Below are 262558 nucleotides of genomic sequence, written 5' to 3'. Positions count from 1 at the left end.
GGAGCCGGATTTTCCCGTGCCAGCTCCATCTAGTCACCAGAAGACCAGCCTTGCCCTCCACACAAGCAGGGAGGAACCGAGCGCTGAGTTTCATTCAACATTTAAGACCTGGAGTATGTGGGTGGCTGCTACTGAGAAGGGCATTAGCAGTAACAACCCTATTTTGGGTCTGAGATAGAGAAAGGGGGCTGTTTCTGGAAACATGTATTCAGGTGGCATGGGATAAAAAAATTTTATTGCCCTAGCCGGGTTTGATCCTGGTCAAGGGTACGTACCTCAGTTGCAGGCCCCTATCCCTCTCCCTAGTTGGAGCGTATGCAGGAGGCACCTAATTGATGTGTCTCTCTCACATTGATGTTTCTCTCCGTGTGTCTCTCCCCCTCTTACTCTCTAAAAACCAAAGGAAAAATATCCTCGGGTGAGGATTAACACCACCAACAACAAATTTATTATCCTCCTACCTCCAGCACATGATAGTAGTATTCCAACCATCAGGACAGCATCCTAGACAGCAGCAAGGAGAAATAACTGTGGGCAAAATAGTATTGCCAGCTGCCCCTTCTCAGTGACTTTCCAGGAAGGCCCAACCAATGGCTTGGCCAGAATTGGCTGTGGCCGCCCCTGTCTATAAGGGATCTGGGCACATTGTAGCTCCAAGAAGTAGGAGTCTATTGGTAGGGCAGGATGGACAGAAGGAAAATTATCCTAATTGATTCATGGAGCTGGAAGTGGGATTGATTAGCCTAAACATGGCTGTTGGGGAAGGAACTGTTTGTAGCCACATGGACCATTCTAGTTGCAAGGGAAGCTGGGAAATACACTGAGTGGCCAGATTATTATGACCACCTGACGTTTGTAGGCAAATTAGCCGTACACTGAATCGTATGGGATATGGAAGCCAAAGGCCTGTTCGAACACCTTTGCTGTCTGCAGTTACCAAGATAAAATGTCTCCAGTTCGCACAGGAACACAAGGATTGGACAGTCGAGCATTGGAAAAAAGTCATGTGGTCCGATGAATCACGTTTCCAGTTGCATCATGCAAATGGCAGAGTGAGAATTTGGCGAGAACAGCATGAAAGCATGCACCCCACATGCATGAGTACAACCCTTCAAGCTGGTGGGGGCAGTGTTATAGTTTGGGGCATGTTTTCCTGGCATGATTTGGGCCCTTTAATTCGTGTGGAACAACATCTGAATAGCACAAGGTACCTAAGTATCGTTGCTGATCAAGTTCATCCTATCATGTTGATGGCGTATCACAGTGGTCGGCAAACTCGTTAGTCAACAGAGCCAAATATCAACAGTACAACGATTGAAATTTCTTTTGAGAGCCAAATTTTTTAAACTTAAACTATATAGGTAGGTACGTTGTTATTAACTTAATTAGGGTACTCCTAAGGCTTAGAGGAAGAGCCACACTCAAGGGGCCAAAGAGCCGCATGTGGCTCGCGAGCTGCAGTTTGCCAACCACGGCCGTATCCCAATGGAGATGGCTTCTTCCAACAAGACAATGCGCCATGCCACGGTGCTCGTATTGTGCAGGAGTGGTTTCAAGAACATGAGGGAGACTTTACCTTGCTTAGGTGGCCCCCACAATCACCAGATCTCAATCCAATTGAGCATTTGTGGGACAAAGTTAAAAGAGCCATCAGGCAGCTAGTTCCACAACCATCAAATCTCACAGAACTGGACAGTGCTATTCATTGGGCATGGTGTCAGATTCCTCGCATCACCTTTCAACATCTCGTGGAGTCAGTGCCAAGAAAAATCGCTGCAGTATTGAAGACAAAAGGTGGCCCAACAAAGTACTGATGGGGTGGTCATAATAATCTGGCCACTCGGTGTATATTTGAAGCTGGGCACATTCCTGTCCTAACAATAACCAGGATCCTCTTCATAAGGAATAAAAAAGGATAAATATTGGGTAAGCTGCTGGCACTATTTGCCACAATTACCCACAAGGCCTTGTGGATTTTCTTGGAAGGTTCTTTTGTTTTCTTGAGCTCATTGATGGGTTTTGTAATTCAGGTTTTGTGATAGGATGGGAATTCTAAATTGCTCTGTAAAAGATGAAGGAAAGGCTAAATTCTTGGGCAATTCTGGAGAGCAGAGAGTAGGTTGTAGACCTGCCCTAGACAGAGGGTACATACAGACCAAGGATCAGCAGGAAATTAGGCTCGAGAAAGCTAAATCACCAAAGTATAAGAAAGAAAAGCATCTGTTTTTAAACTGATGACTCGATGGGAGTAATTCTCTTGGAAGTACTTGCATTTTCGAAAAGGAAACTTGTTATTCCAAAGACTGAGCGTGAGTGACATAGTGGGAAGAGCATGCATTTGGGAGTCATACTGACCTGCACTGCCAACGAGAAATTATGTGAACTTTTACATAATTTAAGTAGCAGACATACTTTTACTAAAATAAGTCTCAATTTCCTTACTGGGAAAAAGTAGAGGGCTAACACCTACCTATCAGGAGAGAACCAGGTAACAGAGTAGACACGTAGCCCATGAAAGAAGCTCCACCAATATTAGCACAGTTAGCAGTAGGGACACAGCTGGCATATCTGTCTTTCTATTCCCCACTGAGCACAGCTAGGAGAAATGCATGTAGGTGCTAACTGATCAACAATTTTTTATTGAGGTGTAATTGACACATAGCATTATATTAGAGTCAGGTGTGTGACATAACTATTTGATATTTCTATATATTTTAAAATGATCATCATAAGTCTAGTTCATATCTGTCACCATATATAGTTACACATTTTTTTCTTGTGATGAAAACTTTTAAGATCTACTCTCTTAGCAACTTTCAAATATCCAATACAGGATTATTAACTCTAGTCACCATGCTGTACATTACATCCTCATGACTTATTTATTTTAGAACTGGAAGTTTGAACCATTTGACCTCCCACACCCTTCTCTGGCAACCACCAATCTGTTCTCTGTGTCTGAGCTTGGTTTGGTGTGTGTGTGTGTGTGTGTGTGTGTGTGTGTTTGAAGATTCCACATAGAAGAGAGATTGTATTTGTCTGACTTGTGTCCTTTTCCTTACCATAATGTCCTCAATGTTCATTCATGTTGTCTCAACTAGCAGTATTTTCTTCTTTTTTATGGCTGAATAATATTCCAGTATATATGTACTAGAGGCCCAGTGCACCAAATTCGTGCACTTGGGGGAGTCCCTCAGCCCGGCCTGCACCCTCTTGCAGTCCTGCAGCCCTTGAGGGATGTCCAGCTGATGGTTTAGCACTGCCGTGAAGGTGGGAGAGGCTCTTGCCACCGCCACTGCGCTCGCCAGCTGTGAGCCCGGCTTCTGGCTGAGCAGCGCTCCCCCTGTGGGAGTGCACTGACCACCGGGGGGCAGCTCCTGCATTGAGCATCTGGCCCCTGGTCATCAGTGTGCATCATAGTAACTGGTCGTTCCGCTGTGTGGTCTATTTGCATATTAGCCTTTTTTATATAAGATAGGATATGCCACATTTTCTTGATTCATTCCTCTATTGATGGACACTTAGATTGTTCCCATAGCATGGCTAGTGATTATCTATCGAAATGGATGACTTGGGCAGAATTAGGGAGGTGGAGGGGGCCTTTTCTGAGAGCCCTGAACCACTAGGGACATTGGAGTGAGGGTGGCAAACGAAAATGACATCTGTTAAATTTTGAAACTGTGTAGGGCAAGAGACCAAAGAGCCTAGGCTTCTAAGAATAGAACTGAATCTTCCACAGGCTTTCAGGGTTGCGAAGACTGGCAGGCTGTCAGTCAATACCTTTGCTGACCCCGACTTATTTCTAAAAAACTGAGGAGTGTCACCCTTCTCTCCTAGTTGTGCACGTGAACCTGTCCCTGGAGTGTCCTGGAGTGGGCAGTAGGTTACACGTTACAGTTACAATGTCTTTTCTGCTAGTGCTTCAGGCAAAACTCAGTGAATAACCTTATAACCACTCTTATCTTATAATCCTTTTAGTGAGAATGAGATTTAAAACTTCATTCACTACTCAGTGAGCACTTATGTGCTATGTGCTGGAAATAAGAGACATTTCCCCTACCCAGTGGTTCAAGCTTGTCTGAGAATGCTGCCCTACCCTCAGATAGTACTTCTTAATTCCAAGTGTTTATCCCTTCTTTTTCCCCAATTCCTAGGAGAAACCCTTTGGACAAAACAGATAGATCTGCTCCAGGCTGGAAGGGAGGAGAGTTCACTACCACCTCGGAAGAAAAGCAACTCTCTTTATTTCATCTTGCCCTAAGATTCCTCCAACACTAGGGGGCAGTCTGGCCCCACAGACCTAAGGAGGTCACCCCTCCCTCAAGTCCTGGTGCCTGCAACCCCGCACCACCACCACCACCATCTGACCACCATCTGACCACCACCACCACCATCTGACCACCACCCCGCCACGCTCACTAGAGGAGTGCTGGCCAGTAAAATAACTCGGAGACCCACTCACCTAGAGGCAAGGACACGGGCTTTTGGGGGGATGAGAGACAGAGCAGGGTTTGGATCTTGGTTCCGCCCCCTACTTGCTGTTTGACCTGGGGAAAGTCTTAAGTTCTCTGAACTTTGATAATGCTTATCTATAAATGGGCTTTGTGAGATTATAGGTAAAGCACTGGGCACGATATCCGGCATATGGTAAACCTTCAATAACTGTTTGCTGTTATTATTGATTCTGTTCTAAGGAGTTGCTTTCTCTGAGTTCTGGATATTACTCCTTTATTTAAAGTCCAAACACCCATTTCTAGAAAATCAGGTGGAGACACTGTTAAGAGATATCTACAGTGTACCAGGCGCTATGATAAAAGCCTTATGCCACAGCAATGCGAGCGAGGGCATTGCTATCCCTGTCTGACCGGTGCAGAAAGTGAGCGTCAGAGAGGGTAAGTTGCCTAAGGCCACGCAGTTGGAAGTGGTAGGACTTGGATTAGAATCCAGAAACTGGGGTCAGCGCTCTGAACCACCACAACAGGCTGTAGCAGCAGCGTTTCCCCAGAGGCTTCTGGTACCGTAGTCCAAGGCAAGTTGTAAGGAAGGCTGCAGAAGGAGTTGCCATAGCTACTAACTGGACCCCTTTGCGAGTAATCAGATCCTCAGTCTGCTCCAGTTTTGCAAGAGGAGATGCTTGTCTGGAAACTCTCCTCAAACACCTGCCCCTGGAGGGAGCCGGCCACACCTGAATTATTTAGAGAGTCTCTCTAGACACTTGATATAATGAGCAGGTGTGGATGCCTCTCCAACTTTGCCAGACATGCCTTTACTTACCCCTTTCCCCCTCCCCCTTGTTGCCTGTGAGGAAAAGGGAGGCATGGCTGTCTCCACGTTGTGTGTCTACCTCCTCCTCCATTCTCCCTCCTGAAAATTATTTGTTAGAAATGGGCTGTTTTTTCCGCAAATTTCAAATCATGTTGATTTGAGTTTAAATGGGTGGTGTAAACAGGACCCGAACCAGTGAGAGGATAGCTTGTCTTTTTCTATTGATACACAGTTCCTTTTCCTCTCTCCTAAACTTACACAAATAAAACCCAAAGACTGAATTTGTACAAATGAAAAAAACAACAGGTATAAGAATATTCATAGTTTAGATTTCAACTATGTAAAAGGAAAGAACTGTATTTAGAGAAATGGAAGGGAATATGAATGCAGAGGTGCCACATGGCCTATAATTGTTAGGCCATCATAGCATATGGAATAGCACGATAGCAGTTATACGCAAATTCTGTGATTAGGGTCATGAGCTTTCTAGGATCCGCTCCACGCTCATGCACCCTCACCTGATGCTCACATACACCCCTCGCCTTGATGATCCACCTACCCATCTCTCCCTTTCTCTCGCTTCCTGTTCAGGGGCCAGTGCTGTGGGCTCGCTGTGCAGAGGGAACTTGTCCTGGGAGAGAAGAATTGCTTCCAGGTCTGTTCCTCATCCTCTCCATCTGGTCTGTGAATGTATTGTTATCAGCATCCTCTGTGGTACTCTGATTAGATTTTAATGTGAAATCAAATTGAATCTTAATTAATAATCTTTGAATTATGTATCTCTTTATAGTGAACTATTTGAAAACAATGAGCCATTAAAAATCAAAGATTTTTGACATGGGGTAGAAGCTCACCAAAAAATGTTGAATAGAAAAAAGCTAGACTATGAAAGAAGTATGATTGACATTTCCCAACGATATTCCATATATATTTGGTTAGAAAAAAGATTGGAAGGAAATGTATCAAAGTATCATGAGTGATTCTTACTGAGAAGGGAGGCTGTTAGTGAGTTTTATTTGTCATTCTATTCCTCTAAGTTTTCCAAACTGTTCTACTGCTTGAATTATTTTTAGACTATTTTTCTTGTTTTCGTAGCTACTAATCTTTATTCCTCTGGGAAATTCTTGGTACAATGGTGAAAATAAAATTTGTGATAACAATCTTTGAAATCAAAAGAGAGGCTTATTTTTCCATCCCATCCCCCTTTGCAGCCTGTCTTTTGCGGACAAGAAACCAAGGTGCAGGGGCTAAGTCCAGACAGGAGCCCTGGCCTCTGCCTGTTTGGGCATTGTGGCCTCAGAGGAGAGGCTGGGCTAGCAGCTGCAGGGAGCCCCTAGCCTGGGCTCTGGCTGCTGCTGAGCTGGCTTCACCCACTTTGCAGGAGAACTTCAGAAAACCAGAGGGGCATCTGCTCGGGGTACTTCACCAAACTCTGGTTTCCCTTCTCTAACTCGCAAATAAGGCTACATCGCTGACTGTGTTTCCAGATTCTGTTTCAATGTAGACAATTAGATGGTAAATAATTCAAGAGAACGGAAACTGGCAAAGTGGTGTGTGATGTCCAAATAGCTATCTTGTTTACCCTCTGGTGTAAACTTCAGGCTCGTCTGCAAGTCGGGAGCCCAGGAGTGGGTAAAACGTGCAAAAAACAGGCATTTCCCTGTTTGCATTCCTTCCCACCTGTGAGCATTGTTCGGCGTGAGGCTGGTTTCCCACTTTGATTCAAGTGAGACAGCATGGCTGTGGCAGTCAGATTTGATGACTTCTCAGGCAAGTCTGAAGTTCCTTCCACAGGGTTGAATGTCCAGAATCCAGAAGCATCCACCTCTCTTTGGGGTGAGGACTCATGATCCAAAGTGGAGGTTCAGCAGTATCACCATCCTTCCCCTCCCTCTTCCTTCTGTTCCGTGAGGGAGCTGCCTCTCACCCGGCCCTGCTAAGCGTGCCCATCATTCAGGAAGCAGTCTTATTTAAGGCTCGTTGAGTTACAGGTAACATAAGCCACCTCCACTTTGCTTAAGAAGGAAAGGATAATGTATGATATGGACCCAAGGTATCTCAGAAAGCCCAAGGCCAAAAAAATAAGAAAGAGAGAGAGGGAGAGAGAGAGAGAGAGAGAGAGAGAGAGAGAGAGAGAGAGAGAGAGAGAGAGGAGAGAGAGAGAGAGAGAGAGAGAGAGAGAGAAGGGAGGGAGGGAAGGAGGGAGAGAGAGAGAGAGAGAGAAGGGAGGGAGGGAGGGAGAGAGAGAGGGAGGGAGGGAGGGAGGGAGGGAAGGAAGGAAGGAAGGAAGGAAGGAAGGAAGGAAGGAAGGAAGGAAGGAAGGAAGTCACCCAGCCGCTCAGGAGACAGGAACTAGCTCAGGCAAAAAAGAGTCACTAATTTGTGTGGCTCCGCTAAGCAAACCACAGTGAGCGCCAAGGACAGGAAGCAGGCCGACAGCATCTAGCCCCTGGAAGCTCCTCATGTGGGAGGGCTTCAGTTCCTCCTGCTGGAGACGGGCTTCTTCCATGAGCATGGGACATCACCAGTGAACCTCCAACCTATTCTCAGAGCTTTGTCCCACCTCCCAAATAGTAAAAGGTTCGTGGCTCCCAGTTCTAGTGCAGGAGGACGCTGGTTGGTCCGCTTGGGCTGCCTGTCTCCTTGCCGCCTGTAGTGAGGTAAAGAGGAGGGCCTTGGCGCGATTGGGCTCCTTCAGCCACATGTCATCCGTATGTCCTGGCATTTCAGGTCCTATCTGCATGACCACACTGTGGTTAAATCTTTTGTAAAAGTATGTTTTTTTCTGATCTTTAGAGAGAGAGAGTGAGAGGGGCAGAAAGATAGAAACACGCCCCCCGCGGAGGATCGAGCTCACAACCCGGGCCTGTGAATCAAACCAGTGACCTCTTGGTTCATGGGTTGATGCTCAACCACGGAGCCACACCGGCCGGGCTGTGGTTAAATCTTGAAATAATTTCATAGGACTTCTTCGGGCTAGGATGGGGTATGTAGCAACAATCCAGTGTTCCAGCTGAAACAACTAGAAACATTGGGTAAATTATAAAATCATATTGTTAAAGACGTTGGATTGATGTGGCAGCAATGAGGACTAATGAAGTAGAATTCTGGATAGGAGAGAGTCCTTTATAAGTGAGCTGATAATCTCTGATAATTTTCTTCCCTGGGGGTGTTTGCCAAATCTGGGTGCGGGCCTAGGATAGAGCTTAGTCTGGGCATAAGGTCTTCACTCGGACAAAAAGAGACCAGTAGGGCCTTGATGATCAACATGATCTACAGGAGTGTAACATTGGAATCTACGGGACTCTACGCACATGGTCCGTTTTCGCCAGGGACATGTGCTGAATTCTGGGATAGAGCAGGAGAGGCTGGGCTACAGGTGTCTAATAGCAGAGGGACATTTCCCACAGACTCGTAGTACATAGGAAACAAAATCCTGTTGCAGGGAGGAGGGCTGCATCAAACATAAGATGCGTATCCCCTTCAGGACATTTCTCAGTTTTGAAACTGTGTGGGGCAAGAGACCAAAGAGCCGAAGCTCCTAAGAACAGAACTGAATCTTCCACAGGCTCACCCCATTTGCTAACAGGAGCAAAAGAGAAGCATCACTGGAGAAAAATAACATCATGTGCAACCCCTATGGTTATTTCATGCAGCTGTAAGATATTGCAAAGAGCAGAAAAATGTGACTAATAATTCAGAGTAAAAGCAGACAATGGAAGCAGACCCACGAATGATTCTGATAATTGAGCTACTAGACAAGGACTTTATAATAGGGATTATACATGTTAAGGAAAATATGTTTTCACAATATATGAAAAGATAAAGAATTTCAACAAAGAATTGAAATCTATAAAAAAAGACTGAACGGTGAAGTCTGCCTCTTCTTACTTCAAACACTGACTTGGGATGTCTGAGCAGAAGGACCACACTGCCCTGGCATTTGCCAAAGTGCCAGTATTGCCCCATGTGTCATAAGTCTGAAGGCTTAAAGCTGTACCTGAAGGTACAGTCACCTCTGCCCCATGCTCCCACCCAAGCCGTTCTCTTCCCCCATAGCCTACTTGGAGACCTGGAAGCTAAAGAAACCAGGTTCTCAGGTCACTCCTGCCATCTGGACGCCTAGTCACATGAAGCAGGGATATGCTGGGGCTGGGCAGAGCAGAAGCTGGCCTCAGGCCCGGGACTCCTGGGTGGTGACTGGTAGTGACTCGGTGCACCCAAACCCAGGATAGGGAGTAACCCAGCCCAGCTCCCTAGAGGTAGGGTGTCAGGTTACCCTCCCCTATACCTGACTTTTCCGTCCTAGGTGCCTCTCGAAACTACACCACCCCAGCTGAGGAGCAGGGGGTGGGGATGGGGATGGGCGGGAAGGTAGTTATCGGCAAATCTGTCTGTCTAGACGCCCATTTGGGTTGATATGAGAGGCCAACTTTAAACCGAAGCAGGCACTCTTTTCCGGACTTCCCAGGGCAGAAGTGATAATTGTCGCCCATTCCCACACACCCACCCCATTCAGTGGCAGTCTCAGCCCTCACCCTCTGGCCTGAGGGGATCAGTTGGTCCCACACACATCCCCTCCCTCCTTGCCTCGGTCAGTCACCCACCTTGCAGAAAGCTTTCCTGTGAGACCCCAAAAGAGGAAAAAGCACGTTGTGTCCCTCTGTTGACAGGGGAAGCCCAGGACAGGGCTCCTGTTTTCCGGGTCTGAGGTTAGTGCTCACAAGGACCTTAGACAGTATCTCAGACGCTGAGTCCCCGGAGAGTAAGAGCCTGTCACCAGCTTCCAGGAACAAGGCGAGCAAGTGCGGGGCTGTACAGTACAGCATGGTGACTACAGTTGCTAGTCCCGTCTCATGTGTTTGAAAGTTGCTAAGAGTGTAAACGTTTAAAGTTCTCAACATAAGAAAACAATTGTAACTCTGCGAGGTGATGGGTATTAACTAGACTTACTGTGGTAATTATTTTGCAGTATAGACATGTAGCAAATCATTATGTTACACACCTTAAACCAATGCAATTGTATATGTCAGTTATATCTTAATAAGACTGGAAAAACAAGAAAGCAGGAACCTCAAACACCACTGGAGTGGGGCCACAATGTCCCTACAATCCCAGTGGCCAGTGATAGAATAATTAATAAGGATTATAGCTTCACTGAACTCAAATTCCTTGCATACATTGAAACCCAGGAGTCTGTAATAGCACTTCCTAAACCCTCCTTGTCCTCTGTTGAAGGATGCTAGGGGACAGCCTATTATTTTGAAACTGGAAAGAAAGGGAAAGAAACAGCATTGAGCTGTGTGTCAGGGCAGGGATGACCACGTTGCTGAGGGGAAGTGGTTCTTTAGAGAAATGTGTCAGCGAATAAATGAAGAGATGAAGCTAAGAAATGAAGTTAGCATATCAACATTTTTGCAATTTGTAATGAAATTATGGATCTAGGGGCAATGGTCATCAATGGTTGCTAACATTAAAATAATAAACATTAGCCAAAACCGGTTTGGCTCAGTGGATAGAGCGTCGGCTTGCGGACTGAAAGGTCCCAGGTTCGATTCCGGTCAAGGGCATGTACCTGGGTTGCGGGCACATCTCCAGTGGGAGATGTGCAGGAGGCAGCTGATCGATGTTTCTCTCTCATCGATGTTTCTGACTCTCTGTCTCTCTTCCTTCCTCTCTGTAAAATATCAATAAAATATATTTAAAAAAAATAATAATAATAAACATTAAAGGGCATTATATGCCTTCTGATGTAAATACAGAAAAATACCTATGAAGCATTCTTAAAAATTCACAAAGGACCTAAACCTGGTCAAGCCTCTTGACCTAACTACCATTTTGTAGGAAATACAAAGTTCATGTATTTCCTTTGAAATACTGTGGAGAGGCAACCAGCCATATACCAACTGTGGGAAACTCTGGGACAAGAGACCAACTCCCTTCAACAAGCAAATCACAGAGGCGGGGCGGGGGGGGGGGAGAATTACAGAAAACAATATACATATCACCCAATTGCAATATGGACACAATTAGGGAAATTTGAATATTGAATTGACATGATATTTAAAAAAGTAATCTTCATTTTTCAGGTGTGATGATATTCTGTGTAAAATACCCATCTTTCAGGGTGACACATTGGAACATTGGTGGTTGAAATTATATGATGTGTGGGAATTGCTTCAAAATAATCTGAGAGGAGGTGTCGCGGTCACGGGGTGGGACCGGATGATGGGCATATGGAAGCTTAGGCTGTGTTCTCTCGGCATCTGTGTGTGTTTGAGCCATAAAGAGAGCTTGGGGAGGTGCCACGCTGGGTGCTAAGGTCTCTTGGATGAGGCAGGCACCATCCCTCCTCCAGAGTGTCCTACATACAGACGAGTTCCCAAACTCTTAGCGTGGAAGCCCTCTATTATTATTCTTTTTCCTAGCAAGCTGCATCTTTGAATGATTCTGCTCACTCAATAAATGCATTTATTATGTCATAATTTAAAAGCACTATCCCTTTGAAGTGGTTTGAAACATCCAGACATTTATTTTGTGAGCCTTAAAGGAGGTCTTGCCTTAGAATCCCAAAGTCATCCAACTGTTTGCTTTCACAGGGGTGGAAACTGAGGCAGACAGGGAGACTGCCAGGGTCACCTGTGGGCAGAGGTGGACTGGAACATTGTTCTCCTAACCCTAAGGCCCCTGCTTTCGCCCAGTGCACCACCATCGGTGAGCATGGGAGGCGTTCTGGGACTGCGTATATAACCTGGTGTACTGTACTAGACACAGTCGCTTCGTAAGCCTGTCATCTTCTCTTTTTAAGGCTGAGCTATGCCAGTTCCTCCAACCTTTCTTCCTAGATTTTGTTTACTTGCCATCTCTGAGACTATCCCAAAGCCGCCTGACACGTTACCAGTTTGTTTAAATTTCCCCCGACGACAGGCTGCTTAGCACTTACTTTCCTCACCCATCTTAAGCATGAAATTAAGTAAAGAAGTGAAGCAAGCCAACTCTTGGTTTTCCAGGGGTATGTTGGCCAATTTCCCATCAATTATGGTAGAAACAAAACCCAAACCCCCAAAGCCACCACGCACAGCAGGGGTAGAAGAGCAATCGGTAGATGCCACACTGGGTAATCTTGGTGTCCCTCCCTTTCACCAGGCCCACAGTATGAGCAAGTTCGTCTATTGAGAAATATCGACGCATGAGTGTTTAGCACTTTATTTTGGGTGCGTGTCACAAACACTTTCACAGAGATTTCCCCGTGTGAAAGCGCCCCCAGCGCTGTTTCCACTGCAACTTCTCCATCAACAAAGAACTTCCTGTCAAAATGGCAGACCGCATCTCCCCCCAGCCTTCTGTCTAGCTGAGCGAGGAACCAACCTCGCTGCCACTGTTCTCACATGCAAGATTGAAATCTTTAAAAGCCCTTTTGGATGGTACTGTGGTCAGCTCTCGTCTCTGTTGGGAATTATTCGGTTTCCTTCCTGAATTTCCATCAGGGGGAAAACGAGGCTTGATCTGCCCACAGCAAGAACAAGTGGCTTTCACAGCAGCTGATTGGAATGGGAAACTGGGATCAGATCCACCTCCAAAAAGCTTTCACGTGAAAAGGGATGAGGTTTCAGTTATCTGCTCCAATTCAAGAATCTCCTAATGCTTCTTGAAAATCCAGAATTGTTTATTTAAATCAATAAAAGCAGAAAAAGAACTATAACTAGAGCCAAGTTTTGGATTGCTACCCTCAAGGGCCCAGTGGAGTCTTTGAATCACGAGAGCAGAGTCTGAGGAGTCACTGTTAGTGCCGTGGCCGTCCCTTGGGACAGGAAGCTCCTTCGTCCCCCAGCCTGCACGCTTGGCCTCAATTCTTTCTTCTGATATTCCCAGGCTACTCCCAGCCAACCTTCTTATCACCCTGCTTCCCTGATTTTCAGTGCTCCGCTTCCAACCTAGAAACACAAGCCAAATAACCACAACTACATATTATATAAGCTTAAGCAAACCAGACATAGAAGAGAATTCCCCGCATTGGATAAAGACTATATAGCACAAAACCGGGTTGGGGGGGGGGGGAGAGAATCATAATTAATGGCAAAATATTAGAAGCATTTCCATTAAAGTTAGGAACAAGAGAGACAACTATCCCTGTAGTGTACGAGTGCGATGGGCTAGAAAGGGAATGAGAAGCATCCATATAGGTGAGAGAAAGAGAGCGTCCTGTTTCTCCTCTGTCTTTACTGCTAATAGCTCCTCTTCCCACCTTGATGTTTACCACTCGGTCTGTGGCAAGGAGCAGATGGGAATGGTCTGAGCTTAAGATGCCTACATGGCAACTACCAATTTTACTGTTACCCGGTTGATCATTTCCTTTTAGCTATCTGCAGCCAAGGCAAGAGGCAGAATAGGAAATGAAAAGAACACACCAAACTTAACTGGTTAGAGTTGCGTGATATAAAGAAAGATGGGGGGAGGGGAGGAGGACAGAAAGCAAGAAAGAATGAAGTGAGCAAGAAGGACAAGTGAAAGAGAAAGCGTAGACATGTGGATGAGTCGCCCGGAGTAGGTTGGAGAGCAGAATCCTGACATGGAGAGTGATGATGAGAAAATGAGAAGAAATAATAGCCAGGAGAACATCTGGATACAGAACCTGGAAGCTTGCCATGCCTGGAGGAGCGTGGAGGTGTCCGTGATGGAACTGGGTTAGCAGGAAGCTTTGAGTGGGAAGAAGTCGCTGTGGGGGCATAGAGATCTCAGGTCAGAGGCAGAGTTTGGGGAAGCTCCCAGTCCTCAGAGATGTGCCAGGCACTCGGCTAAGTGCTTTACACCCATCGTCTTACTTAATTTAACCCTTATACCAACTCTATCATGTAGGTGCTCTTATTCCCCCACCCCACTTCTATAGACAAAGATATTAAGTATTTTGCCTGAGATCAGTCATTTAAGAGTAAGTGGAGCTGGGATTCAACCTGGGTCTGCTGACTCCAGAGCCCTGGCTGGTATCTCTGCAGCTTCACTCCTCCAAATCCTTATCTGGCTTGACCCAGTTTACCTTCCAAGGTTGGGTGTATTCAGGGTGCTGTGGGAGGGATCGCTATGCATTCTTTATGTAGGTAGGTCAAAAGGATTTTTGGGGGCTAGTGAAATTATGGATGCCAGTGGCTCTAAAATCCCTGTCAAATGAACTTTTGGAGGAGCTGGGGCTGCTGAGTCTGGAGGAGAGAAGGATGGGACGTTGGACATCTGACATGGAAGAGGCGGCCATCTCCTGAGCTGGTCCGGAGGGGAGGGTGGTTGGTGTGACCCAGAAGCTGATTACAGCTCAGCCTGGGGTCAGACTCGCAGATAAGGCTTCCTGAGAGTGAGATGGCCTGTAGAAGCTCCCCATTGCTGAAGGCGTCCAAACCAAGGTTCCGCCGTCCATTTACCTATTCATACTCATTTCTGTGGCGAATCCACAATGTGCCATCTCTATGCCAGGCATTGGGGTACAAAAGGCAGCAAGACAAACGTGCTCACTCCTTTCCTGGAAATTTCATTTTCGTGGGGAAAACAGACAAACAAATGGAGAGACAATTATATAAACTACTTATAGGTCATGGTGTGTGTTATGAGGGAGCTGAGGTAGGAAAGAAGGGAGGAAACTGGAGTGGACCCTGCCGTGCTCCATCAAGGGTCCCTGTTGGGATTTCCGTGTGTCAGTCCCCCAGCTTCTGTGCACTTGACTTATAAGGACCAACTCCGGCAACTTCGTTCCAAGGACACACAGCCCTTGGGCCACTGGAGCTGGAGCTCTTTGCCCCAAGCACAGAGGGCGCCTCCTAACCCCCTGAGCCAGGGCTTAGCTGGTGGAGTGGGAGTGTGAAAGCCCAGCCCTTCGTCTTTAGGAGGGACAAGTCTGGATGCAGGCTGGGCCTCCAGGCTTCTTTCTTGCTTGGTGGCTCCCTATTCCCTGCATGGCTCCCCTCATTCACTATGGGTTTCTCTTGAGGACACTTTTTATTTTATTTTTTAATATATTTTTATTGGTTTCAGAGAGGAAGGAAAAGGGAGAGAAAGATAGAAACATCAATAATGAGAGAATCATTGATCAGCTGCCTCCTGCACGCCCCCTACTGGGGGTTGAGCCCACAAACCAGGCATGTGCCCTTGGCCAGAATTGAACCTGGGATCCTTCAGTCCGCAGACCGATGCTCTACCCACTGAGCCAAACCAGCTAGGGCTCTTCGGGGCACTTTTTAGCTAAAACACTTGCTCATGAATCTGCTTGTCTCAGGGTCTGCTTCTGGGGAACTCAACCTAAGATGGGGAGAGAGTCATGATCTGATTTACATTTTCAAAAGTTACCCTGGTTCCTGTGAAGAACAGGCTACAGTATGGAAGCATGAAATGAGGAGACCAGTGAGGGGCCAGTAGTCCAGGTAAGGGATGAAGGAGGGGCCAATGGCGATAGCAGGAAGAGCAGAGATTTAAGGTCTGTTTTGAAGATGGAATTTACCAGGTTTCCTTGGACATGACTGAAGGAAAGAAAGGAATCCGGAATGTCTCCTAGATTAGATAAGTACACGTCAGGCTATTATGGATAGAAGTCCCCTCATTGGGTGGGAGGTGACTTCAAAGGCCATGTGCCCATTTGAAAATCCACCTGCAATGGCTGGATTTAGCAACCAAACAAAAGATAGGCGCTAGAGATGGCTACACAGGAGAACAAACATAAAAACAAGGGAATGTACATAGACTGGCAGGTGGCTTGCAGAAATCATTAAAGTAGCCCAAGTTCCTTTGGAGTTACTGGGTAGTGTGTTTCTATTCCCTGCTCCTATAGCTCCCCACCCACTTGAATCCAGGCCATGCTTGGTGTTATGAAATGTGCTGGGCCTTTCTCTAGGAGGAAAGTGGTGGCGTGAGAATCATGCTAACCTTCTTGGCTTGACTATCTCATGTTCTTACTGACTGTTCACCTTTCTTTTTTAAAAAAAACATATGCTCAGCTGTTGTTGTTGTTAACATTTACTGAGTACTAACTAAGTGCTAGGCATACACACACACACACACACACACACACACGTGTCCCCAAAACATGTATCATACTTTAACAGCTGATAGATCAATTGGTGTTTCTTTCTTTTCAACCAGACTTAGGTTTGAGCAGAGGAAATTCATCCTAAAATGCTACTGGAAGTTTGAAAATGCAGTTGAAGTACAAACACTGCCTTTATAATTGTTCAAAGTGTGTATACATTTTGGGGACAATATATATTTAACCTTCACGACAACTCATTGAGGTGGTGCTCTTCCATTCCCCTTTGGAACTGAAGCCATCATGGCTTAGTCAAAAGTCAGGTAGCCTGAGAGTGGCTGAGCTGGGATTTGAACCAGAAGTCCCATACCAGACCCCAAGTCCTCCACCGGTATGCTTAAACTGACTGGAGATAACACAATGTTCCCAGGACAGCCTGAGCATTTCCTCTGCCTAGACAAAACTCCAGGCACTCATGGCCCTGAGCCCTGGGGCAGTGGGCAGGTTCTCACGGTCTCTCGACAGACACGCCCACTGCCCTATGTTCCCACCCAATCCCAGCGTCCCAGTTCTTCAGGGCACCCATCTAGCTCTGCTCTACAAAACAGGGCTCTAGGATCTCTTTCTTGGATTCCTAGTGAACAATCCAAGCTCTTGAAGAAGGCAGACCCCTTTGTGGCTATGGAATTTCCGTAGGACCCGGAGGACACTTGATTAGGGCACATCAGATCCATTGCATCCATGTTCCCCAAAGGGAAAGTAGGTAACCGAGTTCCTACATTGACTGCAGGGAACTCACAGTTAATGTCTAACATCTTGTCCAGGTGACACGCACCTGGAAGCCTGGATGTTCCCAATTCGCTGGAGACTTCAAGGGCCTTTTTTTAATTTAAGAGGAGCTCCCCAAGGCTGGAAAAAATGCCTGCCACAGGTGAAAACAGCCTGAATGTCCAATAGTATTTAGCTACTAGTTACCTCACTAATACAACATTCCACATCACAAAACATTCTTGAAGGCGTTAAAAGAAAGAATTTTGAATCACACTGGTTTCATAATATATTGTTTATAAAGTGAAAAAAGGTAACAATATTTTACACACTATGACGCCAGCTATATGAAAAAAAGATACAATGTATGCATAGTTAAAATAATGACTATATCAAAATAGTGAAATTAATTAACAGTGAAAAAATAATTTACTCTGAAGCCTATCTGCAAAGGCTACATACTATGTGATTCCAACTATATGACATTCGGAAAAAGGCAAAACTCGGGAGCAGTTAAAAGATCAGTGCTTGCCAGGGGTTTGGGTGGAGGGAGGGAGGGAGGGAGGGAGGCAGATGTGAGGAATGAGTAGGTGGAGCACAGGTGATTTTTAGGGCAGTAAAACTATGCAGTGATGGATGCATGTTATTATACAATGGTCTAAACCTACTGATGTACAGCACAATGAATGAGCCCTAATGTAAACTATGGACTTTAGTTAATAATAGTGTATCAATATTGGCTCACTTGTAATAAATGTACCACACTATAGCAAGATGTTAGTAACAGGCGAAACTGTGTGTGTGTGTGTGTGTGTGTGTGTGTGTGTGTGTGTTTGTGTGTGTGTAAGGAGAGGGTGGTGAGAAAGTATATGAGAACTCTTTATACTTTCTACTCAACTTTTTGGCAAACCTAAAACTGCTCTAAAAATGAAGTTTATTAATTTAAAAAATGATAATCTATATTTCAAACATGCAGAAAAATGCAGAGAATAGAACACATATTGATTCACCACATAAATTCACCTTAAGAGATTGCCATATTTGTTTTAGATCACTTTTTAAAGAACAATATATAGAAACCAATATCTTTATACCCTCCCTAAATTTTGACCTCTTTCCTCCCTCTCCAGAGAATATGCCTTCTATCCATTTTTCTATCTTTTTACATGTCTGATGACATTAACAGTATGTAATATTGTTTTTGACCTTTTACTTCTTAAAAATTGAATTATATTTCTGACTCTGAACATTACCTTTTTATTACTCTTATGTTAAGAATTCGTATTTCTTGATACATTGCAGCTCTTGTTTACTCATTTCAAATGCGGTATAGTATTCCATATGCATATACCACAATAGAACATTTTAAAGTAATATTTTAGACTATGTCTGTATGACATAGGGAAGTACTCCTAATGTTAAATGAGAAAAACAAGATATAAAATATTATTTATAGCATGGCATTAAAAATATATACATACACACAAAATACTGTAATGACAAATACAACAAAGTTGAGGAGTGTCAGTTTGGGGGAGACAGTTCATATTTACTTATTTATTTGCCAGTTAAAGTTAACATACAGTATTATATTAGTTTCAGGTGTACAACATAGTGATTAAGTATTTATATGACTTACAAAATGACCACCCTGATAAGCCTAGCATGAGACACAGCTATGACAATATAACTGACTACATTCCCTATGCTGTACCTTATGCCCCTGTGACTTTACTGTTGGTTGTGTTTTCAGAGTGTGAAGTGAGAGCGAGTTTATTAGTGAAGCAGTGAGACAGAAGGTGGCTACTCCACACACCGCAGTGGCTACTCCACGTGACTGTTTTTGTAACTGGCAACACGTACTTCTTAATCCCTTCATCTTTTTTTATCCATGCCCCCACCCACCTCCTATCTGGCAATCATCAGTTTGTTCTCTGTATCTAGGAGTTTGTTTCTGTTTTGTTGGTTCGTTTATTTTGTTTTTTAGATTCCACATATAAGTGAAATCACATGGTATTTCTCTTCCTCTGTCTGACTTATTTCGCTTAGCATAATACCCTCTAACAAGGCTATTTTTGGATTGTGGGATTATGAATAATTTCCCATATTACCTAAACCTTGTACAGTGAATAAGTATTGATTTTCTAATTTTTTAAAAAGTAAGACTAAAAGCATGCAGTGTGACTGAAACAGGAGTTCAAACTGTATATCCCACAAAATTATTAACTCCCTCCCTGCTCTGTTGGCAGAGCCCCTGGCGAAGCTGCAATCAGCCCTGCCTGTGTCACCCAGCCACCCCTCAGGGGCAGCAGCTGGCCCTGCAGCTCCCTGTCCCCACAGCCGTACCTTCCTGGTCTCTGCGGCACATTTGGTGTTGGTTTTTGATGCCTGATATCCGCAACGCAATTACGGGATTGGCTATAATTATGCCTGCAGTGGTATTACAGGACTGAATATAAATATACTTGCTACATGTGAGGAGAGTTTATTTCTGTTCACAGTTTACCATCTGGCTGCAGTGCACCCGTTCCTCACTGAGTGGGTGAAGAGCATTGTCCCGCTAGAGGTGAAACAGGAGTCAGATTGGAGGCTTTAAGTAAGCAACTTCTGCACAGTCCTCTCAGCACCTGTGATGGGGCCACCCGGCCAGGAATCCCAGGAGAGAGGCAGCAGCCTGGAGCAGCTTTGTATCAGGTCTGGATTGTTCTTTCCCTGCCCCGAGCATGGAAGGAAGCTCAGCCAGGCCAGCTCAGACCTTCCTAAGTCATAGTACCCCTGAAGCCCCTCTCCTTGCAGAGGTACCTGTGTGGCCACCTTCTGCCTCAACTTCCCTCTCCAGCCCAAGTCCTACATGTCCGCCCGCCTGCTAGATCATTCCACCGGCCTGTGCTACAGTCACATCAACAACATCCAGAATTATTTCTTAGATGCCCAGACAAGGTATTTATTCTGACTTCTCTATTTCTCATAATGGTACTATCATGATCCTGTCATCTAGGGGATCATATTTTTGTTTTGTTTTTTAATATTTCTTCATTGATATCAGAGAGGAAGGGAGAGGGTGAGGGAAAGAGAGCGAGAGAGAGAGAAACATATGATGAGAGAGAATTATTGATGGGCTGCCTCCTACATGCCCCTTACCAGGAACCAAGCCTGAAACCTGGGCATGCGCCCTGACCAGGAATTGAACCATGACTTCTTGGTTCATAGGTTGATGCTCAACCACTGAGCCAAACCAGCTGGGCTACATGGTCTTGTTTTATTAAAAAAATCCTGCTTGGTGAGAAATTTGGCAAAATGTAAATAGAATTTAATAGAGATGATGAAAAAAATTTTGCTCATCAATTGTTTCTAATTTTTTCACAATGATTAAATTTTACTATTAGAATATTTAAGAGAAAATAAACTGAGTGGCACAAAAATGATAGGATATTAAAAACATCACTATTTTATGTCATACATGTGAGTTAATGACATAATACTTTTGTGACTTGCCATCTTGAAAGTTCCCCATTACGTTCCTTGCTAATTACATCACCTGTTATAGAGGGTGGTTTAGAAACACAGAGGTTAGTGTTTACTTATCAAACGGAAAGGCCTCACTTCTCACAAATGGTGGCTGCCCAGGCCTCTTCGTTACAGCCAACAAATCTTGGCTTTTTTTTTTTTTTAACCAGCCTCTGGACACATGAAACCCTGGGTGAGGGCGTTCTCCTGGCCTGGCCTGCGAAGCTTAGACCAGAATTGCCACAGAAGCATTGAAACAATAGAATGTGATGTCGTGGGCATCCCAGGAGGAAATAACGCTAGATTGAAATGCATTTTTGCATCATTGATTTTCCCTGCTGATTGAGCCCTGTGTATCTCATTTGGCAGATCTGCTGCAAAGTGCATGAACTATTTGTGCCTCAGTAGTTGCCAATAGATGGATTTTGCTAGGATTGCGAATTGGCCATCCTGAACTGCAGCCTGCAGAAGCCACCTCTGGCTCAGCCTCCGGGTCACAACAGCAGCCACCCCAGCCGCTACCACCAGAAAAAGAGACTGGAGAGCCGTTCTCAGGCCTCAAAGACAGCAGGGCCTTAAATCTTTTCTGCAACCAGGCAGGATAAAATATGGCCGTGCGAGGAAGCAAACAAGGGTCTCTCCTGCTCTTTCCTTTCTCTCTCACGTATCCTCCGTGGTATGTTCTTCCTCTCCCTCAAACCTCTCCCTCTCTCCCCTTTTCTCTCTTCCTGTCATCTTGGCCCCTTCTTCAAAAGCAAAAAAAATAAGGATAACAGTTACAAAAAGAAAACATAAAATAAAGACTAGTTTATAAAACAGTGAATGGTGAACTACTTGCAATAAAATGATCAGAGAGAAAAGCAGAACGTAAAACTGACCATGCAGTATGGCATTGCTTTTTAAAAGGATACAGAGAAGAAAGATGAAAAGGAGGGAAGCAAGCCAAGTGGGAATAGTGGTAGCTTTGGGCCATAGGAATATAGATGATTCTCATTTGTTTCCTTTTAAATGTTTTTGCATTTCAAAATTATCTAAAATGATTAGTAGCATACTTATCCTCAGGAAGTTTTTATAAAAATAAATACAGTAATAAACCACCCATAAACAACTAAAGCGGCCTTTGCTTTTCATTCAGCAAGGTGTATTAGCCTCTGCCATTTAAAATAACAGGAACCTGACACCAACAATAGGGTGGTGGAGGGGTGGGGGTGAGCTAGAGGGGGTTAATGGGGGGAAAAAGGGGACATATGTAATACTTTCAACAATCAAGATTTAAACAAAAATAAATAAAAAAGCAGAAACCTAACTCAAGCCAGGCTGGCAGGTCCTCAAAAAGTTAAACTTAGAGTTACACATACCATATGACTTAGCAAGTCCACCACTAGGTATATACCCAAGAGAACTGAAAACATATGTCCACATAAAACCTTACACATGAATGTTTATAGCAGCATTATTCATAATAACCAAAAGTGGAAACACCCCAAATGCATACAAACTGAAGGGATCAACAGATTGTGGTAATATGTACAGTGGAATGTTATTTAGTCATAAAAAGAATGGAATAGTGATACATACCACAACAAAGATGAACCTTGAACACAGTATGCTAAGTAAAAGACCTAAAAGATTGTATGTGGTATGATTCCATTGATATGAGATGCCCAGAATAGGCAAATTCATAAAGACAGAAAGTATATTAGTGGTTGCCCGGCACTGGCAGGGGAGGAAGATAGGGGCTGACTGCCAATAGATATAGGGTTTGTGTGTGTGTGTGTTTGTTTGTTTTTTACGGTGATGAAAATGTTCTGGAATTAATTTTTAGTGATGGGTGCACAATCTTGTGAATATACTAAAAACCACTGGGTTGGACACTTTAAAAGAGTGACTTTTCTGGCATGTGAAATATATCTCAATTTTTTAAAAACAGTGTGTCTATCACACTGTCTTGTCGTTGCCTCCATGTTTATTGGTCTCTCCCCCTAGATTGTGAGCCTCTAAGGTCCTGTCCTTGTTGCCTGGTTCTCCAGCTCTGGGTAGAGGACCTGAACAGAGCAGGTGCATGAAGCCGGTTAACTCAGTGACTAGGCAGGGGTGGGCAAACTTTTTGACTCGAGGGCCACAATGCGTTCTTAAACTGGACCGCAGGGCCGGAACAAAAGCATGGATGGAGTGTTTGTGTGAACTAATATAAATTCAAAGTAAACATCATTACATTAAAGGGTACGGTCTTTTTTTTTTTTTTTAGTTTTATTCATTTCAAACGGGCCGGATCCGGCCCACGGGCCGTAGTTTGCCCACGGCTGGACTAGAGAGTCGCCTCCCCAAAGCCGAGGGCCACCTGGCTGGCTCTGCTCCCACCCTCATGAACCATCTGGCTGTTGGCAGCCCTAGTCCAGGTATAGAACCTGGAGTGGAGCAGCCTGCAGTTTGAATACCAATGGGTGGAATCACATTGTTTTAGACCATCGAGCCCTGACCAGGTCACAGTGAGTTGAACAAAGGGGCTGCAAGGACCCTTCAGCAGTCCTTACTTTCCGCCTGTTGGAGGGTTCACCATGAATAACTCTCCTTCTTTGCAGGTGGCAAGCTGGGCTGCAGCAGGTTCCAGAAACCTGGTTCTAACATGCGGTCTGGTTCTGCTCTATTTCTAATCACGGTCAAATGAAAAAGTCCTTGGTTCCCCTGGCCTAAGGGAGGAGATAGGTAACTGTCTACTTCTCCTTTGTACAAAGGCCAGTCGCCCTCACTCCCTCGGCTGTGCGACACGACTCTCAGTTTTTCTCCTTCTTACAGAGGAGCCAGGTAAATAGGTAGGCTGTGCAAGCGCTGCTTAGGTCACCAGTTTGAAAAGGGCTCCAACCTCCCCAGAAATAGGACTTTCCCAGACCTCCTGTCACCGAGAGCCACGTGTGCCCGGCTGAGTGGCTTGGTGCAGACAGTGGGGGAAGCAGGCAGTAAGATCCCTCAGGAGATGGCACAGTGGCCAGGGATGGGCACGCAACTGCCATTCATAGAAATGGGCCAATGTAAGCGAAGCTTTAGGAGACAGGGCAGGACCGACTTGCTGAAGTAATGGAGAAGGGGCCGTCACTGATAGGCATTCCTGCCGCCTTCCTCCTGCCCTCTCCCACACTGCGCTGGGCATCTCCTCTGGGTAAAGGCTGGCAAACTGTGATGAACTGTCCCAGGGCACCCATGTGACTCCATTTGGCTCTGTGTAATGAGTTTCCTCAGTGAACTCTTCCAGTCACCTCTGACAAGCTTCCAGAATGTCAGTGATTCCCTTAATGCCATTGTTGTTGACTTTTTTTAAACCTTGTTAAGGTTACATTCGTTTAGTGAGGCTAAGTTGCCCCATTTCTGAAGTTTTATTTTTTCTTCTTCAGGCCATTCAATGATCTCTCTTCCTCTCTGACAATCTCCCCGCCCCCTCCCTTTTCTTCACCACCCTCTTTTTCCTCCCCTCTCTCTGCTTATTCCTTCTTCCTGGCTTTTTTTGCTAACCTTAAAAATGATTTTTTTTCTTCAGGTAAACACTTCATTAACTAAATTACTTCAGAGTAGTAAGTCTTCTAAAGTAAACTCAGCATATTCTCATTGATGAATCCTCTGTCCACGGCTGCCTCCCCACCTCTTGTGCCCTCCCAAACCCCTGACCTAGGGCAGGCCATTCTATTAATACAGTAGAAGTAGATAGACTTGTCCTGTACTTCTGATTTCTCACAGAGGTTTACCCAGGTCAACATTTTAAATGTCTTATTTTGACTACTTCATAGCATAAAACAATCTCAAAGTCAAACCTTACCCACTTGGTCAAATACAATGCAATTGTATAGAATTGGGATTCTATTATGTACACATGTTTTTATCCAACTAACAACACAAGACACGTTGGAGCAAGTGTTTCTCGACTGATAAACAGAGGCCTGTGACTAGACTTTTGGGGTTACAGATTGATGTTCATTTTGGCCCTGCTTCCCAAGCACAGCGATCCCCACGGCCCCGCACATTTCTCCTGACCAGCCTCCACCCATCTCACCAAAGTTCCCCAAAGCAGCACCCCCAGCATTGACCTCCAAAGAATATAGAATTCTTGGATCTGGCATTCCACAATGTTCAAATTAGTTTTTTAAAAATATTTTTAAAATTGATTTTAGATAGAGAGGAAGGGAGAGGGCAAGAGAGGGAAAGAAACATCAATGTGAGACAGAAACTTGGTCCAGCTGCCTCCTGTACCCATCCTGACCAGAAATTGAACCCGCAACCTGGGCATGAGCCCTGACCGGCAATTGAACTGGTGACCTTCTGGTGCAAAGGATGAGCCACACCGGCCAGGGTTCAAATCAGTTCTGTGCCTTCAGTAACCTACACAGCGCAAGGGATAGGTTCACTTTTTCTCCTGCTCCCTCTTCTAATTCCTCACACTCATGGCCCACTTCCTCCTGCCTGTTTATGATCCTGGCTTGTGCGCTCCACTCTCTTGCCTGATATTTTTATTTCTCTCCAGCAGCAGAAGGACTGCTGGGAATAATCTGATGCACATGAAGAGAAAATGAGGATTTCCTAATAAGATTAAATTAAATTTAAGCAGACTTTCATCAGTGTGTGAAGCACACTGCTAAGCACTGTTTGAGACGAGCAGACACAAGCCAGGACCTCATGGAATTTACAATCTGGAGAGAGGATGAGGAATAAGACTACCCATATATACATGAGTTCCTGCCAAATAGGGTAAAGTCCATGAGAAAGGAATAAATGAAAGCAGGGGTGCTCACGTTTCCCTCGGGAGCCGGGACCATGTGATATAAGTGAATGGTTGGGATGGAGAGCGGAAAGCCCTGAGCTTTACTCCAGGCTCAATCACTGATAAACTGATAAGGCCTTGGTGTTTCTCCTTCCCAGGACAGGCCCTCATAATGTACAGGGCCCAGTGCAAAATGAAAACACAGGGCCCCTTATTAAAAAAGGAAGCATTTCAGGATGGCGGAGAGCAGAGCATGGGACCCTTCTCAGCACAGGTTGCACATTCAGGGGCCTGGTCTTCCAGGGGCCTCTGCTCAGTCAGGGGTTACCTTTGGGAGGCACGGAGCCCAGTGTCACCAGTGCCCAGCACAGGCCTGCTACTCAGAGGAATCAGCGAATGACTGGAAATAAGAATGAATTAACATGATTACCTCTGATGATTTCTTGGGTTGCTTTCACTGTTAAAATGTTATTAGACCATGATTCTGAATAATTTCTGGAGGAGACATTTTAGATGAATCTTAAAGGATAGGATTTTTCTTTCTCTCTGTTTTTCCTTCTTCCTTCCTTCCTGTATTTTTTCATTTAGCTCACACTCTAATGATAATGTTAGGCTTTACAGTGAGAAACGCAATAGTCACACAGACTGGGACCAGCAGAGGAGTTCACAGTTGAGGGATGACTTGAAGACGTTGGCCTCATTTAAGATTCCTTGAGGCAATTTCCCATGTACATCAGATGTCCACGGGTAGAGTCTGGTTTTTCATTTTAAAATACAGAGGAGCAAAAAATACTCATAATCCCATTAGAACTATTAGACATAGTCCCAATGGGATTGCAATATAAAACTAGTTTTCAACCTATTTTTCATTCTATAATATAAGCATCTTTATGTGTTAAGTGTCACTGTGCTCCTTTGTTATGGCTGTTGGTATTGTGTCATATGGTTGTATCATAATTTTCTTATCCAATCCACTCAATTGGATACTTGAGGAATTTTTTTTTTTTTTCCTATTCTAAATGGTGTTGCTCTGGCCCTGGATGGGTAGCTCAGCTGGTTAGAGAACTGTCCCAATAGGCCAAGGTTTCAGGTTTGATCCCTGGTCAGGGCACACACAAGAATCAACAAATGAATGCATAAGGAAGTGGAACAACAAATCAGTGTTTCTTCTCTCTCTCTCATCAGTCAATAAATAAAAAGTTTTAAATGGTGTTGCCCTGCATTTTCTAGGTAGGCAACTTACTTAGCTTCTCGACCTGTTATTTTCCTCCTGTGTGGATAACCTCAAGATAATTATAGTATTCCTCCTGGGCTTGTTGTGTTGTGTCAGTGAGTTAATGCAGGTAACGCTCTTAGGACGAGTACAGAAGAGTGCATAGCAGACTAGATGTGCTCGATAAAAGCCTTTTTATTACTTTACAGGCCCAGAAGGAACTGTCTTGCCTATGTCATGGAGTAAGTTAGTAAGGGAGCCTGGGAAGCCTGATTCCTAATCTAGTGTTCTTTGCAAAGCAGCCGGATGAGGTGCAAGTGGAGAGAGGCCTGGGCTGGGGTTCCCTAGATGGAGCAGTTTCCTGGTGGTGTCTTGTCTCCTCAGCTGCAGAGTAAGCCCCCAGGGGCGAGGGCTCTTCTAAAACTCTATTTTTCACACAGAAGAGGACAGCAGGTGCTCAGCAAAGGCTTGTCCCCTGTTCCTTGACATCTAAGAATGTTAGCAGATGTGTTTCCCATCACCCCGTGCAGTCATCAAGGGGTGAACTGCAGCCTGTGAACTGGGCATGTGCCCTGGCTGGAGATTGCCAAGGGAGGCTGACCAAAGTCCATTCTGTTCAGCCCAAGGGTGACTGGGATGTCCAGGGATGTGGGAAGCTAAGCCTGGAGGGAGCAAGTTCCAGGCCAGCTCTTCGCTGGCCCTGTGATCTTGGACAAGCAGGACTGGAGGAAGTCAGGATGGTACGGTACAGTGGTTAGCTCTGAACTCGATCTAGTAAAGTACTCTTTTCTCCTTGCACATTACCCTGTCTTATTTTGTTCACGCTACTTTTCACACTGCAGGTGATCTTGTTTATTTATTCACTTGTTTGTCTCCCTCACTAAAAAGTGGGCTTTATGAGGGGAGGGGTCTTGCCTGCTGGTTTTTCTGCAGTGACCCAAGGGCCCAGCACATGCCTGCCATGCAGCCCCTGAATTAATGGGTTGCATGAATGAACACTCAGAGCCGGAGTTCAAATCCTGATTGCACCGCTTTCTGTGTGACCTTGAGCAAGCCATTTAAACCACACCTCCGTTTGCCTGCTTGAAAAAGAGGGAATAACAACAGGGCCTCTCTTATAAGGCTATGAGGATCAATAAGAAAATATGGAGGAAGCATTAAGCACACTGGCTGGTACAGAGTATAATAATGAGAGTAGCAAACATTTATGCATCTTGACAGCCAGACACTGGCTTAAAAGCTTTACATAGGTTAACTATACTCATCTTCCCTACATCCTATTATTATACCGTTTTACAGGTGAGCAAACTGGGGCACAGACGTTAAGTAACATATGAACTCAGGACATGATAGCTGTTATTTTTATGTCCAAGGTTCCTTCCCAGCTTCCCGTGGGCCAGCCCTCTGAAGGGCCAGAGGGCGCGCCGCGCTAGCCTCCCGCCTTGCCCGCTGCGGGGGTAACTGGGCCCGCGCGCGCTTTATCTGCCTGAGATCCGCGGGCCCGCGCGCGGGGCTGACAATGCCGCGGGGCGGGGCGGCGGGGCACTTCCTCGCCTCCCATTGGCGCACACGCCCCTTCCTGTCACCACTGAGCCCGGCCCCGCCCCCTGGCCCCGCCCGCTGCCCGAGCGCAGCCGGAGTGGACGGTTCCAGACGCATGCTAATGAGGGGGCGGCCGCCGCAGCCCATTGGCCCGCCGCGGAGTGTCGGTGAAGTCAGCGCCGAGTCCCAGAAAAACAGAGCGGGGCCAACTGCAGCGTGTAGTGCGAGCGGGACAGGACGCGCTCTGCCCGCCCGCCCGCCCGGCGACCCGCAAGGTAAGCCCGCGCCCGCCGCCCGCCGGCCCGCGCTCACCCGGTCCGCTGCGCCGGCGCCGGGGGCGTGCGCCAGCCCGGCCCCCGCGGGCGGCGCCTTTGTTCCGCGCTCGGAGGAGGCGCGTTTAAAGGGCCAGCTGTTGGAAGGACTTGGGGACCCCCTCCCCCAGAGCATCCCCCGTAGTCACAGGGAAACCGTGGCGCCCCCATGGCCGAACCCTCCTTCCTGCCAGTCTTTCAAGGAAAGTTCCCCAGGGTGCGGGGGTTCTGGGAGATCCCAGGGTTTCTTTTTGGAGGGTCGGGGGTACGTGCGATCATGGCCTCGGTGGGGAAGAACGCCCGCCAGCTTCAGGCTGGCCGCAGTATGGGCGGCGGAGGAGACATCAAAGCGCGGGTGGGTCCGCGGTGTAAAGTGAAACTGCCGCAGCCAGGGGCTGGACGGAGGAGCGCAGGATGGAGGCATCTCGGGTGTTTCATTCATCAGCATCCCTCTGGAGGAGAGAGCGGCGGGAGGGGCCAAGGACGAGCGGTCTGGCCTAGGACCCGCCTGAGTGAGCGGGTCCATGTGTGTGTCCGCGTCCGGGGACGACGTGCCTCCCATCCGCCCGTGCTCCATCCCCCAGAGTGACTGGCAGCTCGTCACCGAGAAGCACGGAAAGCGACTCCTTTCTCCGAATTCCCCGGGCATCCCCGGCTCTCCCCTGGCTGCTTTACGACGTGGCTTCCTTGATCAGCGGCAGCTCCGTTCAGGATAGAGGAGGAAAGAGGCTTGAAGTCATTATGTTCCTTTCATGGGGGAAGGCACTGTCGAATTCTGCATCCCCCTGCATCCGCTGTCGTAAGATGGCTTTGAAATCCACCAGTGCATGCTTTCTCCAGGCGGACAGAATTTATTGCGCTGTTACACCGCTACATGAAAGCAGGAGGGATCCCACCGAGAGCGGCTCGCTTTACCCAGACCCTGGGTCTTCCCGGCACGTTCTGGCCGAGCCTTTGGATTTTTGTTTTAAACTGAGCGCTGGGATGCGCCTGTTGTCACAGTGCAGACTTGCTGAAATTGGCCGCATTGATTTCACCATCAGTAGGAGGGAGTTCATTTAGAGATATCATGGAACTATCTGGCCTGCCAGGCGTCTGACATCACACCCCTTTTTCCTCTCATAAGTGAAGGCCAGGGATGGCTTGTCAGTATCCACTCCCCTCCTTGTTTGTTCGTTCGTTCTAGCGCCTCTAGATTCAGTTTTGTGTTTTTGACTTGGTGGTGATCCAAGAGAAGGGGGTCAATTAAAAGAGGGGTGGGCAGCCAATGTGGACAGGAACCTCAGTGACAGAAAACACATACTGGACATTTTCGGACTCCAGGTCTACAGCCCTTAAGGGACGTAGGTGAGATAGGTGGCTATCTAAGAGGTGAATGGTGTGTGTGAGGGACGGGTGGAGGAAGAGGATGCTGCCAGCAATTTTCTGCCCCACCCTCTTGATGCTCCTTAAATAGCTCCTTGCCAGGCAGCTCTGATGTCTCAGGCTCATTCCCCCACCCTCAGGGAGGAGTTGGTCTGTTAGTTGGGCACCAGCAGTTGATGGTTGGTTAGTCAAGGGTTAGTTCTCCAGGATTGCTGGGGGCTCATTTCTCAGCTGGAGGGCCCTGAGTTGAACTAGCAGCTCTGGTGGCTTCCCGCAGGGTATTAGCAACTGAAAAGAAATGCTTTCTACCCCACAGGGTGGAGAGAAGGGAAGGTATTGTCATTTTCCATTGGACACCCACCCCCTGTTGGCCCTCTCCTCCTCTGACCTGCTTTTCACAATTCTAGTTGGGGAGTTGCTGTGAACTTTTCTGAAGGGGTTGGGGATATTGGGGCGTGAGGAAGGAGTTATGGGAAAGGCCGAGCAGATAGATGCTTCTTACTGGCAAAACAAAGAACTGTTCAGCTCTCTCCTCACTTCCCCTCTCCAAAATAGAGTTCAGTATAGATAGCAGGATCTGGGGTTTTCTTTGCAGAGAATGAATGAGCAGGGTTCAGGAAAGCAAGCTTTTATTAGGCAGCGGTAGTAAATCCTCTGGTCATCGGATTTCGTTCTAGACCCTTCCCTGGACATGGGAGTGGATTTGCTGTAGAGGGCACTCACTGGTAATTTAGGATTTATTCTGTCTCCGTGAAAAGGGAAATGGATGGTCTCAAAAAGCTTTGGTGGAGGAGTTTTGGAACAGAGGCAGGACATTCGGCTTTGATCCTAGCCACCAGCCTGCTCTGGGCTTTGGGCTAATAGTGGCTTTCGCTCTCTGGGCCTTGGTAAAGTGGAGGGCTTTGGAGCAGACTGTTTTCCGGGGTTCCTGACAGAATTACTGTTCTTAGATTCAAAAGTACAATTTGTGGTGGCATTTTCAGATTTTTTTTTCCTTCTGTTTGCTAAGCTGATGTTAAATCCACAATATTGCTGAATGGCATGAATGGAGCGTTTCAATACTCAAGCTTCTGTTGGATTCAGACTCACCTTTTTCTTGATTAGTGTGATTCTTGAGGTTTTATTGTATGTAAATAATTGAGAGCTAGACTGCCCAGAGGACGAGGCACAGACCCTCAGAGTGGCTGGCTGGCTGGGCAGATGAGGGTGGGATGGTATAATGCTGAGGGAAGGGAGTTGCTATAGTTCATTCTCTTTCTCTGTATGCTTAACTCATAGGTTAACTTATGGTTATACAGGTGATTTTTAGATATTTAGAACATGAGAGTTGGAAGAGACCTCTGTGATTGCTAGGTTCAACCTCCCTCACTGAGTAATTTGAAGGATTGGAAGGTTTGGTGATTTGTCTGATGTCATACAGCTAGCAAGATGCAGAGCTGGGCGGAATACCTGATGGATATAGAGACTCTAGGTCTTGCGTTCTAAATGTATCTCTGAATGTATCTCCTCTGACAAGTGATTCTAAGATGGGATAAAGTGAGGAGGACATAGGGGCTGAAGACTGGAGAGGCTGGAGAAACTGACTGGGGAGGAGGTTGAGGGCAGGGCAGGTGGGGAAGGGGAAACCAGACATCAAGCTTGGAGGAGAAAGGGATGGAGCTGGAAGTGGGGAGAGGGGCTCTATCAGCTGTGAAATAGTAGATTTCTGCAGCCCTGAGAGTGAAGTTAAGTATGAGAGTCTTGGCTTAGACAAGGGGTAGGCTGGGGCTGGGACTAACTCGGAGTCTCCTCGGTAGCGCTCCTGTTGACCCTCTGATTCAGGGCCAGCTGAGGCCTTCGGAGCCACTGGCTCACTGAAATGGAACATGTGGAAGTCAGGTGTGCTGGTGGTGATGCTGGAGAATGCTGAGGTTGGACCAGTTCTGCTGAAGTCCCAGGTTTTTTTTTTTTTTTTGTGTGTGTGTGTGTTTTGAATGCTGAAAATGAAAAAGTTTTCCATCGAACTTCTTTTCAACTCAAGCAGCATTTTCTCCTCTGCCTTTCATTGCACTTTTTTTGAGGTAGTGTTTCATGTACTCCTTTTCAGAGGAGATACTTGGAAAGGACTGACTTACTGAATTGTAGCTCATTTGGGGGGAGCTAAGTCTCAGAATGTTTCAATGATGGATTAAAGAGCTGTGAACAGTTGTTACCCAGATCAGTAACCATTCAAAGGCATAGTAGGTGATAATACTTGGAAGTCCATAGCCCAAACTGACCATGTACAGTATAATTCACTTTGGCTAACTCTGGAGTGTCTCTGGATTTCAGTTGTTCCTTCTTGTTGTGTACGGTTAGGCATGTGTCTGTCCCTCTGTCTCACTATCTTCCCATCCTTTTCCCACATCTTCCTCTTCTGTACATTTCTCTTTCTCTCCTGTTGTATCTTTCTCTTTGCAACTCCTCCCCATCCTTTCTTTACTGTCAATGATGTAGCTTTGTAATGTATTTTAATGTATTTATTGTGTCATTAAAATTTCATCTTCTCTTTTCTTAATTTGAAATCAGCTGAGTTCACTCATTTTGAATGTGTGTATATGTGCTTTACACACGAAACAAATAAACCAAACCCAATTGAATTGCTTTTTACTTCTGTGTGGTCTTCCATTGATCCCCCATCCGCCCTCTTCTGTGGTCAGTAGTGGCTCTTTATAGAAAAAAAAAAAATTCCCAACTCACTGTCATGTGGCTATTGTTATAACAAAAAACAGCTATAACAATGGAAAAAGTTTCCACCCTAGTATTGTGGACACAAGGGACACCCTCTCCCAAGAGATGTGCCCTATTTCTTGACTTCCTGCCCTGGAAGCCTATCTGCAATGTATTCTCTAACAGACGCCTGCACTGTAAGGGGGTGGTGGGGTGGTGGTGGAGCTGGGCTCTTGGTGGATCTGGTGATGCGTACAATGGGGGAGGTGAGCAGGCTTATGGCCAAGAGAGTACTCTTCAGTCCTTGGAAGTGTCTCTGTGGATCCTTTAGTGTCCCTCTGAAAAGTTCAGTGCAGTGATTTTTCTTTGTTTCCCCAGGCTGAGCTAACCCACCCAGCAGGAGCAGCACCCAGGACCCTTTGGAAAAGAATAAGTTGCTTCCCAACTTTCTGATTCTTGTTGGTTAGGACCCAAAGGATATCTTGTGGTGACACAGGGAGAGTAGGCAGCCACCGACCGGTTGCTGGTGTGAAGTCCCAGCTGCTTTGGTGGATGCATGCTTTAGCCATTTAAACTTTTCTTCTGACTCTGATTAATTACCCAGAAGATTGAGTCTTGGTGCTCATTCATGGTCAGGAGGAAGTTTAGTGTGTAAAGTGAGCCTCCCAAGCAAGAAATCCCCTTGAAGTCTCCAGTTTTTTATGTTAAAAAGTCACATGAGTTTTGTGTTCTATAATATGTGCTGATTTTAGTATAAAAGCATTTAAAATGCATTACTGTTGAGTACAATTGATGGCCCAGGAAAATGTGTTTCTCTTGGGGCTTTACCTGTCCATGCCCTTGCTAAATATTCATAGCAGACTCTACTCCATCCAGAAAAGCCAGCTGTGGGGCAGGTGTCCCATCCGGTGGTGTTGAGAACTGTTCCTCCAGCCTTTTCCGTTGGTTCTGGCAGGCCTAGTGAGGTTCCAGTCCTTCAGAACCCTTCCATGTGCCCAAAGACCAGGTCCTCCCCATACCAGGAGACCTTCTCTTTTATCTGGCTGACTCCTCCTTCTCTTTTTAGATTTCCCTGATATCGGAAAAGGTTTTCTTCCCGAGTTCGCTTTTTAGCAACAGCTGGTTCCCTGTTGGTCTTCTCCACCAGATTGTGAGATCTGGCAAGAGAGAATCTGCATTTCATCTTTTTAAATTAAAGATGTATATATGCATATACAGTTAAAAGTCAAATAATACCTCAAGGCTTATAAGAAGGCTGTGTCCTCTCATCCTAGTGATCCACTTCCCAGGGTCAGTCACCAAACATGATTTCTATTACTGAAGTAACAAATTATCACCAACATAGTGGCTTAAAACAACAGAAATTTATATTACAGTTTTGTATGTTAAAACTCTAAAAAAGGGTCTCACTGGGTTAAGATCCAGGTGGTAGCCTGGCTGCACCCCCTCAGGGGAAGAATCTTGCTTCTTCCAGCTTCTAGAGGTCACCTGCATTCCTTGGCTCATGCCCCCTTCCTCCATCTTCCCAGCCCCAGTGGCCAGGTGAGTCCTCCTATTGCATCACTCTGTCCTTCTAACAGTCACATCTTCTGATTCCCTTCTTCTTCCTCCCTCTTCCACTTTTAAGGACCCTGTGATTACTTCAGGCTCACTTGGATAATATAGGGTAGTCTCCCTATTTTAAGATCAGTTAATTAGCACCTTTAATTCCATTTGCAATTTTAATTCCCCTTTGCCATGTAACATGTTTATAGGTTCAGGGATTAGGACATAAACATCTTTGAGGGGCAATTATTCAGCCTACCACAGTCATTTCCAACTCTCTTAGTCATTTATCCTTATATTACTATCATTGGTATTATATTATAATACTAGAGGCCCGGTGCACGAAATTCGTGCACTCGGTGGGGGGAGGGGGGCTGTGTCCCTCAGCCTGGCCTGTGCCCTCTCACAGTCTGGGAGCCCCATGATCAATTGTCCTATAGAGGGAGGTCTCGCTCGTCAGCTGCAGCGCCACCGGCCAGGTAGCCTGGGCCTCCCTCTTTGAGGCGATCAATTGTGGAGATTGCCCAGCAGAGGGAGGCCCTGCCCACCCGCCGCAGTGCCGCCGGCTGGGTAGCCTGGGCCTTCCTCTTTGGGGCAATTGATCGTGGAAGACTCCCGCACCCCCTCCCCAATTGATTGCCTTGCAGAGGGTGGCCTGGGCCTCCTCTGTGGGGGCAATCATGGGGTGATGGTGGGGCCCTCCGACCAATTGCATTGCATCCACCTTGGCTGGCTTGACGCCAGTGCGTGTCATACGTGATCTTCCGGCCGGTCATTGGGACGGGTGTTCTGCTGTTCAGTTGTTTGGTCAATTTGCATATTACACTTTTATTATTATAGATATTATTTGTAAGTTATCTGCTTATAATACTGGTTCCTGGTTGTTCATTTTAGATGTTATTTCTTCATGTCCTACTTTGGACTAGACCAGTGGTTCTCAACCTTGGCTGCACATTAGAATCACCTGGGAATCTTTTTAAAATCCTGATTTCTGGGCCTCATCCTCTGGAAATTCTGTTTCTTTGTTACTAATGTTGTGGCCCCACCCCATAACAAAGAAACAGAATTTCCAGAGGATGAGGCCCAGAAATCAGGATTTTAAAAAGATTCCCAGGTGATTCTAATGTGCAGCCAAGGTTGAGAACCACTGGTCTAGACAGAGGAACCCTTATTGCCCTCTTCTCCCCTCCTCCCATACCGCTGCTTCCCTCCTCCCCGTCTTCCCACTAAGGTTACATCACAGTTTCTATGCTCTTTTGAACTAAAGATTCACATCCTTCAGTTTTTGGAAATTTTCTTTGACAGTTTCCTTTTCTCCATGTTCTGTGTTTTGTCTCTGGAACTCACATTAGTTGGACTTACTGGGGATTAAGTTAGTAGTTTTAAAATCTTTGATTTTTTTGTTTTGTTTTCCATTTTATTTTTGTTTCACCTGTTGAGAGATATCTTCAGCTTTATCCTTAATTAACCCTTTTGAATTTCTTATGCTTTTATGATTTTGCATGAGACATACTTGCATATGTTACTTTCTAGAATTCCCTATTTTCTGAATGATCACTTTTCTTTCTTTTCTAAATACATCCATTCTTGTTTCATGGGTGCAATAAGTTCACTTGCAATGGGTTTTTGTTTGTTGGTTGGTTTTGGGCATTTTTCTGCGGTTCCCCACATTGTCTTTGTTCCCCAAGTCCCTTTTTCTGCTGGTTACTGTATTTCCCACTGGAGCCGTCCTTCCTTGTATGCTGATCACTGAGTTGTCCATTTGTACTTTAAGAGTGGACCCCAAAATGCTGGTAGGGCATCTGTGCGACAAGGAAGGGGTTGTTAATTTCATTGTTGGGTGATCCCTTTTTTCTGCTGGGGACACCTAGATGTCAGTGCCTATAGATCCTTTCTCTGGGTATGTTGGTTGTTTTTTTGGAGAGGAGTTTGCATTCTGGGAGACTTGGTGGGGAAGGAGCCTGGGTGTATGGATTTTCACTCAATGCATCTACTTTCTGAAAGTTGCTCCCCTTTCTGCCTACATCCCCCAGTTGTGTGTCCCTCCCTCAACTGTGTCTGAATTTAGAGCGTCTAGTGTAATTTGCCTAAACAGGAACTCCACCTTCTGCTGGCTAAGGAAGGGGAGTCACCAGACGGAGCAGATTGCAAGGACTCTGGGGTCTGGTTGCTCTTTGCACCAACTTTTAGCAGCTGTCCTCTTTTTTATCCATTCCTGCTTCTCACAGTCCTTGGCGCCTTCTCCTGATTCTGTGGCATAAGTTGCCACTTGTTTAGAGGTTTCCTCCCGTTTGCACTTAGCAGAGCAGACGAAGCAGAAACCTAAATCAGCTACTGCATGGTGGTCAGCTCTCTGCCTTCCAGAGTTCTGTTGACATTTCTTGCCTGCTGTTGTCTCCTTTTCATTAAACAAAAGAACAGGCTCGCTTTTAGTGGGGTTTTGGGAGAGAGCAGAAATAAATATGGCTGTTCAACCCTCTGATTTGACCAGAAGTTTGTTTCATCTCTTCATTCAAGCCTCTAACTGGTGCCTGACATATAGTATACATATTCCCAAGAAATGTTTGCTGAATAATTGAATGCATGTTTCTAAGATGGTATGCATACGATAGTCATCAGATTTCAAAAGTCCCAAACACACAATCTTACAAAAGTAAATCCATGTTTCATTCTGAGGTAGACATGATAACAGTCAGATTGCCACACTCTGCTATCCGACGAGAAGCACGGGGAGACAGTGTGTAGATTGTTGAGCTGGTGAGTGACAAGGCCCAGGTGCTATCTTCAGCCCCATCACTAACTACTTGGGCCACCTTGAGAAGTCACTTTACCTGTCTGTGTCTTGGTTTCTTCAGCCTTAAAATGAGCTGTTGGTCAAGATTTGATTCAGGGCCCTGGCTGGGTAGCTCAGTTGGTTAGAGTGTCCTCCCATACGCCAAGATTGTGGGTTTGATCCCTGGTCAGGGCACATGTAAGAATCAACGAATGAATGCATAAATATATGGAAGAACGAATTGATGTCTCTTTCTCTCTTCCTCCCTCCCCTCTTTCTCTCAGATCAATCAATCAATAAATATAAAAAGATTTGATTCTGTTTACTGCACTGAGTGCCTACTATGTGCAAGGCATGGTATATATGTGTTACAGTATATGTCGCTGAATTGACTGTGCTTGGCTTATACCTTTCTCCTGACTGTAGTTCAGTGCCTTGCACAGAGTAAGGGCTCTGTAAATGTGACCTCTTACTCTGTCTGGACTGTGGGCTCCTTGTGAGGACCACATTGCAGTCATCTCTGTATCTCCTGTGTCTGCCACGGTTCTCGGTGCATAGGAGGTGTATGTTAGGTTTCTCCACTTAGAAAGGGTACATCAAGGAAGTATGAAAACATGAGTTGCTCTGTCAGAATCCCCAGACCTAATCGGAGAATGAGGCCTCGCTCTCTGGGAGTTCAGCTGCGCACTCCCTGGCTCTCCTACAGAGCCCAGGGGTCCAATGGTTGATCTCAAAGTCGGCAGAGATAGCAGTTCTGGTCCATAGCCTGGACAGTAGAGGATTATTTCTCCCAAACAGATTGTAGTTATGTATTTAATCGGCCTCACATTGTTATGAGTTAAGATCAGATTCATATTGACTAGGAAAATGAATGACAGATATAATCCTGCATTTATAGTGTTTAAAAATGTTTAAGTGCTTTTTCATAACTTATTTTGGTTTTCTCAAACCTGTTAGCTAATGTGCTTGAACCACTAAGTAGACTACTATGGGGTCTATGCTGGATTCTGGGAATACAGTGATGACCAAGGAGAAACGGTACCTGCCATCCTGGGATGTATAGACTAGAGCTGAGTTTTCCAATATGGTACCACTAGCCACATGTGGCCATTTAAGTTTAAATTAATTAAAACGAAACACAATTTAAATTCACCTTCTCAGTCACACTGGCCACATTTCAAGTGCCTGATAGCCACATGAGACTCGTGGCTGCCATATGGCAGCACAGGTCTAGAATGTTCCCATCATCTCAGGAAGTTCTCTGGGGCAGCGCTGGCCTACAGAGCTAAGAAACTATTCCTGGACCAGGCGTCAGTGATGAGCTGTGCTTCACAGTTGAGGCAACTGAGGCACAGAAAAGCCATTTGTTTTAGGTCATGTGGCCGGCTGGGCCTGACGTGGGAACAGAGCTCTTGTCTTGGAGTTTGGCTCTTCTCTCCCTGAAGTGAGTTAGGGGCGGAGGGTGACTAAGAGTGTGTTGTGGTCTCTGCACTCGGGCTGCCTGGGCTCGCCACCCTGGCTCTGCTGCTTCCTGGGGCAGTTCCTGCTCTGTGCTTCAGTTGCCTCACCTATGAAATGGAGACAATAATAGGACCTGCCTCGTAGGATTGTGGAGAGGATCACATAATCCAATAAAGGCAAGTCTTTAGAACGAGCCTGACACATGGAAGTCACTGAGTGGTGCTGGTTGCTATATTGAGAATGAGAAGTTACTGGCAGAGTCTAGGAGGCATTTTCAAACAGGAGACTGTGAAAGGGGAAAAGTACAGGCAGGTGAGGCTGTCTTTGTAGAACAGACTGGCCACCTGGAGAGGACGCATAGCTGAATGTTTCTAAGCCAGGGACTGCTCCGGTCATGTGAGCTGATGTAAAAATGCCAGCATGTTCACCAGACCCTCTGAGTCCCTGTACTGGTCACTGGTACTCTGCACAAGGATCCTGTTGATGTCACCTTCCTCCTCGTCCGCCTCTGCTCACAGCCCTGCCTCCTGTTCCCCAAACGTCCTTCTCCCCTCTCTGTATCTCCACATTGGAGGGACGGGGTCACAGACATTTACCATCATTCCTGTGAGCCAGAGATTTGCCAAAGGAGTGCAGAAGACGGAAGGGCCAGAAGCCGAGGTGGTTTAGCAGTTGGACCCTGGCCTTTTCTTCGAGGTTTCTGTTGTGTGGTGATTTGCATTCCCATCATCACTCAGTCTTGTAAGCAGGTCCGTTTCATGTATCAAGGTGTCCTAGAGGTGCCCCATTTTGGATGAAGAGAAGGAGAGCTCTAGCCCGAGGGATGGAGGGTGCCCATGTGATAGGTGAATCCCTCACATGTGGTTCTTCAATTTAAGAAGTGCTCAGTAGCCACAGTTTCATTTCATTCATTAAGCAAATATTGGCGAACAGTGTAGACCTGGGTACTGCCCTCTTGGAGTTTATTTCTTCATTAGCACCAGGCGGGCTAGGCTTTTTCTTATCTTCCCCAGCAGGCATTCAACAGCTTTTTTCAGGTTTTGAAGTAGGAAGGTTTCAGTATGACAAAGTGTGTGTGTGAGGGAGGGGCGGTGAGGGCACGCTAGATACATAACCCATGTGGTATCTTGCCTTGCCCAAGTGAGGCATACAGGGCATCTAGTACAGAGAGGGCAGTGACGGGCCAGGAACGACCAGCGAGGAGACTGTTCCTGACAACCTGGATTCTCGGTGTGGCATACAAATGCTGCGTGAGGACCAACACCAGTGATCAGTACTGAGTGCTTGTACCTGGCTCTGCCACCTCATTCCCGTTTGGGTGAGATTTGAGCTCATTGCAGCTGTTAGCAGGAATGGGCATTTAGATCCAGAATCACCCTCTGCCTGCTTGTCAGTGTGAAAACTCATTACTCGTTTATATAATGCCTTATGCATCGATTATTAACATTAGCTTGCAGGCCGACTGTTAAACTTGGATTCCTAGTATGAAGGGTCACTAGGACATACCTTGTGAAATCCAAACAGTTCCTCTTGCTGCCTGGAATTTGTGTGGGACCTGGTGTCTGTGCACACGAGCGGTTTCCTTGACTGACCTGTGAATAGATGGTTCGTTGGCAGATTGCTTCTCCACGTTGTGTTTGTCTTTTGTCAGAGCAGAGCTAGTGTTGGGTGACTATTGTCTGTGAGCACAGCATGATGGTCAGGGGTTGTATTTGCTTGTAACAAACTGACAGGAGAGTGGGAGCATTTTTGTGGACATTGATGTTAGGGGGTCTTTCCAAGATGGTTGTAACGTACATGCGCCGCTGACTCTTCTGTGCTTGGGTTTCTCTTTATAGACAATGCACACAGGAGGCCGGTGGTAGGCGACTGGGCGGGATCTAGAAGCCAGGGATGAGGTAAGAGATGCCGGAACTGAGCTGGGAGATCTGAGCCGCTGCCCCAGTGGCCCGGGCAGTGGGCTTGAGATCCGGCCAGGGATCTGGATGGAGAAGCCAAGGCAAAGTAGGAACTGGGCTGCTGTAAGCAGGACAAAACGAGTAAGGCTCTGGAGAAAGCAAAATCCCAACAAGGTCAGAAAATAAAGTCGCTGGAGAAAGCTAGGGCCCGGGAGTGCTGAGGCCTAAGCAGGGCTTGGCAGTGGTTGCCAAAAATCAGGCTGCCCGGCCCACGAGCCTGGGCCAGGCAGTCTCAGGCCTTTTAGGACTATTTTGCTTGCTTTGTGGGGCCTTCATGCTGGACACGATACGTGAGTGAGCCAGCACTGGCAGGTGTGAGGGGGCGAGGCCCCCCAGGAACTGGGAAATGTTAGTCATGCCTGAGCACTGACAGAAGATACAGCTCCTCCTCGAGACAGCTGCCGCGGGAGGAGGCCCCGCCGCCCGCCAGCCTGCATTGCGATCCGTGGTCCTGGTCTTGTCTTTAATTATTCAAGTCGTGGGCTATTTAAATACTCACCTAAAGCATCGCTGTAAACACTTTTCCCTTCCGGAGTCAGAGGGCTCCGGTAGAGGAGAGTTTTGCGGCTGTGGTTCTAGGTTGCCCAGGTCGCTCCCTTAAGGAACAGGCACCTGGCAACCAGGAAACCCGGAGGATGCCCTTGGCGGTGGGTGCGCACCTCCACACTGTCTCTCGGGTTGGCATTTTATTTGTGAAGGTAGGGAAGGAAGAAGCCGTGCTGTTACATGACGTGAAATATTTAACACGCTCTTTAAAAAATTAAACTGCCCAGGAGCCTTTGGTTGGTGGTGCCCATGGCAACATGCATGGTTTCCAGAGGTGTCTTCCTGGGGCTTTTGGGCTCCTCAGGAGTGGGGGTCCTGTCTCTGGGAGGACTGGGCAGAGGTAGGGCTGAGTGACCCCTTCAGAGGTACGGAGTTGGGGGTGGCCTTGGTAAGGGGAGAGGAGTAGATGGGAAGAGGAGCATGCGCCATCCTTTGGGGGCTTGGTCACGCATTCATTTTGTTGGCCTCTGTGAGTCCTGGCACCTACGCCTCTCTGTCCGGCCTCAGGACTTATTCCCATTTCTTAGCCTGCAGCGCGCTTTCCTCCCTTCACCTGGTTAGTGCTGCTCATCCTTCAGATTCACCTGAGCAGCGGAGCGGGGCGGCCTGCCCTGGCCCTTTGGAGCAGGATAAACCCTCCTGCCTGAGGCTGTCATGACCATTCCTCACAGCACCCATCTCAGCTGCTCTGTCCCACTTGGTTAGAAAATCATTGTTTCTGCCCAGCCCACCGGTCAGTAGGATGGATCCATGATGACAGTGGCCAGGCTGTTTCTCTTCACCATTCTATCCCCAAAGCTGGCAAGTGCCTGGCCCACAGTAACTATTGTCTATATTGTCTATCTGTGGTGTAAGTTAGTTCATTTAGTAAGTTTTGGGTTCTGCACCAGAATGTGGGAATACAAAGAGAATAAACCTACCTTGTTGTCCTCTTGTTGTCTGTAAACCAGAGCAGTGGGTGAGCTCTCAAGATACCCATTGAGGGAAGGAAGAAAACTTACCAGTTAAAGTTCCATTTATTCTTTAATTCAGGTATAGAACAATGTAGCTTTCCTACTTATAAAATAAGAGTTGTTAACTTATTAAGTGAGTATGCTCAATGCTATTTTACTAATAGAAAAGTGAGACCAAAAAGTTTAGTGACCACTGGTCTGAAGGGAGAAGTAGGCACACGAAAAGGTTTTTGTGTCAAAATGTTATAAAGCTCTAAGTAAGGGCAAGTACAGGGTACAGTGGGGGCCACGCATGCAAAGGCAGGGAAGCTGGAACTAGACCGGAGGAGGGCATTTCTGGTAGAGGGCAGAGGGACCACACATGCAAAGGCAGGGAAGGCTTAGTGCATTGGGAGAGGGCATAGATTTCATTTTATTAAAAATAATATATATATATTATTGATTTCAGAGAGGAAGGGGGAAAGAGATAGAAACATCAATGAGGAGAGAGAATCATTGATTAGCTACTTCCTGTACACCCCCTACTAGGGATCAAGCCTGCAACCCAGGCATGTGCCTTGCCCCAGAACTGAACCAGGACCTTCTGGTTCATAGATTGATGCATAACCACTGAGCAACACCAGCCGGGCTAGGGCATATATTTTAATAAGGCTGGAGAATAAGGCAGAAGGAAGGCCTGCTAGAAGAAGCCCCTCTGGTACCGGGAGGGATTGAGATTGGGAATACCAAGATGGATGAGCCTGGGCCCTTGTCTGCAGGATGGACATGGTGCAAATGTGCCTTAGGAGAGCGACAGCACAGTGAGTACCGGGAATTCAGAAAATGATGGATATTTTTGGTTAGGAGGGATCAGGCCTGGTCATGATTTTAAAAAATCTACCAGACCCCAGGTCATTCAGCCCCCCCCTCCTCATGTAGAAGGGGGAGGGGAGAGGCCTGGGGATTGACTGTAAGCTCTTTCAGGCCCATCTCAGGGTTAGGCTTCTCCATGAAGTTCTCCTTCATCTGTTCGAACCCGGTGAGATGTTTACCGTAATGCCATTTAGACCCCTCCATGGACTGTATTTTCTGGATCACAAAACTACACGAACAAGAAAATGGAGTATGGTGTATGTAAATATGCATGTTTGATGTATTTATTTAGCCTGTGTAATCATATATACGCCTTTCTTTTCTTTTTTGTTTTTAAGTCCCAGGGCTTGAAGTAATTATGTAATTAGAATCCACATAGAGTATGGCTAGATAAGGTGTAATTAAAGAGGAAAGCCTAATTTTGGAAGAATGATAAGAGGTCATTTGACTCAGTCTGGGCCCAAATCCAATCTTGGAAGAACAGTAAGAGGTCATTTGGATGTACAGAGCTTGAGGCCACCCAAGAGCCCAAACTGGTCTGAGAATTGGACAGATTCTGTTTCAGTTCACTGTGAAAGCTATTCATTGAGCATTTATTGGTATAGGGTGTTGTGGGAGGCGCGGCCATGAGTAAAGAAAAGGTCTGGCTCTTGGAGGACACCAGGGGACATTGGCGTGAGGACAACTAGGAGGTCCCAGGGTGTAGAAGTGAAGACTCCAAGGGCTGGGGTGGGGGGTGGGGGAGGTGGGGTGGGGAAGGATTCACAGAGTGGGTAGCCTTTAATAAATGCCTTGAACGGTAAGGAGCATTTCAAGAGCAGGGATAAGAACTTTCTGGCATATTAGAGGCACTCAGATAATATTTGTGGAAAGAATGCCAGGCTGAGTTTGGAAGTGGAAGGAACATGGCCAAGTTGTTGGGTGGCCGTTGCCGTTTGGTGAGGGTAGAGCTCATACAGCTCTGGTGGTATGGTGACAGCAGAGGCCAGGAGGGCTTAGGCACCAGGCTGAGGCAGTGGTGACTGAGCGAGAGGAGTCAGGGATTGCTGTGGGCCGTAGAGGTCAGGGGAGGTGTCCTCGTGGAGGCGGCCTTGGACAGAGCCTGGAAGGACCGGTTGGATACGGGAGAGGGGAGAAGGTAAGGCTTGCCCAAGGAGGGGAGTGATGGGCAAAGGTCTAGAGAGGGAGCCGAGAGATGATCATCCAGCAGAGAGGGGAGGGAGCACAGAGGGGAGCAGGCCGATGCTCTGTCCACTGAGCCAAACCAGCTAGGGCTATCTGCAGTTTTTATTTTTATCACTGAAGGGTTACTGGTCTTGGTGATACGAAGAGGAGAAAAATAAGGCAAGGGAAGAGGTGGAGGTGACTGCAAGCTTCCTAGCCTGGGAGAATGGTGACACCTGAGACAGGAGGGGGGCCAGCTGGTGGGAAAGAGGGTGTGGGCAGAGGTTTGATGTGTCTGGAGCCTGGAGACTACTCTCTATCCCCAGCCTTGCCCCTGATCTAGCGGGGAGACCTTGAGCCAATTTCTTTATCTCCAAGCTCCATTTTTTATCAGGAGGCCCCTCTGCCTTATGGCTCAAGCTCATCTCACACAGTGGCGTCGTTAGTCCTGGGGCTCGGGCAGGGGGAAGGGTCTGGGCTGGAGAATTGTGAGGGCGTTGCATGGAGGTGAGAGAAGAAACCGCCCAGTCCTCTTCCTTGTTTTCCTGGAGTGTGGCCGAGGTCAGTGCTCCATTCTGGTAAGGCGGCACAGGGCTGGGTAGTTAATCTTCCTGAATTCACTGAAGGGAGATTGTCAGGGCAGGGAACTGGTCATTAGTGAACCCCTTACCTTCCTGCTCTCCCCTGCCCCACCCCCACTCTCCAAGCCTGTCTTTAGGAAACTTATGGCTTTGGACCTTTAGAAATAGGGTCTTGCAGAGAGGACTTCCTGGCAGAGGAGGGCTTGGGCAGAGCTTGAGAAAGGACTGGAGGAAGGCTTTCCAGAGGAGATTGACAGGGAGTTAGGTTACAGAATTTAAAATAGTCCAGACAGAAGGCTTATGCTTTTTGAATACCTGTGTGTGTACCAGCTCTGTACCAGCTTTCATGATCTTTGTTTCATAATCTTTCCATCATTTCTGCTCTCTATTATTCCATCTTACAGAAAAGGCAACAGGATTAGAGAGAGGAACTAATTTGTCCAAGGTCTCAGGGCAGCAAACACCCATTTCTACATTCTGCAAGAACTATATTTTACTGGTTTTTGGGGGAACCCAGGGAAAAAATAGAATGATTTGCTTTATGATCCTCATTCCCAGTTAAGCACTTACTTGAAATGTGGTCCAGCTGCTATCCATACGGCAGCGTTCCAGGACAGTGCAGCATCTCAGAGACCGATGGAGCACTTGGAGCTCAGCGGCCCTCTTTTACAGATTAGGAAACTGAGGCCCAGAAAGGAGGAGGGATATGCCAAGTGAGGGGCAGAATGGGAATGAGAGCTGGAAGAGTCTGGAGACTTTGAGATTTTTGGCTCTTTAAGGCCTCCCTGCGGAAAAGTTTGTTTATAGATGACAATGGAAGCTTTTGTCAGGAGAGTTGGTCTGGGCAGGGTTGGATCTGAAAGGTCCTCTGTGTGTGTGTGTGTGTGTGTGTGTGTGTGCGTGTGTGTGCGTGTGTGCATGCTTTCTCTTTCCTTCACTATAACCTTAGATGCCTTTGAACCAGCAGGAAGGATTCCTTCAGACCAAAGGTTAAGGCCAAAGGCATTTAACAGGTGGAAAGGGCATAGGAAGGAGGGGGAAGATCAGAAGCCACAGAAATAGAAGACTTAAACTCTAGGCTTGGCTAAATGGAATGTTCCAGGCCTGCAAATAATCTCTAACATTTATTGAATACTCATTGTGCCAGTCAATCTTTATGCCATTTTATGTAACTGCCATGACCTCCCCTTGAGGTGTAGGGGCTGTTTTGCTGTTCCCATTTTACAGATGAAGGAACTGAGGCTCAAAGAGGCTGAGTGACCTACCTAAAGCCACAGAGTTAGTAACACATAGAGCCAGGACTCCAACCTCACCTCCTAAGCTTTTTGGAGGACTGGGAGCTCCCGGTGTGTTTGGTAGTAGTTCTTGGCCACTGGCAATTTTACCCCTAGGGCACATTTGACAGTGTGTGGAGACATCTTTGATTGTCACAGTTTAGGGGATGCTACTGGCATCTGGTGGGTAGAGATGCCAGTAGCACCCCCTAAACGTCTTACAATGCACTGGACAGCCCACAACCAAGGGGTGCCCCATGCCAAATGTCCATGTGCTGAGGTTGGCAAACCCTGCCCTCCGGGGACCTGGTTATATTTTTACCTCGGCGTGCAGGGCTAGTGCAAGGGCATCTGGAAAGCCCATCTGAGGAACCTGAGTTGTTCCTTTAGCTCCAGAGACTTACCAATATGTTGTATGTTAATGAATGTTTGCAGTGTAGGCTCCTCGCAGACTGAGTTCTGAGGGGCCAGGGTGGTGGTAGTGGTGGGTGGAGGCCAGGAAGGCGTGTCAGGCCAGGGTGGCTCAGGGCTGCAGACGAGCTGGGCAGGTGGTGACAGGTGTGCGGGGTCCTGTCCAGGCTGCTGAGAATTGACTTGATTGTTTCTCTGTGTGTGACTGAAATAAGAACTCAGATCCAGTTAATCGTCTATTTTTTTCTTCCGTAAATGCCTCTATTAAATGATTGCTATGACTAGGCACCATGGAAAGGCCTGAGAAAGGGGTACGCATGTTACGGGTGTACTTGGATTCAACTATGCTTCTGGCCAAGCGCCTTTGCTGCTAGTTACTGTTTAACTCTAATCTGCCCCATGCCACTTAGGGCAGAAAGACAAACAAATTTGGGAAAGTCCCAGGACTTGGCCTTCACTTGAGCTTCTGCGAGCAGCTTTATCTGAGCATTGCGGTGGTTGAATAGGTCAGATCGAGTAGCCCCGTGGCCTGAAGGGCGCTGCCGGGGCAGACCTGAGGAAGGAATTGCTTTACCACCTCTGCTGTTGCTGCAGGCCCCTCTTCCAGGTCAGACACAGAAAAGGAGTGTCTGCGCCCTTCTCTTGCGTGGAGTACATCACCAGGTAAGATTTTTAGCCTCAGTAGTAGGCTTCCTTTTGTCATCCTGTAGCCAGCCCTCCCTTCCAAATTTTCTACCATGGTGCCTTTCGAAACCCTGCTGGCCTCACTGGTGGGAACAATCACCCACTTCCTGTCCATCACCTGGGCCCCACCCCGAGACCTCCTTCTCGAGCTCTCTAGCCACTCCAACTTCAGGGTCACCTCCCTCCTCCTGACACCTCTGCCCAGTGACTCCTTTGGTCCTTTATCTAGTTGTTAGGTTCTCAGTGTCACCTTCTGACCTCTGCAGTGGCTCAGTCACTAACCGGCTGTGTGCCCTTGGGTGCGTGAGTCACTTAACCTGGGAGAAGCAACACAGTGTTGCATCAGGTGACTTCAGTGCCCGTCCAGCACCAGTGTCGGATGAGAGTCACAGTTGTAGAACCTGGCCAGTGGGAATGCATGCTTCCCTTTGATCCTATACAGATTCATGAGAGCTCAGAACTGGTGTAAGGAAACTGTTTTTAGACTAAATAAGTAAACTTTTTCATATTAATTCTTTACTCAATAAATGTTTGTTGAGTGCCTGCTATATCCAAGGGTGTGTGATGGGTTCAGCAGGGCTGGAAGATGGGTGTCTTGGGCTTTGCCTTCAAGGAGCTCACAGCCTTATGGGTTGGGGGTGAGGCGTCTGTACAAAACCACCACAGGGTAGATTCTCTAACTTATCACCCTGTGCCCATCCTTGGTACCAGCTGTCACAATTGTGTACACACACACACACACACACACACACACACACACACACGGATTAAAGTTCCTTAGAGGTGGACTTTTTTCAGTCTTCTTCATTATGTGCCTAACGTAATGAGCAGTCAGTAAAGATTTGTTAAATGAATGCAATAAAGAATGGTACCATTTGACTTGGGATTTGAAGGGAACGTAGGAGTTAGACCTGCATAGATGGAGAAAGGCACATTACAGACTGGCCAGGGATGGGGAGGGACAGAGGCAGGAGGAGGAAATGGCATGAGCAAATGCACAGGGGTAGTGAAGCCCGAGTCGTGCAGGGTAACGGCCAGACCATGGGGGTTGGATCATGTGGTATGGTCAGGATGCAGAAAGTGGAAGGTAAGCTGGGCCAGATGGTGGAGTGTCTTGAATGCAAGCTTATCCTAAAGGGACTGGATTTGTCCTACCGTAGAATGACCTCACATTCCAGTTTCTCGGGGTGATTATGAATTGTGCCCCTTTCACTCTCAAGTGTCCCTATTTGGGTGATCTGTGATATGATTCTGCACCCCTGAAGGCTGTGTGGAGCCCTGAGGGTTCCTAATGGGACATGGTCAGGCTGACCTCTGGGAGGCTGGAGATGAGGCATTCTCCAGTCCCCGTGTTTCAGGCCTGAGCCCGAGGAGCGGTAGTGTGAAGGGAGGAGATGGTTACAAAGGAGACTAAAGGCCAAAGTGCCAGCAACATCTTTAAGAGGCTCCAGAGCAGCTCTTCCAAAGAAAGACCCATCTTAAAGCTCGGGCATCCTGGAGACGCGTTTTTCTAACTTGAGTTATGACTGATGAGAAAAAGAATACATGTGTGTATTTTCTGAGCAATTAAAAGTCAGAGGAGCTTCTCCCAGTCTCTGAACCGTCCTGGTGAAACACCCTGGCATTCACTCTCCTAAACCCCAGCATTGTTCCCTGGAATTTAAAATAGGTTATGAATGTGCCTGATGTCAGGAGAGATAAATCTGTGAGGAGGACTGTAGTCAATACATTTCCTTTTTAAGAAGAAACAATATAAAGAGCTTGATTCAGCCCGGAATCAATCTCACTTTGTTGCCATGATTGTGTAAAACCTGAACTGCTTTCTGTCTGTCACACTGTTTATATCCCCGACGTTCCCCATCTCAGCGGCCGCGCGGAGTCCAAGCCTTTTTAGGCCATACACAGCGCTCCTCTCGCGCTGTTTCCTTGTGCGCTGCAGAAGGGTTGTGCTGTGAGTGGTGACTTCATTGACTATCTAGGGGTGCTCTTCAGGGTGGCCGTTCAGTAGTGCTCCAAAGGAACTTTTTTTTTTGGTCCAAGAGAGTTGGAAGGCTAAATTCTTGGGCTTTTTTTCCTTCCTATTAAAAAGATAGTTACATTTTCAAATAGTTGATACAGATGGTTCAGAAATCAAAACACTATAAAAATCTATGCATGGAAAATTTTCATTGTCACCCCCTGATGTCTACTTCACTCCCTCCCCCAACCTGGAACCCATTAGGTGGGCTGAGCATACATTCCACTGTGCCCATGACAGTCCTAGTTTATGTTTGTGCCAGTGGGTGATCAGTAACACCCTCTCCATTCTCAAAAGTGTCCCTAATTAGGTGATAAGTGATACATTCCCCTATAGATTGATAATCACTTTTATTAATTTTTTGTATATTCCTCTAATATTTCTACATGCAGACACACACATAAAGTGAGGGGTGACTGACATTGCCTTTGCCATTTCACAGTAGGTCCTGGAAGACCATACCCGTAGAAATGGAGTGTCCTTGTCCTGCTAAGCTCTTCAGCTAGCAGTGTTTGTAGAGACTGTCAGGCAGTGTCTTTTCCTTGGTTTATCAGTTTAATTGCTATTTAGGAGTGGCTTCTGTTTACATAGGGAGAAACAAAAGGCTGTGGGAAATGAAGCCAGTTTCCTTCACTTAGGAAAGCCAGTTCAGTAGTAAACTCATCCAGGAAGAACTTATTAAGCACCAGCTTTCTGCCTAAGATGGTACTAGGCAGGTTGGATGAAGTGGGCAAGTGCTTCAAGATCCAACTCAGATGCTCAGCCTTCATGAAGACTTCCCTGATTCCATGGCCACAATTCTTAGCATCCCTGTCCATCCACTGCCCATTCATCCAACCACTATCCATTTCACCAGCCAGCATTCTTGGTGCTTCCTTCCATTCACTGAGTACAACCGGCATTCCACAGGGGCTAGGACCTGTGCTAGAGATATGGAGATGGACAAGCTGAGCTCCTGCTGTAGGAGACAGAGACGCGAGTGAACGGGCGATGCTTTATCTAGGCAACTGTATCCTGCAAAGGCCTCGCTAAATCAGTGCCTGCCCCTCCCTTCAATCTTTTTTCCCATGCTAAGTGGTCTCTGTCCCCCCTCCATCCATTACCATGGCCACAGTAAGAAACCTCCTAACTCTGACTGATGTTGAAAAGAAAGGTCTATGTGAAGGGGAGCCCCAAGTCCCACCCTTGGGTGTTCTTGGTTTCTCCCTTGGAAGGAGGGGTGTGGGTATTTGACATTTCAAACCCAGTGATTTCAGGAATCAGCCTGGTGGCTCAGCCAGCTCCTTCTTTTATCTTCTAATAAATACAGCTTCCCTTGCAGTTTCCTGGTGCCACAGAGGGTGATTGGTCCAGGATAAGAAATAGCCAGGCCAGGAAAGTGACCTTTTAATAAAGTTGAAAGGGCCATTGGGAGAGCCAGGATGGCCAGATGTATGGCTGTGAGCCACTCCGGCCTGTGGCATGTCACCGAAAGAGGCCCAGGTATGACTCTGGCTATAGCTGCTGAGGAAAGGAGTAGTCGGGTTGCAATGGAAGAGGGTTCTGGCTGAATGTTAGCAGATGTTTTTCTACAGCTGTGCAGAGCAGCCTTTTGTGGGAAGAGGTGAGATTTGTTTGACAGCCACACTCCCCTCAGTTCCCCTCATCTGTTCCTCCTGCAGTAGCTTTTCACAGGAAATGGGCAGATGGATGGTGTTTCTCTGGAAAGTGCATTTTGGACCAGTGCTTAGAGTGTCGACTGTGTGCCTGGCCCCACTGGGTATCTCTACCTTCCATTAAAGCAGTGGTTCTGAAACTGTGGGGAGCCCCACAGTCAGTAAAAAATGCATATTACTCCCTAGTGGGACCCAGTAATCTGTATTTTTAACATGTTCTGTAGGTTCTATCCAGTTATTTTAAGCTACAAGGAACAAACTCCAACTCAGATTGGCTGACAGGGAACATCACTGTCTCTCAGACAACTCCATGACCCACCATCATGTGGCTGCAGTGTGAATTGTGTCCCCTGAGGTTGTGCAGCGGGGCGGTTCTGAACCCTGAGATAGGGCAGGCTTCGGGATTGATGGCTTCAGTGGCTTCATGATGTCCACAAGTCCCCAGGTTCTTCCCACCTCCTGCCATCTTGGTGATAGCCTCGTCTGCAGGCCGGGAATAAGATGACTGGCATTTCCAAGCATCTCAGACACACTGCCATCCAGAGGAGGAAGGGGGATGTAGATTGATTTCTGGCTGAGGCATATCCATGATGCCTCCTTGGCTGGAGCTGGGTCACATGCCCACCCCTGAGCCAATCACTGAAGGTGCTTTACTTTGGGAGCTGTCTGGGGAAGGGGTGGGCACCCTAGCAAAGTGGAGGCTCTGTTAGGAGGAAGGAAGGAAGGAAAGAAGGAAGGGGACTGGGAGCTGGGAAGGCAACCATGGCCCCAGTGCATAGGTGGTTTGCAGACCACACGCCAAGGTACACTGCGTTACGTCGTCCCGAGCAGTGGTAAGGTTATCTCTGTTGTGCAGATGAGGAAAGGACACTCACTGAGCTTCAGGGACTTGTCTTAGATAACACACCGGGAGGCTGTGCGGGTTGGGAGTGAGGGAACGGGTGTTTGTGAGGCCTTTTAGCCTTGGGAGAGCAATCCTCCCTTTCTCCCCTTCCTAAGGTCTTCAGGCAGCCCCTTCATTTCTGATTTCTCCTCCACGACTGCGGTTATTCATGACAGCAGGCCTTCCTGAGTGTTTCTTAGGGAAAGGCTTCTCCAGGCATAAGAAAAAAAGATATATTTGCCGGCCCCACCTCCACATAGGCCGTGCCCAAAAGCAGTTGAAATAATGTTATCAGCTCAAATTTTGGGGGGGCTACCACTTCAGCCCCTGTGCTAGGTACAGTGCAGACATTATCTCTAATCCTGGCAACAACCTCTGACATTAGGTCTTATTATTGGTGTGGTGTGTTTTTTTTGTATGTGTGTTTTTTTAACATAGTACTTTAAAAAATACTTTTATTGATTTCACAGAGGAAAAGGGGAGAGAGATAGAAACATCAGTAATAAGAGAGAATTATTGATTGGCTGCCTTTTGCACCCCCCCCCCCCCCTCCACTGGGCATGGAGCCTGCAACTGGGGCATGTGCCCTGGCTCAGAATTGAACCATGACCTCCTGGTTCACAGATCAACGCTCAACTACTGAGGCACGCCAGCTGGGCTTACTATTTGTATTTTATGGATGGGGAGGTTGAGGCCCAGGAAGATGAAGCTGACAGTGAGGGAGCCAGGCTGGCTGACTGCCTGACTCAGATGGTGCCGCTTCCCTACCCCACATGGGGGCTTATCAGCAGCTGCCAGCCTTCTTACGCCCCCAAGGACGGTTCTCAGGGAAGAGGGTTTTAGTGTCAAAAGAGTTCCAAAGGAGCTGAATGTTTCCTATGGGAATAATTCTCAGGGCACTAGGAAAAAATATCCTGAGCATAATAAACACAAGAAAGAAACAGGAAATCTGGTTTGTTATGTGGCAGTAAAATGTGAATAGGAAGAACTCTCAACAAAGCCTGAAGGTTTGTTGGATTTGAAAGTGGAAGGCCATGGTTGAGAGGGTAGGAAAGGCGCTCTGGGTTCGGGAGACAATCGGTAAATGGTAGACTGTGCGGCTCCAGTGAGGAGTGAGTGCTGGGCGGAGAGTCTGAACACCTCGCTATTCCCCAGTTCTGCCTTTGAGACACATAAAATGCAGCTCTGTGCGCAGAGGGAGCAGAGAGGTAAAGGGTGGAGTAAGCCATATCAGCTCTACAGGGCTTTGCAAAGATGACGGCGTGTCAGGGGGAAGCTCCAGAGTTGACACTTTAGTTTTAAACGCAGTGCAGCTCTACCTGGTTGTGAGCTGTTCATTGCCTAGAGTGCAGGGGCACGTCAGAGCCAGTGGAGGGCAGATGTCTGGCTTCCGCCTCATCTCAAGGAGAAATCAGCTTTGCCTGAAAAGCCCCTTTTTAGCTCTGGACATTTGGAGTTCCTACTTGGCTGGTTGCCTGGCCTGTGCCTCGGGGAGTATTGTCCACAGATGCTCAGGGGAGATAACCACATTGCAAAGTACAGAACTTGGCTGCTCTGGGGAGGATCTTGGGGGCTCAGGAAGCTCTGCATACCTGGGAGGTGGGAGCTGAAGATGTGTGTTGATGGTGGACCACAGGGGTGTGTGTGTGTGTGTGTGTGTGTGTGTGTGTGTGCACGCAGGGGGCATCCACAGGTGAGGCCCTTTCCAGTTGTAGACAACACACCCCTGATCACAGTGACTTTGGAGAGAGCCTTTATGAACAGAGGAAATAATAGGGAATTTTTCCCCAGTGAAGTACATCTGCAACCTTAGAGTTTTGAGTCTGTAGCAAGGTATTTAAAATAAGTTTCTCCTTTCCATCCTTCCTACACCACCCCCCATCCTCCCATTTATCAAAAATTTGTTGAGCAATTTTTGCATGGCAAGCTGAGCTTGGTACTGAGGTTTCAAAGACCAAAATCATTGCCTTCAAGGAGAAGTCTTGTAGGTAAACAGAACCATTATAAAGCTGTGTGATAAGTGCTAACGGTACGTACAGGGTTCTCTGGGAGAGGAAGGAGGGAACACTTGATTGCGTGTGGTGGGGGAGGGGTAGTTATTTCTCAGAGAGGGTGACACCTGAGCTGGGGCTGGCAGGCTGGGAGAGAAATGTGCCAGGTGGACCAGCCTCTTGGAAGGGATTCCAGGCAGAGGGCGGTAATAGCTTTCATCTGACAATACGAAAAGTTCATGGAAGCCTGCTGTGCGCTGGTGGTGATGCAGGGATGGATGGGACTCCTGCCTGCAGGTGCTCACAGTCAGTGGTGAATAGGAAATGACCGTGCAGGTGACAGTATGATTGGAGTGTGGACAGAAGCAGGGCCCCTGTGGAAACATAGGGGCCCTGCTTAACTTAGGTATTGGCATTTGCTATTCAGTCTTCCACTCAGGAAGGTTCTTTCTTTTCTTTTTAATTTTTTAAAATATATTTTATTGATTTCTTACAGAGAGGATGGAGAGGGATAGAGAGTTAGGAACATCGATGAGAGAGAGAGACATCGATCAGCTGCCTCCTGCACACTCGCTACTGCGGATGTGCCCGCAACCAAGGTACATGCCCTTGACCGGAATGGAACCTGGGACTCTTGAGTCCGCAGGCTGACGCTCTATCCACTGAGCCAAACCGGTTAGGGCTGGAAGGTTCCTTCTTGCAGATGTTTGCATTGGTGAGAGGCTCTGTTTAAGAAGCTAGCTTGCTGCCTGCTGCCCTTGGCATTGGCCGTGCCCTTCAACAATTTGGATTATATTCTGACATTTGTTTATACTTTGATTTCTTCCTCCTGGGCTTAGGAAGTTGGACTTGGGCAAGGCATTTCACCTCTCTGGATTTTATTTTTCTCACTTATGAAATAAAAGGGCTGTTGGACCAGGTCATTGTTTCTCAAACAGCAGTCTAGGGACCACCTACTTTAGAATGGTATGGTGCCCTGCCGGGTGGCTCAGTGATTAAGCATCTACCTATGAACCAGGAGGTCATGGTTCGATTTCCAGTCAGGGCACATGCCTGGTTGCAGGGTCAATCCCCAGGAGTGGGCGTGCAGGATGCAGCCATCAATGATTCTCTGTCATCATTGATGTTTCTATCTTTCCTTCTCCCTTCCTCTTTGAAATCAATAAAAATATATATAAAAAAAGAATGGCATGGTGTGCGGAAATCCTTGTGCGGTAGCTCCGCCCCATTCATACACCAGATGCTTGGGAGTGGGGCCTGGGAGTCTGCATAAACAGGCACTCCAGGTGATTCCTAGACACCTTAGAGTTTTGTCACACCTGGACTACATTATTTCAGCCTAATCCTTTCAGCTCTGAACTCCTCAGCCATAGATAGGTGCACAGGAACTGGAAAAACAAAACGTTCGTTTCCTGATGTTTTGCCCTTGCAATGGCGCCTGCAGCATGCTGCTCCTGGTCGAGGTCCCCGACTCTGGGCAGCTGTGCTGTGAGCTGTTCGCAGGCGGGTTTGAGATCCCTTAAGGAAGAGAAGCCTTGCTGCCAAGCACCTGAATGTGTCTGTCAGAATCTGCTTAGGAGCTGAATCGCTACAACAAACCCCCGTCTCAGCTTTGCAGCCCTGGCTCTGCAGTGTTTGACTGGCTTCCCTGTCCCCGGCCCTTCTCACTGACCTCCTGCATTCTGACGAGGTCATTTGCCTTGTCGAACTGAAGCCAAGGTTTCATCTTCTCTTTCACAAACGGCATCTCCACTCCGGTTGCCCTCAGATCATCTCTGTGAGGTTCCTAAGGGAGGCTCACACTGTTTCAATAGTTGCTGCATGTGTTCTCATTTTTTGAAGGTCTGAAAACAGTTTTTAATGCTCAAGTTAGTAATTGGCTTTATAGGCCTTTATAGCTGCCTGGGAGTTGCTCCAGTTTCTTGTCCTTTCCCCTCAGAAATCTCTTGGTGGCCCCTAAGACTCCACAGAGCCAGTGATGTGGAGAAGCTGTTTCCTAAGGACCTCTCTCAGCTGGACCCCTTCATACCATTCAGGTCCCAGGCGAGGGCATTCTTGCCCGTTATAAAGATGAAACCTTGCACCTAGTATCTAAGATCATAAAAATTGAGAACGCTCCTCTGGATTTGGTTCACTTATGGTTCTGTTAGTCTGTGTTGTGGTTTTCTTGATGGAAATCAGTCTGTAAACACAGAGTTCTACACTAGTAAACTCTGATGAACCCTTGGATATTACTCAGGTGGGAGAAAGAAGGCAGGGCTGGGCGTGATCCTTCCCTCTGTTTCCCAATCCTCCATCTATAGTGGGTGCCCAACATGTGGCTGTTGGGAGCATGGATTAAAAAAAGAGAGAGAGGCTGGTAATTAAACTGGTAAAGGCCTGGCATTCAGAAATCTGATCAGTGTGAATTTGACTTTGCCCTTGGTTCTTCCTTAAGTTTAATATTCATGGAAATATCCGTTAGATGCAGGGTTAGTTGCAGTGCAGAATGATAGAGAGGAGAAAGGACAGATGTTGTGTGCATTTCAAGTGCTTTGCTACATCTGCTAGTTGTTCATTATTTGCAAGTCTTTTTGTTAGAGAATCCCCAGAGCTTGATTAGCAAGCCTCTTCATTTTGTGTTCAGGGAAACTGAGGCATGGGAGTGAAGTAATGAGTCTAAGTTTACATACTGAAGCTATTGGCAGACCAGTTGACTAATTATCAAGAAGGATTTATGGAGTACTTCCTGTCTGCCGGAATACACGTGAATTAAAATGTATCTTTGTAAATGCTGTTAGAAGGGATGGAGGTCACCTTGGAGTGCATAGTTGCTTTGTGACATTTCTGTCACTTGGCTGTCACTTGGCTGTTTGGCTTTTGCTGGTGTCTCTCCAAGGACAGGGAGCTCACTATTTACTGAGGCACTTCAGGTTATTTTTGAATGTTTCTAATTATTAGAATTCTTTAATATGAGGTACAATTAACCTGTCTTATAATTTTCTTCTTCAGGACCCATGTCTCACTATATTTATACCATGATTCATTCGTTCATTCAAGCATATGTGTTGAGTACCAAGTATGTTTTAGGTTCAGGAGGAATAAGAGAAAACAAGATAGACAAGGTTCCTGCCTCCTGGAACTTAGAGCCTGGGGTTTGTGCACTGGAAGGAACATTGAACTGGATGTCAGAAAACCTGAGTGCAAGCCAAAGAAAATTACTAAAATAGAAAGAAAGAAAAAAGAAATGAAGGTTTTGTACCACTTGCACACTGTATGAACTTGGCTAAGACACTTGATTATCTGTTTTCACTTCATTTTCTAGAGGACATTATCTCAATTGGACTTTTCAAAGCAGTGAAAGTTCATTGGGGGTGATGTACCTTATAAAATGTTAATTGCTGTATATTACTAAGAGTAGTACTAGCTCTTGTTTCCAGAGCAGAGTTCTCAAAGTGTGGTCCCCAGGTCAGCAGCATCACCTGGGAACTTGCTAGAAATGTGAATTCCCCAGCACCACCCAGAGGTGCTGACTCAGGAACTCATGGGTGTGGCCTGGACACGGTTTGCCCAGGGCTCCAGGTGACTGATGCCTTCCCTGCTTGGAGAACTGTGCCGTGTGTAGACTGCAAGAGTTATCAGTCATGGCTGCACATTGGAGTCACTGGAGAGGGGGGCTTTTAAACCTGTGCCTGCTGTGCCCTGACAAGGACGATGAGAATCTGAGGTGGGGCCTGTGCAGAAGCCTCCCAGGCCATTCTGTGCAGCCAGGGCTGGAGGAACCCAGGGTTGTGACAGTGAGGAGCTCATATGGTGGAGTTACCCAGTTTAGGTTGAGTCCCGGCTCTGCCCCTTATCAGCTCAGTGGAATTTGGCAGGAGGACTCTGGCTTTAGAGTCCTTATCTGCATAATGAAGATAAAAATGCCCATCTCTCAGGGTTGTCATAACAGTGAAGTGGGATATGTGTGCAAATCTCTGAGGATGTGTCAGCACGTGGTGAATGAAGTAGGACTGAACATACTGGTGGTAGCTGTAGGTATTTGAAGCTGATGGTGCTCATCTCTTCTCTCAGCCCTTTTTTCCCCACCCTAAGCCCCTTTACCTCTTTAAATAATTTCCAGTCCCCTCTTTTAGGAAACTCCATGACTTTCTTTAAAAATCAAGGTCTTGCCCAACTGGTGTGGCTCAGTGGTTGAGCATTGGCCTATGAACCGGGAGGTCAGGGCACATGTCTGGGTTGCAGGGTTGATCCCCAGTGGGAGGTGTGTGGGAGGCAGCGAACTGATGATTCTCTCTCATCATTGATGTTTCTATCTCTCTCTCCCTCTCCCTTCTTCTCTGAAATCAATATAAATATATCTCAAAAAACAAACAAGAAGCCAAGATCTCATTTGACAATATCCATCAAAATTACAAATGCATTTGCTTTTTTTGCTTGTAATTCCAGTTCTTGGACTATAGATATCCTCCACAGGTGAGAAATGATGTATGTTTATTCCTTACAACATTGCTTGTAGGAGCAAAAGACTGGAGTAACCTCAGTGCTCATCAGTCTAGCATCTCCATGCAGTCGACCCCTGTGCGGCCACGGGAAAGAACGAGGCTGCTCTTCTAGTATTGTTGTGGGCCTCGAGGATCTATTATTCATATGAAGAAAGTACAGTGTGGAACTGCATATGTGATGTGCTACCATTTGTGTTAAAAGAGGAGAGGACAACGTGTTTATTTGCCTGTATATACATATAGAACCTGTGTAAGGGCACAAAAGAAATGGGTCAGATTGTTTGCCTTTGAGGAGGAGACTGGGTGGAATAGGAACTTTTCACTATAAACCACTGGGTGCTTTTTAAATAAACCCATTTAAGAAATTTACTGAAAAAACTGTGGTGTCCTGAGCTGAATCCTCCACTTGTGGCCCGACCGCTGTGAGGTGCAGTGGGAGTATTACCGTTTTTCTGGGATTTGGACACCGTCCTACTTTTGATGCCATTGAAGATTGCATTACTCTTGGCCTGTAGGCTCCGATGAACCTGTGGTCAATGACAGTACCCAGCTCTGTTTCCCGTGAATGGCAGCCAGGGCAGGTCTGATGGACTCGAGGAAGTTTAGAACTGCCCCCAGCCTGGACTTGCACAACCAGCTTTGTGTTTGGCCCAGAATTAGGTTGTCGGGAGCATTTGCATCTTGATTCTGTCATCTATAGTATTAGCTCCTCTTCCCAGTCTGGTGCCGCCTGGGGGTTTGATGAGCCTGACTCCTCTGTCTCTCTTCAGTCAAGTCATTGTTAAGACATTGGACAGGTTGTGTTGAAGAATTGAACCTTTCTCTACCTTGTCATCAAACCATTAAAGACATCAGTGTGCGCAGATGTTTAATGTGCGCCTGCAATGTGCCAGGCACATGCTAGTGCTGAGGGTACACGGAAGAATGAGACAACCTTCCTGCCTGAAAAAGGATGATCGTCTGGTATAGAGGTGGGAGAACTTTTCTCTAAAGGGCCAGAAAGGAAATAGTTTTTGCGTTGTGGGTTGATCTCTGTTATGAATACCCAACTCTGCCCTGGTAATGCCAACATAGCCATGGACATGTAAATAAATGGCATGGTTCTTCCAGTGAAATGGAACAAAAACAGTTGGGGGGCCAGATGTGGCCTGGGGGCCATAGTGTGCTGACCCCAGGTCTAGAAGGAAGATAGACTAGGAGCTCAGTCAGGTTGAATACATGCCGAGAGGGATATATACACAGTATAGTTGTGGCCCACAGGAGGCAGTGATGTACATTCTGTGTGGGTAGTCATTCAACGGGCCAGATAGTTGTATGCTAGTACAGTCTGACTCTGTGTCACTAATTTAACTCAGGGAATCACTGGAGATTTTTCTAGTTGCTTTGCTGAAACCCAGATGCTTTTTCTCTCACACATGCCACCTGGTCTACCAACTTGGTAATCACAGCAAGAAACAACTGGTTGCTTTTTGCCATGATTTAGTCATCGTGTACCCGCATTGCCTTTTCCCAATGTTCCCATTCTTTTCCAAATGTCCCCCAAACCATTTGTTTTATAATTTTGCCAGGATTTGTTGTTATCAGGGCTTTTTTACTTGGAGATGTCAGGGTTGCCCACTTTCCTACTTTTAAAACGGGGACCTGTCTCATGCTGTCAGACCCCTTCCTCCTTTATGTGATATTGAAGTTGATCAATCACAGTTCTAAGAAATGTTCATAGTCAGTTAAATATGTGTGAAAGAATTATATGTTGTCTAAAGAAAATTTGGAACCACATCAAAAGTCGAAGGAATGCTAAAACAAACCAGTCATGGTGCGCCACTCCAACTTGGCCCCTGTTAACATTTTGGTGTCGTTTCTGCCAACTATGTGAAAAATAATCTAAGTTTACAGTCAGACGGCTTTGGAAGGACTGAGGTCTATAAGGGAGCCTGATGTTTAGGCCCATCAGTAAAGTTTCAAAGGAGCATGGTTCAGAGGATAGTGGACGCAGAGAGGACGAAAGATTGAGTTTCACCTGGGCAAGGGGATGGCTGGGAAAGGCTGCATAGATAAAGCAGTAGTAGTTGTTGGAGGAACAGGAAACAGAGTTGTATATAAGCTACAGTCACAACCTTGCTAAATGTACATGAAAAAATCTGCAAGGAAATGTCCCCAAATAATACCGTGGTAGAAATATTGGTGAATATGGTTTTATTTTCTCTGGTTTTTCAAATGGAACTATATTTCCTCTTGTTAGTATTTTTCTTAACATCACACACATGTGCCCCGGTTGGTCTGCAGTGACTCAGGGTTGCAGAGCTTGGTTGCAGGTTTGCTGCAGAGCCAGGGGCTCGGAGCCAGACCGGCAGTGCCCATGCACCCCTGGCATTGCCATCAGTGGTATCTGAGGACAAAGTAGAGAAGCTAATAATCCTCTGATAGCCCCGATCCCTGGGAATCATCTGGTGTTATCTGTGAAATCTGAAAGTTCTAGACAAATCTTGGATGTAACTTGAATAAACAGTACAGATTGCTTCTTTGCAAACCAGCCTGATCAGGCCAGACCTTGCTTCTCTGGCCTGCAGTCTTTTACTGTCGTTTGCAGTAAAAGCGCGAGCCACTTGCAAATGTTCAAGTGCAGAACTTGAGATAATGCTTTGGGAGGACAGTGACATTATTGGGTGCATGGAGAAAATATTTACATACAGATTCTTCCCTTCCCTCACTTAAATCATGAAAAACAAACACGTATTTACTGCCGCCATTCCCCCTGATATTTCTGGTACACAGATTTCTCACCCCAGCATTCATTTTCACCGCCATCCCGTACACAGGATGGAGGGGCACCAGCATTGGGAAGGGTCTTACCCCATGTGCTGCAGGCAGTGAGTCCTGTCTGACTCTCCACCACCAGGAGAGAAGAGTTGTTGGGCTGCCCCGAGTTCACATTTTGTCTTTGCCTCTTACTTGCTGTGTAACTGCAGGCAAGGTCTTTGAGCTCATCTTTCTCCCTCTGTTAAACTGGGATGATAAAATTGACCTCACAATTGTAAGGATTGAACCAGGTGATGTACGGAAGCCCAGACCCATGAGCAGGTGCTCAGTACATCATGGTGGCTGTCCCTCATCAGTGCCAGCCTGATACATCGGCTCATGTGTGTCTCACATGTGGTTGTGCAGAGAGAACTCTGGCCTTGTATTCATTATTGGTACTTTGCACCCATGATTCTTTTTTTAAAATTGATTTCCAAGAGGGAGAGAGAGAGAGAGAGAAACGTCAATGGTGAGAGAGAATCATTGACCACCTACCTGCCTCCTGCAAGCCCCTGATGGGGGATCGAGCCAGCAACCTGGGCATATGCCCTGGCCTCCTGGGGCATATGGTTGACACTCAACTGCTGAGCCATGCCGACCAGGCACACCCATGATTCTGAGGATTGATGTGATGTTGGTGGAGTGTGGGTCATTGGGGAAATTTCATTTCAGAGATTGTTTTTCACAGAAGACTTTCTATAAGATCCCCGAAGGGCAGGCTTTATGAAATGTCAGGTTCTGTGTACAGTTGCATTGTGTTGATAAAGGCTATGTTAGGAAACATGCATATGTTAAAGTAAGGGCTCAAGAAATGTGTTGACTAGAAAAGGGGAATACTTAGCAACAGGGAAGAAGAAAAGAGAGAGAAGGAGGTCCCACTGGGTTGGGTTTGAGACTGTGTGAAAGCTTTCTCACTCTTCCTGTCTCTAACCTGTAACCACCCTGGGACCTGGCTCTGAGCTTTATGAGGGCCTGGAAAATTTGTCTTTTTGAAGGTAGTGATGTGATTTCATCCCGTTTTCAGGACAGCCCCAGTTTTCACTTTCCTGTTACTCTGAGGTCCTGCTGAATTCCAGATCAATCTTACTGGTGACCAGAAATAAGATAAAATTAGGGGAGGAAGTTCTGTCCTCAATCAGAAGGACCAGAAGGGTTGGAAGATTGGCTCAGCAGCCACCAGAGAAAGGATGATGAAAGAGTTAATCAGTCTACATTTGTCTGCCTCTTAAGATGAAAAAGTCATCTCTAAATTAGGGCTGACATATTCCTAATGTGGAGCACGAAGCTCTCTCTGTATGCTGTTCACCTCTGCCTGCTGTTAACTACCCGCTGAATCTGAAGGCATGGCGTTACCTTCAGTCCTCTTTCTCCGTTTCTGACCTGTCACAGCTGTTTGGGAGCTGGGAAGACAAGGGGTCAGGCAAAAGGGGGACCTGAGCTCAGAGGTCTAGCACATAGTAGGTGCTTAATAAACACTCTTTATCTCAGCATCCAGTGCAGGACCCTCTGTAGTAATTACATCAGATTCAGGGCATAGAAAGAACTGGAACCATCTTTTGTGTTTGTGTCTTTTTAATATCAGAACAGTTGGGTAGGTGGCATTCAAATTAATAATAAACACCACTTTAAATATCTTTTTGTAGAAATGTTCATTTTTAACACATCTTACAGGGTGAAAATCTATTGATCTCCGTTAGCTGCCTATTACTCTTTCCCCTAATTTGTAGAACCGTAGCTTTACATCTATTAGATTAGATCTGTCCTCAGTCTTACTATACTCTCTTAAGCCTTCCAGTATTTATTGCAAAATCCTGATAGTTTTTCATGCCCTTTCATGCAAGCACAACGCATCTGTTATTTTTTAAAAACTTAAAAGTTTGTATTTGATAAATGTATATTTTATCATTTAATTTGAAAGGATTTGTTTACCTAAGTATATTCTAGAAGCCAGAAATGTCTTCAAACCTTGTATCTGGTATCTGACTTGGTGGTGGGTCCATTCGACTTTTGCCAGTTTGCTTTTCTTATTTTGTAGGCGATTGGGTGCTGACGTAGTACAGTTGGTTTGCTAGGGTTATTATGTCTTTGATGTTTGATGTTTAGGGTGGAATCGCAGACCTCCGTCTTGAACAGTAGGGCTGGGGGAGCAAGACCAAGGCTACTGAGGCTGGGTCAGTGGGGCAACTTGACATTGGCTTCCTCTTTTAACATCATTCGCTTCTCTGATTTTTCCTTTTCTTCTTTTCTTTTTGCTCGAATTCCCTTGTTTCTTTCCACTTTCCTACTCCTATTTGTTGCTAGACTTAGTGCATCCGGGCTTGTGGTAAAGGAGGGGATGTTTCCTTCTCCACTCCCTCTTCTCCTCATAGTTTAGGCTTTATTTTACTGAACATTTTGCAAAATATCTTTGGCCGCTTCCCCTATGCCTTACCATGCATGTAAAAGTCAGTATGGGTTTTACAAAGAGGGTGATAGCTCAGGGGTCAGCAACCTTACCCAAAGTGGAGGTCAACTCTTTGTGACTCCTATTTTGGTGCTGGGGTGACTGTGTTCACTCTTGGCGGGACTGGCAGGAGGCGGTCACTTTCATGGGGTTGGGGGGCGGGGGGCGGGGGCGGGTGGCAGCATAGGCCCAAGTGCTGCTGAGGCCTGGCCAGCCGGGCTCCCGGCTACTGCTGTGCCGCTGCTGACTCCGTGGTTTGGCCAGTGAGTTTTGGCTTCTGAATTGCCCTTGTATTGGCCATTTAGTCTGTGCTGTTCCACAGCCTTTTCATCATAGGAGTGATAGATACAACGTGAACATTTTTGACCTTGTAAGGCTTTGCAGAAGAGGCTGTAAATTCCAGATTACTCTGTACAGCAGTGCAGAGGCTGACTCTAGGGAGAGACTGTTTCTGGGACAGTGGCCCTGACCTCTGAAGGCCATTCCTGCAGTTGGTCTTGGGTATATGTTTTTTTAGTTTTTTTATTTCTATTATTTTTATATATTTTTAGTGATTTCAGAAAGGAAGGGAGAGAGAGCTAGAAACATCAGTAATGAGAGAGAACCATTGATTGGCTGCCTCCTGTATGCCCTCTACTGGGGATCGCACCTGCAACCCGGGCATGTGCCCTTGACCGGAATCAAACCCTGGACCCCTCAGTCCACAGGCTGACGCTCCATCCACTGAGCCAAAACAGCCAGCACGGTCTTGGGTATATGTTAAACCCTCCCAGAGGGAGCTGGTGCTGCATAGGAGACTACTGGTGGGCATGAGCCCAAGGGAAACTTGGGGGGGAGACAGCTGCTTTTTCACAGCATATGATCTTCTTTCAATTTCCTGCTGCAGGAAGGGAGGTTCACCTTAATTAAATGTATGGTAAACAGTCTCATTTCCCTTGTTGCTTATCCTTGGTTCATACTAAGCCTGTTTCAGAGGGTTTGGTAGAAAAGTCAGTGGCCTCTGTTGTTCCTTTTTTTCTATCAGAAAGCTCAGTCTCTGGTAGTCCTCCACTCTGGGTGAGGGAGAGCTGAGCAGCCTATAGTGGAGTCCAGGTGAGGACCAGGCTGATGTGACTTAAAAAATATATATATTTTTATTGATTTCAGAGAGGAAGAGAGAGAGAGAGAGAGAGAGAGAGAGAGAGAGAGAGAGAGAAAGAGAAAGAGAAACATCAATGATGAGACAGAATCATTGATTGGCTGCTTCCTGCATACCTCCTCCTGGGCCCACAACCCAGGCATGTGCCCTGACCAGGAATCAAACTGTGATCTCCTGGTTCATAGGTCTATGCTCAACCACTGAGCCACACTGGCCGGCCAGATATGACTTAATGGTAGGTTCGACTGGCAGGTGATTTTATGTGCTGAGCAGCACTGGGTCTTCTCTCTTAACGTTCATCTGGCCCACCCTTCTCCATTACTGGGGGAGAAGTCTTCCTGGGCCCGGGGAAGTGAACATGACTTACCCTGGGTCACATACTAGTGGAAGAACTAGTGGACTAGAATCCTCTCACCACGGCATTGGCTCATCAAGACCTGTGCATCTTCAGCCTGAAGAAACGTATACCCTGTGGGGAGAGGTAGTTTAATACGGCCAAGAGCACACACACGGTGCAATCTGACTAATCAGGATTCCAGTCCTGGCTCTGCTTACAAATGTGATCATCAGTGTGTTCCTGATTTCCTGAGCCTCTGTCTTCTCATCTGTAGAACGGGAAACATACTTACCTCATTGGGTTTTGAGGATTGTCTCAGACTGTTCCTTGATACACATAGACACTCAGTAAAATGCAGGGTGAGCAGCATTTCCCACGCCTTACTTCAGAGTTCCAGCTGGGGTGGCGCTGGAGTTTTTCCTCCTCTTTAACTGACAGTGAGGCAGGGAGAACTGCCTGGACTCCTGCACCCTCATCACTTCATCCCGCACTTGCCCTGTGAGCAGACTGAGGCCTTGGGGATGGGCGACCTTTGGAAGAGGATGCCTGTAGGTTTAATAATCAGCCTTTATTGGCTGAGTGATACAGCTGAGGCAGATTGATTTTCCTGGGGCAGAGAGAGTTGTATGCTTGTCTAGGCTATCCTGAGTCATAGACCTCCAACTTACGAGTTATCTACACATACACACAGCCAGCTGCACACAACCTCTTCTTCCCATTACTCATCCCTGCCCAGCTGTCCTGGTATGACTCATTCTCCAAATATTTGCATGCCTACTGTGTTCCAGACATAGGGCAAAGTACCAGGGAAAGATATTGGTGAGTAGAAAGAGACCTGGGTCTTGACTCCATGGAGCTAATGGTGTTGTGAACATAGACTTTAAGATATGAGTTAATTATATAATCATTGTAAGGCTATGAATAGGAAGTACTTGGGGCCATTGGAGCGTATACTAAAGAGATCTGACCCAGTCTTGGAGGACAAGGAAGATTGCCCCCAAAATTGAGCTGAGAGCTGAAAGAAGGCCAACGGGCAGGGGAACGGGTGACCTGACCTTTTGTGCTGCCCGAGAAGTCTGCCATCCTCCCTCTTTTTCATTGGTCTTTTAGGAGGTAGTTCATCCTTCTACCGTTAATCCTTTTATCATTTCAAATGTTTGCATTAAAAAAATTTTTTTAATGTTTTTTTTTAAATTGATTTCAGAGAGAGAAAGGGAGAGGGAGAGAGGGATAGAAACATCAATGATGAGAGAGAATCATTTATTGGCTGCCTCCTGAATACCCCTTAGTGGGGATTGAGCCTGCAACCTGGGCATGTGCCTTGACTAGGAATAGAATTGTGACCCCCACCCCCCTGGTGCATGGGTTGATGCTCAACCATTGAGCCACACTGCCAGGCTGTTTGCTTTTTCTAATTGCATTGTTTTCATGGCAAAAATATAGTAGGACGACTGTTTAGGAGTTAAACAACATAAATTGCAACCATTTGTTGAATGTCTGCTGTGTGGCAGGCACTATACGTACATTGTCACTTAATCCTCTCAACAACCCTGCAAGGTATTATACTTTGCAGATGAAAAAACTGAGGGTCAGAAAGAAGTGACTTGGGCTTTCTCTCATGTTGGTTAATGATGGGAAAGCTGGGATTTGAACTTTTTGTCTCACAGTCAAACCTACCTGTGCCCTTCTGCCTCCCCCTCTTATAGAGGGACTTGAGGAGGCTTGATCTGGGGATCCAACCACCAGCTCCATGATGTGGCCGTGGGAAAATGCAGCCTGAGTTCCAGCCCTCGGACTTACACATGCACTTTTGGCACGTGGCCTTCTTATCAGTTGAGGATGGTTGTCTGTATCAGTTCAGCATGAAGTCTAAGTGAATCTGTCTTGCAGTGGTTTTAAAATTGCTTTTTCAGTTCAAATCCAGAATTATTGGAGGATGCTTAGAAATAGTCATTTGAGGTGAGTAACAATGGGCCAGATAAAAATGTTAGTTTCTGCTGCCAACAGTATCCCCTTGGGCTGCGGGGAAAGAAATTGGTGTGGGCTGATAACTCATTTACTCAGTCTCAGTGACTTACCTATGGCTTGTCAATGAGTGGGTTCTGGATGGGGGTAATGTGTCAGTCACTTCATTCCTCTGAGCCTCAATCTCTTTACCTACAAAATGCTGCTTTATCTGCCTCACCATTGCTATGAGATTCCAGTGAATTATTGGACTTTAGGATTAGAAGAGGGCATCCCTAAGATAATACATTCAAAGTCTTTTATAAGCCTATGTAAATAGATACCATTTTTTTGTTGGTTTATCATTATGGTTCATATTATTAATGGCGTTAACACACTGGTTCTCAAACTTTAGCTGCATCAGAATGACTCAGAGAGCTCGTTAAGCCACAGATGCTGGGCCTCTCCTGCAGAATTTGATTCAGTAGCTTTAGAGTGGGGCCAGAGAATTTATATTTCTAATAACCTACATGATACTGATGCTGTTGGGCTGGTGACCACACTTTGGGAACTGGCATACACCACTTAGATCTGGAGCTGCTTAGCCCTGCTACTGCCTCAGGCCTAGAGAGTGACAGGTGAACCTGCTAACCCTTGGAGGAGTGTAGATGCCAGTTCAGGGCCATGCTGTAGCCAGACAGAGCTAGTGGGCATTGGCCACTCTGGGTCAGTGGCTGTGATGTCCGGTGTGGGGTGGAGCAGCGTCACCATCTCCTTAGTTCCATTAGGACTTGGGTTGGTCTCTGCTGGTCACCAGTTCTCAGGGCTGTGGTGTGTGGAAAGAAGGTACCACTTGCAGGGTGCTTTGGGCCAAACTTGGACAGTCCCATCCACATTGGTGAACTCCTCCATTCTTCAGACTGGCCCAGATCCACTGAAACTCAAGCCCTCTTTTGTTCCTGGAAAGAAATCACCTTCTTTCTTTTGATCTTCCAAGGTTGCAGTGGATGCACGGTTTGGTTTCCCTGTGCGGCTGAGTGGCTCATCATCATATTTTCTTTGTCACCCTAAGAGATTTCCCACTAATTGCTCCAGCCATGCCCTCCACCACATGTGTGGTTCCCATTTAATTTTCTTTCTTAATTGAGACACCCAGCCTTTTTTTAATTACCTCCATTTTGGAAGAGGACAGGCTGGAGCAAGCTAGCAGCAATTTTTATACTTTTGGGGTCATATTGAGTTTCTGCTTGTTAAAAACGCAGATTCCCTGGCCACACCCTCAAAGATTTTGACTTCTCAGGTCTGGAAAGATTCCAGGGATTTTGATGCAGGGATCTGAGAACCACACTTAGGGAGAAAATTAAAGAGAACTTGACTTGCTTTTCAGTCTGCCAACATGTGGTGGGTACCACTTTTACTCCAGAAGCTCCTCTTGGACATCTGTCCTTAGCGTTTACCACCTTCGAGTCTGTAATCCATGCCAGAGACACAAAGCTGTGGGCTGGAAGAGGAGGGGTTTGTTAATGGTTGTTTTCTTGGTCCAACAGATGGCCTGGCCATTGATTTCTCTGAGAAGAAAGCATCAGGCTTTGCATTATGATCACTAAGGAGGTCTTTTACCTGGGGCGTCTTTTATCATATTCTGCTTACAAACTTTCCTCCTGCCCCAGGGTCCAGTGCAAAGTCTGGGTGACCTTTAGCCCTCACTAGATTCAGTCTCACAACTTCTTATGACCGATGATGGGTTAAAAAAATTTATTCCTCTTTTGCTTTATATGGCTGTCTGATTAGCTTTCACTGGGCTGATTTTTTTTGAATCCTCACCTGAGGTTATTATGTTTAGAGGGAGGAAAGGAGAGAGGAAGAGAGGAGGAGAAGAAGAGGGAGAGGGAGAGAGAGATGAGAGAAATACAGTGATCAGTTGCTTCCTGTACATGCCCTGACCAGGGATTGAACCTCCAACCTTTTGGTGTATGGGACGACGTTCTAACCAACTGAGCCAACTGACCAGAGCTCACTGAAGGCTGGTTTTTATCGCTGAAATTACGTTGGAAGCATCACGGAAATTATGATGTCTACATGGTGTGCTGGACATGCAGGCAGGAAATCACTAGTAGGATAGTGAGATTCACCATGATGCTTTTGGGCTGGCGACAGCTTGATCCCTGCACAGATCTCACAGCCATGACAATAAGGGTCTAAATTGGCTTGTTCTTCACAGTGTCATTTTTAGTACAGACCCTGGAGGATGACCATCATCAAACAGTACTTCTAAGGAGGGAGCCCTAGGCATGTCTGAGTCCTATCTGAAGCCCAAGTTTTAACCAAAAATAGACCAGCCTCAGGAAGGGAGCTCGTCAAACAACTATTCTGTAGCATCAGTGCTTGGCAGAGACTGCTGGCTACGGCAGAGTTAGCTGGGCATCAGCCATGGCAGCGGATTACTCATAAGCCTAGTTGAGTATGTGTATGAGGTTGTGTGTGAGAGAGAAAAGGCCCTTGCTTCAAACAGCATTCTTCCTGTGTCTCCCAAAGATATATTTGTCCCTTTAAATGTTTCTTTTTTTTTCTACACAATAGTCAGTATTTGAGATTGTGGGGAAAAAAGAAATCAGGAAACAACTCAAGAATCCAGTTTTTCAGAAGGGCCTGGGCAGTCGCTCAGCTTTTGTAAATGGTCCTTTCTAGACTGGGCCCTTTCCGTGGTGACATGCCAGATCCCTCCGGTAAGGTGGCCGGTTGTTTTCCCATTCTTCGCTCTCAGTCTAAAGTAACTTCTTATTTCATCCTAGTCCTTTTAAATGTTCGTGACTTACTGCAATTGGATAGCTAAGTTTAAAGCAAGAACGTGGAATCAATCAATACAGCCACAGATCCAGAGATGGTTAGAGCCGTGAGAGTCCTTCCCAGGTGATCCTAGCTGGGCCACGGAGATCATGCAGCTGCTGGGGGCCAGGGTCCTAAGCCCTAGTCCCGTGTGTGAATTTAATATTCCTCTCCCTGCCCTGCCATTCAGAGAGCCTGGTTCCCTTCTGCTCCTCCACTTGGCCAAACTGAGGTGTGGCCAGTGGGAAAGGGCTTCCAGAACTGAGGTTGATGGAACCATTTCAGTTCAAGGAGGCTGATGAGGAAAGGGGTGTTGTTCAGATTGCATTTTAAAATGGGTTGGGAATAACACTGGCTGTGAAAACATTATCAAAAATCTGCAAAATCAACACTCATTCTTCCTGGTAAACATGAAAGCTCAGCAGCTGCACCTCCCTCACACGTGTTTGGCCAACTGCTGTTCAGGACATTGTGCCTCCTTTGGTGGTGTATGGGGGCCGATTGAAGCCAGGATTGGCATTCCAGCTCTTTGCTGGGTGGGACAGGGCATATCAATGATCTTAAAAGCTGTCCCGGTTCAGGTCTTTGTTGAACTTAAGCTGGAGCATATCCCCTTCCCTCTGGGGTACGTGGACCCTTTGATGGCTCTGTGTCGCTGGTCAGGCTTTGCAGAGTCAAGACCCAGTGGAGGCAGAAGAGCTGATCTTATTTATCAAAGGTGATTTGTGGGTGATTTCATTTAGTCAAAGGTGATTTGTGGGGGATTTCTTTTCCGTTGGGATCCTCACCCTCTTAATCATCTCATAACCTCTGTTATACAAGAGAATTCTGTTTATTTCAGAGAATGAGCCCACACACAGGTTTGAAGCAAGTCCAACAGGAACATTTGCCACTGTATAAAAACTTGACTCATCTTCTGCTCTTTGATGAGAACTGGTCCTTCTGTTTGCCCCTCCATTCCACCTCCCCCAGTTGCCGACATCATTTGTAGAAAATGGACTATTTAGGAATGTCATGGTTTATTTCTCAGAACTGGAACTGTTGCCTGATTTTCTTGAGGAGATCCTTGGGGAAAGCAGAACTGCCTCATTTGTGCCTCCATTTCTCTCTCTTTTTTTCTTGCTTTCTTAATTTCATGTGTCCTCACAAGGAGATGACTTGGGAACAGTTATCAAGAAGAATGCAGGAGTAGTTAAGAACCAGTATAAGTTCCAGAAGTACGAGCCTGTCATTGGATCATATTCCTTTTTTGACATGGACTCAGGGATGTGCAGTAGATGCAGTACCATGTGTGCTGACCTCGGGCATCTAACGGGAAGGATCCCTCCAGGAGCCTATGGCTAAAATGGGCAGTGAGGGCTGGGTGATGAGGCGATAGGTAGATTCCCTGCCGGCTGGGTTGCTGGATCAGGTGTGCAAGCTCTACGTGGGAGGCCTCCTGTGGCAGACCTAGGATTGTGTCTGGTCAGTACTTTTTATCAGGCACTTGAAGCTGTAGAAGGCAGCCGTGTGAAGTGTGCAGATCTCTGAGGGCTGGGAGGTAGCACTTACACTTCAAAGAGTAATCAGGACCCAGAAAGCTCTTCTGAGATGTGCCCAGCATCTGGGTTACAGAAAAATTTTGTGTGTGTAGGATGGGGGTGACCTGATTTTAAAAGAAGCTCTTGTGGAAAAAGACTCGGGCATTTTAGATGTTGAGGAAAAGAGGCAGGTGCTTCTTAGAGGAATGGAGAGGAGGTGGTTCTTAAGCTGGGTACCCTGATCATTTTAGGTTTGCCTTCTGGACCTCCTCACTTCCCCTCTACCCCAAGGGGTGATGCTGGGCTGGGTGCCCAGGAGCAGAGAAGTGGCTTTGACATTAGTCCTCCTCCTTGGCTTCCCCTCTGGGGAGCCACCCCCCTTGCCTATTCAAGGCCTCTTCCATGTCTACATTGGCGTTTTGGGTTTCCTAGTTAGGCCCTGGGCCCTGAGGCTGTAGCTGCCTTTGTGTGTTGTGTGTGTGTGTGTGTGTGTGTGTGTGTGTGTTTAAAAATCAATGGGCTTTAGAAAATGCATAAATAGAATGTTTTGTATTCCTGTTTTTAACTTAAAAATAATTATATTCTGCAAATGCAAAAAGTAATAAATGTATGACTTCAGTTCCATATTGCATCAGGTTGAAGGTGGCAGGGAGAAGGTATAGGCGTGGGAGAGAGGAATAAAACAAGATATTGGGGTGGAGGGGGAAGCAAAGACAGTGACAAGTCGGGGGCGGGGAGAAGAAGCACAGAGAGAATTGCCCAGGAAGAAACTAACAAGGCACACAGAGTCAGAAAACAACCCACTTTGAGGTGAAACCAAGTGGCAGTAAAGCCTTCATCCCATTGCTGTAATTTTATGTCTAGGAATTCTGAGAAAATCACGGAATCACTATGCAAAAAGTGTTTATATTTTCTTTGTAAATACACCATGAAGTCAGAATATGACAACCTGATATGCCTCGCCCCATGGAATGAAATATTGATATCTACTGATGGTATAAGAAGCAAAGGCCCAATTTATTTAATACTCTTCAAAATAAAATATCTCTTCTCCTTCAAAATAAAACAAAAACGTTACGGTCATTGGATACGTCCAAAGAGTTAAAGAACATTCTCAGTGTTTTTATCAATATGCATATACATATGCACATATATAAAAAGAAACTACCTCTCAATCACCCAGTGGTTATCTCTGGATGGTGATTTTTATAACTATTATTCCTTCCCCTCCTTTTTTTTGAGGGGGTGTTATTTTCTAATTTTTTAGAAAACAGTGAATGGTATTACTTTAGTCAGAAAAAGTTACTAAAAAATAACACTCTGGTTGAAAAATATGGAGAAACAACATTGGAATACTATCAGTTGTCTAGAATATTATTTATTTTTTATATCTTAAGTTGAAAAATATATTCATCCAAGGTATCCTGGCCCATTTTCCCTTTTTTCTTCTTGTTTTTAAATTTTGTAGTGTTATTCACAATTACACATGCATAGTTCTTCAGCACCACAATCTCCTGCCCCCTCATCTCTATCCCAACTCCCCAGTGGCAGTCATTTAAAAATATTAGCTAATTCTCTTGGTATTTACTTCCACATTTTTCAATAACTTGTATGTTTTGCTACTTTTGGGCATTATCTGTTGACTCCTTACCATGTAAGGTAAGAATTTAGCTCTCCTCTCCTCCTCCTTTCCATGTACCATCTCTCTTTGTCTTTTTTTAAAAACATATTTTATTGATTTTCTACAGAGAGGAAAGGAGAGGGACAGAGAGTTAGAAACATCAATGAGAGGGAAACATTGATCAACTGCCTCCTACACACCTCCCACTGGGGATGTGCCTGCAACCAAGGTACATGCCCTTGACCGGAATCAAATCTGGGACCTTTCAGTCCGCAGGCTGACGCTCTGTTCACTGAGCCAAACTGGTTAGGGCTCTCTTTGTCTTTGAAGGAAGAAAAATCCTGTCTCGCTTCTCTAAAAGTCATGACATGCATTATCCTAAAGGACAAGGGTTCCTTACATGGAGTAACATGCACATCCTTTGGCCTTTTGTGAAGCCAATAAGATTTTTTAAGGTCTGTCCAAAATTCTAAGTTCTAGGTTTGAGTTGGGCCACATGTTGTTTTTAGCTTTATGGACCAACCAAAACAAGGTCCATCGGAATCTGGACTAAACCAGGGCATCTCCTGGATGATGTTTTTTGGCACGATCAATTTATTTTGTTACCCTTTGCTTTTATCATAAAAGTAGAGTAGAGAAAATATGGCATCCTAGTTCATTATAGCCATGGTCTGCTGGACTTGACTATCCTGGGGGTCCAAGAAGGCGTGGGCCTTGAACTCTCAGTTCCAGGGCACTCTCAAGGAGACAGCTTCTGTTTATGTTTGAGTGGTCATGTCCAGGGTTTGTGGGGCAGTGGCAGAGATGCCTGTGTCCTGAGGCCCCAGGGGGATTTGTATGAAGTTCTAAAAGTGCCATCTTTCCCAGAAAAGCTGCTGCAGTTCGGCCTCAAAGTGGGGCATGTGGACTCTACTTCGAGTCTCGGAGTTTCCCAGAGCCACCCACAAACACCTCTGAATTCTTTGTCCAAATCTAGAGGCCATTCCTCTGGGCTTCTCTGTTTCTTCCAGGCTCATGAGTGACTCCCACTCTTGACTTTTGCCTCTATTTATGGCCCTTCTGAGTTCTGAAAAAGTCTTCCCTGGAACTCACACCAGTGGTCTTAGCCTCTTTCTCATCAATGAAGAATGAGGGAAGGCAGCAGAGCAATGTCTCATGACTTCTACTGTAAGAAATGAAGACTCTGACTCTTAAAGTTGTAAGCCATGTGGTTTGTACAACTCTGCTTGCATATCTCCAGTAGTGAGGGGCTCGCTCTCTCAAGGAGCCACCCTTTCCACTATTGGGGAGCTACTCGTAGGAAAGTTCTTTCCTACTGAGCTAACATCCTTGTCTGGGATTTCTATCCACTAAACAGATAAGGGCTTTGAAGGTACAATTTGTTGAAACTAGTCAACAAAAATGACTCTTCCTGTTACTCTGGCATAAATGTATTGAAAATGGTTTTAAGAGGCAACCATAAAAGATGCTGGTAGAAACTCATGTTTTCTAAGCACCAAGTGTGCTGCCAGAGAGGTTCAGTTTTGTTTTTCTTTTTCATTTTGATTTTGATTTATTTGAGTCTGATAGAACGGTATCAGTGACATGAAGAATAATTATAGTACCTTTTGAAATTCTATCCTGGAACCCTACCAGGAACTGACCCAGATTTGTGCCAAGGAACACATCATAGGTTTGGGGTTTTTTAAAATGTGTTTTTAAAAATGCTCGTTTGAAATGCTAGGCTTTTTGTTACTTAAAGAGCATTGTTTTAGTGGGTGGAGTTCTTTTTTGATCTTCTAAGTTTAAACTTCTTAGATCAGGGTGACCATAGTGACCATCCTGGATGGTGAATTGAAGTGGCCTCTTAGAGGCAAGGCCTGCGTGTGCGCGCACACGTATGTGTGTGTGTGTGTGTGTGTGTGTGTGTGTGTGTGTAGTGTGCGTGTGCGCACTTCTCTCTTTTTTGTCAATCAGTTTTAAACTTTTTTGGATTTTTGCTGCTTTTTCTAATTCTTCTGATCTGGCATCTTGGGAAGATTGTGTGATGTGATTCTTGCCATAAAAATGAATTGCCTTAAAAAAGAAAGAAACTGGCAGCACTAAATGAACTTGTTAACGTTGGTGGTTGGATTACTGTGTTTCCTTTGAGAGTTTGTTTGTTTCCCCAGCTTTCTACGATGAACATTATATTACTTTTATATTAGAGAAAATTACTTGGAAAAAAGCATGGTTGCTTTCAAACTCATTCCTGGTCTGCCAAGAAGGTAACCAGGTGACTTCAGGAGGAATAACAGACTGGAACCTGGGATGTTGGGAGCCAGAGCTGCCCTGGGAGTGGTTGTCCCAGTCTTTTTATCATCAAAGGTGCTTCTCTTTTTTTTATCTTTATACTTATTTTTTTTCTAAATGTCCTTGCTTTGAAAGATTTCATCTAACCCAACATTGTGCTTATTAAGTAGTAAGTCCCCCATTGGTGATCAGTCAGAGATAGACTAACTGCCTGTTGGAGGATTACCCAGATTTCTTTGTGGAGTTGATGCTATTCCAGCTAAGAGGAAAGATGTGTGATGCTCCAGTCGGCCTTTCTGTTAGGCACTTGTCTGTGCTGCCTTCAGTGCCACCACAGTGGAACTGTCTGAGCTGGAGACTCAAGGTTGGGTTTCTGCAGTTAGAGCTCTTCTGTGTTTGAGCCCAGGACTTTGTATTCCCTTTAGGACTGATATTTCCCCCCACAAATTCCTTGATTTTGTTTTTAATGTAACAACATCTTGAAACCCCAAACCAATAATACAATAAAGCTTCATGACTGTGCTGACCTTTGCCTCATCCCTCAACATCAGCATAATCCTTATAATGGTTATAGTAGTTGGCATCAGTTGAATGTGCTTTACAGATTTACCACCAGGTACTATGTTAAATGTCTACCAGATCTCAGTTGATCCTCTTAACTCCTTTGTGAAACAAGTGCTGTTAATGAGTCCCCCTTTTACTGATGGAGAAACTGAGGTTGAGATTTTTATCCAAGGTTACGAGGCCAAAGAGCAGTGAAGTTAAGATTTAAATTGTTTTCCATCTCTTAGATCTTTCATACCCTTTCTCTTTCACACCTTTCCTCCTAATCAGCTTTTTCTAGACAGGACCTCAGCTTCAGGTCTTTTTCACATCCCAGCACTTCACCTTTCTGTGTGTCTGGAGTAAATTGACTCTCTTTTCTCAGTTACTCAGCAGGAGGTCCAGGAAAGGTGGCCAGACACCGGGAATGAAGGCCCTGTGCCAAGAGCGCCTCCTCCTGCAACCTGACAGACAGGATGGGCAGGCTCATTCCCGAGTGTGTGGGAACTGGAGTTGGGATTTGGTCCTCTCTTTTCTAATTTCTCACTTTTAGATTGGGGCTTTATGGGGTCCAAGGACACATTTCCCAGCCACAGAAATGACTGCTCCATGCCTCCAGTTCTTTTTCTTGTGCCCTCTCAAAGTAGGAGGCATAGAAGGCCTCAAATCCCTTTCTTCTGGAAAGGGGAGGAAGCTAGTGGAGGCATCTCTCTTCCCACGGAATGACCTTAGTTCCATTCTGAGCATGTAGAACAGGGGCTCTTAATTTTTATTGGGTCATTGACCCCTTTGAGAATCTGATGAAAGCTTTGGACTCTTTCCCAGAAAAATCATAGTGATTATAACCAACATTTATTTTGTAGGCATTGTGCTAAGCACTTACATGTATTATCTCTTTTAATCCTCACCGTAACCCTTTGAGGTGTACGGACTGTTGTTATCTCTCTTCTACAGACGAGGAAACTGGGGCATTGAGATGTTAAATGGCTTGCCTGTGGATACACATTTAGAAAGTGGTTGAGGGTCTTTGCATATGATTTCAGTTGAACCCCATGATCTAAAGTATCTCAGTTCTAGAGTACAAGCCACCACCTACACTGCTTAAAGAGGGAAATTTGTATGTGTAATAGGGTAGCAGGTGGATACCAACCCCCACAACTGGTGATCAACTGCTAGTCAAGGTGGTGGAGGAAGGAAAGGCTGCTCTTGGCTCCCCTTTGCAGAATCCTATCGGATCAGTTCTGCGAATCTGCACGGGGTTTCTGAGTGTCCAAGCTTTGCATGGATCCCACGCAGTTATCTAATTGGCATTTAACGGTAGGTAGGGAGTCAGACAATCTGGGCTTCTCTTAGTTCTGCCCCTCTAAGCTGTGTGACTCAGGGAGTCATTCACTCTCTGAGCCTGTCTGCTCATCTGCAAACCTTGGTGGATGACTCTGGGTGCCATTAGGATGGTGTGGGAGGGTCCTCACCACTGTGTGAGGAAGGCACGACTCTTAATGTGCTTCAGTGCAGCTCATAAGTAAATGGCCTGTTCTTAGTACATTGTACACATTGTTCTGTTATTAAGATCAGTGGGCCCAGAAACTGACCTGTGACCACTCACCACGCTTGTCAACTGCAGCTTTGGAAGATACAGTGAGAATATTCATAGAGCAACAATCAGTGATCATAATACATCAGATTTTGGAATAGTTTGTACCCTCCTCCTGACTCTGCCATTCTGTTCCCCACCTGTTTGTCCATGACCCTCACAGCAGATGTCCTTATCATAGAGCCATGGGATATGTCAGTACTGGAAAGGAATGGAAATAGGCTCAGAGAGGTGTAGGAACTTGACCAAGATCACACAGCTAATCCATGGCAGAGCCAGAACTTTAGTTGTGCTACATGGCTGTCCCTTATCGCTCCTCTTAATGCCCTTCACAACCAGATGCAACTCTTCATCAGTTTATACCTTATCCCTTCTATTTGCTGAGTCATTCTCTCCATACCTTCTCCCTCTTCCTCCTCACTGCCTCGGTGTGTGGTGAATGAAGGAACAAAGCCATTTGTATAAGCAGAGCCATCTCAGAAGTTCTTTCTAGTGCTAGGCCCACAGTTCACACATTCAGATGGTTGTAACTTCTCCAGGTGTCAGGATGAATCTCTGCTGTAGACAGAGACCCTCCTGGGAAACACCCCTCTCCATACACTGCTGTCTTCCCATTACAGTAGTGATAGGTACACCCCGCCATTGTATTACTGGAAGTTTGTGGAAGCCAAGGTGGTATGGTTCATTACTGGCTGTGTGGGGTTCTCTCCAGCAGAAGTCAAACTTGGATGTAAAGAGCATCTTTTCTGGGGCTGGGTCGGGTGTTCAGAGTAGTGATATTGAGCACTGCTGGGCACCAGCTTAGCACTCCCTACTCCTTGCCACTGTGAATGTCCATGGACCTTCTCTCTGCTGAAGAGAGTCCAGTCCCATTGTCTATTACTCACTCAGCTTTCCCACTTATCTTACCTTCTAAGGAAATTTTTCTCCTTTTTAACTCAGTTCCTGGCCATTTTTTCATATAGAGTCAGGGCAATGAGTAGAGGCTGAGTTGGGGGACCAGGGGTTGGGGATCATCTGTGTGTGTGTGTGTGTATGTGTCAGTGTGTGTGTGTGTGTGTGTGTAAGGAGGGGCTCTATTTACACTGAAAAGGCCCAGTACTTGTGAGAGAAGATGGATTGGTGGCTAAAGGAAGGAGATGGAAAAACCTCGAGCTGGGGTTTGGGACAGTGGGGGAGTGGGGGGGGGGGGTGGAGAGGAGAGTTTCTAGAACAGCTGCTGTCTATGTATGGGATATCATTTGTAGATAAGGAAGAAGGACTTTAAAGATAATTTCCTATGCATTAAGGACTTAATTCTCTCCCATTGGGTTTCAACAAGATCACTCACATTTTGAATTATTTCTTTTTTTTTTAAAATAATTTTTATTTCTTGAAGTATTACAAAGAGTATTACATATGTCTCCTTCCCCCCCCCCCCTTGACATTCCCCCGGCCCCTACCCCCTAGTGTCTTGTGTCCATTGGCTATTCTTATATGCATGCATATAAGTCCTTCGGTTGATCTCTTAACACCCCCCCCAAACCCTCCCCAGGCTTCCCACTGTAGTTTGACAGTCTGTTCAATGCTGCTCTGCCTCTGCATCTACCCCTGTTCATCAGTCTATACTGGTCCCCATTATCTGTCCCAACCTCACTGGAGCCGTCCCAACCTTGAATTATTTCTTATATGTGGGCTGGATCGTTTGCTTGAGTGGCTACCTGGAGATCCAGTGATGTTCACGTTACTGGTGTATTCTGTTGGGAGACAGGCTGAGTGTGGGGCGGAAGAACGTGAGAAGCAGACTCTGGAGGTGGGTGATTGGGGAAGATGCACTGCGGTGGGGGGGGGCCAGGGCTGACGTGCCAGAGTCAGCCCGATCATTTTCCTGCATTAAAAATGAAGAATGATGTCAGAGTTCTCAGATTAGTGCTTATTCACTTTGTTACCTTAGTTCCAAATATAGTCTGAGGCAGTCCTACCGGGCAGTTTTACCTGTAGCGATTCATTGTGTTTTGTTTTTTTTTTCCAAAAAAGAGCAGATTTGTCCTAAAAAGAAGGAAAAGGTTGATTTTCTTGGCCATATTTTACTGAAATATCATTGCGGAAGGATATTTAATTTTTCCTCCAAGAAATTTTCCTTTCGTACCGTTTTGAGATGGAGGTAGCTTAGCACAGAGAGGGATTAGGAGCAGTGACTGTTCGGTTTAAATAAGGAAAATGCTTTTTTTTCTGCCAGTGGGCCTCCTGGGGTTGATTGATCTGTGTGCTCTATCTGTCCAGTAAAACCTTTCCCACTGGCAGAAGCCCCAGAACAGAGGCGCTGGAACTTGCAGGTCTGTGCATGGAAGTCCTGGCCCCTGTGTGGGCTCCTAGGAGAGAGGAGGAACGCTTCTGCAGAAGAGCCCGAAAGGGTGACCTGGCCTCCGAGGAGTTCAGGCCAGAGTTGGTGCTTTTGGATACCAGGGAAGGGCAGAAAGAATACCTGCCCTGGTCCCTCTCCTGTGCTGCTGGTGGCGATGCTGAACAGCTGTGTTCTTAGCCCATTTGCCAAGCTATGGGGCATTTTTAATTGTCCATCGTTTTTGATACTCTTAAGGACCTTGTGTGAGGGCAGGAAGTGTCAGCTGCCTTCTGGTGTAGCAGGAAAGCAGCCCTCTGCTGGGGAAGGTCCCGGTCAGTTTCTGGCCTCTCCAGGGGCCACCCTGCCTTGTTTCAGTCCAGAGGCAGCCCTGACAGTATGGGCCACAGTTCCTGAGGGTTTCTCAGAGGGACTCCTCCAATGGCTCCACGATTTTATGAGTAGTGTGCATACTGGATCCTTTTACCCTCTGGATGGCAAGCCACTGTGCCATCTGCTGTCACTGTGCCGTCTGCAGTCGCTATGCAGACTGGGCGTTGCGGTTAGTAAATGGGATGCCAGGAGATCCTGGATTCAGATTTTGTGACCTGAAGGGTGCCAAGGGACATGTGCAGGTGTTGAGTACCAGCTGTAGGAAGATGCCATGCCCAGTGCTTCTAGTTACTCTTTTATGTCCGCTCACCCTCCGTTACCATGCTCAGATGCAGGGGAGGAAATGGACGCCAGGGAGGTCGATAACTTGCTCAGGGTCATGCAGGTGGTAGATGGAGATCAGGCTTGACCAAGTTCTCATTTTTTCCTTTATGATTATAACCCCCATGCTAGAATGTGTCTCCTCCGGCATGGCTGTGCAATAGAAACACGATGTCACCCATGTATGGCATTTAAAATTTTCTAGTAGTCACATTAAAAGGTAAGAGGAAACGAGTGAAATGATTTTTAAATATGTATTTTTTTTAACCCAGTGTATCCAAACCATCATTTAAATATGTAATCAGTATTAAGAATTATCAGTGAGATAGTTCACATTCTTTTATTTCCACTCCAGAATTTTCAAAACCAGTGCATGTTACCGTCACAGTACGTCGCAGGTCATCCTGGCATCATTTCAAGGGCTCAGTGGCCACGCGTGGCTAGTGGCTATCCTGCAAGATAGTACAGCTCCAGGATCTGACCCAAGAGGCGCGTCCTGAAGGCTGCCAAGGATAGCTCGGGGTCACCATTTTTTAAATGAATGGTTTCCACACGCCCCGGGATGCATCAGTCTGTGCTGGGCAGTCTGTGTGAGCGTCACCTGAGGAGGAGGGCATTCAAATTCCTCCATCAGTCTGGAGCCCCAGGTGATTCTTCTGCGTAGCCTGATTGGAAACAACGGCACTAAAAACATTCACTGGGCAATTTCCCCGGGTTCTCTGGTTCTGCCCGCCCCCTTGTCTGGGCACTTGCATTCCAAGCACGTTCTGTGGGGGTGGAGGTGGAGTGTGATGGGAAAGGTGGGGGAATGCGAGCCCTGGGGACCTTTTTCCTCTCCTGCACATAGAACTGCAGTTTCTATGCAAACAAGAAATCCTGTGTATTTACCTGGATGTGATCATGCATAAGGGGTGGAACCTGCCCTTTTGGTGGCTTCGAGCAGGATCCCGTGCTCTCAGTAACGGTGAGACCAAAGAACCAACATTTTCACGGGAGAATGGTATACTGTTTTCTTTTCCAGTGGTTGGTTTTAAAATGTGTTTGGTGACTTAGAGTAAGAATTTGTTCCTAAAGAGTTGTAGTTCTGGGTTCTAAACCTCAAAGGTCAGGCAGGTGGTGCAAGATGGAGGGTGGGAGATGGCAAATCAAACTCTTAGGAATGCTCTTCACTTTCACGAAAACGTGGCTGTCTCCCCTTCTTGGGGGAAATACAAGACCCTCTTGGTCTTTCATTTTCCTACTGTTGATAGAAAAATATTTCTCTTCTCAGAGAAAAAAGGAGAACAAGCAAATGATAAATGGCAAGTGACACTTGACCTTGGAGTTTAGGGAGGTGAGTCTGAGAGCCTTGCCCACCTAAGAGGGAATAGCTACTACCCAGCTCCACCAGATGTGGTCCTTAAGGCCCAGTGTTACCAGGTCTTGGTATTTTTAAGGAGAAGCCACAAATCCAGAATATTTAAAAGGTGAAATCTTTGGCTTTTTAAAAAAGAATCAAACATTCTAATTTAGAGCTTTGTAGGCAGAGAGCCTAGCAAATGCAAAGGCCCTTGAGGGAAGGAGCGCAGGGGCTGCTCAGGGAAAGAGGGAGGGAACCACCAACTCTGGGAGGAAGAAAGTATGAAGTCACTGTGAATCATTTAAAGTAGGCGTGCTTTTTTTTTTTTTTTTTTTTAAAGGGGAGCTAAAAATTATTTTCCTATTTTTTAACTAATTTTATTCTGCTTTATGAACTTCCGTGTCATTCAGCAAACTTGGAAACATTCATTCTCCCTCCTACTGAATTTGTGGAGTGGGTGGAAGAACTTTAAAAAGCTCCTCCAAACCCACTTTCCGCTGCCAAGGGGTGTGAAGGGAGGACAGCTAGGCAGTGGGACCAGAGGCGAGAGATGCTTGAGCCACCTTGGCATTGAGCACCTTGGCAGCTTCAACGTCGTTCAAGTCCTGAGGATGTGGCGCTGGGCATGGCCCCAATGAGATTGCTTCTGGGAAATAGGGAAGTGCTCTTCAAGGTAAAAAAAATAGTTTATTTTGGATATGCTAGGTTATCTTTAAATAATGCAGTGTGATTTCAAAAAAAAAATTGCACAAAAGAAATAAAAAGATAATTACTCTGATATGTTTCCTTCCTGAATTGGTTAGCCTCAGGATCAGTTGGGGATTTTCTCCAATTCTACATTAGCTTTCTAAGCAGAGTCCTTCATAAAGTTCACTAAATTAATGGACTAATTAGTGGCTGCTTAGATTTCAGAGGCTAGTGGCAAGACTAAGGAGTTGGGGAATGGGTTGGCTGGATCATCTTTTGGCTGTGAGACATGAAATTTGAGGTATATTCTTCAAACAACCTGGAGGTTTTGAAGGAAGTGTATTGGGATACAGTCATTAGCCAGTCAAACAAAAGACCCCTTAAAACATCAAAAACAACAAGAAGGCAAGCATGAGTAGGTGCTTTGTGCCATGATGGAGTGGTGCATGGTCTGTGAGGATATTTAACTAGAGAGGCCCCCATTGGTCCAGAGCTGATAGGATGGTCTGGATTGATGATTGGTAGGAACAAAGGTGGCTAAGGTGACTTTCACTGCCTCTTGTATTGTCCTTTATTCTTGGGATGGGGTAGAGATGAGGATATAGATGAGGTAGGTAGGTAATGGTTCAAGGTAGTTGGTAGGGCCTGGAGCAACTCTTGTGATTTCTTTTGGATGATTGAGTGAGAGAGAGAGAGAGAGAGAGAGAGAGAGAGAGAGAGAGAGAGGTCTTGTTTTAGGCAAGTTTATAATGGTTCTGTAGGGAATAATGGATCTTCTAAAAGTTGAGGACCACCAGAAGTGGTCAGTTAGTATCCTGAGCTTTTCCCAGACCTCCTGCCCACCCATGCTCTTCCAAATTTGCATTGACTCAAGTGAAGAACCCTCAAGTTGAAGGGGACTCTCATCCTAGTGAAGGACATTGTGCATTGTTGCTGGGCCTTGCCGTTAGGAAGGCTAACCTTGGTCAGCCATTGGTTTCTCTGGCACTGGGCTGTCTGAAGGTTGCCCGGTAGCATCCAGTGATGTCAGGGAAGGGATCTCTCTAGGCTGGTCCATTCAAGGAACTAGCTTACTCCGATCTGTCATCTTCGTGGTCCACAGCATTTACTTTGCCATTTTTGGCTTGAGATTGCTCAGGTTGTTACTTGACCACAAAGTGGAAATCTGGGAAGAGAAGTGCTCAGCTGGCATGGCGCGTTTCCAGGCACTGCATTGATCTGCAGTGTCCTACTCTGTGGGCAGGATGCTGTGTGCCTTAGAGCTGTTCCTCGAAGGCCACCTTGATGACTGAGTGCTCCCAGACCCTCTGTTCTGCCACAGTGAGCCTGCACAGGTGTATGAGGGCTCAGTCTGTGCTGAGTCTGGACAACTCCAGTAGTTTATCTGGAGGCACTGGCATTGGGTACAGGAGGCCGCCTTCACTTACCTAGTTTGCATCCTGGCTGCTGGCATTTTATGTATTTTTATTTACTTAAAATAAAATGGAGTTACTAGTAGGTGATGGTTGTCATAATGTGATGTAGGGAATGGATAAATGTACTAAGAATGTTTAACTCCCTCAAAGCCTGGGCCCTTGAATACTGCCTCAGGGATGCTGAATTAATGAGCTTAAGGAGTGAAAGGTACTCTTTTCCAAATGGGTATCAGAGTCTGGGCACCAGAATCACCTGAATAATTCTTGGGTCTTCAAATCAGAGACTCTTATTTGATGGGTCTGGGACCCAGGACATTATTTTTAGAGACAAGAGCTTGTCAGTTAGAGATCTAGGGAAGCTCTTTTCACTTTTCAAGTGAATTCTGCCTGCTTGTTTCCTTCTCCTGGCTTTGAACACTGAGCTCTGACCATGGCCATGCACTTGGTCTTCACTCCTATTTATACCCCTTTCCAAAAGCTTGTCTTTGGGGGATGCTATCCCCCCTCTCAATACCCTCCCGCCTCGTTTTGCCTCAGCCTAGGTCAGGAGTGATGCCTTCTCTCTTACCCATGAAGAACAGGACAACTCCTCCTGGGACACTTTCTCATAAAACCTCCTGCTTGAGGCTTGACTGCATAGTAGATCTGGCCCTGGAAACCCAGGCCCTGGGCTGGAGACAGGACCATGTTGTGACTGGCACAGGGGAAGACAGTGTTGACTGTCTTCTCAGAGACCTTGTTTCTTCGGCCCTGCAGACCCTGGGATAGCACTGGTTGCATTGCCGTGGAGCGGGTACACTCTTTTTTTTTTTTTAAATATATTTCATTGATTTTTTACAGAGAGGAAGGGAGAGAGATAGAGAGTTAGAAACATCGATCAGCTGCCTCCTGCACATCTCCCACTGGGGATGTGCCCGCAACCCAGGTACATGCCCTTGACCGGAATCGAACCTGGGACCTTTCAGTCCGCAAGCCGACGCTCTATCCACTGAGCCAAACCGGTTTTGGCATGGGGGGGGTACACTCTTTATAAGGGCACCTGTCGAGATACATTTCCAAGAGTGCACATGCAGGGCTGCACATTGAGTCTCAACAGATGTAGGGCACATGGCATAAGGCAGGGCTTTTTCAAAAGATACATATATATGGATTTCAGAGAGGAAGGGAAAGGGAGAGAGAGAGAGAAACATCAATGATGAGAATCATTGGCTGCTTCTTGCATGGCCCCTACTGGGAATCAAGCCTGAAACCCTGGCATGTGCCCTGACCAGGAATTGAACCGTGACCTCCTGGTTCATAGGTCGACGCTCAACCACTGAGCAACATTGGCCAGGGAAGGCAGGGCTTTTTAAGACCTCTGAGGTCATGTGAGATTTGGACTAGGCCTCATTGGAGGGGCTGCTGTCGTCCTTGCTTTTGCCCATGTCCTATGACCTGTAATTCTCACCTTCCCGTCAGTTTGCCGCCTGCCTGCTCCACTCCCATCCCTGCTTAGGGCTCCTCAGGCCTCTGTCCATGCAGGGAAGCGTCTGTTCACCTCAGCTGCACTGGACGCCCCTGCTCAGTGCTCCCATCACACGGTGCCTGCGCAGGTCTTTACAGTTACCCATTGTCTTCACATTCTTTCCGAGTGTCTGGGCCCGTCTTTTACCCAGGCAGAGCAACTTATGGGCAAGGGCTGGGGCCGGTTCATCTTTGTATCTCAGTCACCTTGCACACTGCCTGGCGTGTAACAGGCTCAGTAAATACCTGCTGAGTGAATGAATCAATACATCCGTTGAGGGATGATATAAATAACTCCCCCCAAGGGCTTCTAGTTGTGAACATCATTCACTTATTACAGTGCTAGTACCTTGCACGTAAGCTTATTTATAGCTTTGTAAAGGGGAATTTTTCTAGCATAAAGAATATATTTTAGACAGTTTCGGACATTAACTGAACACTTTTGAAGTAGTAGATGCATTGTATTTGTGATAATTATTTTTGTACTTAAAGCAGCAAAATTATTGAAAATTTCACATTCAGAAACAAACAAACCTTTAGGGAACCTGATAGCATTTACTCTTATTTATTTATTTATCTGTTTATTTATTTTTTACAAATGAAGGTTTGGAGAGCATTTTAGTACAAAGTGGACACTTCTAATGTATTTCCTTGAATTTAGTATTAGCTTTGAGACACACACACGCACACACACACAGATCTCTCTCTCTCTCTCTCTCTCTCTCTCTCTCTCTCTCTCCCCCCTCCCCTCTATCTATCTATCTATCTATTATCTGTCTATAAAATATTTATTTTTTTGGCTTCATAATATAAGACTGCTATGCAATGGGGCATAGTGAAAGTTTGTGGATTGGCAGTCAAGAGACCTAGAGTCTAGAATTAGCTCTCCCCTTAACCGGGGCAGTGGGCAAGTCAGTTTCCGGCTTTACATTATGAAGTGGGAGTGGTTGTACTTGTTCAGGGACTGCGAATGTCTACAGGAGTGAGCTTACCAACTTAAGTTGCTATATGTGCTCTACCATTCATTTTCCTCTTGGAACTCACAGCCCCTTTTCTTCTGTTTTCCCACTTTTGTTAAAATCATAGGTAGAGAGAAAGATTTCTGTACCACAAGAAAAACAGTAACGCAAGGGCAGTGATATTATAATTCCAGCTCTTCTCTGTGAATTACAATTCCAGCTCTTCTCTGTAAATTACAATCCCAGCTCTTCTCTGTGTTGAGACACTGGGGAGTGATGGGGACTGTGGCATCGGCATAACCAAGCTTGCCTATGAAGGGCAGCTACTACTTAGCATCATCTGATCATGTTCAGACACGGCTATGAGCCCATTTTGAGATTCTCTGATTTTTTTTTTTTTTTAAGAGAAGCCAGAGCTCTTGGTTCCAGAAGTCTGGGTTTTATGATGTCTCTGACTTTTTAGCTTGGCTTGCATTTTCTAAACATACCCTGTAATTCAGGGTAATGCCAGCACAGGCTAGATGGGACCCACTGGGCTTTGACTTTGTGCTCCCATTGTACATGACCTCTAGTGCTTCTTTCTGCACAAGATCCGGTGATTCTAAAGGGGACCATTTCAGCTGGTGAACTGAAGATTCTTGTTCTACTGGGGAAGTCAGAATGGGAAGGGAGTGGGCTGGGCGAGGAGGGGAGGGGGGCTTTGAGTCTGACAGGGTGCCTTGGTGTTTGGGTGGCCTCCTTGGAGAGAGGCCACCGGTGCCTGATTCATACCAGATGTTCTGTATGTTTGTCATTGCAGGACGCGGCATTTGTCGGAAGAGTCTGTGAAACCCTCTCTCTACCCAGAGCTGCAGGACCAATGCATCTTTCCATCGCCCTAAACCACTGGTGAATGTATGTGTGTTTTTCTTCTGCAGTGAAGGGAAATATTTTCAGTGGGCGATAGGATGTGATTTTTAGGGAACAACACTGTCCTTTCTATTATGGAAGGAAAGGAGGGCTGGACCTCAGCATATCTGGGTTCTGGTACCTACTGGGTTCTGCCACTTTCACTGTGGGATGTTAGGTGAATTGTTGGACCTCTCTGGGCTCCAGACAGAAATGAATCCTGCCCTGCTAAAAGAGATTGCCTAAGTGAGTACACTTCCGAGGGAATAAAATGCTTGGCAAATATAAGGTAATCCTATTTGGCAGGGCAATTCTAAGCTAACAAATAAAACATGAATACATGATGAAAATGTGAATTTTAAATACCTATTTTCTGAGACTTACAGACTTTCAAAGATTTGCATTTCTTTTCTTTTTTCTTTCTACCATAGTAGCTGCTCTGTTTTTTTTAAAAAAAGACAAATTAATTACATTTCAGTGTTACCTTTATTTTTATTTGCAATCAGATAATTTCACAGTTTACAAATGAAAAGGGGGCTGTGAGTTTCCTTTTTGGAAAGAAACTGATTTACTCATTACAACAGTAAATGTTTTGCTTCTGTGCAGTTGAAAGACGCGAAGATGTGTGCTTAGCAATAGTGTGTTCCAAAGCTGAGGGGAGGCTGCTTTAAAGCCCGCCGGCTAGCTGATGTTGAAGGTCTTGTGTGAGCTGTGGAGGAGCCAGGAGGCAGGTTGACCTGTGCTATGTGATTCCAGACACTCTCTTTTGGGGAAAGCTGGCTTGTCTGATGCTGACTGCCCGGTCAGCTCCCTCCAGGTGGACCAGGTGCTCTTGTGTCCCTGTGAGACAAACCCCTGTGGCACGACCACCTGAGGAGCATGCAGGGTGCTGGGCGCTGGAGCGGGAAGGAAGGGCAGGCAGTTGGGACAGGCAGGCCTGGGGTTAGGGACCCATCTCAGACTTGAAAAGCTGATTGCCCAGATTACTGTGTCTAAAGGGACACAGTGGACATTCTGGACCCCGTATAACCGGAGTCCCATCTGGTAGGCAGGAAGGCTCTGGGATGGGAGTCCCCAGGGGAGCAGATGGCCTCGGGTGGGTGGGACACTTTACCCATTCAGCAAACATGTGTTAATTCCCTCTCTGTGCCAAGGCACCGCTCTGGGCACTGGAGGCAGACTGTGTGCATGTTTCCCTGGGGCTTAGATCTGAGAGAGGGTGACAAACAAGAATGCGAGCTCCACTGGGGCAGAAGTCTGCTCATTTCATTCACCGCTGTACCCCCAGCTCTGAGAAGAGAACCTTGCTCTTGATGGGTGCTCACTAACTATTGTTTTATGAATGAAATAACTCAATAGGTAATATCATTTCGGGTAGTAATAAGTGATGTAAAAAAGAAGACAAAGTGAGGGACTGGATGGGGCTTTTTTTTTTTTTTTTTTTTTTTTTTTTTTTTTTTTTTTATTAAATCTTTATTGTTCAGATTATTACATTTGTTCCTCTTTTTTCCCCCCCATAACTCCCCTCCTCCCAGTTCCCGCCCCACCCTCCGCCCTCACTCCCCACCCACTGTCCTCATCCATAGGTGCACGATTTTTGTCCAGTCTCTTCCCGCATCTCCCACACCCCTTTCCCCCCCAAGAATAGTCAGTCCATTCCCTTTCTATGTCCCTGATTCTATTATAATCAACAGTTCATTCTGTTCATCGGATTATTTATTCACTTGATTCTTAGATTCACTTGTTGATAGATGCATATTTGTTGTTCATAATTTGTATCTTTACCTTTTTCTTCCTCTTCCTCTTCTTAAAGGATACCTTTCAGCATTTCATATAATCCTGGTTTGGTGGTGATGAACTCCTTTAGCTTTTCCTTATCTGTGAAGCTCTTTATCTGACCTTCAATTCTGAATGATAGCTTTGCTGGATAAAGTAATCTTGGTTGTAGGTTCTTGGTGTTCATCACTTTGAATATTTCTTGCCACTCCCTTCTGGCCTGCAAAGTTTCTGTTGAGAAATCAGCTGACAGTCGTATGGGTATTCCCTTGTAGGTAACTGAGTTTCTTTCTCTTGCTGTTTTTAAGATTCTCTCTTTGTCTTTTGCTCTTGGCATTTTAATTATGATGTGTCTTGGTGTGGTCCTCTTTGGATTCCTTTTGTTTGGGGTTCTCCGCGCTTCTTGGACCTGTAAGTCCATTTCTTTCACCAGGTGAGGGAAGTTTTCTGTCATTATTTCTTCAAATAGGTTTTCAATATCTTGCTCTCTCTCATCTTCTGGCACCCCTATAATTCTGATGTTGGTACGCTTGAAGCTGTCCCAGAGGCTCCTTACACTATCCTCGCATTTTTGGATTCTTTTTTCATTTTGCTTTTCCGGTTGGGTGTTTTTTGCTTCCTCGCATTTCAAATCATTGACTTGATTCTTGCGCTCCTCTGTTCTGCTGCCGGGAGTCTGTATAATATTCTTTATTTCAGTCAGTGTATGCTTAATTTCTAGTTGGTTCCCCAATATAACATCGAGGGTCTCATTAGTTTTCTTGTAGCTCTCATTAAGTTTATCGGCGGCTTCTAAACAGTTCTTGAGAGACCTTAAAAGTGTGGTTCTGAACTCTAGATCTTCCATTGACAATTTTGTCCTGTTTCTTTGTCTCTGCATTTTGTTATGCTTCCTTGGTGCACCCCCTAGTGGCCTTTGTGTGCAGGCTTGTAGCTAATTCCAGGGAGGGTTTGCCCTCCAGGCCAAGTGGCTATGAGAATCAGCTGTGTCAGCAGTGAGAGAACTTCTGTCCTCTAGGGAGGTGCTAATCTGGCGTTTGCCTGAGGCTATCCGGCAAATGCCTCTGTGCAGGGCTTGGGCGGGGCTGGTCGCACAGGATCAACAGGGTGGGCCAGAGAGAGCAGTTATGGCCGCTCTCAGTCCTGTCCCCAGGGGCTCTGCCTCTCTGAGTCCCAGCAATGGCTGCAAAGCTCGGAGGGAAAGCTGCACTCGCTCTGACCAAAGCCAGGCAGTCCCGCTTCTCCCGTTTGAGTCTGGGTCCCTAAAGACTCGCCCGTATCTGGAGCTCAGAGTCTGCGACTCCCTCCCGATTGAAAACGCCAACCGCGCCCTCCGCCGCCAGCCCGCTCCGCGCGCGCACTCCGCACCTCAGAATTTGACTTCAGCACTGCGCCTCCTCTGAGTGTCCGTATGCGTTTCTCTTTCCTCCTAGTTGTAGGACTTCCACTCAGCCAGCGTTCCAGTGGTTCTGGGTGATGTCCCTCTGTCTTTTAGTTTCACTTTTGAAGTAGTTGTTCAAAGCAGCAAACTCCGGCGTTAACCTATGCCGCCATCTTGGTTCTATCTGGATGGGGCTTTTTTTGAAAGACTGGTCTGAAAAGGCTTGTGTGGGGTGGAGGCAGGGAGGAAGAGGAGAGATTTTGTGCAGAGATCTGAATGGAGTGAAGGGATCTGGGGAGGAGTGTTTAGGCAGAGGGAACAGCAAGCTAAAAGAGAGGCTTTTGATGATGGCGGATCTCAGCATGATAGAGGACCAGAAAGGCAGCCAGTTTGGTTGGCCTTGAGCTGAGGGGTAGTTATAGGAAGGGAGAGTGGTATGGAATGAGATCAGTGGTAGGTGGGAGCCAGATCTTGTAGGCTATGATAAGGAGTTCAGATTTTCCTCTAAACGTGATTGGATACCACTGGAGATGTTTGAGTAATCTAGTGATGTGATCCTTTTTGTGCTTCACAATGATTTTTCTGGGTCCTGAGTGAAGAATAGACTTTGGGGGCAAGAGTAGAATCAGTGTAGCCTCCAGGTGGCCCTTCTAGTGGTCCAGGCATGGCTTAGATTGGTGTGGTGGTTCTAGAACAGTGATGGCGAACCTTTTGAACTTGGCGTGTCAGCATTTTGAAAAACCTTAACTTAACTCTGGTGCCGTGTCACATATAGAAATTTTTTGATATTTGCAACCATAGTAAAACAAAGACTTTATTTTTGATATTTATTTTATATATTTAAATGCCATTTAACAAAGAAAAATCAACCAAAAAAATGAGTTCACGTGTCACCTCTGACACGCATGTCATAGGTTCGCCATCACTGTTCTAGAATGATGTGAAGTGGTGAAGGTCAGGATATATTGAAGGGAGAGTCTGCTGGATTGGGTATGGGTGTGAGCAAGAGGAGTCAAGGATGAGTTGGTGATTTGGGGAAGATGGTGTTGCTGTTTATTGAGATGGGGAGCAAAGAGGGGGGTTTAAGGGGACCCTAAGAGTTTTGTTTGGGATATATTACATTTAAGATGTTCACCTGATACCCTTATAAAGATCTAGAGTTGCCTGGGACTGGAAATGGTACCTCTGAGAATCATCCAAATGCAGACAATATTTAAAATGAAGAGACTGGAGGAGACCACCCAGGGAGAGAACAGAGTGATAGGTTAAGATGTGAACAGAAAAGAGGGAAGGCAAAGCATGCATTTTCCACATAAAATCTCTACTAAGAAGTTAATGAAGGCACATGCTATGGATATATAATTTCATGTAATGCAAATATAAATCATTTAAATAAGATAACATGATATGAGTAGTAACAAAGCCTCTTCTTATATTAAAATATTGGAAATACTGTGACTCCCCTAAAGCAAGAAAATTAATTTTAGTTCAGACATACAGAGAATAGGTTGGTGGTTGCCAGAGGTGGGGGATAGGAGGGTAGGGAATGGGCAAAATGGGTGAGTCAAAATGTATAATCTTCCAGTTCTATATAATAAAAGGCTAATATTGCAAATTGTCCCCTCCACCTGGAGTTCAGCCTGGAGTTTGACCAGGGGGCAGGGCCTGCCAGCTAATAGCCTGCAGCCCCTCCCCCTGGCCAACCCTCCCCCCAACCCCGGTCGCCCACACTCCCCAGTCGGGGCCAGGGTTGGCTGGCCAACCACCCACAGCCCCTCCCTCCGGCTGGCTGGGCCCAATCGGCCCCGATCTGGGCTGGCCAGCTGGATCCCACCCGTGCATGAATTCGTGCACCTGGCCTCTAGTTATAAAATAAGCAAGTCCTAAGGAAGTAATGTACAGCATAGCCACTATATTTAATAATATTATATTGCATATTTGAAAGTTTCTAAGAGAATAGTCTTAAAAGTTCTCATCACAAGAAAAAAAAATTCTGGAAAAAACGAAAGAAGAAAGAAAGAGAGAGAGGGGGGGGGAGAGAGAGAGAGAGAGAGAGAGAGAGAGAGAGAGAGAGAGAGAGAGAGAAAGAAAGAGAAAAAGAAAATTCTGTAATTATGTATGGTGATGGATGCTTTCTAGACTTATTGTGGTGATCACTTCACAGTATATATTAATATCAAATCATTATGGTGAACACCTAAAACTAATACAATGTTGAATGAAAGTCATACCTCAAAAATATATAAAATGAAAGAATATTCGTTTTAGAATTACATAAATTTTAAATCTGGTTAGCTAAGTGAATTAGAAACTGCATTTATGCAGTTGGCACAAGGCTGTGCCTCTGGCTGGCAAGCAGAAAGATCCAGCATCCTTTGCCAGTAGCTTGTAAACTACACTGTTCTCTATGTGCACTGGAGCTTTACAAGCTATTTTGATGACTATTAAGTCTAATTCACTGTTAGTGTTTCAGATTTTTTTCATCCTATAATCATATCATTCAAAAGTTCATTAAATGAAGGTGCACTGAAAAATCAGTCACTTTGCAATAAAAGTTAGATGTGATAACATTTCATGAAGATGGTCAAACAGGCACTATGATTTGCACTACCTCAGTTTAGGAAGTAATTAGGATGTCTTTGAAATTATAAAGAATAAATGCTACAAGATGAAGAGCAGCAAAAATATACTCTGATGCTTGTACTAGATCTATATGTTTCCAGTACCACCCAGAGCCCTCTACTGCCATTGACTGAGGAGAAAATCAGTTCTGAATCCCACACATTCTCAACTATTTGTGGGCTTCTGGCATAAAACACAGCTGTTACATACTGGTTTTATCCATTTTCCGGACAAACTGCCCTGCTGAGCTTTCTGCATAGTCTCATTGGGCTCCTTAGTTTTTCCATTTGGAGGTGCATTTCTTTAGTCTTGTTATCTCCCGCCCCCATGGACAGTGTGGTCCCCTTCCCACAGTTACCAGCTCAAGGCCTGCCAGCCTCCTCTCTCTTGCCTTGAACTTGGACCCCGTCTCTCTCTTGTCTGCCCTGGTGAGCTCCCCAAGTTTAGCTCTCCCTCCAGGCTTTTTGTTTAAAATGTTGGGAAACATTTTCACTTTCTGCCCAGGCCTGGTCTTCTCAGGCCTTTCTCAGGAATGACAGGAGAATAGGACTTAGTGCAGTACTGAGGGCAGAGGGATACTGCAGCATTCTGCCCTGTGCTGTTGCAAATCCCTTGGGAAATGGACAGCCCTAACGTGCTTTTACATGCATTTCAAGACCCTCCTATTTCAGTGAAATATTCTCAATATGAAAAGCAAGCATTGATTGTACAGTGCTCAATATCTGTAACCAGCCATTTACGGCAAAATGAAGGTTTCAGTGAAGTGATATTCATGACTATTGTCATCAACCCTGTTGGTTTTCATTTGTCTTCTGATCCCACAGAATGGAACCTAAATAAGATTAAAAAAGAAATGAAACGTACAGACAGTCATGTTGGGGAGATTTCTTCTCCCTGTTTACTTCTTCAGGAAGTGGTTTTAGGAATAAAAGGATGGCACTTCCTTGGGCCCCTAGAGACGTCAAGTGGTGGGCCATTTAAAAAATGGTGGTGTCCTCCTTAAGTTAAAAGCAGAACCGTGCCGCCCCAGCCAGGTAGCTCAGTTGGTTAGAGCGTCATTCAATGCACCAACGTTGTGGGTTGGATCCCTGGGCAGGGCACATAGAAGAAGCAACCAATAAATGTAGAAATAAGCGGAACAACAAATCGATGTTTCTCTCACTCTCTCTCTCAAATCAGTCAATAATAAATTTTTTTTTTAAAAAGTAGAACGATGCTTCAGTGCCTGTGTGCATGTAGACCAAGCATGTCAAACTCACAGGCCTCGGCTGAAGCCCATGAGCCATGAGTTTGACATGCTTGATGTAGACCATCTCAGGATGAGGTGCTGGAGATGAGTAGCCTTGTGGGGAGGGCAGTGGTGTAAGAAGGAGACTTATTTTTCACTGTGTAGCCATTTATACTTCTACATTTTTTCTGTCATGTTTATGTATTAGCTTTAAAAAGCATGACAGTATCCCTTTTAGGCTTAATCCACGATCTAGAAATATTTAGAGTTCCTTCACTGCTTGGTTTTCTGAGTGCTCTTGCTCGATGTGTGTTTTGATTGAGGTGATTGCCTGTTCACTGTCCAGTGCCTTTGCTTGTTTGAGGCTTCATGTTCATAAGCAACTTGAGACTAGCATCTTAAAAGTTGAATTTCAAATTTTTACATATCAGGCCAGTTTCTTTCCTCCTTCCTCCCCTTCTTTCAAAAAGGATTTAAGGCTGTTTCTAGCCAGTATTTTTAAAATATGTTTTTTATTGATTTCAGAGAGAGAGGGAGAGGGAGAAGGAGATAGAAACATCAATGATGAGAGAGAATCATTAATTGGCTGCCTCCTGCACACCCCCTACTGGGGATTAAGCCCACAACCCAGCCTGTGCCCTGACTGGGAATCGAAGCATGAACTCCTGATTCATAGGTCAATGGTCAACCACTGAGCCATGTCAGCTGGGCTAGCCAATATATTATTCAGCTGTTTTAGACAAATATGGATTTGAAATGACTTATAATTGCCATGAGCTGAGCCACAAATTCTGGCCATTTCAACTGGACAGCTCTCTGCCGCCTTCCTGAGCAAAGGCTTCGTGCATTGGAGAACAGGACAGGGCATTGGGAATCTATTGTTTTTGATAGTTTCTGACCCCAAAGTTCAGTCAAATTTAATTAAGAATGTCCACTACTGTAGGAAAATGCTCGAAATGGAATTTGGGGAGGCTAGGATTCAGTGTCTCGGACCTATGCTGCTGCTCACCCACTGCTGCTCAGAGGGCGTGCTGTTGGGGCAGCTTCTGCAGGGGTCATTGTCTGGAAGGACTTCTGGGCTGCCATATTGGGTTGTTATTGTGTCCTACAAAGACACGAGACCCATTTCGTAGCAGTGACATTTTTTAGGTGTCGATGCTTCTCCAGGAGAGTCACACATTTGCTTTTGTACTTTTTCAACCAACAGGAAAGTTGTATCACAGTTACTGGCCATGTGTAAAGCCAAGATATTTTCTCCTTTTCCATCTAGTGACCACAGATAGAGTGAAATACTAGTACATCTTTTGTCTTTCCTTTCGCCCCATGGTTTGGGGAGGTAAACATTACTTTGTACTTGGGATTGTCACTAAAACAAGGAGATCAACCTCATCTCCAGTGATTACTGAATGTCGTGGGATGAAATCGTTGATTGCTCCACTAATTAGAAAAGGCACCATCTGATACCTACTTCACAGCAGTGCCCTCATCCTGCAGTCTCCTTATCAACATGGAGATGACTCACTGTGTTTTCCTCACTCAGAAAGGATCTTCTCTGGCCTGCTGATTACGGCAGTGATTAAATAAAAAATGGTTCCTGCAGAGGTATGCTTTAAAAATCGACTGCACTATTTGTGCTTGAGCTTGTGCAATTGAACTTTCACTGTTACAATCAGACCTGAGGCCCAGTGCACGAATTTATGCACATTGAAAGGAACTGTGGGCCGCGAGGCTGTGGTGGGTACAGGGGCAGGTCTCAGCCCATCCTCTGCACCCTTGCCCGGCCCCTCCCGCTGTGGCCCCTGGTCCCCTCTCTGTTGGCAGCCCCTCTCCCACCGCTGCCGCTCCCATGTGCTGACGTCACTGGCCTTGCTCGCATCTGCTGACGGCATGGAGCGATTGGGGCCAGCACCAGCAGCAAGTGTGAGCAGGGTCGGTGCTGTCAGTGGGTGTGAGCAGCGGCTGCTGCCCCGATCACCCTTTAGGAACAGGGAGAGGTAGAGAAGCCCTCAGGGGTGATTGGGGCCAGCAGCTGCCGCTCACACCCGCTGATGGCACGGGTTGTGGGTGCGAGCAGGGCTGGCAGCGGGTGCAAGCAAGGACTCTGGTGCTGGCAGCGGATGTGAGCGCTGGGCGGGACCGCAGCACGTGGGAGCAAAGAATTTTCAGTAACCATTAGAGGCTCACTCCGATGACTGGGACCAGCGCCCCACCTTGGTCTGGTGCCCCCTGCTCACCTGCTCCACCATTCCACCATGGTGGACGCCCGCCATGTTCCACGCATGCCCCCTGGTGGTCAGCGCATGTCATAGCTACTGGTTGTTCGGTTGTTCCGCCGTTCGGTCTATTTGCATATTAGGGTTTTATATAGGTAGATAGGTATTGGTTCATTGGTTCTTAAGCTTTTGGAGAAGAGGGGTCAAGAATTTCTCTAAGACACATACACAATTTGCATTTTGCATATATAATAATGTTTCACTTTCAGGAGGTGACACTCCCCAGCCAGTTATCAAGCCTTCTAACTTAGTCACACAAACCATTAGCATACCATAGTAATAGCGATTGTGTTTGGATAGCTCTGAGGGGCAGTTACCTGCTCTAGAATGGCATTTCTTTTTTAAAAAAAAATACATTTTTATTGATTTCAGGGAAGAAGGGAGAGGGAGAGAGAGATGGAAACATCAATGATGAGAGAGAATCATTGACTGGCTGCCTCTTGCATGCCCCCTACTGGGGACTGAGCCTGCAACCTAGGCACGTGTCCTTGACCGGAATCAAACCCGGGAGCTTTCAGTCCACAGGTCGACGCTCTAGCCTCTGAGCCAAACCAGCCAAAGCTGGCATTTCTTTTTAAAAAATATTATTTTTATTGATTTCAGAGAGTAAAAGAGAGGGAGAAAGAGATAGAAACATCAATGATAAGAGAGAATCATTGATCACTGCCTCCTGCACGCCCTCCACTGGGGATCAAGCCCACAACCTGGGCATGTACCCTGACTAGGAATTGAACTGTGACCTCCTAGTTCATCAGTCGACACTCAACCACTGAGCCACACCGGCAGGCTAGAATGGCATTTTTATTCAACGGAGAAAATTTAGGGAAGATAGCTATGTTCAAGGCAGCCTAATTTTGATGAAATTTGCAACTTCCAGAATTATCCCAGCATGGACTCAAAACTTGGAAACACTCTTGTATGAATTGCTATTGTTTTTATTTTTTAAAAAAGAAATGGAGATACCTGTAATCTTTTTGCTTTCTAACAGCTAATTTCATTTTTTTTTCTCAAGTTCATTCATTTCCCCTTCCCCTTTCCCCTGGCCAAGAGAAAGGTTGTTATAGGGGAATATAGGTTTTTTAAAAAAGGATATAGAGACCAGCCTTCATTTTCCAACAAAATTTGTGTTTCTAGATGTGCATTTGTTCTCTGAGTTAATCACATTTGTAGCATTCTGTGCTTTGTGGCAGTTTGCAAACTAGATGTCCACAAAACACCAGTGTTTTAAAAGTTTTTGAAGTGGCCAGCATTGTAAAGGTCAGGAAATTTCACATAGTTTGATTTCTAGCTTCACTTGACAGTTAGACAAGCTAGCAGTATGGGCCATATTCTTGCATGGAACAGTGTGGGCTAGAGTGGAACCAGCAGTTGTCTGTGCATGTGGGGGCATGCGAGCCCCCATTTGCTGCAGTCCCCACACCACCCTTACCTGTTTGACCTTCTCAGATGGTTTGTTTTATAACCCCTCACTTAGAGTTTCAGTTTAAAATTTTATCTTGAAAAATCAAGGGATCTTGAGGTTCAGCAAAACATCATTTTGGTATCCTCCTTTTTAAGTAATAGAAACTAAATTTAAAATGATAGGGAGAAAAATAGTTGGAGCAGTGGAGTTGTGAAACCAATGTTTTCCTCCTTAAAAAAGATTTGCGCATTTTTAAGCAAGAGGGGAAGGAAAGAAAGCAATAATATAATTTTTGTATTCTTTAAAAATACCAAATCATTATATTAGGTTTGAAATGTATCATGTACTCGGTGTAATGCGGTTTACTCATAAAATTACCATGTTGGGAACATTTATACAAATCTACTAATTACATTTCCTTTTAAATATTTCCAGCATTTTTTCCCTTTCAAATAGAACTGAACTACTGAACTTGAAGTAGCTGACCATTCCTTAGTTTCTTTCCCTTTTTACAGTAAGGAGACAAAAATGTAAAATTGGACAACAGAAGTCACCATTTTAGGGAGAGAAAGTCGTTAGTTTTTTGGAACCTGGTGCCTTCCAAAGCACCCAGTAGATCACAGGAAAGGAACTTCACATAAACAAGACAAAATCAACAAACCAGCCCAACACTTCAGTAGCATGTGAATTGAAGCCCTTTTTATGAGCTATTGTGATCAGCAGTTTCTGTTTCTCCTGATAATGCCTTTTTCCTCCTAAAATCATTATTGTAAACTTCTGGAAACTAGATGCTAGCCAGGATGGAGACAGCACCTTGATCTTTCTTCATTTTTAGCTTCTTGCTTTTAGGGTGAGAGCTCATGATAGACGCTTGGTATGCTGGGCAGGCCATGAGGAGGCTGGAATTTTCACCCTGGCCACCTGCCCGGCGCTGACTTGCCACCTACCCTAGGACAACCTAGGGTGGTTTGTTTCTTATATAAAAGGAGATTATGTTTGGGTTTCCCGCACACTAACAATCTAGAATTCTCTGTTCTGTCCCATGCTGCACCCCGCGCTGGGCGTGCGCTCTGGGAAATGGAGTGCTGGCTGCGGAACCCGGAGGAACTGTGTATAATGAGTTTTGTGCTCGCAGCACTGGGCGAGAACTCCGGTGCTCTGCTTAGTAGATGGCACAGAGGTAGACGAGGCAGACGGGTTTGTATGTTTTTGGCATTCATCCTATAGACTATTTCTGAAGCCTGTGTTCCCAGGTTTATAAGCTGACCCGTGTTCACTGGTTGACTACCCTAACACTTGAATTTTATAATTTTATTTTCCTTTATTTTTAAAAAATTCTTATTTTGACTTATTTTATTAAGTTATCTCTTTTATTTTCTCATTATAATTGACATTCAATATTAGTTTCAGGTGTACAGCAAGCATAGTGGTTAGACATTTATGTAATTTATGCAGTGATCCCCCTACTTTTCCTTTTTTTCTTTTTGGTAGATCTAACACCAGTTGCATACCATCTCTTGACTATTGTGAGTCAAAATTGTTTACCAGAACAGAAAATAAATGGCAGACAGAGTCTTTAGTAAAGTAAACAGACATGTTGTAGAATATGTCCAATACAGGATGGTGCCATGGGGGCTGCTGAGGGTGTTTCACATGGGGGCTGTGTCAGCAGCTGGCTGAGTGCACGATGTGCTGCTTTTCATTGGCTGAGAGCCTACAACGGCACTTAGAGCATGGAAAAATAAATACACGCGGTATAATATTATGCAATGTATATTAAACTGAGTATATACTTTATATTAAATATATTGTGTTTGTTTTAGGAATTTTATTTCAGAAATAAATGGCACTAAAATGATTCAGTGCTGCTTGGGTTGGTATTAAATGGGCCGCATGTGTGGGGGCAGAGCAGGGACCAGAGTCCCCAGGCTCGTGAAGACCTTGCCATTCATTGTGTTACAGAAAGGATCTTCTGGGCAGAATGCTAGGCTGCATTCTTGGTTCACATACCTGAAGACACTGTGTGTTTTGCATCTCTTTAGAGTGCCTCTTCAACATCAGATTCCTTTACTCATTTATTCAGCCAACAGTTATTGAATTGCTAATAATATTTGCATGCGTAGCACATCCATATACCTTAGCCCATTTCAGTGCTCGTTGCATAGCCCGGTCAGGTGCATGGGCATCAGCCTGCATTGGTTGATGACTATGGTTTCTGATTTTCCCTTTATTTTGTACTGTGAGCAAGAGGTACCCATAGCTTGGCCTGCCTGGCTATTAAGGAAGGAACTTGGGACAAGTGGGCAGAAGGGTTGCTATGGGAGCTGTGCTTGGACAGTCAAGCCCAGGAAAAGAGGTGGAAATCATCTACTGAGCATGAGTGGGGTGTTTGGGATGCGGTTGCAGCTCTGAGGAAGGTGGAAACTATTTGGAACAGCTGCCAGGGGTTGGGCAGTAGGGGCTGAGCAAGCACTGAAAGCAAGGCCAGCTGAGTGCCTGGGAAGAAGCCACAATGCACAGCAGGTGTGGCCTGCTGCCTGATCAGGGACAAAGGAGAGGCTGGGGGCAGGGGTTGGGTGGTTGCTTGGTGGTTGACCTGGTGTTGGCATATACCAACCCTAAGAATGTTGCTGTACAGGGAGATGTTAAGGTGAGCAGCAGAGAAAGTGGGGGCCAGTGAGTGCTGGGCAATAATAGCTCTTCTTAGCATGGCTTATAAGACCCTTTACTTCAGAACTGCTCCCACCATGCGTGCGCCATTGGGCCATTCCTGTGTCCTTCGTACATATTACTCTTTCACCCTTTCCCTTGGCTTGATTACCTCCTACTTCAGGTGCCAGCCTGGGCATCATTCCTGGGAAGCTGTTCTTGATTGATTGCCCTCTCCCTCATTCTCTGCTGGGTCAGCTGACCTCTCACCTTGTCCGCATGTCTTCCCCTCTGTACTCTAGAAGCTGTCTACAGGCTGCTGCTGTATGTAGATCAGAAGGTTCCTTGAGTGCAAGACTGTTGTAGTTAGTACCTAGCAGAGCACCTGACATGCAGAAAGTGTTCGGCAAATGCTTGATGAATGGAGGCATAGCTGCCTTGCTGCGGTATTAGTAGTACAACAGAATGTTAGAACTGGAAGAAAATGACAACATCAGCTCATCCAACTTATTTTAAAGTTCACACAGGTCTGAATCTCAGAGAGGCTGAGTGCCTGATCTGATGTCACACAGCTTCAGAGCCAGGATTCAAGTTCACCTCTTCTGATTCCAAATGCCACGTTCTTTCCACTCGACCACAACAGTCTCTAAATGTGCCTGTGATGACGTCTAAGTGTGTGAAGATGCAGGCCTCTGCCTCCGCTTAGCTCCTGCGTATAGCCTCTGCCGCTATTCAAAGCCGTCTGTTATCTCATTTTTCTGGCGGGGAGGAAAACAGTGTCCTGACAACCCGAGGAGCTTTTCCTCTCGCGGTGCCAGGTTTACAACAGCCCTTACCTCACTGCTTCCCCTTCCCTTTCCGGGTTTGTCCTAGTTTATCTTTGGTTGGGTAAGCATCAGCAACTGTTTCTAAGTAAACAGAGGAACCTCCAATTCCGATTTGTGGTTTAAACATTTAGTGATTTTTTGCTTTAGCCTGTCCCCCTTCTGGCTGCTATCGCTGCTTCTCCGGTCTCCAAACGGCCCTGGGGGAGCACGTGTTAAAGGCTGGTAGTTTCCTTGTTGGAGCAAAATCACTGAAAAAGGGAAGCCCAAGGAGAGAGAAAGCGGACACTAGTCTGAACCATTTTGTATCAGTAAAAAAAAAAGTCAATCTGTAGGTTTCCAGACCCGTCCATGGAGAATAGGACACAAGGGAGAATGTCTAGAAATGCTTGCTTGCGTATTTTCTGCCGTCAAACCTTGCCTGAGCTTTTGGACAATATTTGATGCTCACAGTGCTCTAGGGTTAAAGTCTCAGCGTGACAGGGCGGGGTGTGGCTCGATCCCTTACTGCCTGTTCATGGATGACGCAGTCTTGCGAGGTTGGTTCCAGCTCACTGCAGATCATCTGTGCTCTCTCCCCGTCACCCTTGGTCCAGAGTATCTCACACTCAGTTCCAGGAGGTTCACTCACTGAGCTCTGGGGGTGGGGGAGACTGGTTTAAACCTTTGGGCTGCTCTGTTAACTAGCCAAACAGCACAAGGCGAAAATGCCCCTGTGGGAAAAAGCCCTGTGGAGACCGGGGTCTTTCTTGTTTATTTAGAACAGAGTCTTTCAGTTCTTCATTACGTTCGGGAGCTCTGCAACACTGCCGCCCTTTGGTACTTCCATATCCCCTCCCTCTAAAATATATATTTTATTGAATTTTTACAGAGAGGAAGGGAGAGGGAGAGGGACAGAGAGCTATAAACATCGATTCAGCTGCCTCCTGCACACTCCCCACTGGAGATGTGCCCGCAACCAAGGTACATGCGCTTGACCAGAATCGAACCTGGAACCCTTCAGTCCGCAGGCCAGTGCTCTATCCACTGAGCCAAACCAGTCAGTGCTCCCTTCCCAATTTTATAAAAAAAATAAAAAATTAAGAATTAGAAATTCTAGCTCAGAAATCCTGTGGCTTGGAACAAACCCAGTGTCTTTGGTCTTAGGGGTTTCTGAAGCCACTTGGGACATTTTGGGCTCTCAGCCACATGGAGCCTGTTTCTGAATCTCCCTGGGCTGGTCTTGAGTTCCAGGTATTGAGCTGGAAGGACATCAGCCAAGGGTCTGGACTGCGCCAGGAAGTCTTTTGATTTGCTATATTCTCTGGTTGGCATCGACTCATTTCCTTCAGGGACGTCCCCTTCCTTGGAAAAAAATATCTCCAAAGATGCTCGTCTGACTGATGAGCTAAGAAGGCATTCCAGCCAGGCGTTTCCATTCAGGGATCTTGGCTTGTTACTCACAGGTCACTGGGTGAGAAGGCTGTCACCACATTTAAGATGCTCCTGACACCCACTCCTCCCTGCTGGCAGTGGGACTTCGCTGGTTAGTTTTGAGAGTGACAATCTTGAGACAAACAGCTCTGACTGTAGCATGTATGGAGCAGAAGGTGTTTCTAAGGTGTCAGCCATCACTGCTGGCTTGTAACCTAAACATGTATTCTAAGAGGGGGCCTCTCTTCAGCCCCAACCCCAAGCTCTCCTCCAGGTGTGTGTCATTTTTCTGCGTGGTGCCATCAACGAGCATTAGAAGAGATTCTACTGGCATCCCAGAGTTGTGTTGGGATCCCCTCCAGAAGTTCTCTGAGGATCATTGCAAGGACCCTAATACAACCAAGACTTAACTACTTTTTTCAGTAACCGCATCTGGCTCTTAGTTCATGTGGAATATGTGGTTTCCCCCAGAAATATGTAGGCTTCGCATGTACCCAACTTACATTTAGTCTTGTTAGATTTGATTCATCCTATGTCCTATGAAGAACTTTTAAAATCCAGCTTTTGTCATCTAACAAGCAGATGTATCCCTCATCTGTGTCACCTCTAGACACAAGTCATGGACCAGAATGTACCAGGACAGGGCTAAATCCACATGCCTGCGGTCTGATGCTTCAGTCATCTATATATAAATCCATCTAATTGCTCATGTTTCTTTCGTCATATTCACAAGAATATCATGGGACTCTGTTAAAGGCTGGCTCAAGTGAAGTTACAGTCATCTGAACTATTGGTCTAATCTAAGTTTAAAAAAGGAATTCGTTGCCTTGGCCGATGTGGCTCATTTGGTTGGGCGTCATCCAGTGAACCGAAAGGTTGCTGGTTCAGTTACCAGTCAGGGCACATGCTTGGGTTATAGGCTCAATCCCTGGTGGGGGGCATGCATGCAGGAAGCAGCCGATTGATGTTTCTGTCTCTCTCCTTTTCCCTTCCCCTCTCTCTCAATAAAAACAAAATATAAAAATAAAGGAATTGGGTAATTTAGTACTTATTCGTAGTGCACCTGTGTCTGTTCTTGGTGGTCACCACCTTTTCTTTTCTTAGGTATTGAATAGATATTTAACACTCCAGGCTAGAATTTTTCTGGACATTGATGCCAGGCTTTTTGGTGTGTACATCTAAAACAGTGGTTCTCAACCTTCCTAATTCTGCGACCCTTTAGTACAGTTCCTCATGTTGTGGTGACCCCCAATTTCATTGTTACAAATTGAACATAATTAAAGCCTAGTGATTAATCACAAAAACAATATGTAATTATATATGTGCTTTCCGATGGTCTTAGGCGACCCCTGTGAAAGGGTCATTCGACCCCCAACAAAACCCACTCACCCCAATGCTTATTCAAATTGCTGATATTTTCACTCATCCCAGGCTTTTTAGCCTTTTGGACTTGCTTCTGACTGATAACTTGCACTGACATCTGTTTAGCTTTGACTGTTTCTCCTCCTGTGGCCCGGACATGACATGCCACTAGGCAGCGGTTCTCAATCTGTGGGTCGCGACCCCTTTGGTGGTCGAACGACCCTTTCACAAGGGTCGCCTAAGACCATCCTGCATATCAGATATTTACATTACGATTCATAACAGTAGCAACATTACAGTTATGAAGTAGCAACGAAAATAATTTTATGGTTGGGTCACAACATGAGGAACTGTATTTAAAGGGCCAGAAGGTTGAGAACCACTGCACTAGAGCATCTCGTGCTAGGAGTGCTTTGCTGCTACTTACAGCACTTTCCCGGGCTCTCCTGGCTCCAGTCCTCACCACCCTTTTGGGACCACAGGATTTTTCAACGAGCTCGGAAACCTCTACTCTGTTTGCCCATCCGAGAACTTCACTTCTCACCATCGACTTCTCTAATTTTAAGCTGTGACAGGCTCTCCAGGCTGCCTGGCGGAAGCATGCAGGACCAAGTTAGTGACTCAGGACAAGATTCAGCCCTGCCAACTGCTCATAACTTATTCCCACCCCGACTCCCCGGGAGACCATCAGAGCTCCCACCCAGGGCAGGGCTGGGCTAGGTCCGCCAGCACCTCCGCCAGGGCTGAATTCTCAGCCTGGGCCTCTCCCTGAGCTGAGGCACAAAAGCAAGGCCGCCCAGCCCAGGGTCAGAACCAAAAGAAGGAAACAGGGCAGGGATGGGCCAGCGGAGAGAATGGGCTGCCTGAGCTGGAGCTGGACATCTGGGCAACAGAGAAGAAGGCGAGGTTTGAGTCTTGCTTGTGACGGCTGTGAGGACTGCATCCGCCGGGGCCCAGGCGGCCAGCGGGGGTTCCGCTTTTCTGCAAGAGTTCAGTGTGGGCAGGGTGCCCTCTCGCAGAGTTGCCCATACTGCTTGGGGATGAGTAAGTCAGAGAGCAGCTCTGTCCTGGCACCTGGAAGTGCCTTGCATTTCCTCATTTCAGTCTTGCCATTCCTATAAAGAAAAGCTTCTTAACTTCATTATTACAGAGTTAGGATCCTTAGGACTCGGGCTGGGTTGAAATTTATCTCTTTGTTGTCTATAGACAAGGATTTACTAAGAAAAATCTCAGTGAGGGATGTTGATTTAGGGAAAGATTTTTAAAGGGCCCACTTTAGGAATGTACATTTGCATATAAACAATGAAAGTGCTAATTAAAATGATTCTCACATAGTCATTTCAGCAGCGAGGGGACTGCTGCTTGGCAACCCTTGTAGAATGGAAGTGAGTACTTGGAAATAATAAAATATTGCGTCTTCCATTTGTCTAACCAACTAAGACATGCGAGCACCTATTTGCAAGGCACTGTGTGAGAGCCAGGGGGTGGGGGTGAAAGGTCAAGAGTATAAAACCGAATACTCCCGGGACATGAGACTGCCATGAAAGTCCAGGGAGAACTGGGGTCAGATGGTCATCCTGAGACGTTGAAAGTTCACTAGGAATGAACAAAGTACCTAACACATGCTACCTATTCAGATAGACCACACCTGTTCACATTGTTTTAAAAACCATGTTAGCATTCTGTCTGCCTCGTGGGGCTTTTTCAAACCCTTCAAATCAAGCAGTCTAATTTCCTTTTGGAACTATATCCTGACATTTAAGATATTTCAGTCCTCGTCATCCTGATTGGCATCAGTTATCCCGGGGCACCTGCTGTGTGCAGGGCTCCAGATGCCCGGGGGAGCATGGGAGGGGCTGACTTAGCCTTGAAGCGGTAGGAGGGTCTTTCTGCTCTGAGGGAGCACCAGCACCTCCTTAGCTTTTTAAAAAGTGGTGTTTTAGAGCACAGTTGGTGCAGAGTAAATATTTGTGGATCGGTGTTTATTCACTACGTGGTTAGGTGTACAGGGTCTGGAGTCACATGGACTGGGTTTCAAACCCTGGCTCTGTGCCGTATGCTTCCTTTATGATCTTATCTGGTCTGTGACAACCTCTGAGCCTCATCCTCCTCGCTTGTGGCATTGGGTTTAATAGGAGAGTATTCATAATAATAACGATGATGCTGATGCTAGGCTGCATGGTATACTGTATAGTTGCACGTACTCTGGAGTTGGACCACGAAAGTTTTTTTAAAAAGATATCTTTTTATTGATTTCAGAGAGGAAGGGAGAGGGAGAAAGAGAGAAACATCAGTGATGAGAGAGAATCATTGATCAGCTGACTCCTGCATGCCCCCCTACTGGGGATAGAGCTCACAACCCGGGCATGTGCCCTGATCAGGAATCAAATTGTGACCTCCTGGTTCATAGGTCTATGCTCAACCACTGAGCCACGCCAGCCGTGTGGTGCCAGACCGCCAAAGTTCAATCCCACTTCCTAGTTATGTAACATTGACAAACTTATTGAGCCTCTCTGGGCCTTAGATTTTTATCCATGAAACAGGGATAATAATAGTACTTACATTGTAGAGTTGTTAAAGTAAGAATTGCACAGTACCTAATGCCTGGTCTACAGTGTTATAATGTTCGCTAAAGTTTAAAAACCATAAAACCATTGTTAATTATTTCATTTTGATTCTTATAGAATTCCTGTGAGGTTAGATGGGCAAGTATTACTCCCCATCCCCTGTTTTGTTGTTGTTACTGTTTTGGAGTATAAAAATGAGATTCTAATGTGTTAAAATGGTTTGCTGAAGGGAAGCTGGCTGGCAAGTATTAAAACGGGGACCGTTTCCTAAGGTCGCCAGTTTACACCTCTTCCAGATTCCAACTGCCAGGGTATTTGCTGTAAGAGAAGGCACAGGTGCCCCTGTACACATTTATCAAGGCCACGTGAGCGTGAGGGAAAATCTTCAGGCTTTGACAGAGTAAATCTGGAGGCAAATAAATTTGAGGGAAGTGAATAGTGGGCCTCTTTCTTCTGCCCCCACACTCTCACTCAAATGTGCTAAGACCCCCTGGCCTAAGGCTAACGGTGCTCTCTCGGAGGTACAGCATTGAGCTTGTACCCTCGCATTGGACCTCTTCCGGAGGTGGACAGTTTACCCTCTTTCAGGTCCCAACTGCCTTAGGTAGTGCCGCCTGCTCCCTGGTTGCACTCCCTTTGGAGACCACAAGATTCTACTGTATGTATGTACCTGATTTCAGAACACCTCAAAGCAGCTGTTTCACTCAGGTCTAAATAGGCATCCTGCCCCTCCTTGGCCTTTATATTTGGTGTTGAAATTCTTCATCGCTTGAGAGGAACTTAATTATGAAAGCAGTGTATGGGGGACTGGGAAAATAGCCTAACAACACTTGCATGTGGCAAACCTCTTGTCACTTAGGCAGATATCTTTAGATTAGAATGTTTCGTGTTTATACTATCAGCAATAAAAAAAATATGAAAAATAAAATGTTTTGTGTTTGTTCACAAACATGGGCACTTCTTGAAAATGCTGCAACATAAGGGGTTAAACTGTAAGTATCACCCTATAGGAGCAGTGAAAGGTGCTTTAGTACTTAAGTCCTATTTTTGAGCGCTGGAATTCAATTCCTTCCTGTTGCCAGCTGAACCTGGGGCTGATGTATTACATGAAAATATATTCCTATCTTCAATCGGGGACAACAGGACATTCTGTCCTCCAAATTTCAGTGTTTGAATTGGGTGTTGCAGGAAACTTGGCACCCTGTCTTTCTTTTCAAAATAATAAACAGAGATGATGTCGCCTCAGGTTTCATCTGATAGGGCTTAGATGCTATTGCCTCATAAAGGCTGATTCATAGACAAATGGGGACTAATTATAGTAACTCAAAAATAATGTCCCCGTTTAAATTTGGCAAGGCAAGATGCCTTGCATGTTTTGTAGGACATGAGAGATTCCGTTTCTTTAGTGGCATGAAGGTGACATACCCATTTCTATTTTAGCCCCATAGTGGTTGTGCTGGGTCATTACCTGCCATCGTGGCTTTATTTTTTAAGGGATTTCTTGTGCTCTGTCCTGCATACTCATGCACAGACACTGAAACACCTCGTACAGCCATCTACACAGGGATTTATTTCCTGCTGTCTGTCTACTGTATTTTTTAAGAAACAAGAGTCTGAGTTTAAGAAAGTGGATGGCATTATGTTTTTCTTTTCTTTTTTTAGTTCTAAGCCTTTCAGAATCTCTATTATGAAAAATTGCAGGAAATTAACTTTTCTCTCTGGAGTGAATAGAGAATTGTCAGAGAGAGACTGTTCTGATCTCTTTGACTCCACTTGCCCTGAATTAGGTTAGAAAGCAAATCATTGATTTTCTTCAAATAGTTTTTGATTTTAAATTTGTTTCAAATAAATAGGTGATATGTGACCATGTTCAGTATTCAAAAATAAGAGAAATGTTTGTAGTGAAAGTAAATCTTCCATCTCTCCCGTATCCCGGTGCCTGGTTCTCTCTTTGAAGCAACTCTGGGCACCAGTTCCTTGTAGCTGTTCTGGAGGTTTTCTCCGAGTTTATAAATATGTGTGTCTCAGTGTTTTCCTCACACAAATGACATCATGCTCTTCACAGTTTTACACTTGGCATTTCTATTTAACCACAGTCTTAGAAGTCATTCCATCTCACATTTCAAGCTACCTCACAATCTCTCATAGTTTTATTATTTTCATTGAGTAGATGTGTCAGAACACACAAACAGTCGCCATGGGTGGTATTTATTTAGGCTGTTCTACTAATCTTTTGCCCCTAAAATCACGGTATAATGGTAATCTTGTTCAGCTGCCAAAGGATTGGCGCTCCGTCTCCGTGGGTATGAGAGTGGGCTTTGGAGCCCAAAGGCCTGGGTTTAAAACTCAGTTTCTCCATGTTTGCCTCACACAAATGGCATCATGCTCTTCTGTTGAACTCTCTGGTCTTGGCCATTACTTAATCCCTGTGCCTCGGTTTCCTCTTTTCTGAGAGAGTATTCATCTCATAGGCAGTATGCAATGATTAAACACACTAAAGCTTAAAGTCCAGTGCCGGGCGTGTAGACAGATCTGTATGTGTTTATTAGTATTATCATATTATGTGATGTGGAAACTCCTGGATCCTAAGATGTTCCTACCTCTGAATGTTTCTGAACCACTCTGAGTGGCTTTTAGGAGCCACAACACAGTTTTTGAACCTGTGGACTATCTCCTAAGTTTACTGAAATGCCATATTCATCCTCCCTTCCCCCACTTCCTTGTAGCTTTTGTGTAACATCCTGGAGGAGAAAAAGCTAGATTTCAGGCCATTATACTCATGTGTCCAAACCCCTACAAAGGCCGAAATGTATTGCCCCCTGGTGATTATTTTTAACAAATAGTCCAGATCCCCCCCTCCCCCATACTTAACTAATTTTGAACTTTCTAATACTTAAATATTTTACATTTTGGCAAATACATAGCTCGTGTGTGTGTGTGTGTGTGTTTGTCTGTGTGTGTGTCTCAAATTTAGTGATTTCACCATGTTTTAAATTGCAAATTAAATCTTTGGAAAAGACTGGAGAGTGTACTTACCCTGATTTAGTTGACTTTGATGGTGGAAGTTTACAGGATCTCATGTCACTTGTAAGTCTGATAGCATCAAAGACCACCACTCCCCGTGTTGGTGTTGCTAGCTGTTTGACCTGGAGCAAGTCACGCTTCCAGGGTGTTGGTTCCCCATCTGTAAAGGGGGACACTGATCTAGCCCATAGGACTTTGTGAGGATGACAGGAGAGAGTATGTGAAGGACCCAGCAGTGTATGGCATAGAGCAGGTGCTTTCAAACCATCTAATGGTTCCTCTCCTGTGCCCGCTTCCTCCCGCCACACCACAGGCCCCTGGGAGTAACCACCTCCACCTTAAACTCAACTCCTCTGCTCTTCCTCCGCACTCTTCGAGTTTGCCTTATAATGTCACCCGTGTGCTTTTTCTCTGCCTTGACTGGCCGTGTATGTCTCAGTTGTCACTTGCATCCTACCTTATGTTAACCCAATGTCAGATGTTCAGTGAATGCCAGCAATGGAGTGAGTGAGAGACAGGCTTGCCGTTTTTCTACCCCAGGGAGGTCATTACCGTTTCTTTGAAAAGCAGTAGCTAGCAACAGTATCGCAAGATTGGATCGGGAGCCACAGGGAGTATGGTAGCCCCTGAAGTGATCACAGAGAATGGTATTTTCATTCTTGGTTATTCCTTTGAGGAAATTTGCTATAGCCAACTCGTGAAAATTATTTTCCCAGATTTTTTTTTGAGGGGAAGGGTGAGGTGGAAGGAATGTCTAGAAACTGTTCCATTTCATCAAAGCTCCAGGCACCTGCAGGAGGACTGCTTGCTGTCTCCCCCCCCCCCCCCCGCCCCACACACCACCCCCCAAGGAAAGCAGGAACCATTTGGCTTGTAGACTCAGTGGCCAGCTTTGCTTGGCCCTTGGTTTGTGTCTTGTGGGTGGGCTGCTGGGCACCCAAGCAGAGAGGGTGAGCAGGGAAGTCAAGTATAGCAGGAAAGGGAGCGGGAAGACCTCTGCCAGATCCTCCAAATCACTTACTTGGAGGGGAGCACCTCTATTTTGCATTAAGTGTTTTGCTGTGAATTTTTGAAATAGCAGTCACACCCATATTCAAATGTAGGAACCCGAGTGTTCTCCAAAGACATGCAGTCCAGTTCCCTTCTAGCTACAAAAGGCTGGGATTCTACAAACAAATATTTGGATAATAGGAACCATTGTTGTCACTTGGAATGCTCTTCCCAATTCTTCTCTTTTTTACTCAAACCTTCCTGTCCTTTAAGATTCAGCTCGAGTTCTACTGTCCAGGTTGTGTAGGTCATTGACTCTGGGCCATTTGATTGGCTGTTAGTTACTGGTAGATACAGCTATGTGTGTGTTGAACTGTTAGTTATTAACCCTGTTGTGATGTAGGCGTTTCCCTGTGTTTATGCCTTGGCTTGCCACTAGGTCTTGACTCTGTAGGCCGAGGCCTGTCCACCCCTGGACCATTGCAGATGGGTGTGGCACACTGGTTCTCAAGTGTGCTTCCTAGCTTACTCAAAGCATCACCTTAGATATGGCTAGAAATGCAAACCTAGCCAACTGCAGCTTAGCAAGCACTCCTGATGATTCTGCTGCAGATGAAGTTTAGCAACCTCTGGTGTAGTGAGAAGAGGGGCTTGGGGGTCTGCGAAGCTTGGTTTGAAGCCAGCTCCGGCATTTACTGACTTGTAGGAAAGTGAATTTTTCTCTTTCTTCTCTGCCCTTCCAGGGGTATTTGGTAGAACTCTGTTCTGCAGGATGTTAATGGGTGCCTAAAGGTGGGATAGGTAAGGGGTTCTGTAGCCAAAATGTTAGTGAATGTGGTTTCAGTGAGCTTTGACAGAATTCTGTATGGAAACACTTCTCTGATACCCCAGGATGTCATTGAGGGTCACTGAGAATCGCCATGGAAAGATGTTGCAAACTTGTTAGCTTCTAGAACATCTTTTCTGCCGCTTACCTGCTAACTTTGGTGGCAGCAGTGTTTTGTGGAGCGCACTTTGGAAGATGCTGGCCCAGGAGATCTCTAAGGGTACTTTGAACCTTGAGATTTTATGACCTGTAAATCAGTGAGAGATGCAGAAACCTCGCGAACAGGGAAAGTCAGTCACGATGCCAAAATTTATCATTTGGGTAAACCAGACTTATAGAGCAACTTGAACACTGAGACGACATGGAAGTAAAGTACAGTGTCATATTTTCCTTAGCTAGGAAGTTTTTCTTGGGTAGAAAACCATATATTAGGGGAGAGGTGGGGAAGACAAGTTTAGGAAAATGACATTTACTGAGAGTCTTGGAGTCCTGGCAGGAAACATATGGCATATTCAAATCAGGTAATTTAAGAGATTTAAATAAAGGAACTATTTCTAAAAGGTGTAGGCAGAGTTCAGGAAAAGCAACAATGGTTGATGCAGGACTTGAATTCCTATGTGCGCAGGTTTTATATGTATCCCATTCACTCCTCATAGTAACCCCAAAGGTAGGTGGTGTTACTTCACACTTTGCAGAAGAGGAAAGTGAAACTCAACGAGGCAAAGCAAGTGACCCGTAGAGAGGAGCAGGGGATGGGGGCAGAAGTCGAAGGGCTTGTCAGACTCGCAGCCCCATGCTGTCCCTACACGTTTCATGGGGAGGAACATCTTGTCTTCCTTCTGTCTTTCCTCATGTGATGAGGCTCAGAACACTGCTCTCCACAAGCTCGTGTTCTGAGCTGGAAACATTGCTCTGAGCAACCAGGAGAAAGCCCCTTAGGGAAATATATAAATTAACAATAAAAGTATGGAGATTATGTCCAGAGCATTGACCCATGAACCAAGAGGTCACTGGTTCAATTCCCGGTCAGGGCATATGTCAGGGTTGCGGGGTCGATCCCCAGTAGGGGGCAAGCAGGAGGCAGCCGATTGATGTGTGTCTCTCTCATTGATGTTTTTATGTCTCTATCCCTCTCCCTTCCTCTCTCACATAATCAATAAAAAATATTTTTAAAAGTATGTAGATTATATATTATGGGGAAGAGACAGATGGTAAACATGTAGCTTCCATGTCTAGATGGGTTGGGGCTGTGGAAATCTGTCATCCATCCTTTTTGGGAAGTAGTCTTATCCTAAGAAATGCTTTTGGCAGATGTGGGAGCCATTTGAAGGGCATGAATGGGCGCTCAGCTTGTCGGGGCTGGGGGAGGTAGAGGGACATTTTCAGATATATGGCCCAGCTTGGAAAGGCTTGGCTGTGAGAGTAGAATGAAGGGGTGCTGTATTCATAGGTGCTGTAGCCAAATGGAGATGGGGCTGGTGGTGGGAGGTGGGCGGCAGCGGGGAAAGAAAGAGGCCATGGCGGATGCCTCTGACTCTGGTTTTTATATTGGGGCCCACTGGTCAGTGAAGTCTCTTTCCCCTAACATTTTTGTTAGGAGATGGCCAAGGCTGACTTTCCGAAGAGCTGACTTTGCTTTTCGCGGGAAGTTTCAGAGTATATGAATGCTTCATTTCTCTCAGGCCCTCAGAAAATGTGAAAGTCTCGTTTCTGAGGAGGCTCCTTTTTCCATGTCATCTTGAATTCGGGTTGGCTTTTAGTGTTCAACTAGCATATATCTCATGGTTAAGTCCTCTTTATTCCAGAAAACAAAAACACTTCTCAAATACTGTGCACAAGACCTGCCTTTGAAAACATCTGGTAAAAATAACACGTGGCTTGGAAAACTGTGATTCTCAGCTGCGACCCCCGCCTCTTTCTTAGCAGGGAGTCGCTGGAGTAAACCTTTATTTCCTGTTGCTTCCACACAGCACTCCTTTACGGAAATATTTCCAATGTTTCTTTAGGCAGCAGGGAACCTTGAAGGGCAAGCTGAGTGCTGAGGCCCCAGACAGGGACAGAGATGCCTTCTTTGCCCAGTAGGGCCTCGGGCGTGTGGAGAGCGGCTGGGCCTCAGAGCTCTGAAGCTGCGCCAGGTCCCTGCCCCAAACTGCTAAAAACAACTCCCCCCAGGCGCGCGCACGGCCCCAACCTGCCACACCTCCAGCTCCCCTTACAGCGAGATCTTTTAAAATAGTCTGAAATGTCAGACATGTTTTCTTTTTTGCACAACATGCCTCAGACATCTCATAAATTATTCTGCAGTAAGCCTGTAATAGCCGTGCTCGGAAAATGAAGAGTCCTAGGCCAGGGAGTAGTTGCTACCTGAGACAGCTGTCCGCCCCCAACCCTCCTGCTTTTGGCCCTCACCCCCACCCTGAACTCATTGAAGAAAATCGCTGTGAAATGGAGCGAGTTTTCCTGAAGTCGTGTTTGAGTCTGTCTTCAGTGGCCGAGGTCTTATGTTCCCTCAGAATGCTATATTAGTTTGAACGTGATTTTTCAGAATTTGACTATTTTCGACTTTAAAAAGGCCATTTGATATGGTTCAATCTGGTAATAATATAGAAAGTATAGGAGTTTGAGTTCAGTGTTTTCTGACTTCAAAATATATCTGAAAAATTATTTTTTGGTGTCTTAGTTTTCTTAAGAAATCTGTGATAATCCACCTTTTTTGCCGTTGCTTCTTTCTTATGGAAATGGGTAACGGTTCTGGTTATAGGATTTGCGCTGCTGCCCGAGCTGTGTCTGCTGTCACATTGGCTCCACTTGAGGCTGTTACAAAACCATGCCACATGTACAGCTGCAGACATGCCCAGCTGTAGCTCATGTGTATACGCCTTTGGGGGAAACCTGCGGCTCCTGTTTAGGGTTTTTAAATCTGTTGTGTCTTATGGTTTTTACTTACGATGCTTACTGACGTGATTTATTCAGTTACTAGTTTCTGAAAAAGTGATATTTGGGAGGAACTTCAAGTTATTTATTGGTACAGAGAGGAAATTTGAATTTGGGGCTGTCCTAGTAGTCTGGGATATGGGGTACAATATAGATGCGTGGCCACTGATGCCCAAAACAATGTTCTTTAGATTCTGTTGGCCCATCGAAAGATAAACCACATTAAGGATGCTAGTTTATTTCACTTCATGATATTTCTCATTCTTAGTCTTTTCAGGTTGCTGCAGCATAATTCCACAGACTGGGTGGCTTATAAACAATGAAAATGTATTTTTCATAGTTCTGGAGGCCAGGAAGCTCAAGGTCAAAGCACCAGCATGATGGTGTTCCAGTGAGGACCTTCTTCTAGGTGGCAGACTTCTTGTTCTACTCTCACATGGCAGAAGGGGTGGGGTCTCTCTGGGGCCTCTTTTATGAAGGTGCTAATCCCATTCGTGAGGGCTCTGCCCTCATGACCTAATCACCTCCCAAAGGCCCCAACTTCTAAGACCATCACCTTGGGTGTTGTGTTTTCAGCGTATTAATTTTGGGAGACACAAACATTCAGACCATAGCAACCAGGATATTTCATTATTTGTATAAGGAAAGTTAGAATCTAGAAGAATTTTTCCTACTGAGGTATATTTCTTAGTATCATATACTTTTTATATAAAGTCAAATCAACAAAATATTTATTGCCTATTTACTACATCCAAGACATTGTATGAAAATTCCAGTAAGAGTATTTGCAGTAAATAGAGACTTTTGCCCTCCTTGAAATATGGCATTCTCCTTATGATTTGTTCTCTAGAAAAGTAGACAGTTAGCCATGTCTTGACTCAAGGCAGCATCCTTGGCGGGGGAATAGCACTGGAATGGGAGTTAAAAGTCCGGTTTCATTCCTGTCCAGGTCACAAGCTCACTCTGACATTGTGGGCAGGCTTCAGCTTTCCCACCTGGACTGGTTTTTCATATGTACAGATTATTTCTAAGGTCTTCCTAACAAAATAAACCCGACAATGATTTTTATTGAATACTTTCCACTATGTAAGGTACTGAGATCCAAGTAAGTGTAAGAGAGTCTCTTGCTTCTGGAAGTTTCTAAAGATCCATCATAGTTAGATAAACCAACCACCAGCCAACAAAAACATTTTCTGACCATGCTACACGAGCAGATCACTGCCAAGAGCAGAGAGAATGCCACAATGAGTGGAGTGCTCGACACCCCCGTTAGAGAATTTTCCCTGGTTTACAGAAGAGCGAACGATACAGGAGCTGTCACATTAGTAGGACAAAGGGTGGACTAGACAGCGAGTGCCCCGAGTCCTGAGCAATGGCTGTCATTTATTAAGCACTTGCACCATGCCTGTCTTTGTGCCAGGTGCTTACCTAGACTATCCCACATGGGAGGAATGCTGTGATTACCCATTTTACAGATGAGGAAACTTGCTCAAGGCTGCACAGCTAGTAAGTGGAGGAACTGATAACTGATATTGAGCCTGTATTCTCGATCACCATGCCTCTGAGGGAGAAGTGAGGGCATGGGTAGAGAGAGGCAGTAGACCTCTCATTAAAGGGAAGCATGGAATTGTCAAGGGTTAGTGATGGAGGGAGAAGGGGTCATTCATGATCATGAGCCACCTACAATGACCCATTTCTTATGGTGCTCTCACCTTGATTACCTGTCACTGTCTTGCTGGACACTGGGGAATACTGCCTGTCTGTGAAGACTGTAGCCCAAGCTTGGCCAGAAAACTCCCTCCAGCTCCCCTCCAGCACTCCTACCGGTGCTAAAAAGAGCCGTGTGTTTACTGGAACGTGGAATATCTTTGCTACTTGAGTTGGCAAGAGTCACGTCAAGGGAGTAGACAGCTGGACGCAATTACTTGGGAGTGGAGGTTGACCCCAAAAGCACAACTATGAAAAGGTTTAAACATTTTTTTTCAATTTTTCCAAAACTTAATTTTACTTTAAACTAATATTTCCCCTTTAATGTCTCCCCTTGAACTAAAACTTTCTACACTTGGAATTTGTGCTGTGAAAGGCTCCAAGTGAACAATGTGACGTTCTTAACTAGCTCTCAGTTCCTTTCCTGGACCAGAGCGGCCCCTCGTATCTGCTCATAGGCCTCGGCCTGAGCTCCTGTTCACTGTCACTCTCAGCAGTCAGCGGTGGACATTGTCCAGGCATCATGTGGCATTAAAACAAAACAAAAACAGAAACCCATTATCTTGCTTTTAAGCAGGTCTTGGATTGTAAGTCCCTCAAGGGCAATAAGTGTTCATCTCTGGAGCTAGCACTGAGCACAGCGTGTGGCACTAAGCAGACTTCACAAAGACTGAGTCAACGTGTGGAATGATCTCTTGAGTACATTTTCTTAATAACTGTGAAAATGAGTGTAATGGAAAGGGTGTTTTAAAAATGAGCAGGAGGGTGATGCACTGTACGACACATCTTTATAGTGAGGTAGTAGTTAAGAGCCTGGGATTTAAGGTCAGATAGATCTGGTTTTTGTCACAGTTCCACCAACATACTGGTCACGTGACCCTGGAGAAGCCATGGGACCATTGCCTCTCTAAATTGGTAGCAACAGTACATACAGCATAAGCTTATTGGGATTAAATGATATTATATATAACATGCTAAGCATAGTGCCTGGGGAGCTCTTGATAATAACAGTAGTTGTATTTTATTTATTGTTGGGGGGGAAAGAAATCAGGTTTGACTACCTTTCAAAAGAAATGAGTAGAACAGTGATGGCGAACCTATGACACGCGTGTCAGAGGTGGCATGCGAACTCATTGTTTTGGTTGATTTTTCTTTGTTAAATGGCATTTAAATATATAAAATAAATATCAAAAATAAAGTCTTTGTTTTACTATGGTTGCAAATATCAAAAAATTTCTATATGTGGCACGGCACCAGAGTTAAGTTAGGGTTTTTCAAAATGCTGACACGCCGAGCTCAAAAGGTTCGCCATCACTGGAGTAGAACTTGAGTATGTGTTCCCCCTCCCCCCCAAATTAAAAAAGTTTAAATGGTGAAGAGTGAAGAGTGGTACAGTCGGAATACTTTGTATACTGAGTCAGATACAAGCTCACCAGGGAAGGAGTGCTGTTTGTGGAAGTTTGGTCCCACAGATTAAGAGGTGGTTAAGGTGGTGACATCATGGGTCTCTTTATTTAATTTTCAGATGTTTAGTCCTGTGCTTATATTTCTTTTGTACTTTAAACATGTTTTAAAAAATAAAACCCATTAAGTCTAAAAACTACACTCTTGAAATGACATGTCAGAGGGATTATTTTAAAAAAGAGTTTAATGCTTGAACAGCAACCACTTTTGAATTTGGGGGATTTTAATTGCCTTTGCAGTTTCTTTGGATAAGAAAGTATTGTCTGTGGGGGAAACTAAGATGGTGGCATAGGTAAATACGGGGAAATTGCTGCCTCCCACAGCAACTTCAAAAATACAACAAAAAGACAAAACAGACATCATCCAGAACTAAAGGAAGGCTAGCTGAGTGGAAATTCTACAACTAGAAGGAAAGAAAAGCACACAGAGCCAGAGGAGCTGTGGAAGTAAAGTGCAGAGGTACGGAGGCTCGCGCGCACGCGGAAAGGGGCGGGCACCTGAGGATGCGGCTGTCTTTTTGAATCAGGAGGGAGTCATAAGCTCCCGACTCCGGTTCCGGAAAGTCTCTGGGGACCCAGGACTCATACGGGGAGAACCTGGACTGTCTGGCAGCAGGCAGAACTCTAAACTTGAGGGCGGCTTTCTCTTAGAGGTGCTTGCAGCAATTATCAGGACACTGAGACACGTGGGCCCCTTAGGGCAGCGCTGAGGATCTGTCATAGCTGCTTGCTCCGCCCTTTGATTCCCTGAGACCCCGCCCCACCCAGGCTGCAGCAGAGGCTTTTGCATATGAATGCCCTGGCCCTTTGCAACCTGAAAATTACCTAACAAACTGCAGCTGGTCCAGACAGACCCAGAACTTCCAAGAGAAGGCCCATGGCCCCACAGCAGCTTGCATTGCTTCACAGCTGAGCCTCATCAGGGCACCTCCAAACTCCAAAAAAGGAAGGGGAATCTGCAGTTCTCTTCGTAGCTCCTGAGGGGTAACCTCAGGCAGAGGCTAAATTAGCACCTCCTTAGATCCAAGAACCAGTGTACCCAGTGGTCAGAGGGGGACCATCCAGATTATAACTCCTCAGATCTATAAGGGACACACTCAGGGCGCAGACTCAGTGAGTACCAAAGCCCCACTGAAGCAAGTCTAGCCCCAGAAGGGTGTCTTCAGCACAGAAGTTCTCCCACTGCAGACACAGCTGATTCTCACTGCCAATTGGCCTGGAGGTCAATTCCTCCCAGTGATCCTACAACAATCAAGGCATAACTACAACAAGACTGTGCACAAAGCCCACAAGGGGGTACACCAAGAGTGTCCACCTCAGGTAACTGGGGAGGCTGAGCCACTGGGCCCTACAGGACACCTAGCACACAAAACCACTCTACCAACACAGGGAAGCATAAAAAATGCGGAGACAAAGAAATGGGTCACAAATGACAGAAATGGAGGAAAGCAAACGACTGGATATAGAGTTCAAGGCCACGTTTATAAGGTTTTTCAAGAATTTTATGGAAACCACCGATAAATTTAGTGAGACCCTGGAGGATATGAAAAAAGACCAATGAGAAATTAAGCATACACTGACTGAAATAAAGAATAATATACAGAGATCCAACAGCAGACAAGAGGATCCCAAGAATCAAGTCAAAGATTTGAAATACGAAGAAACAAAAAATACCCAACCGAAAAAGAAAAAAGAAAAAAGATTCCAAAAATATGAAGATAGTGTAAGGAGCCTCTGGGATAACTTCAAGCGTACCAACATCAGAATTATAGGGGTACCAGAAGAAGAGAGAGGGCAAGATATTGAAAACCTATTTGAAGAAATAATGACAGAAAACTTCCCCTACCTGGTGAAAGAAATAGACTTACAAGTCCAGGAAGCGCAGAGAACCCCAAACAAAGGGAACCCAAAGAGGACCACACCAAGACACATCATAATTAAAATGCCAAGAACAAAAGACAAAGAGAGAATCTTAAAAGCAGCAAGAGAAAGACAGTCAGTTACCTACAAGGGAGTGCCCATACGACTGTCAGCTGATTTCTCAACAGAAACCATGCAAGCCAGAAGAGAGTGGCAAGAAATATTCAAAGTGATGAATGCCAAGAACCTACAACCAAGATTACTTTATCCAGCAAAGCTATCGTTCAGAATAGAAGGTCTGATAAAGAGCTTCACAGATAAGAAAAAGCTAAAGGAATTCATCACCACCAAACCAGCATTATATGAAATGCTGAAAGGTATTCTTTAAGAAGAGGAAGAAAAAAAAGGAACTCTTACCATTTGCCACAGCATGGATGGAACTGGAGAGCGGATAAATACCACATGATCTCACTCATTTGTGGAGTATAATGAACAACATAAACTGATGAACAAGGACTGATCCAGAGACGGAGAGGCATTGATTGGACTGTCGTGCCTTGGAGGGAAGGTAGGGGAGGGTGGGGGTAAGGGGGAAAGATCAACCAAAGGACTTATATGCAAGCATATAGGCCTGACCAATGGACACGGACAACGGGTGGGTGAGGGTATGAGTGTGTGTGTGTGTGGCGGCGGGGGGGGGGGGAATAGAGGGTAACGTAGGGATAAGGACACATATGTAATATCTTAATCAATAAAAAATATATTAAAAAAAAGAAAGTATTGTCTGTTGCTGAATAATTAATAAGACTCTATTTAGTGGAAACACCTTGAGAAGTTAAGAGTAATAAAAAATGAAAACTTTCCCCTTACTAATATGATAAGGTAAAGTGCTAATGGACTGTTAGAAATGAAAGCCTGTGTTATTAAAAAATAAATCTTTGTCCTTTAGATGGCATTAACAAAAGAGTCAAAATATATTCCTTGTTTAAGGTTATAGTCACTATGGATTGTGCTGTGAAATAGCCCTTATTGTAGGGTACGGTTGAATTCTTTGTGTTGGAACTCTGTGGCAGACTGTGTGCAGATGGACAGCAGTCACGTCTGGCAGGCCCTGCAAGTGGGATTACATTTGCACATTGTTTTATTCACTGTGAACATTTTGCAGAGAAAAAAAACACAAAAAAAACAGGAAAAACCGTCTCCCTGCTTAAATGAAATTCTGACACTATCAGTGCAAGATTATAAATTATATTTAAAGCAATGCAACAAATTCACGATCATTTCCAGCTTTGTGTAAAGTGTTGTGCTGCAGCTCTGGCCGGGTGGCTTAGTTGGGTGGAGCAGGAGGCAACTGATCAATGTTTCTTTCTCACATCAATGTTTTTCTCTCTCTTTCTGCCTTCCTCCCTCTCTCCCTCCCTTCCTCAGTTAATATATCTGAGAGCAGAACTTGTCAAAGATTTAGTTGTTATCTGAATTGAAAATATTTGTAAACCCAGAGAATTCAAACTTACGATGAAAATTGAAGTATAAGTTAAAAACTCAGTTGCAGGGCACATGTGAGAATACGTTTTAAAATGCTTGTACTCTTTTCTAAATTCTGCAACTCATCAGCATTGACTAGAAATAGCATAGCAAGAAGTACTTTAAGATGCTTTCTCAGTATCCACAGCAAGAAAACTTACATTGATTAGTAAGTCACTTGTGAATTTATAACACAGTAACTTAGGGAAGAAATTATTAAATTTGGAGGAAAAGGGATGAAAAGATGACACCCCATGTCAAGGGTTAAAACCAATATTTAATTCAATAAATAAATATACCTTATTTGGAGATAAAAGTAAGGACAATAGCTGGCACTCCACAATAAGATAATGATGGTTTTATTAGGACCTTTTAACCACATAGTAACACAAAGCAGCATTCTTGGCTTTTGAAATTAAGGCCAAAGAGGAGTCAGTTTGTGTCTCACCGTACCCTGTGTTATCGATAGAGGTGCAAGGAAACAAATCAGAACTCAAGAAAGACAAGCACTTGGATTATCTCAAAATTTCTTTGACTTTAAAAATGATTTCACATAACATTACATTTAAATACAATGTCATCATTCATTTGTGTAGATTTCAGGGACAGAAGAAATGAATGAAATAAGATTTAAATAAAACTTTTTAACCCTCTGTTTAGCGAAGAATTTTATGTTTCAATATAATTTTAATAATTCTTGTAAAGAGTTGACCTTTATTTTTTCCTGTTGAAATATTGTTTGGACTGGGAAACACTGGTCTATTCTTCATCCACATGGTTTTACTGGTCTTTGGGAACCCCTACCCCTCCACCTTATCTTCCTCCATCTGCTCTCTCTCCTGAGGGCAGAGGGGCCCAGGGCACTGGAATGTGGACCCAACATAACACATCCTATAGAGAAACCATGGTTTATTTCCAGCCAGAAGCAGAGCAACACTCTAAGGAGGTTTCTGTATCTTCCTTACAATTAATTTCCTGAAATATCCCTTCAAGCGCTGTGATCTATGAGCTCGAGTGACCCAGGCACTCCATTTATTTTCTTTGCTAGGAATTTCCAGAGCCATGGCTGGGTCACCCTCCGCCTTTCCCGGCAGCTGGTTTCACTCTGAATTTAATGAGGGAGCAGAGTTGAGTGGCCTGGGAAGGGTTTCCCCATCTGGCACCCCATTGGAAGAACTCGGCTGCTTGTCCGTGTTCAATGAGTAAATGCCGATTGCTGGGTGACTCCAAAAAAGGGCCTTCCCAGCTAGTCCTCATCTGGTCAGAGTCAGGGCGCATTCCTGAGCCCCCTTCTCTTCGGTGTAAAATCTTACATACAAGTACTTTGGTGTAACCGGCAGTGAAGTAGGAACGTGAGTATTTTAAATCACACATACATGTACCTTAGAGTCACTGGGATTTTCTGTTCCTGTTCACTGGTGGACTTGCCCGGGTAGCAGAACCTGCTGGCAAACTGCATAGTCATCCGGGGTTTCCTGCTACCCAAGGCCCCGCTGCACCTGATTCTCTGCATTAAATTGCCAGTTAGGTTTTAGAGCTGTGATATTAGCAGATGAGAATTTGAAATGCTTCATCACCATGCTGAGAGTTCAAGTGTTTTTCATTTCTGTTTTTAGAGTGTTAAACTCATGGTTTAGGTTTTTCTCCCTCATAATCTCATGTATTTACTTAGACATTACATTTTTATAAGAGAAAACCTTATTTATTTTTGCACCTTTATTATTAAACAGATATGAAGAAAGTCTATAATTATACGCTTCTTAAACTGCATGTCCTCCAGAAATGTAATATATTCAGCAAACTCCACGAACACCAAAGCTTCCTTTAAGAAGACTGGGAACCCACCCAAGAGTTCTAAATTTACATATTTATGAAGGATTTTTGTAGCATACTTAAATGACAGGAGAGATTGCTGTATGGGACTTTTATTCTCTTTTCCCATCTCTGTAGTCATATCCCTGTTAGAATTTTTGAAGCCTTGAGTTCCAGATATGTAAGATGTAGCCATAAATTTAAATAGTGAGAAGACCCACTATTCAGTGCCTCATATTTAGTGAACTTCCATTGCATGAATTAATGAGTTCAGAAGCACCAAAGGGCAGTGATGGTGGACTTGCCTTAAATTAATGATTTATTTTTTAAAAAAGAGAAAGCCATTTATTCCCCAACTTTGTACTCATATGTAAGATTTTAGACCTTAGTTTTAGAGACATTTGAACTTACTATAAATGTTATGAGAATTCAGTTTTAATTTCCTGCATTTTTTAATAGAAGGAAGAGACTGTCACAACAAAATTTTAAAAAGCAATTTAGAATAATATTGTCCTTGTGACTTACAAACTCAAACAGTCACGAGCGCCTGTTCAGGGAGCTTAGCTTCTAGAAAGCACAGCAGGACCACAGGTGCAGGCGGTGTACCATCTATTGCCGACTTGGCTTGCCCCCCTTGTCCTGCCGGAAGGGCTTGGCAGGGTGAGGTTCTTTCTGTTTCAGGGAGAATGTATGCCTGGAGTTTGCATTTTCTCACCTCAATGTCAGGACTTCAAGGCTGATAACATTTAGAAATTGTGGCCCTTTCCAGCCCTGAAATTCTATGATGCTCTGAGCCCTTTGGTCACATGAAACCTTCATAAAGACATATTGCATTTCTTTTTCTTTCTTCTCCCCTCCCCCCCATCTCTTGCTTTCCTTCCAGCCTGTTTTGCAGACAGCCAAGGGCACTGCTGTTCTGTAACCTGCAGAGTTCTGTGCACATGCGGTGCTGGGTGGGGTCACTGCAAGTTTCGTGCTTTCTCTGCCCAAGGCAAAAAGCCTTCATTCCTGGCAGCGCCCTGCCTCCAACAACAAAATCCTAGTGAAACAGTGACTAATTAGAGCCTCTTATTAACCACGATTTCCACCTGCCTCCAACTCTCCTCATTTTTGGAATTAGAACCAGACAAATGGGAAATAAACCAATTATGTCAGTACATGGCTGTTTATTGAGCTCTTACTGTGTGCTACCTGGGTAAATGCTCTGCCCATTATTCCTCCCAGCAGGGAAGTTGGTGCTGTTTTAATCCCTGTTTCCCACGTTGGGGTTCACAGTGGTAGCGTCACTGCCTAAACAACTAGAACTCTTTGCTGATGGAGTTGAGTGTGGGAGATTTAATATTCTCTTAATCAGGACCTCAATGTCATTAAACTATCCCCCCCTCTTCCTACAATAACTTTAATTGAATACATAGTTCTTTTCTTCCAGTGTCTTATGCTATATTCCTGTGAATTGGGAAGACATGGTCATTTTATGTGGAGAACTGTTCTCTTTAACAACAGTTTGAAAATGATCTTAAACATCCCTGATTCTGTCATCTTTTATTCTATTTTAGTGGTTGCTATTGTAGTGTCTCTAGTTAGTAAGCTTCTTTGAGTTCTAAGGGATTTTTGACACCTTCTATTTTCTGATAATTTTATGTTGTCAGCCACCCAAGGCAATTGGACAGAAAAAAGATTCACTATGGGCAAAAGTGGCAGAACGAGATTTCAGCAGTAAGCTCAGAAAATCAAATTCTCTCTGAGCAGCAATTTTTGCTACAAATAAGCAAGACAAGACAAATGCAGAAATTGTCAGCTGTGGTTGCTGTAATCAAGGCCTCGGTGGAGCTTTTCACAGCCAAATGGGCAAAACAAGTTTGCTGGGCGCTTCTTTCCTGGGTAGAGAAGGGTGCATGTGGTTGAAATAAATTTTTTAGCATGTGGGGTTGGGGAGTGGGGGGTAGGGGGTTCTGATAAAAATCACAGGGCATCAATGCCCTCTCTGTTGGCCTGGCCTCAGCTCACATGCTCGCCCTGCCCCAGTGCCCCCACCTCTGTAGTTCATCCTGCATGCCTCAGTCAGATGTATCTTGAACCAGGAACCTTCTGAAGAACTTACTTTGGGTTTTCTGGCCTGGCAGAGGCAAGCACAGTGCCTTTGCCTGTGTTCAAAGCCATCTTGTGGCCTGTGCACACGATCTAGCCAACGTTACCTCTGTGTACTCTTTAATACAACTCCTTCCCACCAGTGGAACTGGACTTGGGTCTCTTCTTTGCTGTGTACCAAGCAGTACCTGGAAATCTCCTTGGCAACTGCAGTTGAACAGCTGGTTAATAGCCAAAGACACGGAAGACAGTAAGTTCTAGATGTAAATCAAGTGACACCTAGCTAGTAATGTCCATGAGAGTTAACCATTTGGAGCAAGAGTGGACACATTTCTTTGCTTCTTATGGGAAGTTGAATTACTGAGGGATTGTACTATTGAGGAAAGACAGGCCATGTAACTTCAGGAGAGAGAGGAAGTAGGTATAGTAAGCTCTTGAAAGGAGAGTGGGGCTATAGTTGAAAAAAAAACCTCTGCAGCTACTCAGAGGAACCAGCTGAGGATGAAAAGGTTTTGAGCCTCAGACACTATTGCTGCTGCGGATCACGCTGAAAGCAGCTACGGTTTATTGAGCACTCTCTAACACTACGATGGGCATTTGATGTGCTTGACCTGATTTAGGGCTCGCCGTAACAGTGAAATTGGGTGTTGTTATTCCTATTTGATAGATGAGGAAACCGAGGCATGGCAAGGTTAACTGACCAACCTCAAATCGTGCATCCAGCACATGATAGAGCAGCAGCTGTGAATTCCAAGTTAGATTTATTCTAGAGTTCCTCTACACCAGTGGTTCTCAACCTTCCTCATGCCGCGACCCTTTAATACAGTTCCTCATGTTGTGGTGATCCCCAATTTCATTGTTACAAATTGAACATAATTAAAGCATAGTGATTAATCACAAAAACAATATGTAATTATATATGTGTTTTCCCATGGTCTTAGGCGACCCCTGTGAAAGGGTCGTTTGACCCCCAAAGGGGTTGCGACCCACAGTTTGAGAACCGCTGCTCTACACATTTGTAAAGGTATTTGTGGGTAAAGGGGTGTTGATGAGTGTCATTATTTCCTAAAGGCTGTTAGAAAATGCCGTGTGAGAGCTTATTCAGCTTAATTTAACCTCCCCCAATTAACAGTCTCTATATAGAAGTTAATATCATAAGACCTACAGGGATCTTGACCATCCAGAAAAAGGTGCTTTTGTCAGCATGTCCCCAGGTCTTCTGCTGGTAGGTCCTGAAGTGTGGCATTCTCCTGGCAGGCACACCCTGCAGCGGAGGGCAGTCTGCAGAGACTCTTCCGTGCTGTCTTCAGTGATTCGTCCAGGTTTTGAGGCTGCTCATCTTCTCTCCCCAATTAGAATCTAAGATCTTTGAGGGCAGGCACCATGTCTTACCTTGGTTGATAACTTGGATTATTTCACTACCACAGCTGGATAAAAATGTCCCCTAAAATTACTCATGTCTCCTTTTTAGGCCTGTCTATTCTCGGAACAGCCTTCAGGCAGGGACTGTTTTGTGCCTCCTTGTGTGCGGGAGGCTCAGTGGAAAGAGCGCAGGATTGGGAGCCAGCGCCGGGGTCTGTATCTCAGTTTTCCTGCTGGCTCCTGCAAGACTCTTCAGTGAGTCTTTAGGAAACGAAGAGATGGTTAATCTGCGTTCTATGCATGAGCACAGGGCCTTGCACAGAATGCTGCCCCATAGGAATGGTTTGGTTCCTCGAGAACTGACCCTAAAGAGATAGCAACTCTGAAGTCTTTCTCTCTCTCTCTCTCTCTCTCTCTCTCTCTCTCTCTCTCTCTCTCTCTCTCTGTAAAACACACATAACATAACATTTAATATCTTAACTATTTTTTAAGCACACAGCTCAGTGGTATTAAGTATATTCGCATTGTTGTGCAACCATCACCACCATCCACCTCCTTAACTCTTCTCATCTTGCAAAACAGAAACTCTATATCCATTCAACAATAACTCCCCATTCTCCCCCTGCCCCCAGCTCCTGGCAACCAGTCTACTTTCTGGCTCTGAGTTTGACTCTATAGCTACTGCATATAAGTGGAATCATATACTCTTTAGCTTATTTCCCTGAGCATAATGTCCTCAAGGTTCATTCTGATGCCATTATTGAGTGTTCTTCATTGCCTGACTTTGCGTAGGAAGGCGGGGTCAGAGATAGATGTCTTGGTTCTTAGATGCCACTTCAGTGGGTAAAGCCTGGGTTTTGTACAGGTAAATGCTGGTAATGCCCACCTCACAATAAGACACACAGTGGTTATATTCGTCAGTCTGTTAAAGCAGTAAACAAAAATATTAGGACTAGACCACCACCTTCTTAGCTAGAATACTTTCCTTTTATAATACAGCAATTTACAGTGTTTCATGTGTTTTTAAATCTAACATTAGAAATACCTTATTAATTTAGGTATTATTAATTCCCTTCATTAAAATAAACTCTGAGGCTGAGGAATTATGGGATTTCCCCATTTGCACAGCCCTGGCAAAAATAGAACTTTGTATCCTACATATAAAAAGTTGGAGAAGGGGCTCAGGGCTCTGGCAGAGCTTGGATTCAAACCCAGTTCTTTTCACCCTGTTTTGTCTGGTTTTTCAAAGCCACTAAGCACGTAGTCCAACTATTAGCATGATATATTTTTCTCCATCCATTTTTCATCATATGTGTCATTATAGTTAAAGTGGGTTTCTTACAGATAACATACAGCTGGGTCTTGTTTTTTGATTCATCCTGACAATGTCTTTTAATTGATGCATTTAGACCATCAGTGTTCAAAGTGATTATTGATATAGTTGGATACACATAGAGCAAGTGTGTGTTTATGTATATAAAGGCATACATATAAAGTTTTTATTTATTAGTATATAAATGTATAATAGATGCCAACCTATTTCCATCGTCTGATCTGAGAGACAAGTAGATTTATTTTTAAAAATACATTTTTATTGAATGTTTGCTATGAGCTTGGCACTTTATTGAATATTTTAGTGGTTTTAGCTTACTTTGAAGAAAACCTGTTTCAGAAATTTGCACTGTATTCTCAAATTTTGGAGGCAGCCTTTTTACCTGATATATTAAAAAATTGCCTAAAATCAGTGCAAGATCCAATGACGAGAGTAGAGAAAGGTGGCTAAAGTACTATAACCCGCTGAGTGGTGGAGCCAGGGTCTCGTGTGTATTACAGCCAGGCCTCCGCAGGGGCCTGGGCCCAGGGATTATTGGTTCTGGGCCTGTCTGTGTGTGTTCCACCCCAGTTATTAAATACATACCACCAAGAAGAGAGGCCTCCTTAGAAAAGATAATGTTTTCAGTGTTTCATGTTGGCTTTTTGCGAGGTTAGTACACTTTCAGTAAAACTTCAAAACTTCTTAAAGAAAACAAGCAATTCCTGAATAAGCCAGTATTACGAACTGAGGTATTTAAGTCCTTTCACTGAATGGAACTTCTGTTCCCTCATTCCTGAGCATGGTATGGGCCTGCACTGCAGATGTCTGTATGATACATGATGTGGTAAAACATAGCCTTAGGAATTTTGTGGTTAAAAGTTGAACTGTGGTCTGTCTGCGAGAGTGGACACCTCTCCTGCCATATCAAACCTACCCTTCTTTCCCGCTCTCAAGCTCTAACAGACCCCTTTTCAGATTTTTTCTAGCCGCACACAGTAACATTTCAGTCCCCTTTGCTTATACCGTAGCCTATGGCCCAGTATTAACTCTGCTGAGAATTCAGAATGCTTCCACTCATGCTTTCTCTACAGGTAGACACTGTGTGGTGGCCGCTTCAGAAGGAAGACATCACCTCTACCCAGGGCTTGCCTTTTATAGTTTGAGGTTATGTGTTTACAGTTTAAACGGAGCTAAAATGCTTTGCTTTTATCTGATGAATTTGGGAATCTGCCCTGGTTTGAATGATCTAGATTGTCTAAGTGGAGGTTCCAAATGTCCTGGATGCTGCAATTAGACAGCTTTGCTTGGGCTCTGTAGACACAGCCATATTTGGGAAACACAAATGGGCCAGTTTTTGTATTTAAGACTTTCTGGGTTAACAATGCATGTTTAAGAAACTTGTGTGCCCAGAGTTGTACATATAAAGAGTTTGGGAAGGAGCTCAGGGCTCTGGAATGCCATGAAGCCGGTTAGGAGCAGGGAATTGGCAGTGAGTGGGCCTAGGGAGCCATGGGGTCCTGTGTGTTGTCACCTGGCAGCCTCTGCTGACTATTTTAAGACAGAACCTTTTGGTGCGATTGCTTCTTTAGGAAATCTGGCTGAACATTCTCGTCGTTTTATTGCCCCGTCTCATAAGACACTACATGGGAGTAGTTTGGCTTCATTAAACAAAAGCAATCACTGGCGATCCATGCTGGAATTCCACCTTTGGGGTATTTGCCGTTAGTTCTGTGGGAGATTGCACCACGCGCGCCGCCATGTTCTAATGGACAAGGTTGTTAGTGGCATTTTTAAGCTTGTCTCCTAGAATTCTCTCTCGAAAGTTCTAAAGATTACACAATTGGGTATCAAATGCCAGGTATAAAATTACCTTTCAATAAAAAAGAAATGTATTATAACGACCTTATAAAAGGGCCTGAGCTCAGGGATTATTGATTCTGGGCCTGTCTGTGTCTGTTCCACACAGTTTGGAAAATATGAATGAAATAAAGTTACCAGTAATTCCATGTTACCGTCTTATTACTAGGATTTGGGCATATTTCCTTTCAAATATATGCATATGTATTGTTTCTTACATAATTATAATCACAAATGTCATACAGACCTACACCCTGCTTTATTCCCCCAATTTTATGATAAGAAGTCTTTTCCCTTGTGGCGTGGTCCATATAGCCATTATTTTCAGAGCTGTTCAACAGTCCACATAGGGTTGGGGGGTGGCCATGTAATTGGTCTAGGTCGCTGTCACTCGATACTAGTGTTACTAGGTTTTCACGATTATTAATAAAGCTGTGGCAATCTTCTCTGACTGCGCAGCGTTATTGTCATGCGGTTCTTTTTCAGGCTCGATGCCCCTAATGCAGAAAGGGTCAGAGAAGCACAGCTCCCGATGCCGTGTACTGCAGACAGTTCCAGTGCACTGCTGTAAGGAACAGGCCAGTGTCTCTGCATTTGTCCACACTGAGTATCAATGTTTTTAAATTTGTGGACTAGTTTAAGAAGTGGAAACATGGTTAGTCATTATTTGAATCTTTTTTGGTTTTAATTAATCAGGTTAAGTGAACATTTTCTCATAGATCTGTTTGTTGCTTGCATTTTTTCTTCTGGGAATGATTTCTTCATGCCTTTTAAATTTTTTTCTTGGTAATAAGTATGAATGCACTGTAAAGTAAGAATATTAAACCTCTGTTAATATATAAATAATAAATGATTACAGGCTATCTCCTAAATTGTCTGCAGTGCAAATAATACTGCATTCATAAGACTTGAAGCTATTTTGGGCTGTATTTTGGTTGTTGGCAACTTTCTTTCTTTTAAATATATATTTTTTGATTTTAGAGAGGAAGGGAGAGATAGAAACATCAATGATGAGAGAGAATCATTGATCAGTTGCCTTCTACACACTCATGGGGATCGAGCCTGCCACCCAGGCATGTGCCCTGACCAGGAATCGAATCATGACCTCCTGGTTCATAGGCTGACACTCAACCACTGAGCCATACCAGCAGGGCACTGGCAATTTTCTTGGCAGAATCAACTTCGTATGCTGTTTTAAAGGCTCCATTTAGGTATAAAAGGTAAAAAATACTTGCAAATTTATTGGTAGTTAACTTTCTAGCCCAGCCAGTGGTCACCAGCCTGAATCCTGTGATTATAAATAGGTCTTATTAAAATGAGTTTCTTATCACTGTGAATTTTAATGGAGATTTAAAAACAAAACTAAATCAAAATAAAAACCTTTACTATTGTGGGGCAAATGGATCTGGCTACTGGGATTGGCCTTAAAGTTTGCGAAGGTTCGAGAAAGGGCATAAGTGGAAGTAACCAGGAGATCAAAGACTCAGAAATGGGAAATCTTGTCATTGTTCAGTAGGAATGACAAATGTGGAATACATGGAGTTTAGAGCTTATTGAGTGTATGGGGGAAATGAGATGGGAAAGTAATTGGAACCTCACCTTACAGGGTTTTGTGGTACATTACAAAGTTTGGACTTGATGTTTTAGACTAGTATTTCCCAAAATGTGACATTTGAGGTGATTTTAGAAGGTATGTCATTGAACATTTAAAAATGTTAGGGTTTATTCATTCCTTGATTCTATTTCCCATGCAGAATTCATTCCTTTTCTTTCTGTGCTCCTGTAACACGTAGGTCAGATTGCTAGCAGAAGGGATACCCATCGTGTTATGTTTCAATAGGATATGTCTGCCTCCCTATAACTGTGATAGCCTTAGAGTCAACAGCTGTGTCTGATTCATGTTGATGTCCTCTGGGCCAGCGGTTCTCAACCTGTGGGTCGTGACCCCTTTGGTGGTCGAACGACCCTTTCACAGGGGTCGCCTAAGACCATCCTGTATATCAGATATTTACATTACGATTCATAACAGTAGCAACATGACAGTTATGAAGTAGCAACGAAAATAATTTTATGGTTGGGTCACAACATGAGGAACTGTATTTAAAGGGCCAGAAGGTTGAGAACTACTGCTCTAGGCCAAACACTGTCCTAGAAGCATAGTAGCTGCTAAAGAAATGCTGTTTGGCCTGGCCGGGGTGGCTCCCAGCCCAGCCGGTGGGGCTCAGCAGTGGAGCATCAACCCAGAAACCAAGAGATTGCTGGTTTGATTCCCAGTCAGGCCACATCCCTGGGTTGTGGGCTCAATCCCCAGTAGGGGGCGTGCAGGAGGCAGCTGATCAATGATATTCCTCTCTCATCAGTGTTTCCATCTCTCTATCCATCTCCCTTCCTCTTTCTCTAACAAATCAATAAAAACATTTTTTTAAAAGAAATGCTATTTGAGTGGTATCATTGGATCTGTGATTTAGATACATTATTTTTCCCTAGGAGTTTCACCACCTTTTTTCCTTTTGCCCTGTACTGCCCAGCCAACCCCTCTGAGCTCATAGGGGTCCAGTAGATGTTTCTTCCCCATTGAAATCTGACCCAGGACCTCTTTCGCTGCTGAAGGCAGAATGTGGGAGTACTGGACTCTAAGGGTGATTCTGAGCCTTTTTAGGCTATTGTAATGGTCTAGAAATGAGGTGATGGAATAGAATGGTGAACATGCGGATGGAAAAGCAGAGGTGGCTGGGATGAGTCATGAAGATGGAAGAGATGACAAGACTAGGCAACTTACCCACTTTGGATGGAGGGGGTGGCAGAGGAAAGAGAAGAAATTAGTGCACTCAGACACATGTGAGGGACAGATATTCTCTCCACCAATATTAGGTGGGTGCTGACCCTGTGCTGGATGCATTACTAGATGTTAGGATAGAGGTAAGCAACACACTGTCCTGCCTGCAGGTGCTGACTGTCTGGTAGGTTTTGTGTATGAGGCCTGATTGGAGCAGCAGAGACTGGGAGGGAAGGTGGGCAGAGGTGGGTGATGGCCTTGTCCGGTCCTAGTAGCTTATCATCCGAACTTTGCATTGTTTGGTGAGTTATGGGGCATTATCAAAAAGGGAACATGACACTGTCCAGTCCATCAGCTGTGGAGGGCTGATTCTCATTTGGAATTCAGTGGCCTGAGGAAGTTAGAGGAAAGATAGGAAAGTGGGCTTAATAGGAGGAGTATAAAGCAAGACAAAGGGAAACTTTTTCTGAATCTGTTTTTGCACCTAAATAACAAGGGAAAGATTATTTTTCTGGTTTACACACTTTTTTTGTAGCCACAGAACCCATTTATCCAAGGAAAACTCAGGAAATATAAATGAATGAAATCGGTAAAAGGACAGCTGCCCTGGTTGAAGTGAAAGGTGGGGAGTGGGTGGGCGGGCGCCTGAGCTGTGTGGCCTGAGGAAGCTCATGGAAACCTCCTGAAATCATTGGAAAACGATGAAAATGGGCTATGTAACCTGCATGGATCCTCTGGTTCTAATATTCCAGATGAAATCCTCAGGAAGCAAGTATGTCCTTGGAAAGGAATGACGACCACCAACTCAGGGCCCTCTAGCTCTTAAACTCCTAGAACAGCGGTTCTCAACCTGTGGGTCGCGACCCCTTTGGAGGTCGAACGACCCTTTCACAGGGGTCGCCTAAGACCATTGGAAAACACATATATAATTACATATTGTTTTGTGATTAATCACTATGCTTTAATTATGTTCCATTTGTAACAATGAAAATACATCCTGCATATCAGATATTTACATTACGATTCATAACAGTAGCAAAATGACAGTTATGAAGTAGCAACGAAAATAAGTTTATGGTTGGGGGTCACCACAACATGAGGAACTGTATTAAAGGGTCGCGGCATTAGGAAGGTTGAGAACCACTGCGCTAGAAGAACCACAGAGGCCCCTTTCTAGAGGGAGGATACTCATGGCCCAAGGTAAACCGGTCCGCAGTGACACTTAGAAATCAGGACCGGAGAGCGTTTGTGGGAGGAGGCAGGAGTTAACTGTCCTCCGTTCGGTGGAAAGGTCAGCGAGGCCCTGATCAGTGCGGAATTCACTGGGCTTGGCCGTGTGTGCACTGGAAACCTTTCTGAAGGCCATTTCAGATAATTGGTTAGAACGGAAACTGTGCTGGAGGGACTCCAGGAGGAAATGGGAGGACGTGGGGGGTGGCCTTTCTGGTGTGTTTGCCTATTGCTCCCTCTCCAGAAGCATCGATCTTTTCACAGAAAGATCGTGTTTGTTGTGTTCTGAGCCCCCAACTGTGCTATGGGATTCCAGACTGAAGTTAATGTCAGGGTCGAGTTTATCCTAACTTCCTCCCCACGCAAGGAAGTGTTAATAACACAGTGTTTTATCCTTTCTGGCTTTCTGAGGAGCCTCTGCACCCTCTCCAATTACGTAGAGAGTGCATTTGGAGAGAAATTACATTAATAGAGATTGAGAAGAGGATGAGGTATTGAAAAACTGAAGAAGCGTGGCTTTGCTGGTGGACCAGCAGAGTTTAAAGCAGCAAGGCTCTGTGAGCTGTCCCTATGCTTTTCAAGCCTTTGGAAGTAGCAACAACTATATCAAGTCCCAGATTATATTTCAAAGCTAGAGTTTAACCAGAGTTCGGTCAGGGAGCCAGCTTCCTTTTAAGCAGCTGCAGTGCAGTTAAGGAGGGTCTGGTTATCTTGAAGATAAGACTCCAAAGTAGGTTCTGAAGGCTAAATAGAGACAAGGGCAAAGTTCATGATTGAGCACCCACTGTATCCTTGCTCCTGAGGATGACATAGGGTCTCCATTCCTGTAACTTACAGTCCTGTGTTTGTGTGTGTGTGTGTGTGTGTGTGTGTGTGGGCGGGGGGCGGGGGGAGGGAAGGGAGGGGGGCGGCTCATGGAGGCAAAATACCGCAGTGCATAGGAGAAGCTGGAGCATGCTGTGTGGAGAGGTCAACCAAAGGCTCATTGTCTTTCAAACGTTTGCTGGACCTTGAACTCACTCTTACAGGCAAACTCAATTCCTCCCTAGTGACATATCCCTGAACCACCCATATAAGGACCTTCTTTCCTTCCCCAACAAAAACCCATATTTAGTTATTGGATCCTATTTCAGCTGGAAGCAGGAGTATATGGTAACTTTTGCTTTTCAGTAATTATTCACTCTGTGTCATCTCAGAATTATAGGGTCGTGGAGTGAGGGAGGGACCATACAGAACTATTAGTTATCCAGACGCATTTTTAACAAGTCTGGCTACTTCACATCTTGTTCTTCTGGTGGAATGCTTGTGTGGATGCTGCGATGCTTTGACCAAGTATGGTAGGTCCCATGGCCCAAGGAGTGGAATGGTGGCTGGACCCTCACTGGCCCCACTCAAGCTGTGATACTGTGTAGGTTCCCGCAACCCATTGGGGGAATAGCTGTCCGGTTTTGTCACTAGTTGGCACTGGTCATCTTTTTGGCTTTTACCCCTTGGAGGGGACACATGGGAGAAATTCCAAAGAGGTGCCATCATGTTCACAACTAAATCAGCTCTCTACAGCTTAGTTTTAAAACAAATATTAAATGTCACAGGTTTTTTATGTAAAATAAACTCTCACTTTCTACATATAATTGTAATAGCCTGTACTATCTTTAATAATAAAAGCACACTATGCTAATTAGACCAGATAGCCTTCTGGACGAAGCCGGGGCTGCGAGGGCCGAGCCCCTTGCATGAATTTTGTGTATCAAGCCTCTAGTGTCTAAATAAACAGCCAGGAGTGGAGTATGACTTTCAAAAAGCTCTTGGCGTTCTTCTGGTCAGGCTCAGTTTGTGCAGCTTCCGGATGCATCTTCACTGACAAAACCATTTGCTGAGCCACGTGGGATTCGAGTCTGGCTGGTCTTACTGCAGAGGGATGACGGTTCTCCTCTCCCAGTGAAACCTTAGGGATGCCCTCCTCCTCCTCATCTTTCTTGGTCAAGGTTTTTGGGTTGCAAACAACCAGAAACCACCTCTGGTCAACTCCCACTGAAAAGGGATTTATTGGCAAGATCTCAGGTAGTTCTGAGTTTATGGGAGGCTGGGGAATGGCACTCAGAACAGGGCAGGAATTCAAGGAGGCTGAGTTGGCTGGAATGAGAGCCAACCTCGGGCTCTGGAATAGTCTGGATAGGGTGTCACTGCTGTTGCCACCCCCGGCGAGGACTGGGCCCTGGGCGCCATCCTTGGCACAGCTGCCACTGCCATTCTTGCTACAGTTTTTATTTTAAACGGCCCACTGCGTCTTTTGTGCCACCTGCTGCAGATTCAGTCAATCACCGAGTGACAACAGCAGAACCTACTCCCCCCAAGTCTTTGTGTGCAGAGCTGGTTCTCACCTATGCATCGTCATTGCCACCTATTGTCATACTAGTTCTTAAAATGTCAAAATAGTGTCCTACCCACCAGCCTGGGCCCATTCTCTTCCAGCTTCTTACAATCCAGCCATTGCATGGTTAGCTCCTGGCACAGGGAGGGGTGTCCCAGAGCCTGCCTTAGCTGGCATCTGCTATGGTGGTGGATGTTGTGGCAAACTGATGGATACTATTTTGGATATTAGCCCTGACCGTGTGTACTTAAGATTAGTCTGTAAGTAAGAGGGGCTGACACTCAAAAATCACCAGAACCTATATTAAATATAAAACGCGCAAAGGGCTACCCACATATGACAGTGATCACTCATTGTGTGTGAGATGAGGCATCCTTTGTGTTTGGTTCATAGAATGTTTCCATTCATCTCCTCCCCTGCCTAAGAATGCTGTTGTGCTATGTACTTATTTACAAAATTAAGATGAATTAAACTAAATAATATGGAGGGAATTGGTAAATGAATTATGGCATGTTAATACTATGAAATATTATATAGCCACTAAAATGATGGACTTAATGACTGTAGAAGTTCAGGAAATGTTCATGAAATATTTAATTTAAAAGTTAGAACACAAAACTGCCCAGACATATGGTTACAACTATGTAAGCGCTATTTATACAAATAAATGAAGGTAGGAAGGACTGTAAAGGAATAAAAGTTCTTTTCTGTTAAGATAGCTCTGTGGTTGAATAATACCATTTCTTAACTAATGCTTTAAAAACTAAATAAATAAAACCTTAACATAAAAAGTTGATTACCAAAATAAAGTTTTACATGAAAATGTTTGGATGCTATCACCACAGCCCTTTTGGTCCTGGGAAGCAAATTGATGTATTATCAACCAGGGTTGGAAACCACTGGGGCGTTCAGAACACAGGTTATGCTCCTTGACTGAGAGAACAGATGTTTCCACCGCTTAGAGAATGATCTAAGGGGGCTGTTGAAGGTCATGGGTCGTCTCAGGTGTATTGACAGTGACAGAGGCAAAGTTCGTGTTGATTTGGGCTGCACAGGACTTGGAGTGATTTGCTTGTTGCCTTGAGCATTCTACTCGGTCAATTCCAAGGACAGCAAGGCAGCCACCTAGAAAGGAAACAGGTGCCCATGTTAGAAAGAAAACTAAAGCATGTCTCCTTGTGCAGAGCCTCAGACCATACCTTGACCTTCTTACTACAGAAAGATCACAATAAAAATTCCAGCAGGTTTTTGTTTTTGGTAAAAGTTGAAAGATAATTTTACACTTTATATGAAAATGCAAAAGACCTAGAAAAGCCAAAACGATTTTGAAAAAGAACAAAGTTAGAAGACTCATGCTACCTGATTTCAACACTTACTATAAAGCTATAGTAATCAAGGCAGTGAGTTATTGCATAAAGACAGATCAGTGGGACAGAATGAAGTCCAGAAATAGGCCCACATATATGTGGCCAAATGCTAAATTGTGTTATGCAGAGCAAGAAAAGCTATATAGAAGATTACATGCACTATGATACCATTTACATGAAGTTCTAGGAAAGAAGGAACTAGTGCCATTACTGGTGATGAGACCATACTAACTGAGAGGGTTATTCATTTGAGTGTCAGTGGTGAGTGCAGTGCCTAAGAGCCTGGGCTTTCAAGTCAGGCTGTCTGGGTTCCAGTAGCAACTCTTTGTTCACCTCTCTGCGCTTCGGTTTCCTCATCTGTATGAACCAACACAGTGTTAGTGCTTGCCTTGTAGGGTCACTGTGAGGATCAAGTGAATTAACATAATTAAAGCATCTTGAACATTTCCCTGTGCCTTATAAGCCATATTTATTGCTGCTGCTTTTGTTGTTGTTATTATTAACCTCCAATAATATTGTGATTTCACCTTTCTCCTAAAACTTGGTTCTTTCCGAACTTCACCCTCTCCATGACCCATGTGCACTCATGTAACTCTAGGGTTTTATTTGAATACTAGAGGCCTGGTGCACGGCCTGAATGTTGCTGTGAGCCCGGCTTCTGGCTCAGTGGCCCTCCCCCTGTGGGAGTGCCCTGACCACCAGGGGGCAGCTCCTGCATTGAGCATCTGCCCCCTGGTGGTCAATGCGCATCATAGTGACCGGTCGATCCACCGTTTGGTCGATTTGCATATCAGGGTTTTATTATATAGGATTAGAGCTGGAAGAGACCTTGCATAGTATTGAAATCAAGTACGGGCAACAAAACTGTGGCCAAGGTGGTTGAGTGACGTGCCCACGGTCATGTTAGTATGTAGCAGACCAGAAGCTTGGCCACGTTGACTCCTGGTTCAGCTCTGTTTTATCAAGGATGTATGTGTTGTTTTTTCCTTTTCAATGTGAGCCACAGGGACTTATCTTGAACCTGCCATTCATTGGTTTCATTGTGTGGTTTTGTTTTTCTGCAGAGCAGTGCCGAGCCCCAGTTGCAAAAGACTTGTCCTGTCACCACCATGAGCTCGGGTAAGTCATTTAAAACCCTTTTCTTCTCAACAAATCTACAAAACTGGGCAGTTTACCCAGATTTCTTACTTACTCTGAAGGTTCCAACTACATTTCATTTTTTATTTTTGAGACCTGGGTAAGTGCCAGAGCTTTGTCATAAATCGTCATCATCACTATCATCACATGCATTGTTGAGGATTTATTCTCTACCACGTGACAGGAACTATGCTATACACTTTACATGCATGTGTCCTCATCTTTGTAATAGCTTCCTTTCTCTCTATTTTTAACAACTTTATGGAGGTATAATTGGCATACAGTAAACTGTGGATCTATTAAGTATACAATTTGATAAATTTTGACATGTATACACCTCAGTGGCATTTCTTAATCCCAGTGAATGCAGCAAAAAGAAACCAATGGACTATAATTGCCCCTGGGTGCAAGCTAATCTAACACTTCCTTCATCCAGGCTGACAGAGTGGTGTGCTCCCCTTTTGCTGTGCCTGTGGTAGTAAAAATCAAGACCTACACAAATGACCAGTTTTGAGTACATTAAATTTAGAGCTGGGGTGGAAAGCATGGGCTAGGGAAGACGGGGAATGGAACAAGCCCCTGCTCATTGTGCAGCCAAGAGTTTGAGGCAGAGAAGTTTCCAACTGGAGATTAAGACCTGTCTGCCTCAGCCACTGAGCCTGCTTCGACCACTGGGCTCGTCTTAGCCACTGAACCCGCCTCGGCCACTGAGCCCACCTCGGCCACTGGGCTCGTCTTAATCACTGGCCCGCCTCAGCCACTGAGCCCGTCTCGGCTACTGGGCCCGCCTCGGCCACTGAGCCCGTCTCGGCTACTGGGCCCACCTCGGCCACTGAGCCCATCTCGGCTACTGGGCCCGCCTCAGCCACTGAGCCCGTCTCGGCTACTGGGCCCGCCTCAGCCACTGAGCCCGTCTCGGCCACTGGGCCCGCCTCGGTCACTGGGCCCGCCTCGGCCCCTGGGCCCGCCTCGGCCACTGAGCCCGCCTCGGCCCCTGAGCCCATCTCGGCCACTGAGCCCGCCTCGGCCCCTGAGCCCGCCTCGGCCACTGGGCCCGCCTCGGCCACTGGGCCCGCCTCGGCCACTGAGCCCGCCTCGGCCACTGGGCCCGCCTCGGTCACTGGGCCCGCCTCGGCCCCTGAGCCCGCCTCGGCCCCTGAGCCCATCTCGGCCCCTGGGCCTGCCTTGGCCACTGGGCCCACCTTGGCCACTGGGCCTGCCTGGAGCCTCCCGTGACCTGTAGGCTGTGGGGGTGAGGGGGATGACCAAAGGGCTAGCTTATTCAAGGGTGTCCCAATCCTGAGTTATTTCCAGCATGTTCCAGAAATCTCAGAGGATGAGAAACAAGTCTTTCCACGTATTTACATACAGTGCCTTTTTAGCCAGGTCCTAAACTGGGCGGACAGTGTGTGCTTAGGACTGAGGAGGGCTCTGGGTGGGATAGCTCAGGGCCACAACTTGGCTTCCTCAGGTACCACGGTGTGACCTTGAGCCTGTGGTGGACCCTTCTCTGCATTCTCCTCCGTAAAACAGACATCCTAGAAGCACCAACCCATTGGGATTGTGTGAGGATTAAGTGAGGCCTTGCTCCCTAAGTACTGAGTACCTGGCGCCAGGCTCGGCTGGTCTTCCGTCCATGGGTTCCCAGCTCCGATGTCCTCCTTGGGAGGGGAGGGACTGGCCCCGATGCCTTCGGTGCTCTTGTTATGCATAAGATGCTGCACACCTTTTCCCTCCAAGGGGCTCAGGTACTGCCAGCAGCTCCTGCTTTGTAACGCTTTTTCGTTTTTGTTATCATTTTTTTAAACTTTGGCTCTGCAGCCTAAAGAGTTTTTGTTCTTCTAATATCAAAATTAGCCCAAACTGGCATTGCTACCTACTCCTGGCAAAATAAGGGCAGAGGAAGTAGGAAGGGAGGGCCGGGCCGGAGGGCGAGGGTGCGGAAGTGCCTGTGTGAGGTCTCCCTCCTTCTCCCTCTCGGGTGGTGCTAGAAGGAGGCTTTCACAGCCAGAGTCCAAAAAGTCTGGACCCTCTGACCTGATAACTCCACTCTTGGGAATTTCCGTCTTAATTCCAAGAAATCAAAAACACCATCCACATAAAGGTGGGGTCTCTCTAGGTTCATGCTGTGTATTTACATGGGGGAATAATATGCCGCTATTAAAAATGATCATTAGGAAGAAAGCAGTTCTGTGGGAAACACTTGTTTTAACCTCTGGTGGACAGAGCAGCATGAAAGCAGCTTTTGCCTTCTCTCCTGGTCCAGACAACACTCAGTTCTCCGAATTCTCCCATGACACCCAAGGGGGCCCATCTCCAGGCCTGAGCAGCCCCCACGTCCCCAGCACCTCCCACCGGGTGGGACTCAACAAATGTTGGGGAGACCTCATCCCTATCCTCATGCTTCTTTCTTTCTCCAGAATGTGACGTTGGCGCTTCTAAAGCTGTGGTGAACGGGTTGGCACCAGGCAGCAATGGGCAGGACAAAGGTAAGGCTTTTAAAGGGAAGCCCGGCTTGGTACTGGGAAGCGTTTCTAGAAGGAGCAGGATGTTGGGGCGGGACCACCTGCCCAGTGGGAATAGTCATGGTCCAATCAGGCCCTTTGCTGGAGACCTGTTTCCCACACTGAGTTTCTGAAACCGTGAGCATGATCTTGTATCTCAGGAGTCTGAGGCTGCTGCTTCCCACCCACTGTGAGGTGACTTATTAAAAACTGTCTCCTGCTCACAGGGTGTTTCAAATAACAGATCAAATATACAGACCGAGGTGTACCTCCTGCCTGCTGCATATGGCATTTATCAGCCTGAAGTTTTCCTCACCGGCATTTCACCTTCATAGCCCTGACCCTGCGGCAGGAGCCTTAGTTGCTGAAATAAATGATTTCAGTGGCATTCATTTTGTGCACATCCTCTCATATTTTCAGTTTTTAAAAATTTTAGGATGAAAGATTTAAGTGCGAAATGAGTGATGTATAAGATGACCTTTGAGGTCCCATTTGCTCTGTCATCTCTCATCCCGAATGTCTCAATGTGGCTGCCCAGGTAGCAGGCAGCGGGGCTTCCCGTGGCTCTTCTGCAGCGAGGGGTGGGTTGGAGTGATAAGGTACAGACATCTCAGGAGGTCCTTTGTCCTCATGGGTGTGACTAGAAAACACAGGCATTGCATGATCTGCAGTATTTATTCCTCTTCAGATTCTGGGTGCCAGTGGTTCTCTCCATGCTCACCCCACTAAATTTTAGGGTATCAGAGAGGGAGGGCAGAAATCCTATCATTGGGCATTTAAGTAACTTCAGAGTTTGATGTGTTTGGCTTTTGTAATTTTAGGCTGGTTTAGCCAAGTATTCCTTTTTCGACAAGGCCAAATGCAAAGTCAGAAGGAAGAGCCGGAGAGGGAAGTCATTGAGAGCGGAGGGGTGGGGAGTGGGATGGTGGTTTGGGGCGCTTTCTCTGGCAAGAGGTGTCCTGCTGCCAGCCTGTTCTTGCCTCCCTGCTGGCCGCCCTCCTGTACTCAGGGTGTGGGGCCGTGTTCTCGGGGTCCTGGACAATCAGGCGGAGTTGCACCAGGGGATGTTGAAGGGCGGTGCCTGTGGAGTGGCTCCCGGGGAGGGTTTAGTCCTCCAGTGAGGAGCATGGAGAGGATGGGCTCTGATGCTTAACAAGCCTGTGGTGCCAGCAACACCGTCCCTGTGAATTCACTTAAGGAAGAGGCTCCAGGGGAGTGGGGGGAGGGCGGCAAATGGACGTGGTTTCCGCTCCCTCTTCAGTAAAAATCACCTTTGGTTGGGAAGAGGAGGCAGATGCAACCATAGGTCATCCTGGTGGCCCGAGGAGGTCCCTGAACCCAGTGCCGGGACAGTGAACTCTAGCCTCAGCCTCTTTCCTTCACTGAGTGACTCTGAGCGGCTCCCTGAGCCTCTGGCTTCTTCCTCTGAAAATGGTAACATAACAGAAGTCTCCCACCAGCCAGTCTCCCAGCTGGTCTTAGAGAGCAGTGAATAAATAGGATTGCTGCGAAAGCGTGTTTGTACCTTCACACGTGCAGCCCTTGCCGCGCCCCACGAGTTATCCCGGTCTTAAAGCTCAGCCGGGTGTCAGATCCCGGGCTGCGCACTTGGGTGCTGCCCTGAGTCTTGAATATGCACTTGGACGCTTGGCCACCTCTTGCCCGAGAAAGGGTGGGCTGAGGCAAGACCATCTGCTGCCTGACAGATGGGGGTTCTGGTTTGCTTGGGGACAGAGGGCTATACTTGTCAGAGGAGGCACAGGACCCCAGAAGGTACGATTCTGTGGAAGCAGTTGTGATGGCTGAAGGAACCAGGCAACTCACAGACTGGTCCCTTTCCTTCCTCCACTCACCTGGGGCCGGAGCCATAGCTCTCCTTCTCGGAGCGCACCCACCCACAACCCAGCACAGACACCCCAGCATTCTTTCAGGGGCCCCTTGGACCCTGATTCTCTCCCCTTCCTCTATTTGCCAGGCCATCTGCATCTCTAAATCTTGGCAAGTTCCTGGTGTGGCAGGAGGTACAGAGACACTGACCAACTGCACGCGGGTACCGGTAGGAGGGAGGGTTCTGCCGTCTTGGCACAGAACTCTAAAGAGAGAAAGCAGGTTATTTCAAATCACTGCATCTACTGCTCTTTCTAGTGTTCTTTTCATCTGGGCGACTTCCTCCTATTGTCCCTGCCGAGTCCCTCAACTGCCTGAGTGTTTCCCAATGTCCTTCCTGGAGGCACCATTTACCCTTTTGTGTTTGCAGCAACCACCGACCCCTCACGCGCACGCTCTATTTCTGCTGTTAAAATAATTCCTGTGAAGACAGTGAAAAGCTCTCCAGGCCTAGTACTCCCTCCAGGTACCTCTCCTTGGGTTGGTTTCTTTTAATTGCTAGCAGATCATGCATGGTGTTTCTTCTTTCCTTCTAACAAATACTGGAGGCTTAATCCTTGCATGCTTAGGAGCCATTCCCTCTCACTTCCTTGGTTGGTTTCCCTTCTTTGTGTGTATGTGTGTGTGTGTACGTGTGTGTGTGTACGTGTGTGTGTGTGTACGTGTGTACGTGTGTGTGTACGTGTGTGTGTGTTTCCGTGAGCCAGCCAGTCCAGAGACAAACTGACAGCTACCTTGTGCCCCGTCCCCTCTTTAGGAGAAGGGTCACCCAGAGGCTAAGCATTTACTCTGTGCAGGTCTGAGGTGCATGGACTTCTTAGGCTCTCCCTAGGGGTTTCCAGCTCCCGGTACTTTATTTAGAACTCCAGTCTCCCAGAGAATTCATGTGGCTGCACAGGGACCCTCTGAATTGGGCTGAACTTGGAAAAGAGGCTTCGCTTCTCTCCGCCTGGCACAGGCCTGGGAATGAGGTGGATGTCTGAGCCCCCATCCTGTCCACTGCCCACCTTAAACTTGACCTCATAATCCCAGGCTTGACGATTTTAGGTCAGCGATCCCAGCTGTGCTGCGGAATTCAGTTCAGCTCGGCCGCACAGAGAGAAGCGTGAGCACGTGCGCCGGCTAGGGCTGTGCTCTGCGTTGGCGGCGCCTCCCGGGCCGACTCTCGGAGGGTGAGCAGCCAGCTCCTTTGAAGCCTGTTTTGAAACCCTTCTCAGTGCGATTCTGAAAGATGACCCGGGCCTGTTATTAGGCCATTGTCACCTGCGGAGAGGTCGGGACCCAGTGACGGCTCAGCTGGGTGCCGCGCACACTGTTCAGGGAAGGCTTTAGCATTCCTGGTCCTTTCCTTTGGTGTGAATTTTCTTCATTAAGTTGGAATGCGAGGCTCTCTCACCCCTGGTCTTTCTGCCCAGGCAGCAGATCCTGTCTCATCTTTTCAGGGTCCTGACTTGCTGATGCAGGTTTTCTTTTCCTTTTCCCACCAGAGAAGTGATTCTCTGCAGAAAACCACTGAATTCCTGATGTGCCTAGAGCTTTTCTAAGACGGATGGTCTGGAAACTTGAGAAATCTTTCATAAACTCTGTGCCTTACTAATTTGTCAGACATCTCACCAACCTACACTTCATTTAATAAAAGAAATAAACCCGCTTTCATTTTGAAAGTCTTCAGCTGATATTGTAACTCATACATATACTCCATTTCCCCCTAACCTCGTGATGGGTGGTAAACCTCTGAAAATGGGGTTCATTCCTCTCCACTACCCACAAATTAATTTTCATTGACCATGTAAGATTGTGCAGCTGTGCCCAGGTTCATCTCATCCCCCAGCTGTAACAAGTTGCTTGCTGACTGTTGCTTAATCCTCTAGGAGCTTTGCATTCAGTCCTCCCTTTTGGATCTTTCCTTTTCAGACATGGATCCTACAAAAGTCTGCACTGGGAAGGGAGCCGTGACTCTCCGGGCCTCATCCTCCTACAGGGACACCCCAAGCAGTAGCCCTGTGAGCCCTCAGGAAAGCCCACAATACGAAAGCAAACCAGGTGAGCCACCTCTGCAACTGGGGGCAGGTATTCAAGTCATGTGGGAAGGGCACAGATTCATCAGCTGCTTCCTGATTCTCCCAGGGGCCCCTGGGTCACTCAGCTTTTTGTCCCATCTGCAATACATGGTGATCAATGCCCTGAACTGACAGGGCCCTCTTGCTTCTGGCAGAGGCACAGCAGCAATCACCACTTTATTTTAGCTTTTGACTGGACAGGTGGGCAGACACCCTATCTCAGAGCTGGGGTCTCTGCTAACTGCACTGGTGAGGACGGAGAGGCTTGGAGGCCTGGGGGAGCAGTGGAGAGATGGGCTAGTGGTTAGGTGTCTCTGAGGGCTTGGCTGTGCCTGGCCAGGCAGGGCTGGGGCTGAGAGGAAGCCAGAGGGCACTGAGAAGTGCAGGCAGCTGACCGACCTGGCTCCCAGGAGAGCAGAGGTGGGGCAGGGGGCAGGCTTGGCGGGGGGTGACCTGGCAGCTCAGGGAGCAGGAGCAAAAGAGCAGGTCTCAGACCAGTGCAGACTAGGAGCTACAGAGACGAAAAAGCCGTCTGAAGCCCAGCTCCCCACATGACCCGCCACTCCCCACATGAAGCCTGGGTGTCTAGGTTTAGACCTGGGACTTCGGGAGCTGGTAGATTTGTGTTCAGGCCCTTCACCTGTTGGCTGTGTGATCCCGGGATATAGTTAGTCTCTCACGGCTGGTAATCTCATCTGCACTGCCTCCCGCATCCTTGTGAGGGTGCAAGTGCGGGAGGTGTTTTGCACCACACCTGGTGGCATGGAATGGGCTGCATTTGTTGCAGCAGGAGAGTCAGACATGGGCCCCTCATCCACTACCTTGGTAGTGCTTTCCTACCTTGGAGAAGTCACACCTTTGAACACATGTGAAACCTGAGGGACTTGGGCAAGGTGGCTTACAAGCCATTCTCGTTCTAAATGCTCGGAAACCTTGGGAAGACCTGATTATTTTGGCCGCTTTGGAGAGGGCTCTCTACAACCCAAGGGTCCTGGGAGTTGGGAAACACTGATGTTGAGGTCCCACAGGCACCGTCAGGATCTGGGGGGACGGCCCTCTCCACTCTGTGGCAGTGCGCGGTCCTCACACTTGCGTTGCATCAGAATCACCTGGATAAAAACACAGGTTCCTGGGCCCGCGTCAGAGCTTTAGAATTCCTGATTCCCACCTGAAGGGCTGGGGTGCTGACCCAGGTTCTGCATTTCTGACGTTCCCAGGTCATGCTGATGCTGCTGTCCAAGGACCCCATTTGAGAGCTACTATAGGGGATGGGAGTTTCTTAAAGGAAGGAAATGAAGGGAGAAAAGGAATTGGGGTGATGATGACCCCCTTGGGCACAGAGAGGAAAGGAAGGGGGGCATGAAAACTCTTTGGCACAGTGGGGAGCAGTGTGTGGTGATAGAAGGGAATTAGACAAGATGGGGGTGGTCAGTGCCCAGCATCCTGGGAACTGGCTTTCTTCCCATCCACCGGGAGCAGGTGCCAAGGCAGATGCCCGAGGGCGAGGCCAGGCTGGAGTGTGAGCTTCTTCTCCCTTGACTAAGGGAAAACGTGAGTGGCCTCCAGCACTAAAACTCAAAAGTAGCTTCTTGGCCCTTGATTCCTGAATTTACACCTGACTCTTGCCCCACTGCCGTTTGCCATTCTCGTCTCCAGGAAAGGTGGGGCCAGGAAATGAAGGCAAAATAATTTCTTCCTAAAACAAGTCTAATCCAGTCTCTTCAGGCCTAATTGGGAAAATCCAGCTCCCAAGTTGGAGGATGTTAGGGCAAGAGTGAATCCCAAGTGATGGTTAAAGAGAAAAACCCTCCTCCCGCCCAATGGCCCAATAAAAAAAAGGGTCACCCCCTGGCCCTTTCTCCGGTGGTGAGTGAGAGGTGAAAGGAAGGAGGAGCCTTGCGCTCCCCCTGGTGGTTATAGTGTGGCACTATCAGAATGCAAATGCTACTCTTTTTTTTTTTTTTTAAATTGATTGATTTTAGAGAAAGAGAGGTAGGGGAGTGGGGAGAGAGAGAGAAATCAATTTGTTGTTCCGCTTATTTATGTATTCATTAGTTGATTCTTATATGTACGTTGGCAGAGAATCAAACCCTCAACCTTGGCATATCAGGATGACACTTGAGCCAACTGAGCTACCCACCCAGGGCCACACTGTCAGTAGGCTTTCACTACAGGACTGTGCAGTTATTTGAGTCACTTTAGGAAACTCTCTCTAGTTCCCAAATAATTCTATGTCTTATAAATTTATAACAGCTAATTTGGGTGATAAAAGATCATGTTTTAAAATGCAAAAACTCTGAAGAATTAGGGGATAGCTATCAGTCATTCACACTTCACAGTAAATTAATCTTAGTAGATTATTTTCATCCTCATAAATTGAGATCACTGAATCCAAATTATTCATTCAGCCATTCACTTATCATCTCTGTGTCAGACACTAAGTGAGTCGCTGGGAATTGTGATGAGAAGGGGGGAGAAGGGAGGAAAAGGGAGAATAATTCTGGGTGCATTAGGTGAGGACAGAAGGCAGTTTGTTGTAATAGGAGAGCCAGGTGTGGGCCCCTAATCCACTACCTGCGTTCTGACCGTGGTTAAGTCACACATTTTAAGCACATCTGAAGTATGAGGGGCTGGGTGACATGGTTTCCAAGCCATTCTAGTCCCAAAATGCTCTGTAGCCTGACAAGTTTTGAAACTGACCTGACACAAACTGATTTCCATTCACTGGACAAATTCAAGATTGTGTACTAGAGCAGTTTGAGTGGGAAGGAATAAGTTTGCTTTAAGTAGGGGTGGCGCGGAGCCCCGTACTGGTTAGGAGCTGGAACGAGTGAATACTGGGGGTGAGGTTAAAAGGATGTGACTCTAGAGATAGGACCTTCAGGAGTGGGGATCTCGTCGCTGTACTCTGCTCCTCATTGACCAGCATCCTGGCTCCCTCGTCCTCCTCTCATCCCTGCCTACTCCCTCCCTCTGGGCCTCTGGATGACAACTTGTTGGCCCACACCAGTCTGAAGTCCTGTCCTGGGCCTGGGGGGCACTGGGCCGGGACCTGCCTCATGAAAACAGCCTTGAACAATATTTGCAGGAAGCCATGCCCAGCCTGGACTGGAAGCCCCACCAAGTGTGCAGTAATGAGTGGCTCTTGCCAAGGATTGGGCATGTTTTCTACTCCCAATGTCAGATAGTGTCCAGCTCCCTCCCTGATCACTAGGCCAGCATATGTCCCCCAGCTGCTGTGTCTACCCCTCCCCCTACCTTGCTACCTGCCTTTGCCACCTTCTCCCATTCCTACAGGTCTCCAAGTTGCTGATCATTGGCCTAGACTGGAAGCTCCAGTTCCCCACACTGCCCAGCACCCCCATCTGATTTCTTTCCCTACATGGGCCTTTGACACCCACATTTCAGAGATACCCCCTATTTCCAGTCCTTGCTCCAACTCTCTCATGCTGGCCTTGTTCTTGAATCATAGAGCTCTCCGAGGCTCAGCTCTGCCTCTTACCGTCTTTGTGATATGGGCAAATCACTCAGCCTTAGAGAGCTTCAGTTTCTCATTTACAAAATAGGAATGATCGTAATAGAGTTGTTGGGATTCAATGAGCTCTTTCATATCAACACTTAACACAGTGCCAGGCATGTAACCATTCTAATTACTGCAGACAGGAGGCCCTTCAAAGAGGCTCAGTAATCTCAGTTAGAGGCCATGAGGGCCTGGGCCTGGCGTGGTGGCAGCAGGAATGAAGAGCAGCGGCCAAGGGTGAGTGGATTTGGAAGAGTGAAAGGGCAGGGCTCAGTGCACTGTGTGTAAGGAGCACGGAGGGGTAAAGCTCAGGGCAGGCAGGAGAATAACCGGCACTCATGCAGATGGTGGGTGTTTGCAGGAAGGTGAAGGGCTGTTGAATTCCTTCGTTAGACATCTTGAATTTTTTTGGCAAGGAAAGAACTTCTAGGAGGAAATTTGGAGTCCAAGTATGGATGTGGGAGCCACCTGATCACATGAACATGGGGAGGTGGAGATGCTGGGGGTCAGGGACAGATGGAGCCTTTGGGGTTCCCCAGTTCAAACTCACAGTCCAGACTCCTGTTCTCAAGTGGAAGCTGGACTCTGGGTCCCTGACCATGGCTTCCCAACCAACCTCCTAATCTCAGAACGTGGGCCTTGGTTTTTGAATCAGAACCACTGAAGTTACTGGGTGAGGCATCACCTTATCCCTGCTTCCTGACGCCATTGCCTGGCAGTCTCAGTGTTGGCCCTGTGGTTCAGAGTGACCCACCACATCCCAGGTCAGGGCGTTTTTACTCAAGAGGAGACAGGGAGCCTGAACTGGTGATGGGTGTGATACGCTTCCTGTCTGGTAGCCTGAAGACCATCAATCCCTGCATTTTGACTCACAAGCCAAAAGCCAGGTCAGATCTTACATGTTGCTCATTCTGTGCCAGTTGGCTCCACTCCTGCCCGGTTCTTGAGAAACAAGTCAGCTTTGGACATGAAGATTCTTGAACCTGCAATCAGCTCATTTCCTCTAGTTTGAGCCTCGCATTTGCTCTCCAGAAATGGCAGGAGCAGAAAGGTGTCATGAGAAAATTAACTTTGAAGCAGTTAAAGGCACTTCCTGCCCTTGTTACTGCAGAGTCCTTTTTATGAGCACATGTGTGGGAATCAGGGCCGAGAGATGGCGGGAAATTCCCCAAAAGAGAACACCCTCACTCTGATACCAACTCCAAGTTCAGGGGATTCCCAAAACCATCCTCAGAGTTGATCATTTGCTAGAAGGACTCAAAGAGCTCATTGGAAGCTGTTGCGCTCGTGGTTATGGTTTCTTTCAGATGAAGATCAGCCAGGAGAAGCCCAGCGTTTCCAGTGTCCTCTCCTGTGGCGTCAGGACGTGCAGCTCCTGGGCTTGAGGTGTACACTGTGCTGATATTCCAACCAGGAAGTGCACCTGAGCCACGTGTCCACAGACTTGTTGGTCTTTTAAATATATTTTTTTATTAATTTCAGAGAGGAAGAGAGAGGGAGAGAGAGAAAGAAACATCAGTGATCAGAGAGAATCATTAAACGACTGCCTCTTGCATGCCCCTACTGAGGATCAAGCCTGCAACCCAGGCATGTGCCCTGACCCAGCATGGAACCATGACCTGGTTCATAGGCTGACGCTCAGCCACAGAGCCACACTGGCTGGGCATGTCCAGAGTTTTTGTTGAGACTTCCTTACATTGGCTTTCTCACTGCCCATGTGCGGGTACCCTCAATCACGTTATTGGCGTGGCACACAGACACTCCTATTAGGATTGCCTTCCAGGGGTTTAGAGAATAACTCCCAGAAGTCAGAGGGCAGGGCCAGATGTCATTTTGAGTAAGGTTAAGTTCTTTACCACATAACATGAGTAAAACATAAACATAAAGAGCTTAAAACACTCATAGAGCCACTTTAACACATCTCATCTGTTAGACACTACAGAATGTGTCAATTCTCTCAGAGAAAGTTATCCTAAGATTCCAAGAAGAACAGATCAGTAAAACAATGTAGAACAGAACAAAATGAAATGAGCACAGAAAGAGATCCAAAAAAATGTCAGGGGGCTGTGGTCTCAGGCCAGAAAAGATTGTCTGTGAAAGACAGATGGAGGAAGAGATAAGGCAAAATAAATATTACTTCCTTCTTGCGGGAAGGCTCGGGTCTCTTCCGAGCTGTAGAGCCTACCTAGGACCCAGCTTTCCAACATTTATTGAAGGAAGCATTCTGATAGTCTCCTCACATCAAAGTTAATAGCTGATGGTTACGTGTATAAGATTTCACATGCTATACTCGGGCACATAATGGTCATACTGCCACCAGCCTTCAAGGTTCAGAAGACTGGGTAACGGATGAAGGGTGACAAAACTGCAGAAACACAGCTGTCCTATAAAGGATGAGAGGGGAGGACTGCTCAGAGAGGTCCTGGGACCCACAGGGAAAGGGGAACCGTTTTAATGACTTGGAATTAGAAGAAAAAGTGGGCTGAGCCGCAAGAATATTATGTTCTTGACACTATTTATCAAATGGCAGATGTTAGCAACTCTAATTTACCTCTATGTCTGGGCAGATTTTTTTCCCCTTATGTTTTGGATTCCTAGTTTACTGAGCTCATACTTATGCCAGACATTTCCCTTTGATCCTCATGACTCAAAAGAGGTAGATAATGTCTCTTTCACAAATGCGGCTAAGTCATTTGCTGCAGGATGTGCAGTTAGCGAGATAGTCAGGACTCAAACCTGGCAGTCTGGTGCCAACACGGGAGTCCCTTTATGATGCCCAGACCTGCGGCAGCACAGACTCTTCTCTGTTTTCCACGACATAATGTTGGCCAATGTCACCTGAGTAGAACCAACCCAACCGAGAACCAAAGAAGGTGCAAAATAAGGTGCCCTAAATCCATGCAGAAAGCTCACATCCTTTAAGGAAAAGCCCCTCACTCAGAGCCTATTGATATTTTAGTGTATTTGTAAATCTAATAAACTTGATAGAATGATTGACAAAGTTAGACCAGAAATATGTAGAAAGGAGGGTGGGACAGTACAAGTGACAGGTGCCAGGGAGTAGGGAGAGTCATTGTCACAGTGTGTCACCTGGTGTTTCAGGATCTGTTTGATGTGAGGGCCAGGGTTCTGGATGGAGGCAACAGAGAGGGTTGAAAATGATCACGTTGAGGCTTCTTCACATACCTGACCTCTGGAGCTCCAGCAACCCTGCGAGTAAGGATTATGGTTTATAGATGACGAGAGTGAAGTTTCGAGTGATTGACAGCTTGCCCTTGGTCACACAAGCTAATACATTGCAATAATGTGAATAAAATTCAAGTCCTGTAAATTTCCCAACTTCTGTGGTTGTGAAGAGAAGACAAATACCTGTGATTTGTCCATAAGGGAGGGGCAGAAATGCAACACACAACTTACTAAAGGAATATACAACTGAAATCTGTAAAAACTCTGACCAGATTGGGGGTGGGGGAGGGGAGAATAAACAAACAAAAATAGATATAGTTAGTTTTCCAGAACAAGGATGTTTTTAAGTATTCCTTATAACAGTGGTTCTCAAAGTGTAGGTTATGGACCATCAGCCTTGGCCTCCCTTGGGAACATTAAAAATGCAGATTTTTGGACTGACCTCCCATCATGAGTCAGAGGCTCTGGGGGGCAGAGCACAGCAGTCTGTCCTCTGTGATTCTGATGCAGCTCTGACACCTTGTGGCTCCCCCACCTCCCTGAAATGTAGGCTCTGCTTTGTGGCCTATGTGGGGTTACTGACTATCCTACGGATGGTGGGCGGAGCACCATACTTCATTCTGGAGACCTGGGCTGACTGCTTGGTCGTCGCCTGGCTGTGTGACTTTGGGCAAGTCAGTTGGCCTTTCTGTTTCCTCGTCCATGAAGTAAAGACTCGTGTGCACTAACATACTAAATAGGAGCAAAAGTGACTAAAAGTGTCTGGCAGAAAAATGTTCAATAAATGTGTGTAAATCTCAACTTGACATCTGGAAAGCCCATCTCTAGTCCTTGAGGGACACACTGAAATGGAGCCTCGGGCTGGGAGAACTGCTGTGTTGTTCCCTCTTATCTCTGTACAGAGTCAGACAAGAGCAGGCGCCCAGGGAGAAGAAGGAAGCTGAGGGATTGGCTAGATCAGGGGTTGGCAAATATACCCATGGGCCAGATGTGGCCGTGCCTATTTTTGTTCAGCCTGTGAACTACGAATGATTTTTCTATTTTTAAACGGTGGAAAGAAGATCAAAACAGTATTATATGCCGCTTGGAAATTACATGAAATTCAAATTTGTGTCCATAAATAAAGGTGTATTAGAATGTGGCCACACTGGCTCATATGCATATCATCCATGTCTGCTCTTGTTTTGCAACAGAAGAGTTGAGTAGTTGTCACTGAGGCCATATGGCCCGCCGAGCCTAAAACATTTCCTGTGTGGCCTGTTACAGAAAAAGCTTGCTGACCACTGGGCTAGATGGAGGATAGAGAAGAGAGAGGCGAGAGATGATGCAGAAGATGATTAGAGTAGACATTTACTGAGTTCTGCCAGGTGTGGGCTTAGCATTTCTCATGCATTGTATCATTTAATTCTTAAAACAACACTTATGAAGCAGGCATATCATTATCCCCATTCTTCAGATGGAGAAACTGAGGCTTATCACTTGCCCAGGGACACAGAGCCCACAGGTGATAGAGTCAAGATTTGAATTGAAGTCCAGCTGACTTTCCAGCCGAGCTCATGACCATTGTGCCCTGTTGCCCCATGGTGTTAAGTGGGTCAAGTTAGGAGAGGTTTAGGGTCTCAGATGTGCTGGGCAATGACTGGGAGGGCAGGATAGTAGCCGGCTGGAGGGAGACAAGGGTGCCTTGTAGTGCAGTGAAAACTCAGAAAGGGTGATTAGATTCTAAATGTTTATGTGGCTCGTTTAACAGAAAGAAGAAAAGCAGTGGGGAGAAAAGAAGCCCTTACCACAGCAGATACCTCTGGGCTGAAATCATGTTGTCCCCAAGCCCAGCACCAGCAGCCACGGGGAAAGTGCTCATCTACTCTCCCTCTCAGGGGTCTGCTCATTAGCCCCCTGCTAATGAGGAGGGGGCTCTCTGTGCCCACATCAGGCGTGAAGGAGGGGATGAGATTTAGTGAGGAGGAACTGGACAGTGGAGTTCTGTTGCCTTTCAGTCTGTAAAATAAGAATGTCAAGGAACAATTGTTTCTTCATTGCTGTGAATGTGAGCCTTGTGTTTGCAAAGGTCAGCGCCTGTGAGCACATCGTGGCTTAGAGTGGGTTCCTATGGTAATGAGGCCGCTGTGACTGAGGGCATTCTGTGTCCGGCGGCCGGGCGCTGGACTTGCGCCTTTCTGTCGGGCGCATGCTTGTTTCCTGCAAATGTAACCATTTCTGCCCCCCCCCCCTTTTTCTTGTTTTCATCCTTTCTGCACCGCACACAGTGCTGGAGTCAGAGAATCCCCCAGCAGGTATGTGTCCCTTGATTCTTCTGTCCTGCCTTCCACCCGGGACCCTCCAATTAGAGGGAACCCGGAGCCTTCCCTGCGAGTGAGGGTGTTGTTTTCTCTTCCATCCAGATGAGTGGCGGCTTTCTTCCAGTGCTGATGCCAATGGAAACGCCCAGCCGTCTTCACTCGCTGCCAAGGGCTACAGAAGCGTGCACCCCAACCTCCCTTCTGACAAGCCCCAGGTAGGCATGTGCCCAGGGCGGGGTGGGCACCAGTGAGCAGTACCTGTTCCTAAGTCGTTTAGCTTCAGATTGTACTGCCAGCTTGCTCCGCTGGGGAGTGGGCTGGCTCAGAGTTGTGCTGTTGGCCACTCTGGAGAAACTCAGGCACCAGCCGTAGGGAGAGTTGGGGTTGAGGGGAGCAGAGGCGTGGAACCAGGTTGTTCTGCACCAGGGGATTGGAAATAGAGGCCCGATGTGTTATAATAGTAACATGTGTTTAGGGTTGTTCTGGAACAGGGAAGCCTTTTGGCCTTGGATGTGGGGAAAAGTTCTGAGCCTGTTTGTTAAAAACTCTTTAGAGTGTTATATTCAAGACAAGAGTGCACTCTTGTGTTCATTCCGGTAACCAGCTGCAGGTGGGGCTGTAAGAGTTCCAGCAACTCTTCTCTTTTCAGCCTAAGATGGGGAGCTGTGGCCAGACCTCACGCCCTGGCCCAGGAGCAGCAGCTAGAAGTCAAAATGGGAGCACCTGTAGTTTAAACCTGTCACCCTGCTCCCAGGTGTACAACTGGAGTAGAGATCATTTTGCTTCAGTCCCTTGTCCTAGATTGTTTTCCTGATGGCCCTCCCCTCCCTGTGGCTACTTTGCTATTTTGAGGAAAGGAATGGACCCTGTTTGAATCCAGGCAATCTGTGAGGGGCGTCTTTACAGAGGAGCCGAATCCATGGAACGGAGCAGTTCTTTCTTTCAAAGGAAGCTGTGCTGCACAAAATGTATTGCGGAAATGTGCTCCTCAGGGGGGCCTTTCCCTGTGCCTGCCTCTGTCAGGGTGCCTTCTCCCAGGACCCACCAGACCCGGGAATTCTGCATTTCCTTCCTGGCTCCCGCACGCCTTCTCCAGCGATCCTCTGGTTCCTGTTCCCGAGGCCTGGCCCCTGAAAAGAAACTGAGTCGGAGATAACATCCTCCTTCCTCTCTGTAGACCCGCCCCCCAGCTTTAGAGCTGGTCTACCTTGTGTGCCGAGCAGCACCACCAAGCCTTCTCCGCCATGGCTGCCTCTCTGGGGCATGGCCCGGTGCGTCCAGGCTACTGGTTAGAGCCAGGAGCTACAAATGCGTCTCCTGAAGTCTTCATCAGACACGGGACCTGGGTTTCCCAGTAGGTGGCGTGCCCTAGTTCTCCCTTTCTACCACCTTCTTGGCGGGTAAGCGTGCTGCCTGCGTCCGACAGGCTTCCTTCTTCAGAATGGGTACAGGTGGCTTGGCCCCAGTTAGGAAACAGCGCTGACCCACGCCAGGCAAACGTACAAGCACACCTCTTCCCCTCGGTGACTTAGCTCAAGGAGAGCTCACTGATCCCTTTTGGCTTCTTATGCTGCTCTTCAAAAGAGATGCTTTTAAAAGCATGTGAACTAAACAATCACTTCAAACACATGAATTTACCGCAGCTTTATTGGGCACTGTGTTCAGATCACTATTAAATGTCGCCCTCGAGGAGTTTGTAAGCCTCATAATATAAGTGTGAACATCCTGTAACATCGCCTGTGAATAGCATATTTTCTTACCTGTCACTATCCGAGACGTTGCTTTTTTAAAAGGGAGCCTGGTAAATTGCTGCTATGGCAGTTGAATCCCGTATGTTCAGAGTTAAGTTGCCCGTCCAAATGTCAAGAACCTTTAGGTCATGCCCTACCTCTTGAATTTGTTGGCTGAATACAACTTGTCTGTAGAGCCATTGCCAAAGCTGCAAGTATTCACTGGCTCAGAACAGCCAGGTAGCTGGGGGCTCTCATATCCCTACAGACCTAGCATCTCCTCAGAAGGACTGGATTGGGGTCCAGAAGCTTCAGGGGGAGCCTGTCCCTGATGTTCCCACAGGCTTCCTTTCCTCCTGCCAGCCTGGCCCTGCTGCCCTGCTGTCCTTGCTCCCAGTGACAGCAGCCAGGGCTGCCCTCTCTCTGACAGCATCATCGTGTTGGTGTCCCCAGTGTAGGTGGAGATTGGTAGTTTCCGGAACGGTATAAACTAGGAGCCACTCAGATTCTTCCAAGCAGCCCCATCTTTTCATTGCCTCACCTTCTGCTAAGAGAAATGAGATCTCATTAGTAGCCTGCTGGGGAGGATGCAGACTGCCAGTGTGGTTCCTGCCACGTTTACAATGAAGCAGCGCCTTCCATGTAAAGGAACTGTGCCTGCCCCCCTCCTTCTTTGGGGCTAAAAGCAGCCCCAGGACAGGAAGGCCTCTGGCTCCGAGTGCGCTGTCAGCACTCTGGGGAGGCGTCCTCGCCACTGGGTCAAGGCCCTGGGAGGGCTCGCGCCTGATGTAATGCAGCTGCGGCACCGTATATGGCCAGAGCCAAATCCAGTTAAAACCTCATTGCAATTGATTTCTATCTTTGGACAAGAAGGAATCACATGTGGGACACTCCAGCTCAAAGTAAAAGTAAATCTGAGCCTAATTCAAAATTGCCTTTTACTTACTTCCCTGACCACCATTATCACCTTACCCCCACGGTCCCTGGGGTGCGTGTCAGTTCAAGCACTGTTTCTAGAGAGCATCGTTTAGTCTATAAACGCACCCCAGCCTCCAGCCTGCGCTCACCAGGACCAGGTGAGCACGTCTGGAAGGCTTTGCTTCTGGTTACTACTGAACAGGGGCTGCTCCTTTTGTCTTTTTGGCCAGTATTTAGGTTCCACATGGCTGCATTCCACCAGCACTGTCATGGGCAGCCTATGGAAGGCTAGGCACCAAGATACCCAAGGAGGCTCTGCTCCATCCAGGTTATTTGAAAACCGAGTTTGTTAAGGAATAAGTCAGCTACCACTTCTGGCTTGATATTCTAATCCAGGCTCATAAAACGTTTTTATTTCTCACCGATTACCCTTGCTAATATTCCTTTACCCCTTGCCACCTGCACTCCACAAAGAAATAAAAAAAAATAAAAAGCAACCTCAAAATAGACCCACACCCTTGTATCTTTCCAGTTTTGGTCACAACCCAGATACTGACCACACTCTAATGATCTCACCTGTGCCATTTGGAGGACGGTTATCTTTAAAGACGGGGGCCAGTGAAGGGCATCTAGGTGTCTAGGCTTGGGCTGCTTGGAGCAAAACACCGTAGTTGGGTGGCTTAAACAACATACACTTATTTCTCACAGTTCTGGAGGCTGGGAGGTCCAAGGTACTGGCCTATTTGGTTCCTGGTTTGGGCTCTCTTCCTGGCTCGTAGATGGCTGCCTTCTCACTATGTCCTCACATGGTGGGGGGTGGGAAAGAGAAGGAAGAGGGAAAGAGAGGGAACGAGCAATCTCTGGTCACTTCCTTTTTTTTATAAGGACACTAATCCACATCATGGGGGCCCATCCTCATGACCTTATCTAATCCTAAGTGCCTCCTAAAGGTCCACCTTTAAAAGTTATTACTTAGGGTTAGGGGCTCAGCACATGAATTTGGGGGGACACAGACATCCAGCCATTCAACATTAGGAAAATAAACTGTGCATCTTATGGTCTAATTCCCAGGTGAGCCACAGGTTGACAGATGGCTCTCACTGACATGAGGATCAGTCTGGAGATTTATCCCATTTCCTGCCCTTCTGCTCCACTGAGCCCCAAGGAGGAGTCATGTGGAGGGAGAGGGAGTGAGATGTGACCTGTAGCTTTCTAGCTCTGAAGCCAAGAGCCCTGGGGCTGATCACATCCCTCCAGAATGCACTGCCTCCTAGTGGGCTGGGTGGGAATGGCTAGAGTTTGATAAACCAGGTACAGCCCAATCTGGTAGGCAAATCAGGTACAGCCCAATCTGGTAGGCAAATGCTTCATTGTCTGATCCCTTTGTTCCATGTACATCAAAAATTGGAGATTACGTGCTTTTCAGCCCACACCTGTCTTCCTTCTAATAATTAGTTCCATCGACTTGTTTCCTGCGAGGAGAGAGCACATGTGGGTGCTAAGCCCTTAGCACTCTTCTTGGGGAGCTGTGGTTTGTTCTGCTCATGGAAGTGAGTGCTGGAGCTCAGGGATTCTGTTAGACCTCTGTCTCCTGTGAGCACAAATAAGGATGGCTCTTCCGCGTCTCCATTTCCTGAGGGAAAAGCATGAAAGACCCTTGAGGGTTTCAGTGAACTTAAACTTTTAAAGCCAAAAGCATAAAGAGGAGAATCTTTGAGGAGAGGAGGTGTAGTAATTGGGGGCTTGGGCTTCTTCCCCTGGCTTAGCCCCTGGGCACCCTCTTCAGCCAGGAGGTCTAAGAGTGCAGGTCAGCCAAGGATTGGCGTCAACAGATTCAGCGCGGGGCTCTCCTGGGCTGAGCTCCCTCCTGCGGGTGAGGGGTCGGGCCTCCCCTCCAGGTGAGTGAGCCGGTCCTCGGCTTGACCCGGAGAGAGATGTAGACTCCACGAGAGTCTACGCTGAGGATTTGCTTAAAAACTTGTCTAGAATTGTTTTTTTCTTCAGATCATGTTATGCTGCTGTTTCTAATGGTCGTCCTTCTTTCCATTTCCCCTCCTCTCTCTTTTTCTCTGTCTTAATATTGTGTCTTGAAAATCATACTAAAGGTTCTCTCCCCCCCACGCCCTCCTCTCCCTAAAGTGGGCCACTTTGCATGGCAGCCCCCTGCCCTCCACGGTGCCTCCAAGGACTCGCTGTACCGGAGCTCACCAAAGCCTTACGCCCCACCCGGCACCCCCAGCCAGCAGAGCCCCTCACCACCCCAGCCTGTCTCTGTCCCCCTGGCGGCCAGATCAGCTCCCAGAGGTGTGGTGTGTCCTGGGCCCTCGCTTCCAGGTTCCACGGCCCCCGGTGCTTCATCCCAACCCCAGCGCCACTGTGCAGCCACCAGGACAGTTTATAGTGGGAATGTGAGCTCTAACCCACGTCATAAGGCAGTTGGGAATAAAAAGGTCAGCAGCTTATATGTACCTTGTTTAGCCAATAACATTTGCCCGGTGGCATCGGAAAGCTGCTCTCGTGTTGCACGTGACCCAGCCCAAGGCACTCGAGCACTGGCTCCCAGCATTGTCTCCTGCTCAGCGGGCACGGGGAGGCCACGCTCTGCTCCTCCTCACTCTTCCAAGCTATTCTTTGACCCCCGTAAAGATGCTGGTAACCGTGGCGAGAGTCCTTCCCTGGGGACTCGGCCTTCGTTCCCAGATGCAGTGGGACCACCTGTGCTAGGCCCCCAGGTTACCTCTGATCCCGAAAACCGGAGGAGAAAAGAACCTTACCTTTTGCAGCCGTGTTATCCAGCCAAGGCAAGGAACTAGGAATGTTTGTGTGTCTGCTCCGTCTCTTTGGAACTCATGTGAGAGCTCGTTTGTGTTCCGGGCTGCCCTCCCCTCCCTGTCCTCGTTAATACCGCTGCAGCTTGAATCCCGAATTCTCTAAACATCTCAGCACAGTCCTTTCTGTCTCCCTGTCTGTCTTTCCTGTGAATATGTAAGTATGCCAGAGTGTGGAATACGTAGCCTGATAATACGGTGGGACACGGCGTTTATGTTTTATAACAAATGCCAAAGAAATTGTATTTATTCCCAAGCTTTCAGGCTCCGCAAGCGGCTCTGGGGGTTAAACACAGCCTGCCTGCCTGTTCTCTCTCTTTCTCTCTCCTAAAGTGTTAAAAGGATTCAAAAATAGATGGATGGAAAGTAAAGTTGGATGGGGTTCCCTCTGTGTCATAGAGTGTCAGGAGGCCAGCTGGCTAGCACCGACTGTCTCATGCACCCTGAGCAAAGGGCACCGATTAAATAGTTCTCAGAGTACATCATTGCATGTCCACGCTCAACTGTTTAAATATGGAATTCCTTCTCCCCTGCTGCCATACCCCTTTGCGTAACGACCCCTTATTTCCTACAGGACGCCACTTCCTCCAGCCCAGCCCAGCCTGAGGTCATAGTTGTCCCTCTCTACCTGGTTAATACTGACAGAGGGCAAGAAGGCACTGCCAGACCTCCAGCACCTCGGGGGCCACTGGGTCCCCCAGTCCCGGCGGCCGCCCCTGCCGGCTCACCTCTGACCTTCCCGACTCTAGATGATTTCATTCCCCCTCATCTGCAGAGGCGGCCCCACCACAGCCCGCCAGCCAGCGCTCCGGGCCCCCACCCCCCCGTTAGCCAGACACCACCATCCTTCTCACCACCGCCTCCACTGGTCCCCCCAGTCCCGGAGGGCCTGCACAGCGTCTCGGAGCCTGACCTCACGGGAGCTGTTTCAAGTACCGTAAGCTTGCTGGGGTCCCTTCCTCGCGGCTTTCCTGAATGTCTGCCCTGGCAGTAAAAGCCCTTCTCACTGGAGTACTAAGTTCCGAGGGAGTGCTGGCTGCCTGTGCTTGCGTGATGGCTGGAGCCGGGTCTGCTGTCCCGAGTGCATGCCTCCGTGTGTCCCGGGCTCTCTCGGCTGCTCACGGTTTCCCTCCCTCTTCCTCGCTGTCCTGTTCGGAATGCACATCTTCCTGAAGGAACTTGGTTCTCCGCCAAGAAAACAGCCTCTGTGGCCTTGCCTCTGGCTAGGTGTGCTCGCCACAGGCAGGCAGGTGTACTGTGGAGAGCTGAGGAAAGCTACGAATCAGGTGGAAAAACCAACAGCCGTTTCTCCACCAGGGAGCAGGGGAGGGAGAGAGTCACACTTGTGTGGATTTAGCAAGTAAACAAACTCGTGTCCACAGCCATGGCAGAGACTAGGTTTTAAAAAAGAGTTGAATATGATTGAGAAAATGGGTATAAAAGCCTTGTACGAATGTTAGGACTATTTCCTCAACAGGCAGATAATTGCTGGGGACCCTGAGTAGTGGCTCCCAAGGCCTTTGTAGCAAAACAGCGCCTCACTGGTCATGAAGTTAAAGGGCCCATCCTGTGAGGGACAGGCCCCCAACCCAGGGGGGAAAGCCCAAGAGAAGACTTCATCGAATCCCCACCGTGTTCTGGGCATTCTTCTCAATTCTCTATGAACAAGGCACAGCCCCTGCTCTTAGAGAGTTCATCTGAGCTGTGTTCTCAAGCTCAGAGTACGTGGCTCATTGAGCAGCAGGAAAATGCATTTAAATCGTCCTCTCCAGGTTATACTCCTGGAGATTTTAATCAAGTGGGTCTGGGGAGGGACCTGGGACTCAAACTACGTGGTAATGTGCATCCTGGGGGATTCTGATGCTGAGGGTGCATGGGCCACGTTTTGAGATGTAGGGCCATGCAATTGGCTGATGGAACTAATGTTCACTGGCATCCCTGTATGCCTCCAAAACAGGCTCAAGTGGCTCATTAAACTGAAGCAATTCATGCAGTTTAATCAAGCAGGAGAGAAACTTTTGGGGGAGGGAGGCTTTTAAGAGAAACTCCAGTGAGATATCAGATACAATGCTGGGACCTTTCTCAAAACTCTAGATGCAGCACAATGGGTTAGGTCAGGACGCTGTCAAACGTGGCCCGGGGGCTTGGATGTCCTAGTTTTGACCTCTACAACTCCGCCCAGAAAAATGCTAAATTGTTCCCTGCTGCACTCATCTTACCGTATCTCAACTTACAGGTGAATTTAGCAGCTGCCCTTGTTTTGGAGAATACAGGTGCTCTTCCCTTTGGCATAGAATGTGTCTCTAGAGCAGCGTTTTCAGTGTGCTCACATGCATGGTGAGCAGTTCGGTTGAGTAGATCTAGGTGTTCATGTTGAGTTTGTTCAGGTAGACCAGGACAGGTGAGTTGGGACAATGTCCTCAGTTTCTCAAACCCCACTGACGTGTAGACTTCCCAGGAGACTTCATTTGGCCTGATAACTTCTAGTTTGGCCCAGGCAATGAAGTAGAAGGTGAAAAGGGCAACTGTTGGGTTCCTCCCCTGAATGAGGTTCGTCAAGCAGAGCAGATCCCTGTGGATGGCGGCCAAGCCACCATTGATACCTGCTCCATCTGCAGCTATTCACGTTAGTTAGTCCAGGTTCTGAATCTAGTCAGTAACCAGACTTGTGCCACAGAGTGAAGTTTGTAAAATAGGTGTTGCTCACATGGTCCTTCCAGGCCTCATGGGCAGTACGCACACTTCAGAAAGCTGTGTGCGCGACTCTCGTGTTTCTTGGCTGCATTAGGGCAGTTTTCATGGATATGTCATTTATTTGTGTTATATCACTTTGTAAGTAAATAGGATGGTGTAATTGTTTTCCCACTTTATAAATGAAAAATTAAGACGAGGCACTTTTGTACAAGACCATATTGTGCCTCAAGTCTTGGAGGGAAGTTTCATTCACTAACCTAAGCTGCCACTCATAAGCAGCAGCTTTCAGAAGTGGACTGACCAAGCCGCCCCTACTGTGTGTCGGGAGCTGTCCGGGGTCCTGACACTCACATTCTCTCCTTAACTCTTTGTTCTTTTGAACACAAGTTGTTCAGAAGTACCTTTGTTGGTAGGTGGCTGCTGTCATTCACGTGGCATTTTACTACTGAGCCCCTGCTGTCTGCAGGGCATTGTGCTAGGGTAGGGGATGGAAGGAAGAGGAGGGGCCTTGTCTCTAGTTCTGCAGAGCCATGATCTCTGATGGAGCATACGAATTGCTTTTATGCCATACTGTTTTCTAGACCAGTGATGGCGAACCTATGACACGCATGTCAGAGGTGACATGCGAACTCTTTTTTGGGCTGATTTTTCTTTGTTAAATGGCATTTAAATATATAAAATAAATATCAAAAATATAAGTCTTTGTTTTACTACGGTTGCAAATATCAAAAACTTTCTACATGTGACACGGCACCAGAGTTAAGTGAGGCTTTTTCAAAATGCTGACACCCCGAGCTCAAAAGGTTCGCCATCACTGTTCTAGACAGTAACAAAGTCTTGTTCTTCAAACCCTTTAAGAATGATATTCTGGCTTTGGGGTCTGTAAATTCTAAAATAGAAACATTGCTAAATGTATAGATGTGATAGAGGAAACTGTTTACATATCCTTGCTACATTTCGAAGTCTTATTTTTCCTGTCTTTAAAAAGACTGCCCTTATTCCCATCGTGCAAATTGTAATGGTAGGAATAATAATTTTACTGGTATTTCTGGCTGAGACCCTCAGGTTTTTTAAAAGTCAGGATTTTCACAAGTCTTCAGAGATCTTTGTCAGTCGATATTGGAGTGAAAAAAGCGCCACTGTAGGACAGGATAATATCCGAATCTCAGCAGCAAGTGCTAGCAAGGTGCTCAGTGATGTGGGTGACAAGCATAGCTTTCCAAGAGTACCAGTACTTAACCCTTTCTACTCTTACACCTATGGCTTCTTATCTCACATCGTCTCATGTTTCTGTAAACAGTGTACTAAACTTTCCTGATTTTTCCCTATTAAACCAGCTCTCGTGCTCGGACCGCATTTGGAATTGCATGAGTTTTGCATGTTTTTTTCTACTTTGATTTGACTTTGCTTTTACAGTAACTGGATTGATCCACGTTTCTTACCAGGTGAAAATAATGAATAATGTTGCTGCGACTTTCAGTAACATTATCTTCCCTCTCGCCCCTTACTAATACCAGCGAAGAGAATAAGCATTCCAGATTAAGCTTCTAACTGGAATCAATGACGTTTTATTGATTACATTTCTTTTTCTAATTAAGGTCGTTGTACAGCCTTAATTTTCTTTTTAAAAAGCATTAGCTCTAGGTTTTGTGTACTGACAGTTATGTTTGTCCTTTTTCAGGATTCAAGTCCTCTGCTAAATGAAGTTCCTTCATCTCGTGTTAGAACTGATTCCCAAACCTTTGCACCAGTCAGCAAGCCATCCTCTGCCTACCCCTCCACGACCATTGTCAATCCCACTATTGTGCTCTTGCAACACAACCGAGGTAAGGGAGCTTCACTGCTCACCTCTCCCTCCGCTCACTGTTCCGTGACCCCGGGACAATAAGTCTGCCTTCCCACACAAATTTTCACAAATCTCATTCATCTCCGAGGACATCGGCCCCAGTTTCCTCCCACGACCCACCAAGTAGACCGTAGCGGACAGACCTCTGATTTGGGGTGGCGTCTGGTATCAGAATAAGTAAGCTCCTGCAGTGTGTGTTCCACACTTTGGGTGTTCACAGTACTTCAGAGGGTGGCACCAAAAAGAAAAAAGAGGCAGAAAGGGAAAGTCTGGGTCCCTTCATTCCTCATCGTGAGAATTCTCATCACAGCATTGCTTGGAAACTCTAGGTGCAGTGGTCCCTCTTTTCAGAAGTGCCTGAATCATTGAGCTCTGACATCGTGAGTTCTCTAGAAAGAGACATCTTGAGCACCAAACTGTAAAAAAACCTAGTGATGGAATATTTTCTAAAATGTCAAACATGTTTTTCTGCCTCTAACACAGAGGCTACTGAACGTCTCAGTGTCTCACCAGCCTCCATTCTTGCCAGCAGTCGGCACCCTGGGCCACCTTTCAGCACCCCCTGTGGGGACTGCCTGGCTGTGTGGCCCCTGGCAGCTCGGCCGGGGTTCGTGTGTGCTTCCTGCGGTTCCTCAGGCTGGTTCTTCCCCTTCTTTGCAAGGCATCGTGGGGAAGCAGAAGCGCTTTGTGGTGATAATTCATATGGTGACCCTCTGCTTTAAGATTCCAGAAGATGTTTCTAAATCCAGATGTTTCGGTTTTGGAATTCAGTAGAGGGATGCGCTTCCCGGTCCCCAAAGATCTTTGCACTGTGAAATGTAAACTTTTCCAGCTTTCTGGGTGTTTCTGAGTGAGGTTTTATTATTTTATTCAGATCTCAAAGCTCGGTACCAGATCTTCCTTTCCTGACTCCCTGCTTGCCTACTTCATAGTTTCCCTCCCCTCCGCCTCTCTCTCTGCCTTAACTTGGATGAGAATGAGAGGCTGAAATCTATTTTTAATTGTTCTCCATATTAAATGGAGTTTTCTGTTTCCTGCTTCTAACTTAAAAAACAGATGAATGAAACATTTTCTCTCACTGAAAATCTTCCCACTCCAATCTTAGTTATTTTAGTAATTTTATTTTTTTCACTCTGTGTGGCTCCCATATTAATTTTCACCCATGAATCTGTGTTCTTCAAAGAATAAAAAGTGCTCCCACCCCGCCACACACACACTAAATTATGTAAGAGCCCATTCTCCTCTCCGCAGCGGCTTTCCCTGCCCAGAAAGTGTCCGTAATGCAAGACAAAGTGAAATTTTGGTTCTGTATGAACTTCTTTATGACTCATCTTTTTAAAAAATCCAGTCAAATAGAAGCAAGTGAGTTCCCAGAAGGAAAAGCAGTTTCTCTAAAAATGGGATTTATTCCCAAGGCAACGGGTTTTGGGAAATGCCAAGTGTAATGTCAGTTACTTCTGCCAAGTCCTCTGACACCGAGTAAGACATCTTTGGGCACAGACATGCCCGTTCTTCCTTTTTGTTCCTTTCCTGAACAAACGGATTCTTCTTATTTGCCCAGATGTCGTAGGTTCTAAATTTCTCTTTTGTCCAAGCCCTGCCCCTGGGTTTAAAATCAGGGTTGTGCAGCCTGCAACACACATCCTTCAGAAAAGGATACACGTATATTTGTGTTTTGTTTTGTTTTTTAATGAAAAGTCGCTTCCTATAAAGAGCAAACCATATGTCCCCAAGGAGGTGCGGCAGGAAGAGTCCAGGAGAATGGAAGCGCCTCGCTGGCCGCGCCTCGCTGGACTGCTCGTCAGTGGGGTGTAGGTCAAGCATTTTTGGCTTTGCTTTGGAATTGACCCAGCCTGGCAGCTCTGCTTTGCATCATAGATAATACCCGTAAAAAGTTTCTTAACTATTGCAAAGTCTCCTGAGGGAATGATAACTTTACTCCACTTCTGGAATTCTAGTTTAGTCATCCTAAGAAAGGTTCCCTTTTTTCCTGCCTAGACTGGCCCGGGGGTGGTGTGACAATAGCCCCCTCTCTCGCAGCCAGCTCCCTTCGCTGCAAGCAGATGGAGGGTACCGCAGTGTGGCCTGGCTCAGAAGGTCATGCACCACACCGCCCTTGCTCCTCTCCTGAGACTTCGCTTTACATGTGTCTGAGGGCAGATTGCTTATGATCAGTCTGGTAGGAGGACTGGAATCAGAAAACTCCCAGGACTGAAAGAGATGCATGGGTTCCGTAGCTCCAGCTTCTCAGTGTTTTGTTTTGTTTTTAAGTTTTTAAAAATGTTTACTTGATTTGAGAGAGAGAGAGAGACATCGATTTGATGTTCCATTTATTTATGCATTCATTGGTTGATCCTTGTATGTGCCCTGACCGGGATCAAACCCACAACCTCCATGTATCGGAACAATGCTCTAACCAACTGAGCTCCCGGCCAGAGCAAAGCTCCACAATCTTGATTGTGCCTAGACTGTGGGGGGAGGGGGTCTTCTTGATCTGCAGATGCAGATGCAGATTCAGGAGCTCTGAAGCAGGGCTGAGTTTCTGCATTTTTCAGCAGCTCGCAGGGCGTGTTGGTGCTGCTGGTCCATGGACCACACTGGAGATCAAGAGCTCTTTGGTCTCCAGACTTCTGTCAAATGAAACCGTCTGGGGACCACCCTAGGGTTGCTAATTTCTAACTTTGCTACATAACACCCCTGAAAGACAATTGCCGTTATCCTCATCGCATGTCATTCCAGGAAAGAAGGGCCTTTCACACTGGAGAAGTGGGAACAACACAGTGTTTTAAACAGGATAACTTGGCTTTTGCCTGCTGGGGAAGAGCCTGCCCCTGGCTCGGAGACCAGAGTTCGGGATCCATGGACCCAGTGAGCGCTTTGATTTAACAGATTAGGAAATGGAGGTGACGACTGGTCAGTGTGGCTGGCAGCGCGGTGCTTCGAGCTCTGCTGGTCTCTGTTGTCCAGCCGTGTGAGTGAGCCTCGTCCACGGGCCCGACGTGGACAGGGCTGCTTCTACCAGCTGCGGGCTCTCTTTACTTCTTGCCCACGCTGATTCTGCGGGGAGGGTGGGGACGCAGCCACGGGGGATAATGGCAGCACCCATGGCTGGCAGGCTTTCTGTGTTTATCTATGTGGCTGCTTTATATTTAGCAGCTATGGAAGGTAGAGGTCATTTTTGTCCGTATGCCGTAGCACGTCCACACAGGACTCTCCAAACGAGAGGTTGACTCCTTCCTCACAAGTGCCCAGAAGAGTGAGAACCCATAGACCTCAGTGTTAAGGAAAGGGGCCTGGTGATTAGAGTTGGAAAGATCCTTGAACTAGAGATAAGGAGATTCCAGGTTTTAGACCAGTCCTGGTTTTCAGTGTCTTCTTGGGTAGTTTGTGCCCCTCATTGAGGGTGTCTCAACCACCCTGACCTACCTGCTAGGGTTGTTGTGAAGATTAAAAGCATTAACCTGTGGGAAAGCTCTTAAGACAATGCCTGGCATCTGCAAGTGCTCAGGAGGTGGTAGCTGCTATGGTTACCATTGCAATTACTTCTCCTCAGAAGGTACCAGGACTGGATGGTTCAAAGTCCTCCTCCCTTGAAACCAGTGGAGGTGGGAGGGTCTCCTTCTGTGACCAGATTATCCTGAGATACAATGTAAACACCCAGAACAACAGTGACGGTGCCTGAGTCCTGGTGCAGACCCAGGGGCAGGGGGATGAGATACCACACTTGGATGACAGGGCCACGTCAACACGCTGCTTTCACTGGATGCACAGTGTTTTAGCATCTAAACCCAGAGGACAGTGAGGACACAGATACTGGGATCCTAACGAGTTGTGCCCGGATGTCTCGGTTTCACCACGTCTTTGTAAATCTCACGCTGTGTGTTTTTTCTTTTATCACAGAACAGCAGAAACGACTCAGTAGCCTGTCAGGTAGGTGAGAAATATTTATTTACACGTTAGCACCTGTCCGTGTTAAAGCTGGCTTCTGGTCACCACTGATGTTCCGTCAGCACAGTCTTATGAGCTCTCCTGGTGTGTGTGGGCGGGGGGCGGTGTGGGGGGCCCTCTGTTTGATGCTGGTTGGCCAGGATGATGAAACCAGGTGTGGTTCATGCCTCCCTACAGCTTGAAGGCTGGGGAGGGCCAGACCAGACAAGTGACCCAAACTAATAGACGTGTCCTGATGGGTAAGAACAGGATATTCCGAACAAACATGTTGGCGGAAATTGTGGGGAAACCCATTTCCGTGGCTTCTGTAGTCACCCTGCTTTGAATCCTGGTTCTGTCACTTACTAAACAACGAATCCGTTTCTTACATGTTCTGCTTATAGACAGCTCGGCCGAGCCTTGGCATTCACTGAGTGCATGATGGGTAGTCACTGTTTTCAGTAGGTGCCTCCCTTGATTTACTTATCATTTGACTGAGTGTCTACATTGTGTCGAGCACTGAATAGGCTCTGAAGCCATGACAGGGAGCAGTGCTGCCCTCGCAGCTTGTGTGATGGCTGTAACCTTGTGTTGGTCATGGCCCCATCTGGGGATCTGTGAAGGTGGTAGATTCATTATCTAGAAGAAGCCACGCGTGTGAAAACGCATGGCTGTGGTCGTTTGCAGATAGTCTTGAACTCCGGGGTTAAAAGTCCCTGATTTGGTGGATAGCAAAAGCCACCGCTTTCTGAGCCGCTGCTTCATGATTCCTGTGTTGCTTCGCCCCACTGCTGTCCTTGGGCTTCGTGGAAAGCCCGGGTGGGCAGGACATGGGGTTCTCACACCCTCTCAGCTTTATCAGGACTTGGCTGTGGAGCCAGGACAGGCTGTGGTTGAGCATAAGGTGCCCTTTGCTGCCCCCTCCTCAAGGTGCCACTCTGTGGCCCCAGCCAGGTTGCTGAGAGCAGGGTGGCTCGGGGTGGGGGAAGGGAAGGTAGCCCCTGTGGGCTCCTTCCTGCCTCTGGGAGATTGGAAGGAGCAGTGGAATAGGTTTTTTAAAGGCTCCCAAACACAAGTTTTGTTTTTGTTTTTTTATTGCTTAAAGTATTACAAAGGGTATTACATATGTGTCCCAAACACAAGTTAGACCCAGAGTTTGGTCCTGGCTCGTCCCTCTTATGGCTGTTTGTCCTCGGGTAAGTGACTTCACCTCCCTGAGCCAGTTTCCTCATGTGGGAAGTGGGGTGACAGTCCTTGCCTCTGCAGGATTGTGTGTGTCACAGGAGGCTTTGGGGTATTCTCTGCACACTGCAAAGTGCTATATAAATGCCAGGGCTTGTCCACCGTGCCACCAGACCCGAGCCACTTCCCGGCTTTGAAAGAAGCCTCGCGCTCTGTCCTCCTTGGGTTTGAGGACAGATCCACTCATGGGGTTCAGAGAGTGGCACATCCCTAGCTCACTAAACGTTAGTTTTGGTTTAAAAAGAAGCACCATTGTGTTCAGAGCTCCCAGCGGACGGGGCGGCAGGCCTGGTACTCCACCCTGTGCCTAGAGTAAGTGAGGCTCTGCCATCTCACCTGCGGGGATGGCACTTGCCAGCCACCCTCGGGGGCTTCTGGCTCAGTGAGGTTCACCTGTGGGAAAGAGCCCCTGGGGCCCATGGTCCCCTGGGTGGACAGACAGGAGAAGGGCTAGGACAGAGGGGCGCTCCCCCAAGAGAAGTGTCAGCAGGCTGTAACCTCAGCCACAAGGCTTTCCCACCCCCACAGAGAGAGGCCCGGTCTCAGGCTGCCGGCACCATTGTTCACTGAGCGGCTCATTCCAGGATCTTGCCTTTGAAAGCACAGTATGAAACTGGAAGGAACTGCTCCAGAGCGGGAGGCGTCGGCAGCTGCTAGTGCAGTGATGGCGAACCTAAGACATGCGTGTCAGAGGTGACACGTGAACCCTTTTTTTGGTTGATTTTTCTTTGTTAAATGGCATTTAAATATATAAACTAACTATCAAAAATATAAGTCTTTGTTTTACTATGGTTGCAAATATCAAAAAATGTCTATATGTGATACGGCACCAGAGTTAAGTTAGGGTTTTTCAAAATGCTGACACACCGAGCTCAAAAGGTTCGCCATCACTGGCCTAGTGAGACGTAGCAGAAGCCCTCACTGCAACCCACACGTCACCTGGGTGACAGTGCAGTGTCACTTTGGGTTTTCACTATATAAAGAAACAGTTTTCCTTCAGAGGCTGCAGTTCCGCCCTCCATATATTGAAATCCACTCAATCATGAATCACATGATCACAAGCTTCTAAAAAACAATAATTCGGGGCTAATTTTTGTAGATCAAAAGGACTCTGGCAGCTTTGGAACAAATCCATGGACGGTCAGCCTGGGTTTTACAGTTAAGTGCTGTTAGAGCCACCTGCCATAAAATTTTTTTTAATTTCCTGGACCCCAAAAACATGAGAATGGCATAGATGCGATCTTCCTCTTCTAAAGAAATGACATTGAAGAGTAAGGAGTATGAGCACCTCCAAACACTAGCGAGACAGAGCTTGAAATCTTTATTTTTAAAATTTTTTGATTGATATTTAGAGGGAGAGAGGAAGGGAGAGGGAGAGAGAAACATAGATATGAGTAAAACATTGATTGGCTGCCTCCTGCACATCCCCTGCCGGGGATCACGCCCAATTCCTGGGCATGGGCCCTGACTAGGAATCAAACCAGCAACCTCCTGGCTTATGGGCCGAGCCCAGCCAACTGAGCCAGGGCCAGAGCTCGAAATCTTGATCCCACTTAGGAAGGCCTTTCCAGGGGGAGGAGAATGCTCAGCTGAGCCATTTGAAGGGTAGACTCTGGTAACTTGAAATCCCCTGACATGTCGCATGCTTCCTGCCAAGTCCCTGGCCTCCTGTTGGAATTTCCTGGGAGTAATAGAACCCATTCTCTGAAACAGCCTGGCCTTGACATCCTTTAAAGCTCGTGGTGAGGACACCGGGATCAGGTTGTCTGAAGGGCTCCCTGAACCGAGCCTCCCACAGAATGTTTAGAAAACGTCCTATGGCCCTGGCTGGTGTGGCTCAGTGGACAGAGCATTGGCCTGCGGACTGAAGGGTCCCCCGGGTTCAATTCCTGTCAAGGGCACATGCCCAGGTTGCGGGCTCGATCCCCAGTTGGCGGCGTGCAGGAGGCAGCCAGTCAGTGATTCTCTCTCATCATTGATGTTTCTATCTCTCTCTCCCTCTCCCGTCCTCTCTGAAATCAATAAAAATAGATTTAAAAAAAAAAAAAGAAAGAAAGAAATCGTCCTATGACCACAGAATAAACCTGCATTTTGGAAGTTAGTGTGACATCCAGGCAGAGTCACTCCATGGAGCAGACTGTGAAAGCCACAAACCCTGAGGGTGCCCACGAATGTGTTGCCCCTCCCCCAGCGTCCCCTCCACACACGACAGCTCCATCTTCAGCACAGCGTTGCCTGCACCCTCGGCTTCCTCCAGCTGGCACTCGAACCTTTTCCTTTCTCAAAGATGAGAACCTCCTCCTCAAGCAGTGAACAGATGCCTGTTGAGCATTTATTCATCTCCAGGGCACATCTCAGTCCCCGCAGCCTCACCGCAGGCTTCACCGTAGGCCTGTAGACTCCCCTGGCTTGGACCTTCTGCCCCCAAATCTTGTGACCTCTCTGGTTGGATAGTTCTTCCATGCCCACCTCCCTACTACCCCACTTCCTGCTTTTATATTCATTTCTTTTCCTGCGATCTGGCATCTACCCCCACTGCCCTCCCAAAATTACTCCCTCAGAGCAATCCTGTGACTCTTCGTTTGCCTGATCTAATGCCTCCTCCTCTGCTTCAATTTCTGTTTTGAGGTTTTTTAATTTATTTTTTGACGTATTTAACCACCCACTTCTTGGCATTGTCTTCTGGTTTCACTGGCACCTCACTGTGCCTGTGGTTCATCTCCTACCCCTCTGGCGACTCCTGCATCTTCTGGGGAGCCTAAGACTGCCGCAGTCCTTGGTGCATGAGTTCAGCCCTTGACTCTCTCATTTACCTCCTCCACTGAGCTCTTCCAGCTCCTTGACCTCAGCCACCACTTTCATGATGATGGCTCCAGAATTGCACTGCTCTGGGGCCTCTCACCTGGGCTCCGCTCCCACATTTCTCCTAGGGGTTCTAGGGCATTTCTTCATGAACATCTCACTGTCACCTCTAAGTCACCGTGTCTGAATGGAAGAGGCCATCCCTCCCTGCCTTCCCCAGCCCTGTTCCCTTTCCTTTGCATGGGAATGCATAGCACCTGGCAGGGACTTAGTAAATGCCTTCCCATAACGAAGTGACATGGAATAATAGGTTAAACGGAGTAATTTTATAATCTGTAGACCGCACATGGAACGTTTATTAGCTCTTTGTAACTTCCAATCCTGAATCAAATTTAAAATATTCTAATGTGCATTAAGCAATGTAGAGCTTTCTGAGCATTTTGGCATGAGTTATCTTGTTAGGTCCTCTCGTAGCGTCCCTGTGAGCTTGCCAGTGGAAGGATTATCCCCATTTTTGGATGAGAAAACAGGGGCACGGAAAAGTTCAGTGACTTCCCCAAGATGAAACAAGGACTTTCAAGGAATGAATGGCCACCTCTTGATGGTTTTACCTGCTCCCTGACAGTCAGTAGCCTCCGGTGTATACCTCTGCAAATTTTTTAAAGGGCCAGATGGTAAATATTTTAGGCTTCGCAGGCCATATGGTTTCTGTCACAGTTACTCAACTTTGCCATTTTAGCTTGAAAGCAGCCATAAATAATTCGTAAATGAATGGGTGTGGCTGTACTCCAATAAAAGTTTATTTACAAAAACAGGTGGCCAGGCCTGGTTTGCTGACCCTTGCTCTACGTGAAACTCGTTCCAATTGAGAATTAGCAAGCACACTTCCCCCAGCTGGATTGTTTGAGCAGGTGGTTTTTTTTTTGGGGGGGGGGGCTGGGGAGGTTTGCTTTGGAGCCACCAGAAGAACTTCAGCTAACGGTTGTTTTTCACTTCCAGATCCTGTGTCAGAAAGAAGAGTGGGAGAACGGGACTTGGCAACAACCCAGGAAAAACCCACCTCTCCTGGCAGGTCCACTGACAAAAAGGCCAAGGATGACAGCAGGCGGGTGGCTAAGAGCACTCAGGACCTGAGCGATGTGTCCATGGATGAAGTGGGCATCCCACTCCGGGTACGAGTCCCAGCTAAGTCCTTTCTGGGCCCCCTCTCAGCCAGGGACAAGTGTACACCCCTCCGTGCATGTGGGCCCCACTGTGGGTTGCAAAGGCCTCGTGAGGAGGGTCCTCACCACTGCCCACTGTCCGAGCCCACTGAGGGCGCAGAGCCTCAGAGCCCTGTGCTCCAGCCTCCGAGCCCACCTTGGTCCTGGGCTCCGCGTGCAGCAGCTTTCCCCAAAGAGGTGCCGTCAGTCTCGTGAGAAAAGGGATTTCACGGTTGAATGAACGTGAAGAAAAGCTTCGTGGAACAAGGGCAGGGAGATTTCTCTGCAGCAGAACTGAGAGGCGTTGAGATGTGCATGTTGAAGCGGAGAATGTTGCCGGCAGTTTCCCAGTCTCCCCACCCATGGACACGTTATTCACTAATCCATGGAGCAGACTCGGAAATTGTTAGGCCAGGGTTAGAGAGCGCAGGGGAGAGTGAGGCTCAGGGTCCCTGTTCACGGGTTCTGGGAGCAGTTCCCCTGATGGGAGCAAGCCCATCACCCAGCATGAGAGGGAAACTAAGGCAACCACAGAATGGTTCAGAGTGGTCTTGGGGTAGCCTGCCCAGCCCACCCCCCGGTACAGGCATGCCAGCCTCCTGCAGGCCCTCAGGGATTCCAGGGAAGCCCGACTTTTGAAACTGGATTAGGGTGAATTCCATTCCTTGCCATGTGCTTTTCGGTGATTCCCTTGAGCTAGTGTACAGGGTTATGTGCCCGTTGGAGAAGGCTGATAGAACAGCAGTAGCTCAGCCTCCAAAGAAATGTTGTCCAGTCCTATATAAGAATAGTTGTATAACAATAATGAGAATTATCACTAGTAGTGATCACAGCTACCATTTGCCAAGTGCATTATCTCATTTAAACATCATTCACTTTACAAGGTGGCTAATAATATTGTTCCCATTTTATAGATGAGGCGGCTCTTCCACTCCTCTCCTCACCAGCTCTGTCGGTTTGGACACTTTGATTCATTTTCCTCATCTGTAAAGTAGGAGTGAAACTATCTGGTCTAACCACCTATCTGTCCCTGTTCTTGTTTATTTTTATCTTAAAAAATAAATAAATAAACATGAGCCCAGCTGTGTGAATAGGATGACCGCTCTGGCACTGGCTGCTATAATGGATTACATTTTATCAAGTGCATTTTGAATCTGGCCCCATGCAAGGTGACTTAGACACACTTCTACAGAGTAATCTGGGATGGACAGGGCAAGGCCTGACAAGCGAATGTTCTTTGTCTCGTGTATGTTTCTAGGATGTTTTACTTTAGTTTAGTCATCTATGTATGGAAAGAGACTCTCTGTAAAAATGAAGTTTTAAAAAGTTCTATAAAAATGGACACCTTTTGAAGTGTATCTTCGTCCACTGTTGTCAAAATCTGTGTCCTGTAGGCCAAATGTTACTCTGCAGATTCAGGTCTGAATCTCTTGGTTTGTCTGTTCTTTCTGAAAAGTCTTGCATTTTTAAAAAAAAAAGATTTAAGTGTGGGATCACAGGATGTATAGAATTACGTGAGTTTGGACTTGAGCTGTTGTAATTGTAGAAGTTCTGAAATGTACCAAGATTTCCGTTTCATGTTACTCTTTGCCTTTCTCTTTCTCCAGAACACCGAGAGATCCAAAGACTGGTACAAGACCATGTTTAAGCAGATCCACAAGCTAAACAGAGGTACTGGTTTGCTCTTGTAGAAGCTCTGCTGTGCTCCCATGCTGACTGTTGTGGTGAGGGCATAAACCCCCTTTGCTAGGATGCCAGGACTGGCCCTGCGGCTTGACCTCATTAAGCGCCAGCCTGCCTGAGCCCAGCAGCCACCTCCAGAGCCAATGGGGGGAGGGAGCACTTGGGTGCCTGCCTCACGTGGGGGATTGAGGTCAGCTTAGAAGTCCTGCCCAGATGTTGTGGGATGCTACAGGCCCTGCTTCCTGCGCTCTGGCATCTGCCTGCCTGGGATGTGAGCAGCTCCAACTTCCACCTGCTTCCAGCTTTAAGGGCGCCTCCCCATGTCAGCCCATGACTGCCTTGTAGGAGAGCAGGTTGAGAAAACACTGAACCGGGAGTTAAAAACTATTCTGACCTGGAGTCAGTTCCCCAGGACTCAGCTGATCTTGGACCAATCACCTACCTCTCTCTGTCCTGCTTCCCTTCCTCCAAGAGATGTTGCAGATTCTGCCTGTGAACAGCACGCCTTCTCCCCCTGTAAGGTGGTGTTAATATGAAAAATAATCTTCCCCATCTGGAGCCAGCCGTTGGCAGGTAGCCCTGAGTCAGTCAAGAGCTGACAGTCCAAAGCCCGTTCACGCTGGAAGAGAAGCGCTTCCAAGTCGGGCCCGCTGGGTGGTAGCAGGTTCTCCGCATGGTGGGAGAGCCCCAGGCCAGTGCTCGGGCAGGTCATAACCTCCAGCTCCCATCGCCTCTGCCGCCAGTCAGCTGATAGGCAGGGATGCAGCTGCACCATGGGAAGGTACCACGCCTCCCTCAGGCAGAGCATCCTGTCCTTCCATGTGGCCAAATCCAGTCTGGCTGCCTGGCACGGATGACACACGCAGGCAAAGAAAAAGCGTCCGGTCAGTGTTGGCCTAAGCCACAAATAACCAATCTCTCTGACGAGCTGTGGATGCCAGTGAAGGTCACTGTTAATTACCCCTGCAGTGTTCAGAGGTGCCCCTCTTCAAACTCTCTAAATATTGAGATGCTCGTGTTCTGTGTTTCGGAGCCAAGAGTAAGTCCACTGTAGTTGGGTGGATGAGCTCCGTCAGGATGGCGAAGTTAATGGCCAGGTCTCTGATTGGATAGTGCCAATTCCTCTGGTTACTTCCTGAAGCTGATGTCCCTTTCCTCTAGCAAGCTGTGTCTCATGTTTAGCCTTTAGCCCCAGCTCTGGCAGTCCCGATGTGGGGATACAGGCACACGTGTGAAAAATATGTGATTCTGCCTCACCAGCAGTGTGGGCCGCTCATATGTTACAGCTGTTAACTGCTCAACTACAGGTCCCGAACAAAACTGTCTGCCTTCATGGTAGCAGAGGTATGGGAAAATGAAAACCTCAGTTGTTTGCCTTGACTCTAATGTCCACAGCACAAGGCTTGATTTATTTTACAAAACATTTTATGATAGTGTTTTCATTACATACTATTTATTAGCAAACTTTAATATTCTTTGCCTATAAAAGGTAAAAACTTGACGCTGTGTGTTAAATGCCTCTTGCTTTCCGGAGCCTATATGTACGTAATTCTTTGTCAAAGAAAAGAAATGATATGGTCTCTTTAGGTGTGTCTCAGTACTTCAGGCAAAAGGACTGGATTTTTAAACGCAGTATGAATTTCTCTCATATCGCTAGTGAAGCTTATGTTCCGGAATTCAAGGAACCTAAATTGTGTGTGGATTCCTATTTGTTCATTCTCTCCATTTGTATCTTCCTCTATTCTCTCTCCCAAACCTGCTCCTCTGCCTAGACACTCCTGAAGAAAACCCTTATTTCCCTACGTACAAATTCCCTGAACTTCCTGAAATCCAGCACAATTCTGAAGGTACCATAAACTTAGACAGTGTATCTGTTGTGCTAGCCTTAAATTAATTCTTATAGTTCCATTATAGGAATGAGTCTTGGCTTTTAGATTTTATTTTTATAGTCGTTTTTGGTTGGCAAAAATTTTATTTCACTCATTTGCATGATGCGCTATATTAAAATGACTAAGACCTCGCTAATACATTAACCTGTTTTAGGTGTGATGCCCACGGGCTTTAATAACACTAAACAGGTAATCAGTCATTTGAAAGAGTCAGTGGGGGATTGGTCAGTTCCTCCACCTCATGGTGGATCGTTTCAAAATCCACTGCTTCTCTCTGCTACAGAGGACAGTCCTTACACTCCTACCTACCAGTTTCCTGCATCTACTCCTAGTCCTAAATCTGAAGGTAATTAAAGGAAAAATCATGTGCCTCTCCCTTTACCGGTGCTGTTCCTTTCTCTCATCCTGGGTTTTTTTCTGGTGGCTAAGGGCTGCCTCCCAATCATTTGCTTCCTCCGACCTTGCATTGTGTGGTGTTGTCTTGCTCCTTGCTGACTGTGTGATGGGAGTCTGTCCAGATGGTGTGTTCATCCTATTTCCTTGGAATCTACATGATGAATGGGGTAGCCAGTGTACCTTAGTTATGATGCTGTGAGCATGTGGAGCTCTGGGAAAAGCTGCCATACCCAGCCACCCAGGGCTTTATCTTGGGGTGGTCACAGGGTATTGTGGGTGGCGAGGCATTGACTCAGGGAGGCTGAGTCTTATGGCTGGTGGGCAGGAGGTAGATGTGCCATCTGTCAACAGAAAAGTTACCCAGTTCCTGTATGTGCAACTAATTCCATCACTAGGACCCTCTTGTCATGGACCCTCAGGGTGTAGCTCCTTGGTAGGAAATTCCCGAAGAGGTATCCAGGTATGAGATTCAGTCATGGCGGGAAATGATATTTCTTGAAAATAAAGGCTTTGGCCAAACTATGAAATATTTCATGAAAGAGCTGGCTTAGAAATTTGGACATGCTGGGGAGGATAGTCACACTTACACCTAGAGATAGTCTTCTCTAGGGCAAAAAGTCTAGGTGTCAAAGAAGGTTCTAATAGGCAAGTTCAGAGCAACATCTGGGAATTATTCTAGTCCCAGGGGTTGTCTGATCTTTGGGGAGTGACCCAGAAAGAGGAGAGAGCATGGGACATGCAGGAGGAAGTTTCCCTCTGTGCTCTTCCAGGACGAGAGGTCGGATGCTCTAACCTTCATCCATTCAGGCAGGGTTGAGCCCTTGCATGTCCCATTCCCTGTCCTGGGGACTGAGGTTAGTGCTGTGAATAAGATAAGTCCTCTGTTCTCAAAAGCCCACATCTGGCAGGGAATCAGGCAAGGCCACTCCATCATACTCTGAGCAATGTGGTGGCATCTGCAAAAGCATGTGTCCAACAGGCCACAGCAGGTCCTCGGTGCCTGCCTGGCGAGTGTTGTGAGTGAAGGCTTTGGACCATGAAGTCAGAGTTGTCTTCTAAGGTGAGCCACCACCTCGGTTCTTCTCGGCTCTAATTAGGTCAGCAGACTTCCCACAGCCCTTCTCACCATTGGTAAAGTCATCCATTAAGTCATTCACCAAACTTTTATTGATCAGTTAATATTTATGAGATGACACACTGGTATGTAAATACAGCTTTAGTTAAAAGACCATATTCCCACCCTAGCCAGTTTGGCTCAGTGGATAGAGCATCGACCTTTGGACTGAAGGGTCCCGGGTTCAATTTGGGTCAGGGGCACGTACCTCTATTGCAGGTTCCTCCCCAGCCTGGGCCCTGGTCAGGGTGTGTACAAGAAGGCAACCAATCAATGTGTTTCTCTCACATCGATATTTCTCTCTGTCTTCCCTCTCTCTTCCTCTCTGTCTAAAAATCAATGGAAAAATATCCTCAGGTGAGGATTCAAATAAATAAATAAATAAATAGCCGTATTCCCTTTTGGGCCTCCCTGTTTTTCTGTGATAATCTTTGGTTTCCAACCATTTCATGCCTCGGGCCTAATTTGAATGAAAAGAAAAGTCTACCATACCAAAGCAGATGTAAAAATTAAAAGCTGATGATTGAATTTTAATCTTTGACCACCTCACTGCCAACAAAAGTCTACTTGGTGTGAGATAACCTAGTCTTTTTATCTTGGGGTACCGAGTCTAGCCAAAAACACTGCTTATGAAACAATTGACTGAGGACAAGGGGATTTTTTCAGGGTAGTTTTGACTTTTTTATTTTGGCTTTATTTGGGCCTGGGAGCCTAACCCACTCAATAAGGTAGGGTTCACATCTGTAGTAAGTGCACGCCCTGCCTGAAGGCATATTGTCCCGTAGCCGTGGGCAGAGGAGGGGCACCTGGAGAATCCTGTGAAAGGAGCAGTGACACCCATTGAAAATTGCTGTAGGCCTGGCACAGGCAATGCCAGCAGCTGCCATGGTCAGCCTGGCTGTTGGTCTGAAGACAGGGTTTCAGGCTTCACACCCAGAGCTGCCACATCACCCGCTGCCACACCTAGCAACCCTGGCCAACGGTGACGTCTGCCTCTGGTACACATCAAGTCAGGCCCCTGGGGGAACTAGGGTTATTCTGCCTAAAGGCTTAAACAATAAGGGATGACATGACAACTCTTCATCTATAATTTAGGAAGCAGAAATCCTCACCTAAGAATATTTTTTCCATTGGTTGTTTTTGTTTTGTTTTTGTTTTTCAGAAAGAGGGGAGGGGGAGGGAGGGATAGAGACAGAAACATCAATTGGTTGCCTCCTGCATGTGCCCCGACCAGGGCCAGGGATTGAGCTGGGACCTTTCATTCCTTGAGCCGATGCTCTGTCCACAGAACCAAACCGGCTAAGGCCAGACGTTATTATTTTTTATTTTCAAAGACCAAAAATGAAAAAATTCATAATACCCAATATGATTAAACTTGAACACAAATTTCTAAGAAAGTCTTCTTCCCTGGAGATCTTTTAAAAATAGGGTAGATTTCATCTCTTGCCCACGCTCCTGTCTAGATGACAGATTCCTCCGAGGTAGAGCACAGATGCATTCAATTAGATGAGGGCTTTTTACAAGTGAGTGAAACGTTTGACGCGATCACTTTTGAAAATCGTTTCTTTAATTTTAATTTTTCTAACTAGTAAGAGATTCTCTGGCTTGTGGCTTGTGCCGTGAGCCCAGCAGGTCCTCCTCAGCCTGTCCTTGGTGCAGCTCCAGCCCTGCGCCTGCTCACCCTTCTCAGCGTGGGCAAGATTTATGCCATTCAGGGAAAGGTGTTCAAGACAGATTAGCACCTCACAGAGGCTCTACCCCAGGTTTTTAATGAGCAATAAAAAATAGACAGCTTGACTGAGAGATGTGAGCCCTCATTCCAGAGTTCATCCCCCGGGGAGGAGAGACTGTTGTTGCTGCTGGGTTTTTGTTTTGTTTAATTCAGAATGTGAAACTTGCAATAAACCTATCAAAACCTGGCCTACAGCTGCCACCGCTGTCTAGATTCTGGTTGTTTATACAGTGTAAAAAAGACATTTCCAAGTGTCTCAAAGCTGGTTCTCCTGAATAGTAAAGGATCACATGAAAGTTTGTTTATGCTGGCTGAGCAACCTTCTTTTTCCCCTCACTACAGTGCAAAAGTAAACTTCTGGCCAGACTTTCAGAAGATAAGTAGGATTAACATGTCTTAATCAATGAGGTTTAAAATATCCTTTTAAAGAAACCTGTAAATTCCAACAAGGAGCAGTCCCTTCTAATTGCTTTGTAAATCTTGGAGCACGCTCTACGGACAGGAGCAATGTGATGTTTGCTACTCCTTGTTTCATGAGGCAGTTGGGAAGAATAGGACTAGGAAATTTGGGGAGAGTAGAATGAATTCAGGAGACATATTTCCTGTCATTTTACTACATTCCCTGGTCCTTAGGAAGCTAATAAAAAATAATAATTTACCAAAAGTCCTTTGGGAATAACTTTCAAAGAAGGCTAAGCAAATGAGTTTTACTTTCTTTAAGAAAACAAACAAACAAACAAGCTTTCATTTCACCCCCTTCCTCCCCATCATTCCTTCCTCTCTGACCCAGAGTTACTTGCCTGGGAATTACACTCCACTCTCTCTCTCAAAAGCAAATGTCCTTTCCTTGCCTCTGAGATACCAGCAAGTCAAAAAAGATTGTGGGGGTGGGGAGCAGGGATGTTGATGGAGCCCAGCATTGCCCCACCCTCCACTGCACCCAGACCCTGGAGGGGCTGCCAGAAGGAGTCTTCAGACATCCTGCCCAGGGTTTCCTGCTAAAGCGGGAGCGAGAGGAACAAGCTGTAGAGAAACCGCTTCCGAAACGCCCCTTCCCCTCCTCCTCCCTTCTGCTCTAGGAAATAGCAGGGTGGTGGCCAGCACCCCAGCAGCTCACAATCAGAGTCCTATTAATAATTAATAGTAATAGTAGCATAGCCACTGCGATGACTGTGCCTCACTGTCCTCTGTGGAGCCCCTACCAAATACCAGGCTCCGTGCTGAGTGCATCACCATCATCATGTCATTTCATCTTCCCAGCAACCTCATTCTACCAATAGAGGGTGTGAGGCTCAGAAAGATTAAGTGATTTGTGCAAGATCACACAGTAAGTGGCAGCGCCAGGGTTCAAACCCAGGTCTCGGGGGCCCAGCAAACATGGGCTTTTATGCACTCTGTTCTGCTGCTCTGCTGCTTCCCGTTCCTCTCCGGCTGTGCTCTGCGTTCTTGGTTGGCCCCCTTGCCCAAGGGCTCTCTGATGCCTGATTCCAGGCGTCGGGCCTGCCCTGCTTCTGAGTCATGTTTCCCCGGCTGAGCCGGTGTCTCCCGGGATGGTGCCTGGGAGTATGAAGTCAGGGAAGCTCCCTGGCACCCGGCCAGGACTGAGAACCACTGGGATGGAGGAATGCCACCCTTTCCACCCTCCAGAAGAGGAAGACACTGGCTAGCGCAATTTGAGGGATTTGGATATAGAATTAGAGTGGGGAATACAGGTTCAAAAATTCCGTGGGTGAAAATAGAAGATATTTTCAATTGATGCCTCCAAATAAGCAGTAAAACCTCGTGGTCCGTGGCCCGAGAGGACCCCCTTGTCCGTGTCAGGATGAAGAGCTACCACACCGGCCAGGGGTGATGTCCCCTTGCTATCCGGGGCCTCTGCCGCCGCTGTCAGGTGAATCGTGGCCACTGCCACCTCCTGGCGAAGTGACTTAAGACACCATCGCCAAGACATCCCCAGGTCGCAGTGACGCATCATGTCCTACAGGTCTGTCACCTTGAGCTTTTCCCTCAATTCTCGATGAGGATGCACTAAGGCAAGGATTTAGGAGGCTGATTTTCCCAGTCACATCTATATTTGAGTTAAAATAATCCCCTGCTGGCCTTACAGGATTTCTAAGAATAGCCTTATTTTGCTTGAGTTCAAGCAAATCCTTCTATTGTGAAGATGCCTGGCCAGGATCTGTGCCTCCTGCCCCAAACTCTAGCTAGTACTGCCCAGAGGAGGGGCTGAGCCGCTCCCCGTGGTCACCTTTGCTCTCCTAGCTAGAGCTGCCCGAGGCCTCCGCCTACAAGCACGGGAGTCTGACGGCCGCAAGCTGGTGAGACAGTGGTGGACTCCCTTCCCACCTACAAGGGCCAGGAATGCCCCAGGAGATGAGGTGGTGAGTCTTTGTCCAGCTTTCACTCCTTTCCTGTTCCCCCTCCTTCAGATTCTACTTTTCCCCGAATTTGTCTTCTATAGCCACTCTACACCCTGTATTGATCTTTGTTCATCCCTTAAAATTTGATTGCCTTAAACGGGGACCTAGGCAGCTTGAGGAATCTTCCCCCCAAGATCCGTGGGCTACTGACCAACTTGCCCCGTTTCCTAGCTTGTAAATTCTTCCTCTTCCCTCTACCCAGACTTGGTCTCTGCCTCTGCATAGGTCTCTCTTCTTCTTTGAATCTTTTTGTTGGAGGTGTGTGTCCTCTCATGTGACCCATTTATCCTCTTTCTTCCTAAGTGTGTGGGTTAAAGTAGGAGAAAGAATTAATTTGAGCTGTGGAAAAAGACTGTTAAAACAAGCTGTTGATATTGAGAAATAATTTGAACTTTTCAAGGTCTAAGAAATGCATAAAGTTGAAACTTAATTGATATAGGCAAGTGATTATGCAAATACTGCTTTTGGCCCACCCCATTTTGGTCAATTACATAATTTTTATAGAACAATCGTTCTCAACTGGCACTTTTTCCAGTGTCTTTAAGATTGTCATTAATTCTCCAAGAAAGTCTTTTTTTAGAAGTTCATTTTTAAAGTCACTGTGGTTGAAAAGGCAATTATGTGCCTCCTGGCAGTGTAAGAGGGTAGCTGTTCCCAGATGCGCCTGCAGGACAGACTGCCAAAGCCCAGAGCGGCGTCGCGGGTGTGTGGACATCAGAGCCCAGCAGGGTCTGTGGACCCTGGAGTGAGCTGTCCACCCCGTGAATCCCCTCAGTGTTAGAGCTTCCTGGAAGTGGCTGGCACAGGAAGTTCTGGGCATTGCTGCCAAGGTTTGATGTTTGCAGCTTTGAGGGGCACAGTCAGCATGTGGCTCCACCACAAGCAAGAATCACAGGATCCCGGCTCAGCTCAGCCCACTATGGCATCATTTTAAAAACCCTGGAGAGCCCAAGCCGATGTTGCTCAGTGGTTCGAGTGTCGGCCTGCACACCCAAGGTTCCTGGGTTCAATTCCCAGTCAGGGGCACGTCCTGAGGTAACCAGTTGATGTGTCTCTCTCACATCTCTCTCTCTCTCTCTCTCTCTCTCTCTCTCTCTCTCTCTCTCTCTCTTCCCCCCCCTCACCTCCCCCTTCTTCCCTTCTACTCTCTGAAAAGCAATGGGAAAAATAGCCTCAGGTGAGGGTTAACAAAACAAAAAAAGACCCTAAAGAAAGAATAAAGGCAGGATTTCAGACACTGACAATGTCCATGTTCTTGAACAATTTGAGAAATGTTTTATTTAATGTATCTGGACTGTGGTTTAACTCTCTCTCTGTCTCTCCATCTCTCTGTGTCTCTATGGGTCTCTGGCTCGCTCTCTCTCTCTCTCTCTCTCTCTCTACCTCTTTGTCTCTCTCTGTCTCCTGTTGGCTAACCCTAGTATATAGACATACAGACAGGTAACCAGTTTTCCCACTCACTACTATTCTGAACTTCATCCCCTCTACCCCAGTGTGGACTTAGCCTGCCAGGCCTGGAGAGCAAGAAGCAGCAAGCAGGAGATGTAGCAACAGTGACTCGGTTTTACCCGTGTCCCTGGAGACCAGCAGGAGGAAAACTGAAGAGTGGTGGGGTAACGCAGCAAACTTGCCTAAGTGTCACCAGGGAGGGGACGATGCAGAAAAACAGAGCAAAGGCCTCAAGGTCTGGGAGGCAGGCCAGGACGCAGGGCAGGACTGAGTCGCAGAACAACACTCTCCCTTGTCTCTTGCATGATATAAATTATAAAGGAATAGCCACAGTTTCCCCCGGGACTGGGCAGCTAGGGAGGGTGAACTCAGAACAAGGCACCCATCCCTATCTCAGGGCTTAGAGGCAGCCCAGGGAAGTGGAGTCAGAAAGACGTGCTCTGTCTCTTACTGCGAGGCTCCAGGCACATTTCCTGACCTCCCTGGGCCTTAATGTCCTTGTCTGTATGTGAGATATTTATGTATTTCCTATTGCAGAGATTAAGTGATACTAGTACATTACTGGCTGTTATTAGGCACTTAATAATGGGAGCTGCTATTATTTTTACTCATAAGCACAGGTAAAATTTCTTCCATTTGTTTTGCAAGACTAACATAAAAATTTAAAGACTAGATTATATGTACCCTGGATATTCAGATGAATTAGTACAACTTCAATTTGCCCTCTTAAAGGTTTGATGAACTGAAATCCACATGCCAGACTTGGATCCCATGACCACTGGGTGGGCAAGGTTTCTTTCCCCACCTGCACCAAATAAGAAATAGCTTCAAGAACATCATTCATTCATTTTCTCTGTTGCCCTCACCCCCATCTTTCCTACTTCTGCTTTTCAAAATACATTAATTGTTTAACACTCCAAGCTATTCCTTTCATCTTATAAGAACTATTTCTCATTTTCTGTTAACAAATCTTCTAGCCCTGGCTGGATAGCTGTATTGCCTTGTCCCATACACCAAAAGGTTACAGGTTCAAGTCCCAGTCAGGACACATACCTAGGTTGTGGGTTCAATCCCCGGTAAAGGTGCATGCGGGAGGAAGACCTCTCTCTCTCTTTCTCTCTCTCTCTCTCTCCCTTCCGCCCTTCCCCCCCTCCCCCCCCCTTTCCCTCTCTCTTCCTTCCTCTCTTTCCCTTTTCCTCCCTTCCCCTCTTTCCCTCTCTCCCTCCCTCTAAACATATCCTCAGGTGAGGACTAGAAAAAAAATTAGAAAAAGAATCTTCTAGAAATCCACATTAGAAAGCTCTAGAGAGAAAATATTTTTAAAGATCTCAGGGTTTTTAAAATTTTTTCTTTGAATCTTTAAGTGCCTTTTTCTTCCCCATTTGCTTCTTACCTCAAGAACAGGTAATAGGAATTAACCCTCACGTTACCAGTTACAGAAAGGCTGTAATTCTCCACGGTTCAGAGAGATGCAGAGTTTTGAGCTAAAATGCTAGACTGGATTTTAAGCACTGTGTGCATTGGTTCCCAACTAGGCTAATTTTTCATTTGACAGGCATGATTTTTCCAGTCAAATGCCTCCAATCAAAGTTGATTTTTAGTTTTCTTTGACATCATAGCATTTTATCAGTACAGTAATCAGAAGTTCTGTTTAAAACAAAATTCTTCAAAATATGTATTTCCAGATGCCACTTTATCTCTTCTGGCCTGTTCTCAAAAGTTAACGACACTCACCCGCTCAGCTTATAGCAGGGAAAGGCTTGGCTGTGTTGATAGAAGGAACCTTAAGCCCTGTTTAGATTTGATGTTGACTAACCCTAGCCTTACCACAGAGAGAGGGATGGGGAAGGAGGTGGGCGAAATAACCTGGTACCTCATGGCTTTTCTTTATTTGCGGGGGCGGGGGCGGCGGGGAAGACCTGGGACAGATAAAAATGGGGAGAGAGGAAGGTAGTAAGAAGGGGGAGGGGGAGAGGCTGCCTTTGCAGAATACTTGACTCACAATAACAGCTGTTTTAGCTTTATGTACATTGCGCAAAATATTATGACCTGTACTACTCTGAGACTAAAAATGATTTTTACAATGACAAAGACTTGATTAACACTTAGTCATTAACATGTACTGGATTCTTTGACTTGTCTTTTCAGGTTAGTTCATGTGTTTTGTAAACTTGCTAAGATTTGAAGGGAAGGTATTGGGTCTTCAGTCCACATTCACGAATCCTGAGTTTGGGTTAGCGAGACCTTAGAGGATGGGAAAGGCCTACTGTTTCAACACTTTGGAAGGGTCATCGTGGGGATAGTGACCAAATACCTGACATTCTCAGGACACTCCCAGTTGTGAAATCTGTCCCTATAAGTGCGCCTGTAGTCTCAGTGTTAGTGCAGTGCAGCCACTTGCACGGGGGTTCAGACCTTATCTCGGTTCCCAAGTCTGAGAGCCCAGTGCCCAGCTTCTTTAGGGACGTGTCGTGCCCTCGGAGGGCATCTCGCACTTACAGAAACCCCTGGGAGTCTGACTTATTCCAGAGCCACAGTTTAGACACTCACCCCAGCAGCGCCTTTGCGGAGCAAACCGCATAACCACACCTGCCGTGGGTGTGTTATATCCCAAGAAAAAAAAGTGCCTTGAGGAACCAGGTCGGGGTGGAATCAAAATACGATTATGGGGGTTTTCTCCGACTATTCTTTTAGCTGCAGAGCCTGCTTGCTAAATGATACTGTATAGGGAACCTTAGCATATAAAACAGGTCACAGCTGAGGTGGGGAGCTAGAAAACACACCTCTTCCCCGACAACCCCATCCAGTAGCGGGCCTGGGGGACTCCGAGGACCTTGCAGGCTAGACCAGAGACTCGGGGTGAGCATCCAGGGAGGCATCTCAGCCCCTGCTTCCAGCTCAGCCAGGCGGGGCCCCCTGTTCCAGCTCTGCTTGTGGAAACTCTCCCCGAGGCCCTTTGGCTACTTGTCCCCATGCTTTTCTTGGTGTCAGGCAGTGGTCATCTCCCAGGCCACGTGACTGTACCTTCTGGCCTGCAGGTTCTGTTTGGGTGGGTGGCTCTGCAAACCTGGCTCCTCTCGCTTAGCTCCTTCCCCTCCCATGGCCCCTGGCGTGGCCGGATGGCGGTGCAGGTCGGCGGGAGTGGGCACAGGGTGCTCGTTCTCCTGCCTCAGCCGGATTTCTCCTGATTGCATTTTGTTTTGTTCACTAGATGATGATTCAGAACTGTATTCTCCTCGATACTCCTTTTCTGAAGACAGTAAGTGACAGAATTTCCTGAGCATGGGGAGGAAGAGGGAGCATTGGATAAGGGGAAGCCTCTTCCTAATTCCTGCTTTCACCAGTTTTAAGTCTTTTGTACCCACTTTTCTTCCCCAGCAAAATCTCCCCTTTCTGTGCCTCGCTCAAAAAGTGAGATGAGCTACATTGACGGTGAGAAGGTAGTTAAGCGGTCAGCCACACTTCCCCTCCCAGCCCGCTCTTCCTCACTGAAATCAAGCCCAGAAAGGTAAGTGCTCCTTCTCCCCGATCCACTGTGACTTCAGGCTGCCACGCAGTGTGGCAGCCAGGTCCCACCTCTCGCTGCTGGACAGCAGCCGTGGGGCCAGGAGTCGGGCAGACCTGACCTGGAGTCCCTCTCTGTCCTGTGTTAGCAGCGACCTTTTCTTTCAGTGTTCATGTTCTCACCTATAAATGGGGACACATTTTACATTTGTCAGGGGTGTTGCAAGGACAAGACAAGGTAGTGCATATAACATTTCTCAGTGCCTGGCCAAGTATGCGCTTAATTCACGTTGGCTATAACTCATCACTTTTTACCTTCTCACAGGAGAAACCTTAGCTGTGAGCTTTGTCGTGTGTTTTTATACTCTCTGTGTTTACTGATGGAGCCCGTAGCGGAGAATATAATTTTAACATGAAGTTACACTTTTTAATATCAGTTTATTTGCACAGCACACGTTATTGAGACATAGGTGTGGGTTGGCTGTAATGGTGACGTTAGTCATGTCTTGACACCCGCATGGAATGACCCGATATTCCTTCCTTGGGTTACGATGCCCATGGAGCAACCTTCTTATGCCATCTGGACCGGTGTCCCACGCATCTCCCACTGCTTCTCAGCACAGAAGAGGCTCTTGCCAAAATGAATTATTTTTCCTGAAAAACACACTTAGTTTCACACCTTCATACCTTTTCCATCTTCGTAGACAACTGAATAGCTGTTTTGAAAGTCCCACACATGCATAAGTGGCATCTGCCTCAGGAGTTTGATAATGAATTTGAAAGGAAGGTTGGGTCTGCCTATAAATTCTTTGCAACGGCATTCATCAAACCGGGTGCGTTCTGTGTGCAGACGGGACCACATGCTGTGGGGGAATATAAGCATATAGAAATCATCATCCCTGCCTTGCAGCAAAAACTAAATATAATCACAGTGCAAAGGCAGTCATGTGCGGGCATAAAAACTCTGCAAACAATTTTCAGGGATTCATCTCCTCTGAAACCCACCACTGGATCCGGTCGAATTTGTGTGCCAAAGGCTGCAATTTGGGTGATTACTGGGGTGAAGTGTGGAATAGGAAACACCACGGTTATAATAGCAAATAATATTTACTGAGTGGTTACTATGGACCTGGTGATTTACATGCACTGTCTCATTTAATCCTTGCAAAAACCCCATTTTTCAGATGAGGAAACTGAGGTAGCAAAAGGTAAAGTGTGTAGCCTGGATCACCAGCGAGCAAGTACTGTCGCAGGGATTGGAAACACAGCTGGCTGGCTCCAGGAGCTGCATTCTCTCTCCCTGTACAAGCATGAGTGGGAAGTGCAGGCGTGTTTGGGGATGATAAGCTCGGGAGAGCAGAGCAAGCTTTGTGCTTCCCTCCCTGCCTCCCTCTCTTCTCTGCTTCCTGGTACCTGGTTCCTGGTACCTTAGGCCTTTTGTGAAGCAAACCCAGAGCTTTAACTGGTGGTTTTGAGAAGGGAACCAGGACAGCTAAATGCTTTGCACCGAGTCCGATTTTATGCTTTGGATTTAAAAATTCCTTGATTAGACTACAGTCAGCCAATGTCAGAACCTGTTGGATGCCAATTTTCATGAAAACAGCTCTAATAGGATTTTCTTTCTACAGAAACGACTGGGAGCCCCCAGATAAGAAAGTGGATACAAGGAAATACCGTGCAGAGCCCAAAAGCATATACGAGTATCAGCCGGGCAGGTCTTCCGTTCTGAACAACGAAAAGATGGTAATGTGAATATTAAAGTCCCTTTGTCCCACCCTGTCGTGTTCTTTGATCCGGATGCATTGTGCACTTGCATCCCCTTCTTTCTTCCTTGAGATAGACTTGCTTTGTTTAGAAGACAATGAAAAAATGAAGTATTTTTACCCTTTTCATTTTTGCAGGTGTTCATAACATAAGCCCTGAGAGTCTGCTTTGAAAGAAGCTCGTCTTGTGGCTTTCTGGCGCTTTTTGTGCATGGTTCTAACTAATTTAGCATTTTCTATTAACATAAAGATTGATTTTGCTGCTGTCTTTTTTTAAACATCTAACCATTAATTTGGCAGGCTTATTACTAACTGGACTAAGTTCGTGGTGTGTGTTTTTAAGTGCCTCTATTTGAACATGCATAAATTTTGTAGAAGGTACTTCTAGTACATCACTAAAAGCTAAGTAATTAATACGATGTTGTGATTTGAGGGGGAAAAGCCCCAGGCTGTTAAAACATGTGCTTTAGGTCTTCCTTTTCTGACACGTGCAGTATCGAGGACGATTTTCATAGTCGGTCTGATTCATGGTTCACATCTCTTCTCAGTGGGGAAGTGGCGTGTGGGGCAGAGCAGACCACCCTGGAAAAGCCGCCTCTTCTGTGAAACGGGGAAGGATTTGTACAAACCCATCAGTTTCCTACCTGCCCATCACGCTTCCTTGTATCCATCCTTCCTTTGAAAAAGCGGGTTCAGAATTCTGGTCATGGTTAACGGGATTCTCCAAAGCTCGTGCCACCGCGGCCTCCGCCGGGCCCGCAAGATGGAGCTGTCATGCTGAGAACTGGATCCTGTTAAAATGCTGCTTCCACACTGAGCACAGAGCAAGTGACCCCTGAGGTGTGGGGCGCCTTCTTCTCCCTCTGCCTCTCCCGTGCCACGTGTTTTTCAGGAGCGATTGACTTCACTTTGACGAAGATAAAAGTTTGACATCTTTGAAAGCACAAAGGGATCAGTAATTTTAATTAGGATAAAGCAGCCTGCAGAAATGCTCCCGATTGTCATTCCTCAGCATTTTCTGTGCACTGCAGCTATTTTAAGCAAACAGTTCAGAGAGGAGCGGAAAATGTTGCCTGTGGCTCCACCTTTCACTGGAGGCTCTCTCCGTGTTAGAAGATGATAACCTCATTAGGTAACCTTCCCCACAGGTGTTCCAGGAGGGAAAGTCATGCTCTGGGTGTATTCCTGACACTGGAATAACAAGTCAGGACATGCCGTCATATGCCAGCGCACGTGAACGACCTCAGAGTCTGTAGGCCTTTGGGTGCGTTGTTTTGGCAGTATTACTATTTATAGGTGGTCACTTCTCTCGAAGCCTTGCCCCTAAAATTCAGAACTAGGAATAAAATAACATAGTTTTGTTTCGTTCCTTGTTATCACCTTGTTACAAATATCTTCCATGTGTTTACAAACCCAGAGAAGTAACACATAGCAGCCCATAGGTGCCCTCTTTGGGGACCTGCCCTGATCACACGCATGGATCACAGAGCACCATCTGTGTTCCTACCCAGAAGCCCCTGTGTCTGCCGAGACCGAGGCCCATCCTGTCTGTCTTGGGACGGAAGCTCCAGAGGGCCCATCACATTGCATCCGCGAGCTTCCACTCTTAGCGCTCTTCCTCCAGAGGCTTCGTTTCAGAGAGAAATTTCAGTCAAACCTCATCTTTGAGCCACTCTTCACGGTAGTCAAATTAGTCCTTTATGTTTGAATTCTTTCTCACCTATCTTTGAACAGAAAAGTTGAAATGTTGGTTTCAGTGTGTGAGTCTTCCCTTTTAACATCCCGCATCAGGTTTGCCAGAATTTGAAGACAAACTCCCACCCCCAGCTCACACACACACACACACACACACACACACTAACTGTGGATGATTGTACCAGCTAGTGGCAGGTGTAGAATCTAAATTTGCTCTCAGGAATACACAATTCCTTTTTGGGAAGGGAGGGGAGAGTAGGGAAACCATGCTTTTGTTTCCAATTTGAGGTACTCGTGTCTGCTTAAGCCTGGCGATTTAAGTTGCGACCTCATTGGCACACCTATCTGCTGTGTGCAGGAAGGGTTGAATGGCAGACTGTAAAGGCTGCCTTAGAGCTCATCTTTGTCCCTGGAGCAAATGCCAGCCACCAAGAGAAATAAAACACTGTACCACCTTCAGAAACCCCACCAGGAGACGCACAGATTTGATGAGCTACTCAGCTACTTGGCAAAATCATATGAAGCTCTTCATAACTGCTCGGCCTGTCTTACCGTAGCGTGAATCCACTTCCTCCTCTTCTGGCCTTGGGATTGGAGATATTGGTCAGTCCCTGCTTGGTCAGGAATAGCCGTTTCAGGCTTTGTCCCTTTTACTTTCCTCCCCAGCCCCTTACAGGACTTTTGACTCAATTCAACAAGTACAGAGAGAATAACTTTTGTATGCCAAGCCCTGGGTTAGATGTTGGGGGAAGAGTGGAAGGAGAGACACTAGCGTAGTAATTTCACAACTTGTATTTGCAAGTGTACAACGAGGGGATTTTCTCAATTTGGTTTCCTCCCGGTTCAGGGTCACTTTGAGTTCCTCCCTGGCTTTTCAGGTCTGTCACTTAGCCCCGTTTTAGCTTCGTATCACCTGCAAACTGAGTGAGCCCGCCCCTTCTCGTGGGGAGTGGCTAAAGAGCACCCGGACTTGGAAGACCGAGCTCTGAGTTCGTGTTTCGGAGCAGGTCCTTTACCTTTCTGAACCTCGGTGTTTTCATCTCAGCCAGAAGTATGATCTGGCCCGAACGGAGGTCATGAGTGAGAGGACTGAGGGCGAGAATCCGGACAAAAGAACCCTGAACATTATGAAGTGCTGTGCCAATGAACGTACCGCATTCAGATTACTATTTAATTAAAAGTTGAAGCTGGTCTCTGGCTCCTATTCAAGCAACAAAACTGTCCTTGAGGAGAATCAGGCATTTTCCTGGCAAGGCCCCCGCCCTTTCCAAGGGTTTTGCCAGCTGGGAAAAGAGGAGCCCGGCAGGGAGCACTGAGCCTGGCATTGTGGAGCCTGCCCTGCCTGCCGTCCCGAGGTCCTGCTGTGCGTCCGGAAGGATCTGCGCTGTTTGTCCGTCCCACCACCGATGGACAGCTGAGTTACGCATGGCCCAGTCACACGCAGACGGCAGCACTGTGTGTGTTACCGCTCACTTCCTGGACAGCTCGAGGGACCGAGGCTGCTGCCTGGGCCACGCTGCTCGACATACCTCCTGACTCAGTCCTTGGCACAGTGTGAACCTCAGCCATGGGACACTTTGCCAACAGCCTTCAGCGATAACATGGGTTAATTCTTTCAGGACCAAGTACCAAAGCATTCAGGCAGTTTCCTGAAAGAGTTGGTACATTTTATTTAAAAAAAAAAAAAAAAAGCCTAACCTATTCCCAGAGAGCAGCTTATAAATAGTCTCTAAAAATAATAAACATGAAATAGGTTTCATGAAACCCCATCATATAAGGACCTAGGGTGTCCCACTGCCTTAACTGTTTCTCCTGAAGAGTATGGGTTCGTGGCCTCATCTCCCTGAAGAGACACAGAATCCATTCTTTTACATGGTTACAGAGCCCCCTGAGGAGGAACACGGCGTCTCCAAGATTTAAGCCCAAGTCCCTAAAGACCGTGGGGGAGGTTTTAAGCTGGACATTTCCCTCTGGTTCCAACTAACATATAGTCAGTGAATTTCAGTTAAAGGAACGTTCTCTGTCATATCTTCCTCAATTTAAAACAAATGTAGGGAAAAAAATCACAGTGACAGTTCTTCTGGTGGAAATAAATATTTTTATTATTCTTGCAAAAAGATAAAACAAACGTAGGAATAATAGAAAGGTTCTTCTAAGGATCTGAGAAGAGGAGATGGGTGAAGGTCACTGAGACGTGTGCAGCATCCCTACAAGCTGCAAAGGCCTGAACGTTAAGAGAACCGAGTCCGGGGGAGCTGCTTGGGAGCAGGCGCACTGAGGAGTCCACAGCCCGCAGCCCCTCCTCCTGTGCTGGGCCCGAGGGAGTGACGTTGCTTACAGACCATTTTCCACCTCTGTGGGAAATGTACATTTCATATTTCGTACCGTTATTGGAAAATCCACCCCCCCCCCCGTCTTGTGACTATCAAGGATTTTTGAAACTTAAACATGTATGAATTTAATTGGAATTTAATTAAGCCATGAGCCTCTAACACTTTTGTCTGCTGTGAACATATCTCCATTTTATTAGGGGGAAACATGATTTGCTTTCCAGGCATTCATTTTTAACTAATTATTGCCAGAAACACACATTATTCCACAGCAAGGTACCAGGACTTTATAAATACTTGATTAAATATGAAATCCCCTGGGGTCCATTATCACTCTGTGTGAACTACCTGAGAATTCTGTAAAGTGGGAAATCTAACTTATTTTTGTAACATAACCCAGAAGTTTTTCCTTCCCCTGTTCTGCTATCTGTCTTGTTCAGCTTTTCCCTCGCTTTAATTTTCCCAGCTCTTTAACATTTACTTGTTAGAACATAAAGTATATTCTATCTGTATCCATCCCCTCGGGAGCTTGTTTAAGATGTTTTTTCACTCGTGTCCTCTGTTGTTACTTATATCATCTTTCACTTTACTGTGTAAGGGACATGGTTTCTCACCTACTCATGTGCCATTAAAGATGCAGTATTAACAAATTGGCTTGGATAAAAGTGTCAAAATTTGCGTTTATTTTGAAAACCTTAAGGCAGCCTTGCAAATAAGTACTAAAACTGTACTAGCCCGTAAAAATGGTTTGCTCTACTCACCTGGCGTAAGTGGCTAAATGTTTGGTGTGCTCACCAGGTTATTTGCTCATAACTAATAGTTCTTGGTGAAGAGGAGATGAGGTCCTTCTTTTCTCCCACAATATGGAAATACTGCTATCCCCGCATTCGTATTTGTGGGGGGCAGCAGTGTGTGCAGAGCTCCCCGTCCACACTCCATCCTCCTGCCTTGGGACTGAGTGTGATGCGCCCACTGCTCCCTCGCTCAGGGGCCCTGTTTCTATAAACACGTCCTTCCCCATCTGTTTTAGCTCCATGATGTTGCCAGTGTCAGTGGAAACGGGTGATTGCTGCTGTTAAATGCAGTTCTGTATATATCTGGAAACCACTGCATCTCTACTGGCCTGTTCCTATGTAATCTTTGCATAATGTTATCCTTCTCTCTCTTCCATTTCCCTGTCACCAACCCCTATAGAGTCGGGATATAAGCCCAGAAGAGATAGATTTAAAGAATGAACCTTGGTATAAATTCTTTTCGGAATTGGAGTTTGGGAAACCGGTAAGTTTAATAGCTTCAGTGGTTATAGACATTTTTAAAAATCATGCTGTTGCTGCATTGTCGCTGCTAAGGAATCAGATCTGTTTGTAAGGACTTCAGGGAGCGGGGAGCCCGTGTCGGTTGCCCTGGTGGGATTGTCTAGTCCAGGGGTGGGCAAACTTTTTGACTCGAGGGCCACAATGGGTTCTTAAACTGGACCGGAGGGCCGGAACAAAAGCATGGATGGAGTGTTTGTGTGAACTAATATAAATTCAAAGTAAACATCATTACATAAAAGGGTACGGTCTTTTTTTTTTTTAGTTTTATTCATTTCAAACGGGCCGGATCCGGCCCACGGGCCGTAGTTTGCCCACGGCTGGTCTAGTCTCACTACCATCTGTAAGCTTTCCGTTGCTTTACTTCACCAAGAAAGGACAGTGAGCTCCGGATTTATTGCCAGAAAATCCTGAGAGACACAACTAGATCCTAGCTTGTCTTAGTCCCTCCTACCACTAGCAACGATGCCACGTGCCTGTGGATGACATTGAATTGGCTGTCAGTTCAGTGCCGTGGCCAAAGTCCTTGTGGCATACTGAAGATAAGCAGGACAGTGCACCACAGCGTGAGCAGACCAGCATGGCCGCTGCTTCGGATAGAGCTTCTAAAAGCACCTGTGCAAGGGGAGTGTTGAAGGCGGCCAGAAAAGGTCTATGCAGATGTGATCCACGATTACAACCCCATGTCGGGTGACTTTTAGGGAATGAACTCTATGAGTTAGGATAACATTTCCCAAAATTTGAAATGAGAGTTAGGAATTCTAGCAAGTTTAGTGTTGAGCCTAATAATATTCCACAGCTTCCCCCTGATGTGTCTGAGTTGGCTTTGGTACCAAAGGATTTTGTGTACTTAAAGGAGGGTTTCTTAGCCCTGTACTCAGAGGAGTACCCACCAGAAGGGAGAAGGGAGCTCATTTTTCCACTGGAGATGACTGGAAACTGACTTTAAAACTCCACTTACTTTAAATGTTCACAACTGCAAAAAGCATTTACAAGTGGGGGGTTAAGCGTATAAACATAAAATATTTCATTAGATCAATGGTTCTCAACTTTGGCTGCACATTAGAATCACCTGGGAATCTTTTTAAAATCCTGATTTCTGGGCCCCATCCTCCGGAAATTCTGTTTCTTTGTTACTAATGTTGTGGCCTCATCCCATAACAAAGAAACAGAATTTCCGGAGGATGAGGCCCAGAAATCAGGATTTTAAAAAGATTCCCAGGTGATTCTAATGTGCAGCCAAGGTTGAGAGCCACTGCATTAGATGTTCATGTGAGATTTTAAGCATTGCCTCCAGTATTTGAGTCACCGTGGTTTGGAATGATGGTTTTATCTGCAGACAGGAATTAACTTTATATATTTCAGTAAAATGTTAAATTCCATGGTGTATATTTTTATTAAGATGAAGACAAAGACAAATTAAGCTGGTGCTCTGGGATTTCTCTGTTGATTTAGCGATGCTGAGCTTTGTTTCAAAGTTCCTGCATCTTCTGAGAGGAGCACCTGACTTGCAAACATCCTGCTTGTAGGAACAGACATTCATTCCTCCCATCTTGTCCCTCCTGGGACACTGGCTCCTAATAGCAGCTAAGCTGTCCTGGGTGAACAGCGCCACCTAGTGACCAGTGGAGAGGGAGGCATCTAACCCAGAGTGTGCCCCATCTCCCCTTCCCAAAGCTTTGAGGCACACCTCACTTCTCCTTTCTCTCCCTTTTTTCCCTGCTGTCCACCATTCAGACATCAGTGGAGTCTACCCAGGCAGTCTCTTCCACATTCAAATATTTAACAGTATTGTAACCCTTTTCTTTTTCTTAAAACCGACTCAATTATCTCACAGAAAATCCTTTTGATATATGTAGTTCCTCCCCTCTCCCCAGTGATTGGTATATATAATAATATATATATTATGGTATAATAATAATACCATATTTCCATCAGGGAAAACAAAAGCTATTTGCTTTGAATTATGTATAAGCAAAAGTCCATGCCATTGAATTTCAAAGTCCATTCAGGTCCACAAATTTCTAGCCGTCTCCTCATTGGCCAAATGACTAAAATAGTTTTCTCTTTAATGCTAGCTTTTAGGAAACATGAAATGATTCTAATTAATCATTTGTTTTACCAAATCTGTCATTGCAAACAGTCCTGCTTTTGTCAGCAGGAGACAGTACTTCTGCCCCAGCACACACTAAGCAGCTCTCTGAGAGCTCGGTGATTGGCACAGCTTCTGCAGGAGGCTGGTCTGAGTGCCCCCAGCCACGCCACACAGATCCTGGGAGCACAGCCCATTCGTATCCTGGGACCTCCTGTCATTCGTATCCCCAACCTGTTGTTCTAACTGCCTCTGAATTATTTAAAGAAATGCTTTTCCAAAATGTCATTTCTCTCAAGCCACAAGTGTTCCTTACATAGACCTTAGGGTCCTTAAAGGGGACTGCTCCTTTTTGTGCAGGTCTTTTAAAGTAATGAAAGGTAAAACTTTTAAAGACTTCCCAAAATAATGTAATCGCTGTCTATCCGGAGGGAACAGTGTTGAGACCACAGTTCCGATGGTCTGAGGCATTCGAAGGGTGGGCTTCCTATCTAGTTGAACCAAGTTGAATGACTGGATGGCACTCTCAGCGTTTGGTAAGAAGGGGAGGTGGGGAGAAATATTTTTCTTCTTTTCACGTCTCTCCTACCCCAGTCGCTCTGGGCCATACAAGGGTAAGAGACATAAATGAACGTGGCATAAACCAGGAAAGTTGTTTTTGAAGGTTTTGCCGTCATTCAGAAGCAGAATGAAATTAAAACTCCTACCAAAGCGTGTGGGTCATCATTTCTGCTTTTTATTCCACACCCACTCGACCCCACCCCCACCCCGAGTGAGGAAAGCCTGCCAGGACTTTGAAGCTAGGCCTTCATTTACCCTGGACCCCTTCCTTCTTCAGCCCCTTCACTGAAATCCACCAAACACACTGACACTTCAGCAAGAGCTGACTCTAACGCCGCTCAGCTCTAACCGGTGCTGTGGAACATAAGTCGTTCCAGACTCCGGGGCCATTTGGGGGAACGTTATTGACAACCAATTTAATTTGTAAGCACTGTCTTATTTTTTGTAGTCAGGACACGTAGGGAGACTGTATGTGGCTTTCAAAGGTCTACTTCCCATCTGAACCATCTGTGAAGTGTGTAAAGCGCTTAAAGAAAAATGATGATTGTTAATAGCACTTACTTTATAAAGTGCAGAGTATACGTCTACAGAGATCGCATTGCTGTCCTGTTGCTGTGGGTGGTATGCATCTTGAAATCAGATTACTTTTCATTTGCAAATTTATTACTAAGAGCCTGGGTGTCAGCTTTACACACACACACACACACACACACACACACACACACCCCCGCCGCCAACTTCTACAGAAATTGATGTGATTTCTATAAGTAAACTCACGGCAAAATGTCACAATGTAAACCAATTTGAATAAGCTTCCCTAATTGGTTATAATGAATATAATTACAATATTCCAGGAGCTATTAAGTGACAGCAGGGGGGAGGGGGAGCTGTATGAGAAATTTCAAGTCTAAGTGGACAGAGCAAAGGGTTCACCTGGGGGCAGAGTAGCTTGTAACTTCCAGTGTCCTACATTCGAACCCCTCCCTCACTAAACGTTACAGCGGTTCTCCCGGCAGATTTCTGTTTTAGGAATGCGCCCTCATTCTATTGTGAAGAGTTAAAGGAAAAAACAAAAATAGCCTTACAGTCTGCTGTTTAAATGCAAAGTAGATCTCTGTTCTCTAAGGGAGATGGAAGGTATGGCTCTACCACTAGCAGTGTTAATGTCTAAGCAAGCAGTGAACGCTTATTAAAATTGCCTAGTCACACCGTGGGAAACTTAACACCCATCTGGTACACTTGCCACAAACCACAGAAAACACATTCAGTGCAATTTACCCTCCACTGGCCAAGTCTCCAGATTGCCACATTGAGGAGCAATGAGTTTCACAGTGGAGAAGCCTGCTTCAGAAATGTGGGCTCTCGGTGGCCATCTTAGTTTGAAAACAACAACGGGGAATTTTTAAAGTTTCGATTTTTGTTCAAATTGGTGTTAATGCTTTTTTTTTTCTTTGTGTCTTTTAAGTTTGCAATATTTGGACTCCAACCATGATCTGCTCTTGAGACAGAAACGTAGAAAGGAAGCTCCCAGTTAGCGCCCACGCCCGTGCTTAGCTCCCTGTTGATGAGCCCTCCTGGTGTGCCCCTCTTTGTGTGAGCTGGTCTCCGTGTCTGTCTTTATGCTCATTTCTCCATTTCCTCCTCTGCTTCCCATCAGCCTCCCAAAAAGATATGGGATTATACTCCTGGAGACTGCTCTATCCTTCCTAGAGAGGATAGAAAGGTAATGCGTGCCTCTCCGGGGGCTGTGTGTGTGCTCCTGGCCTGGTTAGTGTGAGTGTGCTGTGGGGTTTTGCTCTTATTTTCTTCAATCATTGTTTTTTTAACTTGATAACTTTTTTTTTTTTTTTTTTTTTTGCTTGGTGATAAATCTATTTAACAAAGTCTCTGAGATATAGACTGATGTATAGAGGTGTGTGTGCTTTTTAAGCAATGACTTACTCTGACATGTAGTATTTGCCAGTCACCAGACTGAAAAGAGAGACAGTAGGTATTTCCTCCCGGCAGGTGTTGTGGTATTTGTAGTTCTCTGTAGCCAGGAGAAGAGAGTTTTGAAACTCTGATGACTGTGGGGCTTATATTTTCCATGCCTAACGCTGCATTCTCTGTTCTCGTGGCTTTTAGTCATTTCCAGTGAGCTCTTTGTTTAATCTTGCCATCTCTGCCTTATTAAAATAGAACCCTAAGAAGATTCACTTTTCAAACTTAACCTTCCATTCTCTCTGCCTGTCCCCTAAACTAAAACGCTCTTTCTCATCTTTTCTTTCTCGTACCAGACTAACCTAGAAACAGAGCTCAGCCTCTGCCGCACAGAGTTAGAGGCAGACGTAGGAAAAACGGAGACGCTTAGTAAAGCAGCCCGTGCAGACCTGGCGCAGGTACTTCCGAGTTTTCCTCCTGCCGTCAACGCCTGTCCCAGCGCGGTTCTGTCTTCTTTGCCCTGCGGTTTGGGATGTCGCTGAGGAGGGGACTGTCTCGCTGATTATTGTGAAGCTGCATGGCTTTCTGGCTGCTGTTTTCCATCCCCTTCCCCCAACTTCAGTTTTGCTTTGGTTTCTTTGGAGCTTGACATCTTCCTTAAAGGGGGCTTTGCAGGTATCCGTGGGGTGGCTGGTGATTTCCATGCTCCCCCTCTCCTCTGCTGTCAGGGGCGGCCCTCTTCCTTCCCGGCCTTCGCCTTGGAATGCCTCTCGGGGTTCTCAGGGAGCCGTGTTTGGCAGCTGTCATTTTTGCAGCCTTGGGAGGCACCAGCCTCGGAGATCATTCTCCAAAGCGTGGCAGTGACTCGAGCGCCGCTTACTAAGTGCAGGCACTGCCAGAGCAGCCCTGCTTGTGGTTTGAAAGGTCAGGAAGTTCTCAATGAAAATATGCACTCCAGGGGCCAGACCGCCGGGCCACAGGCAAGCATTTGAAACTCGGCCTGCACCGGTATTTTTAAGTGGAGTGGTGTCAAAGCGTGGTTTATTAAAGGCTGGGTCAGGAAGAGAGGGAGTCCGAGGTAAATGGGCTCCCAGCGGAAGGAAAACACCCAGTGTTTGGAGATCTGCTCCTAGGGCTCCTTAAAGAAACAAGAGAGACCCTTGAAGGAAAGGGGATCTTTACAGAAAATAGGAGAGGAATGTGGGCACACTCGAGGCTGGGAGGGTCCGCAGACCACGGCAGGGAGCGTGGAGGTTGTGAGTGGATCGTGTTATACTTTAGCGGAGCTAGGAAAGCAAGGAGGGTCAGACCACCAGCGTGAGTGACGAGGCACCAAAAGTCAAGTGAGTGCCAGGGACGTAGCCCAGGGAAGGAGCGGAAGCTGGGGTTACAGCTGCGGCACTGGGGGACAGGATGGAAACAGACAACGTGAGCCCTTGGTCCAGACAGAGGGAGCCGTGGGGACATCAGTACGTCACATAAGAAAGATGGGGAGAAAGTCGGTGCAGAGGTTAGATGAAGGATTTGGTTTTAGGTCATTTGTTTTGAATGTTGGTTGGGTATCACATAGGGGATATGCAGCTGACAGTTTGAAATGTAAGACTAGGTTCTGTGAGACGAGCAGAGGCTTACAAAGGCAGTTGCAGTCCCCTGAAGAGAGGTGATGGTTGACGTCCGGGAACAGATGAAGACACCCCGCCTGGGGGAGATGAAAGATTGAAGGGAGGATCCTGTTGAAAGGATGAAAGATCCATAAGGACCTGTTGGGATGTTGGTGACAGCAGGAGAGCAAGGGGAGGTCAGAGAGAGAGCATTCCCGAGACGTAGGAGGAAAGATGAGAGGTGGGTCTGAGCATGACCCAATGCTCCAGAAAGGTCCCCACCCTCGACTCAGGAAAGGCCAATGGGTTTGATAATCCAGAGGTTTCTAAAAGCTTTGGAGGCTGCTGAGTGGTGGACGGGAGCTGGAGTATGTGGAGAGGAACTGGAATCCCCAGGGGTACACACTGATTAAAAATGTGATCACGGCAGGAAGGCGAGGGGCGTGTGCCCAGAGGGCTCAGCAGGGTCGGCAAACACTTTTCCACGTTGGAGACCGGGGCATCGTCCACAGAGGTGGGGAGACCCAGAACGGGGCAGAAGCCAAAGGACAGGCTCAAGGGGGAAGGGTGGGCAGGGAGACCAGTGCAGGCAAAGGGCTAGACGGACGGACAGACGGACGTGCAGGTAAGAGGGCTGCCTTCTCTGAGGAGTAATGGGGAGAGAGAGGGCGGGGACCTCCTGGGGTGGAGGTGCCCTCAGAAATGCCAAGACCAGCAGGCAGAGGGTCAGGTGGCTGAGCCCCTGAGGAAGGTTACCTCCTTCCTGCAGTGTCTTTCTTTTTTCCTGGTGTTTCCTTTCCTCAAATATCTCTCCTCCAGGTAGTTTGTTTTCCTTGAAATGGTCAGTATTAGAGCTAGGAATATCTTTGAAAGTTAACTTTTTCACTGATTTATTCAACCACCACATTATTTTTAAGAGCCAATATACTGAACCCTTTGCCTGATTCTCTCCAAGATAACAGAAACCCTAAATAAACGACACAGTGTGCTGCTTTCTCTGCATGTAGCTCCCGATTGTTTTCCTCCTTTTGCACCGTGGTCTGTAATCTTATAAAGTGTTTCCCACTGAGGCTAAGGTGGTCATTAATAGCTTCGTAAACCTGCATTTCTCCCCCTTTTTGCACGTCTAAGTCTGCGGGGGCAGACAGACAGCTAAACCCACTGTGGTCTTTTAAAATGTGTTGCTGTGCATTCTGCACCTGTTGTTTCGGGTGGCCCTCTCTCTGGATGTGGCATCTGGGGCGCATGAAGGAGTCTGCAGTGGGTTGGCAGGGGGTCGGAAGGTCGGGGCACGCTGGGGGAGGGTGTGCTCTGTCAATGCATGTTGGCCAAATGGTGGGCCTGTCCCCCAGAGGGCCCAGGCGGCCATCTCCTGACCCACCCAGGGAGCCTTGATGCAGCCACCGGGAGGTCAAGACCAGAGACAAAGAGGGCCCCTCCCTCCCGGCCCGAGACCTTTCCAGCCAGGCCCCCTCCTCCCAGAGGCCCTGGCTCCATTAGGAAGCGAAGAAACAGGGACGCCCCTTGGCTTGAAACATCTGAGTCAAAATAAAGCATGTTCACTTTTCTTTCTTTCTCTTTTTGACATTTACAGAGCTCAGCAGTCAGCCCCACTCCGGAAATGTCTTCAGAGCCTCCTGGATAGTAAGTTGCCACCTTGTTTCTAGGCTCACTGTATGGAATGTCTAAATGGGAGACGCTTACGATCTGGACCTAAGTGTGTGTTATAGGCAGCAGTCTAGTGGCTTTGAATGATGTACAGTTTGGTGATAAGTAGCAATTCAGTTCTGGTCATCCATTTTTTTCCTTCTATGTTTGTATAACTCTAATCTATGATAATAAAAGCGTAATATACTAATTAGACTGGACAGCCGGACGACCTTCCGGACCACGCTGGGGCTGCGAGGGCCAAGCCCCTTGCACACATTTCGTGCATCGGGCCTCTAGTAAATTGTAAACTCCTTGAGAGCGAGGACTCCATCTCCATCATGCCAGGTGCACCTATAGGTCTGAGAGTTTGTTCTGGTGGGAGCAGCTCCTCACCTTATCACCGCTGTGTCTGTATCTTATTCTTCAAAGCATGACAAGAAGGGGAGCACAGCTATTACCTGTTCCATTTGGGTTGGGCAAATCCACAGTGAGACAAGCTCACCTATGCAGACAGAAGCCTGACTTGATCTGAATGCTGAGTTTATGGATATGTGTGACGAACCTTTTGGTCACTTGGGCATTTTGCAAGAGTGGTTTCATTTGAAAGTCAATTAGCTGTGATTGGAGTATTTCACTAGAAAACTGGAAAAAACCCTTCATCCTCTTAGGGTAGTGACCAAATCTCTAGCCAGATCTATTCTATTAATATTTCTTCTATAAATGTGTATATTAATGGCTGTGATTAACAGACCCCAGAGTCTGAGAAGAAGTTGAAACGATGTATTAGGACAGCAGTTAGACGGAACGTTTCCTGCCTTAAAGGACAGCTCCATCTTGGAGCAGGTCGGTAGTTTCCTGTCTTAAAGGACAGCTCCGTCTTGGAGCAGGTCGGCATCGTCTCTTGCACTCACTGCTGGGTTGGTTGTCAGGCCACCGGTGTGACAGAGAGGAATCCGAGTTCAGCTGTATCATCAGCTGCCACTGCTCTCCCCCCGCGCCCTCCTGCCCCGCTACCTTGGGCTCTGAGGCTCACTCTGTTTTAAGGAGATAGTTGAACTATCCCTTCAGCCCAAGGATGACCAGCCGCAGGTCCTCCAGGTCCCAGAAATGAACCCACAGACGGCCTCAGGCTATCTGCAGATGAAGGGCTGCTTCAAGGCCACAGCTCCCAGCAAACTGGTCCCTCAGGTCACCCATTGGTCAGCGACAAAGCTTGTCACTTTGGCGGTCCTGACTGCCCAAAGCCTGGTTGGACCAGATCTCTCCCTGCCCTGCCGTTCCCAGGATTGCATAATGTAAGCCTGCTGCCTGATCTCCCCCTCTGCCTCCTCGCCCCATCCATCTCCCTGAAATGCACAGACAAAAAAGGCTGTTTCAGGTGGCCAGCTGAGTGGATTCCTTAGCTTCTCTGGACCAAGGCACTATGCTATGTAATAAAGAGGAGCATAATTGTCCCTTAGTAGTTTTGGGGGTAAAACAACAAAAAAAGGAATGTTAGTAAATAAGAAGGCAAAGTGGGGCCTAGCTACTTTGGCTCAGTTGATAGAGCGTTGGCCTGTGGACTGAAGGGTCCCGGGTTCAATTTCGGTCAAGGGCACATGCCCAGGTTGTGGGCTCGGTCCCCAGTAGGGGGCATGAAGGAGGCAGCCAATCAGTGATTCTCTCTCATTATTGATGTTTCTATCTCCCTCTCCCTTCCTCTCTGAAATCAATAAAAATATATTTTAAAGAAAGAAAGAAAAGTGGCACATGATTGAAGCAGACTTTAAGGATTAAGAATATTCAGAAAAAGAAAGCATTGCCCAGCCTGTCAGAGTTAGGCACACGGGTCTTAAATGAAGTGCTGACTTGAACTACTTACTCAGCATTTACTATGTGCCAGGCCCTATGCTTAGCAGCTTCCGTACTTCACCTCAGTTAGTCCTTGCAACATCCCAGGACCAGGCATTATTTTTAATCCACATTTTACAGGTGAGGAAGCAGGAGTGTACCAGCCACAGCTCTGCAGCTGGTGTGTGGTGGAGTTGTTCCTCCTCAGACCAGACTAGCAGTCATGTTCTCGGCCAGGGCACTGGTGTTGGCAGGCGCTCCCATTGCACCATACTGATAATAAACTAATAGAAAGCATCTTATAACTTAATGTCTTTCAAATGATTGAAAAAACCATTTAAGCAACTATTTGTAATATTGTGTTAGCAGGATTGAGGGGCCTAATGCAAACTGCCGAAAAGAGCAAATTGCTGTCAGACTCTGAGGATTCATGTGCATAAAGCTATTTGATGTGTTCGTTTACGCAGCACTCTTATTTATATCATCGGAACAGGTCTTCAAAGACCTCTGTTTTTTTCAGCCTTACCCTAGCTCACGGGAAATATGTGGCAGGGATAGATGAGGTTTGTTTCCTCTTGCTATTCTACCATTTGGGAATTTATCAGAAATTCGGGCTTGGTTTTCTCCCAGTTTGTTCAAATGAATAAGGTTTTTCTGTGTTTGGAATTGGTGAGGAGCCAGCTTAAGTGCAGTGCCTGACCCATAGGAAAGCATCTTAATTAACTAAAATTCAACTCAGCACCAAGGCCGGAAACTTGTGGATTGAATCTGGTTCCCTTCACCCGATGGACAGGAATGACCTGCTGAAAGAAACATTGGCAAAGACTTGACTTAACCCAAGGACTGAAGAAAGAGGAATCACAGTGGCCCAGGTGCAGGACTCTGTGGTCAGTGGGGAAGGGATGGTGTTGTTTTGAATCCACTTTAATATCTTGGAGAGACTTTAGTTTAGAATGTTATTAATTAAGTTGATTACATATCACAATATTAAAAGAAGCTGGGAACAGAGAGGAAGAAATTCACCCATTGTCCCAATATCCTAATACAATCTACCAGTCCTTCCTCTCAAAAAAATATATTTTTATATTTGTGATCACAATGTATGCCAAATTTTGTATTTTATTTCTGTGGAATTACCAGACCTATAAATCAACAGTGTAGCCTACTCTTCATCATTGCTTAGCATTTCAGCATTGGTTAGTTTGAATAGTCTTTGCCTAACCAAAGAGCTTTACTCTATTTGGCCAGCAGGTGGCACTCAAGCTCCTGCTTTCCTAAGTGGTGATGGTGCACTTGAAAAAACACCCTTTTCCCTTAATCTAACTTAAGATCAAAACACAAATCATTGCCTGGAGAACTTGATGAAATATTAGAAACTTCCAGGACTTGAAAATGTATCATAAATCTGTGTGTGTGTAGGCATTTAATTTTATGAAATCATTTATTCCACTAATATTTATTGAACAAAGGTGCTAGACACCAGCCGTGCAAAGGTTAATCAGTTAAACTGCCTCCCTCAAGGGAAAAACCAAGTGTAATGGGAGGCAGACTTGTAAACAACCATCAGAATCCAGTGCAGGTCAGGCAGTGATGGGATCAGGAGGGAGGGAACACCTCTGTTTCGGGGAGGAAGAAAGGTACGCTTTACAGAGGAGCCGCAAATGAAAAGTGAATAATAATAGTAACATTATATTACAAACAGAAAAGGTAATTTTTTTTCCATGAGTCTGGAATTTTTTTGTCTGTTTTGTTCCTTATTGAATCTCCACCTAAGAGACTGATTGACATGTAGTAGGTGCCCAATAAATACTTGTTGAATGAATAAGATGAGCCATGGAATGACATGGTGAGATCTTTTCTAGAAATATCGCTGGCAGTAGTTTGCAAAAATGACTGGAGGGAAATGGGGTGGAGCCTGGGGGAGTGGTGGTGTGCTGTTTGCACAGGTGTGGGTGAGTGGTGGGAGGTGGGGACCAGGGAAGTAGAGACGGAAGGGATTGATGTGAGCTGTGTCAGGACGGAGTAAGCAAAGCGTGCTGACTCCTGAAGTTTGCAGGGCAAGGAGAGGGAGAAGGGGTTGATTTTCTGGGCTCTCTGGCTTGGGTGATGGGAGGTGGAGGAACAGAGCTGCGTTTGGTTTGGGATGTGTTGGGTTTAAGATGCCTGAGGAACATCTAAGTCAGTGATGGTGAACCTATGACACGCGTGTCAGAGGTGACACACGAACTCATTTTTTTGGTTGATTTTTCTTTGTTAAATGGCATTTAAATATATAAAATAAATATCAAAAATATAAGTCTTTGTTTTACTATGGTTGCAGATATCAAAAAATTTCTATATGTGACATGGCACCAGAGTTAAGTTAGGGTTTTTCAAAATGTTGACACGCCGAGCTCAAAAGGTTCGCCACCACTGATCTAAGTGGAGCTTCTAGAAGGCAGTTGAGCGTATGTATCTGGAGGTCAGAAGGAATGTCTTTGTAGATAAGGGATTTGAAGGGGGACTTTTTGGACAGTCTCACCTCACCTAATAGTTTTGTAGATGAAGGAAATGGAGGCTGAGAGAAACAGGTTGTTTCCAGGTTTTTAAAGTGAGTAGGTTTGCCTCCACTGATCACATTGCCTGTTGGAGTCAGGCTGGAATCCCGGCCCGGCCAGTTAGCCCATTGGAAACATTCGGCCCTAAAATGATTGCTCTGTTCTCTCACTTTATTCTTTGAGTGAGTTTCTGTCGAATCCCCTTGAAACTCAGCAGCCAGCACTGCCTCTTAGCCAGGGGTCCGTTCTCGTCACTGCCTCCTGCTGGCCTGCTCTTCCTCCGCCCAGGCTGCAGAGCCGAGCTTCTGAGCCTGGCTTTTTTGGAGTGGAATCGGTGACTCGGGTCTTTCTTGGCCAGACCGAGGGCCTGTTCTCACCCTCTCTGATCTGTGTGAACACAGCAAAGACCCAGCAGCACTGTGACCTTTGACAGAGGCCTCACCGCCCGGTCCTCAGTTTCCCCTTTGGTCCAGTGGACAAATGGTGTCTGTCTTTCCATGAGGAGGCCCGGGGAAGATAACTTACTTAGCAACACTGTGCTGGAGCTTTTGGACATTGTTTTTAAACAAGTTGCAAAAGTGTCACACATCTGGAAAAAGTATGTCGGCTTCGGTATCAGAAAGAAAACAATTGGCCATAGCAAGTCCATCCTGAGAGGTTTCCTGAGGGCTTCAGGCTTGTCGGTCTGGTGGGAAGCAGGAAAAAATGGTGATAATGGGTGGAATAAAGCCAGAAAGTGGGTGGCGTTGGGGGCGGGGTGAGTTCTGACAGCGGGTGAGGTAGGGGAAGGGGAGGTGTGAGGTCCGCAGCCGGTGTCATGGCCGAGAAGTTAGGAGGAACGAGGGGAGATGGGTCGGTCGTTCGGGCTGAGGCCACGGCAGTTTAAGGACAGCGGGGTGGAAGCCACTGTCAGAGTCGCTCTGTGCTGAGGTCTGGTCGCCCCAAACCAGAGCTTTGGAGGTGCTCCTCTCACAAAAGCGACCTCGGTCCCACAGCTGTTGGTTGGCAGGCCTGAAGGACGCCTGTCCATGGGTCTTTCTGCAGATGGAACGGACAGAGGAGACGCGGGCTTCAGCTGAAGGACAAAATCAGGAACTGCAGCCAAAAAGAGAGGGTGGATGGCGAAGGGGAAGTTTCGAAAAGAAGCAGATTTCTTTTCAATTAGGAAGTTCAAAGGTAACACCAGGTTAGATGACTTGTGCTGGTCTAAACCGGCATTGACAGCTTGCTAGTCTCCTGAAGGCCCCCCTCCCCCCCCACTAGAGTGAGTGGCTTTGGTCAGTCAGAACCAGGGACATCTGTGAATGCCCAGAGCTGCGTGGGTGGCAGCCCTGTCCCTTGCCAGGCCCCTTCGCCTGGGAAAGCCACGCCTTTTTGTCTCCAGGTGGCAGTAGGCCTCCAGGCAGGGCCCCAGCACCAGGAAGGACAGCCAGCCTGAGCCCAGGCCACCTCGGCCACCTCGATCCTGCAGCCATTCTCTCTCCACTGCTCCGACGGCCTGAGGTCACTGACGTCAGTAGCTCAGAGCCCCAAGTAAATGTGACATAGTTCTTACACTTGCGGAAGAATCCTAAGTACGCCGTTTCACAAATCAAACCATATTCTTTGTTGTTATTGTTGTTAATCCGCACCTGGAGATATTTTTTCACTTTTTAGAGAGAATGGAAAGGAGAGGGAGAGACAGAGAAACTAAACATTGACTGGTTGCCTCCCGCATGCACCCTAACCAGGGCCAGGGATTGACACCAGAATTGAACCCAGGACCCTCCCCCTCGCTATGGTTCAAAACATATTCTTAATCAGATCACATGGGCCAAATTTGCTTTCAGAAAATGTGACCTTTTATTCATTCAGCAAATACATGCTGAGTGTCCTCACGGACCCTATAGTCCTGTGGGCTCTTAGAAACCAGGGCACGGCCTGCGGGGAGACCGCCCAGGCTGCTCTGTGGGCTCACTCCACCGCCTGCCTGTATGTTCTCAGCTGTGAGGGTTGATTCTCTTTTCCCTTAGATTCCATTTCCGTGGTGTGTGAGCCTGGGCTCGGGGGGCCGAGGGGTGCGGGGGGTGCGGGCACTGCCTCCACAGTCGTGGGGAGATGTTCTAGAACAGCGGCTGAGAGCTCCGTGTGGCGCTGGTGTCCTGGCTCGGGGTCCAGCCCTCCCGTTCCACTAAACCTCACCCACTCCCACTCCATGTGGGGCTCCCCCTCTGGAAAAGGGAGGAGTGGGGTTGTTTGTGAGGACCAGAGGAATTCTGTTGTGATTGCTGGGGAAAGGGAAGGCAGGGGAAAGATGTGGCTAAAGCAGATGCAGCCCAGTGGACCTTGGGCGGGGGGGAGGCGGGCACATTGGCGTTCACTATTACAGCTCCTTAAGCATTTCTATGCACGTGGTAATATTCATAATAAAATACGGGGATGAAGCATCCACCGAGCTGTTGACATCTTTAGAGCTGAGAATTCCAGCAAACGGAGCTCAGTAGGACGGAGCAGCAGCCTGGGCACGTCTTTGGGGAAGGAGTCCTTCCCTGTCTGTGCCTGTGCATCCCCCTGTCAGTGTGTCTGGGGCGAGGGCGCAGGACACTGGGCCTCAGGAAGGGGCGGTTCAGTGTGTGAGTGTTCTTCATCCTTTCTGGGGCCCACCTCATTCCAAAAAGGATTTGTGGGAACTTGCAAAAATACCCAGGACTTCAACAAGATAAAAGTAAGTGAAGGCTATGTCAGTGAGTGAAGGATGTATCGATAGGTGAGCCTCATAACATGGCATCATGTTCTGAGTAGGAATCTTGAAAGCAGTGGGTGCAGAGGCGGCTGGCACCGTGAAAGCATGGAGGACCCAGGTTCCCTTTCACTTGGTGGCTGACTGTCCTGGAGCCCCAGCTGGGCCTCCTCTTTTCATGGTTGATTTTAATGCTTCATTGGCCAAAGGAAAATAACCCAGAAATCTAAGACCAACTTTAAGTTGGACTTAAAGTTGCCAACACTGGTCAGAGGCTCCACCTAACGTTATTTTTATACATACATCTATTTTATTGATTTCAGGGAGGGAGGGAGGGAGAGAGACACATATCAATGATGAGAGAATCATAGATCAGCTGCCTCCTACATGCCTCGCACTGGAGATCGAGCCCACAACCCAATGTGCCCTGACTGGGAATCGAACCGTGACGTTCTGGTCCATAGATCAACAGTCAACCACTGAGCCATGCCAGCCGGCCTCCAGCTATATTCGTGACTGCCCCATCCTGTGTGCAGCACCTGGACCGCAGCATCTCTTGCCCTGCCCTCCCCACCTCCTAATCTTATCTCCTACCCGCTGCCCCAGCCGTGTTTCTCAGTCTGCGAAAGCACAAATCAGTCATTCAATTAGGGCAGTTCGCTATCTGGACAAGGGGCTCCCGTGGGCCTGCCTTGCCTGTCGAACTCGGCCTCTGCGTAGGAATGCTCCTTAGAAAGGGCGGTGCTTGATTAGAAAGCCAGAAAGTATGCTTCTTACCCTCAGCTGGAAATGTACCTTTTAGACAAATGTTAAAATACTAACTCCTGTTCTTTTTCTCCCCCCTCTTCTCTCTTCCTTTTAAAATTACATTGTTCTTAGTATATATTCTTCCAACTTCCACGCAGTGAAGAGGGAGTCCGATGGGGCTCCCGGCGACCTCGGGAGCCTGGAGAATGAGAGGCAGATTTATAAAAGCGTCCTGGAAGGTGGAGACATCCCTCTCCAGGGCCTCAGCGGGCTCAAGCGCCCGTCCAGCTCGGCCTCCACGAAAGGTAACCCCGCGAAGCCTGCAGGCCTCTCGCCTGTCTGCCTCATCGGGTGTCTCTCCCGTCCACACTGTCACCGGGGTGTTGGCAGGGGTGAACCTCCAGCTGCTGGAATCACTTTTGTCTTGTGTGGGTCCACTTCCAGGCCTTTGAGCCTTCCTAGCCCCCTCCCCTCGTTTCTCACCGGCCATTTTTCTTTCTGGATTAATAGTTCTCCTTCCTTCAATCCCCGGCCTTGCTCTCCCTGAAGCATCTCTCTCTCTTTTGTTCTGATTCCCTTTTCTTAGAAACTAGCTGAGCTTTAGCCTTTCCTGACTAGCAAGGTGGCCATTTTTTCGTTGCATTTTGCACCTGCTTTGCAGCACAGATTATTTTGCTTCTGGACATCGACTGGAAATTTAAAATAAAAACACCTTATGACAAATGAGCATGTTACCTCTCCCTTTTTTTTAGCAGCTTTCAGCTTTAACCTAATGGGTCTGTTTATTTTATTCTGCATGCTTTCCAGTGGATCGTAAAGGTGGGAATGCTCACATGATTTCTTCATCTTCAGTTCATAGCCGAACGGTTAACACTAGCAATGCCTTAGGCCCTGTGTGTAAGCACAAGAAACCCCTGTCTGCTGCAAAAGCCTGCATTTCAGAAATCCTCCCCTCCAAGTTCAAGCCCAGGCTCTCCGCTCCCAGCGCTCTTTTGCAGGAACAGAAGAGTGCCCTGTTGCCATCAGAAAAGGCTCAGAGCTGTGAGAACCTTTGTGTTTCCGTTTCTTTGAACGGTTCCAAGAGAGGGCTCCCCCTCCAGGTGGGTGGGAGCATCGAGAACCTGCTCATGCGCTCCCGGCGGGATTACGACAGCAAGTCGAGCAGCACCCTGAGCCTGCAGGAGTACGGCTCCAGCGCCAGGAGGCCCTGCCCGCTCTCGAGGAAGGCGGGGATGCAGTTCACCATGCTCTACCGGGACATGCACCAGATCAACCGAGCGGGCCTCTTCCTGGGCTCTGCCTCCTCCTCCAGCGTGCGGGACCTCGCCTCCCATTTCGAGAGGAGCAGCCTGGCCCTGGCCAGGGGCGAGCTGGGCCCCAGCCAGGAGGGCTCGGAGCACATCCCCAAGCACACCGTCTCCTCGCGCATCACGGCCTTTGAGCAGCTGATCCAGCGGTCACGGTCCATGCCGTCCCTGGACCTGTCAGGCAGGCTGAGCAAGTCCCCCACGCCCGTGCTGTCCCGGAGCGGCCTGACCGCAGCCCGCTCCGCCGAGTCCCTCCTGGAGTCCACCAAGCTCCGGCCCCGGGAGGTGGACGGGATGAACCCCGGGGGGGTCTATGCCTCCCCAACGTGCAGCCGCCTGGTGGACTCCCCCTTGGGGTTCAGGGGCCTGGCGCCCTCTGAGCCCCTCTCCACCTGCTCCGACGAGCTCGACCACTGCTCCAACGTCTCCAGTGACAGCAGGGAGGGCAGCGGCGGCAGCGTTCACGGAGACTTCCCCAAACACCGCCTCAACAAGTGCAAGGGCACCTGCCCGGCCTCCTACACCCGCTTCACCACCATCCGCAAGCACGAGCAGCAGGCCTCCCGGCAGCCCGACTGGCGCCCGGACTGCAGAGGGGACCGCAGCGCGCTCCTCAGGAACATCTACCTGATGAGCCCCCTCCCCTTCCGGCTGAAAAAGCCCCTCCAGCACCACCCCAGGCAGCCTGCCCCTGGGGACTTCTCGGGCTCCCCGACGGGCCGGAAGCCAGACCTCCCCAGTCAGCCCCAGCAGGACGAGCCCCGCGCTGGGGGGAAGCCCTCGGTGCCCAAGCGCCTGTCTTCCCGACACACCATGGCCAGGCTGGGCCGGACCGCAGAGCCCCCTCAGGAGAGACCCGCGGTCCCAGAGGACTGCCCGGGGGCCTTTGATAATGGGAACCCTGTGCCGTACTCAGACCCCAGCCTGGACAGAAACAACAACCCACCCAGTGAACTGGGACCGTCCCACGGAGGTGGCCTTTTGTGTATTTGCCCAGTCTCAGCTCCCGTCTCCACTCTGCTTGCTCTGTCCCCTCCTCCTGTGTGCCCTTGGTGCTCATTTTCTGGTCTGTCCTTCGTTTTCTGTTTGTTTTGCTTGGCAATTAATCATGGCTCGTAGTGGCTGCACTTCTTCAAAAACAAAGCCCCCATGTCATCTAGACTAACCACCAAACTCTGTTTCGAAAGAAAAATTGGCCGTTTAGCTCATCTGAGAAATTGGTTCATTTGAACCCTTGCGCCCCTTGCAGTTTGCACCAACCCCAACTCGCCGTGGTTTTTTGAGAGGCAGCCGCTCTCGGTGGCCTGTGTGTGTGTGTGTACAGTGTGTCCCTGTGAGATCCTGCACGCCTCTGAGCAGGGACACTTGTCCGAGAAGGTCCTCTCCTTTTGCTCACCTTTTGCCTTGTAATGAGTTTTGTATTACACTAGTTCACAAGTGAATCCAAAACGTGGGGGGAATTCGAGGGTTCTTTCCTTCAGAATTCGATTATTGATCACTGGTCTCTACAACTGTAAAAAATCTGCTATTTAGAATGGATGAAAGTGAAATCTTTTCCCAGTTTGGTTTCCCACTAAATGTTTGCCTGTTTTAATTCTACTTTGTTCTTTTGAAGATTCAGAATCACCAAGACATTTTATACCAGCTGACTACTTGGAATCCACAGAAGAATTCATCCGAAGGCGTCATGATGATAAAGAAGTAAGTGCCATCTCTAAAATCTCTTGGCTTTTGGGCAGAGAAAAATATGAAGGAAGTAAACATCCCAGATATCTGCCAGAGAGATGACGTGGCCTAGCAATTGGAAGCCAAGATTAGCTTTGTCAGAAGTGACTTTTTATATGACATTGGCGCAGTCAGGCCTCTTTTAGTCCACTTGCCCTTAAAGTAGATTTTCTCAAGGCACTGGGTTCTGAACGCCACGTTGCCCCCCAGGAGGTCCAAGAAGAGGTTGCCCACCTTTATTGCTCTTTGCTCTTTCATCCCTCCGCCAGACCCCGGCCTTATTATTCTCTAGGGAAATCCTCTCGCATGTTTCTCCAGTATTGCCATCCCTCTGTGGGCACCAAGCACAGTTCATGTTGGGAAGGGTGCAGTAGGAGGAGGCGGAAACTGGAGAAGAATAATGACCATGATACATACTGTGGTCACTAAAAGGCAACCATTTGATGTTGCCTTTGTACTCAGAAGAAGAGATGCCCCAATAAACGTTGGTAAACTCCCACCAAGAGCTTCAGGCTGAGCCCTTTCCTTGCAGCTGTGGAGGCATGGCTGACAGGGCAGGGAAAGCAGTGTGTTCCCTTGGATTTAGGAGGAGGCCGCTCTGCCTATCCATTGACTGGGCTACATCACAGCGTCTGTTATGACACAGTGTTGGTACGAGGCGTGCTTTCTAGACGTTGTGTGCCCAGGAGAATGGGTCCTGTAGATGGAACAGGCTGCAGTGCCTGCTCCTGTCATGAGTGAAGAGGTGGAAGGACGGCTGGAGCCTGGCGGCAGGAGGTGGAGGGTGTCCATGTCTACGCAGCTCTTCCTTTCTCTGCAGAGTCTGAAGTCCCTGGTGGTTCTGTTTCATGGTGGTTTCAGGGTTTGGGTGGATTTTCCTTAAGGATTTCGGGTGAGGCCAACTCTGAGGAGAGCCGGGTGGTGCGACAAAAGAAAGAAAAGACATGGTCTCCCCTCTCCGGGCATAACGCAGGCACGTGTCCGTGGGAAGAAAGAAGAGGAAGGCTCTGATGTATAGAGTAGTTTGTAATAACCAGGTGAAAAGCTCAGACACCGTGAGTGTTCACGAGGCCACCGAGCAGACTCGGTTCTCGTCACCATCTCTGAGCCACAGGAGCCGCCCTGCAGGCCGGAAGCTGTGGTGGAGGAGGGCATTCCAACTCGCTGTGTAGACCGAGTCCCCAGCACAGAAGGTTTTGTGGTAGAACGCTGCCTGCCACCTGGGAGGCGTATTTCACGTAGTTGGTTTAGCCATTTGGTATATTCAGAAGTAAATTCAGAAGGTGAGCAGCTCGTTTCCTGAACTGCTCAAAGGCCCTTAAAAACTATGTCTTTCCACGGGGTATTGGCTGGTGTGGTGAAACTGCGGGGCAGGTGGGTTTATCGAGGTCAGATCCAAGTGCTCCGTTCCCTTTCCACCTTCACTGGCTTCATGTGACCTGGGCCAGACCACCAGAGGCCTGGCCTCAGCGTCAGTCCCTTCCCACGGCTCCAGGGAAAGCACACTCCCAGCTCATGGGTGTCAGTGCTGGCGTGTTTCTAGCAAATGCTTTCTTATCCACGTTGATGATGGTGGCATTTCAGGAAATGGTCATGTCAGCCCTGGCAGGGACATTCGTGGTCACCCAGTCACATCCTTGTTCATCCAGGAAGGGACTGGGAGAGGGTGGTGGTTGTCAGGGCCACATCCACGTTGCCTTATACCCGAGGCAGAGCTGGAAACCAGGGCTCCATGTGCTTGCAAAGCACCTCCTTGTCTTTTCTTATTTAATCTTCACAACAACTTACCCGAGCATTGGAAATCCCACGGCCTTTGGTGAGTTGTTACTTTATTATTTGTGACCCTGGAAAAATAGGAAAATTGGGCACACCGTCATTTGGGGCTAGGTGTCACATGAGGCATTTAATTTCCTTCTGAAAAAAGACTAATGTTTTATTAAGAATGTAGGAATCATTAGTTATAATTAATGCTTTTCCTACAAAAAAATGTTAATCCCAAGGATGTATGTTTGGTATGAAATAGGAAAACACATTAAAGTTCTATTCCATAGGGTCATTTCAATAGGCAATGAGGAAATGCAACATTGTTTAATTATTTTAAAAGATCTTTCAAAATAGAAATAGATGCCTATTTCCTTAATTTAGGGGAGAATATTTCTTCTAAACACAAGTACCATCATTCTTAGTTTATCTTCTGTATTTATAGTCTACAAATTAAACTCACTTTCATTTCACCTAATGAAGAAATAGTTATCTTTAAAAGTATAGCAAGAAAGTAACTGATGCTCTGTCAGTCAAACATAGCCTTGGCTGAGGCCTCCTAAAAACTGCGCCCAGAGAAAAGATCGCTGGCCTAAGAGAAGAGGAGCTGTTTGCTGAAATGGCAGCTCCACTCTGTCAAGCATCTTAGAGTGACAGACATAGGAAGCACAAACATGACCTTGTTGCCCTCGACCCCTCAGAGTAAAAGCCCATAGCAGGTGTAGTAGGTCAGATGTGGGTAGAGGAGTCAGCCGGCCCTGGGCCCACCGTGGGAACAGCTGTGGGAACGCATCGCTGAAGGACAGCACTTCAGCCTCCTGCCGCCGGCCCAGCATGCGTACGAATGCATGGATACGCCTGGGTCACCTGGCCTTGCTGCCGCGTGTGAGGAGGTAGGGGGCTGTGGGCTGAGCCGGGGGCAGGTTGCAGACAGTGTAACTGTGTGGACTTCAGCCTTCGCTGTGTCCCAGTGTCCCCTGGTTTCCCCTTCCTACGCGGAGTGGCGCCGGGGGGTGGTCATAGCGGAACATAGTGGTTGTGGCCATAAAGCCCTTCCAGCATCTAACCCTTAACTTCCCTCCTATTGACCTGGCACCTTTTCCTCAGTTGTTTTTGTTGGCAGTTTTCCAATGCCCTGGACCAGATGATTCACTGCCCATTTTATGCAATTTCATGGCAGAAACTTTTAGCGGACCAGCGACGACTTAAGCGCGAGCAAGAAGAGGCCGATATTGCAGCTCGGCGCCACACGGGCGTCATTCCAACGCACCATCAGTTTATCACTAATGAGCGCTTTGGGGACCTCCTCAATATAGACGATACGGCAAAAAGGAAATCTGGGTCAGAGGTCTGTTTTGGTCGCCTCGATCTGCTGCTTGACCCAAAGCCATATTTGCCTCCCCTCAGCATTGCCCGCTGTAGGCCGAATTAGTTCTGTCATCCTGGCTTCCCTAGGCTCGCTTTGGCTCACTGTGGCTGGCCCGTGGACATGAGTCCCATCATGTCCTGCGCTCTGTATGTTCAAGCATGCCTGGCTGCGGGACCGGGATCTGCTGGCACACACCCTCTGCATGCCTAGAGCATCGGCTGCCTCCATGCGTCCAGTCCTCTACATCCTGCCTTTCATCGTGACACCATGTTGCCTGTGCATTCTGCTTAGAAACCTTAGGCCTTAGTCCCTGTGCGTTAGCTTCCGTGTGGACAAGGACAAGGTTCTTCTAAGAGATGGTTGAGTGAAACTTAAGTTACAAAAGTTAGCTAGCAATGCATCTTTTACACTGACCTCGAAACATAGTCCCATTAACATTGAACTATCAGAGCACCATGCTGCCTCTTAGTGGTACCATGAGGTACTTGGATAAAGTGCCCAGCAGGACTGCAGCCTCACTGGCAAATTTTGAAATGAGTTTTGCAGCGGGATGAGCTCATGGAGGGTGAGAGGTGTTTCATTTGTTCCCTTAATTTTGACATTTCTCAGCTGAGGTTATGAAACTTAATATTATAAAACAAACGAAGAAGCACAAACCTTTGAAGTAATGTTGTTCAGGCCTCGGCCTCCTCCCCCTCCCCTGAGGTCGGCATGTTGAAATCCTGGTGCTGCCAAGGCTGCCTCTTGTGCCAGAGTTTGTTTTGCCACGTGACCCTCCAGTGGCCCTGCTGAGGTTGGCTCCTTTCGGGGACCTGTGTGTCTGGGGGCTGGGGGGTTTAGAAATGAGTTACACCCAAAGTATGTACCGTTTTATCATCTTTCAGTATAATAGTAGGTTAATACTCATTTTTCTATCTTTTGAGTGACAGAGGTGGCACTGGCTAGTGGTCAAATTGTCTGGGAAGAAGAGGTAGAGAAAAGGAGGAGCCAGATTAGAAGACAGGAAACTAGAGAGGGGACAGAGACTCTAACATGATGGGGAAAAGGTCATAAGGAAGAGGCAGGAGTTCGCAAGGTTGATCAGTTTCAAGGGAAGGATGCCCTCTTGTACCAGCTCCTCAAAGCCCTGTTCTGAGGCTGCAATGGTGGCTGGTCCTCCTTCCTGGGTGGGCTCACTCGAGAGTGGTGGGAAGATGGGAACACACCAAAGCACTGAGGCCTGCACACTCACACAGATGACAGCACACGTGCGTGAGAACGCGGCTGGGGTAGAGTAACCATGGACAGAGGCAGGCACACTGCCCAGCCCGCCTTCCTCCCTCCAGAGCAGTGGTCCTCACACCTGAGTTCTCGAATCCCCTAGGGGCTTGTTAACATACAGGTGGCTGGGCTCCATCTACAAAGTGTCTGATTCTGGCATGGGGCCTGCGAGTGTGCATTTCTAACCAGTTCCCAAGTGACGTTGTGATACCGGTTTAGGGACCACACTTAGAAAATCACTGCCCTCAATGCGGGCTGACAGACATGAGAAAACAGACACCAGCAAATCCCAGGGCACCGGGCTGTGCAGACACACTTCAGACCCATCAGGCAGACCTTGGGTGACCAGGGGTTCTGCGCAAGTCCCCGTGGGGAGGCGGGACCCAGACTCAGACTGTGCCCTTGGGAAGCTGGCAGTCCAGCAGAAGAGGCCCCTTCCAAACAGGCGTCTCTGTGGTAGGAACGGGTGTCTCTGCTGTGGTAAGTAGCACAGTACATGGGAGCCAGAGGATTCAGCCCCAGGAAGATTAGGAAGATGGAGAGAGGCTTGTACAAGCAACGGTGACTCAGGTAATGCGTCCCAACAGATCAACGGAATCAGTGTTGCTCAACGTTGAGTGATCATGGGTTTCCTTTAATGAAAAAAGGAAGTTCAACCCCCAGTTTTGACCTAAGCCAATTCACGAATTAAGCAGTAAATACACACCTGTACAACTTTATTCATTTAACTGTAGGTCATACCACTTTGTGTGAGCTCTGTTGCCACCCAAAGTGTGCAGATCGCGCTGTTAGTGCAAATATTTACATCACCCAGTTCTAGCGCTAGCTGTCAAGGGTGGCCACCACTTTCATTGTAGTCACTGCTATGTTTGTCCTTACCATTTTGGTCATTTTCTCTTGTCATTTATCATCAGCCCCACATCCGTTCTTTTCTTGTTTGCCCACAGCTGTTCAGTTATGCCCCTTGGTCACAGACACAATGCAGGCATTGAAATTGTGTAGCATTGGTTGTAAGGTCATCCTTCAATTGACCTCTAATATGCATGTCTGTAGATAGAAGGATGGAAGCATCAGCATGAAGATGAAAAATAAAAAATTCCTGTGGAGAATTCATGCCCTTAAGAAGATCCCTCCAAGACCCCAGCTTGAGGAGCCTGGCCACACGGGGCGTCTCACTGAGGAATCGGGATCTAGGGTCGCCCATCTCCCCTGAACTTTGACCATGGCCTCTAATACTGAAGAGGAAGTGTGCGGTTTAATTTCCATCACATTGTTCCCCTAGACCAGGTGGTCATGGGGTCAGATCTATATTGGCAGCTACATTGCTCACATGACTTCTCTCCCCTCCTTTTTTTTTTTTTAAATTAGTTAAAATAACTACTTTTAATGGTGGGGAAGACAGATGTGCAAATACATATGGGGGTAAGTAAAGGTGAGCTTTTTGCTCTTTTTGCCGGAATTGGAAATGAAAAAATTCCAGACAGAGAAGGCAGTTTAGCCAAGGTGTGGCAAACAGACTTGCCTGAGGGGAAGAGTGTAATAAGAGATAAAGGCCATTAGGTGTGAGGGGGGCGACATTACCCACAGGCCTTAATAACACTTAGGAATTGAGATTTGATCTGAGGGCAGTTGAGAACCTCAGCCAACTTCAAAGCAAGGAAGTGATGTGATGGAAGCATTTGAGGAATGTTCTTTGTGCTCCTGAGTGACAGCAGATTAGAGCGGAGAGAAGTGAAGTCAAAGGAAGCTTTGTGCCTGTGAACCAGAGTCAGACCTGAGTGGGGAGGGAGGGAGAGGGAAGCTGGCTGACTTCATGGCAGACGGACAAAGGAGGGGGGACAAAGGAGGGGAGACGGGCCAAGGGTGCACCCAGGCCTGGAGTCTGGAAGGAGAGAGCCACCCGACAGGCAGGGCAGCCTTGGAGAAAGAATGAGCGCAGGGCCCCTTCACCTGGCTTGTGGGTGATCGCAGAGGCCATGAGAAATGTACAGAGTTGAAGATGACGTGAGAGGTGAATCGGGGTTTCATCCACTTGCAGGTCGTAATTTAAGTCAGGCAAACAGAGGAGGTAAGAGTAAGATGGTCACAATTCCCACACAGTAAGACCCCTGGCTAACTCCCTTTTTGTTTTTTATTAGTTTTTTTGTTTTGCTTTTAATAGCCATGGTCAGCTGTGGGGAACTAGAACGTCAGCTTTGGGACTTCTGTCACCACCTCCTCCCCAAATCTGGCCCTCCTTAGGGAGAGTCTCATGCATGACGTAGCTGACCAAACATCCACCTAGTGTTCTGCTGAGGTCAGACGAGAGGAATCCTGCCCAGATGTGTACCCCAGAATGAACTGGTTAGAGTGCGTCTTTCTGCTTTGCTTTCTGGAAACGCGTGAAAATGTGTCCTTTCCATTGTACGTGAATTGTGATTTTAACTTGACACTGTTTCTTGTGTTTAGATGAGACCTGCCAGAGCCAAATTTGACTTTAAAGCTCAGACACTGAAGTAAGTGCCACTGGTCCTATTTGTCTGTCATTTTAACTGCCTCTCTGAAACACAGATGTCCACTTAGAGAGAAGAGCTGGAGAAGTCACAGTGATGAAAACCAGTCGTTTATGGCGCTTGCCGTGTGCCGAGCACTGTTCCGAGTGCTTTGCGCTGTGTTATGCTATGGCACAGGTTACACTGTGGCCTTGTGAGGTCGGTACTGTTATCCCTTTGTATCGATGGGGAAACTGAGGAACTGCAAGGGTAAGGGACTTTCCCAGGCAGGTCAGTGATGGAATCAGGATTCAAATCCCTGCCTCCTCCTCTACAGGGATTCAGTTTGCTTGATAACGTGGGGGCTCCCTTTGACCCAACCTCTCCCTGGAGGGAACCAGAGCCAGTCTCAGGAAGATAACTTTATCAGTTTTGCTGCTATAACCTGAGAGGTTAAAGGCCTGTGGGAACGCACAAGAGACCAGCATTTCTCCAAGTATGTTTCTCAGAGTGCTCCGTCATAGAAAGGAGCCTGGGACCACCCCACCGTGTCTGTCCCTCCCGCCTGCCCTTGAAGAGAGACTTTGCTGTTGGCACATGTCTGGCTCTAGAAGTCCTTCAATGAAGAAAGAAACCTGAGTAGCTTAACTAACCCAGTGCAACCTACATTTAGATGACCAGGAGACCGCTACATCTTCCATGGAATGAAATGGGAGTGCTACCAAAGATGGGGCTCCAAAAGGAGCCTGTTCACTTTATGTCTAATTATGGATGAAAGTGGACCAGAGATTTCGCGGGCAGCAATGGCCAGCAGCCATCCCATTGTCCTGCTGGTGGGAGACCCCACATTTGATGATGAGGGAGACCTCCCATCCTCAGACACGGGAACTGTGTGTGGAGGCTGCTGGGCCGCGATCTCCAGCACATACCAGGCCATGACTTCTAGAACCTGGGCACAAGTCTGGTGCCCTCGGGTATTTGTCATGACAACTCCAGCCCTTTGGCTCAGCAGCTAACAAGAGGCGGTGGCATTATGTCCCAGAAAGAGTATGGGCTTTGGAGTCCTGCCTCTGCCACCCTTGTCTCTGTGACCATGGCCAAGTCACCAGCCTCTCCCACCTCAAATTTTCTCATCTGTAAAATGGGCATAAAGGTGCCTCTCTTGCAGGGCAGCCAAGGTACTACACTTATAAAACATTTTGCATGATGTAACCAGAGAGGGTAACAAAGATTTATAAAATAGGCTTTAGTTTAATCAAGTCGACACCTTCATCCCCCTTTTTTTAATTAAGAAATGTCCATGTGCCTAACCGGTTTGGCTCAGTGGATGGAGCATCGGCCTGTGGACTCAAGGGTCCCAGGTTCGATTCCGGTCGGGAGCATGTACCTTGGTTGCGGGCACATATCCACTAGGGAGTGTGCAGGAGGCAGCTGATCGATGTTTCTCTCTCGTTGATGTTTCTAACTCTATCCCTCTCCTTTCCTCTCTGTGAAAAATCAATAAAATATATTAAAAAAAAAAAAAAAAAAAGAAATGTCCATGTAATATTCATTAAGTGGTATCGTATTGATAATAATGCATTTACCACGATTTCACATTGTAAAGTCTTAAAACAATTTTTTTAGAGCAATCCTGTCAAGTAGAACAGATGAGAAATCTGAGCTAAACAGGACCGTCACCACTTCCAACAGTGCGGGCGCTGGAGAGGGCTCCTCCCTCCCGCCTGGCTTTCATCCCGCCCCGCTGCCGCCAAAACAAGTTCGTGCAGCGTCCCTACAGGCGGCAGTGACAGAGCCATAGGCTTGCGTCTTAAACGTCTGCAGTCACTGGGTTCTCTTTTCCCCATAGCATGTTACTCAAAAAAGTTCTTAACAGCGGGGCCCTTACGGCTCCCACCTGCCCGTACAGCTGCAAGTCACTTAGGTGGCAGCGCTGGGCCTGCAGACCCCCAGCACCCGTGGATGTGCCGAGGGTCCTGCTCACCCAGGTGTCCGTGGTTGGGTGTAAAGGGAGGGTGATTTCAGAACATCCCAAGGAGGACTATGGCCAAACACATTCCTTCTTCCAGAGACAGGTGCCCGGATCCCTTCACAGGCCTCTTTCGGGTTAGAGTCCCATCTACCAATGAGAGACCACAAAGGCTGCCTTGTTCCTTCATTCGGCACAGCGCCGGCTTTGTGTAAGGTTTTCCAGATGTGGCCCCATTGTTCAGCCAGCATCTCTCACGTCCGTGGGACTTCCTGGCACAGGGCAAAGCAGGCACCCCCTCCAAACTGCAGGCACAGGCCTTTCTTTCCCAGTGGTTGGTGTGGCGCAAATGGAAAAGATCTAGGCGTGTGTGTTTTCAAGTCAAGAAAATTTCAAGTTAGAATTTTTGTTCTCCTTTTAAGTTCTCGTTTTATGTTATCTTTTTGTCTCTAATTTTTAAGGGAGTCCTGATTAGGGGTTAGCATCATTATTGAGGCAAACAAAGGGATGGATATGGAGAGGTTGGGAAAGGGGCATGAAGAACATTTGAAAATTTACTTTTCTTTCCAAGATCCCTTTATGCTGAAAGGAAATAGCATTTACTGAGTGTTAACTACATGTCAGGCACTCTGCTGGGTGTTTTATTTGTAGTTTGTTGCTGAATTCTCCAACAACTCTGAGTTAGCTCCTATTTTGATAAAGTATCTCAGAGATAGTATTTCACCCAAGGTTCCAGAGTTAGTAGACGGTATAACTGGCTTTTGAATCCAGATCTGCCTAATTTTAGAGCCTTTCTACTGCACATTGATGAATGGATGGTGAGATGGATGGAACGATCGAGGATATTGGAGAAATAATTTGATGATAACTGAAAGCAATGAAGACATGCCTTGGCAGGGCAGAGAAGAGGGTAGAAAAGGCAGTGAAAGTGTCAAGAAGGAAACGTTTGTCGTCATTGAATGAACATCAGTTAAGACTACCGAGTGCGTTGCTAGGTGTTGTATAAACGTGAGCATAGCACAGCATTCGCAGAAAGTTCTTGGAGAAACCACAAGCTAATAGGCTCCTGAGCACTTTCAAGCGCTGGTCAGTTTGAAAGTTAGCGTCCACCCCAGAAAAGCCCAGAAAAGCGCCAAAGGTGATGTGACTTCCCGCCTCGGAGGGTTCTCACTTCCAAATGCGGAGCCCCACTTGTGTCCTTCGGTCCTTTTGCCCTCACTTAAAGTCTTTTATAAAAATCTACATGTCTTAATCTTACATGCATTGAAACGTCTGCTAATGTGCATAACCCTCTGTTGACAGGGAGCTTCCTCTGCAAAAGGGAGACATTGTTTACATTTATAAGCAGATCGACCAGAACTGGTACGAGGGCGAGCACCACGGCCGGGTGGGCATCTTCCCGCGCACCTACATCGAGGTACCGCAGCCCCTCTTCCCGGGGAAACGCCGGTCGTGCCCAAGGGCCACGGATTATCGGGAACTTTCCTCTCACGTCCCCACTTCTTCCCTTTTACCTCGTTTCCCTTCTCAGCTTCTTCCTCCTGCGGAGAAGGCTCAGCCCAAAAAGTTGCCACCGGTGCAGATCTTGGAATACGGAGAAGCTATCGCAAAGTTCAACTTCAATGGGGATACGCAAGTAGAAATGTCCTTCAGGAAGGTGAGCCCTCTCACCCGTGCTTCGGGCCTGTTGGGTGGCCCTGATCTCAGGGCAGGTGGCATTGCAGGGCAGCAACCCCGTGAAGATGTGCCAGTCAAGGGTGCATGAAGGGCAACTGGATAATTTTGAGATAATTTTAAAAATAAACCCTAGGCGAGTGTCAGGGGTTAACTACATTGAGTTCACTGATTACAGACAGCAGTTCTGGAATCTTACACACCTTCCATAAACTGTATTCAGTTGGCATTTGTCGAGCACCTAATGATGTGATAGGCGCTGTGTAGGTGACTAGGTTTTACATCACAGGTTCTGGCTTAGTCGAGAAAAGCAAGTCTTGACACCAGGAGAAGTTTGAAAAACTGTGAAGCCAAAAGTCACAGGTTCTCAGCTGTGCAGCTTTTGGGGAGTTAAATAATTTTTCTGAGCCATCATTTCTTTATATGTAAAATGAAGATAAGTGGCTCTCCTAGAGCTGTTGCAAGAGGAGTACATGAAACAACGTTTAGCATCTAGTTGGTACTTAGTAAGCAGGAGATTATGCCAGTATTATTATCATCCATTATTGCCTTCGAGGAGCTTAGCATGCTTATTTTATATTATTATTGATTTTTAGAGGAAGGGAGAGGGAGAGAGAGAGAAAGAAACACCCATGTGAGAGCGAAACATCCATTGGCTGCCTCCTGCAGGCTCCCCACTGGGGAATGAGCTGAACTCCGGGCATGTGCCCTAACCAGGAATCAAAACAACAACCTTTCGGTTTACAGACAATGCCCAACCAGCTGAGCCACAGTAGCCAGGGTTCCGCTTGCTTATTTTGAACACAAGCTGGCAGAGACATGTTCTTCCCAGGAATTCCAACACTTCACCTGCCAAAATTCTCTGGCTTACTAAAGTTACTAGTTTCATTGAGGACTGAGGAGAGTGAATATATGCCTCAGGTAAAGATGAGCCCCTCATAGAAAAGAAGAAACGCTGGAAGCAACCCAGGTGCCACACCTCAGGTGAATGGCAACTAAATCGGCGCAGGCATGTGCAGTGGGATAGCCCACAGTGGTCCTTACGCTGCCAACACTGTTAGAAATGGAGAATTATTTTTCTTGAGAAAGAACGAGGCTCACTACATGTTGTTTAGTATAAAAAAAGTAAGTTGGAAAAGGGAAATACAGTGCCTACTCAGTTTTTATAAGAAAAATACGATGTGCAAGTCCAATTCACAGAAACAAAATTCAGTCTGGGAAGTTCATATATAAAAATATTAACAGTAGTTGCCCGAGTGATAACATTATGGGTAACGATTATTTCTGCTTTATATTGCTTGTGCTTTAATTTTTCTATAATGACACAGGAAAAAATAAAGTTATAAAAAGGAAGAAAAAAGAGAACCCCTCCCAAAAAGCCTTTGCCTTAGAGAAGAAGTTTGCATATCTGTCCGTTATGCATTTAGTGAGTGAAAACACTCCATTTGCCTGCTAGCTTCGGGGAATGAGTCTGACCTTCTTTATGGAAATATTTACGGGCCAAGCTCAACGTCCCAGCATCCAGGTAGCTCCACTGCTGGGAGCATCACCATCCCAGTGGTAGTAATTCTCTCCAGGTCTAGCAAGGAAGGTTCATGTGAGCAAAGAGTGTGCTAAACTAGCAGGACAGCGAGGGGTGCAGGCAGGGCCTCTGGGGCTGGGGCATGGTGGGACACGGACCGCGCCTTGCTGTGTCTTACAGGGTGAGAGGATCACGCTGCTCCGACAGGTGGACGAGAACTGGTACGAAGGGAGGATCCCGGGGACGACCCGGCAAGGCATCTTCCCCATCACCTACGTGGACGTCATCAAAAGGCCACTGGTGAAAAACCGGGTGGATTACATCGACCTGCCTTACTCCTCCCCAAGTCGTAGTGCCACCGCGAGCCCACAGGTACCTACGCATCTCGTCACTGGTTTTCACAGTCGGTGTGACAGCCCCTCGGTGCTGAGGGCACAGCCCCCCGAGGGTGGCTCTTCAGCCTGTGATTGAGAACAGTCCTCAGCAGGGGGGTGTAGACACACCGGGCCTGTCTTCATGCATACAAACGGCACTTTTCACCCCTTGTTGGGAAATATTGTCACACCCTTGGTTGGAAAAAAGGGAGAGCTTAAGGAAATTGCTCTGGGGATAAGGTGATGAGAGGGAGAGAAATCGGAGCCTTTATCAGCTAGTCCAGAATTCTGTGCTGGGAGTACCCAGTGAAGCGGGCGGGGTGCCTCCACTGTTCTTCCGTGCCATGGCCCAGTCGGTCCTTGCCACCTCATTGGTCAAGGTTGGTTGCAGAAGATAAAGACCCAGACTCTGCTTTGCAAGCAGAGACCAGGTTTAAAACGTAACTTCTAGCACCTCTGTGTACACTCGGCTGAAGGAAGGGGGTTTATCACAAAATGTTCACTTTCCTGAACATGCATTATGAGCAAACTGGTTTTAAAACATGAATTATTCCAAATCTCCACTTCCCCAAAGCCAAGAAAAACGAGGACCCTGGGCTCGGGAGAGGCATGTGGGCGACTTCCTGCTAGAGCCCCGCCTGCTGCCACTGGGTTGTCGGGAGGAAGGAGAGCAGGCCCGGGACCAGGTGACAGTGGATGGTCCTCTCTCCTCTCCTCCCGGGTCATGTTCTCCTCGCTGACCGCCCAGGGCTGACCCAGGAGATGGGTACTGGCAGGTTCTCTGCCCAGCAAGGTCCACCTGCTCTGATCTTGTGGGCACAGGGTGTGAGATCGGTGCAGCACATTCTACTTTATATTACAGGGACTTCAATTCGATGTTTTGCCTGACTGTAGCCAAGCGAGACTATAAAACTGACCACCCTGCTCGTACTCCTCTCTGGAAGGCTCTTTGCTGAGCCCCCTGGAGAGAATAAAAGCCCAAGGCAAGGCGGGGCAGTGGCAGGTCACCGTTTTTCCCTCGGTTCTGGGTCAGGGCCTCGGTTGCCCAGGTGGTTGGTGGGGCAGGCGGGCAGCTTCCAGTGTGTTCCTTTGGAAGTGACTCTGCAGACCAGGTGGCACAGGTGTAAGGGCCCAGTGGGACCCCTTTATCTCTCCCCAGCTCCACTCACGTCTTCCACCCTCCCCAGCTGCACACGATCACAATCACACACACACACACACACACACGTGCACACATCTCAGCTTCTCTCCGAACCTAAGCAGACAGCTTCCTCTGGATACCAGAGTGTCCCGCTCGTCTCCATCTCAGCCTCTCCGTGTGTCCCTGTGGGTATTCCTCCTTTCTTCTTTAAGCTGACTCTACCTTGTGCTTCTTCCTTTTGTTTTCCTCTCTCTCCTTTTCTTTTTAAGTTTCCCAGTCACAGCAAGCTCATCCTGCCAGCCCCCTCATCTCTGCCTCACCCCCACCGAGCCCTGTCCCCTGAGATGCAGGCTGTCACCTCGGAGTGGATCTCACTGACGGTGGGGGTCCCAGGCCGGCGTCCTCTGGCCCTGACCCCACCTCTGCCTCCTCTGCCAGAGGCGTCTGTCTATTACACTGACCACCTTGCCTTTTTGACAAGGCCTAGTCCCTCCCTGTCCCTCAGCCTCCCCCATTCGAGCTGGTCGGGTCGTTCCACCCCCCACTCGATTGTCTCCCCGCTGGCCCTCCCTGCCCCACACCGAGCCTACTCCCCGGTGCCTGGTGCCCAGACCTCCCTTCACGTCAACGGAGACAGTGGCAGCCACAGGCCCCCTCCAGGCTTCCCGCAGGGCAGCTTCTCCCAGCCTCTGCTTGGGAGCCCTGATAGTGTCATCTCGGAGCTTAGCAACGCCTTTAGCAGCCAGGGCCCGTGGAGAGAAGAAAGCAGACAGTACGAAAGGAAAGCAGAGAGGGAGGCAGGTGAGAGATGCCTGGGCGGACCCACGATCTCTAAGAAGAGCTGCTTGAAACCTTCAGACGTGGTCAGGTGCCTGAGCACCGAACAGAGACTCTCAGACCTCTGCACCCCCGAGGAGAGCCAGCCCAGCCAGGCCCTGGGCAGCCCTTTCCCGGGCAGGGAGGCTGAGCAGACAGAGCCGCGTAGAGGTGGCGAGCAGGCTGAGCGGAAGGCTGCTCGGAGTGGTGTGCGCCAGGTAGGCCTGTAGCATGACGTGTGTGCCTTGGCATCTCCGTCGGCAGGTGGGCCAGACGTCTCACCCACGGTCTGCCTGCCGAGGCCACGTGATGCCAGGGAGACCCACTTGCTTGTCTTGGGAGAAGAAATACCCAGGAGGGAACAGAGGGGTCCTTGATGAAGGTGTCAGTGCTGGGAAGTCGGTGGCAAAAGTCAGGCTCTATTCCGGCCATTTGAGGGAATTCCAAAGACCCCCCCTTGGGGCACCTCCTGCACAAGCCCCTGAGAAGGAGGAAGGCCTTCCCTCCCCCATTCCCGCTGCGGAGATCACCTCGGTTTGCTCAGACTAACAGCTGGAACACAGGCTTCGTGTGCTCAGTGTGGTTTGCTTTTGTGTGAGAACTGCTCCGTGGCATGCCGTGCGGCTCCGTGGTCTGCGTCCTGTCTGTCTGGGTGCACAGGCCTTTGTTCACTGCGAACAATGCGCTTTGCTTCGGGAGGAGCGTTCAGGCCCCACACCGGCCTCACAGGTTTGGGTCCCTGACTGGGCACGCCTGCTCTTCATGTGACTGTCCCCTCCTCTGTCCGTGTCGGCTACAGAGATTCCGAGTGCGGACCAAGGTGGCTGTAGGGTGTTTTGAGCGCTGAGAATTTGGTGTGTGGGGGGGAGATAAACTTGGCAATTCGATCGCGATTCCAATGTGGCAATGCTGTTCAATACCCCAAATGTCAACGAAGCCAGGTGTGCCTGCCTGCCTACCTCCTAATGTCTAGTGCTTGGGAGTTTCTTCCCTTTCTGAGCCTCAGTTTCCCCATTTTTAAAATGGACCTGATAACACCTACCTCAGAGAGTGGTCGGGAGGGTTCCAGGAAGTCACGTGTGAGAAGTGCTCGCACGGGCTGGGGTGGCGCATGGTCAGCATTTTGTAAATGGAAGCAACCATCCCGGGTGACCTGGAGTTGCTTCTGGAACTGAGAACATTCTAGAATGTCTTTAGCACCCAGTGGAATTCTTGACGATGTCGCTCCAAATCATTTGTCGTCTGCTGTGTACGATGCCCACAGGAGACTGCTTGATCTCAGACCTGGTGTCCCCATTTCCCTTTAAAGTTTCATTTTTCACTCAACAAATATTTACTCAAGACCTGTAGGCACCAGCCTGGGGGCAGGGGGCAGGGGTCACCCATCCCTGCCCTCGAGGAGCCTGGGTCAGCAGCGCCAGGACTGCAGTGATGGAGGTGCGCTTGGAGCCCACAGAGACCCACACGCAAGTGAGGCCAGACCTCCAGCTCCAGCCAACAGTGGGGAGGGGGCCGTGTGCTGCGGGAGGGCGGTGTGGGACATGTCACCACTCAGGCCGAGCCTCACGCTAGCAGCCACTTAACCTCCCCGCGCGGGCTTCTCCTGTGCCAGGCGGTCCCTCCCTCCGGGGGGCGGGGGGCTGTGAGGATAAAGTGGGGGTGTGGTGCCGGCACAGGGAAGGCTCCACAAGGTGATATTGCTCCAGCTCCGGGTGTGGGGCTGAGGGGCACGGAGCACCTGGGGAGGCCATGCCGGCAGGCGCTCCTGGGACGTGTGTTCACTGGGGAAGAAAGGGTGCGGCCGGTGAGGGACAGAACAGTTCATTGGTGAAGTGGCTGGTGGGACAGAGTTAAATGTGTGGCACAGGAGCGGTTCTGTACACATTCCCCGTCAGTCCTGGCGCCCGGAGACCTCCTTATTGTCAGCAGTGAGTCACAGCGACCTGCCTCCAGGCCCAGCACGCACAGGAAGAGCGTGGTGCCAAGCCCTGGGCCGGGCTAGGGGTATACACGCTCCCTTCCTGACGGAGGGGCGAGAGGAGGAGCTGGCCACACGGGTGCCAGGCTTGATGAAATCGATGTTCCGTTCTCGGTGGGCCTCCAGGCCGCCAGTGGACCACTTCCTGTCCCCGCCCTCTCTCCTCTCTTCCATGTGGCGCCCAGGCTGTGGGCCTTGCTCCCTACGAGAGCTAGAGGGTTGTGGGAAAGGGGCTGCTGCCCACACACCTCCCTCCCAGCCCCTTCACTGCCCCTCCTGTGCCTGGGAACAGGACCCCGATACTCAGGAAATGGGGTCCTTCAAAAGAAGCTTCCTGCCTCGCGAGGCCCTCTGGGCGACAGAGCTAAAGATGGAAAGGACTTCAGTGACACTGTTCTTTGGTGGCCGTCAGGATGGTGCGAGCTCAGGCTGAGTCACTGTAGATAAATGTGCTCCGGACCAGTCTGTGTTATCGGGAAAACTGCCGGCCACTCCTCTTGCTGTGGGGAGCTGAACCAGAAGTTCACATGTATCTGACCAGTGAACAGAGGGAAATGCCCGAGAGCCTTAAAATCACAGATGTTCTGACTCTTAGGATCATTTCTCTCCCATCCAAGCATCAAGGATGTTCTAGGCCCGTACTAGGTGCTGTGAGAGACAGAGGGAAGACCATCAGGGTTCTTCCTGTTGCTCTTGGGAAAGTCTCTCTTAGGCTCCGCGGACCATGTGCCGGGCTGTTTACACAGCAGGCCAGCCTCACCTCCCAAAGCCCCCCACGCTGTGTGCCTGGGTGACTGCTCCCTGCCTATACTTCTCCACTCAGATGTCCTTCCAGAAGCATTTCCTGGCGACGGATTAAATGCCCCTGCAAGACGGATTAAATGCTCTGACCTTGTGCTCCCACAGCCCTCTGCACCTCACCTGTGGGGCACGTCTTCAGCTCTATGGCATTTGCCCCTTTGCTTGTCTGTGTCACAATGAGAGTGAGAGACCAGGACACATGATCAATGGAAGGCGCTCAATGAATACTTGTTGAATGAAAGATAAAAGATGACTGACCCCAACTAAAGGAGTGTGTCATCTCCACTGGGAAATGACATGTCCACAGTAATTATAATGCAGAGAGGAGGACAGACAGCAGCTCACTCTGAGGGTTCAGGATGCGGGGAGATGATGAGCACTAGGAGGGGAGGGGCCATCTGGAAAGGCTGCGTAAGAGAAGTGGGGTTTGACCTGGGAGCTCTGTGGGAGGCACACAGCCAGAGGGTGGGGTTCACAGCAAAGACATAGGCCTGCCACAGCCCAGGGGTGGGGATGTGAAAGGGGGTACAGGGAGTGGCAAGTTCCCGGTTGGGGTGACCCGTAGGGTGTCTGCAGGGGAGAGGGGGGTGGTGTGGAGAAGAGGCTGGAGCAGAGCACGGAGGGGCTCGTTGGTGCCACGGCGGGCATTCGTCAGCACAGTGTGGCTAGTCATCTTCCTCACGGTCACGTGACCCTTGTGACTGGGTTGTCAAACTTCCATTTTTGGTGCTAAGTCCCTGCTTTGCTGCTTTCCTTCCCCTTAGTCACCTGTCCAGCCCTTCCCACCACCCCCAACTCTGCAGATGTGCGAACACTTGCCTGTGACTTCCCACTCCTTGGTAGCCTCCCAAGCTGATGTCACACAGGTCCGTCCCTTGTGTTTGTAGGTGTGTATTCTCTGAACAGCAGAAGCGGGTGAGCCAAGTCGGGGAGGGGGCTGGGGGAGGCGCGCTGTGCGGACAGGATGCTGGGCTCCAGCTCCCATCAGCCTGCGTGTCTTTGGATGAGTCACTTCCCTCCTCTGGCTCCCCAGTCCGTTAGCAAAACAGTCAGACAAGAACAAGGGTTCTTTCTGTCTTTGCTGGTCTCGACTAGCTAAAAGTCCAATGTGAGTTTCAGTTGAAAGGAAAAGCAGTACGGCATTTATTATGGACTTGCGAACCTTCTCAATTGAAAAGTGAAAGTTTTCCCTTTTATTATTTGAGGGACAGCTTAATTGAACAAAAACATACATACAAAACGCCCAAGAGTTAAGAATCATCAACCAAGTTCTTGAATTTGAGGGGCATAATTTTGGCCGAGCAAGTTTAGAACAACCAGTCCAGCGAGTAGAGGGGAAGCGCCTCTCGGAAACCTTCATGAGCATCAGCAGACATTCACTGGGCTTCCCCAACCAGGGCACTGTCTCCTGACGGACGCCCAGCCTTGGCTTCTGAGCTCCTACAATTGGTGAGAGCCTCGTGGAATTTCTGATTTAAAAAGCATCTTTAAAGATCACCTGTTTCAGTGACTCCTGACTTCTGGGTTATGGAACCTGTGGGAATCTGAGGTCAGCCAGGGATCCAGGCCAGCATCCAAAGTCCGCGTGAAGTTTCAAGAGAGTCACACTTGAGGCCACCTGGGAGCTCATGGACCCCAGATTAAGAGCCCAAATCGATTGGACTTCCATGATGAGATGAGAAAGCTGAGGTCTGAGGAAAGTGACACACTTTTGTGATGTCAGTTTGGTTCCTAAAGGGAAGGAAGCCAGTCAAACAATAAAATCTGAAGGCGTGACATTTAAAAATAAAAATATTCAGGAAAGCTGTGTGTCTGAGAAATGCAAGAACAAATCGCTTGGCGGCCTAGAGGAAGGAAAGCTGCTCAACTGACGACAGAGTGATGTGCTTTGGTGGCTTGGGAACATCCCTCACCACGTGGGAACTAGGTTAGTTCCAGAGAGATAAGAACAAAGACACAGGCCTGCTTTGGGCACAGACATCAGAACTAGAAGGAAAAGCTTGCAATGCACCTTGTGAGAACCAAAAGGAAATTTAAAATGTTAAGATATCCAACAAAGAATGGGAATCATTTCCCTTTGGCTCCCTCAGGAGGGAAATCTCTAAGTACCGAGGGCATTTAACAATTTACAGGACGCGGAGAGACACTGGCCAAAGTTCTTACAAAAATAACCAGCGTCTCACCATCTAAGATGGGGAACTAAGACCCAGCGTTGAAGTGTCTCCCCCTGAAAAACGTTAGGAGAAGTGGTAGACAGCAGACCCCCTAGCTCCAGAGATCAGGGTGTAGTGGAATGTGCAGGACTTGGAGTCCCAGAGACCGGGGTTCAAATCCTGGCTCTTCAAATTCCCAACTCAGACTTATTGGGTCTTAGTTTTGTAATCTGAGGTACATAGCGACCACTTTGCTGAATTATTATGAGGACTAAATGAGATGTCATGAGACTAAAGCACCCAGCCCCGAGCATGTAATTAGAACCAATAAGTACCTGTTGTGTGATACTGATATAGCAGGAAAAAGAACTGTAAGAGGTAATTTACTTTATCCTCCTTACCCCGTTCCACCACAGAGAGGAAGGTGGGGGGAGGAAGAGAAGAGTGTAAGTGGTGGGAGAAGCCTTTTACTTTGTGTTGCACAGATCCAGAAGTTAGAAGTTCAGATTGACTCTGCCAGTCCCTGCTTCTCCGTATTCTCTCCCACCTGGAGTACAAAGCCACCATCTTGGAAAGCGTTCGGTTTCTTCATAGTTGAGTGCCATTTGCCGTTGCTCCTCAGCTTGTTTTAGGAAGGAAACAGCAGTCCACATTCCAGACTCTGACAGGTGGCTGAGCATGGGAGCGTTGTAATCAGGTTTACATGACGACAGAGCTAGTGTGTCATCTGCGGGGGAATCTGGTGGAGACTAGGGCTGGGTGGTCAGCGGTGGAACTAATCGGTTGTCACTGGTTTATATTTAAGCTGGGATCTTTTGCTCAATGAAATCAGGAGAATCAGCGGAGTCAGAGCCGGCCGGGGGGGGGGGGGGGGGGCACAGAGCAGGGCGCTGCAGGATGGCTCTAGGTTCCCTAGAGCCAAATCCCAGGAGCCTGAGTCACTCGGGGCTTCCTACTCCTCGGGCAGAGTTTGCCCCGGTACGCCAGGAGCTGCAAACCTTCTGTCTCCATCGGAGCACCCTCACCTCCCACACTGCCAGATCCCCCTCTACATCGGGGGCTACTGTCAAAGCCCTCCGTCCAGTCTTCAGTGGGCGATGAGTGGTGCTGTCCCCTTCAGCCAGTTCAGCCCTGCCCAGTGCCAGGTCTCAATCACAGGGTGCTTCCACTCCAGTCATGGAACATTACAGCCAAAGGACATTGATGTAAATCTTGTCCAGTCCTCTGATTTCACTAAGAACTGGAACTCCAAAGAAATTAAGCATTTTGTTCAAATAACAAATTGGTATCAGAGCCTGGCCTGGAAGCCAGATATCTCACCCCCAGTCCAGTGTTCCCCCGGGAGGCCAGGGTAGGTCAACAAAATGTGGGTGGGGTGTGAAGAGGCGGAAAGGTATGGGGCCTGAGATGAGGAGAAGAATACCATCTCCGAGGCCCGGGCAGGCTAGGAGAGCAGGTATCTCTAGGTGGGTCCTGCATGTTGAGGTTGAGTTCCTCGATCCTGCCCACACCTGCAGGACTCTCTGCTGTTCTTCCGCCTGCAGACAGTCATTTGGGGCTTCGGGCTTTGGCACACACCAAACACTGGAAGAAGGTGCTTAGTGTCTGCACAGTAGCACCGGGTGTGTTGTGGATCCAGAGGGATGAACAGTCCCAGGGAGCTAGGGTCAGATTTCTGAGGGGCTTCCGTGAACTGGAGATGGAAGGGCAGCAGGGCCACAGAGAAGGACGCTGCAGGGTTGCTCACCGGGAAGAATGAAGCCAGCGCTCCAGCCAAGAGAGGTGCTTGGGTGCATGTTTGCGAATAGGAAAGCAAAGCAGTTTCTGAGTCCAAGACTACCACCTGTTTGTTGTTGATGAGGGGGGAGGGGAATGCAGTGTGTGTGTGTGTCCGTGTGTGTATGTGCGCGCCCGTGTGTGTACGTGTGTTGGGCCAATTGCTGTTTTCTAAACATGTGAAAAACTTCATGCATCTCCAAGAGTCCAAAACGCACTTAGCATGAGATAATACCCTCTTTATTCTTAACCCCGGATGAGGTCCTGGTGAGAACGTGTGTCTACTTTTAGACCTGAATAAGGGCAGACTATGAGGACCAGGGATCAAGGCAGCACTGTCCAGTGGGAACATAATGTAATGTTAAATTTTCTGCTAGTAAAATGGAGCAGGTGAAATTAATTTTAATAATTTATTTTATTTAACCCAATATATCAAAGTAAATTCACTTTAACATATAAACAATATAAGAATCACTGAGATATTTTACATTCTTTATTTTGTACTTTATTTTTGAAATCCATTGTATATTTTATCCTGGCCAAGTCACATGTGCCTGCTGGTGACCATATTGGCTGGCATAGGTTTGGAGGAAGAGTCTAAGGAAAGCATTTCCAAGAGGGAGAAATTGAGCCCGGCTGGTGGGCTCATGGTTCAGTGTTGATCCATGCACCAGGAGGCCACTTGTTCAATTCCTGGTCAGGGCACATGCCTGGGTTGCGGGCTCGCTCCCCAGTGTGGCATGTATAGGAGGCAGGCGATCAATATTTCTCTCTCTCCCTTCCTCTCTCTCTAAAAATCAATAGAAATATATTTTTTTAAAAGGGGGAAGAAATTGAATCTTAATTAATAGGGTAAATGTTTGTTTATCTTGCCTTCTTTCTGCATTTTCCCACAAACGTTAAATAAGGAACCAAATTGTCCCTACCTCTGGGAGATGAGTTAAGTGTGTCCAGATGTTAAGTGTGTTTGGATGTGAAGGTTGTGATAATGATTGCCTTCTGGTTTGGATAGGACCTGAGACCAAGGAAGGCGGGGCATCAGTATCCCTTTCAGTACTGGGGACCCTTGAGCTAATGATAGGATGACGCCTATTCGTGCACATCGTACCTTTCACATGATGAACAGGTAATGAGAAGGTACACGCTGGTCTTCTGAAGAGGCTGAGCTGGGTGTGCGCTGGTGCTACCAGCTGCCCGTCATGACTCAAGGGGTTGGCGTACAGGGATCAGACACGGAGGCTCAGCTCTCAGGGGCTTAGCCATGTTGTCAAGTTCTCAGACTTCCCTGAGCCTTAACATTTCATTTTCTGCCCGCCCCTTGTCACCGCGTTAGTACACGAGTCAGATGAGGACTCAGACTTATATGTGCTTTGAAAGCTGCTTTTTAAAAATGCTTTAAAAAGAAAGGGTTTCGTAGAATATCAGTCCTTCTTTCTGTATCTGATTCACCAAATCTCTTATGTGCCAACTATTTGTGGATGATCGATTCCAGTCACTGCTTTGGGATTAAGTTGATTGAAAGATGCTAGGGACTTCCGTAAACTGTGCTGACTACTCTGAGAGACTATCCGCATGCTCTCTGGTCTGCATTTGACCTGAGGTCATCGGGCCCCAGCTGGAGTTTGAAAATATTTTTATTTGTATGAGAACTTTATTTTTATGAGGTGCGACCCATGTCAGTCTGACACAGAGAATCTCAGTGTCAGATAGTTGAGAGCCTCTGCAGCCTGTGGACCAGCCGTCTCAGCACACACCCCTGAGGTGCCACTCGGGAGCCTGCCTTTGAACAGGATCCCAGGAGAGACCAGCGTCCATGAAAGCCTGAGAAGCACTACCCCATGTCCCAGCTAGTGATGTCAGCGCAGCCTCAGCTCAGACAGCTGCTGGGGCAGGCCACACACTCTCTCATCAGGCAGCCCCTGCTGTTGCTGGACAGACAGCTCTTACTTTTAGAAAGTTTCCCCTTCGCTCCCCTTGCCTGGAGGTATGCCCCACTCGGGGTGCCCAGAATAAGTTTCATTCTTCTGCTGTGGGAAAGCCTGCAGAGTAGGCTACTGCTTCCCTTTGTTCCACAGAAGCCTGGACCAGAGGCTGGTAGGTGATGAGGGGGCTATGCAGGGTCAGCGCCTCTCACCTGCCAGAGCCTGCAGGCCCTGAGATGTTGTAGGAGGAGCTTGAAAAGGACTCTTCCAGTCCTGCGTCTGCCTTCACTCCTGCCGAGTCCAGGGGGCTGACTAGGTGATTGCAGTTTGGAGGGCGTTTGGAGAACTTGAAGGGGTTTCCCAAAAGGACAGGAGGGTAGAAGTGGTGCCTGGAATGGAGGTGGGTCCTGCAGCGTCAGCTTTCTGGGTTCTAAAGAAAAGGGGATGTGTAACCCTGCCCTGCCTGTCTCCGGGGTTTCTGCAGGACTCTGTGAAGCACGGTCAGTGAGCACACTTGGGAATGTGGGACATGGTCCGGGATGACAGGGAAGGTCCTCGGGGACAGTCGATGACACCAGGAACCAAGTGCACCACGAGCTCACAGTGTGGCCTCAGGAGGCCTCACCCTCTCGGGGCCTCTCTGGAAAGAGGGAGCTACGCACAGGTGTCCCTGGAGGTGCTGAAGCTCAGGGCTATGATGGTGGGCCGCCTGGAGGAAGTCTCCAAGGATGGCTCTTCAAATATTTATGTAGGGAGACTCCCCAGAGCTTGAGATTGAATCCTTTGTGAGGGAAATGATTTCATACACCCTGCGGTGCAGGCCTGGCCTCTGCTGTGGGAGACCCACTTTAAAGAGGGGTGCTCGGCCATGACCGCCCCTGGGGTACCTGAGCTGATGAGTGATGGTCTCAGCTCCGCTCTGTGAGACGTCTCAACTCCTCAAACACCTAGCTGGAGTGTGTCATGTGCAGATCTTTCCAGAACAGTCTTGTTCCAATACTGAACATTACCAAGGAGCTTTTCAGAAGCGTTACTCAATTTTTGTGGGTCCTGAAGCGTGGCGTGCCTGATAGTTTTGTGAGCCTGCTTTGCCAGCAGTTGGCCAGGTAACTGAAACTGGCTTTGGTCCAGCAGCCCATCCATAGATGCTGGGCAGCTGAGAGCAAGGGGACCAAGTGTGTGGTAACGGAGGGACGTAACTGTTCTTTAGACAGCCCTTCCGTGTCTGTCTGCCACTCTGGGGCCCTGTGTTGTCCTTCTCACCTCCCTGCAGCCATGTCTCAGCCTCCCATCTCATTGCCTGGATGCTTGCTTCTAACTCTGTACATTGCATTTTCTCCTGTGCACCCACCGTGTTGTCATGGAGACTCGGTGGCCCTAGGCTACGAGTGTCCGGTGTCATCGAGTGTGATGGTGTGGTACGTGTATTTGCTCACGCTTTTATTTTGAATTCTTTCCAATGTGACATCTGCTAAAATGTCTCCCTTATAATTTGCTTGGTGATCACAGCCTTCTCATCATTCATTGAGCGCAGGACCTGATCTCACAGAATCTGAAAAGAGCTATGTGGTAAGACGCCTGTTGACTAAGACTGTAGCTTTTCTAAAAAGAGTCCTTACTGGCCTCCAGAGTACAGCCGGGAGTACTGCCTGGTTAACTCTCAGCCACGAGTTACAGGATTATGTGGCTACTGTCGTAGAGAGATGGTAGGCCGCCCCCTTCCCTCTCAAAAAGCAGAGGAATTAGAGATGCCATTTCTCCTCTGCCTCCATACGGGATTAAATCAATGTCTTAGTGCATGATCGGGGATACATACTTGCATTTCTATCCTGAAGTTATTCTGTTTGTAACAGTTACTCACTAATTGCAGGCTTTTATGCTGCTACCTTTTTTTTTAATATTCATACTAAATTCCGAATTCTGTATCTTACCTGTTTTTCCATGCTTACGCCTGGATCCCTCCTGCACTCCACTACTGGAATATCTATTTTTTTAACCTGGATCTTCAACTCTGTTGTTTTCCTGGACTTATGTGCTTCGTCTGGAATGTTCCATCTCTTCCTCTCTTTCTTTTTTTTTTTTTTTTGTCCCCATGTTGACTGTTTTATGGGGGTTTCTGGATATCTCGGGGCCACCTCACAGGAAGCAGTTTGCAATGAGATCATAAACATTGCCGAAAAGTCTGTTCATTACTGCAGCACTGTCTCTCATCCCCTTGACTTTCATCACAAGGTACCCCCTTCTGACAATAAATCATCTTTAATCATTTCTCAGCAACCTCAAGCCCAGCAGCGAAGAGTCACCCCCGACAGGAGTCAAGCCTCACAAGATTTGTAAGTACCCGGCAAACTTCAGTTCTCTCATTTTAGCAGACTGTTGGGCTCAGGAAGTGTTCATTGACTGGCTGTGGGGCAGCCAGGCAGGGGAATGAGTGAATCACTCCCAGCTTCTCTGAGAATTCCGTGTTTCCCATCAGCCATGTGAGAACAGGTGGCAGGTCAGTAAGGTCATGACCTACTGGGAGAGAGACAGGTACAGAATGAACTGCTCTCCAAGGGCAAATGAGAGCTGTGCTGACTGGCTTCCCTCCTAGTGTTGTGGGAATAGAGGAAGGAAATTAATTCTGACGAGAGCTGAGTGAATAGGGTTGATCCGTTCGTTAAGAACAATATATTGGCTCTGTCTCCTCTTTTAAGCACAGGAGTAAACTCCATTCCCAGAGGGAGGGGATTTGGAATAAGCACTGAAAGACAAACTGGACTTGAGGGTTAGAGCAGGGTCTTCCTGGCTAAGGAAACCACATGGGCACGGGGGGCTTGGACAACCTCAGAGGTGCCCACGTGGCCGCAGGGTACAGTTCACGGAGGAAACAAAGCTCAAAAAGTAGGTTGGGACCCGTTGTAGAATCCATGATGCGACTGAAATAAGTTTGGGTTTCACTCTGCAGGCTCTCAGGAGCCACCAGAGGGTTTGAAGGAGGAGCATATTGCTTCTGTTTTGTTTTCGGGGGGTACCTCTGGTAAAGGAGTAGAAGGTGGGTTTCAGAGGCGAGGGACAAAGATGCTGATCAGGAGATGTTAATCCAGAGCCTGAGGGCCTGAGCCAGGACAGAGTGGGTGCACTGTGACCACGGGCACATGAAAGGTCACGCAAGGAGACTCCGGGTAGAGCAAGAAGGGAACCGAGGGTAGGTCCTGGGAGAACAACTTTTAAGGCAACAGAGGAGCCACAGGAGACTCGGGAGAGGGGTTAGGAGCGATCCCTTGTCCAGATTGGAGCAAGCGTGTTCGGTCAGCAGTGCCTCCTGCTCCAGAGCGGCCAAGGCGGGAGGAAATGCGACGTGTCCTCCAGGTGTTCTGTTCGGCAACTGGAGAAAATCATGGGTGACCTCGGAGAAGCAGTTAGAGACGGGGAGGCAGACGCCTCCTTAGAAAGGGTTGGTAGTCGGTGCCATGGTGGGTGAAAGGGCTCTTGACGGAGGGAGTAGCAGACAGAGAGCGGGTATTTTTAGGGTGCAGAGACTTAAGTACATTTGTACCAGAGGAGAAGGGGTTGACAGAGTCAACAGATGTAGGAGAGAACACGGAAGCAAAGGAAATAGAGTTCAACTTGACCCGAGGGACCCTTCCTCCCGTGTGGGAACAGAGCAGGAGGGAGGGGGTCCGGAGACTTAAACCTGAACGGGGCAGCGTGAAGAGCCCTCTGCACAGGGAAGCAGAGGAGGCGGGGGACTCCCACCCAACGTCAGCGCTGCCCGGGCGACCCAAGCAGCAAGGCTACGGGACTTCCTCCAGCCGCGCTCCGCAGTCTGGGGGAGAGAGCAGGAAGCAGAATCAGGAGTTACTTCCCAGAGCTGAGCAAGTGGAGGTGAAGGGGAGCAGCCATTCCGAGGAGGCCAGTGTGGGGGGAGGCAGCAGGCACATACAGAAACAGCAGAATGTGCTCATTTGCCAACTGAAGTCTGTGGCCACTCTTAATTCCTCGTTAGAGACCCTCTGGCAGGCAGATCCACCTACAAAAGATGGACACATTCAGATAAATGTGCACAATGAAACTGCCCCTTTGGTTTTAGCAGAGGAGAATGAGCCTCTTGTTTTAGGCACTGGCTTCGCGTACCTGGGTCTAGTCTGTCTTGCCCACACACTGGAGATCACAGGCATCTACTGGAAATGGTAGATGTTTGGCTCATGGCAGAGTTTTTCCTGCTACTGTTGTGTTTCAAAATAGTGATCAAACAGAACTGTGAACTGGTGTGCAGTGGATGCTTCTTAATTATTTGTCAAAGGAATAAGTGAAAACGGAGCTTTTCCTTGTTGCCAAAGCAGATGCCAGACTTCACCGCATGCCAGCTTTCTCCGAGGTGGCTGTTAGAACAAGCAGAGCAGCACACCCCAAATCGCCTTAGGCCAACTGCCACCTAAATAAAAATCTTAACCCCCAGCTCACTGGGATAGAAAAAAAAGCTTTCAAGAGTTTCAGAAAAATGACATCCATATTTTAAAACAATGAATGAAATGTCTGTTGGTGGATTAAGAAACTCAACGTAGTTTTTCTAAGTGGTGAGGCAACTGGAATATATTTCATATAAATATGACAATTTTATAATATATGACAATTGTCTTGGGCCATCCAATGTAAATTGCCAGAATATAATGTCTATCTCTGGACTTCAGTAACCTCTGACTATTCCCAATAACCTATATAAATTATCCCATGTTAAGAAAAAGCCTTGGTTAAATGTAAAAGGGGAGGGGGACATCTAGACAAAAATCCTCTGTTACGGTAACCAAATGAAACTAAGTAAAAGGATTGGTCATGACTTGCTCAGAAGTGCTCCATCCCTGCCAGTCTTAATTTATTATCAGACTAGAGGCCCAGTGCTCAGATTCATGCACTGGTGGGGTCCCTCAGCCTGGCCTGCGCCCTCGGGGGATGTCAGACTGCCAGTTTCTGCCTGACCCCCGCAGACCAGGCTGAGGGACCCCACCAGTGCACAAATCCGTGCACCAGGCCTCTAGTATGCATATAAGATCTTTGGTTAATCTCTTCCTGTCTTCCCTCCTCCCCCCCCCCCTCTTCCCTCTGAGATTCATCAGTCTGTTCAATATTTCCATGCCTGTGTATTGAGCTTCTGACCCCTGGTGGTCAGTGCACGTCATAGCTGCCGGTCGTACAGTCAAATGGTCAGACGGTCGCTTAGGCTTTTATACATATAGATTGATGTTGAATGGATCTCCCCCAATGATAAGTCATTAGAGAAATCGCCAGTAAAATACTTTTTCTCTCCACTGGTAAGCAGGAAACACTACCTAAATGTTGATTTAACTGAAATGGCTTTAAAAAGCCCTTATTTAATCCTATCAGTCACTTAATATTCCTTTTTCTCATTGATAGATTTAGCTACCAAGCATTATATAGCTATATACCACAGAACGATGATGAGTTGGAACTCCGAGATGGAGATATTGTTGATGTCATGGAAAAGTGTGACGATGGATGGTTTGTTGGTAAGTGGCCTGGTCCCACTTCTCTCACTAGCCGTGTTCTGAAGGAACAACTAGGAGTGATGAACCGTGCAAAAGCCATATTCTCCGCAGGGAAGAGGAGCCTTCTTGGTCCCCGAACCACCATGAGTGCTGGGCACAGTTCATGTTTGCTCTCGAGACTGTGTGGCTGGCAGCAATTAGTGTTGGACGTAAAGCTCAAATCTGCCAGCGTCCAATGGAGGGAGGGCACTTGTCAAATTCATTAATTAAGTTCTGTTTGTATTTCTATTGTGCATGTATCTGTTCTACATTTGGAAATTTTATTTTTTTAAACTCTTATGAAACAACACAAGAAACTTTGACCGAGCCTAGGTCTCTACCATGAAACTCAAGCGTATGTGTAAACATTTCAAGATCTTATCTACTCCAGCCTTCTAATAATTTTAATCAAAGCCATCTGCTTAATTAAAACAAAGGATTCACCTTTATAAAATGGAGGAATAAGTGAAATTCTATTACAAAGCAGATACTTGCTTGATATACTTTCTTATTGATAGTCTTTCAACAAACAGCCCAAAAGCCAAGAATAATCCTCATCACAGATTCAAAAACTGAGGTCCAAAGAGATTAAGTACCTAGCCCAGTGATGGCGAACCTATGACACGCGTGTCAGAGGTGACACGCGAACTCATTTTTTTGGTTGATTTTTCTTTGTTAAATGGCATTTAAATATATAAAATAAATATCAAAAATATAAGTCTGTTTTACTATGGTTGCAGATATCAAAAAATTTCTATATGTGACACGGCACCAGAGTTAAGTTAGGGCTTTTCAAAATGCTGACACGCCGAGCTCAAAGGGTTCGCCACCACTGACCTAGCCCAAGGCCACCCAGGCAGCAAATAGTCGGGCCAGTGTTTGAACCAGGCCCACCTGTCCCCAAGCCTCTGTTCCTTCTTCTGGTATGAGTATGATGTTGGGAGTCACCAGCTCACTCTTTGCCTCAATTTCCCCCTCGTACAATGGCTTTGCCTTTATCTTCTCTCCGAAGACTTTTTCCTGATCTCTCTGCCCAAGCTTTACTAAAGCAAAGTGATGCCAGGGCTGGGGTAGTGAGAACAGCAAGGTCTCAGCATAAACGGGAAGCCAGAAAGACTTGCCGTGGCCTCACCAGCCTCTTAGAAAGCCGCGCATCCTCCCAGTGCCCCAGAAGCCTGCAGGCTCGCTACCTTGAGTGCTGTGTTCAGAGGGAAACCAGATCTGAGAAGTCAGCAGTACACTGGTGCAGCGATTTTCAGCCAGTGAGCCACAGGAATTTTTAAAACATGCAAGTCCTGACTGCTTAGTCAGGGGCACTGACCTCTTTGCCCTTAGATTGTCAAATTTAAAAAAATGGCCCTGACCGGTTTGGCTCAGTGGATAGAGCGTCGGCCTCGGACTAAAGGGTCCCAGGTTTGATTCCGGTCAAGGGCATGTACCTTGGTTGCGGGCACATCCCCAGTGGGGTGTGTGCAGGAGGCAGCTGATTGATGTTTCTAACTCTCTATCCCTCTCCCTTCTTCTCTGTAAAAAATCAATAAAATATATTTTTTAAAAAAATGACAACAGCCAGCACAACGATAGCCGCCCAGTGTGAATGATTCAAAATTATACCAATTTTTTTGGCAAATTGGCAAAAAATACATGTTTTTGGTGTGCCACAGAATTTTCGTAATGAGTGCGTGTGTGCCATGAGATAAAAAGGGTTGAAAATCGCTGTTCTAATGCAAAGAAGTCTAGTAGAAACATAATACAAGCTATGTACAAAATAAGTAAAATGAAGCCAGTGAAATTAATTTTAATATATTTTATTAAACCCAATGCATTCAAATGTTATCATTTGAACATGTAATCGGTATAAAAAACTGTGAGCTACTTTACATTCTTCATTCTGTACTGAGCCTTCGAAGTCCGGTGCTGCTTCCCGGGGCAGCCAGCCAGTTCGGAGCGGCCCTGCCTCAGTGCTCAGCAGACGCCTATGGCCACCGCCAGAGCCCAGCTCCCGGCATACGCGCTGCTAACCTCTCCCCTCCCAGAGCAGTTACGGTTTTTACCAGAACTGGGGGTGGGGTGAGGGGCACCAGTTCTCTAACGGAGCATCCCGGCAGCTTGGTAAAGGAAATATTTCAGATTCCTCAATTCCTCAAACACTTCCAAAAGTAACCCAATATTCAGACTTTGAATAAAGTAACCCAGCCAAGCTCCTCCTCATCCATAAGGCAAGGCGCTCACCAGCTCTCTGCGGCATCTCTGGGCCTTCCCACCTTCTTGACCCTCCCCCCAGGGGGTCAGGTAGTCGCTGTGACACATTCTTTTATCTGAGACGTTTCATTTTGGGCAACAGCTCCAATGCACTGGTAGTGGCTGCTTGAAGGTTGTATTCGACAGGATTCTGAGCCACATCCAGGCCAACTGGGAAAAGGAAGCAGTGCTCAGATTGTGTTGTCTGCTAATGAGAGGGTAATGGTGGCATAGCTGCACACACATGCACGCACACACGCACACACACACATACACGCGCACACACGCCGCTCTAGAGGGAATCCCGAGGGCAGCAACTGGATAGGGATCTGGAGCAGCCCAGGAAGGCTTTGTACCCAAACCGTGTAATGTTCCCGGCTCAACGGGAACCCTCCTAAGGTTGGTCACAAAGGCTGGGAGTCCGTGTGGGGCTTAGGCAGGCCTAGGAGAGGAATTTCCTTCTGATGTGTGGTCATATCCATTGGACTTTCAGAAATTGTAAATCCCCAGTGTCTTGTGTTGGAGAGATGTGTCCATTCTTCCAAAAACGGAGAAGCATTGGGAAGAGCAGTGGCTGGGGATCAGAGGCTTGGGTTCAAGTGTGCCCTGGTGCTTGCTAAGCTGTGGGGCCTCAGCAATGTCACCCACGCTCTCTGAAAAAAAAAAGCTCATCTGAACAAAAAGCAGGAGTGTTAAAAACGCCTGCCTGGCTCAGCACCCAGCCCGGCGCTGAGCCTGAGTGAGGGAAGGGAAGGCCTCACAGTGTGGAGGCCGCGCACTGCGCTGCGGGCTGCCCGGCAGCGATCCCGGGCCCTCTGCACTCCGGCGGGCGGGTCTCCTCATTGTCCGTGTGTTTTCACAGGTACTTCAAGAAGGACCAGGCAGTTTGGCACTTTTCCAGGCAACTATGTAAAGCCTTTGTATCTGTAAGAAGACTGAAAACCGCAGAGATGATTTTTACCGGAGGATGAAGCATAACCCATGAACTGGTCTCTTTATTTGAAAGTTGAGTCAGTAGGAAAAGTAATACAGTGGATAAAGAACGAAGCAAGAGAGCGGGACAGAGAAGTGTGTTGTGTGTAAAACCCGGGCCTGTCTCAGCTCACCCTGCATCAGACAGGCCCGGACCATGCGCTGAGCAGAAAGGAATGAGGCAAATCTGTATTTATATAGCTGCTTCTGGGAGCCTCTCCAGCCCTCCCCTCCGCTCCCCGTCTGAGGTAATCTGACCTGTGGCCACAGAGATGCCTCCTGCTGCTGCCTCCCTGGCCTGCCTGAAGCGGCCCTCAGAGCCCCGGCAGGTCCCCAGCCATTCTCCAAAGGCTCGCACAGACCCCCGCCCACCCCAGCCACCCGAGCCCGCAGAGCCCCCAGCGCCATCAGCGCCGCTGGAGATTGGTCTGGGCTGTGAGGTCATCCCTAGACGGTGGTGGAGGCCCCTCGCTGGACCTGCTGAGGTTAGTGGGGAAATGGAGGCGAACCTTCGGCGCCCGAGCATGCACACCCAGCCTGCGGCATCGCCACTGCCCCCTGGTGTCAGACAGAAAAGCACGGGAGGTTTGCCCCTGGGAGCAGGTGGCCAGGCAGACAGTGAAATGTGCGTGTCCCAGCGACTTAGGTCAGGAAGCCCTGTGGCTCCTGAGGTCACATGCCGTGTGCTCCTTTCCCAGATCACTGGCTTCCACAGATGTTCCCTTTCAGGGCACAGTTTCATTGATCAGACGCCATTACTAATCTTTCTCTTCTGGATTGTTCTTGGCCAGGACAGTTTGGGGTTGATAGGCCTGTTCTCAGGGAGAAAAGGATGGTGATGTTCAGTGATTCATTTAACACCCTCTGATAGACACTGGATGCTGGGCACCAGCCAGCAGACTTACTGCATCCCCAGAGGAGCTCAAGGGCCACTCAGAATGTAGTCCCCCGGGGCTGTGGGTCCTGGTGCACCCTGGCCAGGCTTCACTTCAGAGCAGAGGTGCGGATGCAGCGCCAGGTGTGAGGAAGTGATTCTGCTGCTCCCAGGAGGCCGGAGCTCAGCAGGGAGGCCCCTGCGACACCTGGGTGTTCAGTCACAACTCTGTCTGAGTCCAGGATGTTTGTCAGCCCTCTCTGTTAGACCCCTTGGAGAATGAAAGATAGGAATGGCCCGTTCCCTGCCTGCGTTCCCTGCCTGCGGGGACTCAGAGGTGATTGGAGACACACACACACACACACACACACACACACACACACACACACGAGAGACTGTGAAATGTGCTAAGAAGGGTGTGAGAGAGGAAGAGATGAATTTCCCTGGAGGGATCCTAGAAAGTATTGTATTTCTGTCTCTATTAGCCGACTGTTGGACAACTAGGATGCTGGAAGACCCTTTGCCTGAGGGTACTTTATGACTGAAAACACTTGGCGCTGTTGCCAAGTCTTCAGACTCTCACCCTCTCCACAAATACACATCGGCCACAAGTAGGAGTTGCAATTCCGAGTGCCAGAGTGTGTACAGGAGCCCTGGCTCTCTGCCTGTAGCTCTGAAGTGCCCAGTACCACTGTCCGAAGGTCTGAGTCTTTATAAGTAAGCAAAAAGTTTGTCTTCAGTGTCTCTGCCTCCACCTCTGTCTCCACTACTCATCTTAGGATCCCACCGGCTGCCCATCCCCTATCAGACAGCTACAGTGCACTCACTTCTCTCCCTGTCCTCTTTTCCAATCTTGATGGCTGACTTCTTCACACTAAAGTGTAAATGACTGATACAGGAATGTGTTACCTCTTCCAGAGACATTTGTTTTTTAACTAGGGCAGAGCAGAGCCTTAATCCCCAGGGGAAAGATTATAGAACTAATGGTGGGGTGGGGTGGGGTGGGGTGGGGTGGGCGGAGGAGCCTCCTGGGCAGAAATTCCTTAAATAAGACTCTTAGCTTTGGAAGGTCCCCTCCACTGCCCAGGGCACTGTGATTTGACTCTGAGGGAATGAGTACCAGTGTGTGCACGTGCATTTGCCCAGCAGCGTTTCACTCGTTTGGAAATGTAATTCTTGTATTGGCTAATGTGTTTCCTCATCTTTCTTAGATGCAAACCATTAATATCATGATCTTACCTAATAGTTTTTTGAGGGGTGCTTCTTGATTCTGTAGGTAATTGTGAACACCTCTTTAAATACAGCTAGAAAATAAAACCAATTTGTAAAGCCACATTTGCATATGATGCCAGCCTCGCGCATTTGTGTATCAACAGAAACCCAGATATGCCTCACCAATTTGCCCGTCTTTAATAAAATCATGTGTTCAAATTTGCATCAAACTTCAGCTTCCTATGTATGACAAGACAAGGAACAAAGGTTTCCAATGCTCTTTTGTCTTCAGACATTTAGTATTATAAAATACCTATTTTTATGCTGAGATGTTTATACAGGTTTATTAATAGCAAGTGCAGCTAACTGGCGGCATGCCTTGCAGACAGTTTTGATATATTAGCCACGCTTCTGGGTAAAGGCAAGCCCCGAACCACTTCTCTTTTGCAGTCTCTCTGGGATCAGTAAAAGAAAAAAATCATATGCTTAGGTGGGACTGTAAATATGTATATTTAACTTTGTATAGCCCATGTACCTACTTTGTATAGAAAAATAATTTTAAAAATTTCAATTGAAGGGAGGTAAAATAAGGAAGTCATTAAGTTTTTTGCATTTTTATTTAAATGAAGGAATTCCAAATAATTCACCGGCAGATTTTTAGCACAAATACAGCCATTGTAAAGTTAAAACTTTAAATAAATAATCATTATTTCTGGGAGAGAAGGTAGTTACTATAATCGCAGTTACAGTTTTTTTGGTTTTGACGTTTTTGTTTTCTGTTTGGTTTCTTTTTTTTTTTTTTGGCAGTTCTGTTTATCTGAAGTAGTATTAAGTCCTATTGCTGGACTAGATTACTACAAAAAAGAAAAAAGATTATATTCTGAAAGAAAAATAACTGACATTATACATAACCAATTAATTTAAAGTGTTGCCATTTACATTACACACTGAGAGCATGTGCTGTGCAGACACAGGTTCTCCTGTTCATTTATTTTTCTTTATTGCAGTGGGTTGATAAATAAAGGTGTTGAATTACTACATTTGCTGTACATATCATTTAATAAACTTTATTCAGAATCACGTGGTATCTAGTTGTTCTTACCTTTCATCGCTTCCTCCTTTTGCCAACCTTCCCAAAGGAGAGTTACATTCACTGCTTCAATTTTTCTTCTTCTTTTTCATTCTTTTTCTTTTTTATTTGGGGGGGGGGGGGAGGAAGAGAGAGAGAGAGAGAGAGAAACATTGAGATGAGAGCCAAACATCAATTGGCTGCCTCCTACACACTCCCCACCCAGGGATTGAACCCATAACCCAGACACGTGCCCTGACTGGGAATCGAACTGATGACCTTTTGGTGCGCAGGATGGCATACTGGGCAGGGCTCCTTTTTCATTCTTAATCACTTGCCATCTGGCTCCCACCCACTCCGTGAAGACACCTCTTCTTACCTTATTCTTTTCTCAGTAAGGTAACTTCATGACCTTTGAATTATCGTTGAACATTTCACCATTCTTTCTATACATTCTTATTTGTTCTGATTACAAAAAATAATGCATAAATCTTTAAAAGAAAAGGTAAAACATTATGAAATATGTAAAATGGGTCTTGATTTGCTCCACAAGACAAGGGCACAAGAAGTGACACCACACTTGGTTTTTCTAAATCAAACCTAGAAAGTGAAAGTTCTCCATAATTACAGTTGCTCCCACAGAGGTCACCAATGCCAACTGTCCGCTGTATGGTCCTCCAAGCTTTCTCCTCTGCACATAGGAAATACCCAAATCTATAAACAAATGCTTTGCATAGTCTTTATCCCCTTAACAATGGAACTGGGATAGGTTTCCATAATCCACCAACCCCCTATTGATGATGCAAATGTTTGCAAGTCTCGCCAGCTTTCTACCACAACAAACAATGCTGCATTGAGTACAGTTATTGGCTCAAAGAGCAGGAACATTTCAAATCTTGAGATCCTGCCAAATTGCCTTCCCCGGAAATGCCGATTTATTGTACGGCCAAGACCACGGGAGTATCTGTCTCCCCACCACAAAACTAGCTCATTACCCGCTTCTAGGAAATGTCGCTTGGTTCGCCTGCCTTTTCTCTGATCGGCCCCTTCTCAGTCCTCTTTCTGTCTTCGCTGAGTTCTCAGCCCTCTGTTATTGTCTCTCCACACATGCTCCTTCAGGTCTCAGATCTCTCACAATGTAATTTGAGGCCGAAGAGTCCATTGTATGTGGGTTCTTTTCAATGAAGAGTGGTAGAAACTTAACACCACAGGACCATTCTTGAGTGACATCACTGGGAAGGAGGGAGTTGGAGCTAGCCTCGGGCAGGAACGAATCCATAGACAAAGTTTCTGTTGGTATTTGTCTTATCCTTGGGGTTGCTTGCTGGTCTTGTTTGGCTGCACATTCACCTACTGAATGCAGCACAGGCAGCCTGGCAGCAGCTCCCACCAGTTCTCTGACTCCAGACAAGGCTAAAGTCCTTCCTGTTAAGTTGCTACTTGATGCAGGTAATTTATTGCATGGATTAGCCAAGAAGGTGGTTCAGATTGAGAATATTCAAAAATATTTAAGATGAAACCATAGATGCAAAAGGCCGTGATGAGATTATGAATGACTATGTGACGCTTTAGTCTATGATGTCTGTCCTGGAAGATAAACTACTCTTCCCTTCACTCAGCCATCAGCAGAAGCAAAATGCTACCTAGATTGAATCTCTCTGGAAAACTTGTTTTCAAGCGAGATCTGACAAACTGATATGAATCTGCAAAAGAGAGGTGGATCTGAAAATCATCTTCCGAGCAGTAGCATAAATCATGTAGCTAAAGTTTTAGCGAGAGCTGGAAGTATCAAGGTCCATGGATCTCAAAGTGTGGTCTGTGGACCCCTTGCAGTCCTCGGACCCTTTCAGGAGACTTGTAAAGTCAAAACTATTTTCATAAAAATGTTAAGATGCGTGTGGTACCAGCTTCCAAGAAAGTCTTCAGCGATCCTCACCTCCCAGGACTCAGCCTGGAGTGGTCCCTTCTGCACTCTGTCAGGGTTGGTCTGCATGAAGAACAGATTATGACAGAAGAGAGGGTATGTCGCTTCTGAGTCTAGGTCATAGAAGCCATGTGACTTCTGCCTCTTGCTCTTGGGGAGAAACAGGCTCTAAGTTAGAAATTCTGAATGCCAGGTACCTTGTTGTGTTAGATAAATGTGCGAATGCCTCCCAAAACAAGAGGTATTCGAAAGAACAGTGGGCTGGGAGTCTGAAGACCTGGTTCGAAAGACCCGGTTGCAAGACCCACCACTTGTTAGGTTGTGAGACCTCGGAAGTGCCCACTGAGCTCTCTGAGCCTGGGTTTCCTCGTCTGGGAGGAGGAGGTGCCTGGACCAGAGTGGAGTTCTGTTAGGAAGGAGGAAGAAGTGATGTTTGGAAGGCAACCTGCCAGGCCCACCACAGAGCTCTCCAGTTATTCAGTGCCTCCTGCACACCAGCACCGTCCATGCATCTTCTTGTTGCTCATGCCAATCCTGTAAGGTAGGTATTCGTGTCTCCATTTACAGGTAGGAACCTGAGACTCGGGAATTTAGCCTGACTCCAAGGCCAGTTCTTTGCATTGATCACACTCTCCTGCTCCAGGGGACAAACAGCTGGGACAAGTCTGCAAGAGTGACTTCATGGAATACCAATAGTGATGACCGTTTGCTAAACATCTGCTGTGTGCTTGACATTGAAATTTCAATAAAGGATTTATGTCCCTCCTCAGTCTAATGTCAGAGCTGAGATAGCAGCAGTGGCATAGAAGAAATCTTCATGTACCCCTGCCGATTCCACGTCATCCTATTCTTTACCACTCACAAGCCTCTCTGGTCCAGCCCCTGCCTGTACTTCCTCACGCCCACACCAGCCCTTTAATGCCTGCACTGCGGCTCCCATAGGTCGTGTCATAGATCCGCAGAGCTCCTAGGCTACCGAGGACCTTGTACTCCATATTTCCTGTGTCCGTTAAGAATAACTTGAACTGCAAGGGCACATGGCCCAACAAGTGACAGCTTATGTGACACAGATGTCTCATTTCACAGAAAAGAAGGCAGGCGCCTGGGTTGGCATTTCTGATTCCCCTGGCCTTTCCTAATTACAAGCTGACTGCTGCCATGGCAACTCCAAGCATCACGTCCTCGTACAACTGCCTCTGAAGGCAGGTGGCAGGGAGCAACCCAGGACCTGGCAATATATACTCATCTCTACATCATTTCTGTAATGACTCCACGGTGTTCAGGGTGTGCTTGCGCCGTGGTATACCCAGCAGCTCTCCTGTTGACAGGATGTTTTCAATATTTTGCAATTATGGACAATTCTCTGATGGACAACCTTTTACATACTCTTAGTACATTGAGTGCCTACTTTTTTTCTAGAATAAATTCCTAGAAGTATTGATGTGGAGAGTCTGGCCTTGCCATGTGATCTGCAAATGAGCGGAAAGGCTACTGGGAGTGTGTGTTTCATTTTCTGATTTACACTATAGAGTGATTCTCCCCCCCCCCCCCAACCCCCATGTCAGGTTTTTACCCTGCGGGTACTGGAGTGTTTATTTCATCTATTAAAATGTTATGTTTCTAAAAAAAATAAGTGGAATTGTTAGATCAAAGGTTATGATGTATACTTTTTAAAATATATTTTTTTTATTGATTTTTTACAGAGAGGAAGGGAGAGAGATAGAGAGTTAGAAACATCGATGAGAGAGAATCATCGATCAGCTGCCTCCTGCACATCCCCTACTGGGGATATGCCCGCAACCCAGGTACATGCCCTTGACCGGAATCGAACCTGGGACCTCTCAGTCCGCAGGCCGACGCTCTATCCACTGAGCCAAACCGGTTTCGGCATGATGTATACTTTTTAAAATATATATATTTTTATTAATTTCAGAGAGGAAGGGAGAGGGACAGAGAGAGAGAGAAACATCAGTGATGAGAGAGAATCATTGATCGGCTGCCTCCTGCACACCCCACACTGGGGATCGAGCCCACAACCCAGGCATATGCCCCAACTGAGAATCGAGCCGTGATCTCCTGGTTCGTAGGTTGACGCTAAACCACTGACTGAGCCACCCCAGCCGGCATGATGTATACTTTTCATAGATACAACTGTTGACAAGACCCGTCAGGTCTTTCTTGGAGGTCATCTTGGATGTGTGCTTTCCTGTCTGTGGCTAAGAATTCATCATCTCAGGCTCTCCCTCAACTGACACCTCTTCCTGAAACTCCTCCCTCTGTGACAAAATGCTTCCCACGCACCAGGTGAGCGTGGAGTTAGAGGTGCCCTCGTCATCTTCAGCGTGGGAGTCCAGTTGTAGATGAACGGGGTTAAGTTTGTTGTTGTTGTTTTTTTAGCCTGATCAGTGTAACTCAGTGGTTGAGCATCGATCCATGAACCAGGAGGTCACTGGTTCGATTCCTGGTCAGGGCACATGCCCAGGTTGTGGGCTCGATCCCCAATAGGGGCCATGCAGGAGGCAGCCGATGGATGATGTTCCTCTCTCATCAATGTTTCTATCCTATCCCTCTCCCTTTCTTCTTTCTAAAAATCAATAACAACATTTTTTAAAGTATTTTTAAAAAGTTTCCAAAGAATTCAGTGTGGCTCCTTCACCTAGGCCCGTGGTCGGCAAACCGTGGCTCGCGAGCCACATGCGGCTCTTTGGCCCCTTGAGTGTGGCTCTTCCACAAAATACCATGTGCAGGCGCGCACGTACAGTGCGATTGAAACTTCGTGACCCATGCGCAGAAGTCGGTATTTTGTGGAAGAGCTGGTGTTTTGTGGAAGAGCCACACTCAAGGGGCCAAAGAGCCGCATGTGGCTCGTGAGCTGCGGTTTGCCGAGCCGCAGTTTGCCGACCACTGATTAGATTCTAGACTAGGCCCTAGGTCCTGGGGCACCAGGAGCCCAGGGGAGGCAGCCTGCGGAGGGGGTGTGCTGAGCAGTTGGTGTGGAACCAGAGGCACTTCTAGAGAACGGTGGGAGAAGCAGGCAGATGAGAGGGGGGCAGCGGGACTCCAGGGGCGAGAGGAGAGCTTTCAGAAGGAGCTGTGTACAGAAACACGCAGGGAGGACGCTAAGCTGCAATCCAGGGGCTTAGAGAGTTCACCCCGAGCAGGCGGGGTCAGGCCTGAAAGAGAGTAAGTAACAACTGTGTCCCATTTACCTAGAAACAATGAGGTCCCTTATGCACAGCAACCTCTCCATGACCCTGCAAAGAAGGCCTGGTCCTGCTTTTCAGTTAAGAGGAAACCTCTCAATCCTGTTCCTCCTCCAGCTACTGCCTCCTTGTCCTCATTCCCTCGGCAGCGAAAGGCCCCGAAAGAGCCGTCGGGGGGCTGGTGGAGGCGGCCAAAGGGGTAGGGAGGGGGATGGGAACATCTGTAACAGTGTCAACGATAAATTTTTTGAAAGAAAAGAAGAAAAAAAAGAGCTGTCTGTACTTGCGGTCTCCGGTTCCTCTCCTCTGATTCCCGCTTGAGCCCCGCTCCATTCAGGATTTGCTCCCAACCCCCAACAAAACCCTTCTCTTCATGACCTTCAATGACCTTCCCGCCTCTGAATCTTGTGCTAGGTCTCAATTCTCAGCTCCCTGGACTTCAGCAGCATTTGCCTCTCCTGCTCACCCCTCCCTCTGAGAATCACTCTCCTCCCTTGGCTCCCAGGCACACCCTCGCCTGCTTCTCCTGTCCCTCAGCTGCTCCTTCTCAGTTGCCCATAGTGGTTCCTCCTCGTCTCCCAGGCCAACATCTAACAGTTGGTGTCCCCAGGCCCCATCCTCGGCCCTCCCCTGTTTTCCTGGTCCCCGGTGCCGCCATCCACGCTCACGTCTTAAAAATTCACTGTATGCTCCTCTCCGCCTGGCCTCTCCTGTGGGCTCCAGACTCCTGGATGCAGCTGCGGTGCCACATCCCCACGGAAGCTTAAATATGTCCACAGCTAAACTCCGTAGCGTACCCCAAAGCTGCTTCTCCCACAGGCTACCCCGTCTTCATTAACGGCAGTTCCATCCTTACAGCTGCTGTTCAGGCCAGAACACTTGAGTCATCCTGGACACCCCTCCGTACCTCCCTTCCTATCCATCAGCAAATGCTCGACAACACAGCCGGAATCCCGGCCCGCTCCCAGGCTCCTCCGCCCTCCACCTGGGTCCCCGCCAATAATCATCTCTCGCCTGGATTATGACAACAACCCACTCACTGCTCCCTGCCCTGTTCCTGCCGCCTCCTCCATCTGTTTCAACACAGAGAGCAGAGTGTTGAAAACACAAGGCAGATCGTGTTAATCCTCTGCCTGGAGCCCTCAGACCTTCCCTCTGACCCTAGCGGCTCTCCAGTGCCCCTCCAGGCACTGCCCGGTAGGCTCTCTGTCATGTCTCTGACCTCATTGCCTACTCCTCCCTCCCTCGCTAACCCCAGCCCCCCGGCCACCTTGCCAATGCACATGCCAGGAGTCCCCATCTTTGAACTTGCTGTTTCCTCCGCCTGGAATGCTCACTCACCTGGCTCAGGTCTCCATTCAAATCACTTTCCGGGAGAAGTCTTCTCCCCTCACCACTTTTATTTTTGACTCTTGCAACCCGGCTTCATTTGACTCTTGCAACCCTTCTCCATAGAACATAACACCGTCTATGGTGCCATATTTTTTTTTTCCTTTTTAAGAAACATTTTATAAGTTCAAGATCACAGAAAAGTTCCAAGAATAAGGACAGTACAAAGAACTTTAGCAGGGCTATCCTTTAGCAGATTCAGCTGTGGTTAACATCTTATACCATTTACTTCATTTGTTCTCTCTCTCTCTCTCTCTCTCTCTCTCCTCTTTCACACACTCATATACACATAACTTTGTTCTGAATGTTTGAGACGTAGTTACATACCTGCAGCCCTTTATTTCTTTAAAAAAATGTTTTCATTGATTTGAGAGAGAAAGGAAAGGAAAGGGAGAGAGACATCGATGTGAGAAACATTAGTCGGCTGCCTCCTGCACGCCCCCTACTGGGTATCGAGCCCGCAGCCCGGGCACGTGCCCTTACTGGGAATCGAACCAGCAAACTTTCGGTGCTTAGGCCAACTGAGCCACACTGGCCAGGGTGCGGCCCTTTATTTCTGAATACCCCAGTGTGCATTTCCTAAAGACAGGGCTATGCCCTTACACAGCCACCATCTAGTTATCAACCAGCACATTTCACATTGACACAAGACTTCAACCTCCCACCTGTATCCTTTCATTCCCTCCAGTAAGGGCGGGTCTGCCGCCAGATATATTGCATTTGGGTTGTCGGACTCTTTACTCTCCTTTCATCCGAAACATTTCCACCAACTTTCTCTGTCTTTGATGACGTTGCCATTTTAAAGAACATAGTTCCTCGCCCAAGGCTTTAATTTATGAGGGGCTTGTCTGATGTTTCCCTGTGATTGTGTTCAGGCTGTGCGTTCCTGCTGGCGTGTTACACAGCAATGCTGTGCCCTTCTCAGGATGCCGTATTTGAGTCACACATTGCTCTTCTGCCCTCGCTGGTGACATTAACTTCGATCTCCTAGCAAAGTGGTGTTGGATTTTGCCTTGTATTATTATTTTTCCCCTTTGCATCCAAAAAGCCATCTGCAGGAAATACTCTAAGACGTCCTGCTCATCAAACTGTCACCCCAGATTTTGTACCCAATGATGATTCTTGTTTGAATTAATCTTTACTATGATAGTTGCAAAATGATGGTTTTCAAACTCTTTTTTTAAAAATATTTTTATCTATTGATTTGAGAGAGAGAGAAACATCAATTTGTTGTTCCACTTATTTATACATCATTGGTTGATTCTTTCTGTGCCCTGACCGTGGATAGAAACTGCAGCCTTGGTGTATCCGGGCGACGCTCTGACCAACTGAGCTCCCCAGCCAGGGTGGTTTGCAAACTCTTGCACCCCCTCCACATTTCCTACTTGGCCTTCAGAATTCCACCGTAAGCAGGAGCCTCTTCCTTCTGCCCTCCCTCCCTCCCGTTCTTCCTTGCTGCCTTCATCTATCCATACATCCATCTACTGTGTGAACTTGTTGATCCGTGTGTGTTTTTTCTGGTAAGCTAGACAATTTTAATGCTTAAATTGTTCCAAATTTAGAAGTAGGAGCTCCGTTAAGCAGGCTTCTGTGCCCTTGTAACATGCGCTCACCACCTTTTCAAGAACTTTCTTATTTTCTACATAACCAGCTATTCTGGGCTCGTCACGCACCTAGCTCGCCACAGCCATATAATTTCCTTGAGAAGCACCGTACCTTTCATGGTGTTTAGAAACCAAAATCAGGACACCAGGTGTACTCATTGCTCTGGAGCAGTGGTTCTCAACCTTCTGGCCCTTTAAATACAGTTCCTTATGTTGTGACCCAACCATAAAATTATTTTCGTTGCTACTTTATAACTGTAATGTTGCTACTGTTATGAGTCGTAATGTAAATATCTGATATGCAGGATGGTCTTAGGTGACCCCTGTGAAAGGGTCGTTCGACTGCCAAAGGGGTCACAACCCACAGGTTGAGAACCACTGCTCCGGAGTATCATTCTTCCAGGCCCTTTTGGCAGGAAGACATATGCAAGCAAATACACAAATACATACACGTACTTATTTAAATACTAGAGGCCCAATGCACAAAATTCGTGCAAGAGTAGGCCTTCCTTCCCCTGGCTGCTGGCTCCGGCTTCTCTCTGGCACCCAGGACCCAGGCTTCCCTCGAAGCCCTGGCTTTGTCCAGAAGGTCGTCCAGAAGGACGTCTGGAAGGACATCCAGTCTAATTAGCATATTACACTTTTATTAGTATAGATACACACACATACGTAACCATACATACACAAAAAGGAGACCATATCGTTTACTTATTTATTTTATTGTTTGTCCATTACACTAAAATGTTAGCTCCGTGAGGGAGGACATTTTTGTCTGTTTTGTTTGCTGTTTTGTTAGGTGTTGACTAGAAGAGCAAAAAAGAAACAGCCCCAGTCAGCTAAATGACCCACCAAACCCTCACAGCTACAAAGGCAGACCGCTCCTTTCCCCTGCTTCAGAGACCCCACATAGGAGCTAACGTCTGGCTAGGATAGCAGACGTCGTCGTGGTCATTTCCCACTTCATTTTTGTCTGATCTCTTTTACCTCCAGACTTCGTAGTTCGTAACCACTCTTCCTACGCTCTGGGATTCATAATGCCAGGTGGTCAGTGGGTGGGGGCGGAAGCCAGAGGTTGGGTGGCTAGCCCCAGGGGTCGGAGAAGACCCCAGGCCCACAGCGCTCAATGGTGATGGCTGAGACCTCTCCTCAGCCTAGAACAGTGGTCGGCAAACTGCGGCCCCTTGAGTGTGGCTCTTCCACAAAATACCACGTGCGGACGCGCACGTACAGTGTGATTGAAACTTCGGGGCCACACTCAAGGGGCCAAAGAGCCGCATGTGGCTCAAGAGCCGCAGTTTGCCAACCACTGGCCTAGAATGTAACCTAATGGGAGCAGTCGAGGGGGACAGGTGGTGATACCTGTCAGCATTGTCATTTCTAGCTGTCCACCCGCTCTGTGGACAGCAGCAGCCCTGATGCTACCCAAGGAATGACCACAGGGAAGCAGAATGCTAGAGGTAATAGGAGAGAAGATGAACCCAGAGGGGGTGGGTGCAGACCCAGCAGAGAGGAAGCCACCCTCTCGGAGGCCTGGCGTCATGGAAACTGGCCCTGCCACTCATCTGTCCCCAAGTGCTATAAATAGTTTCAGTATCAGCCATAACCAGACCAGGCCCGAAACTCAGGCCAAGCCCCAGAGGAAATGATTGGGAGGGGATGTCACAGAGAGAGTGCAGGGTGGAATGGGTGGAATGAGGCTGGAGGAAGCCTGTGCCTGTCCCCACTGCACACCCTATCTGATCGCCGGTGCTCAGAGCCCTCCCCACAGAATTCTCCAGCCTGCCTATTGTCCACTAATGTTATCCCTCAGACCACGTCTTGCCCCTCCTACGGCCTTGCTTTGTTTCTGCTGCCTGTTAAGGCCTTTCTGCCTTCATATTTGCTGATACTTTTGAATCTTATCTCAAATTCCACCTCCTCCAAGGAGGAAGTGCAGAAAGCCATCCACCAAGGGATTTAGTCTAGTTGAGTGGCTGACACTTGGGCTGCGGGTGTCCCTGCGAGTGGGGCAGGGAGATCTGGCCCTGGGACCTCCGTGAACTGTGGACCTGAGGAGTTTTCTGGGATCCCAGGAACCTCTGAATAACCTCCCGCCTGCCTCTCCCTCTTCTTCACAGAGCCCTCCAGACCCCACAGGTTTCCTCTGCCTCCAGACTTTGCCTTGTGACTTGGTGACTGAATGACTTTAGGGAAATCCGTTAACCTCTGGGCCTATTGCAGGCTGGGTTCCCTGGTCCCAGAGAGAGTACAGCGGGCAGGATGTTCATTAAGGAGGCCTCGGGCTCACCGCCCGTGGAGGGGCGTGAAGAGGAGGCTGAACTGGACAGAGGGAGAAGGTGAGCTGCCAGGTAGGCCTGACAGCCTCCACCTATTCCACAGGGAGCTCTAGGGCCTGAATGACCCATCAAAGTTGTCCCCTGTCGGCCAAAGTGGCCATTCCTTTAGCCTGGGGAAGGGCCTGCAGAGATAGTCCTGCAGGGGCTAAAAGCTGATCGCTGCCCTCCTCTCAGCAGCTGGGACAAGTCCCCCCGTGAAGAGGGATCTGGGCCGTGCATTGGTGCCCTGGCTTCCTCCTGTAACAAGGGTTTAAGACACTTCATTGGAATCTTGTTCCAACGACATGCAACAAAATAAGACAAGTTCCTGGTACACACTCTGACTCACAGTCACTGCTTAGTAATGAGAACAATGTTTATTGTCTGAGTATTGGGTGAAGGCCTGTTGGGTAATCCTGACCCCAAGCCAACTTTCCTCTCTTGGGGAGGGTGCCAAGGGGTGATTCCATGTGAGCTAGACTCAAATTTAAACTTTTAAAGTTTCTTTTGAAAAAAAAAATGTTTTTATTGCTTTTGAGAGAGAGAGGAAGGGAGAGGAATAGAGAGATAAAAACATCGATGAGCCTGGCCGGTGTAGATCAGCGGTTGAGCACTGAGCCAGGAACCAAGCGGCCCCTAGTTCAATTCCCAGTCAGGGCACATGCCCTGTTTTGGCTTAATTCCCTGGGGGGGATGGGGGGGGGGGTTGGCAGCTAATCAGTGCTGTTTCTCTCTCATTGATGTTTCTATCTCTCTATCCCTCTCCCTTCCTCTCTCTCTAAAAAAATCAATAAAATATATATTTTTAACAATGGGTGAGAGAGAAACACCATCAATGGGCTGCCTCCTGCACGCCCCCTACTGGGGAATCAAGCTCACAATGGGGGCTTGGTATCGAACCCTGACCTCTGGGTTCCTGGGTTGATGCTCAACTACAGAGCCACACAGGCTGGGCAAAGCATCTCTAGATGAAGTTACACACACAGTCACAGAAATACAATAACCAAAATGAAATATGTTCATCCCACGAATTTAAAAGAGGCCTCAGATTAGCAGATTAATTGCATTTTATTAATTTATTCATTATCTTGCCGAAACCGGTATGGCTCAGTGGATAGAACGTCGGCCTGCGGACTGAAGGGTCCCAGGTTCGATTCCGGTCAAGGGCATGTACCTGGGTTGCGGGCATATCCCCAGTGGGACATGTGCAGGAGGCAGCTGATCGATGTTTCTCTCTCATCGAGGTTTCTAACTCTCTATCTCTCTCTCCCTTCCTCTCTGTAAAAAATCAATAAAATATATTTAAAAAAAAGAAAATCCTTAGTTGTTAAAAAATAATAATAATAATTTATTCATTATCTTGTGAACAACGCTGTCACATTACATTTTGTGTTTCTGTCTTAACTTCTCCAACATAAGTGTTTAATGTGAATCGCTTTCTCTGGGATCCTATTATGGAATGTCTTCCCAATTCGCAGGCAGGCTTGAGAAATGGGGTGGTCAGGCTGCTTCTGCCTCTGGGAGCTCGGTGCCACCTGTCCTGTCCCGGTGGGGGCAGCAGGCAGGTGGGTAACAGCTTCAGCCCTGGGGCTGGTCCCTCCGTTTCTTGTCCACGAGGAACAGGGCCTTGGACCCAGCAGCTTGTCTGTCCCCGGCTTTGCCAGCCGCGAGGGAGCCCAGGCAGGTCAGGTGCACACGTGTCCCTGCGGTCCCAGCGCCGAGGAGCATGCTCTGTGCCCCCGGGAACCTGAAAGGCGCCCAATCCCGAGCGGCCACTTCAGGATTTCCTCTGGGCTGCAGCAGGAAGCGGGAGAAAAGCCAAAGTCGGGGGCCAATTCCCTGCCCGCCCCTGGCACAGCCGAGGGCGCCGCCCCCAGCAGTCCAGCCGCCGGCGCTGACCAGCCGCTGCGCGTGGGATCCCAGGGAAGGACGCGCTGCCTCTGGGGCAGGGTTAGGGGCTGAACGCGACCGGGCTGGCGGGATAGGGCCCGACGGGGAAGGGCGTCTTTGTTCTGCGGACCTCTAAGCTTAGGGTTCATTCTTTTTACGGGGGGGTGGGGGGGGGAATGTCGCTCGCCTGTCTTTTGACCAGGGCGCCCCGGGCAGTTGCGCGTTGGGGACGTGGGAGTCACTGTGCGCCTCTGCCAGGCGGCTTCCCGCTGTCTCTGGCCGCTGGGCAGAGCCGGCCTCAACCCCCAGCGTAGGCGCTGAGCCTGGGAGTCACCTACGCTCCCACCTGGGTCCGGGCCAGAACCGCTCAGCCCCGGAGGAGGGTCCTGGTGGCGATTTCCAGGGATGGGAACTGTGCAGACACCTGAGTGAGTCCAGGACCTGGAGATTAAAAACGACCATAGGCAAAGCCTCGCACAATCCTGGCCTCGGTCTCCATCCACAGAGTGGCCCTGGGGGTCCTGGCAATGGCACCCTGATGTGGGGTTGCCAGCTCTGCAGAGGCCAGACTGGGGGAATCCGCAGGCAGAGCCTCCCACCCTGCAAAACTGGACCGATAACTGGAAAGACCCACAGTCCACCGGCTCCCTGGACCCCTCCCCTGTCCGGTTCCTGCCCTCCTCGCTTCCGTTTCTCCAGCATTCTCCTGCGTCCCCTCCAACCCCACCCCACCCACCCCACCCCCTTCCAGACATTTGGTGGCGGCTGTTTAGGTCAACAAACTTCTACGGAATTCATTATAATAACAACAAGGCCACTGAAGTTCAGAGAGGTTGCTTAAGGCCTCCGCAGGAGTCCAGGGTCTGAGGGGACGGAAAGGAGGGGTGAGAACTGGTGTTTAACCCGAGACAGGGTTGCTTGTGTTCCCGCCAGAGCTGTCAGTCCTTCTGGGCCTTTGAGTGCGTGCTTTGTGGCCAGTTCAAAGCTCGCCGGTAGAAGAGCTTAAAAAGATAGAAGATGTGATTCCTACCCCCAGAAAGACTGACCTTTAGTCACCAATCCAAGGAGCTGAGACCATTTTATTTTGTTTTGAAAACTTTACACCATCATTAGAGGAAATTCTTTTTTAAAAATTCCCCAACTGCCTAAACCGGTTTGGCTCAGTGGATAGAGCGTCGGCCTGCGGACTGAAGGGTCCTGGGTTCGATTCCGGTCAAGGGCATGTACCTGGGTTGTGGGCACATCCCCGGTGGGGGATGTGCAGGAGGCGGCTGGTCGATGTTTCTCTCTCATCGATGTTTCTGACTCTCTATCCCTCTCCCTTCCTCTCTGTAAAAAATCAATAAAATATATTTAAAAAAAAAAAATTCCCCAATTGCATCTCCCAAAACCAAGTTAGCCTTTTGTGCTTTCTCCTAATTTTTAGCAGTAAGAAGACATAGTTTTCATTTCTTGACATAAATTTTACAGATAATAATATTTGGTTTACAAGTCATCTTGTCCCACTTATTTTTACCTGTTCTGAAAACACATTTCCCTGTCTCCTCTTGGTCCTCAGGGTCATTATTCTCGGGCTGCCTACTATTCCCTCATATGGCCGCACCGTATTTAGCCACTTTTCTGATACTGGTTGATTCCAGTTTCTTTTTGTCATTATAAATAGTGTGGCTATAAATATCTTTGTACATATAGCTGTTTTTTCTTCTTTTAAATTATATCCTTGGAATCACTGCCCAGAAAGGGGATATATGGGTCCAAGGGTTGACTGTTTTATAGCTCTTGCTACGTAGATCCAGACTACAACTGAGAACCTTTAACAACTAAATGAAGCAACTGAGGACTCACAGCCCTCACAAATGTACTAGTGCCCATGTCTGTAAAGAATATCGTGTAGCCTGACGGGCGTGGCTCAGTGGTTGAGTGTCGACCTATGAACCAGGAGGTTGCGGGCTCCGTCCCCAGTGTGGGGTGCGCAGAAGGCACCGGTCAATGATTCTCTCTCATCATTGATATTTCTATTTCCCTCTCCCTTCCTTTCTGTAATCAATAAAAATATCTTTTTTAAAAAGACTATTGTGTAGACTAGCACTGTTGGCACCTATGAGTATCAGGTCCACGCTAGCAAGACACACAGGATGAATAAGAGAGAGGCAGGCCTCCTCTTTGGGAGCACAGAAGCTGTGGCTTTTCAACCTTTTCCTCCTCCTAGGACACAATATACTTCAAACTGCTACACATCTAAGAATTTAGCAGACTCAGAATTTAGCGATTCCCCCCCACATTCTGCAGGGACTTGAAACACTAGCATGTTTTCTAATCAGCAGAATCTTAATCAAAGCAGGTGGATTTGGAGCTTCCGTGAAGCAGGTGGCTGGCTGGTTCCTGGCTGTAAGTCCATTCCTTTTTCTCAGACTCAAAGAATATCAGGATGCAAGGGAGTGGGAGGGATGTATAGATCACATAAATCCACTTTGCTTTCTAAATGTGAGCAAACCCTTCCTAAAAAATAGACATTTGTGCTGCGATACAATCAGAGAAGTAAGACGATCCTTTCATATGTAATCTGGTAGGTAGGCCAGGAGACAGAGCCCTGCTTTTATTTTTAAAATATATTTATTACTGATTCCAGAGAGGAAGGGAGAGGGAAAGAGATGGAAACATCAATGATGAGAGAGAATCATTGATTGGCTGCCTCCTGCATGGCCCCCACTGGGGATCGAGTCTGCAACCTGGGCATGTGCCCTTGACCGGAATTGAACCTGGGACCCTTCAGTCCGCAGGTCAACACTCTATCCACTGAGCCAAATCAGCTAGGACAGAGCCCTGCTTTTAACAAACACATTCAGTTAAGTTCCTGGACCCAACTGGAAAGTGGGATGGGGTGGGATTCCCCCCACGCCAACAAACAATTCTTAGATACCAGCAAGGTGTTCAAGAAATCAACTCAATTTTGACACTATCTGCAAGACTGCGCCCCTCCACACACACACCTCAGAAGCCAGCTTAATCAGGCTCGGACCTGTGCTTCTGACCAACTGGCTATAGCTTGGAGGTTCCAACACTACCCAGGACACCGAGCAATTTAAAGCTTC

General features: G+C 47.2%; 1 protein-coding gene across 1 annotated transcript; it reads left to right on the top strand.

Annotated features, from left to right (window-relative positions):
- Window positions 1–28240: 28240 nt before the first annotated feature.
- On the top strand, window positions 28241–247149 carry SORBS1 (sorbin and SH3 domain containing 1). Its single transcript, XM_081104358.1, has 29 exons — window positions 28241–28319; window positions 86410–86504; window positions 137566–137620; window positions 140059–140127; window positions 143944–144072; window positions 153198–153310; window positions 162947–163091; window positions 167012–167041; window positions 172082–172254; window positions 173892–173955; window positions 186179–186226; window positions 186346–186475; window positions 188100–188214; window positions 193454–193537; window positions 197883–197948; window positions 198502–198603; window positions 201341–201390; window positions 209362–209534; window positions 210037–211509; window positions 212152–212237; window positions 215203–215370; window positions 219100–219146; window positions 222394–222508; window positions 222623–222748; window positions 224468–224659; window positions 226072–226836; window positions 237391–237581; window positions 240643–240755; window positions 243877–247149. The coding sequence occupies exons 3-29, from the start codon at window positions 137611–137613 to the stop codon at window positions 243942–243944; spliced, it is 4845 nt and encodes a 1614-aa protein (XP_080960484.1). The 5' UTR covers window positions 28241–28319; window positions 86410–86504; window positions 137566–137610; the 3' UTR covers window positions 243945–247149.
- Window positions 247150–262558: the final 15409 nt, after the last annotated feature.

The sequence above is a fragment of the Myotis nattereri genome (assembly GCF_964212035.1).
Source record: "Myotis nattereri genome assembly, chromosome: 13".
Classification (NCBI taxonomy): Eukaryota; Metazoa; Chordata; class Mammalia; order Chiroptera; family Vespertilionidae; genus Myotis; species Myotis nattereri.
This window is presented reverse-complemented; position numbering and strand designations above follow the sequence as displayed.

What these genes read in the sequence shown, in the direction of transcription:
- SORBS1 (XM_081104358.1), top strand. An exon ending in CTGAAATCAAGCCCAGAAAG is followed by an intron (nt 186,476 to 188,099) that starts GTAAGTGCTCCT and finishes TTCTTTCTACAG; the next exon opens with AAACGACTGGGAGCCCCCAG. An exon ending in TCCCGCGCACCTACATCGAG is followed by an intron (nt 222,509 to 222,622) that starts GTACCGCAGCCC and finishes TTCCCTTCTCAG; the next exon opens with CTTCTTCCTCCTGCGGAGAA.